The sequence below is a fragment of the Mobula hypostoma genome, chromosome 8 (assembly GCF_963921235.1).
Source record: "Mobula hypostoma chromosome 8, sMobHyp1.1, whole genome shotgun sequence".
Classification (NCBI taxonomy): Eukaryota; Metazoa; Chordata; class Chondrichthyes; order Myliobatiformes; family Myliobatidae; genus Mobula; species Mobula hypostoma.
The window spans coordinates 2,257,730-2,524,868 of record NC_086104.1 but is presented as its reverse complement, the minus strand read 5'-3'; the positions used below and the strand labels follow the sequence as shown (position 1 = coordinate 2,524,868).

At 46.6% G+C, this 267,139-nt stretch overlaps 1 protein-coding gene across 4 annotated transcripts; it reads left to right on the top strand.

Annotated features, from left to right (window-relative positions):
• Positions 1-44,832: 44,832 nt before the first annotated feature.
• ptk2ba (protein tyrosine kinase 2 beta, a) lies at positions 44,833-257,288 on the top strand. Of its 4 annotated transcripts, none has more exons than XM_063055391.1 (31): positions 44,833-44,938; positions 113,535-113,764; positions 120,871-121,049; positions 122,251-122,338; positions 123,551-123,630; positions 129,657-129,719; positions 141,284-141,338; positions 144,156-144,296; positions 150,121-150,192; positions 155,798-155,902; positions 158,891-159,008; positions 165,363-165,402; positions 171,747-171,808; positions 185,102-185,146; positions 187,096-187,193; positions 198,069-198,153; positions 199,743-199,843; positions 215,131-215,246; positions 218,134-218,234; positions 218,661-218,750; positions 221,535-221,739; positions 223,354-223,468; positions 225,415-225,486; positions 228,684-228,806; positions 233,855-234,004; positions 237,596-237,622; positions 239,138-239,162; positions 240,365-240,408; positions 242,267-242,410; positions 245,325-245,405; positions 251,847-255,177. In XM_063055391.1, the coding sequence occupies exons 2-31, from the start codon at positions 113,576-113,578 to the stop codon at positions 252,060-252,062; spliced, it is 3,030 nt and encodes a 1,009-aa protein (XP_062911461.1). In that variant the 5' UTR covers positions 44,833-44,938; positions 113,535-113,575; the 3' UTR covers positions 252,063-255,177. The 4 variants fall into 4 exon arrangements, with proteins under 4 accessions (XP_062911461.1, XP_062911459.1, XP_062911462.1 ...); XM_063055389.1 differs by having other exon boundaries at positions 240,362-240,408; positions 251,847-255,176; XM_063055390.1 differs by having other exon boundaries at positions 44,862-44,938; positions 113,532-113,764; positions 240,362-240,408; positions 251,847-255,176.
• Positions 257,289-267,139: the final 9,851 nt, after the last annotated feature.

The window sequence follows — 267,139 nt, the reverse complement described above, 5'->3', positions numbered from 1 at the left end:
GGATCAGAGGAGGTTCACAAGATTGATTCCAGGAATGAAAAGCCTATTTGTTTGATGCTTCTGGGCCTGCACTCACTGGTTTGGAAGAATGATGGGGGATCTCATTGAAACCTGTCGAATGTTTAAATGGCTAGTTAGATTGGAGGTGGACTGGGTATTTCCTATGCGGCTGGGAGAATATAGGACCAGAGGGCACTGCCTCAGAATTGAAAGATTTCCATTTTGAATGCAGATAAGGAACAATTTCTTTTGGCAGGGGGTGGTGAATCTGTGGAGGCCTAAGTTATTGGGTGTATTTAAGGCAGAGGTTGAAAGGTACTTGATTGGTCAGGGCATGAAACCTTAAGGAGAGAAGGCAGGAGAATGGTATTGAGAGGTAAATGGAACAACCATGATGAAATGGCAGAGCAGACTCAATGTGCTGAAAGGCCTAATTCTTCTCCAATGTCTTACGGACTTATGGTTTAAGTGTGTGACATTGTGGCGACCCACTTTCTGACACCCACGAACCGGCTCACGAAACAGCGCGCGCAGGCAGAGGGCCGGCAGCAAAAAGGGCGCCAGGCCATCTTCACCAGCAGGGGGAAAATCCTGCGCGCAGAAAGGGTCTGGGAATATGCATTCCCCACAGTAGTCCCACCCCAGGGAGGGCGGGAACAGGAAGGCTTTAAAGCAGGCCGAGAAGTTTGAATAAATCTCTTTCATCGCAACTCTAACTCACCGACTCCGTGTGGTTATTCTAGCGCTGTGTGTAGCACACCGCTACAATTGGTGACCCCGACGGCCCAAACGATATTTGGACCAGAGATGACCGACGCTGCATCTGTTCACGCAGTTTCGTTAAAACTGCCAAGCTTCTGGACGCTGCGACTCCAATTATGGTTCGGACAAGCAGAAGCACAATTCCACATTCGGCAGATAGCCTCGGAGTCCACTCGCTACTACTACGTGCTGAGCTCCCTCGACCAGGAGACTGCTGCACAAGTTGAGGAGTTTATACAGTCGCCCCCGGAGGACAGCAAATACACGGCATTCAAAGCCCTGCTCATAAGGACTTTCGGACTCTCACGGCGCGAACGAGCACGCCGCTTAATGCACCTGGATGGTTTGGGAGACAGGCCGCCGTCAGCATTAATGAACGAGATGCTGGCCCTGGCTGAAGGACACAAACCCTGCCTCATGTTTGAGCAGGCGTTCCTAGAGCAACTGCCCGAGGACATGTGCCTGCTGCTGTCCGACGCAGATTTCAGCAACCCCCGGGAGGTGGCGGCCCGGGCAGATGTGCTGTGGAATGCCAGGAAAGAGAGAGGGGCATCCGTCGCACAGATCACCAAGCCGCATGCCCAACGACAGACCAGACCGGGCCCGGCAGCAGAGCCTACAAAACCCGGCGACGGGAGTGAGGAGCCCAACGAACAATGGTGTTTCTACCACCAGCGGTGGGGCACAGAGGCCCGCCGCAGTAGACCACCCTGCAAATTCCCAGGAAACGCCAGGGCCAGCCGCCGCTGATGGCTACGGCGGCTGGCCATCAGGACAGCCTCCTGTACGCCTGGGACAAGCAGTCGGGACGCCGCTTTTTGGTCGACACCGGAGCGGAGATCAGCGTCTTACCTCCAACGAGTTATGACACCCGAAACAGAGAACCAGGGCCCACCCCGAGGGCCGCAAATGGCAGCACAATACGAACCTACGGCACCCGCACGGTGCGGCTACAGTTCAGCTCCAGCCGGTTCACGTGGGACTTCACACTGGCCGCCGTGGCCCAACCACTCCTGGGGGCAGATTTTCTACGAGCCCACAGCCTGCTGGTCGACTTGCAAGGGAAGGGATTAGTCCACGCCAAGACTTTTCAAACGTTCTCCCTGGGTGAAGCACAGTTGCCAGCCCCACACCTGGACTCCATCACGCTGTCCGACGATGAATTCACCAGGGTCCTGGCGGATTTCCCATCAGTACTGACACCGCAGTTCACGGCAGCCATGCCCAGACACGGAGTACAGCACCACATCCCGACCCAGGGACCACCCCTCCACGCCCGTGCTTGAAGGCTTCCCCCGGACAAGCTCCGACTGGCGAAGGAGGAGTTCAAGAAGATGGAGGAATTGGGGATCATACGACGGTCCGACAGCCCATGGGCCTCCCCCCTTCACACGGTGCCCAAGGCAACGGGGGCTGGAGACCATGCGGTGACTACCGCAGACTTAACGAGGCTACAACGCCAGACCGCTACCCTGTGCCGCACATTCAAGACTTCGCAGCAAACCTACACGGCGCAAGGATCTTTTCCAAGGTAGACCTCGTCCGGGGATACCATCAAATCCCTGTACATCCGGACGACATCCCCAAAACAGCACTTATCACCCCGTTCGGACTTTTCGAATTCCTCCGAATGCCGTTTGGTCTAAAGAATGCCGCACAGACTTTCCAGCGGCTAATGGACGCGGTGGGACGCGACCTGGACTTTGCATTCATCTATTTGGACGACATCCTCATAGCCAGCAGTAGTCGGCAGGAGCATCTGTCCCACCTCCGCCAGCTCTACTCCCGCCTGAGTGAATTCGGCCTTACAATCAATCCAGCCAAATGCCAGTTCGGACTCGACACCATCGACTTCCTGGGCCACAGGATTACTAAAGACGGGGCAACCCCGCTGCCCGCCAAGGTAGACGCGGTCCGCCACTTCCCCCGACCCAACACAATCAAAGGCTTACAGGAATTCGTGGGTATGGTGAATTTCTACCACCGTTTCCTCCACTCAGCAGCCCGAACCATGCGCCCCTTGTTCACTCTAATGTCGGGTAAGGGCAAGGACATTACCTGGAACGAAGAGGCCGCAACCGCTTTCGTTAAAACCAAAGAAGGCTTGGCAAACGCCGCGATGCTAGTGCACCCCAGAACGGACGTTCCTACTGCCCTCACGGTGGACGCATCCAACACAGCAGTCGGTGGAGTGCTGGAACAACTCATCGAGGGTAGCTGGCAACCCCTGGCGTTCTTCAGCAAACACCTACGACCATCCGAACTCAAATACAGTGCTTTCGACTGGGAGCTATTAGCACTATACCTGGCAATCCGACATTTCAGGTACTTCTTAGAAGGTAGGCCCTTCACCGCGTTCACAGACCACAAACCGCTTACCTTTGCGTTCACTAAGGTGTCCGACCCCTGGTCGTCCCGCCAGCAGCGACATCTGTCCTACATCTCCGAGTACACGACGGACATCCGGCATGTCTCTGGAAAGAACAATGTCGTGGCAGACGCACTTTCCAGACCTACCATACAGGCCCTGTCCCAGGGGGTGGACTATGCAGCGCTGGCAGAGGCACAGCAGGCAGACGCTGAGATCCCCAGTTACAGGACTGCAGTCTCCGGTTTGCAGCTCCAAGACCTCCCCGTAGGCCCAGGTGAGAGGACCCTACTATGTGATGTAGCTACCGGCCAACCCCGCCCCGTCGTCCCAGCAGCCTGGCGCTGGCGGGTTTTCGAATCCGTTCACAACTTAGCGCACCCCTCCATCAGGACAACCGTCCAGCTGGTCTCCAACAGGTTCGTGTGGCATGGACTTCGTAAACAGGTCAGTGAATGGGCCAAAACGTGCATGCAGTGCCAAACGGCCAAGGTGCAGCGGCACACCAAGGCTCCGCCGCAGCGGTTCGAACCCACCCGCCGGAGGTTCGACCACATCCATGTGGATATCGTGGGGCCCCTGCCAGTGTCACGAGGAGCGCGGTACCTCCTAACTATGATAGACCGGTTCACCAGATGGCCAGAGGCAGTCCCGCTCACCGACACCACCTCCGAAGCCTGCGCCCGAGCACTGATCGCAACCTGGGTAGCACGCTTTGGGGTACCGGCCCACATTACCTCCGACAGGGGCGCCCAGTTCACCTCCAGCCTGTGGTCAGCTATGGCCAGCCTTTTAGGAACACAGCTACACCACACAACTGCCTACCACCCACAGTCGAACGGATTAGTGGAGCGCTTCCACCGTCACCTGAAATCGGCTCTCATGGCCCGCCTGGAGGGGCCTAACTGGGTGGACGAACTTCCCTGGGTCCTGCTCGGAATCCGCACGGTGCCCAAAGAGGATCTGCACACCTCGTCGGCCGAGTTGGTGTACGGCGCGCCCCTGGTCGTCCCAGGAGAGTTCATACCAGCCCCAAGGGGGCAAGAGGAAGAACCCACAGCAGTCCTGGACAGACTACGGGAGAGGCTCGGTAACCTGGCCCCCATACCCACTTCACAGCACGGACAGAGCCCGACCTGCGTACCCAAAGACCTGCAGAACTGTAAGTTTCTTTTTGTACGACGGGGCGGACACCGGGCACCGCTGCAGCGGCCCTACGAGGGGCCGTTTAAGGTGATCAGGAACAACGGGTCCACGTTCGTGCTGGACATTGGGGCGGGGGGAAGGGGAGGTTTTCACGGTGGACCGACTCAAACCGGCCCATATGGACTTGGCGCAACCGGTCCAGGCTCAGGCACCGCGGCGCAGGGGCAGACCTCCCAAACAGAGGCCGATCCAGACTGTGGACATTGGGGGAGGTATCGCCGGTTCTGGGGGGGGGGTTATGTGGCGACCCACTTTCTGGCACACACGAACCGGCTCACAACAGCGCATGCAGACAGAGGGCCAGCCCCAAAAAGGGCGCCAGGCCATCTTCACCAGCAGGAGGACAATCCCGCTCACAGAAAGGGTCTGGGAATATGCATTCCCCACAGCAGTCCCGCCCCAGGGAGGGCGGAACGGGAAGGCTTTAAAGCGGGCCGCGAAGTTTGAATAAATCTCTTTCATCGCAACTCTAACTCACCGACTCCGTGTGGTTATTCTAGCGCTGTGTGTAGCACATCGCTACAACATGTTGAAATATAAATACCAACAAGCCAAACTGATTACAAAGATAAAATAAAAGAGGAAGTTGAATTTAAACAGTGAGAATTTTGTAGCTGCTGACTGGAATGGGAAGTCCGAAGATGTAGTGTGTGGTCAGGATTAAAACAGCTGTACGTTGAGGTGGAATGGGAACCTAACACATGGACCGCTTGTCCCATTCCCATCAGGAAGAGGCTATCTACCATCCACGACAGGACTAACAGACGCAAAAACATTTACTTTCCCCAAGCCGTCAGGCTGATCAACACATCCACCCATCAACCCAGCCCTCAACATCCCCAACCACCACTACATACATATCACCTAGCGTAGCTTTATGTATATACAATCAGTCTACATGCACTAAAGTTCAGAAAGGCTCTTCAGCCCATCTAATCCATGCTGAACTGTTTTCTGCCTAGTCCCATTGACTGCACCCGGACCATAGCCCTCCATACCCCGCCATTCCACATTCTCACCACCCTCAGAGTGAAGAAATTCCCCCTCATGTTCTCCTTAAATACATCACCTTTCACCCTTAACCCATGACCTTCAGTTCTAGTCTTAACCAACCTCAGTGGAAAAAGCCTGTGTGCATTAACCTCATCTATATCCCTCAATTTTGTATACCTCTATCAATCTCCCCATATTCTGGAATTGTAGGGAGAAGGGATCCAACGCACTAGAACAGATAGAGGAGTGGTTGTGGAGAAAAATGCTGTTAAGCCTACATACAAAGACAGGAATTGAAAGGTTGAGCATTGTGGGACTAATGTTCTCAGTTGTGTATATTTCAATGGAAGGAATATTGTAGGGAAGAGGGATGAGCTCAGGGCATGGATCGACACCTGGAATTATGATATTGTTGCCATTAGTGAGACTTGGCTGTAAGAGGGACAGGTCTGGTAACTTCAGCTTCATTGCAATGCCACCCCAAATTTTTCTTGACCTATTGAGTCATAGAGCATGGAAACAGGCCCTTCAGCCCAACTTATTCATGCTGACCAGGTTTCCTGACCGAGTCCATTCCGTTTGCCCATGTTTGATCTAAAGAAAGAGAGGTTATTAAACTTGAAAGACTGTAGCCCATAAGACTATATGATGTAGGAGGAGTATGAGGCCATTCGGCCCACTGAGTCTACTCCACCATTCCATCATGGCTGATTTATTATTCCTCTCAACCCCATTCTCCTGCCTTCCCCCCGTAACCTTTGGTGCCCTGACTAATTGAGAACCTATGAAACATATGATCCTAAACTCCAGAATTGAAACAGAGATTAAATCTCGCAGCACCGTTGCTGGGATTTGAATCCATGTGACTGGATCCCTGATGCGGTCAGTTAACCGCTGCCCTTCAATGCTGGTTGCCTATAGAGCACAGTGGCTCTGCTTATGAGACATTGCCCCTAGACCTGATGTATGCTGGGATGTTACTAAAAACTGAAAATTGTAGGGCACTGATGCGTGAATTAGTTAATGTCAACAACCCGATAGAACATCAAACAGTACAGTACGGGCCTTTTGGCCCACTTTCTTGTGCTGACCCTTTAACCTAATGTAAAATCAATTTAACCCTTCCCTCCCACATAGCCTTCCATCTTTCTACAATACATATGCCTGTCTTAAGAGTTTCTTAAAAGCCCCTAGTGTCTTCAAAGCCTCTACCACCATCCCTGGCAGCATGTTCTAAGCACTCACCACTCTATAAGACCATAAGATATAGGGGCAGAAGTAGACCACTCGGCCCTTTGAATTTGTTCCGCCATTCAATTATGGGCTGATCCAATTCTCCCAGTCATCCCCACTCCGCTGTCTTCTCCCCATACCCTTTGATGCCCTGGCTAATCAAGAACCTATCTATCTCTGCCCTAAATGCACCCAATGACTTGGCCTCCACAGCCACTCATGGCAACAAATTCCACAGATTTACAACACTCTGACTAAAGTAATTTCTCTGCATCTCTATTCTAAATGGACGTCCTTCGATCCCGAAGTTGTGCCCCCTTGTCCTGGAATCCCCTACATGGGAAATAACTTTGCCATATCTAATCTGTTCAGACCTTTTAACATTCGGAATGTTTCTATGAGATTCCCCCTCATTCTCCTGAACTCCAGGCAATACAGCCCAAGAGCTGCCAGACGTTCCTCATATAGTAACCCTTTCATTCCTAGAATCATTCTTGTGAATCTCCTCTGAACCCTCTCCAATGTCAGTATATCCTTTCTAAAATAAGGTGCCCAAAACTGCACACAATACTCTAAATGTGGTCTCACGAGTGCCTTATAGAGACTCAACATCACATCTCTGCTTTTATATTCTATACCTCCAGAAATGAATGCCAACATTGCATTTGCCTTCAACTGACTCAACCTGGAGGTTAACCTTTAGGGTATCCTGCACAAGGACTCCCAAGTCCCTTTGCATCTCTGCATTTTGAATTCTCTTCCATCTAAATAATAGTCTGCCCGTTTATTTCTTCCACCAAAGTGCATGACCATACACTTTCCAACATTGTATTTCATTTGCCACATCTTTGCCCATTCCCCTAAACTAAGTCTCTCTGCAGGCTCTCTGTTTCCTCAACATTACCCGTGCTTCCACCTATCTTTGTATCAAATGCAAATTTAGCCACAAATCCATTAATCCCATGGACCAAATCATTGACATACATGGTAAAAAGCAGCGGTCCCAACACTGACCCATGTGGAACTCCACTGGTAACCGGCAGCCAGCCAGAATAGGATCCCTTTATTCCCACTCTGTTTTCTGCCGACCAGCCAATGCTCCACCCATGCTAGTAACTTCCCTGTAATTCCATGGGCTTTTATCTTGCTAAACAGCCTCATGTGCAGCACCTTGTCAAAGACTTTATGAAAATCTGAGTACACCACGTCTACTGCATCTCCTTTGTCTACTCTACTTGTAATTTCCTCAAAGAATTGCAGAAGGTTTGTCAGGCAGGTTTTTCCTTTCAAGAAACCATGCTGGTTTTGGCCTATCTTGTCATGTGCCTCCAGGTGCTCCATAATCTCATCCCTAACAATCAATTCCAGCAACTTCCCAACCACTGATGTCAGGCTAACAGGTCTATAGTTTCCTTTCTGCTGCCTTGCACCCTTCTTAAACAGCGGAGTAATATTTGCAATTTTCTAGTCATCTGGTACAATGCCAGAATCTATCAATTCTTGAAAGATCATTGTTAATACTTCTGCGATCTCTCCAGCTACTTCCTTCAGAACCCGGGGGTGCATTCCATCAGGACCAGGATTTTTACCCATCCTCAGACCATTAAGCTTCCTGAGCACCTTCTCAGTTGTAATTTTCACTGCACATACTTCACTTCCCTGACACTCTTGAATGTCCGATATACTGCAGATGTCTTTCACTGTGAAGACTGATGCAAAATACACATTCAGTTCCTCTGCCATCTGTGTCTCTCATTACAATATCTCCAGCGTCATTTTCTATTGGTCCTATATCTACCCTTGACTTTCTTTTACCCTTTATATACTTAAAAAAGCTTTTAGTATCTTATTTGATATTAGTCGCCAGCTTCCTTTCATATTTCATCTTTTCCTTCCTAATGACCTTCTTAGTTTCTTTCTGCAAGTTTTTAAAAGCTCCCCAATCCTCTATATCCCTCCAGCTTTGGCTTCCTTGAATGCCCTTTATTTTGCTTTTACTTTGGCTCTGACTTCACTTGTCAGCCACGGTACTGTCCTCCTTCCATTCAAAAATTTCTTCTTATTTGGAATATATTTGTCTTGCACTTCCCTCATTTTTCGCAGAAACTCCAGCCATTGCTGCTCTGCTGTCCTTCCTGCTAGTGTCCCTTTCCAGCCAACCAGTCACTGAAGTACAACACAGAAACAGGCCCCTTGACCCTTCTAGTCCATGTAAAAAGCATTTAAGCTACCTACTCCCAACGACATTCACCAGGACAATAGCCCTCCATACCCCTACCATCCATGTACCTATTCAAACTTCTCATAAATGTTGAAATTGTGCTTGCGTGCACCACTTCTGCTGGCAGCTCATTCCATACTCTCACGACCCCCTGAGTGAAGACGGTTCCCCTCATGTTCCCCTTAAACTTCTCACCTTTCACCCTTAATCCATGACCTTGCATTGTAGTCCTACCCAATCTCAGTGGAAAAAGCCTACTTGCATTTACCCTATCCATATCCCTCATAATTTTGTATATCTCCATAAAATCTCATCTCAATCTTCTATGTTCTTAAGGTGTCCTTCCTTATAACTCAGTTCTCCCAGTCCTGGCAACATCCTCGTAAATTTTCTCTGTACTCTTTTAACCTTGTTTCCATCTTTCCTGTAGGTAGGTGACCAAAACTTCACAGAATACCCCAAATTAGTCCTCACCAATGTCTTATACAACTTCAACATAACATCACATCTTCTGTACCAATACATTCATTAGGAAGGCCAATGTGCCAAAAGCTTTCTTTATAACCCTATCAACCTGTCACACCACTTTCAATGAATTATGTACCTGTATTCCCAGATCCCTTTGTTTTACCACGCTGCTCAGTGCCCTATCATTTCTATGTAAGACCTACCCTGGCTGGTCCAACCAAAGTCCAACATCTCGCACTTGTCTGCATTAAATTCCATCCACCATTTTTCAACCAATCTTTCCAGATGATGCAAATATCCCTGCGAGCCAGGATCACCTTCCTCACTATCCACTACGCTCCCAACTTTCATGTCATCCGCAAATTTGCTGATCCAGTTAACCACATTATCATCCAGATCATTGATATAGATGACAAAGAACCACAGGCCCAACACCAGTATCTGCAGCTCACCACTAGTCACAGGGCTTCAGTCAGAGAGGCAATCCTCTACTACCACTCTCTGGCTTCTCCCACAAAGCCAATGCCTAATCCAATTTACTACCTCATTCTGAATGCCGAGCGACTGACCCTTCTTGGCCAACCTCCCACACGGCAGCTTGTCAAATAGAAACATGGAAAACCTACAGCACAATACAGGCCCTTCGGCCCACAATGCTATGCCAAACATGTCCTTGCCTTAGAAATTACCTAGGGTTACCCATAGCCCTCTGTTTTCCTAAGGTTCATGTACCTATCCAGGAGTCTCTTAAAAGACCCTATCGTATCCGCCTCCACCACCATCGTTGGCAGCCCATTCCACACACTCACCACTCTCTGTGTAAAAAACTTACCCCTGACATCTCCTCAGTACCTACTTCCAAGCACCTTAAAACTGTGCCCTCTCGTGCTAGCCATCTCACCCCTGGGGAAAAGCCTCTGACTATTGTTACGTACCCCGTAACTGGGTTGCCAAACCAGCAGAAATGGATCACTCAGTTGGAGTCTGGATTACTAGAATTAAGAAAGTTTTATTAAAGAAACAAGCAACACAGTACTCTAAACAAAAGGATAATAAATGCAACAGTTCAGCAATGATAAACATACATGTACACAGAATTAAGATAACAGGATCAATCAAGCTCTATCGTTGTCTAGGGGTAAATGACCAGTTTCAAAGTGACGCAAAGTTCAGTTCAATTTAGTTCAGTTCAGTTCGCAGTAATCGCTGCCGTGGGAGATGGACAGTGTGGGGGAGGAGAGAGAGAACAAAACGAATGAATATTCAAGGCTTCCACACAGACCTTTGCAGTCAGCTTTCGGGCGAGTCCTTTGTGATGTCATCTGAGGTCACCGACCGTGACCCCTCCGTTTCCAGATACGATCGTTTCCCTGCGGTGAACCTGGCACCCAGGCAAGGGTGGACGCACACCAGGTTCCCGCCGATCGTGCCTTTCCACCCTGTGCGTTTATGGCCCGGTACTTCCCACCGACTTGTGAGAGACGCACTGCTTCCAGGGTCTTGTTACCTCGGGTGTCATGTGTCTTGCCTTAGCGAACCTGTCCCTTTTTATCCCCCTGCTGGGGTATTGCCTGTCCATCACTTCAAACAGTTCAGGGTTCAAAGGGGGAGCCGATCTTGACAGCTCTCCTTCCCCTTCATTAACATCTCCAAATGCTGCTCCATTGTTTTCCTTATCTCTCTCTCTCCTGAAGACAGGTGGCAGACCAACTGCTGATCCCACTGGTGCCAGCACAGGGCAGCTAACATCTTAATCTATGTGTATTCTTGTCACACTATTCGCACGATCAATGCCTCTCATCATCTTGTACACCTCTATCAGGTCACCTCTCACCCTCCATCGCTCTAAGGAGAAAAGGCCGAGTTTACTCAACCCATTCTCATAAGGCATGCTCACCAATCCAAGCAAAACCCTCGTAAATCCCCTCTGCACCATTTCTATGGGTTCCATATCCTTCCTGTAGTGAGGCAATGTCTTGGTAATGTCTTGCTAACGACCACGTAACCAACATCCAGTGCCTTGCCTTTATCCACTTTCCTAGTAACTTCCTCAAAAAACTCTATAAGATTGGATAGACGTGACCGATCATGCAGAATGTCACCTAAGACACCAGTAAATTTCTTCAAATGTATCAGCAAGAGTATTCAGACTGGTTGCATTATTGTCTAGTATGGAGACACCAAAAAAAGATTCACAGGGTCGGAAATAACTGCAGAGTATTGTAAATTCAACCAGCTCCATCATGGGCACTAGCCTCTCCACCTTTGAGGACATCTTCAAAAGGTGTTGCCTCAAAAAGTTGTTATCTATCATTAAGGACTCTCACTGCCCAGGATATGCTCTCTTCTCATTGCTACCATCAGGGAGGAGGTACAGGAGCCTGAAAACCCACAGTCAATATTTCAGGAACAGCTTCTTCCCCGTCCCCATCAGATTTCTGAACTCATACTACCTCACTCGTATAAGAAATTCTGCAGACATTGGAAATCCAGGGCAACACACACAAACTGTTGGAGGAACTCAGGTCAGGCAACATCTACAGAAATGAATAAGCAGTCAATGTTTCAGGCCCAGACCGTTCTTCAGGACTGGAGAGTAAGGAGGAAGATACCAGAAGGAGGCTGAGCTGGAAGGTGATAGGTGAAGCCAGGTGGTTAGGAAAGGTAAAGGGCTGGAGAAGAAAGAATCTGATATGAGAGGAGAGCTGTCCATAGGAGAAATGGAAAGAGGTGGGGACGAGACAGCCAGGTTAAGAGAAGACTTAAAAAGGCCAGTGTGGGAATAGTTGAAGAGGGAAAGGGGACGGAGAAGCAAAAATGAGAAAAATAAATTACCGTAAGGAGAAATCAATATTCATTGGAGGTTGGAGGATACCCAGATGAAATATGAGGTGTTGTTCCTCCACCCTGAGGGTGGCCTCATCATGGCAGTAGAGGAGGCCATGGACTGACATGTCAGAACAGAACTGAGGATAGGAATTAAAATGGTTACCCACCAGCAAATTTGGCTTGGCAGATGAAGTAGAGGTGCTTGACAAAGCAGTCCACCAATTTACGTCTGGCCCCACCAATGTGAAGGAGCCCAAATTGGGAGCTCCGGACATAATAGGCAAACCAAACAGATTCACAGGTGAAGTGTTGCCTCACCTGGAAGAACTGTTTGGGGCCCTGAATGGAGGTGTGGGAGGAGGTGAATGGCCAGACGTAGCATGATGGTCACTTGCAGAGGCAAATGGCAGGAGGGAGGAAAGAATGGACAAGGGAATCATGGAAGGAGAAATCCTTGTGGAAGGTGGAGAGTGGGACTAAGTAAAGATGTGTTTGGTGGTAGGATGGACCTCACTATTTTGCTGTCTGTTTGCACTGCCTATTTTCATATTTGTTGTGGTAACATAATAATTTTCTCTGTATAGCATTGCAGTGCTGCTACAAAACAGATTTCATGGCATACTGTATGTTAATGCTAATAAATCTGATTGTGATTCCGAACTGCATCAGACCTGCGCTGCTGCGACCCACTGATAGATCAGCTGAGCCTCAGGGAGAGCTCCCACATTCTGCCCAGATCTCTGGGAGGCTGATCTCACTGCTGGAGAGCCCTACGTCCCTGACAAGCTGCCCTGCCTCCTTCCCGTAAAAGTCAGGCACTGCAATCATAAACACAGGAGATGCTGGAAATCCAGAGCAACACACACAAAATGCTGGAGGAACTCAGCATTAAAGCAGAGGGTCTGCTGCATTTACCCTCCCTCATAACCCTCCATTTTTCTCTCATCCATGTGACTATCCTGGAGTCTTTTAGATGTCCCTGATGTATCTGCATCTTGATATAACCATATGCAGGCAGATAGAATTAGTTGTGATTTGCTGAATTAGCTCAACACAAGAGGTGCCACAGTAGTGTGGAGGTTAGCGTGACATGAAGGCAGCGAGAGTCTTTGGAGTTCGGAGTTCATTTCCAGCATCCTCTGTAAACAATTTGCATGTTCCTTTCAGTTTGCAAGGGTTTCCATTGGATGAACTGGTTTCCTCCCACAGTCCAAAGACATAGTTAATTGGTCTTTGTGAATTATCATGGAGTTATAGAGAAGTACATCACCGAAACAAATGTCTTTTGGCCCATCTAGTCGATCTTGTTGGAGAAGATCTTGAGAGACAGGATTTATGAGCATTTGGAGAGACATAATCTGATTAGGGATAGTCAGCATGGCTTTGTCAAGGGCAGGTCATGCCTTACGAACCTGATTGAATTCTTTGAGGATGTATCAAAACACATTGATGAAGGTAGAGCAGTGGATGTAGTGTATATGGATTTCAGTAAGGCATTTGATAAGGTTCCCCATACAAGCCTCATTCAGAATGTAAGGAGGCATGGATCCAAGGAGACCTTGCTTTGTGGATCCAGAATTGGCTTGCGCACAGAAGGCAAAGGGTGGTTGTAGCTGGTTCATATTCTGCATAGAGGTCAGTGCCCACTGGTGTTCTGCAGGGATCTGTTAACAGACCTCTCCTCTTTGTAAACACAAAATAATCTGCAGATGCTGGGGTAAAAGCAACACTCACAACACGCTGGAGGAACTCAGCAGGTCAGGCAGCATCCGTGGAAAAAATCAGTCGATGTTTCGGGCCCGAACCCTTCGTCAGGATTTTAGAGGGAAGGGGCAGAGGCCCTATAAAGAAGGTGGGGGGAGGGTGGGAAGGAGAAGGCTGGTAGGTTCCAGTTGAAAAACCAGTAAGGGGAAAAATAAAGGGGTGGGGGAGGGGAAGCAGGGAGGTGAGAGGCAGGAAAGGTGAAGAAAGAATAGGGGAAAACACAATGGGTAGTAGAAGGATGTGGAACCATGAGGGAGGTGATACGCAGCTGGGGGAGGGGGCAGTGTGAGATAGGGATAGGGGAAGGGAGGGGGAGGGAATTACCAGAAATTGGAGAATTCAATGTTCATAGTCATAGTCATAGTCATAATTTATTGATCCCGGGGGAAATTGGTTTTCATTACAGTTGCACCATAAGTATATAAGTAGTAATAAAACCATAAATAGTTAAATAGTAATATGTAAATTATGCCAGGAAATAAATGCAGGACCAGCCTATTGGCTCAGGGTGTCTGACCCTTCAAGGAAGGAGTTGTAAAGTTTGATGGCCACAGGCAGGAATGACTTCCTATGAGCTCTGTGTTGCATCTCAGTGGAATGAGTCTCTGGCTGAATGTACTCCTGTGCCCACCCAGTACATTATGTAGTGGATGGGAGACATTGTCCAAGATGGCATGCAACTTGGACAGCATCCTCTTTTCAGACACCACCGTGAGAGAGTCCAGTTCCATCCCCACAACATCACTGGCCTTACGAATGAGTTTGTTGATTCTGCTGGTGTCTGCTACCCTCAGCCTGCTGCCCCAGCACACAACAGCAAACATGATCGCACTGGCCACCACAGACTCGTAGAACATCCTCAGCATCGTCCGGCAGATGTTAAAGGACCTCAGTCTCCTCAGGAAATAGAGACGGCTCTGACCCTTCTTGTAGACAGCCTCAGTGTTCTTTGACCAGTCCAGTTTATTGTCAATTCGTATCCCCAGGTATTTGTAATCCTCCACCATATCCACACTGACCCCCTGGATGGAAAAAGGGGTCACCGGTACCTTAGCTCTCCTCAGGTCTACCACCAGCTCCTTAGTCTTTTTCACATTAAGCTGCAGATAATTCTGCTCACACCATGTGACAGCAGATAATTGGGGGACTGCTTCGTCGAGCACCTCCGCTCATCCGCCAAAACAGACAGGATCTCCCAGTAGCCACCCACTTCAACTCTGCTTCCCACTCCCATTCAGATATGTCCATACATGGCCTCCTCTACTGCCATGATGAGGCTAAACTCAGGTTGGAGGAGCAACACCTCATATACCGTCTAGGTAGTCTCCAGTCCCTTGCTATGAACATAGAATTCTCCAGCTTCCGGTAATTCCCTCTCCCTCCCTTCCCCTATCCCTATGTCACTCTGCCCCCTCCCCCAGCTGCCTATCACCTCCCTGCTTCCCCTCCCCCACCCCTTTATCTTTCCCCTTACTGGTTTTTCACCTGGAACCTACCAGCCTTCTCCTTTCCACCCTCCCCCCACCTTCTTTATAGGGCCTCTGCCCCTTCCCTCTACAGTCCTGACGAAGGGTTCCGGCTCGAAACGTCGACCGATCTTTCCCACGGATGCTGCCCGACCTGCTGAGTTCCTCCAGCGTGTTGTGAGTGTTACTCTCCTCTTTGTGATTTTTATAATGTCCTGGATGAGTAAGTTGAAGGGTGGGTTAGTAAGTTTACTGAGGACACAAAGGTTGAGGTGTTGTGGATAGTCTGGAAGGGTGTCAGATGTTACAGCAGGACATTGATAGGATGCAGAACTGGGCTGAGGAGTGGCAGATGAAGTTCAACCCAGATAAGTCTGAAGTGGTTCATTCTGGTACATCAAATTTGAAGGCAGAATATAGTATTAATGGTAAGACTCTTTACACTGTGGAGGATCAGAGAGATCTTGGGGTCCGTGTCGATAGAATACTCAAAGCTGCTGCGCAGGTTGACAGTATTGTTAAGAAGGCATGGTGTGTTGGCATTTATCAACTGTGGGATTGAGTTCAAGAGCCATGAGGCAATATTACAGCTAAGACCTTGGTCAGACCCCACTTGGAGTACTGTGTTCAGTTCTGGTCACCTCACTACAGGTAGAATGTGCATACTATAGTGAGAGTGCAGAGGAGATTTACGAGGATGTTGCTTGGATTGGAGAGCATGCCTTATGAGAATAGGTTGAGTGAACTTGGACTTGGAGTGACGGAGGATGAGAGGTGACCTGATAGAGGTGTATAAACTGTTGAGAGGCATTGATCGTGTGGATAGTCAGAGGCTTTTTCCCAGGGCTGAAATGGCTAACATGAGGGGGCATAGTTTTAAGGTGCTTGGAAAAAGGTACTGAGGGGATGTCAGAGATAAATTTTTTCACACAGAGAATGGTGGATGTGTGGAATGCACTGCCAGCGAAGGTGGTAGAGGCGGATACAATAGCGTTTTTTTACGAGACTCTTAGATAGGTACATGGAGCTTAGAAAAATAGAGGGCTATGCAGTAGGGTAATTCTTGGCAGTTTCTAGAGTAGGTTACATGGTCATCACGACATTGTGGACCAAAGGGCCTGTAATGTGCCGTAGATTTCTATGTTGTCCTATGCTCTAGTCCAGGGGTCCCCAACCTTTTTTGCACCACGGACCGGTTTAATATTCACAATATTCTTGTGGACCGGCCGACCAGGGGGTCGGGGGGAGGGAGGTGTTCAAGTGGGGTTGCCAATTTTCTCACTCCCAAATAAGGGACAAAAGTAGTAGTCAAATACGGGATGCTTGTGTTTACCCCGAGAAAGACTACCATGACCATGAAGCCTTACGCAGGCACCTGTGTGCGCATGTGTGTATGTGCCGATTTTCTTTTCTACAAATCGGTTTTGGCTTAATCTTCCCAATTCTGTTAAGTGAAACTGTACTGTACATACATTATTTCTACTTTATATAGGCTGTGTATTTATCATATCATTCCTGCTTTTACTATATGTTAGTGTTATTTTAGGTGTTATGTGTTATTTGGTGTGATTTGGTAGGTTATTTCAAGTTCAGCAGTGTGTGACAGGGAATGAGGAAAGGTGCAGCTGACTCAAATCGTCAAATCATATCGTTTCCTCGCGGCTCGGTGGCACATGCTTTGTGGCCTGGTGGTTGGGGACCACTGCTCTAGTCCATGCCAAAACCATTTAAACTGCCTTCACCAGCACAGGGACCATAGCTCTCCATTCCCCTACCATCCAGGTACCTATCGGAATTTCTCATAAACGTTGAAATCGAGCTCTCATGTGCCACTTGTGCTGGCAGCACCCTCTGCAAGTCATAGCCTTCCTCATTGTCCACTACATCCACAATCTTGGTTACAGCCACAAATTTGCTGCTCCTTTTTCTTTTTTGTCGTGATTAGACTTGGTGGATTGCTGTGCAGTGTGACTTGAAGGCTCAGAATAGCCTGTTCTGTGCTGTATCTCTAAGTAAAAATCAATACTAACATTGTCAGCCCAAGGTCGTGCTCCTGTGCTGTGCTGTTGTATGTTCTAAAGGTTGTCTCAGTCCTGACCTGTTATCTCAATCAAAGTTCAAAGGTTAAAATACATTTATTATCAAGGTATGTATACATTATACAACCTTGAGATCCATCTCCTTACTGGCAGCCATAAAATAAAGAAACACGAAATAACCCGTAAAAATAAGACAGTTAAACACCCCAAAGTACAGAGAAAAGAAGAAAAAATCATGCAACCAATAAACACAAGCAAATGCGTTCTGATCTGAAGTCCACAAAGAGAGTTTGTTCATGAACCCCTAGTTCAGTGCAGAGCCCTCGGACTCTAACACCCTGACTTTTTCAAACTGGCCCGATGCTTAAATTGTCCAAACATCGGGTTCAGTAACTTCAATCCACTCTGGGGCCTGGACCCCGTTGCCTCAATTCGGCCTGTACCCAACCTTTCTGATTCGGACTGGTGCTTAGATCGATCCTGACCTGTGTCATCAGAGTCCTGAGCTGTGCTGTTCTGTGTTAAGACCATAAGACAAAGGAGCAGAAGTCAGCCATTCGGCCCATCGAGTCTGCTCCGCCATTTTATCATGAGCTGATCCATTCTCCCATTTAGTCCCACTCCCCGCCTTCTCACCATATCCTTTGATGCCCTGGCTACTCAGATACCTATCAATCTCTGCCTTAAATACACCCAATAACTTGGCCTCCACTGCCACCCGTGGCAACAAATTCCACAGATTCACCACCCTCTGGCTAAAAAAATTTCTTCACATTTCTGTTCTGAATGGGCGCCCTTCAATCCTTAAGTCATGCCCTCTCGTACTAGACTCCCCCATCATGGGAAACAACTTTGCCACATCCTCTCTGTCCATGCCTTTCAACATTTGAAAAGTTTCTATGAGGTCTCCCCTCATTCTTCTAAACTCCAAGGAATGCAGTCCAGTTCTCTCAGTCCTGCCCTTCACTGGCCATGATGGTGGAGGGGAACAGCTATTACCAGCTACCGCTGAACCTGTGTGGATAAATTCACTCACCTCAGCTCTGAACTGATTCTATGACCTGCAGACTCAATTTCAAGGACTCTGCAACCTACAGTCTCTGTATTCTGTATTTATTTATTTATATTTATACTGGTTGTCATCTTTTGAACACTAGTTGTTTGTTACTCTTTGTGTTGTATTCTACTGTATTTCTTTATTTTTCTCTAAATACCTGCAAGAAAGTAAGTCTCAGTTTTGTATGTGGTGACATACACGTACTTTGAAAATAAATTTACTTTGAGTTTGAAATGTAATGTCTGTGAAAGGTTCCAGTGGAGTTTCCCAATCTAATTTGCGGCTCCTCCTGTACCACCATAATTGAGTTTACTCCATTACCTCCATTTGAGTTTGGAAGGGGCAGCACAGTAGTCCAGCAGATGGCGTCACTGTTTCATGGCACTCAAGACCCAGGTTTGATCCCAAGGCCCGGAGCTGCCTGTGTGAAATTTGCTTGTTCTCACTCTCACTGCAGGTTTTCCCTTTGGGGTACTCTGGCTTTCTCTCATATTCCAAAGTTGTATTTGGAGAGACGGTGGGGTATTCAGTATGTTAATTGGCGAGGCCAGTGTAAATTGCCTCCCCAATGTGTATGTAAGTGGTGGAGTTGAACTACAAAACCATAAGACATAGGAGCAGAAGTAGGCCATTTTGCACGTTGAATTTGCTCCGCCATTCCATTATGGCAGATTTATTTTCCCTCTCAAACCCAATCTCCTGCCTTCCTCCCAAAACTTATGACGCCCTAACTAATCGGGAACCTATCAACCTATCAACCTATTGCTTTAAATATACTCATGTTCTGTAGCAATGAACTCCACAGATTCACCACTCTCTGGCTAAAGAAACACTTTGCCATCTCAGTTCTAAAGGGATGTCCTTGTATTCTGAGGCTGTGCCCTCTGGTCTTAGACTCACCTACTATAGAAAATATCCTCTCCATGTCTACTCTATCTAGGCCTTTCAATATTCTATCACCTCTGCCTTGTATCCCTCTGTCTTCCCTTGCTCCCATGCTCCACTCTCCTCTCTCATCCTATCGGATTCCTTCTTCTTCATCCCTTTGCCTTTTTCTTCTACCACCTCCCAGCTTCTTATTTCATCCCCCTTCTCCATTAATCTGGCTTCACCTATCACCTTTTAGCTTGTCCTCCTTCCTTTTGTATTCTGGCATCTTCCTCCTTCCTTTCATAGTCATAATCATAGTCATACTTTATTGATCCCAGGGGAAATTGGTTTTCGTTACAGTTGCACCATCAATAATAAATAGTAATAGAACCATAAATAGTTAAATAGTAATATGTAAATTATGCCAGTAAATTATGAAATAAGTCCAGGACCAGCCTATTGGCTCAGGATGTCTGACCCTCCAAGGGAGGAGTTGTAAAGTATGATGGCCACAGGCAGGAATGACTTCCTATGATGCTCTGTGTTGCATCTCAGTGGAATGAGTCTCTGGCTCAATGTACTCCTGTGCCCACCCAGTACATTATGTAGTGGATGGGAGACATTGTCCAAGATGGCATGCAACTTAGACAGCATCCTCTTTTCAGACACCACCGTGAGAGAGTCCAGTTCCATCCCCACAACATCACTGGCCTTATGAATGAGTTTGTTGATTCTGTTGGTGTCTGCTACCCTCAGCCTGCTGCCCCAGCACACAATAGCAAACATGATCGTACTGGCCACCACAGACTCGTAGAACATCCTCAGCATCGTCCGGCAGATGTTAAAGGACCTCAGTCTCCTCAGGAAATAGAGACAGCTCTGATCCTTCTTGTAGACAGCCTCAGTATTCTTTGACCAGTCCAGTTTATTGTCAATTCGTATCCCCAGGTATTTGTAATCCTCCACCGTGTCCACACTGACCCCCTGGATGGAAAAAGGGGTCACCAGTACCTTAGCTCTCCTCAGGTCTACCACCAGCTCCTTAGTCTTTTTCACATTAAGCTGCAGATAATTCTGCTCACACCATGTGACAGCGGATAATTGGGGGACTGCTTTGTCGAGCACCTCCGCTCCGTCCGCCAAAACAGACAGGATCTCCCAGTAGCCACCCACTTCAACTCTGCTTCCCACTCCCATTCAGATATGTCCATACATGGCCTCCTCTACTGCCATGATGAGGCTAAACTCAGGTTGGAGGAGCAACACCTCATATACCGTCTAGGTAGTCTCCAGTCCCTTGCTATGAACATAGAATTCTCCAGCTTCCGGTAATTCCCTCTCCCTCCCTTCCCCTATCCCTATGTCACTCTGCCCCCTCCCCCAGCTGCCTATCACCTCCCTGCTTCCCCTCCCCCACCCCTTTATCTTTCCCCTTACTGGTTTTTCACCTGGAACCTACCAGCCTTCTCCTTCCCACCCTCCCCCCACCTTCTTTATAGGGCCTCTGCCCCTTCCCTCTACAGTCCTGATGAAGGGTCCCAGCCCGAAACGTTGACTGATCGCTTCCACGGGTGCCGCCCGACCTGCTGAGTTCCTCCAGCGTGTTGTGAGTGTTACTCTCCTCTTTGTGATTTTTATAATGTCCTGGATGAGTAAGTTGAAGGGTGGGTTAGTAAGTTTACTGAGGACACAAAGGTTGAGGTGTTGTGGATAGTCTGGAAGGGTGTCAGATGTTACAGCAGGACATTGATAGGATGCAGAACTGGGCTGAGGAGTGGCAGATGAAGTTCAACCCAGATAAGTCTGAAGTGGTTCATTCTGGTACATCAAATTTGAAGGCAGAATATAGTATTAATGGTAAGACTCTTTACACTGTGGAGGATCAGAGAGATCTTGGGGTCCGTGTCGATAGAATACTCAAAGCTGCTGCGCAGGTTGACAGTATTGTTAAGAAGGCATGGTGTGTTGGCATTTATCAACTGTGGGATTGAGTTCAAGAGCCATGAGGCAATATTACAGCTAAGACCTTGGTCAGACCCCACTTGGAGTACTGTGTTCAGTTCTGGTCACCTCACTACAGGTAGAATGTGCATACTATAGTGAGAGTGCAGAGGAGATTTACGAGGATGTTGCTTGGATTGGAGAGCATGCCTTATGAGAATAGGTTGAGTGAACTTGGACTTGGAGTGACGGAGGATGAGAGGTGACCTGATAGAGGTGTATAAACTGTTGAGAGGCATTGATCGTGTGGATAGTCAGAGGCTTTTTCCCAGGGCTGAAATGGCTAACATGAGGGGGCATAGTTTTAAGGTGCTTGGAAAAAGGTACTGAGGGGATGTCAGAGATAAATTTTTTCACACAGAGAATGGTGGATGTGTGGAATGCACTGCCAGCGAAGGTGGTAGAGGCGGATACAATAGCGTTTTTTTACGAGACTCTTAGATAGGTACATGGAGCTTAGAAAAATAGAGGGCTATGCAGTAGGGTAATTCTTGGCAGTTTCTAGAGTAGGTTACATGGTCATCACGACATTGTGGACCAAAGGGCCTGTAATGTGCCGTAGATTTCTATGTTGTCCTATGCTCTAGTCCAGGGGTCCCCAACCTTTTTATTGCACACAGCCACCACTCTGTGTATGAAAAAACAACAAATAAATAAACAAATACCTCTGACAAACCCCTCCCTTACAACCCCCACCCCGTATGCATTTCTCCAAACACCTTAAAATAGTCATAGTCATAGTCATAGTCATACTTTATTGATCCTGGGGGAAATTGGTTTTCGTTACAGTTGCACCACAAATAATAACAATAGAAATAGTAATAATAATACTACTATTAGTAAATAGTAATAGTCAGAAATAATAAATAGTAATAGAATAGTAATAGAAAAATATTAATACATAGTTAAATAGTAATATGTAAATTATGCCAGTAAATTATGAAATGTCCAGGACCAGCCTATCGGCACAGGGTATCTAACCCTCCAAGGGAGGAGTTGTAAAGTTTGATGGCCACAGGCAGGAATGACTTCCTATGACGCTCTGTGCTGCATCTCGGTGGAATGAGTCTCTGGCTGAATGTACTCCTGTGCCCACCCAGTACATTATGTAGTGGATGGGAGACATTGACCAAGATGGCATGCAACTTAGACAGCATCCTCTTTTCAGACACCACCGTGAGAGAGTCCAGTTCCATCCCCACAACATCACTGGCCTTACAAATGAGTTTGTTGATTCTGTTGGTGTCTGCTACCCTCAGCCTGCTGCCCCAGCACACAACAGCAAACATGATCGTACTGGCCACCACAGACTCGTAGAGCATCCTCAGCATCATCCGGCAGATGTTAAAGGACCTCAGTCTCCTCAGGAAATAGAGACGGCTCTGACCCTTTTTGTAGACAGCCTCAGTGTTCTTTGACCAGTCCAATTTATTGTCAATTCGTATCCCCAGGTATTTGTAATCCTCCACCATGTCCACACTGACCCCCTGAATGGAAACAGGGGTCACTGGTACCTTAGCTCTCCTCAGGTCTACCACCAGCTCCTTAGTCTTTTTCACATTAAGCTGCAGATAATTCTGCTCACACCATGTGATAAAGTTTCCTACCGTAGCCCTGTACTCAGGCTCATCTCCCTTGCTGATGCATCCAACTATGGCAGAGTCATCCAAAAACTTCTGAAGATGACAAGACTCTGTGCAGTAGTTGAAGTCCGACGTGTAAATGGTGAAGAGAAAGGGAGACAAGACAGTCCCCTGTGGAGCCCCAGTGCTGCTGATCACACTGTCGGACACACAGTGTTGCAAGCACACGTACTGTGGTCTGCCAGTCAGGTAATCAAGAATCCGTGATACCAGGGAAGCATCCACCTGCATCGCTGTCAGCTTCTCCCCCAGCAGAGCAGGGTGGATGGTGTTGAACGCACTGGAGAAGTCAAAACCCTTCCAGTCCTGAAGAAGGGTTTCAGCCAGAAACACTGCCTGTTTATTCCCCTACATCAATGCTGCTTGACCTGCTGAGTTGCTCCAGCATCTTGAGCATGGCCTTTCAATATTTGTAGGTTTCAATGAGATCCCCCTCATTTTTCTATACTTCAGTGAGTACAGGCCCAGAGCCATCAGACGTCCTCATGCATTAAAAGTTTCATTCTCAGCATCATTCTCATGAACCTCTTCTGGAATTCATGGGAATGGAAGATGTGGGGACTTGCTCTCATAGACACAGTGGGATGAATAGTTTCCTTCTAATAAAAGTTCACTAACTGCTGACTGCATTGTGCTAATTCGAAGTGGAAACCAGATCTTTATTGTTTGAGTGATGTTATGTCCAGATTGCGGTTAACCTGAAAGAATCATTTCCTTTGGCGAAATGACTTCTGCCTTCCCTGTTGTGTTTTGTGGTAGCATTGCTGTTCATAGAGCCACAGAGTTAAACAATCCCTTCAGCCCATCTCGACACTGCTGACCCGAGCAGATGCCATATCTCTGTGTTTGACCCACACCCCTCTCAAACTACACCTTTCTGATCCTTTATTTCAGCTCAAGGTCTGGTCCTCATGAGGTCAGTGACATAGAACAACAAAGGGCACAGGAGATGTGAGGGGAAAGCTTTTTACAGAGGGATGGGTATCTGGAATGCTCGCCTGGGGTGGTGGTAGAGGCAGATACATCAGGGACTTTTAAGAGAAGTTTAGATAGGCGCATGAATGTGAGGAAAATGGAAGGGTATGGACATTGTGTAGGCAGAAGGGATAAGTTTATTTGGCAATTTGAGTATGAATGTGGTGGGAGCAGCCCCCATATGTCACCAACATAGCATGTCCACAGTGTTTGTTAGAACAGTACATAAGGACCACAATAGCATAGTGGTTGGCATAATGCTATTATAGCTTGTAGCATCAGAGATCAGGGTTCAATCCCAGTGTCCTCTGTAAGGAGTACATCCTCCCTGTGGAATGTGTGGGTTTCCTCTGGGTGCTCCAGTTTCCTGCCACAGTACCAGATAGTAGGTTAATTGGTCATTGTAAATTATCCTGTGATTATTCTAGGGTTAAATAGGGAGGTTGCCAGGTGATGTGGCTAGTGGGGCCAAAGGGCCTGTTCTGAGCTGATCTCTAAATAAGTAAATAAATAAACACAGAACACAACAAGCAACAAAGCTCCTCCCCTCCACTCTCCCACACGCACAGTCCTCCAACCCTGGACAGACCTCCAGTGGCCTCTGACTTCTCCAGTGGGCTTCAGACTTGTGGACCCAGGGCTTTGGCTATTGGGCTCTGAATTCTATCAGGCCTGCACGAACAGGCACCTCCCAGTCTCCACCCAGTCTCCACCCAGCTAACAGAAGTAATCTGCCAATAGTTTTCAACTCATCACCTGCAGCCTATTTCAACCCAGCTCATATCCACAATCCTTGTTCACTCATCAAACCAACCAGCCACAACTAGTTGCTCCTGGCCTTCAGTTACCCTGTTGCCTGTGGTGTTCGGTGTCTGTTCTCTCGTGTTTTATGTCCCCTCGTGGCTTGTTATTTTGCAGTTGATTAGTAAAGTTGTCGCTCACCAGCAGACTTTAGAGACTTAGCATTCGTTACCATCTACAAAAGGAAAGGTGATCAATTTGAGTGTGGAAACTATCGTGGAACTTCTCTGTTAGTAACAGCAGGAAAGATCCTCATCCGCATCATGAACAACTGGCTCAAGCCTTTAGCTGAGAAGATCCTTTCGGAGACACAAGCTGGTTTTAGACCATCATGTAGAGCAATCAACATGATCTTCACAATGCAACAACTACAAGAAAAATGTCATGAACAACTCCAACCTTTGTACATCGCATTCATTGACCTCACCAAAGCCTTTGACTCAGTATCAAGGGAACTCCTATGGGATGTCCTATCCACCTATGGATGCCTTGAAAAGTACATTAGAATCCTGAGACTCCTCCGTGATGGCATGCTTGCCACAGTCATGGTCAGCAACAGTAACTGTGAGCCTTTTCAAGTTAGATCAGGAGTAAAACAGGGATGCGTGATCGCCCCAACTTTGTTCACCATCTTCATTGCGACAACCATCCACATTATCAAGGACGACCTATCCCCAGGAATCGAAATTGTCTACAGAACAGATGGCAGACTTTTCAATCTCGCCCGTCTCAAATCCAAAACGAAGACATCCACGAGTTCCCTCATCGAGTTTCAGTACGCAGATGACAACAGTGTTGCAGCTCTTTCAGAAAACCACCTACAACAGATTCTGACTGCCTTCAACCGTGCATACACGAAACTTGGACTTACCATCAATTCCAAGAAGACTCAGATCATCTATCAACCGTCACCAACTGAGACAAATCGGATAGAACCATCAATTCAACTTGGAAAAACAACCCTGGAAAACGGAGACCACTTTCCATATCTTGGAAGTCATCTCTCCTCCAATGTCGATCTTAATGACGAGATCCAATATCATCTTAAATACGCTGGAACAGCTTTTGGACGTCTCCGAACAAGAGTCTTTCATGATCGTGACATCCGAACAGACACCAAAATGTTAGTGTACAAAGCAGTGGTAATCCCAACGCTCCTGTATGCATCAGAAACCTGGACAACATACCGACGACATCTGAAGGCACTTGAAAAGTTCCATCAACGCTATCTTTGAAACGTCTTAAATATCAGCTGGGAAGATAGAAGAACCAATGTCAGTGTGCTAAATGAAGCAAAAACAACAAGCATTGAAGCCTAAGTCATCAAGAACCAACTAAAGTGGAACGGTCATGTTGTTCGGATGCAAGACGAACATCTGCAGAAACAAATCTTCTACTCCCAGCTTAAAGAAGGCAAACGTAAAAGAGGCAGACAACAGAAGAGATTCAAAGACGTCTCAAAAGCCAACATGAAGAAATGTAACATCGACATCAACAATTGGGAAACCAATGCCAAGGACAGGAAACTCTGGCAAGCCATCAGCTGAGAAGGAACAGCAACTTTCGAAGCCAACAGATGTGCAGATTTAGAAGAAAATGGAAAGAGAGGCAGCAACAACCAAAGCCCGATCTGCCATCTGGAACTACCTGTCCTGAACGCGGAAGAACTTTCAAAGTCAAGATTGGACTCATCAGCCACTTGAGAGCCCATAAGTAGATCAACAGGATGAAGACCATCATCCTCGACCTCGAGGGATAGCCACGACAACGACAAGTAAAGTTGTTGCTCACCATTAAATCATTTCTGCTACTTTGCTTTTGGGCCAAGCCTCCTCAACAGTTCCTGACAACTTCCAGACTTCTGCTTGACTTTTGGGCTTCAATCTTTGGCATCGGCCCCAGGACCCATTGGTGATGGGACCTCAAACTCCAAGCCTCGGACTCCAGACTTGCCAATGATTTTGGATTTGCAGACTCAAGTATCTAGTCAAAACCCAGGTGGGATTTGAGCTTCCATGATCTATATGTGAAATAAAATATTTTACAGTAAACTTATGGTAAATATTTACAGTAAGTCCATCAAGGGTAAAGTCCTTCCCACCATGGAGCACATCTACATGGAGCATCCATCATCAAGGACCCCCACTATCCAGTCCATGCTCTCTTCTCACTGCTGCTATCAGGACGAAGGTACAGGAACCTGAGGACTCACACCTCCAGGATCAGGAACAGTTATTACCCTCAACCATCAGCTCTTGAACCAAATGGGATAACTTCAGTTGCCCAGTCACTGAACAGTTTCCACAACCGATGGAAAGGACTCTTCATCTCCTGTTCTCGAAATTTATTGTTTATGTATTTATTATTATTGTTATTCTCTTTTTCTTTTTGTATTTGCACAGCTTGTTGCCTTTTGCATACTGGTTGTCTTGATATGTGTGGTGTTTCATTGATTCTATTGTATTTCTTGTACTGACTGTGAATGCTTGCAAGAAAATGAATGTCGGATTGTATCTGGTGATACATATGTAATAAATAAATTTACTTTGAACTATGCTTCAGAGATGTAAAACTGCCAGCCATGGTTCTCTGCATTATAAATAAAGGAACTATTATTGCCTGCTTGATGTCTGGCAGAAATAGAAAATGAAACTGTACTTTCGTATAATCTTCCGCATTTTCATGCACATATCTAAAAATATCAGGTCTAATTTTGTACTGCAGACTTTTAACGTTTTATTAAGTAGAGTCACACAGCACAGGAACATGTGCTTTAGCCCAACACATTAATGCTTACCAAAGTGTCATAGAGTCACATGGCATGGAACAGGCCCTTCGGCCCATCTCTTCTATTCTGACTAAGGTGTCATAGAGTCACATGACTTGGAAACAGGCCATTCGGCACAGCTGCTTCCTGCTCATCCCATTTGTCTGCATTTGACCCATAACCCTCCAAGCCCCTCCCCTGCAGGTACCTGTCCGAATACCCCCATCAACCACTTCCTCTGGCAGCTCATTCTAGGTTGTCACTACCCTCTGGGTAAGGAAGTTGCCTCTCAGGTCTCTTTGAAATCTCTCCCCTCTCTTGTATCTGTCCTCTCTCATTGGCTCTCAAGGTGTAATCCTGAGCCACATTTGGCCCTTATCACTCTTCACCTTTCAAATCGATGTATCTGTCCAAGTGTCGTTTAAACATTGTAATTGTTCACTTCTGCAAAGGCAAAGAACGTAAGTTAGGATGCATTTGTAAACAGGGTAGAGAAACCAAGAACTGTGGGGTTATTAGTGTCAGCTTGTGAAAGTGGTTAAAACGGCTGCTGAATGAATAGAGGCTGAGAGAAGAAGCACAAAAGAAATGAGAATAAACTTCTGTAAAACATGGTGACAGTGTTGGAACATGACTTTCACTGTTTTATTTATAGAGTCAAAGAGTTCCGGCTGGATTAGAGGCATGTCTTATGAGGATAGGTTGTGTGAGCTAGGACTAGAGAGAAGGAGGATGAGAGGTGATTTGATAGAGTTGTAGAAGGTGACAAGAGGTTTAGATAGAGTGGACAGCTACAGACTTTTATACATGGTGAAAATTCCTTATAGAAGGGGCATAATAAGGAGGAAAGGTTCTTTAAGGTTGTTAAACTGGGGGTGGTAATGGGCATAAGCTCCTGCTACCTACTAAATGCTCCCAATGGCGTGCGTCTCAAATACTCTCTGACAATCAAGTCCAGCTCTAGGGCTTCATGTGCGGCTTAGCTACTAAGTCCAGCGGAACCGCTTCTACTGACAGGAGATGGGGCAAAGGCAGGTTACTGGTGCTTTAAAACCAGTTGCTTTGGGCAGATGGGACTCATTAGCTGTGGTTGGCAGCTCACCTTGAAAGAAAACTCTGATCTCAAACCTCCACTAACTTGTGGCTATACCCACTCATGGGGAAGGCTTTGGGAGTAAACCCCGAAGGAAAAATCTGGAGCTGGAGTCCCTAAGAGAGTCCCACGTTGAGCTCAATGCTGACTGGCAACTCCTGCAATGCAGCTGGTGCCAAACTGTATCGGTCTCTTCTGTTCCTTTGGGTTCATCAGATGCGTAGAGAGAGGGAGCTTGCTCTCCATATCGTACTGCCCTGACTTGCATATCTGGACAGCTAGGATGCAATATCCATGATCGAACCTGACTGATGGAGCCCTCAGAAGAAGAATAAAAAGGAAAGTATAGGGAGGAATGTCAGATGTAGGCCATTTACACAGAGGTGGTGGGTGTCTGGTAGGCCCTGCCTGGGGTGGTACATTAGGGACATAGATTAGATTAGATTAGATTATGAGGACACTCAGTCCTCATTTATTGTCATTTAGAAATGCATGCATTAAAAAATGATACAATGTTCCTCCGGTATGATATCACAGAAACACAAGACAGACCAAGACTAAAACTGACAAAAACCACATAATTATAATATATAGTTACAACAGTACAAAGCAAAACCATAATTTGATAAGAGCAGACCATGGGCACAGTAAAAAAAAAGTCTCCAAGTCCCAATAGCCCAACATCTCACGCAGATGGTAGAAGGGAGAAACTCTCCCTGCCATGAGCTTCCAGCGCCGCAAACTTGCTGATGCAGCATCCTGGAAGCACCTGACCACAGTCCAACTCTGAGTCTGTCCGAAAACTTGGAGCCTCCGACCAGCCCTCCGACACTGAGCACCATCACTGCTAAGCACTTTGACCCCGGCCCCGGCCGCCAAACAACAGGCAAAGCCAAGGATTTGGGGCCTTCCCCTCTGGAGATTTCGGATCACACAGTAATAGCGGCAGTGAAGCAGGCATTTCAGAAGTTTCACCACATGTTCCTCCGCGCTGTCACGTCTGCCTCCGTCAAATCAGAATTGTACACGGCCTCCTACTTGACAGATTATAGATATTCATCACCGGAGAGGCCGCGCGCACTGTGTCGCGCCGCCATCTAGTCCTCCTCCAGAAGAGACTGCTGGATATGCACATGGATAATAGAAAAATGTAGGTTATGTAGGAGGAAAGGGTTTGATTGATCTTAAAGTAGGTTAAAAGGTTGGCACAACATTGTGGGCCAAAAGGGCTGTACTGTGCTATACTGTTCTTGGTTCTATGTTCACCTTAAACCTATGCCTCCCAGTTCTTGTCTCCCCAAATCTGGGAAAAATGGTGAGTGCATTCACCCTACCTATGCCCCTCGAGGTTTTATAAACCTGTGTAAAATTACTGTTCGTTCTCCCACACTGCAATAAATAAAACCCTTAGCCTGCTCAATGTCTCTGTTGATTCCTGGCAACGTCCTCTCAAATCTCCACTGCACTCTTTACAACTCAATGAGGCCCTCCTTGAAGGAGGGGGGTGTTGACGATGTAGGGAGGAGGGGACATCCTGGAGAGGGGAACACTGGAATCCATCATCAAAGACTTAGTAGAGGGTATTTGGGAAATCGTGATGTGATTATGACAATAAATCATGGAGAAAGAAGAGACTGATTGGCAGGACGCAAAGCGTGAGAATAAAGGGAGCCTTTTCTGGTTGGCGGCCATTGACTCGTGGTGTTCCACAGGGGTCTTTGTTGGGACAGTTTCTTTTTATGCTATATCTCAGTGATTTGGATGATGTAATTGATGGCTTTGTTGTGAAGTTTGTTGCATGCATTACTAAGTGACAATAAAAGAGGACTGCATGTCCTTATAATCTAAAAAAAAAGTTTGCAGACAATATCAAGATAGGTGGAGGGACAGGAGGTTTTGAGGAAGGATTCAGACAGATTAGGAGAATGGCCAAAGAAATGCCAGTGTTGGAAGTGTATGCTGGTGCACTTTGGTAGAAGAAAGAAAAGGGTTGACTATTTTCTAAATGGAGAGAAAATACAGAAAACTGAGGTGCAGAGGGACTTGGGAGACCTTCTGCAGGATTCTCTAAAGGTTAATTTGCAGCTTGAATCAGTAGCAAGGAAGGTAAATGCAAAGTTAGCATTCATTTCAAGAGGACTAGAATATAAAAGCAAGGATGTGATGTTCAGCCTTTATAAAGCACTGGTGAGGCCTCACTTGAAGTATTGTGAGTAGTTTTGGGCCCCTTTCTTTAGAAAGAGTGTGCTTAAACTGGAGATGCTTCAAAGGAGATTTGTGAAAATGATTCCAGGATTGAATGACTTGTCATATGAAGATCATTTGATGGCTCTGGGCCTGTATTCCCCAGAATTCAGAAGAATAAGGGGTGACCTAGTTGAAACCTATTGAATGGTGAAAGACATTGATAGAGTGGATGTAGAAAGGGTGTTTTCTGTGATGGGGGAGTCTAAGACCAGAGGACACAGCCTCAGAATAGAGGGGCGTCTTTTTAGAATGGAGATGAGAAGGTATTTCTTTAGCCAAAGAGTGGTGAATCTGTGTAATTCTTTGCCACGGGCTGCTGTGGAAGCCAAGTCTTTATGTATATTTAAGGCAGAGATTGACAGATTCTTGATCAGACAGGAAACAGAAGGATATGGGGAGAAGGCAGGAGATTGGGGCTGAGAGGAAAAATGGATCAGCTGATGGAGCAGACTCGATGGGCCAAATGGCCTAATTCTGCCCCTATATCTTACGGTCACTTCCTCCCAAGGGTTCCTTTATCTGAAGCTCCCGAATCAAATCCAGGCATAAGAGATAGAAGCAGAATTAGGCCATGCCAGTCTCTATTGAGACTGCTCTGCTATTCCATCATGGCTGATTTATTATCCCTCTCAACTCCATTCTCCTGCCTTCTCCCCATGTCCTTTGATGCCCCGACTAATCAAAAACCTAAACACGAGGAAATCTGCAGATGCTGAAAGTTCAAGCGACACACACAAAATGCTGGTGGAACGCAGCAGGCCAGACAGCATCTATAGGAAGAGGTACAGTCGACGTTTCAGGACGAGACCCTTCGTCAGGACTAACTGAGATCAAAACCTATCAATCTCCATTTTAAATACACCCAATGCCCCCACAGCCATCCTTGGCAATAAATTCTACAGATTCACCACCATCTGGCTAAAGAAATTCCTCCCCCTTTCTGTTCTGAGCTTGATTGGACTGAGTCATTGTGGCTTTAGCAAAGGGAATAAGTCAAAAAAGAGTGTTTTCGGGATGTAACAGAGCTGCTGATAGAGGGGAACCACAGGCAGTAGCTGGGACTTTGATAAGAACCGCACTTAAAATAGAAGCTTGTGAGTTCAAGAGCCAGATGTTAGAAGAGATAGGGGCTGGGAAGAGGACTTAGGTCATCCTCCTGCTACTGCTGTCTACACTAGATTGCTAAATTCATTGGTTATTGTCACCCGTACTGAGGTGCAGAGAAAAATACCCGGTTGTACATGCCATCGATGCAGATGATTTGATCACATCAGTGTACTGAGGTAGTATCTGAATCCGGTTTAATATCACCAACATATGTCATGAAAATTGTTGTTTTGTGACAGCAGTACATTGCAGTACATAATAATAAAATATAGATTACAATAACTATACATAAATTAAATTAGTGGTGCAAAAAGTGAGGGAAAAATACTGAGGTATTATTCGTTGTCCATTCAGAAATCTGATGGCGGAGGGGAAGAAGCTGTTTCTGAAACATTGAGTGTGTATCTTCAGGATCTTGTACCTCGTCTCTGACGGTAGCAATGAGAAAGGAGTATGTCCGGGATGATGGGGAGTCCTTAACGATGGACGCCGCCTTTTCAAAGGTTTCTTAGGTACATTTAATGTCAGAGAAATGTGTACCATGTACATCCTGAAATGCTTTTTCTTCACAACCATCCACAAAAACAGAGCAGTGCCCCAAAGAATGAATGACAGTTGCATGTTAGAACCCCACAGTCCTCCCCCAGCTCCCCTCCCTCCCACGTGTAAGTGGCAGCAAGCAACAATCCCACCCCCCCCACCCCACTTTTGAGGCAGCACTCTCCTGGATGCTGGAGAGGTTAGTGTCCCTGATGGAGCTGGCTGAGTTTACAACTTCCTGCAGCTTTTTCTGATCCTGTGCCATCGCATCGCCCCACTATAGCAGATGGTAGAGGGTTAAACAGTAACAGAATGCAGAATAAAGTGTAACAGCTACAGAGAAAGGGCATTGCAGGCAGACAGAAAGGTGCAAGGCCATGGCAAGGTGGAATGTGGGGTCAGCAGTCCATCGGACGTACAAGGGGACTGTTCAATTGTTTTATAACTGCGGAGTAAAAGCTGTTCTTGAGCCTGGTGGAATGTGCTTTCAGGCTTTTGTATCTTCTGCCTGATGGGAGAGGGGAGAAGAGAGAATATCAGGGGTGGATAGGGTCTTTGATGACGCTGGCTGTTTTACTGAGCCAGTGAGAAGTATAGACACAGAGGAGAGACTGGTTCCTGTGATGTGCTGAGCTGTGTCCAGAGTTACATGCGGTCACGAGCAGAGCAGTTGCTGTAGCAAGCTAAGATGTACCCGGACAGGCTGCTTTCTATAGTACTTTGATAAAAATAATCGAGGGTCATCAGGGAGATGCTGAATTTCCTCGGCTTTCTGAAGTCGTGGAGGTGCTGGTGTCCCACACCAACAAGGATGTAATGCTGAGACTGTGGTCAGTCTGCACTTGGAGTATTGTAAGCGGTTTAGGGCCCCTTATCTAAGAACAGAAGGTCCAGAAAGTTCATGAGAATGATTCTGGGAATTAAAGGATGAACATATGAGGAGCATTTAAGGTACTTACTGGAATTTAGAAGAATGAGTGGCGATCTCTTTGAAAGCTGATGAATGTTAAAAGGCTTAGACAGAGTGGATGTGGAGAGGATGCACAGATGGTCACCGTTTGCACACCGGTTATTTGTCAGTCTTTCTCTGCTTATGTGTAGTTTCATAAAATTTTATTGTACTTCTTACTTTCTGGTGAATGCATGCAAGAAAATAAATCTCAAGGTAGCATATGGTAACATCTATGCACTTCTATAATCAATTTACTTTGAACTTTGAAGCTTGATGTACTGATATATGGAATGACTTGTCCGAATGGCATTGCAAATGAAGCTTCTCACTGTATCCCAGTACCTGTGACAATAATAAATCAAATCAGTTACGATAACAGTGAAAGGGTAACTGAAGAGAGACTAGGTCCCCATCAGGCCCACCAGTGTGTGGAGAAACAAAAGATTCTGCAGATGCTGGCAATCCAAAGCAACACACACAAAGCGCTGGTTGGACTCAGCTGGTTGGGCAGCATCCATAGAACATAGAACGTAGAAAATCTACAGCACATTACAGACCCTTTGGCCCACAATGTTGTGCTGTCTATGTAACCTACTGTAGAAGCTGCCTAGAATTTCCCTACCACACAGCCCTCTATTTTTCTAAGCTCCATGTACCTATCTAAGAGTCTCTTAAAAGACCCTATCATATCCTATTGTATGGAGGGGAATGAACAGTCAATGTTTTTGGGCCAAGTCCCTTCATCATGACTCTTCATCTATGTGTGGAGCCACAGGAGATGGCTTAGATCATTTTAGATGTAAATATTTAAAAAAGAATAATGTCTATTTTTAATTTTCAATTTTTAATGTTGCCTCAAAGTTCAAAAATAAATTTATGGTCAAAATACGTAAGTATATGTTGCCATATGCTAGCTTGAGATTCATTTTCTTGCAGGCTCTGAGGCCCACCATTGATGGGCATTGACCATGGATGTTGCATCCTAGCTGTATGACATGGAGGGCGATCTGTTGTCCATGTTGCGTGCTCCCCCTCCCCATGCAGCTGATGAGTCCAAAGGAATGGCAGAGTTTGGCAGTACGACATGGAGAGCGAGCTGTTGTCCATGTTGCACGCTCCCACTCCCCATGCAGCTGATGCCTTCAGAGCAGGCGACAAGGCAGCCCTAACAACAGTGAGGGCCAAACTGTCCCGGGCCATCAGAAAGGCAAAGTGTGCACACGCCCAGCGAATCCACAGCTACTTCCAGGACAGCGGCGACACACAGCGCATGTGGAAGGGCATTCAGGACATCACCAACTACAAGACAACACCACCTGCCTGTGCTGGTGGTGCCTCCCTCCCAGATGCATTGAACAATTTCTATCCTCGTTTTGAGGCAGAAAGTGACGTGACGGCAGGGAAGACCACCCCTCCTCCAAATGACCAGGTGCTGTGTCTTACTGTGGCCGATGTGGAAGGCTGCTGGACCAGACAATATTCCTGGCAGAGTGCTTAGAGGATGTGCAGACCAGCTAGCAGATATTCTCACTGACATCTTCGACATCTCCCTGAGCAGCGCCGTCATTCCTACGTGCTTCAGGGCCGCCACCATCGTCCCTGTGCCGAAGAAGTTTTCAGTGTCCTGCCTCAATGACTACCATCCCATTGCACTCACATCCATCATCATGAAGTGTTTCGAGAGGTTCGTCATGAGGCACATCAAGACCCTGCTGCCCCCCTCACTGGATCCCCTGCAGTTCACGTACCGTTCCAACCGTTTGACAGATGACGCCATTGCTATCACCCTCCACCTGGCCTTAATCCACCTGGACAAAAAAGACACGTACATTCAAATGCTATTCATAGACTTTAGTTCAGCATTCAACAAAATCATTCCTCAGAAACTGATTGGAAAGCTAGGCCTACTGGGCCTGAACACCTCCCTCTGCAACTGGATCCTAGACTTCCTGACTGGGAGAGCTCAGTCAGTCCGGATTGGAAGCAGCATCTCCAACACCATCACACTGAGCACGGGGGCCCCCCAGGGCTGTGTGCTCAGTCCACTGCTGTTCACTCTGCTGACCCACGACTGTGCTGCAACACACAGCTCGAACCACATCATCAAATTCACCGATGACACGACCGTGGTGGGTCTCATCAGCAAGAACGATGAGTCAGCGTACAGAGAGGAGGTGTAGCGGCTGACGGACTGGTGCGGAGCCAACAACCTGTCTCTGAATGTGAATAAAACAAAAGAGATGGTTGTTGACTTCAGGAGGACACGGAGCGACCACTCTCTACATAGATAACTCCTCCGTAGAGATTGTCAAGACCACCAAATTTCTTGGTGTTCACCTGGCGGAGAATCTCACCTGGTCCCTCAACACCAGCTCCACAGCTAAGAGAGCCCAGCAGCATCTCTACTTTCTGCGAAGGCTGAGAAAAGTCCATCTCCCACCCCCCATCCTCACCACATTCTACAGAGGTTGTGTTGAGAGCATCCTGAGCAGCTGCATCACTGCCTGGTTCGGGAATTGCACCATCTTGGATCGCAAGACCCCGCAGCGGATAGTGAGGTCAGCTGAGAAGATCATCGGGGTCTCTCTTCCCGCCATTACAGACATTTACATCACGCACTGCATCCGTAAAGCAAACAGCATTATGAGGGACCCCACGCACCCCTCATACAAACTCTTCTCCCTCCTGCCATCTGGCAAAAGGCACCAAAGTATTCTGGCTCTCACGACCAGACTATGTAACAGTTTCTTCCCGCAAGTCATCAGACTCCTCAATACTCAGAGCCTGGACTGACACCAACCTACTACCCTCTACTGTGCCTATTGTCTTGTTTATTATTTATTGTAATGCCTGCACTGTTTTTGTGCACTTTATGCAGTCCTGGGTAGGTTTGTAGTCTAGTTTAGTTTTGTGTTGTTTTTTACATAGTTCAGTGTAGTTTTTGTATCATTCATGTAGCACCATGGTCCTGAAAAACATTGTCTCATTTTTGCTGTGTACTATACCAGCAGTTATGGTCGAAATGACAATAAAACGTGACTTGACTTGACCTGACTTGATGAATCTAAAGGAACAGCGGAGTTTGACAGTACGATATGGAGAGTGAGCTGTTGCCCGTGTTGCAGGCTCCCCCTCCCCAAGGGTGCTGCATTGGCAAGTTTGCGGCGCTTGGAGGTTCATGGCAGGGAGAGTTTCTCCCTTCTACCGTCTGCATGAGATAATGGGGCTATTGGGACTTGAGACTTTTTTTTACAGTGCCCATTGTCTGCTCTTTATCAAATTACGGTATTGCTTTGCACTGTTATAACTATATGTTATAATTATGTGGTTTTGTCAGTTTTAGTCTTGGTTTGTCCTGTGTTTCTCTGATTTCTCTCTGGAGGAACATTGTATCATTTTTTAATGCATGCATTTCTAAATGACAATAAACGAGGACTGAGCGTCATAATCTAATCTAAACTAATCTAGTAAAATTATTGAATGCTTGCCATGTGCAGTGGTTCCAAGTAGCCTATTCTTTCCCTGCTCTGCACTTTCTCTGTGCCTTCCAGGGTGAATCACTTCACAGTTTGCAGTGAATGACAGGACCCAATGACAGGAAGCTTAGGTGATGGTTGATGATCGATTCCGCACCGGGTGACTTGTGTCTGGGTTTAACCGAAAGGTTCCAGCATACAGTATTTCTAAGATGCAGTTTGAAGTCTCATCCTTTGGCAGGGAGCTCTCAGGATTGGCAGAATCCATGTTAACCACATAGAGGTTTCCAGGTTTCCAACCTTGGGAACGTCGTTGTCACAGAGTCACCCACTTGGAAACAGGGCTGAAGGGTCCAAGTTTGACCCACTTGCTCACACTTGGCCCAAACCCACCCAGCCTTTTCCTATCCATATATCTGTCCAAATGCATTTTAAATATTATTAATGTACCTGCCTCAACCACTTGCTCTGGCAGTTCATTTCATATACTGACCACTCTCTGGATAGAAACATTGCCACTCAGGTTCCTATTAAATCTCTCCTCTCTCACCTTAAACCTGTACTCTCTAATTGTGGATTGCCCAATCCTTGGAAAAGAATTGTGTGCAATATCCTATATCCGACCCTCACCATTTTGTGCACCTCTATTAGATCAAACCTATTTGCCTGAAACTCCACCGACATTTACTCTGCTGCGTGATCCACTGAGGCTGAGGCTGAGGCTGTGGGTCTGCTCTGGGAGCTCCGAATCCATGTCTGTGGACTCACATTTGTTCTAAACGCTGTTTGCTTACTATTATTATTTGCTCATTTGTTTTTCTCTCTGCACACTGCAGACATCCCACCTCTCCCGGAAGTTCCGGGAGTCTCCCACATATCGATAGTGGCTCCCTGACGCCTGGAAATTATATACAATATCCCGGAAATAAATTTTTTTGAGAGGGAGAGCGAGCATCCTGATTGGTCTCTCTTCGTGCTAAGAGTGGTCCCCAACCACCGGGCCGCGAGGAAATGATATGATTTGGCGATGTGAGTCAGCTGCACCTTTCCTCATTCCCTGTCACGCCCTGTTGAATTTTAACGCACGCGAGGTCATCAGTGACCCAAGACGTGCAAAGGAATGGGTCCGTGACCCATTTGTGAATGTCCCCGGTGAATCATCCATGTCAGCGCGGGAAAAAGATCAACTTCTCGAGCTTGCAAATGACGGTGGGCTGAAAAGTATGTTTGACATAACATCTCTGCCGGCATTCTGGATCAAAGTCAAGGCTGAATATCCTGAGATAGCCATGGAAGCACTGAAAACGTTGCTTCCATTTCCAACATATTTCTATGAAGCGAAGTTTTCTGCAATGAATGCAACGAAAACTAAATTGTGTAATAGACTGGACATAAGGAACCCCCTTCGAGTATCGCTGTCTCCCATCATCCCTCGATGGCACCGTCTTGTTGCAGGAAAACAAGCCCAGGGCTCCCACTGATTCAGCGATATTGGTGTGTTGCAATGATTTTATGTGTTCATACAGGGAAAATATGCGCTGTGTGTTTAATATCCAAACGTTGCTTAAAACGTTATAATGCTATTGACTTATAAGTGACTTATAATTCAGTGGTCCCCAGCCTCCGGGCCGCAAAGAATACAGCGATGGCTGGAACGCTCCCAGCACATCTTTAAGAAAAAAGCCGAAATAAACCAGCTAATTAATTAGGTGCCGCCCAGCACGTAAATGTCGGCCCAGATCAGAGGCGATTGCCGATTGCATTGTCTCTGATTTGGACCGACATTTACGTGCCGGGCGGCACCTAATCAATTAGCTTGTTTATTTCGTTTTTTTCCGTAATGATGTGCTGGGTGCGTTCTGGCTACCGCCGTACCACTGCATTCTTCACGGCCCGGAGGTTTGGGACCACTGTTATAATTGACTTATCACTACATTCATGCGAGGAAAATATGCGCTGTGTGTTTAATATTAAATTCGTTAGATAAATCTCTTTAGAAATGAAATTGAGTGTATTAGCCACTTACAAGTGACTTACAGTTGACTTATCACCTATATTCCGATGGCGTTTAACAACCCCCGCCCCCGCCCCGCCACTGGGTCAGCCGGTCCACAAGAATATTGTCAATATTAAACCGGTCCGCGGTGGAAAGAAGGTTGGGGACCCCTGCTTTAAACTAGCTGGCTAGCTGCCAAGGAGCTACACTATTGATGTACGTGATGAGGCCAAACTCCCTGTAGACTTGTTTAAAGTTGTAATAGAATAAACATGATAATATAAGTACATATTTTGTCACATTTGCTGCATTTACCCAACTTGGTTTGCAGATTAGACAAAACCACTAAACAAAGTATTACATACACTCTTGGAGATCGACGGGGGTGGGGGGGTGGGGGAGGGATATGGGGTTGCGGGGGGGGGGGCGGGGGTGCTACCTTCCTGAAATGAGTTTTTTCAGGGTGGGATGTCTGACACTGGGTGTTTGTCAGAGTTTTTCCATATGTGTTCTTCGGGGTTTCCTGGTTCGTGGCTACCTGTAAGGAGACAAATATGAAATTTGTACAATGTATACATAATTTGAACTTTGAAAATAATTCCAACCCATGCAGCCGCTGTGGACTCTGAAGTCTGGGATAGGGGGTGGTGGACTAGTGCCACTTATTGCTTCATGGGGATGAAGTGTCTTGAAAGGGAGTTTCTTTTTTCCTCAAGAAACCACAGAGTTTTAATTTTATTTACTTAATTCTGAGCTACAGCTCGGAAAAGGCCTTTCCGGCCTAATGAGCCACAACTCCCCAGAACCCATCGATTTTAACGCTAGCCTAATCACAATGACCAATTAACCCATTAATCGGTACAACTTTGGACTGTGAAAGGAAACCAGAGCACTGAGAGGAAACCCATGTGTACATGGGAAGGATGTACATACTTTCTTACAGAGGGCACTGGAATTGAACTCTGAACTTCGATGCTCCGAGATGTAATAGCATTGTGCTGCCCTCGACACTACTGGGATGCCCCAGTCACAGGTTCCCTAGTTGTGGACACAGTTCAGAATATCACAGGAACCAGCCTCTTATCCATGGACTCTGCCTGCACTTCTCACTGCCTCAGTAATGCGGCCAGTTTAATCAAAGACGTAACCCACCCATCGGACACAAGATACAAAAGCTTTAAAGCACGCCAGGTTGAAGGACAGCTTCCAGCCCACTGTTATAAGATTATTGAATGCTTGCCATGTACAGTGGTTCCAAGCAGCCTATTCTTTAGCTGCTCTGCACTTTCTCTGTGCCTTCCGAGGTGAATCACTTCACAGTTTGCAGTGAAGTTCTGAAGACTGGTTTCAACCCAAAGTTTTGTAAGCAGTTTTGGGCCCCTAAGAAAGGATATGCTGGCATTGGAGAGGGTGGGTTCACAAAAATGATTCCAGGGTTCAAAGGCTTGTCATATAAAAAAGCATTTGATGACTCTGGGCCTGTATTCACTGGAATTCAGACAAATGAGAGGAGATCTCATTCAAACCTAGCGAATGTTGAAAGGCCTTGATAGAGTGAATGTGGAGTGGATGTTTTCTGTGGTGGAAGAGTCTAAGACTAAAGGACACAGCCTCAGACTAGAGGGGTATCCTTTTATAACAGAGCTGAGGAGGAATTTCTTTAGTCAGAGAGTGGTGAACCTGTGGAATTCTTTGCCACAGGCGGCTGTGGAGGCCAAGTCTTTATAGAAACCATAGAAACTACAGCACAGAAACAGGCCTTTTGGCCCTTCTTGGCTGTGCCGAACCATTTTCTGCCTAGTCCCACTGACCTGCACACAGACCATATCCCTCCATACACCTCCCATCCATGTATCTGTCCAGCAACACACATCAAAGTTGCTGGTGAACGCAGCAGGCCAAGCAGCATCTATAGGAAGAGGCGCAGTCGACGTTTCAGGTCGAGACCCTTCGTCAGGACTAACTGAAGGAAGAGTGAGTAAGGGATTTGAAAGCTGGAGGGGGAGGGGGAGATGCAAAATGATAGGAGAAGACAGGAGGGGGAGCGATAGAGCCGAGAGCTGGACAGGTGATAGGCAAAAGGGGATACGAGAGGATCATGGGACAGGAGGTCCGGGAAGAAAGACGGGGGGGGGTGACCCAGAGGATGGGCAAGAGGTATATTCAGAGGGACAGAGGGAGAAAAAGGAGAGTGAGAGAAAGAATGTGTGCATAAAAAAGAGTAACAGATGGGGTACGAGGGGGAGGTGGGGCCTAGCGGAAGTTAGAGAAGTCAATGTTCATGCCATCAGGTTGGAGGCTACCCAGACGGAATATAAGGTGTTGTTCCTCCAACCTGAGTGTGGCTTCATCTTTACAGTAGAGGAGGCCGTGGATAGACATGTCAGAATGGGAATGGGATGTGGAATTAAAATGTGTGGCCACTGGGAGATCCTGCTTTCTCTGGCGGACAGAGCGTAGATGTCTCACCAATATATAAAAGGCCACATCGGGAGCACCGGACGCAGTTGGGGTGATATACTGCGTCCGGTGCTCCCGATGTGGCCTTTTATATATTGGTGAGACCCGACGCAGACTGGGAGACCGCTTTGCTGAACATCTACGCTCTGTCCGCCAGAGAAAGCAGGATCTCCCAGTGGCCACACATTTTAATTCCACATCCCATTCCCATTCTGACATGTCTATCCACGGCCTCCTCTACTGTAAAGATGAAGCCACACTCAGGTTGGAGGAACAACACCTTATATTCCGTCTGGGTAGCCTCCAATCTGATGGCATGAACATTGACTTCTCTAACTTCGCTAGGCCCCACCTCCCCCTCGTACCCCATCTGTTACTCATTTTTATGCACACATTCTTTCTCTCACTCTCCTTTTTCTCCCTCTGTCCCTCTGAATATACCATCCTCTGGGTCACCCCCCCCCCCGTCTTTCTTCCCGGACCTCCCGTCCCATGATCCTCTCGTATCCCCTTTTGCCTATCACCTGTCCAGCTCTCGGCTCTATCCCTCCCCCTCCTGTCTTCTCCTATCATTTTGCATCTCCCCCTCCCCCTCCAGCTTTCAAATCCCTTACTCACTCTTCCTTCAGTTAGTCCTGACGAAGGGTCTCGGCCTGAAACGTCGACTGCGCCTCTTCCTATAGATGCTGCTTGGCCTGCTGCGTTCACCAGCAACTTTGGTGTGTGTTGCTTGAATTTCCAGCATCTGCAGAATTCCTGTTGTTTGCATGTATCTGTCCAATTTATTCTTAAATGTTAAAAAAGAACCCGCATTTACCACCTCGTCTGGCAGCTCATTCCATACTCCCACCACTCTCTGTGTGAAGAAGCCCCCCCCCCTAATGTTCCCCTTAAACTTTTCCCCCCCTCACCCTTAACCCATGTCCTTCGGTTTTTTTTCTCCCCTTGCCTCAGTGGAAAAAGCCTGCTTGCATTCACTCTATCTATACCCATCATAATTTTATATACCTCTATCAAATCTCCCCTCATTCTTCTACACTCCAGGGAATAAAGTCCTAACCTATTCAACCTTTCTCTGTAACTGAGTTTCTCAAGTCCCGGCAACATCCTTGTAAACCTTGCCTGCACCCTTTCAACCTTATTTATATCCTTCCTGTAATTTGGTGACCAAAACTGAACACAATACTCCAGATTCGGCCTCAGCAATGCCTTATACAACCTCATCATAACATTTCAGCTCTTATACTCAATACTTTGATTAATAAAGGCCAATGTACCAAAGGCTCTCTTTACGACCCTATCTACCTGTGACGCTACTTTTAGGGAATTTTGTATCTGTATTCCCAGATCCCTCTGTTCCACTGCACTCCTCAGTGCCTTACCATTAACCCTGTATGTTCTACCTTGGTTTGTCCTTCCAACGTGCAATACCTCACACTTGTCTGTATTAAACTCCATCTGCCATTTTTCAGCCCATTTTTCCAGCTGGTCCAAGTCCCTCTGCAGGCTCTGAAAACCTTCCTCACTGTATACTACACCTCCAATCTTTGTATCATCAGCAAACTTGCTGATCCAATTTACTACATTATCATCCAGATCATTGATATAGATGACAAATAACAATGGACCCAGCACTGATCCCTGTGGCACACCACTAGTCACAGGCCTCCACTCGGAGAAGCAATTCTCTACTACCACTCTTTGGCTTCTTCCATTGAGCCAATGTCTAATCCAATTTACCACCTCTCCACGTATACCTAGTGACTGAATTTTCCTAACTAACCTCCCATGCGGGACCTTGTCAAAGGCCTTACTGAAGTCCATGTAGACAATATCCACTGCCTTCCCTTCATTCACTTTCCTGGTAACGTCCTTGAAAAACTCCAACAGATTGGTCAAACATGACCTACCACGCACAAAGCCATGTTGACTCTCCCTAATAAGTCCCTGTCTATCCAAATGCTTGTAGATTCTGTCTCTTAGTACTCCCTCCAATAACTTACCTACTACCGACGTTAAACTTACTGGCCTATAATTTCCTGGATTACTTTTCGATCCTTTTTTAAACAACGGAACAACATGAGCCACTCTCCAATCCTCCGGCACCTCACCTGTAGACAGCGACATCTTAAATATTTCTGCCAGGGCCCCTGCAATTTCAACACTAGTCTCCTTCAAGGTCCAAGGGAACACCCTGTCAGGTCCCGGGGATTTATCCACTTTAATTTTCCTCAAGACAGCAAGGACCTCCTCCTTTTCGATCTGTACAGTTTCCATGATCTCACTACTTGTTTCCCTTAATTCCATAGACTTCATGCCAGTTTCCTTACTAAATACAGACGCAAAAAACCTATTTAAGATCTCCCCCATTTCCTTTGGTTCCGCACATAGCCGACCACTCTGATCTTCAAGAGGACCAATTTCATCCCTTACAATCCTTTTGCTCTTAATATACCTGTACAAGCTCTTTGGATTATCCTTCACTTTGACTGCCAAGGCAACCTCATGTCTTCTTTTAGCCCTCCTGATTTCTTAAGTATTTTCTTGCACTTCTTATACTCCTCAAGCACCTTATTTACTCCGTGCTTCCTATACATGTCATACAACTCCCTCTTCTTCTTTATCAGAGTTGCAATATCCCTTGAGAACCAAGGTTCCTTATTCCTATTCACTTTGCCTTTAATCCTGACAGGAACATACAAAGGCAAAGTGAATAGGAATAAGGAACCTTGGTATACATAAGGAACCTATGTGTATTTCAGGCAGAGATTCATAGGTTCTTGATTGGTCAGAGCATGAAGGGTTACTGGGAGAAGGCAGGAGATTGGGACTGAGAGGAAAAATGTCTCAGCCATGGTGAAATGGTTGAGCAGACTCGATGGGCCAAATGGCCTAATTCTGCTCCTTTATCTTATGGTCACTTCCTGCTAAGGGTTCCTTTATCTAAAGCTCTCAAATCAAATCCGGTTCATTACACAACATCCAGTCCAGAATAGACTTCCCCCATTAGGCTCCATCGGAAGCTGCTCTAAAAAGCCATCTACAAATTTGCATTCATCAAATTCTCTGTCTTGGGATCCAGCACCTACCTGGTTTCCCACCTGCGTGTTGAAATCCCCAAGTCACGAGGAAGGGTCTCGGCCCGAAACGTCGACTGTTTATTCATTCCCATAGATGCTGCCTGAGCTGCTGTGTTCCTGCAGCATTTTGCGTGTGTGTTACTCCTGTTTTTCCTGCATCTGCAGAATCTCATGTTTACACTTTACATGTTTGGGTTTGAATTTCATCTGTCACTGTTCAGCCCAGCTCTGCATCCTATCAATGTCCTGTCGTAACATATGGCAAACTTTTACACACCAATCTTCGTGTCACCTGCAAAACTTGCTAACCGCCCCCGCCCCCGCCTCGTGACAATAGTAAACCAGTTTACCAAATTTTTGTGGTGTGCCTCTTTTCTGAGCTTTAAGGTAGGCAGTCTTAAGTATCAGGAAGTATCTGGTTGTTCTTGAGGGGCGTGGCCTTGTGTCACCAGAAACTTCGCTCAATTCGAACAGTGCACTACAGTGACAGTGTCCACCTGTGTCAGCGGCTGGTCCAAACCTCCGTGAGTACAACTGTGACCCTGGGGGTTACTGTGGGGTGGGGGTGGGTGCGGACAGGGTCTGACCTTGTGGAAGCGCGCTGCTTGGACCGGCAGAGACAGGTAGGTGCCTGCTCTCAAAGACCTCTGCCTGAGCGCCCTCGGCTCTGAATCAGGAAGTGCAGAGCGGTGTGGGGTTACTGGCACAGGCTGGAGGGCGCCTGTCCCCCGGCGTCATGGAGCAGCCCAGAGCATTGAGCACCTCGGGGGCAATAGGGTGGGAGGAGGTGAGGGCATTGTCAGGGCATCAGGGACTGAGCTTAAGAGACCACTTTATCTGGGCAGGCCTGTGCATGTCTGTGTGTGCGCATGTGTCTATGTGTCAGTCTTTATGTTTGTGTGAGTGTGTGTGTCTGTCAGTTTGTGTGTGAGTGTGTGGATATGTGTGTATGTCTATCTTTGTGTCTGTGTGAGTGTGTATGTGTGAGAATGTGTGAGTCAGTTGAGGGATTTGAGTGTTGAATAATCACCACATACACTTCAGTGGGAATTTGCAACTTGTTTTGATGAAAGGTCTCTTAGCTCTGAGCAGATCCCTGGATCCGATCCAGTCCTCTGGGGCAGGGAATGTCAGAGCCTCTGAGTCTCACCACCTCCATCTCAACTAGTTGTTATTTATGTCAGGGAGAGAGCTCCTTTGGCCCATCGAGTCCCTTCTAGTCCTTTCATGCATTGACATGAATCCCATTTGCCTTGAGACGACATCCTTTGCCTTGGTCGTTCAGGTGTTAGTCTAATGTCTCATAACTGTTGGAATTGTATCAGATTCCACCACCTCCTCTCTCAGCAAATTCTGGATTACAAGCATGCTCTGTGTAGAATTGAAAGCTATGCCTCAGATCGTCAAATTCTCTCTCAATCTACACCTTCGCCCTCCTGCGCCTCTTCCTATAGATGCTGCTTGGCCTGCTGCGTTCACCAGCAACTTTGATGTGTGTTGCTTGAATTTCCAGCATCTGCAGAATTCCTGTTGTTCTTCGCCCTCCTGGTTTTTTTCTACCCCTACTTTGGTGATGAAAGTTACTTAATTACTTTCTGCCCGTTACCGCTGGCACCGAGGACAGCCGTGAAGGTCCTCCTTCTGTCTGTCCATACAGTCGCACTCAGATGTAGAAGGATTCGTCATTGCTGTTTCCATAACAATTCTGTTTTGTCAGTCAGGGTTGTTAGCCCTAAGCTGAACCCCCTGAACCTAAAGGACCAGTGGACCCCTCTTAGCCTGGCCACTACCCTTTCACTTGTTTGCATGGGTGACCCTACCAAGAGCCAAACCATAAAGCCCTGACTCCAGTCAACAGCTCTCTGTGTCATTGAGGCACACAAGCCTCCAAACCATGACAAGGTTGTGGTCCTCCTGGAGGTTTCGCTATCTACATTATCATAAATTAGACACCTCCATCAAAGTTCAAAGTCAATTTATTCATCAAAGTATATAATGTATATGTCACCACATATACCCTGAGTTTCATTTTCTTGCAGGTATTCATAGGAAAGTAAAGAAATACAATAGAATTAATGAAGAACAATGCATAAACAGAGACTGACAAACAACCAATGTACAAAAGAATCAGAATCGGGCTTATTATCACCGGCATGTGACGTGAAATTTGTTAATTTAGCAGCAGCAGTTCAATGCAATACATAATCTAGAAGAGAGGAGAAAATAATAATAATAAGTAAATTACATATGTTGAATAGATTTTTTAAAAATCTGTAAAAACAGAAATACTGTATATTAACAAAAAGTGAGGTGGTGTCCAAAGATTCAGTGTCTATTTAGGAATCAGATAGCAGAGGGGAAGAAGCTGTTCCTGAATTACTGAGTGTGTCTCTTCAGGCTTCTGTATCTCCTACCTGATGGTAACAGTGAGAAAAGGGCATGTCCTGGGTGCTGGAGGTCCTTAATAATGGACGCTGCTTTTCTGAGACACCGCTCCCTGAAGATGTCCTAGGTACTTTGTGGGCTAGTACCCAGGATGGAGCTGACTAGATTTACAACCTTCTGCAGCTTCTTTCGGTCCTGTGCAGTAGCCCCTCCATACCAGACAGTGATGCAGCCTGTCAGAATGCTCTCCATGGCAAATGGAGAAGGTAAATTGTGCAAATAGTAACAAAAAAAATACTGAAAACATAAGTTGCAGAGTCCTTGAAAGTGAGTCTGTAGGTTGTGGTGAGTGAAGTTATCCAGGCTGGTTAAGGAGCCTGATGGTTGAGGGGTAATAAATGTTCCTGAACTTGGTGGTGTGGGACCCAGGTCTCCTCTATCTCCTTCTTGACGGTAGTAGCGAGGAGAGATTCATCTCCTTACAGGCAGCCACAAAAGAACACATTAAAACGAAAGAAGACTGTTGAATACCCAATGTGCAGAGAGGGAAAAAAAACAGAATGTGAAAACAATGAAAGGTCGCAAATAGTATTCAGAACTGAAGTTGATCAAGTGGCCACGGCCTCAGTTCAGTGCAGAGCCTCCTGGAGCAGTGAGCTGAACACCGGCCTGACGCTCACCTCCAGCCCCAACGCCTTGAGGGACTTTTAAGAGAAGTTTAGATAGGCATTTGAATGTAAGGAAAATGGAGGGTTATGGACAGTATGTAGGCAGAAGAGATTAGTTTGGTTAGCCATTTGAGTCCTAATCCTGGTCAATGTAACAGGATTCCCACTCTCAGATCCATGCCAAGATCCAGTCACTGACAAGATTTTCACTCTCAGATCCATGCCGAGATCTGGTCAGTGTGATAGGATTCTCACTCTCAGATCCATGCCGAGATCTGGTCAGTGTGAAAGGATTCCCACTATCAGATCCACACCAATATCCCAGTCAGTCTGGCGGGATTCCCACTCTCAGATCCACACTGATATCCCAGTCAGTGTGGTAGGATTCCCACTCTCAGATCCATGCCGAGACCCTGGTCAGTGTGACAGGATTCTCACTCTCAAATCTATCCCGAGATCCTGGTCAGTGTGACAGGATTCCCACTCTCAGATCTCAGCAGTGATCCCGGTCAGTGTGACAGGATTCCCACTCTCACATCTATCCCGAGATCCCAGTCAGTGTGGTAGGATTCTCACCTCTCAAATCATGTTGAGATCCTGGTCAGTTGCTGCCTTTTCAGTTTGACAAAAATCCTATCTCGGAATTTTCTCTGGTGGTTTCCTCTCCATCGAGGTAGGCCTCACCGGCCTATATTTACCTGGATTCTGTTTTGTTTGACAATGGTTTCCACGATACATTGCCATCTTTTACTGTGTTGTAGCCCTGGTAGTTGGCCACGTGTCACCATGCCACTGGCAGCAGTATAAAACAGAAGACCCAGGTGATCATGGAGAGAATGTACAAAGTCCTTACAGACAGTGCTGCGATTTGAGCCCAAATTGTCGACGCAGTGAGGCATTGTGCTAGTTGCTAAGTCACCTTGCCACACTGGAGCAGAGGAGGTTAAGAGGAGTCGAGGCTGAGGTGTAACTATAGGTGGGGTAGACTGCAGAAAACATTTCTCCATTTTTGACATCAGCAGTTTAGAGAACATAGATTTAGGGTGAGATGGAGAGATTCAGAGGGGTTCTGAGGGGGACCTTCCTCAGCCAGAGACTGGTGGAACACGTTGCTAGAAAGGGTGGTGGACGAGAATTCACTGAGAACATAGAAGGTGGTCCTGGGTGGGCACTTGAATCTCTTAGAACAGAACAGAGAATGTAGAAGAAAGACAAGTACAGCACAGTACAGGCCCTTCGACCCACAATGTTGTACTGACCTTTTAACCTAACCCTTTAGTCACACACAGCCCTCCAGTTTTTCATTGTCTGTGTGTCTATCTGGGAGTTTCTTAAATGTCCCTAATGTATCTGCTTCTACTACCAGGGTGTTCGACACCCCCACCACGGTGTTTAAAAAACTACCTCTGATATCCTCCTGTAATCACCTTAAAATGATATCCCCTCGTATTGGTCATTTCCACTCCGGCAGAAGGTCTCTGGCTGTCAACTCCATCTATGCCTCTCATCATCTTGTACATCTCTCTCGTGTCACCTCTCATCCTCCTTCAGTCCAGAGCGAAATGCCCTATCCTCATAAGACGTGCTGTCTCATCCAGGCAGCATCCTGGTAAATCTCCTCTGCAATCTCTTGGTCAAGGTGGGCGATGGACTCAGAATGAGGTGATAAACGTAGAACATAGTTCAGTACAGTACAGAAACAGGCCATTTGGCCCACAATGTTGCACCATACCAATTAAATTACTCATCAAATGGCCAACTCGGCTAATTCCTTCTGCCTACACAATGTCCCTATCCTTCCATGTCCTCACATTCATGTGCCTGTCTGAATGCCTACTAAAAGTCTCTAATGTATTTGCCTCTACCGCCACCAACCAGGCAGTGCATTCCAGGCATCCACCTCTGTCTGCGTTTAGAAAGATATCTGCCTCTAACACTCCTTTGAAATTACTCTCTCTCACCCTAAGTGCATGCCCTCTAGTATTAGACATTTCAACCCTGAGAAAAGCATATCATCTATCCACTCTATCTATGTCTCTCATAACTTCCATCAGATCTCCCCTCAGCCGTTGCTGCTCCACAGATAAAAGACAGTTTGTCCAACCATAAATGGTTATTATGGAAGTGTATCCACAAGCTGAGGTGGACTGAATGGCTCATTCCATGCTGTATGATTCAGTGATTCAACACACACAAGGCTGGACTGGTAGGTGACAAGTGACGTTCACACCTTCAGAGTATTAGGCTGTGACCACCTCCACATAAGTAGAACAACTTCTGATCTTCATGTCTGTGAGCACAGGTTCTGTATAGAAGCTGTGAGAGGCAGCGTGAACCAGCGGGGAACAGGAGACACTGTTCTGGTGATGGCTGAGAGGGTGAGGTGAAGCTATTTGTCTGGGGAGATATAAATGGAAATGGGGGAGGGGGGTGAGGTCTGAGGTCTGAGGTCCCAGACGAGAGGTGACTATCAGGAGATGCCACAGCAGAGGGGCTGATTATTTGAACTCGCTGAACTCTGGCCCTTGTAACCTGCCTGACTGGACATTCTTTAAACTTCTACCAGGAGGTCAGAATCACAATCAGGTTTATGATCACTGGCATACCGTATGTAATGAAATTTGTTGTTTTGTGGTAGCAGGACAGTGCAAGACATGAAATTAATATAAATGACAACATATAAAGAATCGGTAGTGTAAAAAGAGAGAAATGTGGCAAATGTTCAGGGGATATTTGTGTGATGTTCTGCATAGGTACGTTCCAATGAGACAGGGAAAGGATGGTAGGGTACAGGAACCATGGTGTACAAAGGCTGTTGAAAATCTAGTCAAGAAGAAAAGAAAAGCTTACAAAAGGTTCAAAAAACTAGGTAATGATGGAGATCTAGAAGATTATAAGCTTAGCAGGAAGGAGTTTAAGAGTGAAATTAGGAGAGCCAGAAGGGGCCATGAGAATGCCTTGGTGAGCAAGATTAAGGAACATCCCATGGTATTCTACAAGTATGTGAAAAGAGCAAGAGGATAAGACGTGAGAGAATAGGACCAATCAAGTGTGACAGTGGAAACGTGTGTATGGAACCGGAGGAGATAGCAGAGGTACTTCATGAATACTTTGCTTCAGTATTCACTACAGAAAAATTTCTTGATTAGTCAGGATGTTTTGTAATTTCTAAAGTGAGTACATGTTCAGCACAGCAGGGCTATAAAGGGCCTATATTGTGCTGTATGTTTTCTATGTTTCTACAAGAACAAAATAGTGAGGGAACTTTCAGAAATCTGATGGCGGATGCAAGAACTTGCTCCCAAAACATTGAATGTGTGTCTTCAGGCTCCTGTACCTCCTCCCTGATGGTAGTGATGAGAAAAAAGGCATGTCCTGAATGCTGAGGGACCTTAATGATGCATTTTGAGGCATTATCTTTTCAAAATGCTTTGAACTTTGAAATTGAACTTTACATTTTGAAATCAGGAGCAGGAATTTGCCATCCAACCTGTCAAGCCTGCTTCACCATTCATTAAGAACATGAGGTTCAGGAGCAGCCGTCGGCCATCCAGCCTACCGAGCTTGTTCCAGTTCTCATTGAGAATGTACGGATTTGGAGCAGCCGTCGGCCATCCAGCCTGCCGAGCCTGTTCCACTTCTAATGAAGAATGTAAGGATTTGGAGCAGGAGTCGGCCGTCTCCCATTCCCCCATTCCCCCATTCCCTTTGCTGCAACCTTGTATAATCCCAAGGCATTGTTTAGCATAGGGGCAGGAGCGCTCTCCTGGTATTGTGGTCTTGACACCCTGACTAGTCAAGAACCTATCAACCTCCACTTTAAATATACCCAGTCACTTGACCTCCACAGCCATCTTTGGGAATGAAGTCCACAGGTTCACTACCTCTGGATAAAGTCCCTCCTCCTCACAAACGTTCTCATTCCTCTGCTCTGAGACTCTGTCCTCTGGTCCTAGTCCCTCCCACTATTGGAAACATCCTCTCCACATTCACTCTATCTAGGCCTTTCCATATTTGACAGCTTTCAATGAGATCCCCTTCATTTTTTAAACTTCAGCAATTTCAGCAAACACTCCTCATACATTAACCCTTTCATTCCCAGAATAATTCTTGGGTTCCTCCTCTGAAACCCTCTCCAATATCGGCATATTTTTTCTTTGGTAAGGGGTCAAAAACTGCTCACAGTACTCCAAATGCAGTCTGGCCAGTGCCTTATAAAGCCTCAGCATTACATCCTTGCTTTTATATTCTAGTTCTCTTGAAATGAAATCTAACATTGCATTTACCTTCTTTACCACCAACTCAATCAGCAAGTTAACCTTTAAGGAATCCTGTAAGAGGACTCCCAAGTCCTTTGCGCCTCTGATTTTTAACTTTTCTCCCTTTGAAAAAGTAGTTTGCGCCTTTATTCCTTCCTTCTGCCAAACTGCATGAATCTTCACTTTCTAATACTATATTCTAGTGCCACTACTCTGCCCATTCTCCCACAACATTTTGTCAAAGTCACCAAAATCTTTGACAAATTTCTATAAATGCAAGTAGAGAGTATAGTAACTGGTTTCATTACATGCTCATATGGAAGAACCAATGCCCAGGAATGGGGAAGCCTACAAAAAGTGATGGATTCTGCCCAATTCCTCATAGGCAATGCTCTTCTCACCACTGAGCAAACCAACAAGGAGTGCAGCCACAAGAAAGCAGCATCCATCAGCAAGGATCCGTACAATCCAGGCCATTACTACTCCCATTAGGCAGGAGGTACAGGAGTCTTAGGTTCATGACCAGTTAGTACTCCACTGTCGTTAGGCTCCTGAACCACCGTGGGTAACTCACTAGCTTCAGCTCTGAACTGATTATCGCTAGTGGAGTTTGTGACTGTTAGATACAGACCATTTTATTTACCACGGGAACTCACCACTGTCATTATAGTTGGTGTCTACATTCCTCCTAGCGCCAATGCTAAGGAGGCGCTCTGTGAACTGTATGGGGCTATTAGCGAACTGCAGAACGCACACCCTGATGGACTGTTTATTGTCGCCAGAGATTTTAATCATGCTAACCTTAAGTCAGTGCTCCCCAGATTCCATCAGAAGGTGGACTTTGCAATGAGGGGGGAGAATGCATTGGATCTTGTTTACACAAACATCCCGACGCATATCGGGCGGATCCCCGCCCCCACCCCGGTTACTCAGGCCACATCTCTGTTATGCTAATCCCAGCATACAGACCGCTCGTCAGGCACTCCAGACCAGTTCAGAAGCAGGTGAAAACCTGGCCAGCAGGAGCCATCTCTGCTCTCCAAGACTGCTTTGAGCACACTGACTGGCACATGTTCAGGGAGGCTGCAACCGATGGCGACTCTACCAACTTAGAGGAGTACACGGCATCAGTGACTAGCTACATCAGCAAGTGCATCGATGACATCACTGTGTCCAAGACCATCACTACACGCGCTAACCAGAAGCCATGGATGACCGTGGAGGTGCATGCGCTGCTGAGGACCCGTGACTCCGCCTTCAGAGCAGGCGACAAGGCAGCCCTTACACCCACTTCCAGGACAGCGGCGACACGTGGCGCATGTGGAAGGGCATTCAGGACGTCACCAACTACAGGACAACATCATCTGACTGTGCACTGAACAACTTCTGTGCTCGGTTTGAGGCGGATAGTGACGTGGCGGCGAGGAAGACCACCCCTCCTCCAAATGACCAGGTGCTGTGTCTTACCATGGCCAATGTGAGGAGAACCCCGTGCAGGGTCAACCCACGGAAAGCTACTGGACCAGACAATATTCCTGGCAGAGTGCTTAGAGGATGTGCAGACCAGCTAGCAGATATTCTCACTGACATCTTCAACGTCTCCCTGAGCAGTGCCGTCGTTTCTACGTGCTTCAAGGCCGCCACCATCGTCCCCGTGCCGAAGAAGTTTTCAGTGTCCTGCCTCAATGACTACCGTCCCGTCGCACTCACATTCATCGTCATGAAGTGTTTCGAGAGGCTCGTCATGAGGCACATCAAGACCCTGCTGCCCCCCTCACTGGACCCCCTGCAGTTCGTGTATCGTCCCAACCGTTCAACAGACGATGCCATTGCCATCACCCTCCACCTGGCCCTAACCCACCTGGACAAAAAAGACACGTACATTCGAATGCTGTTCATAGACTTCAGTTCAGCATTCAACACAATCATTCCTCAGAAACTGATTGGAAAGCTGAGCCTGCTGGGCCTGAACACCTCCCTCTGCAACCGGATCCTAGACTTCCTGACTGGGAGAGCTCAGTCAGTCCGGATTGGAAGCAGCATCTCCAACACCTCCACACTGAGCACGGGGGCCCCCCAGGGCTGTGTGCTCAGTCCACTGCTGTTCACTCTGCTGACCCACGTCTGTGCTGCAACACACAGCTCGAACCACATCATCAAGTTCACCGATGACACGACCGTGGTGGGTCTCATCAGCAAGAACGATGAGTCAGCATACAGAGAGGAGGTGCAGCGGCTAACGGACTGGTGCAGAGCCAACAACCTGTCTCTGAATGTGAACAAAACAAAAGAGATGGTTGTTGACTTCAGGAGGACATGGAGCGACCACTCTCCGCTGAACATCAACGACTCCTCCGTAGAGATTGTTAAGAGCACCAAATTTCTTGGTGTTCACCTGGCGGAGAATCTCACCTGGTCCCTCAACACCAGCTCCATAGTAAAGAAAGCCCAGCAGCGTCTCTACTTTCTGCGAAGGCTGAGAAAAGTCCATCTCCCACCCCCCATCCTCACCACATTCTACAGAGGTTGTGTTGAGAGCATCCTGAGCAGCCGTATCACTGCCTGGTTCGGAAATTGCACCATCTCGGATCGCAAGACCCTGCAGCGGATAGTGAGGTCAGCTGAGAAGATCATCGGGGTCTCTCTTCCCGCCATCACAGACATTTACATCACACTCTGCATCCGCAAAGCAAACAACATTATGAAGGACCCTACGCACCCCTCATACAAACTCTCCTCCCTCCTGCCATCTGGAAAAAGGCACCGAAGCATTCGGGCTCTCACGACCAGACTATGTAACAGTTTCTTCCCGCAAGTCATCAAACTCCTCAATATCCAGAGCCTGGACTGACACCAACCTACTACCCTCTACTGTGCCTATTGTCTTGTTTATTATTTATTATTTATTGTAGTGCCTGCACTGTTTCGTACACTTCATGCAGTCCTGGATAGGTCTGTAGTCTAGTGTAGTTCTTGTGTTTTTTCTTACATAGTTCAGTGTAGTTCTTGTATTGTTTCATGTAGCACCATGGTCCTGGAAAACATTCTCTCATTTTCACTATGTTCTGTACCAGCAGTTATGGTTGAAATGACAATAAAGGTGACTTGACTTGACTTATGTGACCTACAGAATAATTTTCAAGGACTCTGCAACTCATGTTCTCAATATTATTTATTTTATTTACACAATTTGTCTTCATTTTCACATTGGTTATTTGGTAGTCTTTGTTTAAATAAGTTTTTTTCATAATTTCTATTGTTTTGACATTTACGTACTTTGATAATAAATTTACTTTGAACTTTGAACACTGTGGGAACACCTTCACCAGCAGATAGCATTGCTGGTAAAGCCATTGTCTTAAAATTCCAGAGATGTGGGTTTATGTGAATTTTGCACGCTTTCCCCATGAGCACGTGTTTTTACCCCGGGAGCTCTCGGTTCCTCCCACTTCCCAACGACGTGGGGGTTGACGAATTAATTGTCAACTACTATGCTCTGGAGGATTGGAGAGGAAATTAATTGACATGTGGAAGGGGAATATTGTGTTCATTTCTGGTCACCTCATGATAGGAAGGATGTGGAAGCTTCAGAAAGGGTGCAGAGGAGATTTACCAGGATGCTGCCTGGATTAGAGTACATGTCTAATGAGGATAAGTTGAGTGATCTAGGGCAGGGGTCCCCAACCTTTTTTGCACTGTGGACCGGTTTCATGTTGACAATATTCTTGCGGACCGGCCGACGGGGAGGGGGACAGGGGGTTGGAATGGTTGCCAACGGACAAGAGTAGCAGTCAAAACATTGCGTTTACCCAGAGAAAGACTACAATGACCATGAAGCCTTGTGCGGGCACCAGTGCGCATGTGTGACTTGCGCATGCGTGCACGTGCCAATTATTTTTCTACAAATCGTTTTTGGCGATCCTGTTCAGGGCGGGGGGGGCTGATAATCACGACTGGAATATCGGTGATAAGTGGCTAATACACTCAATTTCCTTTCTAAAAGGGTTTATGTAACAAATCTAATATTAAACACGGAGCGCATATTTTCCTCGCATGAATATAGTGATAAGTCAATTATCAGCGGAGGACAGGGGAGCTTGAAGTAATTGTTGAACGAACTTCCAGTAGAAGTGGTAGAGGCAGGTTCGATATTATCATTTAAAGAAAAATTGGATCGGTAGATGGACAGGAAAGGAATGGAGGGTTATGGACTGAGTGCAGGTCGGTGGGACGAGGTGAGAGTAGCGTTCGGCACGGACTAGAAGGGCAGAGATGGCCTGTTTCCGTGCTGTAATTGTTATATGGTTATATAAGTCAATAGCATCATAACATTTTAAGTAATGTTTGGATATTAAACACAGCGCATATTTTCCCCGTATGAACATATAAAATCATTGCAACGCACTAATATCTCTGAATCAGTGGGAGCCCTGGGCTTGTTTTCCTGCAACAAGATGGTCCCGTCGAGGGGTGATGGGAGACAGCGATACTCGAATAGGGTTCCTTATGTCCAGTCTATTCCGCAGTTTAGTTTTCATTGCATTCATTGCAGAGGTATGTTGGAAATGGAAGCAACGTTTTCAGTGCTTCCGTGGCTATCTCAGGATATTGAGCCTTGACTTTGATCCAGAATGCCAGCAGAGATGTTATGTCAAACAAACTTTTCAGCCAGCCGTCATTTGCAAGCACGAGCAGTTGATCTCCTTCCCGCGCTGACATGGACGACGCGTGCGTAATGACCTCGCGTGCGTAATGGCTCAACAGTGGGCGTGACAGGGAATGAGGAAAGGTGCAGCTGACTCATATCGCCAAATCATATTGTTTCCTTGCGGCCCGGCAGGAAATGAGGAAAGGTGCAGCTGACTCCTATCGCCAAATCATATCGTTTCCTCGCGGCTCGGTAGCGCATGCTCTGCGGCCCAGTATCGGTCCGCGGCCCGGTGGTTGGGGACCGCTGATCCAGGGCTTTTCTCTTTGGAGTGAAGAAGGATGAGAGGTGACTTGACAGAGGTGTACAAGATGATGAGAGGAATTGATAAACAGCTAGAGTCTTTTTGTTTCCTGGGGTGGAGGTGGCTGATATGAGGGGACATAATTTTAAGATGAATGGAGGAAAGTATAGGAGGGGTGTTGGAGGTAGATTTTTAACACAAATAGTGGTGGGTCCAGGTAGATGCAGATACATTAGGGATATTTCATCATCATCATCAGGTGCCATGCCCAGTTTAAGCTTTGTCTGCCATGGCCCACACACTCCTGTTTCGGGTCAAGTCGATCAATTCATTGGTATTCATTTCCAGTTCTCTGTCTGCTGTCTCCATCATTATTTGTCTTTGCCTTCCTCTTGCTTTCTTCCCTTCAATCTTTCCCGTGAGTACCATGACTCCTCTTTCCTAATCACATGTTCAATGAAGTCATGTTGCCTTTTCGTGATCTCATACATTATTTCTCTTTTTGTGCTTGCTCTGTTCATGACATCCTCATTAGATATTCGTTTCGTCCTTGATATTCTTTGCATCCTTCTCAAAAACCACATCTCTGCTACTTCAAATCGTTTCCACATGTTACTAGATATTGGCCAACATTCTGAGCCATATAACATAACTGGATAAAAGTAACATTTCAGAGCTCTGAGGCAGGTTGTCATGCCTAGTTTAGTATTCGTCGGTAAACTCTTCATTCCCGTAAAGGCATCTTTTGCCATCCCTATTCTTCTTTTGATATCCATGTCACACCTGCCATCTGATGTCACCCAGTTTCCTAGGTAGCAAAAGTTCTGTACTTGTTTTATGTCTTCCCCGTTTATTTTCAGCCTGCAGATAGGATTCTCCTTCTTTTTGGATATCACCATACATTCTGTCTTTTCGCAATTGATAGATAGACCTATTTTTGCACTTACTTCAACAACTATATCAGGGATCCCCAAACTTTTTTGCACTGTGGACCAGTTTAATATTGACCATATTCTTACGGACCGGCTGACCGGGGGTGGGGGTGATGTTCAAGTAGGGTTAAACTCACCTCAACATGTCTTTTGCAGTTAGGGTTGCCAACTTTCTCACTCCGAAATGAGGGACAAAATTAGCAGTCAAATCCCGGGACACTTGTGTTTACCCCAGGAAAGACTACCATGACCGTGAAGCTTTGAACGGGTACATATTTGACGTGCGCATGTGCGTATGTGCCGATTTTTTTTTCCACAAAACGGTTTTGGCTTAATCTTCCTGACTATACTGTACATACATTATTTCTACTTTATATAGGCTGTGTATTTATCATATCATTCCTGCTTTTTCTATATGTTAGTGTTATTTTCGTTCGCCTTACGCCATTTCGGCATGAAAGGGTTCATAGGAATGCTCTACCTTAGCGGGGGAAATATGGGACAAGGGCGGTCCCGTATGGGACAAACCAATTTTGCCCAATATACGGGATGTCCTGGCAAATACGGGACAGTTGGCAACCCTATGTTCAAGTTCAACAGTACGTGACAGGGAATGAGGAAAGGTGCAGCTGACTTGTATCGTTTCATATTGCCAAATCATATTGTTTCCTCGTGGCCCGGTAGCACATACTTTGCGGCCCAGTACCGTTCTGCAGCCCGGTGGTTGGCGACTGCTGAATTATATCAATTAAGTTTTGTAGTTCTTCCTCTGTACTTGCAATTAACACAGTGTCATCTGCATATCTAAAATTATTGATGTTTTTACCGCCAACTTTGATTCCCAAGATGTCTCTTATTTTTTGTAATATTGTTTCACTGTACATATTAAACAAATCAGGGGAGAAAACACACCCTTATCTAATGCCTCTCTTGATTTTCGTAAACTGACTCACTTTTCCATCTATTCTTACAATAGCAGTTTGTTCCCAGTACAGATTTCTGATTAGGCGGAGGTCTTTTGAATCTAGATCTAGAGTTTCCTGTAATATTTCAAATAACTCATTGTGCTTCACTTTATTAAATGCTTTTGTGTAGTCAATAAAACAAACAAATGTTCCAGCACCTGTTCAACGAACTTTGCTAATTCCCATAATGTTAATCTTTAGTCTTTCCATTTCATTTATCACATTGTCCAATCTTCCTGCTTGATATAGGGTTCTTACATTCCAAGTGGCAATAATTTTCTTTAGTGTTACTTGAATTTTATGAGCAGTAGCTTGATGATAGTCGGGGATCCCCTGCTGCCCAGAATCAACCCTACCAAGCGAAGCATCTTCAGAATTGTCTTCAAAATCCTCTTGATGCTGTTGTTGTACAATACATTTTGTGAGTTTGACCATGGTTTTCTTAGCAAATAGATTCTAGGAAACCTGGTATCTAGCAACTGTGGTTTGCTATTGCCTTCTGTTGGATGAACTAAATAAATCACCATTTCTCTTCCCAAATGTTCATCCGCCTGTACTATAGCTGTTGACATTTGAGGTCCTAGCTCATCCGCCTTCTCTGCCATAAGTTCAGTTACTGAACCTGCTGGATACGCCGTTGGCTTTTCGCTTGTACCCTGAGCAGGAACCCTTGCAGGTGCTACTGTTCTGGGTCAGAGTGGCCCTGGGAGCAATGAATGACTAAACTCCACTTTCCCCAAAGCTCTTAAAGTCCCCAATCAGAGCCTCATCACCGGTTGCAGTTTAGAGTCATACCCAGGACAAAGGGATATTTAAGAAACTCTTAGATAGGGACATGGATGATGGAAAAATAGAGGATTATGTGGGAGGGTAGCGTTAGATTGATTTCAGAGTAGGTTAAAATGTTGGCACAACATTGTGTCCAAAAGGCCTGTACTGTTCTAAATTCTATGTTCTAAGTTCTATATTCTAACATCTATGTTCAAAGTTTAAATTCAATGTTCTATGTTCTATTTTCTAAGTTATAATGACCAAATCAGCTGTTTAATATGATGCTGGTTGAGGGAAAGACCACGATACCAAGAGAACTTTCCTGCTCTTTTGCTAAGCAATGCCCAGGGAGTATGCAGTTTACAGGGACAGGAGTGGGGAAAAATGGGATTTGGTGGGATTTCCCTGAGAGCCAGCATAGACTTGATGGCAGAGTGGCCTTCTACTATACCATAAGAAAATGACAAGTGCAGCAGTGGGGAAGAAGGCTGTTCACCACCAGCTTCACAGTTAGGGCAGGTGCTGAAGGATACGATCTGCAGTCTCTCTTGGTATGCTGAATGATACGATCAAGCTGTCTTGGTATAGTAGATTTCAAAGTGATTAATAAAATTTGCTACCTAAGTTAGCAGTGTGAAGGAACAGAGGGATCTTAGGGTCCATGTCCATAGATCCCGTCAAGGTTGCCGCACAAGTTGGTAGGTTTGTTACAAAGGCATGAGGTGTGTTGACCTTCATTAGTTGGGTGATATGGTGGGTACTGACATCTTCGATCTGCAGAGACTTTAGATTCTAAAGCAATTAATAAAGAGATTAGACAAAATTGAGTTGCTTTCTTTGGAGTGGTGGAAGCTGGGTGTAGATCTGTTAGAGGTTCACAAGATTATGCGATGCATAAATAGAGCAGACAGGCAGTATTTTTTTCCCAAGATTGAAATGTCTAATACCAGATGCACACATTGAAGTTGAGAAGGGGTAATTTCAAAGGAGATGTGAGGGGCAACTTTTTTACTCAGAGAGTAGTGGGTACCTGTTTGGGCTGGCAGATACATCAGGGACTTTTAAGAGACGTTTAGATAGACACATGAATGTGAGGAAAATGAAAGATTAAGGACACATGTAGGCAGAAGAGATTAGTCTAGTTGTGTACTTGATTATTCATTTAATTGACTTGGCACAACATTGTGAGCCAAATGGCCTATTTTTGTTCTGTACTGTTCTATATCCTATGATTAATATAAAATTGCCAGCTAAGTATCATCAGAGGAAAATGGTGCCAGCATAAGTATCTGTGTGAGAGAGGCAGGAAGCCCTTGGTTTCACATTTCTTAAGAAAGATGAAATGGTTTGTGAGAATCATTATGGGTTAGTGGGCGGTGAGATACAGGTGCAGGATGTGGGCTTGTGGAGTTGCACGTATTAGATTAAAATATGAGGACACTCAGTCCTCATTTATTGTCATTTAGAAATGCATGCATTAAGAAATGATACACAAAAAAAGAGTGATATCACAAAAAAAGGACAAACCAAAGACTAACACTGACAAGACCACATAATTATAACATATAGTTACAGCAGTGCAAAGCAATACCATAATTTGATAAAGAGCAGACCATGGGCACGGTAAAAAAAAAGTCAAAGTTCCAATCAACTCCCGATAGTCCCCGATAGCAGGCGGCAAAAAGGGAGAAAATCTCCCCGCCATAAACCTCCAGGCGCTGACAACTGCCGATGGATTGGAAGCACCCGACCACACCTGACTCTGAGTTCGTACGAAAACTTTGAGCCTCCGACCAGCCCTCCGACACTGAGCACCATCTCTGCCGAGCGCTTCGACCCCACCCCAGCCACCGAGTAACAAACAAAGCCGAGGACTCGGGGCCTTCTCCTCCGGAGATTCTGGATCGCACAGTAGCAGTGGCAGCTAAGAAGGCATTTCAGAAGTTTCTCCAGATGTTCCTCCATACTCTCATGTCTGTCTCCATCAAATCAGGATTGTGCACGGCACCCTACTTGACAGATTACAGATATCATTCACCGGAGTTGCCGCTGCGCGCTGTGTCGAGCTGCCATATTTTACTTTCTAATAGAGCAGACATCTCAGAGCTTTCGACTTGCGCAACCTCTTGACAAGGAACAGTACAATGTCAGGCATGAGGAAGATCCATGAATGCCTTGCAGATTAATGTAGATCTTGCTGTTGTGATATGTTCCTGCTCTCCTGTGCACCGTGGTGGAAGAAGTCATGCCAATGTTGGAAACTAGTAATAAAAAGGGGAAAATTTCTCGACAGGTCAGTCAGCATCTGTGGAAGGAGGAAGTTCACCTTTTCAAAGTAGGGTCCATTCTCTACTAGGAAGAAGGGAGTGCCAATAACATGAAGGTTGGTGATGTTGTGAATAGCGTAGAAGTTTGTCAAGGGTTGCAACAACCAGTGACAGGTGTAGAGCTGGGCTTTAAACTTGAACTTGAGAGCTTTTAGAGCTGGGCTAAGAAGTGGCAGATGGAGTTCAATCCGGAATCTTGCAGGAGACACCCGTACTAATCAAGAACCTATCAACCTCCACTTTAAATATACCCATTGACTTGGCCTAGTGAGTTTTCAGATGTCACAAAGGTTGGTGGTATTGTGGATACTGTAAAAGATTATTGTAGGTTAAAATGCGTGGCCTCAGCCACTGCGGGCATTCGGGCTGGGCTGGCCCTGGCGCTCTAGTATTCACTCAGTGGAGGACCAGCTGGATTGCATTTGTCTGCTGATGCACTAGTGGCTGTCGAGGTCTTGTTCTTGAAGACAACATCTCATATACCATCAGTCCACAGGATATGACACTCAGGACCTGATGCCAAATTAAGTCTGAGGGTTATAAAACACACATTACAGGCTATCTGGCCCAACGTGTCCATACTGCCCCAGATGCTGGCCTACACAAGAACATAACAAATAGGAGCAGGAGTCGGCCATCTGCCCCGCCGAGCCTGCTCCACCATTCAATAAGATCATGGCTGATCTAGCCATGGACTCATCTCCACCCACCTGCCTTTTCACCATAAGCCTTAATTCCCCTACAATGCAAAAATCTATCCAGCCTTGTCTTAAATATATTTACTGAGGTAGCCTCCACTGCTTCATTGGGCATAGAATTCCACAGATTCACCTCTCTTTGGAAAAAGCAGTTCCTCCTCATCTCCATCCTAAATTTACTCCCCCGAATCCTGAGTCTATCTCCCCTAGTTCTAGTCTCACCTACCAGTGGAAACAACTTTCCTGCCTCTATCTTATCTATCCCTTTCATAATTTTATATGTTTCCATAAGATCTCCTCCCATTCTTCCGTTCCAGCGAGTGCAGTCCCAGGCAATTCAATCTCTCCTCATTGTCTAATCCCCTCTTCTCTGGACTCAACCTGGTGAACCTCCTCTGCACTACCTCCAAAGCCAGTATATCCTTCCTCAAGTATGGTGACCAGACTGCACGCTGTACTCAACCTGCAGCTTCACCAGAACCCTGTACATCGGCAGCATTACCTCCTTCCTGTTAAATTCAATCCCTCTAGCAGTGCAGGCCAACATTCTTGATAGCATGCTGTTCCTGCAAACCAGCCTTTTGTGATTCATGCACAAGCACTCCTAAATCCTTCTGCACAGCAGCGTGCTGCAAGATTTTACCATTTAAATAATAAACAGCCCTTTCATTTCCCCTCCAAAGTGGATGACCTTGCATTTACCAACATTGTGCTCCATCTGCCAGGCGCTTGCCCATTTACTTAACCTATCCATATCTCTCGCAGACTCTCTATCTCTCTGACTCCCTTTCTCTCTTTCTGTCTGTCTCTGTCTCTTTCTTTCTCTCCCTCTCTTTCTTACTATCTGTCAATGTCTCTTTTTCTTTCTGTTTCTGTCTGTCTCTCTCTCTCAATCTCTCCCTTTCTCACAATCTCTCAATCTCTCCCTCTCCCCCATCTCTCCCCCACCCCTGTCTCTGTCTCGCTCTCTCTTTCTCCCCCTCTGTCATAGACACATATGCGCATTCCCCACCCTGAGGCTGTCAGCAACCTTGTTGTGATTGTATGTTTCAGGATTGTTTATTCTACCCAATAGAGACCAGACCCACAGAGAAAGGAAACAGTCTTTGCTGACCGTATTAATCCTATTTAATTTTCCTCACATTTCATTGACTCTCCCGGGATTCTACCCTTCGCCTACACATGTTGGGAATGATTAACAGTGGCCAATTCACCCACCAAGGTCACCACATGAAACGTGTCTTCCTGCAACTGGTAGTAATGTTGCCAGAGCCACACGTGTAAATGGCAGAAAGTGTAAAATGGTGGGCTCTGGGAATTGGAGAGAGACACTAACAAATTCTTGCTCCCCAAGGGGTGTCCACACCTCTGGCCGGTGATCAGAAGCTAGATTTCTCTTTACCCTGGCAGTGCTGCCGTGATTTTTTTTCTGCGCTTTACGTGCAATGTTGGAGTTTGGACTTGTTGCTGCAGGAACTGAATTCCAAGTGAGCAGAGTGAAGAGCAGCTGTGATATTACAGCTCGAGGAGAGAGGATGGAGGCCTTCAAATCGGGCAGTGAGAGTGGGAGTTGATTCCACAGAACATAGAGCAGTACAGCCCACAACAGGCTCATCAGGCCAGTGTCCTGCTGGTCTAAAGAACTAAATCCATGAGTAGGGAGTTCAGCAGAAAGAGTGGGGGACTATGAGTCAGCCTCGACCCCGAGGAAGTGAGCCCGTGCCTCGGATTTACTGTGAGTTTCCCAGTCCTGAGTGTTATGGCTCCAGCCTCACCTCCAAGGCAGCTGGTTATGGACAACTTCAGAGCCTGGACAGAGAACTACCATCAGACATGGGAGCAGAATTAGGCCATTCAGCCCATCAAGTCTGCTCCACCATTCCATCTTGGCTGAGTTATTATCGCTCTCAACCCCATTCTCCTGTTTCCTCACCATAACCTTTGATGCCCTGGTTAATCAAAAATCTGTCAACCTCCACTTTAAATATACCCGATGGTTTGACCTTCACAGCCATTTCTTCAGCTAAATTCCTTCTCTCTAATCACAAACAAGAGTCCTGCCGAAGTGTTTCGGCCTGAAACATTGACTGTACTCTTTTCCTACATGATGCTTGGCCTGCTGAGTTCATAGAAACATAGAAAATAGGTGCAGGAGTAGGCCATTCAGCCCTTCGAGCCTGCACCGCCATTTATTATGATCATGGCTGATCATCCAACTCAGAACCCCGCCCCAGCCTTCCCTCCATACCTCCTGTTCCTACAGCATTTTTTGTGTGTTGCTTCTTCTCATCTCTGTCCTAAATGGATGACCCTCTATTCTGAAGGTGTGTCCTCTGGTTCTAGAACACCCCCCCCCCCACCTATAGGAAACATGCACTGCCCTGTATTATGAGGGGAAGGCTGTGGTTCTCCCATTGACCCTGGGCCTTACCTACCCCTCAGCTGGTGTGGTCCCAGGGTACTGGTAACTGATGGGACAGGCTCAGTCCCCGGTGTCTTAGATGGTGCTAACCCCTAGGTCAAGGCAATCTCTAAACCAATGAGCTGAATGGCTACCTGACTGCTTCCTTATTGCCCATCTTGCAACTTTGTTCAACTCTGGTTAGGCTGCATCTGGATTATTGCATACAGTTCTGGTCTTCCCACTATAGGAAGGATGTTGAGGCTTTGGAGAGGCTGCAGAATATGTTTCACCAGGATGCTGCCTGGTTTAGAGGGCATAACGAGAGGTTGGACAAAATCCGTTTCCTCTGGAATGACAGAGCCTGGGGGGAGATCTGATAGAGCATTACCAGATTATGAGAGCCATAGATTGAGCAGACAGACAGTAATTTTTTTCCCAGGGTTGAAATATCCAATACCAGAGGACATTCATTTAAGGTGAGAGGAGATTGGTATGTGCCTCGAATGCGCTGTCCAGGGTGGTGTTAGAGCCAGATACATTATGGACTTTCATTAGATGCTCAGACAGGCACATGGTTGTGGGGAAAATGGAAGGATGTAGGCATTGTGTAGGCAGAAGGGATTAGTCTAGTTGGCCACTTGATTACTAATTTAATTGGTTCAGCACAGTATTGTGGGCCAAGGGACCTGTTCCTGTGCTGTACTGTTCTATGTTTGTTCTGCGTTCCGTTTTTCTACGTTCTGTGTTCTGTTGGGATACCTGTAGGTTTATTCTTGACTCTGCGTAACCACGAGAAATGCAGAAACGCCTGTGAAGAGAGACACGTTGTCAGGAAAACATAGAAACATAGAAACATAGAAAATAGGTGCAGGAGTAGGCCATTCAGCCCTTCGAGCCTGCACCGCCATTTATTATGATCATGGCTGATCATCCAACTCAGAACCCAGCCTTCCCTCCATACCCCGTGACCCCTGTAGCCACAAGGGCCATATCTAACTTCCTTTTAAACATAGCTAATGAACTGGCCTCAACAGTTTGCTGTGGCAGAGAATTCCACAGATTCACCACTCTCTGTGTGAAGAAGTTTTTCCTAACCTCGGTCCTAAAAGGCTTCCCCTCTATCCTCAAACTGTGACCCCTCGTTCTAGACCTCCCCAACATCGGGAACAATCTTCCCGCATCTAGCCTGTCCAATCCCTTTAGGATCTTATACGTTTCAATCAGATCCCCCCTCAATCTTCTAAATTCCAACGAGTACAAGCCCAGTTCATCCAGTCTTTCTTCATATGAAAGACCTGCCATCCCAGGAATCAATCTGGTGAACCTTCTTTGTACTCCCTCTATGGCAAGGATGTCTTTCCTCAGATTAGGGGACCAAAACTGCACACAATACTCCAGGTGTGGTCTCACCAAGGCCTTGTACAACTGCAGTAGTACCTCCCTGCTCCTGTACTCGAATCCTCTCGCTATAAATGCCAGCATACCGTTCGTCTTTTTCACCGCCTGCTGTACCTGCATGCCCACTTTCAATGACTGTTGTATAATGACACCCAGGTCTCGTTGCACCTCCCCTTTTCCTAATCGGCCACCATTCAGATAATAATCTGTTTTCCTATTTTTGCCACCAAAGTGGATAACTTCACATTTATCCACATTAAATTGCATCTGCCATGAGTTTGCCCACTCACCCAACCTATCCAAGTCACCCTGCATCCTCTTAGCATCCTCCTCACTGCTAACACTGCCACCCAGCTTCGTGTCATCCGCAAACTTGGAGATGCTGCATTTAATTCCCTCATCCAAGTCATTAATATATATTGTAAACAACTGGGGTCCCAGCACTGAGCCTTGCGGTACCCCACTAGTCACCGCCTGCCATTCTGAAAAGGTCCCGTTTATTCCCACTCTTTGCTTCCTGTCTGCTAACCAATTCTCCACCCACACCAATACCTTACCCCCAATACCATGTGCTTTAAGTTTGCACACTAATCTCCTGTGTGGGACCTTGTCAAAAGCCTTTTGAAAATCCAAATATACCACATCCACTGGTTCTCCCCTATCCACTCTACTAGTTACATCCTCAAAAAATTCTATGAGATTCGTCAGACATGATTTTCCTTTCACAAATCCATGCTGACTTTGTCCGATCATTTCACCGCTTTCCAAATGTGCTGTTATCACATCCTTGATAACTGACTAAGTCTGATTGTGAGGTTGTAGCGAAAAGATGCTTGACAGCTAGAGCTCTCCACTTCAGAAGGGCAGCGTTGAAAAGAGTGAGGGGCGCGGGAGGCAGCTCTGCCAGTCGTGGCAAAGATCACAGCCTTGTGACAGTGAGGTGTGACTTGTTGTCCAAGCCACATTGGCTGCAAAGACGACTGCCATGACTGCTCTATGCAGAGCTGCTGGGGAGACTAGCCAGCAACCACAGACCCCTCCCCATCAAGCAATCTGCTGAGCCTATCTGCAAGTTAAGATTGTTTAATGTCATTTCCTGTGCACGAGTGTAAAGGAGAAAAAAAATTGTTACTCTGGATCCGAAATAATAAAAACAAAATAAATATAAATACATAAGAGAGCTTCTATACATAGTTTGATCGCTTATGTCCATAAAGTGACACTAGGCTTTACATAAGGTGAAAGATGGAAAATAATAAAGTAGCAGTGGAGTTAGTCGCGGGAGCTGTTAATCAGCCTTACTGCTTGAGGAAAGTAACTGTTTTTGAGTGCTGGTGGGCCTGGTGTGGATGCAGACTCAAAAACAGTTACTTTCCCCAAGCCGCCTCTCTGTTGGGAGTGGGGCAAACAGTCCACGAGCAGGGTGAGTGGGATCCCTCATGATGTCACTGCTGTTTTCTCAACACCTTTCTGTATATACTATATGTCCTTAATGGCAGTTAGATTGGTTCCAGTGATGGGTTGGGCAGCTTTAGAGTAGAGTACCTGTTGTAGATTGTTCCTGTCCGCAGCAGAGCAGTTTCTGTACCGTGCAGTGATGCAGTTTGGTAGGGCGCCCCCTACTGTACATCTGTAGAATGACGTGATATGGATGTGCAAAGTCCAGCCCTCTTCAGCCCCCTCAGAAAGTAGAGGAGTGGATGAACTTTTCTGACTGTGTAGGATGTACTCCGGGGCCATGAGAGGTTGTGTGTGCTGTGTTTTAAACTGCTTGCAGTTTTCACTGTCGTGCCTCTGGTGTGAAGGGGTGTGAGTGGTGCGAGTTCTCCAGAAGTTGATAACTATCTCCTTTGTCCAGTTGCCAGGGAGGAAGAGGTTATTTGCCTAGAACCAGGCCTAGAGCTGTTCCATCTCCTCTCTATAGGCCATCTCATTGTTTTTTGTGATGAACCCCACCACTGCCAGATCATCGGCGATCTTGACTCGGGTATTTGGCCGTGCAGTCATGCGTGGGCAGAGTATACAGGAACGGGCTCAGCACACAGCCCTGGGGGCCACTCCTGTTGAAAGTGATGAGGAGAGAGGAGCGGTTGTGCATCCTGACTATCTGAGGCCTGTTTGTTAGGAATTCCAACAGCCAGTGGCACCAGTGGTTCATTTAGACTGAGGAGTGGCAGTTTGTTCACTAAGGTTTGTGGGACAGTAGTGTTGCATTGTGTTCAGCCCTGTTCCCTACATTATAGGATGGATGTGGAAGCTTTAGAGAGGGTGCAGAGCAGATTTACCAGGAAGTTGCCTGGATTAGAGAACAAGTCTTATGAAAATAGGTTGAGCGAGCTAGTGCTTTTCTTCTTTGGAGTGAAGGAGGATGAGAGGTGACTTGATAGAGGTGTACAAGATGATAAGAAGCAGAGATTGAGTGGGCAGCCAGAGACTTTTTCCAGCGTGGAAATGGCTACTACAAAGGGCATAATTTTAAAGTGACTGGAGGAAAGTGTAGGTTCAGAGCCCTGTGAGAAACACACTCCATGTCCCATGCCCTGCTCTCCATGTTCTGTGGCTGGCTCACACGCTGGAGGCTGGAGCCCCGGTGTGTTCAAGTTTGTGAGTCCAGGACCAAGGACTTGACAATGCGATTGCTTGGGTGTTTGGCCGTGTAGTCATGTGTGAACTAAGTGTCACACATCACTCTGAAGTGTGACTCAGAGTATCCAGGCTCGTTGTACCAAGACAGGAGGTGCTGAGAACCATCGAGCAGAGTTCACACCAGCAGTGCAATTGTCAGCAGAGGTGATGATGAGATGGCCCTGCTTATCACAAAATGCAGAGCAGTGCCAATGCAAAGAGCCCCTACACAGTTCAAGGCAAGATCCTTAACAGCGTCGATGAACAGACGGTTCTTGGAGTCCAACTTCATTACTTCCTGAAAGTAGCTACACAGGTCAATAAGGTGGTTAAGAAGGCTTATGGAATGCTTAATTTATTAGTTGAGGCATTGAGTTCAAAAGTCAGGAGGTTATGTTACAGCTTTATAAAACTCTAGGCTGCATCTGGAGTATTGCAAACAGTTCTGATTATCCCACTATAGGAAGGAAATTGAGGCTTTGGAGAGGGTGCAGGAGAGGTTTACCAGGATATTGCCCGAATTAGATGGCATGTGAGGTTGGACAAACTTGAGATGTTTTCTCTGGAGTGTCAGAGGCTGAGGGGAGATTGATAGAGGTTTACAAGATAATGAGAGACATAGATAGGGTAGACAGATAGTATCTTTTTCCCAGGGTTGAAATGTCTAATACCAGAGGGCATGCATTGAAGGTGAGAGGGGGTGATTTCAATGGAGATGTGAGGGTCAAGTTTTCTACACAAGAGCGTGGTGGGTGCCTGGAATTCCCTGCCTGGTGTGGTGATAGAGGCAGGTACGGTAGAGGCTGTTAAGAGACATTTGGACTGGCACAAGATTGTGAGAAAAATGGAAGGATATGGACATTGTGTAGGCAGAGGGATTTTGTTTAGTTGGCGATTTGAGTATGAAAGTAATTGGTTCATCACAGCATTATGGGCTGTAGGGCCTGTTCCTGTGCTGTATTGATCTATACTCTGTGCTCTGGTACAGCACATGAATAGGGCCTTTGGCCCACAGTGTCTGCACCAACAGGCAAGTTCCCTGCATATCCATGTGTCAGTCGAACTGTTGTTATCGTATCTGCCACAATTTGAAGAGGAAACTTACCAGGAAGATACCTGAATCAGAGAGCATGTCTTACAGGGAAAGGTTGAGTGAGCCAGACCTTTTCCATTTGGAGTGAAGGAGGATGAGAGGTGACTTGACACAGGTGTAAATATAATAAGAGGCATAGATCAAGTGGGCAGCCAGAGACCTTTTCCCAGGTTGAAGTGGCTAACACAAGGAGGCATCATTTTAAGGTGATTCGAGGGAAGTGTGGAGAGGAAGTCAAAAGTAGTTTTTTTTCACACGGAGTGGTGGGTGCATGGGTGGCACTGCCTGGGTGATGGGAGAGGCAGGTGCATTAGAGGTATTGAAGAGACTCTTAGGTAGGTAAATGGAGAATCTATGTTCGGCTTCGAAGAAAGAGTAAAGAGATCATCGATCGGGGTTACAGGCAAATAATCACCCTTAAGTTGTAGGAGGTGAGCAGTTGGGTGAATGTCAAGAGAAAGAATGGGAAGGTGAATAAGCAGTTAATGCAGAACACCCCTGTGGAGATTCCCCTCAATATTAAGTATACCATTCTAGATACTGTGGTGGAGGATGACCTCCCAGGTGAATTCCTGGCAGACTGGGTTAATGGCACAGAGCATGTGTCTGTGGTGCAGAAGGGAAAGAGGGAGAACCCAAGAAATAGTGGATGCATTAGTGATAATTTTTCAAAACTCGTTAGATTCTGGACTAGTTCCTGAGGATTGGAGGGTGGCTAATGTAACCCCACTTTTTAAAAAAGGATGGAGAGAGAAACCGGGGAATTATAGACCGGTTAGCCTAATGTCGGTGGTGGGGAAACTGCTGGAGTCAGTTATCAAAGATGTGATAACAGCACATTTGGAAAGCGGTGAAATCATCGGACAAAGTCAGCATGGATTTGTGAAAGGAAAATCATGTCTGAAGAATCTCATAGAATTTTTTGAGGATGTAACTAGTAGAGTGGATAGGGGAGAACCAGTGGATGTGGTATATTTGGATTTTCAAAAGGCTTTTGACAAGGTCCCACACAGGAGATTAGTGTGCAAACTTAAAGCACACGGTATTGGGGGTAAGGTATTGATGTGGATGGAGAATTGGTTAGCAGACAGGAAGCAAAGAGTGGGAATAAACGGGACCTTTTCAGAATGGCAGGCGGTGACTAGTGGGGTACCGCAAGGCTCAGTGCTGGGACCCCAGTTGTTTACAATATATATTAATGACTTGATTGAGGGAATTAAATGCAGCATCTCCAAGTTTGCGGATGACACGAAGCTGGGTGGTAGTGTTAGCTGTGAGGAGGATGCTAAGAGGATGCAGGGTGACTTGGATAGGTTGGGTGAGTGGGCAAATTCATGGCAGATGCAATTTAATGTGGATAAATGTGAAGTTAGCCACTTTGGTGGCAAAAATAGGAAAACAGATTATTATCTGAATGGTGGCCGATTAGGAAAAGGGGAGGTGCAACGAGACCTGGGTGTCATTATACACCAGTCATTGAAAGTGGGCATGCAGGTACAGCAGGCGGTGAAAAAGGCGAATGGTATGCTGGCATTTATAGCGAGAGGATTTGAGTACAGGAGCAGGGAGGTACTACTGCAGTTGTACAAGGCCTTGGTGAGACCACACCTGGAGTATTGTGTGCAGTTTTGGTCCCCTAATCTGAGGAAAGACATCCTTGCCTTAGAGGGAGTACAAAGAAGGTTCACCAGATTGATTCCTGGGATGGCAGGACTTTCATATGAAGAAAGACTGGATGAACTGGGCTTGTACTCGTTGGAATTTAGAAGATTGAGGGGGGATCTGATTGAAACGTATAAGATCCTAAAGGGATTGGACAGGCTACATGCAGGAAGATTGTTCCCGATGTTGGGGGAAGTCCAGAACGAGGGGCCACAGTTTGAAGATAGAGGGGAAGCCTTTTAGGACCGAGATTAGGAAAAACTTCTTCACACAGAGAGTGGGGAATCTGTGGAATTCTCTGCCACAGGAAACAGTTGAGGCCGGTTCATTGGCTTTATTTAAGAGGGAGTTAGATATGGCCCTTGTGGCTACGGGGGTCAGGGGGTATGGAGGGAAGGCTGGGGCGGGGTTCTGAGTTGGATGATCAGCCATGATCATAATAAATGGCGGTGCAGGCTCGAAGGGCCGAATGGCCTACTCCTGCACCTATTTTCTATGTTTCTATGTTTCCACACATAGACTGGGAAGCCCATACTGTAAAAGGGCTGGATGGTTTGGAGTTTGTAAAATGTGTGCAGGATAGTTTTTTGCAGCAATACACAGAGGTACCAACTAGAGAAGGGGCAGTGTTGGATCTCCTGTTAGGGAATGAGATAGGTCAGGTGACGGAGGTTTGTGTTGGGGAGCACTTCAGGTCCAGTGATCACAATGCCATTAGTTTCAATATAATTATGGAGAAGGATAGATCTGGACCCAGGGTTGAGATTTTTGAGTGGAGAAAGGCTAACTTTGAGGAGATGCAAAAAGATTTAGAAGGAGTGGATTGGGACAATTTGTTTTATGGGAAGGATGAAATAGAGAAATGGAGGTCATTTAAAGGTGAAATTCTGAGGGTACAGAATCTTTATGATCCTGTTAGGTTGAAAGGAAAGGTTAAAAGTTTGAGAGAGCCATGGTTTTCAAGGGATATTGGAAACTTGGTTTTGAAAAAGAGAGATATCTACAATAAATATAGGCAGCATGCGAGTAAATGAGGTGCTCGAGGAATATGAAGAATGTAAAAAGAATCTTAAGAAAGAAATTAGAAAAGCTAAAAGAAGATATGAGGTTGCTTTGGCAAGTAAGGTGAAAATAAATCCAAAGGGTTTCTACAGTTATATCAATAGCAAAAGGATAGTGAAGGATAAAATTGGTCTCTTAGAGAATCAGAGAGGACAGCTATGTGTGGAGCCAAAAGAGGTGGGGGAGATTTTAAACAATTTCTTTTCTTCAGTATTCACTAAGGAGAAGGATATTGAATTGTGTAAGGTAAGGGAAACAGATAGGGAAGTTATGGAAACTATGTTGATTAAAGAAGAGGAAGTACTGGAGCTTTTAAGGAATATAAAAGTGGATAAGTCTCCGGGTCCTGATGGGATATTCCTTAGGACCTTGAGGGACGTTAGTGTGGAAATAGCAGGGGCTCTGACAGAAATATTTTAAATGTCATTAGAAACGGGGATGGTGCCGGAGGATTGGCGTATTGCTTATGTTGTTCCATTGTTTAAAAAGGGTTCTAAGAGTAAATCTAGCAATTATCGGCCTGTGAGTTTGACGTCAGTGGTGGGTAAATTGATGGAAAGTATTCTTAGAGATGGTATATATAAGTATTTGGATAGACAGGGTCTGATTAGAAACAGTCAACATGGATTTGTGTGTGGGAAATCATGTTTGACAAATCTTATTGAATTTTTTGAAGAGGTTACTTGGAAAGTCGATGAGGGTAAAGCGGTGGATGTTGTCTATATGGACCTCAGTAAGGCCTTTGACAACGTTCCACATGGAAGATTAGTTAGGAAGGTTCAATCGTTAGGTATTAATATTGAAGTAGTAAAATGGATTCAGCAGTGGCTGGATGGGAGACGCCAGAGAGTAGTGGTGGATAACTGTTTGTCAGATTGGAGGCCAGTGACTAGTGGTTTGCCTCAGGGATCTGTACTGGGTCCAATGTTATTTGTCATATACATTAATGATCTGGATGATGGGGTGGTAAATTGGATTAGTAAGTATGCAGATGATAGTAAGATAGGTGGAGTTGTGGATAATGAAGTAGGTTTTCAAAGCTTGCAGAGAGATTTAGGCCAGTTAGAAGACTGGGCTGAAAGATGGCAGATGGAGTTTAATGCTGATAAATATGAGGTGCTACATTTTGGTAGGACTAATCAAAATAGGACATACATGGTAAATAGTAGGGCATTGAAGCATGCAGTAGAACAAAGGGATCTAGGAATAATGGTGCATAGTTCCCTGAAGGTGGAATCTCATGTGGATAGGGTGGTGAAGAAGGCTTTTGGTATGCTGGCCTTTATAAATCAGAGCATTGAGTATAGGAGTTGGGATGTAATGTTAAAATTGTACAAGGCATTGGTGTGGCCAAATTTGGAGTATTGTGTACAGTTCTGGTCACCGAATTATAGGAAAGATGTCAACAAAATAGAGAGAGTACAGAGAAGATTTACTAGAATGTTACCTGGGTTTCAGCACCCAAGTTACAGAGTAAGGTTGAACAAGTTGGGTCTTTTATCTTTGGAGCGTAGAAGGTTGAGGGGGGACTTGATAGAGGTATTTAAAATTATGAGGGGATAGATAGAGTTGACATGGATAGGTTTTTTCCATTGAGAGTAGGGGAGATTCAAACAAGAGGACATGAGTTGAGAGTTAAAGGACAAAAGTTTAAGGGTAACATGAGGGGGAACTTCTTTACTCAGAGAGTGGTAGCTGTGTGGAACGAGCTTCCAGCAGAAGTGGTTGAGGCAGGTTCAATGTTGTCATTTAAAGTTAAATTGGATAGATATATGGATAGGAAAGGAATGAAGGGTTATGGGCTAAGTACAGATCGGTGGGTCTAGGTGAGAGTAAGTGTTCGGCACGGACTAGAAGGGCCGAAATGGCCTGTTTCTGTGCTGTAATCGTTATATGGTTATATCATTAGGAGGGAAAAGATGAAATATGAAAGCAAGCTAGCAATCAATATTAAGGTGGGAAAAAGCTTTTTCAAGCATATAACAGAGAGATGAGAGTGGATATAGGACCATTAGAAAATGAGGCCAGGGAAATAATAACAAGGGACAAGGAGATGGCAGATGAACTAAATAAATATTTTGCATCAATTTTCACTGTAGAAAACACTAGCCGTGTGCCAGATGTTGAAGGGTGTGAGGGAAGAGAAGTGACTGTAATTACTATTACAAGGGAGAAGGTGCTCAAAAAGCTGAAAGATCTAAAGGTACATAAGTCACCTGGACCAGATGAAGTGCATCCTAGGGTTCTGAAAGAGGTAGTGGTAGAGATTGTAGAGGCATTAATAATAATCTTTCAAAAATCATTGGACCGTGGCATGGTGCCAGAGGACTGGAAAATTGCAAATATTACTCCACTCTTTAAGAAAGGAGGAAAGCAGCAGAAAGGAAATTATAGACCAGTTAGCCTGACCTCAGTGGTTGGGAAGATGTTGGAGTCAATTGTTAAGGGTGAAGTTATGGAGTACTTGGTGACACAGGACAAGATAGGACAAAGTCAGCATGGTTTTCTTAAGGGAAAATCTTGCCGGCCAAACCTACTGGAATTCTTTGAGGAGAATACACATAGGATAGATAAAGGGGATGCAGTGGATGTTGTATATTTGGATTTTCAGAAGGCTTTTGACAAGGTGCCACACATGAAGCTGCTTACCAAGTTAAAAGCCATGGTATTACAGGAAAGTTACTAACATGGTTAGAGCATTTGCTGATTGGTGGGAGGCAGCAAGTGGGAATAAAATGATCCCTGTCGGGTTGGCTGCCAGTGACTAGTGGTGTTCTGCAGGGGTTGGTGTTGGGACGACTTCTTTTTATGCTGTATATAAATGATTTAGATGATAGATGGCTTTGTTTCCAAGTTTTCAGATGATGCAAAGATTAGTGGGGGGCAGGTAGTGTTGAGGAAACAGGTAGGATGCAGAAGGACTTAGACAGATTAGGCCAGAGAGTGACAAATGAAATATAATGTTGGAAAATGCATGGTCATGAACTTTGGTAGTAGAAATAAATGTGCAGACTATTTTCTAAATGGGGAGAAAATCCAAAAATCTGCAATGCAGTGGGTCTTGGGAGACCTTATGCGAGCACCCTAAAGGTTAACAGGTTGTTTTCTGCTAAAGGTATATTTGATAACTGAGAGGACTTCAAAAGTGAAATTTTGATATTCCAGATTTTGTATGTTCCTGTCAGAATAAAGGGCAGGGATAACAGGTTAATGGATCCTTGGATTTCGAGAGATATTAAGAGCCTGGTTAAGAAAAAGAAGGAAGTACATAGCAGGTATAGGCAGGCAAGAACAAATGAGGTACTTGCGGAGTATCAGAAATGTAAGAGAACACTGACATCAGGAGGGTTAAAGGGAAGCATGAGGTTGCTCTAGCAGACAAGGTGAAGACAGATCCTCAGGGCTTCTCAAGATTTGTTAAGTAGAAAAGGATTGCAAGGGCCAAAACTGGTCCTCTGGAAGATTGGAAATTTAATCTGTGTGCGGAGCCAAAGAGATTGGGGAGGTCTTAAATGGACTTTTTGCATCTGTATTTACTCGGGAGATGGATACAAAATTTGTAGATGTGAGGCAAAGCAGCAGTGAGGTCATGGAATTTATACAGATTACAGACAAGGAGGTGTTTGATGTCTTGAGGCAAATTAAGGTGGGCAAATCCCTAGGGCCTGACAAGGTGTTCCCTCAGATCCTGTGGGAGGCTTTTGCAGAAACTGCAGGGGCCCTAGCAGAGAGACAGTAATTAAAATATCTGTAGCCAGTGGATTGGAGGATAGCTGGTGTTTGTATGGTGTTTAAGAAAGGCTGTAAGAAATAGCTAGGAAATTATAGGCCGGTAAGCCTGACATCAATAATGGGAATATTATTGGAAGGTATTCTATGGGACCGGATATACAAGTATTTAGATAGACCAGACTAATTAGGGATAGTCAACATGGCCTTGTGTGTGGTAGGTCATGTCTAACCAATCTTAGAGTTTTTTGAGGATTTTAACACGAAAGTAGATGAAGAGAAGGCAGTGAATGTTGTCTACATGGACTTTAGCAAGGCAATTGACAAGGTCCCACATGGGGTGTTGGTCAAGAAAGTTCACTTACTTGGAATTCAGGATGAGGTAGTAAACTGGATTAGGCCTCATGAAAGAAGGCAGAGAGTGGTTGTAGATGGTTGCCTCCCTAACTGGACGCCTGTGGCTAGCGATGTGCCACAGAGATCGATGCTGAGTCCTTTGTTGTTTGTCATCTATATCAATGATCTGGATAATAATGTGGTAAACTGGATCAGCAAATTTGCAGTTGACACCAAGATTGGGGGTGTAGTGGACAGTGCAGAAGATTATCAAATCTTGCATCTGGATCAACTGATGAAATGGACTGAAAAATGGCAGATGGAATTTAATGCAGACAACTGTGAGATGCTGCACTTTGGGAGGACTAGTCAGGGTAGGTCTTACATAGTAACAGTAGGACACTGAGGAGTGCAGTAGAACAGAGGGATCTGGGAATACAGATCCATAATTCCTTGAATGTGATATCACAGGTAGATAGGGTCATAAAAATGCTTTTGGCATATTGGCCTTGAGTACTGGAGATGGGATATTATGTTGAAATTGTATAAAACATTGGCGAGGCCTAATTTGGAGTAGTGTATCCATTCTTGGTCACCTAACCTACAGGAAAGACGTAAATAAGATTGAAAGAGTACAGAGAACATTTACAAGGATATTGCCAGGACTGGAGGATCTGAGGTATAGGGAAAGGTTGAAAAGGTTAAGACTTTATTCCCCAGATTGAGAAGATTGAGATATACAAAATTATGAGGGGTAGAGGTGGGGTAAATGCAAGCAGGCTTTTTCTGCTGAGGTTGGGTGAGACCAGAACTAGGGGTCATAGGTTAAGGGTGAAAGGTAAAATATTTAAGGGGAACATGAGGGTGGTGAGAGTGTGGAACAAGCTGCCAGTGCAAGTGGTCATTTTTGACATGTAAGAGAAGTTTGGATGGGTATATGGATAGGAGAGTTATGGAGGGCTCTGGTCTGGGTGCAGGTCAATAGGGCTTGGCAGATTAATAGTTCAGTATAGATTGATGGGCCAAAGGTTCTGCTTCTGTGATGTAGTGTTCAATGGCTCTATATATTTAAAATGGAGGTTGCTAGGTTCTTGATTAGTAAAACTGTCAAAGGCTTCAGAGAGAAGACAGGAGAATGGGATTGAAAGTGATAATATATCAGCCATGATGGAATGGTGAAGCAGGCTCAACAGGCTGAACTGCTTATATTTGCTCCCATATCTTATGGTCTTGTGGTCTCTTTAATCTTGTCTTTAAACAACTTCCACAGGTCAGATGTAGCTCTGCCTAATTATCTCCCTCAAGCTCCTGCCTAATAATGTTGTGATTGGGTTTCACCCTATTTAACACTTTTCCCCAATGCCCATCCTGTACGTGGTCTGAACCACTTCATGTCCATCCATGGATGCTGGCTGTTATGTTCCTCCAAATACTGGTGTGTTCTATGGGAAGAGAAACAGTTCACCTCTCAGGTCAACAGAAATTCAGTGATGAGAAGCAAAAACACATACAAAATGCTGGAGGAACTCAACAAGTCCCAACATCTTGGGTTGAGACCCTTCCTCAGAATCTGAGGAGTCCTGATGAAGGTTCTCAGCCTGAAATGTCAACTGATTTAATAGTGCAGGCCATTCAGTTCATGATGCTGTGCCAATCTTTTAACCTAATCCAAGATCAATCTAACCCTTCCCTCCCATTTAGCCCTCTATCTTCTATCATTCATGTACCTATCTAAGAGTCTCTTAAATGCTTCTAATGTATCTGTCTCTACCACCACCCCTGACCGTGTGTTCCACGCACTCACCACTCTCTGTGTGAAAATCTTACCTCTGATATCCTTCCCCCCCACCCCACTTTCCTCTAATCACCTTAAAATGATGCTCTCTTGTGTTAGCTATTTCTGCACTGGGAAAAAAATCTCTGGCTGTCCACTCAATCAATGCCTCTCATCATCTTACACACCGCTATTAAGTCACCACTCATCCTCCTCCTAAAGAGAAAAGCCCTAGCTCTCTCAACCTTTACTCATAAAACATGTTCTCTAATCCTGGTAAATCTCCTTTGCACCCACTCTCTTCCCCCAGTCTGTGAGACTTCTGAACACCCTACTAAAACCCAATACAGTTATTTATGGCAGTGCCAGTACCATGATACTGTTGTATATGCACTTTATGTCAACTTGTGCATCTAGAGAATATTTTATTGGTCCCAGAGGAACATTGTTTGGTTTGGTGGTTAAGAACACAACATAAGAAATGGAAGCAGAAGTAGGCCAGCTGGCCCACGGAGATCCTTCTGCCAATCAACAAGATTATGGCTGATCTGACCATGGACTCATCTCCACCTATCTGCCTTTCCCTCATAACCCTTAATTCCCCTACTATGTAAAAATATATCAAACCTTACCTTAAGTATATTTACTGAGCTGGCTTCCACTGCTTCATTGGGCAGACAATTCCAGAGATTCACCACTCTTTGGGAAAAGCAGTTCCTCCTCATCTCCATCCTAAATTTACTCCCCTGAATCTTGAGGCTATGACCCCTCGTTCTAGTCTCACCTACCAGTGGAAACAACTTTCTAGCCTCTATCTTATCTATCCCTTTCATAATTTTATATGTTTCTATAAGATCTCCTCTCATTCTTCTGAATTCTCACAAGTACAGTCCCAGGTAACTACAGTCAATCTCTCGTCATAGTCTAACCCCCTCATCTCTGGAATCAACCTGGTGAACCTCCTCTGCACCGTCTCCAAAGCCAGTATCTCCTTCCTGAAGTAAGGAGACCAGAATTGCACGCAGTCTTTATGCGGCACCTTATCGAACACCTGGAAATCCAAGTAAATAACATCCATCTATCCACTGCACTCATTATATCCTCAAAGACCTCCAGTAAATTTGTCAAACAGGACCTGCCTTTGCTGAATCCATGCTGCATCTGCCTGATGGATCCATTTCTTTCCAGATGTCTCGCTATTTCTTCTTTAATGATAGCTTCAATCATTTTCCCAACTACAGATGTTAATCTAACTGGCCTATAGTTACCTGCCTTTTGCCTTTTTTGAACAGTACAAATGTACAGATGAATGACATTAAACTGAACTTGAACTTGACCTGCTGAGTGTATCCACTTGTGCATGTTACCTGAGATTTCCAGCATCTGCAGGATCTCCAGTGTGTAAGAGAAGCCGTAGACATGTTTTACACAGCAACTAAACTGGCTACGCTTTGAAACAGCGGAATAGTCAGAGGCTGCAGAAGGCGGAAGCCCAATCAGTGGCGGGAACAGAGGACAGTGATGAGGTTACTCACAGGTCAGCGATGCTTACTTAAAAGGAAAGCTTCGTGGGTGTTTGGGCATTCTGGTGGCCCAATCAGCGGTGGGAGCAGAGCACAGCGAAATAAAAGTACAGAAGGGACAAGTGGGATGGCCAATGTTGAGAGTAGGCTATTGGTGAGAGTAGGAGTGTCGGGCTTTGGCTTGGAAGAGGCGTTGACTCTGGGTAAGTCTCTAATAAGGTTCCTTTTTTTTCCCTCTCTTGCTGTACTTAGTGTAGTAAATGGCTGTTGTGTATTCTTCATGCCAGATGTTGGAGTCCTGAGAGACCCAGAGTCTCCCACGGAACTACATCTGTGTGAACTGCATCTGACTGCAGCTCCTTGAAGACCATGTTAGGGATCTGGAGCAGCAGCTGGATGATCTTTGGCTTGTACGGGAGAGTGAGATGATAATCAGAGTTACAGGGAAGTAGTCACCTCAAAATTGCAGGAGGCGAGTGGCTGGGTGACTGTCAGGAGAAATGGAAATGTGAATGGGCAGCTAGCGCAGAGCACCCCTGTGGCCATTCCCCTCAAAAATAAGGGTACAGTTTTGGATGCTGTTGTGCGGGATAACCACCCAGGGGAATGCCACGGAGACCAGGTTACTGGCAGGCACTGAGCAAAGGGTCTGTGGTGCAGAAGAGAAAGAGGGAGAACAGGGAAGCAGTAGTGATAGTGTCAAAGGGACAGACAGGAGATTCTGTGAACATGAACAGGGCATCTGGATGGTGTTGTTTATCCCAAATGACACAGTCAGGGACATCTCAGATCGCGTCCACAAAATTTTAGAGAGGGAGGGGGAGCAGCCAGATGTCTTGGTACATATTAGTAGGAAGGAATAGCAATGGGGTCCTGAAGAGAGAATTTAGTGAGCTAGGTAGAAAGCTGAGAAGCAGCACCTCCCGGGTAGTAATTTCTGGATTGTTGCCTGTGCCACGCACCAGTGAGGGTAGAAACAGGATGATTTGGCAGATAAATGTGTGGCTGAGAAGCTGGTGCAGGGGCAGGGCTTCCGGTACTTGGATCGTTGGGATCTCTTCTGGGGGAGGTATGACCTGTTCAAAAGTGATCGGTTGCACCTGAACCTGAGGGGGACCAATATTCTTGTGGGTAGGTTTGTTAGAGCTGTTGGGGAGTGTTTAAACTAATTTGGCAGGGTGTTGGGAACCAGAGTGAAGGGACTCAGGATAGGATGGATGGTAAAGAAAAAAAGATAGCATGCAGTCAGACTGTCGGGAAGGGCAGGCAGATGACAGGACAAAACTGCAACCAGCAGGGTGAGTATCACTGCAGTGGGGATGCAGAATCAAAAGGGTAGCAAATACAGCACTCAAAGTGTTATATCTCAATGCACAGAGTATAAGAAATAAGGTGGATGATCTTGTTGCACCATTACAGATTGTCAGGTATGATGTGGCCATCACTGAATCATGGCTGAAGGAAGGTTGGAGTTGGGAGCTGAATGTCCAGGGTTGTACATTATATTGGAGGGATAGGAAGGTAGACAGAAGGGGTGGTGTGGCTCTGCTAGTAAAGTATGGCATCAATTCAGTAGAAAGGTGTGACATAGGATTGGAAGATGTTGAATCCTTGTGGATTGAGCTAAGAAACTGAAAGGGTAATAGGACGTTGATGGCAGTTACAGTACATACAGGCCTTCCAACAGTAGCTAGTATGTGGACTGCGGATTACAAAGGGAAATAGAGAAGGTGTGTCAAAAGGATAGTGTAATGATAGTTGTGGGAGATTTCAACAGGCAAGGTCGATTGGGAAAATCAGATTGGCAATGGATCGCAAAAGAGTGAGTGTGTTGAATGCCAATGAGTCGGTTTTTCAAAGCAGTTTTTCTGGATCCCGCTAGGGGATCAGCCATACTGGACTGGGTGTAATGTAATGAACTAGAGGCAATTTGGGAGCTTAAAATAAAAGAACCCTGAGGAACCAGTGATCACAATATGATTGAGTTCAACTTAAAATTTGATAGGGAGAAAGTATAGTCTGATGTAGCAGTATTCCAATGTTTTGAAAGTATTTCAGTTTTTAAAAACCAACAGACAGCAACTAACATAATCATTAGAAGGGAAAAGATGAAATATGAAAGCAAGCTAGCAAACAATATCAAAATGGATAAAAAGATTTTTTAAGTATGGAATAAAATAAAAGAGAGATGAGAGTGGATATAGGACTGCAAGAAAATGAGGCCGGAGAAATAATAACGGGGTAGAAGGAGATGGCGGATGAGTATTTAGCATCAGTCTTCACTGGAAGACACCAGCAATGTGCCAGATGTTGAAGGGTGTGAGGGAAGAGAATTGAGTGCAGTTACTGTTAAAAGGGAGAAGGTGCTCAAAAAGCTGAAAAACCTAATGGTACATAAATCATCCAAACCAGATGAACTGCATGATTTTTATCAATGGTCAGTGGGACTAGGCATAAAATGGTTCGGCACAGCCAAGAAGTGCAAAAGGCCTGTTTCTGTGCTGTAGTTTTTCTATGGTTTCTATGACCCAGATGAAGAAGTGGAAGGATGGGTTAGTAAATTTGCTGGTGACACAAAGGTTGGAGGTGTTGTGGATAGTGTGGAGGGCTGTCAGAGGTTACAGCAGGACATTGGTAGGATGCAAAAATGGGCTGAGAAGTGGCAGATGGAGTTCAACCTAGATAAGTGTGAGGTAGTTCATTTTGGTAGGTCAAATATGATGACAGAATATAGTATTAATGGTAAGACTCTTGGCAGTGTGGAGGATCAGAAGGATCTTGGGGTCCGAGTCCATAGGACGCTCAAAGCTGCTGTGCAGGTTGACTCTGTGGTTAAGAAGGCGTATGGTGTATTGGCCTTCATCAATCGTGGGATTGAGTTTAAGAGCCGAGAGGTAATGTTGCAACTATATAGGACCCTGGTCAGACCCCACTTGGAGTACTGTGCTCAGTTCTGGTCACCTCACTACAGGAAGGATGTGGAAACCATAGAAAGGGTGCAGAGGAGATTTACAAGGATGTTGCCTGGATTGGGGAGCATGCCTTATGAGAATAGGTTGAGTGAACTCAGCCTTTTCTCCTTTGAGCGACGGAGGATGAGAGATGACCTGATAGAGGTGGATAAGATGATGAGAGGCATTGATCATGTGGGTAGTCAGAGGCTTTTCTCCTGGGCTGAAATGGCTAGCACGAGAAGGCATAGTTTTAAGGTGCTTGGAAGTAGGTACAGAGGAGATGTTAGGGGTAGGTTTCTTATACAGAGAGTAGTGAGTGCATGGAATGGGCTGCCGGCGGCGGTGGTGGAGGCGGAAACGATAGGGTCTTTTAAGAGACGCCTGGATGGCTACATGGAGTTCAGAAAAATAGAGGGCAATGGGTAAAGTCCAAGTCGTTCTAAGGTAGGGACATGTTCAGCACAGCTTTGTGGGCTGAAGGGCGTGTATTGTTCTGTTTGTTTTCTGTGTTTCTATATAGGACCCTGGTCCGACCCCACTTGGAGTACTGTGCTCAGTTCTGGTCACCTCACTATTGGAAGGATGTGGAAACCATAGAGAAGGTGCAGAGGAGATTTACAAGGATGTTTCCTGGATTGGGGAGCATGCCTTATGCGTCGAGTGAAGTTGGCTTTTTCTCCTTGGAGTGATGGAGGATGAGAAGTGACCTGACAGAGGTGTATAAGATGATGAGAGGCATTGATCATGTGGATAGTCAGAGGCTTTTTCCCAGGGCTGAAATGGCTAGCACAAGAGGGTATAGTTTTAAGGTGCTTGGAAGTATCAGGGGTAAGTTTTTTATGCAGAGAGTGGTGAGTGCATGGAATGGGCTGTTGGCGACGGTGGTGGAGGTGGAAATGATAGGGTCTTTTAAGAGATTCCTGGGCAGGTATATGGAGCTCAGAAAAATAGAGGGCTATAGGTAACCCTAGGTAATTTCTCAGGTAGGGACATGTTCGGCACAGCTTTGTGGGCCAAAGGGCCTGTATTGTGCTGTAGGTTTTCTATGTTCTATGTTTCTAAATAATTAGTCCAACAAGAGGGCAAAAACAAAGGAAAAAATTGGTGATGAGGTGTTTATGGGTTCATTGTTCATTCAGAAATCTGATGGCAGAAGGAAAGAAGCTGTTCCTGAATCACTGGGTGTGCCTTCAAGCTCCTGTACCTCCTCCTTGATGATAGCAATGGGAAGAGGGCATGTCCTGGGGATGATGGATGCCTGCTTTTTGAGGCATCATCTTTTGAAGATGTCCTGGATGCTGGAGAGTCTAGTTTCCATGCTGGAGCTGGCTGAGCTTTGTGATCTTGTGCAGTGGCCCCTCCACACCAGACAGCGATGCAAAGTGTTAGACTGCTCTCATGGTACATATGTAGACATTTGCGATACCCTTTGGTGACATACCAATTCTCCTCAAACTCCTAATGAAATGCAGTCACTGTTGTGCCTTCTTTGTAATTGCATCAATATGTTGGACCGAGGATAGACCTTCAGAGGAACTTGAAACTGCTGATCCCTCGATGAGGCCTGGTGCGTGTTCCCTCAACTTGCCCATTCTGAAGTTCATAATTAATTGCTTAGTCGTACTGACATCGAGTACAAGGTTGTTGTTGGGACACCAATCAACCAGCTGATCTATCTCACTCCTGTACACCTACTTGTCATCATCTGAGATTCTGGCAACAATAGTTGTGTTGCAGCAAATTTATAGATGGCATTCGAATTGTGCCTAGCTACACTGTTGTGGAAATAAATAAACAGTCACCGTTTACTGGCTGAGACCCTTTGTCAGGTCTGGAAAGGAAGGGGGAAGATGCCAGAATAAAAAGGGTGGGGGGTGGGGAAAAGGGGCTAGCTCGAAGGTAATAGGTGCAGCCAGGTGGTTAGGAAAGATAAAGGGCTGGGGAAGAAGGATTCTGATTGGAGAGGGGAGTGGACCATAGGAGAAAGGGAAGGAGAAAACGACCCAGGGGGAAGTGATAGACAGGTGAGAAGAGGTTAGAGTGGGAAATAGAAGATAAGGGGAAGGGGAGAAATCGATATTCATGTCATTAGGTTGGAGGCTACCCAGGTGGAATATCAGGTATTGCTGCTCCACCCTGAGGGTGGCTCATCTTGGCACAAGAGGAGGTCATAGATCAACATGTCAGAATGGGAACTCATCACACAAAGACAGGTGGAAATTAACATTAGCAAAGGGACACAACAAACCCACAGAGAGATACAGTTAGGTGTTCTGGGTGGGCAGGGTTCAGGAAAATAAAAAAAGAAATGTAGAACAAATGTGAAATTGTCCAATTCAGATTTTAGAAGTACATTGAGACTCTTAGATATATGGAGCTTTGAAAAATAGAGGACTATGCGGTAGGGACATTTTGTGTAGCTTCTAGGGTAGGTTACATGGATGACAGAAGGGTCTGTAATGTGCTGTAAATTTCTATGTTTCCATGGCCCATCGTTCTGAGAAGGCTCACGTGCACGTGGATGAACAGTGGCTGGATGGTCAACTGTAAAGAAACAGTTCAGAGCAAGACTGTTAACCGTGTTGATGAGCAGAGTGATCTTGGAGTCCAGGTTCATAGTTACCTAAGAGTGGCTACAAAGGCTGACAGGGTGGTTAGGAAGGCATACGGCATGCTTGCCTTTACTTAGTCAAGACACTGAGTTCAAAAGTCAGGAAGTGATGTTGAAGTTTTATAAAACTCTAGTTAGGCTGCATCTGGAGTATTACATACAGTTCTGGTCACCCCATTATAGGAAAGATGTCGAGGTTTCACAGAGGGTGCAGGAGAGGTTCACCAGGATGTTGCTTGGTTTACAGGGCATGTGGTATAACAAGAGGATGGACAAACTTGGGTTGTTTTCTCTGGAGCAGCGGAGGCTGAGGGGAGATCTGATTATGATTACCAGGGTTATGAGAGGCGTAGAGAGAGTAGACCGTCAGTAACTTTATCCCAGGATTGAAATGTCGAATTGTAGAGGGCATACATATAAAAAAAAATAGAAACATAGAAAATAGGTGCAGGAGTAGGCCATTTGGCCCTTTGAGCCTGCACCGCCATTTATTATGATCATGGCTGATCATCCAACTCAGAACCCTGCACCAGCCTTCCCTCCATACCCCCTGACCCCCGTAGCCACAAGGGCCATATCTAACTCCCTCTTAAATATAGCCAATGAACCGGCCTCAACTGTTTCCTGTGGCAGACAATTCCACAGATTCACCACTCTCTGTGTGAAGAAGTTTTTCCTCATCTCGGTCCTAAAAGGCTTCCCCTTTATCCTCAAACTGTGACCCCTCGTTCTGGACTTCCCCAACATCGGGAACAATCTTCCTGCATCAGGCCTGTCCAATCCCTTTAGGATTTTATACGTTTCAATCAGATCCCCCCTCAATCTTCTAAATTCCAACGAGTACAAGCCCAGTTCATCCAGTCTTTGTTCATATGAAAGTCCTGCCATCCCAGGAATCAATCTGGTGAACCTTCTTTGTACTCCCTCTAAGGCAAGGATGTCTTTCCTCAGATTAGGGGACCAAAACTGCACACAATACTCCAGGTGTGGTCTCACCAAGGCCTTGTACAACTGCAGTAGTACCTCCCTGCTCCTGTACTCGAATCCTCTCGCTATAAATGCCAGCATACCATTCGCCTTTTTCACCGCCTGCTGTACCTGCATGCCCACTTTCAATGACTGGTGTATAATGACACCCAGGTCTTGTTGCACCTCCCCTTTTCCTAATTGGCCACCGTTCAGGTAATAATCTGTTTTCCTATTTTTGCCACCAAAGTGGATAACTTCACATTTATCCACATTAAATTGCATCTGCCATGAATTTGCCCACTCACCCAACCTATCCAAGTCACCCTGAATCCTCTTAGCATCCTCCTCACAGCTAACACTGCCGCCCAGCTTCGTGTCATCCACAAACTCGGAGATGCTGCATTTAATTCCCTCATCCAAGTCATTAATATATATTGTAAACAACTGGGGTCCCAGCACCGAGCCTTGCGGTACCCCACTAGTCACTGCCTGCCATTCTGAAAAGGTCCCGTTTATTCCCACTCTTTGCTTCCTGACTGCTAACCAATTCTCTATCCACATCAATACCTTACCCCCAATACCGTGTGCTTTAAGTTTGCACACTAATCTCCTGTGTGGGACCTTGTCAAAAGCCTTTTGAAAATCTAAATATACCACATCCACTGGTTCTCCCCTATCCACTCTACTAGTTACATCCTCAAAAAATTCTATGAGATTCGTCAGACATGATTTTCCTTTCACAAATCCATGCTGACTTTGTCCGATGATTTCACCGCTTTCCAAATGTGCTGTTATCACATCTTTGATAGCTGACTCCAGCAGTTTCCCCACCACCGACGTTAGGCTAACCGGTCTATAATTCCCCGGTTTCTCTCTCCCTTCTTTTTTAAAAAGTGGGGTTACATTAGCCACCCTCCAATCCTCAGGAACTAGTCCAGAATCTAACGAGTTTTGAAAAATTATCACTAATGCATCTACTATTTCTTGGGCTACTTCCTTAAGCACTCTGGGATGCAGACCATCTGGCCCTGGGGATTTATCTGCCTTTAATCCCTTCAATTTACCTAACACCACTTCCCTACTAACATGTATTTCGCTCAGTTCCTCCATCTCACTGGACCCTCTGTCCCCTACTACTTCTGGAAGATTATTTATGTCCTCCTTAGTGAAGACAGAACCAAAGTAATTATTCAATTGGTCTGCCATGTCCTTGCTCCCCATAATCAGTTCACCTGTTTCTGTCTGCAGGGGACCTACATTTGTCTTTACCAGTCTTTTCCTTTTTACATATCTATAAAAGCTTTTACAGTCAGTTTTTATGTTCCCTGCCAGTTTTCTCTCATAATCATTTTTCCCCTTCCTAATTAAGCCCTTTGTCCTCCTCTGCTGAACTCTGAATTTCTCCCAGTCCTCAGGTGAGCCACTTTTTCTGGCTAATTTGTATGCTTCTTTTTTGGAATTGATACTATCCCTAATTTCTCTTGTCAGCCATGGGTGCACTACCTTCCTTGATTTATTCTTTTGCCAAACTGGGATGAACAATCGTTGTAGTTCATCCATGCAACCTTTAAATGCCTGCCATTGCATATCCACCGTCAATCCTTTAAGTGTCATTTGCCAGTCTATCTTAGCAAATTCACGTCTCATACCTTCAAAGTTACCCCTCTTTAAGTTCAGAACCTTTGTTTCTGAATTAACTATGTCACTCTCCATCTTAATGAAGAATTCCACCATATTATGGTCACTCTTACCCAAGGGGCCTCTCAGGACAAGATTGCTAATTAACCCTTCCTCATTGCTCAAAACCCAGTCTAGAATAGCCTGCTCTCTAGTTGGTTCCTCGACATGTTGGTTCAAAAAGCCATCCCGCATACATTCCAAGAAATCCTCTTCCTCAGCACCTTTACCAATTTGGTTCACCCAATCTACATGTAGATTGAAGTCACCCATTATAACTGCTGTTCCTTTATTGCACACATTTCTAATTTCCTGTTTAATACATCTCCGACCTCACTACTACTGTTAGGTGGCCTGTACACAACTCCCACCAGCGTTTTCTGCCCCTTCGTGTTATGCAGCTCTACCCATATCGATTCCACATCTTCCCGGCTTATGTCCTTCCTTTCTATTGCGTTAATTTCATCTTTAACCAGCAACGCCACCCCACCTCCTTTTCTTTCCTATCTATCCCTCCTGAATATTGAATATCCCTGAACATTGAGCTCCCATCCTTGGTCACCCTGGAGCCATGTCTCTGTGATCTCAACTATATCATAATCATTAATAACAATCTGCACTTTCAATTCATCCACCTTGTTGCGAATGCTCCTTGCATTGACACACAAAGCCTTCAGGCGCTCTTTTACAACTCTCTTAGCCCTTATACAATTATGTTGAAAAGTGGTCCTTTTTGATGCTAGCCCTGAATTTGTCGGCCTGCCACTTTTACTTTTCTCCTCATTACTTTTTGCTTCTACCCTCACTTTACACCCCTCTGTCTCTCTGCACTGGTTCCCATCCCCCTGTTGTGAACTAACCTCCTCATGCCTAGCCTCTTTAATTTGATTCCCACCCCCCAACCATTCTAGTTTAAAGTCACCTGAGTAGCCCTCGCTAATCTCCCTGCCAGGATATTGGTACATTGAAGGTGAGAGGCAGTAATCTCAAAGGAGATGTTTGGGCAAGATTTTTACCACGAGAGTGGTAGGTGCCTGGGATGCACTGCCAGGGTGGTTGTAGAGGCAGATACAGTGGAGACTTTTAAGGAACATTTAGATACGCAGATTGAGGAAAATAGAAGGATATGTGCTGATTGGAGAGATTCAAGAGAAGGTTCATGAGACTAATCCCAGGAATTAAAGGGTTAATATATGAGGACTCTCTACCTGTACTCACTGGAGTTAAGAAGAATGGGGGGTGGGTCTCATTGAAAGGCCTAGATAGAGTGGATGTGAAGACAAGAGGTCACAGCCTCAGAATAGAGGGATGTCCAATTAAACAGAGGTGAGGAGGAATTTCTTCAGTGAGAAGGTGGTGAATCTGTGAAATCCGTTGCCACAAATGGTTGTGGAGGAAAAGTCACTGGGTGTATTTAAAGTGGAGATTGATAAATTCTTGATTAATCAGGACTTCAAAGGTTCCAGGGAGAAGGCAGAAAAATGGTGTTGAGAGGAAAAAGAAACTTGCCATGGTGGAATGGTGCAGCAAACATTATGAGCTGACTGGCCTAACTCGGCTCCTATGTTGATACCCAGGACCTGGAAACTGCTCACCTTTTGTGAACATCTGTAGAAGTGTAACACGAGAACTGAATGTGTGAGCTCTGGTTTACTGCAACAGGAACCGCACACAGAAGCAAGGCGGTTTCTTTTCACTTGTGCAGTCCTGTGGTGAGATCACATCTGGAGCGCTGAGTCTGCAGTTGTTTTATTTAAGGAAGGACATAAATTCATCAGAAGAAGACCATAAGACATAGGACAGAATTAGGCCATTTGGCCCATCAAGTCTGCTTCGCTATTCAATCATGGCTGATCCTTTTCTCCCCTCCTCAGGCCCACTGCCCAACCTTCTCCCCTTAACCTTTGATGCTGTGTCCAAATGAGAACCTGTCAATCTCTGCCTTGAATACACCAAATGACCTGGCTTCCACTGCTGCCTGTGGTAATTCATTACACAAATTCACCATCTTTTAGCAAAAGAAATGTTTTAAATGGATGCTGCTCTATCCTGAGGCCATGCCCTCTTATCCTGGACTCTCTCACTATGAGAAATATCCTTTCCTCATCTACTCTGTCTAGGCCTTTCAACATACGAAAGATTTTAATGAGATCCCACCTCATCCTTATAAATTCCGGTGAGAACAGGCCCAGAGCCATCAAATGTCCCTCATATGATAACCCTTTTACTCCTGGAATCATCCTTCTGAACCTCCTCTGAACCCTTTCCAATGCCAGCCCATCTTTTCTCAGATGAGGAGCCCAACACTGTTCACAATACTCAAGGTGAGGCCTCACCAGTGCCTTATAAAGCCTCAGCATCACATCCTTACTTTTGTATTCTAGACCTCTTGAAATGAATGCTAACATTGCATTTGCCATCCTCACCACTGACTTAATTTGCAAGCTAACCTTTAGGTTGTTCTGCATAAGGACTCCCAAGTTCCTTTTCATCTCAGATTTTTGGATTTTTGTCCATTTAGAAAATAGTTCGCACATTTATTTCAACTACCAAAGTGCATGAACATGTATTTCATTTGCCACTCTCTTGCCCATTCTCCTAATCTGTCTAAATCTTCTCCAGCCTACCTGTTTCCTCAACACTACCTGCCCCTCCACCAATCTTTGTATCATCTCTAAACTTGGGAACAAAGACCATCATCTAAATTATTTACATACAGCATAAAAAGATGTGGTCCCAACACCGATCCCTGCGGAACACCGCCAGTCACTGGCAGCCAACCAGAAAAGGATCATTTTATTCCCACTCACTGCCTCCTACTAATCAGCCAGTGCTCTAACCATGGCAGTAACTTTCCTTTGATGCCATGGGCTGATACCTTGGTAAGCGGCACCTTGTCAAAGGCCTTCTGAAAGTCCAAATATACAACATCCACTACATCTCCTTTACTGTCCTACTTGTAATCTCCTCAAAGAATTCCAACTGGTTCGTCAGGCAAGATTTTCCCTTAAGGAAACCATGCTGACTTCATCTTTTCTCTCCTAATGATTCTTTTAGTTGCTCTCTGTAGGTTTTTAAAAAGCTTCCCAATGCTCTATCTTCCTGCTAATTTTTGCTTTGCTGTATGCCCTCTCTATTGTTTTTACATTAGCTTTGATTTCCCTTGTCAGCCACAGTTGTACTGTTTTGCCATTTGAGTATTTCCTCGTATTTGGAATAAACTCGCATCATTGCTGCTCTACTGTCATCCCTGCCAGCATCCCCTTCCAACTCACTTTGACCAATTCCTCTCTCATTCCACTCTAATTTCTTTTACTCCACTGAAGTACTGCTATGTCAGTCTTTACTTTCTCCCTATCAAATTTCAAGTTGAACTCAATCGTATTGTGATCACTGGTTCCTAAGTGTTCATTTACTTTAAGCTCCCTAATCACCTCCGGTTCATTACATAACACCCAATCCATATAGCTGATTCCCTAATCGGCTTAAGGACAAACTACTCTAAAAAGCCATCTTGTATAGTGTTGGGCCCCCTCGGGTTCAGGTATAGCCCATCACTTTTGTACAGATCCCCCAGAAGATATCCCAATGATCCAAGAACCTGAAACCCTGCCCTCTGCACTCTCAGCCACACTTTTATCTGCCTAATCATCCTGTTTCTATCCTCACTGGCATGTGGCACAGTTTGTAATACAGAAGTTACTACCCTGGGGTCCTGTTTCTCAGCTTTCTGACTAGCTCTCTAAATTCTCTCTTCAGGACCTCTTTGCTTTTCTTTCCAATGTCATTGGTACCAATATGTACCAAGACATCTGGCTGCTCTTCCTTCCCCTCCTAAATCAACGGCGGGAGCAGGCCACAGCAACGAAGTTTTGCGCAAGTAGGCGACACTTGTTTAAAAGGAGAGCTTTGCGGGCTCATTCCGGTGGCCTAATCGCGGCGATCAGAAACGTCCGTGTCCCTGGCACCTGGAAGGCAACATGCCATCTGGGTGTCCCATTTATGTCCACAGGATCTCCTGTCTCTTCCTCTGACTATTGAGTCCCCTATCACTACCGCTCCCCTCTTTCCTTTTTGCTCCATGGACCCATGCTCAGTGCCGGAAACCTGGTCTCCATGGCATTTCCTTGGGAGGTCATCCACCACAACAGTATCCAAAGTGGTATACTTATTTTTGAGGGGAATGGCCACAGAGGTGCTCTGCGCTAAATGCCTATTCACATTTCAATTTCTCCTGACAGTCAGCCAGCTACTAGCTTCCTGCAACTTCAGGGTGACTACTTCCCTATAATGCTGATCGATTATCTCCTCACTCTCCCGTACAAGCCGAAGATCATCCAGCTGCTGCTCCAGATCCCTAACACGGTCTTCAAAGAGCTGCAGCCTGATGCACTTCACACAGATATAGTTCCCTGGGAGACTCTGTGTCTCCCAGGCCTCCAACATCCGGCATGAAGAGCTCACAACAGCCATTTACTACACTAGGTACAGTGAGAGAGGAAAAAAGGGAACCTTAATAGAAACTTGCCCTGAGCCAATACCTTTGTCGAGCCAAAGCCTGACGCTCCTACTCTCACCACTGGCCTACTCCCAACAACGTATTTTAATTTCATTTGCTGTGCTCTGCTCCTGCCTGATTGGGCCACTGGAGCGAGCCCGCAAAGCTCTCCTTTCAAACAAATATCGTCAACCTGTGAGAAACCTCATCTCTTGTGGCCTGCTCCCTCTGATGACCGGGCTGTGGGAAGACTAGAACAGGTGGGTTGTCTTCTGAGGAAGATTGGAAAGCTTTGGGTTTGTCACTGCTGGGAGTTCTCAAAGTGGGAGGGGGGAACTTGTCTGAAACACCTGGTCCTGAGGGAGACGGCAGCAGGATGTGGAGAACGTGCTTCGCAGGGGAACCAGGAATCTGCTCAAGTACAACTGCTTACCTGTCTGACACGGAGAAGAGGGTAATCTATTTCCCTCAGACGGGGCAGGATCTTTGGATCAGCCTCTCTCCAAGAGCAGTGGAAGCAGAGGCTGTGAATATCTTTAAGGCAGAGGTAGGCCGATTCGCAGTTGGGTCACCAGGGGAGCCAGGGATGTGGAGTTGAGGTCATGGTCAGATCAGCCAAGACCTTATTAAATGGGGGAGGAGGCTGTCGGGTCCAGTTGACCCCCTCGACCTCCTACTTCAGGTATCCTTCTGTTTTACAACAAAAGAGAGGCCCTGCTCTCTTCTAGTTACTACCATCAGGCAGGAGGTACAGGAGCCTCAGGACTCACACCACCAGGTTCAGGAACAGTTATTACCCGTCAACCATCAGGCTCCTGAACCAGCATGAATAACTTCACTCCCCAAGACACTGAACTGATTCCACAACTTATGGACTCACTTTCAAGGGCTCTGCAGCTCACGTTCTCGGTATTATCCTTCTATCTATCTCTTTATTTATTTTATCTGCACAGTTTTTCTTCTTTTTGCACATTGATTGTTAGTCTTTGCGTGTGGTTTTTCATTGATTCTATTTATTTCTCGACTATAAATACCTGCTACAAAATGAATCTGAGGGTAGTAAAAGTAGACAAGGAGCATAGAACATAGAACAGTACAGGAGCAGGCCCTTCGGCCCACAATGCTGTGCTGAACCAATTAAATTAGTAATCAGATGGTTCGCTCATACCTTCTGTCTTCACAATCTCCATATCCTTCCATTTTCCTCACATTCATGTGTCTGTCTAAATGTCTCTTAATAGTCTCTGATGTATCTGCTTCTACTCCCACCCCAGGCAACACATTCCAAGCAGCCACTGCTCCCTGTGTAAAAACATGCCCCTCATATCTCCTTTGAAATGATTCCCTCTCACCTGAAATCCATGTCCTCTGGTATTGGACATTTCAAGCTGGGGAAAAGATACTGTCTGCCTACTCTATCAATGCCTCATTGTAAACCTCCATCAGATCTCCCCTCAGCGTCTGACGCGCCAGAGAAAATGAACAGATTTTGTCCAACCTCTCGTTATAGCACACGTCCTTGTATCCAGGCAGCATCCTGGTAAATCTCTTGTGCAGCCTCTCCAAAGCCTCAACATTCTTTCTATAGTGGGGCGACAAGAACCATATATATACTTTGATAATAAATTTACTTTGATCTTTGAGTGAAGTTATAGGGCCTGTCTGCAGAGCTGGGGTGTGTACAGTGAAGGATGCTGTTGCAGACAGTCTAGCTCACCAGGATGTTGCAGGAACTTGAGGGACGGAGTGATAGAGAGAAGTGTGAACAAGCTAAGATTTTATTTCTTGGAGCATAGGAGACTGAGAGGCGATGTGATGGTGTCAGACGATGACAGAGGATGATCTTCTGGAGATGTTTTAAAATCATGAGAGGCACAGGTAGGGTGAATACAGACAGACTTTGGGGAATCTAGAACTGGAGGGCCCAAGTTTCAGGCAAGAGGGAAAAGATTTTATTGGAACTTGGGGAGCAAACTTTTTTTTTACATAAAGGGCAGTAGGTATATGGGATGAGCTGCCAGAGGAAATAGTTGGGGCAGCTACAATAAAAACTCTTAAAACTCAGATGGACAGGTACATGAAATAGAAAGGTTTAGAATCATAGAGAACCCTTGCACAGAAACAGGGCATTTGGCCTGTCGAGTTCATGCCAAACTGTTACTTCCCTGTTCCCACCCGCCATACCCTGGTTGGTCCTCCCAAGTGCAACACTTCACACTTATCTGCGTTAAATCCCATCTGCCATTTTTCAGCTTGTTTTTCTCAACTGATCCAAATCCAGCTGCAGCTTTGATAATCTTTCTCGTTTTCTACTGGCCCACCCCCAATTCTGTTGTCATCTTCAAATTTACTGATTCAATTTACCATATTATCACTCGGAGATTAATACAGAGATATTTGGGCCAAACATCTGGTAAATGGTCAAAGTCAAAGTAAATTGATTATCGAAGTATGTATGTGGTTGCCATGGTAACAAAGCAGTTAGTGTGACACCATTACAGCTTGTGGCGTTCCGGAGTTCGGAGGTCACTTCTGGTGCCATTCTGTAAGGTGTTTCTGTATGTCCTCCTTGTGGAATGTGTGGGTTTCCTCCGGGTGCTCTGGTTTCCTCCCACAGTCCTAAGACATAGGGGGTAGGTTAATTGGTCATTGTAAATTGTTCTGTGATTAGTTTGGGGTTAATTGGGTTTGCTGGGAGTTGCTGGGGCAGTTTGGCTCGAAGGCCAGAAGGGTCTACTCTGCACAGTACTGGGAAATTAATTAATTAAACGACCTCATACTTGATCTTGAGATTCATTTTCTTGCAGACGGTTGGACGAAAGTAAAGAAAAACAATAGAATTTATGAAAAAAAACGAATGCCTTTTCTATCTCCTATTGTAATGTGTGCCTAAAGAATATGGACCTAATGTGGCTACATAAGATTTGGGGTGGAAAGGTTCAAATGGGAGCATGAAGATGATGGGCCGAAGGGCCTGTTTCTGTGCTGTAGTTTTCTACTTGTTGATTCCTCTCCATAGATGTTGCCTGACTGGCTGAATTACTTTTTATATTTGCACTCTTTGTTGTCTTTAGCACATTGGCTGTTTGTCTATCTAGTTGTGTGTGTTATTTCATTGATTCTATTGTGTTTCTTTGTAGTTACTGTGAATGCCCACAAAAAAGGAACTTCAGGGTTATATATGGTAGCATATATGTAGTTTGATGACAAATTTACTTTGAACGTTACTCCAGCCCTTTGTGTGTGTTACATAAACGAAGACTAGCTTGGCTGATCAGCATGAGCGAGTTGTGCCGAAGGACTGTGTCCCTGATGCTCTTGAGCAGACTTTCGCCCTGGAAGTGAGAGTGTGGCTGGTCAAGGGCAGTGGAGGACGTGAGGAACTGGAGGAATACGGTTGGATGTTGGTTCTTGGGGACTTACCTTAATAGGGAACTGCCCTCGTGACCCAAGTCTGCAGTCCAGAATCTGATTTCAGTACCAATAGATTTTTTTTTAAACATCTTAACCCGATGTTGCTTACTGAAGAGCTCATGGCTGTGACTATGGTTTTCAGCTGTCATAGTATTGAACAGGAATATTTGAGGATTCCCATCGGAGCTGCACGCAGTTCCCACTTATCAGCACCATTTTGTAGAGGAACTACTGTCTGGGTCAGTGGTTCTGTTAATGTTCAGGGAGGACATGCCCTGCTTTAACTCACTGTGCTTACCTGTAAACCTATGCAATGCACCATGAATTCTGTGGGGACACCGGTCATTCTGGCTGGCGGTGGGTTGTGGAGTCCACCCCGGAACAGACCAGGAGGCCATTTGGATCATAGTTGTGCTGCTATTCCTTCCTGCCCAGACCCTGAACAGTTAACCAGGATCCCTCCTGTTCCCACCACAAGGCTGCAGGTCTTCCCATCCCCGTCCTAACAAGAGCACCATGGACAGTGTGCTGTCTGACTGCATCATTGTGTGGTACGGAAGCTGCAAGGCATTGGACCACAAGACCCTACAGAGGATAATAAAAACTATCAAGAGGATCACCGGAGTCTCCCTCCTCCCCTATTTGTGACATTTACCGGGCGTGTCACAGACGAAGAGCCTGAAGCATTGTTGAGGATCCCCGCAACCCATCCCACAGTCTCTTTGACCCACTACAGTCAGGAAGGAGGGACAGGAGCATCAGGACTGGGACTGTCAGACTGGGTAACAGCTTCTTCCCTCAGGCTGTGAGACTAATGGATACCCTGTCACCACTGAGGTCTCATCACCAGGACAGTGAGGGGTTTAGAGTCATAAAGCCATAGAACAGCACAGAAACAGGCTCTTTGGCCCACTTAGTCTGTTCCAAACCATTCAAACTACCTTAATGTTGACTGATGACCTGTACTGCACACTACATGCATTCTGAATTATATTCTATTCACGTATTGATGGTAATATTTGTTTTTATGTGCTGTGTGATATTCGTATTGTGGGTGCACCATGATCCAGAGGAACATTGTTTCGTTTAGTTGTATACGAAACAACAACCTCAGGTGACAGTAAACTTGAACTTGAATGGGTGTCACAGCTGGTCCAGTGAGGCGTGTGTCTGCTTCTGGCACCTGGGGAGCAGGTTCATCAGTCCAACCCGTCCATGCCTACTGCACTGCGCAGCACAGCCTGATGGCCTCATAGCCCGAAACCTCTAAACCTCTTCTGTCAGAAATTGGCGCTGAGCGGGAAATGGAATAGCCATGATGAATTGACTCGATGGACCGAATGGCCTAATTCTGCTCCTCTATCTTATGATCATATCCATGTCCTGGCCTTAGCCCGAAATGCAAACTGTTTAGAACATAGAACAGCACAGAAACAGGCCTTTTGGCCCACAATGCTGTGCCAAGCAATTTAAATCAGTAATCAAATGGCTAACTAAACTTATCCCTTCTGCCTACACAATGTCCATACCCTTCCATTTCCCTCACATTCATGTGCCTATCTGAACTTCTCTTAAATGTCTTTGATGTATCTGCCTCTACCCCCACCCCAGGCAGGGCGTTCCCAGTACCCACCACTCTCTGTGTAAAAAAAATCTTGCCCCTCAGATCTCCTTTGAAATTTCCCCCGACACCTGAAATGCATAAGTTAATTCCCCTCTGACCGGCATTTTGTCTGTGTTGTTCAACATCTCTAGAATCTTTTGCATCCTCGTCCTTATCTCAATGTTGCTAATGTGCCTGTCTCAACCATTCATTCCAGTGGCTCTTTCTAAGTACACACCACCCTCAGTGTGAAAAAGCTGCCCAAGTGTCCTTGCTTAGATTATCTCCTCTGATCTCCTCTGGTCTTGTTTTTAGCACCCCCTCCCTGGGAGACAAAAGCTACGTGCAGTTGCCCTGTGTATGCCCATCACGATACAATATACCCTAATTAGGTCACCCCTCACCCCTCAGTTTCCTGTCTTCCAACATTCCTGCTGCCATTAATCACCTCCATCTACATGCATGGTTTTTGCAATGCCCGCCCTGTTTCCGTTCAGGGTTTCGGAGAGGGGTGGGTGGGGGTTGCTGCTTTCAATAGAAACACCATCGAGATATGCGGAGGGGAATGCTACCTCTGGTGGCTGGGGTTAACCCTTAGAGTGCTGGGAGTGCTGAAGAGGGCCAGGAGAATAAGGCACCTAGTTCTTTAACCCTCTGTGTATCAGAGAGTCATAGAGCATTACAGAATGAAAAAACAGGCCCTTCGGCCCATCTAGTCTGTGCTGAGCTATTATTCTGCCTAGTCTTATCAACCTGCAGCCGAGTTGTAGCCTTCCATACCCCTCCCATCGACGTACTTATCCAAACTGCCTTTGAATGATGAAACTGAACAAGTACCCACCACTTCCGCTGGCAGCTCATTCCATACTCTCGCCACCCTCTGGGTGAAGAAGTTCGGCCTCATGTTCCTCTTAAACATTTCATCTTTCGCTTTCAACCCATGACCTCTCATTGTAGTCCCACCCTAACTCAGTGGACAAAGCCTGCTTGCTTTTACCAGATTTATACCCCTCATAATTATGTATACCTCTATCAAATCTCCCCTCACTCTCCTGTGCTCCAGGGAATAAACTCCTCACTTAATCAGCCTTTTCCTGTAACTAAAGGTCCTCAAATGCTGTCAAGATCCTTGTAAGTTTTCAAAGGTGTCTGTGAAAGGAAGGCTGGGTCCGAGCCACAACCTCGTCAGGAATGTGGGGCTCGGCTGCCTGCCCCACAGAGAGGAATGTGCAGTGGGCTTGCCGGGACACAGCCTGGTGTGCCTGCGGCAAAAGGAGAAGCATACACTGACACCAGCCCAGGCCTGCTCCCAGCAGGGTGCTGAGTGAGAAACGACACAGACACAGACGCACAGACACACACAGACACACACACACACACACACACACACACACACACACACTGTCATGGGGCAGTCCCCCTCTCCTCCAGAGGTGAGGAAGGGCCGGGGGGAGAGGGTGTCTCTGTTTATGTATCTGCAGTGGCTGCTGTTCAGAGTCTCTATTCAGTAGGGAGGCATGGGAGTGTCGTGGTCAGAGCAATTCTTTATAGGAGCAGTGTGAAGTGCAGTAGAAGAGGAATCATGGAATAGAGATCCATAATTCCTTGAACGTGGCATCACAAGTAGATAGGGTTGTAAAGGCACATTGGCCTTCCTGAATCAATGTATTGAGTACATGAATTGGGATGTTAAACAGAAGTTGTATAAGGCATTAGCGAGGCCAAATTTGGAGTATTGTAGGAAGAGGTACAGTCAATGTTTCTGGCCGAGACCCTGAAACGTCGACTGTACCTCTTCCTAGAGATGCTGCCTGGCCTGCTGCGTTCACCAGCAACTTTGATGTCTGTTGCTTGAATTTCCAGCATCTGCAGAATTCCTGTTGTTTTGCGTATTGTGTCCAGTTTTGGTCATCTGCCCACAGGAAAGGGTTGAGGATAAAAGGTGAAATGTTTAAGGGGAACACGAGGGGAGCTTCTTCACTGAGAGGATGGTGCCAGTCGAAGTGGTGGATGCAGGTTTGATTTCAGCATTTAAGGAAAGTTTGGATAGGTATGTGGATGAGAGGGGTATGGAAGCTCCAGGTGCAGGGTGATGAGACTACGGTTCAGCATAGACTAAATGGGCCGAAGGGCTTTGACGTAGATTGAGTGGACAGCCAGTGACTTGTTCTGAGGGTACAAATCGCTAATGAGAGGGGTATAACTTTAAGGTTGGCTGGCCGGTGGTATAGTGGCATCCAAACTGGACTTCGAGGCGAGTGGTCCCGGATTCGAACCCGGCTGGCTCCCTGCGCGTTTTCCGTCCATGCTGGGTTGAGCAACTTGGCCTCAAGTTAAAACAGACAAATGCTAAAAAAACATCGAGCTTGCTGCCTGATGCACAGAAGGCGCAGAGAGTAACACAAACTTTAAGGTCCAGGTGCAGGCTGACGGGGCTAGGCAGGCTAAAAGTTCGGCACAGACGAGATGGGCCGAAAGGTCTGTAGTGCTCTGTGACTCAATGACTCTCCTGTGTAATGAACTTTCGCCCACTTTTCAAAGGGAAGACAAGGATTTAGAGTAAGAAGAATGAGATGTAGAGGGTATGAGAAGGGGACTTTCTTCACCCAGCAGAGAGTGGTTGAGTTCCTGGAGCACACTGCCAGATTGAGAGGCGTGGAAAGGCTTCTGAGGAGATTCTCCTGAGCGTTGTTTGATATTGGGAGGTTTGAATACGAGGAGGCACAGGAGAGGCTGGGTCTGCTCTCCCAGGGATGGAGGAGGTTGAGAAGGGACATTGGGCAGGAGGGTAACATAGTGGTTGGCGTGACACTATTTCAGACCAGGGCAATGATTCCAAGTTCAATCCCAATGTCCTCTGTAAGGAGTTTGTACATTCTGCCTGTGAAATGTGTGGGTTTTCTCTAGGTACTCTGGTTTCCTCCCACAGTCCAAAGTAGGCTAAATGGTGATTATAAATTGTCCCTTGATTAGGCTAGGGTTTAAAGAGGTGGGTTACTGGGCAGTGTGGCTCGAAGGGCCTGTTTCGCACAATATCTCTAAATAAATAAATAAATAAATTATTATTAGTGTCTAAGATTATGAGAGGTAAAGATTGCAGGAAATCTCCCCCGTTTCAGAAAAGGATAGAATTGGAGGACGTGGATTTAAGGTGAGGGGAAAGAAATTCGAAGGGCATCTGAGGTGTATTTTTCTCACCCAGAGAGAGGTAGGTTTGTGGAAAACTCCGGTGGAGGCAGAATACTAACGGTGTTGAAGAACAATCTATGAGCACTTGAATCTTCCAGGCAGAGAGGACATTGGGCGAAATGTTGGACTTATGATAAAATACCCAAGTCAGTCTGGATGTGGCACCATGGCCTGGCATGGAAACACTGATGCCCAGGAACAAAGAAGTCTACCGAAAGTAATGGATACCACCCAGTCCATCACAGGTAAATCCCTCCCCACCATTGAGCACATCTACACAAAGCACTGCTGCAAGAAAACAGCATCCATCATCAGGGACCCCCACCACCCTGGCCATGATCTCTCCTCACTGCTGCCATCGGGAAGGAGGTACAGGAGCCTCAGGATCCACACCACCAGGATCAGGAAGTTATTACCCCTCAACCATCAGGCTCCTGAACCAACGTGGGTAACTTTCACTCAACTCCACCGTGAACTGAATATATGACCCACAGACTCACTTTCAAGGACGCAGCAACTTATGGCCTCAGTATTATTTATTTATTTATGCATAAATTGCCTTCTTCTGCACACTGCTTGTTTGTTGGTCTTTCATTTCCTGTAAATTCCCACAGGAAAATGAATCTCAGGGTTCTACATGGTGACATACACATACTTTGACCTTTGATGTTGTGAGCCGAACTGCCTGTTTCTGTGACTGTTAAAAATAAAAAAGAAATATAGAGCAAGGATAGCTTTTGAGGTGAGGTGGGTTTTCAACTCGCAGGCCTGCTCCTGAGCTGATCTGTACCAGCGAGACCACAATGGCGTGCTGGTCGACACCCTCTGCTTGGCCAGCAGCTGTAAATAGCAACCCTGCTCTTACCTTCTGCTTCGTTTCATCTCCTCTGCTTGGCCAGCAGCTGTAAATAACCCCCCGATCTCATCTTCTGCTTCGTTTCAACTCCTCTGCTTGGCCAGCAGCTGTAAATAACCCCCCGATCACATCTTCTGCTTCATTTCATCTCCTCTGCTTGGCCAGCAGCTGTAAATAACCCCCCTGATCTCATCTTCTGCTTTGTTTCATCTCCTCTGCTTGGCCAGCAGCTGTAAATAACCCCCCTGATCACATCTTCTGCTTCGTTTCATCTCCTCTGCTTGGCCAGCAGCTGTAAATAGCCCCCCGATCTCGCTCTCTGCTTTGCTCCATCTCCACTGCTTGGCTAGGACTGTTTCTGTTCTCTGGATGTTGTTGGGAAATGCTCGACCTTGGTGACCCACGGATTCTGGAAATACCCTGCAGGTGCGGCGGTGTCTGTGGAGAAAGGAATAGCGGGAATATCTCATCACGTCACAGAGTTGTACCACGGGCTCTTCGGCATTACTCATTCATAGCGGCCGAGTTGCCAAACTGAACAAGTCCCATGTGCCTTCCTTTAGACCGCATTCCTCTCAACCTTCGTGTGGTAGCATTAGGCGGCCAGTGTAATGTAATGCTTAGCACAGCACTTCACAGCGCTGACGACCTATCTGTAAGGATTTTGTATGACACGTGGGTTTCCTCCGGGTGCTCCAGCTTTTACTCACGTACGGATTAGTGGTAGTGAGTTGTGAGCATGCTCTGCTGGCGTCAGAAGCACGGCAATGCTTGCGGGCTGCCCCCAGCACAGCATCAGACTCTGTTAGTCGCTGACAGAAATGAGGCATTTCACTGTACATACAACAAACAAATCGAATCTTTATCTGTAATCTTCATCCGTGTAGCTGTCCAGTTGTCTTATTAAATGTTGCAATTATACCTGCGCCTCTCTCACTTCCTCAGGCAGCTCATTTCATGTACACAGCACCCTCTGTGGGAAAAGCCTGGATTTCAGAACCCCTTTAAATCTTTCCTCTCTCCTGCATCTCAGGCCGAGGGAACTTTTCCCCCTTTTTAAATCTACAAAAACATCTACTGTCAACATCAGCAGGTGTATCTGTCTTCTATCTATTGTTTTTGTAATTGTCGAACTATAACCCCAAACCCTGCCCAGATTCTCAATCAACACCATCCTTCTCAGTCAGTATAATGAGGTTTCAGTGTGTGCTTTGCCTCCATCTCTGGCTCAATACACAGGTTTCAAAAATTTTGGGAAATTGGAAAATTGGTTTATTATTCTCACCTGTGCCAAGTTCCAGTGAAAAGCTCGTCTAGTAAACTGTTCGCACGAATGAAATCGTTACACAGTGCAATGAGGTAGAACGGAAGAAACAATACCCAAATGCAGAATAAAGTGTAAGAACTACAGAGAGAGAACAGTGCAGACAGACAATAAATTAAAAGACCAGATTCTCTAACAAAACGATTCTTCTCAGATTGTGTTTGTTGCTCTGGATTTCCAGCAGCTGCAAAATTTCTTGTGTCTATCTTGTACCGTCAGTTGTTCTAAATACGAAACCCAATTGCAGTGCCTGGACACTTTCAGAATATCTTCTGCATGCTTACCCAGAGAGTTTCAGTCACAGTCAAGTGACCCCAAGCTGTTGTAAAAGTGCAGAGGCCCAGGGTTCTGACCGAGTGTTGTGTGGAGAGGGAGAGGGTTCTGACCGAGTGTTGTGTGGAGAGGGAGAGGGTCTTTGACCGAGCGTTGTGTCGAGTGGGAGAGGGTACTGACCGAGTGTTGTGTGGAGAGGGAGAGGGTTCTGACCGAGTGTTGTATGTGGAGGGAGAGGGTTCTGACCGAGTGTTGTGTGGAGAGGGTGAGGGTTCTGACCTAGTGTTGTGTGGAGAGGGTGAGGGTTCTGACCTAGTGTTCTGTGGAGAGGGAGAAGGTACTGACCGAGTGTTGTGTGTGGAGGGAGAGGGTTCTGACCGAGTGTTGTGTGGAGAGGGAGAGGGTTCTGGTCGAGTGTTGTGTGGAGAGGGAGAGGGTTCTGGTCGAGTGTTGTGTGGAGAGGAAGATGGTTCTGATCGAGTGTTGTGTGGAGAGGGAAGGATGCTCGCTGCTTGTGGTCATTCTTGTAGTTGACTGCCTGTACCCAACCCCACCACTTGCATGACTACCCTCTCACCGTCACTGTCACCCAGTCACGTTTTTGCTTGGGGTTTGTGTTGGGGGTGTTTAGTCAAGTAGGTGGAGGGAGGTGGTGTGGCTCTATGAATCAGAATTTGGTTTATTATTACTTACATGTCGTGAAAACTGAAACACTGAAAATTCCCGTCTCAGATTCAACGTTCAAAGTAAACTAATTATCAAAGTTCTTTAATATTACTGTATGCGTATACCTAGAGACTCATTTTCTTGCAGGCATTTACAGGGCATTAAAGAAATACAATCATTTTGATGCACTCAAGACGCTGGAGGAGCTCAGCAGGCCAGGCAGCATCTGTGGAAAAGAGTAAACAGTCGATGTTTCAGGCCAAGACCATTCATCAGGACAGTCGTTTGTTTGTTCATTTTGTGCCATGTCATAAAACGTACAATAGAACCTACGTCAAGGAAGCAATCATAAGCAGAAACTGACAATATCCAACGTGCAAGAGAAGCAAACTGTGGATACTTAGAAAATGAATTGTAAGAGAGCTGAGGTGGAATTGGCAGCCTACTGTCAACCCGCCTACTCTCCAGTTAGGCAGCTGATCACTTGTCAACCTGCATTGAACATTGTCCATATGTTGAGCACTTGCTCCTCTCCAGGTGTCTATGCATAGACAACCCTTACACAAGGCTTTCTCAGCAGATCATGGAATGTGATGGGCTCCCTCTGATCTGATCCTGAGTCACTCAGCTGGTGAAATATCTGCTCTGTGTTTCATGATGAAACAATGATTACAAGTGAAGGCAAAGGGCCTGGAGGTGGTTGTGAATGAAATGAATGTCAGTCAACTCATGACAAAATCTGCTTCCATCATCCATTAAGGAAGAAAGTTGCAAAGATTTTCAACCCTGTTAGAGGAAAATTTGCCCCTCATCTCTGTATGAAACTGGTGACAACTTCCGCTAGGCCCCACCTCCCCCTCGTACCCCATCTGTTACTCTTTTTTATGCACACATTCTTTCTCTCACTCTCCTTTTTCTCCCTCTGTCCCTCTGAATATACCTCTTGCCCATCCTCTGGGTCACCCCCCCCCCGTCTTTCTTCCCGGACCTCCTGTCCCATGATCCTCTCGTATCCCCTTTTGCCTATCACCTGTCCAGCTCTCGGCTCTATCCCTCCCCCTCCTGTCTTCTCCTATCATTTTGCATCTCCCCCTCCCCCTCCAGCTTTCAAATCCCTTACTCACTCTTCCTTCAGTTAGTCCTGACGAAGGGTCTCGACCTGAAACATCGACTGCGCCTCTTCCCATAGATGCTGCCTGGCCTGCTGCATTCACCAGCAACTTTGATGTGTGTTCCTTGGATTTGGGTTCCCTCAGAGAGGAAGCATCTCCGTATCCACCCTGGCTTGGCCCCTCAGAAATGTAACTGCCATCGCAAAGAAGGCTCTGCAGTGCCTCCACTTTCTTAGAAGTCTCTGTAGATTCAGAATGTCACCTCAAACTTTGACAAACTTCTGTGGATACATGGTGGAGAGTATCCTGACTGGTTGCATCATGGCCTGGTCTGACAAAACCAATGCCCAGGAATGGAAAAGGTTACAGAAGGAGAAGGATACAGCCAAGTCCATCACTGGGAAAGCCTCCCCACCATTGAGCACATTTACATGGAGTGCTACCACAAGAATGCAGCATCCATCATCAAGGAACTCCACCATCCGGGTCATGGTCAGGCTCTCTTCCCACTACTACCATTGGGCGGGAGGTCCAGGAGTCTTAGGTTCCACACCACTGGGCCCAGAACGATTTATTGCCCCTCAACCAGTGTGGACAACTTCACTCATCTCAACTCTGAACTGAATTCACAAGCCATGGGCTCGCTTCCAAGGACTCTACAACTCACACTTCCAGTATTATTGGATCTTTATTTGAATAATTTGCCTTCTGGTTATTTGTCAGTTTTCGTTTATGTATAGCTTTTCATAAATTCCATTGCTTTTCTTTATTGTCCTGTGAATACCTGCAAGACAATGAATCTCAGGGTTGTATATGGTGCACGCAGTTTGATAATAATTATTTCTTTGACTTTGACTCTTTGAGTGAGGAACAGCTTCCCTGTCTCATTCACAGTGCCATGAAGTCATTGTAAGGGCGGAGAGCCTTTCGGTATCTGAGATCCTCAGAGACCACCATGAACTTGGAAAAGTTGTCACACTCTATCACTGGGACCAATGTGTGCAGTCTCATTTTGCAAAGCTCCTGGGTCCGGACCATATTTCACTTTTCAATATATTGGTAATATAGAATACTGTGAGTCCAATTCACTGTTCATTGGTGAGACAGATGGTGGGGGAGCTGCGTGGCCTTGGTTATTGCGTGGGCCTTCCCTCATGCCGCGGGAGTGCCTGTTGCAACTCCAGGCAAAGAGTAGATAGAGATGGCTGTGTGCCATTGGGTTCTGTACTGAAATGGGGGCTACCTCTCCTGTCGGTGCTGCTCTCCAGTGATCGCTCAGTGGAAGTCAAGCTGGATTGTGTTTGGCTGTGGCCACATTTGTGTGAGATGAGGAACTGCTGTGGGCTTGTTCTTGTGGAAACCTGGCTTCAGAAAAACATTCCATGCCCTATCAATCTGCAGGCCAGGGCACTCAGGGACTTGGGTTATATTATTAGTTTTATTTTTAAAATACTTTTGTATGATTTTCTGCTATTGTAATTATATGTGCTATAAGTGCTATGTGGTTCAGTGTGTTTGGCACCTCGGCCCTGTTTTGTTTGGCTGTATGGTTGAATGTGTGGTTGAATGACAATTAATCTCAAACTTGTTCACCCATGGCCTCATCCTACCACTCCCAGTCCGGACAGGTGACGTTTGAGGAATCCCTCAGTCCACCACTCCCAAAGCATCCTTCCCGAGTTGTATTGCTCATTTTTCCCCCGATACCCTAAAGTCCACTGATTGTGCGGGAGAACACACTGGGTGAAGGAAGGGTCCTGAGGACCCCATGGTGAGACCGCTCTTCGGGCATTTTGTATAGTTTTGGTCACCCTGTTATAGAAAGGCTTTGTCAAGCTGGAGACAGTGCAGAGGAGATTGACGAGGATGCTGCCTGAACTAGGGGGAGAGGCTGGCCATGCTGGATCTTTATCCTTTGGAATGCAGGGGAATGAGGGCTGACATCAGAGAAGTTTCAGTTAGTAATGGGGGATAAAGAAATGGCAGATGAACTTTGCATTTGTCTTTGTTGTGGAAGACACTAGCAGGTCTGTGGGTGTCAGGGAGCAGAAGTGAGTGCCATTGCTATTACAAAGGAAAATGTGCGAGGCAACCTCAAAGGTTTTAAGATGTGTAATTCACCTGGGCCAGATGAACTACATCCCAGAGTCCTGAGAGAGGTTGCTGAAGAGTTAACGGATGCATTGGTCCTGATCTTTCAAGAATCACTTGATTCTGGCATGATCCTGGAGGACTAGAAGGTTGCAAATGTCACTCCACTCTTTAAGAAGGGAGGAAGGAAAGAGAAAGGAAATTATAGGCCAGTTAGCCTAATCTCGGTGGTTGGGGAAAATGTTGGAGTCAATTATTAAGGATGAGGTTTCGAGGTACTTGGAGACAAATGATAAAGTAAGTCAAAGTCGGCATGTTTTCTGTCAAGGGAAATCTTGCCTGACAAAGAAGTAACAGGCAGGGTGGACAAAGGAGAGGCAGTGGATGTCATTTTACTTGGATTTTCAGAAGGCGTTTGATAAGGTGCCATATGTGAGTCTACTTAACAAGATAAAATCCTGTGGCATTACAGGAAAGATACTGGCGTGGATAGAGAAACAGATGACAGGCTGGAGACAGCAAATGGGAATAAAGGGGCCTTTTCTGGTTGGCTGCTAGTGACTAGCAGTGTTCCTCAAGGGTCAGCATTGAGACTACTGATTTTTACATTGCTTGTCAATGGTTTAGATAATGGAATTGATGGCTTTGTGGCAAAGTTTGTGGATGATACGAAGATAGGTGGAGGGGTAGGTAGTGCTGAGGAAGAAATGTAATTGCAGTAGGATTTGGACAAACTGGAAGAATGGGCAAAAAAGTGGCAGATGGAGTATAGTGTTGGGAAATGTATCATGATGCATTTTGGTAAAAGGAACAATCGTGCAGACTATTATCTAAATGGGGAGAAGGTTCAGACACCAGAGGTGCAGAGGGACTTAGGACTGCTCGTGCAAGACTCTCAGAAGGTTAATTTACAGGTTGAATCTGGGGTAAAGAAGACAAATGCAATGTTGGCATTTATTTCAAGGGGAATAGAATATAAAAACAAGGAGATAATGCTGAGCCTTTATAAGACACTAGTCAGGCTGCACTTGGAGTATTGTCAACAGTTTTGGGCCCCATATCTCAGAAAGGATGTGTTGTCATTGGAGAGAGTCCAGAGGAGCTTTATGGGGGTGATTCTGGGAATGAAGAGGTTAACATATGAGGAGTGTTTGGCAGTTTGGGCCTATACTTACTGGAATTTAGAAGAATGCGGGGTATCTGATTGAAACCTACCGAAGGTTGAAGGAACTAGATAGGGTTGATGTGGAGAGGATGTTTCTGATGGTGAGGGTATCCAGAACTAGAGGGCGAAGCCTCAAAATTGAAGGGTGACCCTTTAGAACAGAGGTAAAGAGGAATTTTTTTAGCCAGATAGTAGTGAATCTGTGGAATGCTCTGCCACAGACTGTGGTGGAGGCCAAGTCAGTGCGTATATTTGAGAAGGTCCTTGATCATTTCCTGATCGGTCAGGGCATGGGGTTGAAAGGGATCTGGGATCAACAATGAAAAAACTACAGCAAAATACAGGCCCTTTGGCCCACAAAGCTGTGCCGAACATGTCCTTATCTTAGAAATTACCTAGGATTACCTGTAGCCCTCTATTTTTCTAAGCTCCATGTACCTATCCAGGAGTTTCTTAAAAGACCCTATCATATCCTCCTCCACCACTGTCGCCGGCAGCCCATTCCACACACTCACCACTCTCTGCGTAAAAAAACTTACCCCTGACGTCTCCTCTGTACCTATTCCCAAGCACCTTAAATCTGTGCCCTCTTGTGCCTAGCTATTTCAGCCCTGGGAAAAAGCCTCAGACTATCCACACGATCAATGCCTCTCATTATCTTGTACACCTCTATCAGGTCACCTCTCATCCTCCATCGCTCCAAGGAGAAAAGGCCGAGTTCACTCAACCTATTCTCATAAGGCATGCTCCCCAATCCAGGCAACATCCTTGTAAATCTCCTCTGCACCATTTCTATGGTTTCCACATCCTTCCTGTAGTGAGGTGACCAGAACTGAGCACAGTACTCCAAGTGGGGTCTGACCAGGGTCCTGTATACCTGTAACATTACCTCTCGGCTTTTAAACTCAATACCACGGATGATGAAGGCCAATACGCCGTATGACTTCTTAAACACAGAGTCAATGTGCGCAGCAGCTTTTGAGTGTCCTATGTACTTGGACCCCAAGATCCCTCTGATCCTCCACACTGCCAAGAGTCTGACCATTAATACTATATTCTGCCATTATATTTGACCTACCAAAATGAACCACTTCACACTTACCTGGGTTGAACGCCATCTGCCACTTCTCAGCCCAGTTTTGCATCCTATGAATGTCCCGCCATAACCTCTGACAGCCCTCCACACTATCCACAACACCCTCAACCTTTGCGTCATCAGCAAATTTACTAGCCCACTCCTCCGCTTCTTCATCCAGGTCATTTATAAAAATCATGAAGAGCAGGGATCCCAGAACAGATTCCTGAGGCACACCACTGGTGACCGATCTCCATGCAGAATATGACCTATCTGCAACCACTCTTTGCCTTCTGTGGGCAAGCCAGTTCTGCATCCACAAAGCAATGCCCCCTTGGATCTCATGCCTCCTTACTTTTTCAATAAGCCTTGCATGGGGTACCTTGTCAAATGCCTTGCTGAGATCCAGATTCACTACATCTGCAGCTCTAACTTCATTAATGTCTTTAGTCACATCCTCAAAAAATTGAATCAGGCTTGTAAGGCACAACCTGATTGGTCTTTTCCCCAGGGTTGAGGAGTCCAAATCTGGAGGTCACAGATACAATATAAAAAGGGAGAGATTTAAAAGAGACCTGAGGGGTAACTTCTTTGCACAGAGGGTAACGAGAACCTGGAGCAAGCTGTCAGAGGAAGTGGTCAAGGGGATGCTGGGTACAATTACACTTTTCAGAGGCGTTTAGAGAGCTAAATGGAGGAGGGACTTGGAGGGTTGTGGGCCAAATGTGGGTAACTGGAACTAGCAGGGAGGTTGCTGGGCTAGCAGAGTTGGGCCAAAGGGCTGAGAAGACTCAATGGGCTGATTGGCCTAATTCTGATCCTGTGTCTTATGGTCTAAGTTTATAAAATCTCAGAATCAAAATCAGGTTTGATATCACTATATGTCATGAAATTTGTTGTTTTGCGACAGCAGTATATTGCAATACATAATAATAAAAATTGAATTACAATCAGAAAACCATATAAATCATAAGATATAGGAGCAGAATTAGGCCATTCAGCCCATCAAGTCTGCTCTGCCATTCCATCATGGCTGATTAATCATCTATCTCAACCCCACTCTCCTACCTACTCCCTGTAACCTTTGACGTCCTGACTAATTAAGAACCTATCAACCTTCACTTTAAATATTCCTTGTTAAACAGCCTCATGTGTGACACCTTGAAATATATTTTAAAAAATTAAATTAAATAAGTAGAGCAAAAGAAGAGGAAAAAAAGATGGTGAGATATTGTATATGGATTCATTGTCCATTCAGAAATCGGATGGCAAAGGGGAAAAAGCTGTTCCTGAAATGTTGAGTGTGTGTCTCAGACTCTTGTACCTTCTCCCTGATGGTAGCAACAAGGAGAGGACGTGTCCTGGGTGATGAGACCTTAATGACGGAGAGTGCCTTTATCAGGCCTCACCTGTTGATAATGTCCTGGATGCTGGGGTGGCTAGTGCCCATGATGGAACTGGCTGAGTTTGCAGGTTTCTACAGCTTTTTCCAATCCTGTGCAGTCAGTTAGAATGTCCTCTGAGGTCCAGCTGTAGAAATTTGTGAGTGTCTTTGGTGACATACCAAATCTCCTCTAACTCCTAATGAATATAACCACTGTCGACTGGGGTGATATACTGCGTCCGGTGCTCCCGATGTGGCCTTTTATATATTGGCGAGACCCGACGCAGACTGGGAGACCGCTTTGCTGAACATCTACGCTCTGTCCGCCAGAGAAAGCAGGATCTCCCAGTGGCCACACATTTTAATTCCACATCCCATTCCCATTCTGACATGTCTATCCACGGCCTCCTCTACTGTAAAGATGAAGCCACACTCAGGTTGGAGGAATAACACCTTATATTCCGTCTGGGTAGCCTCCAACCTGATGGCATGAACATCGACTTCTCTAACTTCCGCTAAGGCCCCACCTCCCCCTCGTACCCCATCTGTTACTTATTTTTATGCACACATTCTTTCTCTCACTCTCCTTTTTCTCCCTCTGTCCCTCTGAATATACCTCTTGCCCATCCTTTGGGTCCCCCCCCTTGTCTTTCTTTCCAGACCTCCTGTCCCATGATCCTCTCGTATCCCCTTTTGCCTATCACCTGTCCAGCTCTCGGCTCTATCCCTTCCCCTCCTGTCTTCTCCTATCATTTTGGATCTCCCCCTCCCCCTCCAACTTTCAAATCCCTTACTCACTCTTCCTTCAGTTAGTCCTGACGAAGGGTCTCGGCCTGAAACGTCGACTGCACCTCTTCCTACAGATGCTGCCTGGCCTGCTGCGTTCACCAGCAACTTTGATGTGTGTTGCTAACCACTGTTGTGCCTTCTTTGTAACTGCATCAATATGTTGGGCCCAGGAAAGATCTGCAGAGATGTTCACACTCAGGAATGTGAAACTGGTCACCCTTTCCACTCCTGGTCCCTCGATGAGGACTAGTGTGAGTTGACGGTCATTGTCTTTTCCCCAGGGTTGAGGAGTCCAAATCTGGAGGTCACGGATACAACATAAAAAGGGAGAGATTTAAATGAGACCTGAGGGGTAACTTCTTTACACAGAGGGTAATGAGGACCTGGAGCAAGCTGCCAGAGGAAGTGGTCAAGGGGGAGAGGGTATAGTTACACATTTGAGAGGCATTTAGAGTGCTAAGTGGAGGAGGGGCTTGGAGGGTTGTGGGCCAAATATGGGTAACTGGACCTAGCAGGCAGGTTGTTGGGCTAGCAGAGTAGGACCGAAGGGTATGAGTCTCCGCTGTGTTACTGGATGATTCTATCGCTGTGTTGCGGACACAGGAGGGATGTAGACTGCTGTCACAGATCTGAGGGAAATGTGGAGGGAAGGGGTTGTCTGTCCACTGAGGTAATAAACTCCCTTCCCATGTGGCACGGTAGCGTAATGCTTCACAGTGCCAGTGGACTGTAAGATCAGGGTTCAATGCCCACTGCTGTCTGTAAGGAGCTTGTACCTTCTCCTCGTGACCATGTGGGTTTTCTCTGTGTGCTCTGGTTTCCTCCCACGTTGCATTGGTTAGGGTTAGTAACTTGTGGACATGAAGCAAACTGACACTGGTTGGTGGCAACCCCCCCAGCCCCAGCACACCCTTGGACTGTTCTGGCTGCTGGCACAAACACAGATTTCACTGTATGGTTGAATAACCAATTTCCCCCGGGATCAATAAAGTATGACTATGACTATGTTTCAAAGTACATGTGACGAATAAAGCTAATCTTTAACACCTGAGATTCTGAAGATGCTGGGAATCCAGAGCAACACACAGAAAATGCTGGAGCAACACAGCAGGCCAGGCAGCAGCTATGGAGATGAATAAACAGCTGATGTTTTAAGCTGAGATTCTTCATCAGGACTTTAATCTTTAATCTTTCTAAATGGCACAGTTTTAAGGTGAGGGGGGGTTAGTTTTGCAGATTCTTTACAAAGAGAGTGGTGGGTGGTTAGAATGGGCTGCCAGGGGTGGAGCCAGAGACAGATACAAAAAGGTATTTAAGAGACTGTTAGCAGGTAATGGACAGGATGTTTCAATTGGCGTCACGTTGCTACAGCTACAGATGCTTATAGGTCAACTACACTATGGTGGACAGGAAGGCTTACAACGGGTAGACAAAACTGCCTAATGCATCACTGGCACCAGCCTACCCAGACATGTACACAGAAAGGTGCCTGAAACTGGCCAGTACTTCATGAAGGATCCCACCCACCCTGCTCATGGACAGTTTGTCCCACTCCCATCAGGGAAGAGGCTACGTAACATCCATGCCAGGACCACCAGACTCAAAAACAGTTGCTTTCCCCGAGGAGAAAGGCTGATTACCACCTCCAGCCACTAACCCACCCATCATCACTGCATCCACATCAGATGCTTCTCTCCACAACTCCTCAGCACTTAGTCCCATCGTGCACTGCCACTTTGCACTTACTTCTAGATGAAAGGTTTGCTCTTATATTTATTCAGTTCTTTCTGCTTGTGGTGTTTTTTAATGCTGCATCAGATCCAGAATAGCAATCATTTGTTCTCCTTCACACTGTGTACTGAACAATGATAATAAACAATCCTGAATCTGAATGTTGTCTTCAGCAGAACAGTGATGGTTCATCCCCAACTCAGTGACAGCTGCTAAAATGAGTGGCATCGCCAACCCACTGGAGACATGGGTGGACGCAACCTGCCATGTCCTGGGCGTCAAGTCAGACAAGTCCTCAGAAGGAGCTCCGATGAAGATCATCAAGGTCTGTTTCTGTAGCAACAGCAGCAGTAACCTGGGCAAGAATTTCAAACTGGTGAAATGTGACCACACAACGGAGATCAGGGTAAGGTTGTTGCGCAACTCAGTGCCATCGTCACAGGGTGTTTATGCCATGGGAAGGGGCGGTTACAAGTTCACAACTCAGTGTATGGAGGTCTGCCGAACGCTGGAGAAGGGTAACGTAACATCTATCAGGATCTCTCCATACCTCCCACAGCCCAGGGACACACTCCACAACCTCTGAATCTCTCCCCGCCCCACACTGTCATCAACTCTCCCCTTCCACAGCCCAGGGACACACTCCACAACCACCGAATCCACCCCCCCCCAACTTTCATCAACTCTTCCCCTCCCACAGTCCAGAGACACTCTCCACAGCCGTTGAATCCACCCCCTCCTTCACCATCATCCACTCTTCCCCTCCCACAGTCCAGAGACACTCTCCACAGCCGTTGAATCCACCCCCTCCTCCACCATCATCCACTCTTCCCCTCCCACAGTCCAGAGACACTCTCCACAACCACTGAATCCCCCTCACAACCCACAGACACTCTCCCCATCACCGTCTCTCCCACCCACTGAATCCCCTCCTACAGCCCATAGATACTCTCCCCCATTGCAGACTCAACTCACCCTCCAAATCCCCTCTCACAGCCCATGGACACTCTCCCTCATCACTGACTCTCCCCACCACCCATTGAAGCCCCTCCCGCAGTCACTCACCTGTCCCTGACTCTCCGCACCCACTGTATCCCCTCCCATTCGATAGGTTTCAATGAGGTCATCCCTCATTCTTTTGAATTCTAGTGAATACAGACCCAGAGCCATCAAACGCTTTTCATATAACAAGCCATTCAATCCTGGAATCATTTTTGTGGGCCTCCTTTGAACCCTCTCTGGTTTCAGTACTTTCTTTCTAAGAAAAGGGGCCCAAACCTGCTCACAATACTCCAAGTGAGGCCTCATCAATGCTTTATAAAGTTTCAACATGACATCCTTGAATTTATATTCTAGTCCTGTTGAAATGAAGGCTAACATCACATTTGCCTCCCTCACCACAGGCTCAACCTACAAATTTACCTTCAGGGAATCCTGCACAAGGACTCCCAATTCCCTTTGCACATCAGTTTTTTGTATTTCCTTTCTATTTAGGAAATAGTCAACCCTTTCATTTCATCTACCAAAGTGCATGACCATCCAATTCCCGACACTGTCTTCCATCACTATTTCTTTGCTTATTCTCCTAATCAGTCTACGTCCTTTTATAACCTGTCTACTTCCTCAAAGCCACCTGCCCCACCAGCTATCTTCATATCCTCTGCACACTGTGACAAAGCCATCAATTCCATCATCCAAATCATTGACATATAATGTAAAAACAATCAGTCCCAATACAGACCCCTGTGGAACACCACTAGTCACCAGCAGTCAATCAGAAAAAGCTCCCTTTATTCTCACTCCTTGCTTCCTGCCAATCAGCCACTGCTTTATCCATGCTAGAATCTTTACTGTAATACCATGGGCTTCATATATGGCATCTTGTCAAAGGCTTTCTGAAAATCCACGTGCTCAACATCTTCTTTGACTATACTGTTCGTTATTTCTTCAAGTAATTCTAACTGATCGGTCAGGCAAGATTTTCCCTTGAGGAAGCCATACTGATTACGGTGTATTTTGTTATGTGCTTCTAAGTACCCTGAGACCACATCCTTTATAATCAACTTCAACATCTTCCCAACCACTGAGGTCAGAAAAACTGAACTATACTTTCTCTTCTTCTATGTCTCTCCCTACTTGGAGGATGGAATAACATTTGTAATTTTCCAGTCTTCCGGAACCATTCAAAAATCTCATGATTCTTGAAATGTCATTAATAATGCCTGCACAATCTCTTCAGCCACCTCTTTCAGAACCCTAGGGTGTACACTATCTGGTCTAGGTGACTTATCAACCTTCAGGCCTTTTCAGTTTCCCAAGAACCTTGTAATGGCAACTTCACACACTTCTGACCCTTGACACTCTTGAACTCCCAGCATACTGCTAGTGCCTTCCACGGTGAAGACTCATGCAAAATACTTACTCATTTCAATCGCCATTTCCTTGTCTCCCACCCCCCCCCCCCGCCCATTACTACATCTCCAGCATCATTTTCCAGTGGTCTGATATCCACTCGTCCCTCTCTTTTACACTTCATGTATCTGAAAATGCTATTGGTATCCTCTTTAATATTATTGGCTGTCTTACTTTCATGTTCCATCTTCACCTTAATGACTTTTTTTGTTGCCGTCTGTTGATTTTTAAAAGCTTCCAAATCCTCTAACTTCCCACTAATTTTTCCTCTATTATATGGCTTTTATGTTGATCTTGACTTCTCTTGTTAGCAATGGTTGTGCCATCTTTCCTTTAGAATACTACTACTTCTTTTGGATGTATATATTCTGTGCCTTCCAAATTGCTTCTAGAAATTCCAGCCATTGCTACTCTTCTGACACCCCTGCCAGTGTTTTTTTCCAATAAATTCTGGCCAACTCCTCTATCATGACTCTGTAATTCCCTTTACTCCACTATAATAATGCTACATTTGACTTTAGCTTCTCCTTCTCAAATTTCCGGGTGAACTTGATCATATTATGATTAATCCCCTTGAAGGTTCTTTTACGTTAAGCTCTCTAATCAATTTTGCTTCTTTGTACAACACAGTCCAGAACTGCTGAGGGTCAGTGTCAGCCCCTGGGGCACACTGATGAAATACAATACACATACATTCAATGACCACTTTATTAGTGACCACCTTATTTGCTGTTGTGTGCTGGGGCAGCAGGCTGAGGGTAGCAGACACCAACAGAATCAACAAACTCATTCGTAAGGCCAGTGATGTTGTGGGGATGGAACTGGACTCTCTGACGGTGGTGTCTGAAAAGAGGATGCTGTCCAAGTTGCATACCATCTTGGACAATGTCTCCCATCCACTACATAATGTACTGGGTGGGCACAGGAGTACATTCAGCCAGAGACTCATTCCACCAAGATGCAGCACAGAGCGTCATAGGAAGTCATTCCTGCCTGTGGCCATCAAACTTTACAACTCCTCCCCTGGAGGGTCAGACACCCTGAGCCAATAGGCTGGTCCTGGACTTATTTCCTGGCACAATTTACATATTTACATATTACTATTTAACTATTTATGGTTTTATTACTATTTATTATTTATGGTGCAACTGTAACAAAAGCCAATTTCCCCCGGGATCAATAAAGTATGACTATGACTATTAGGTGCTTCGTATACTTCCTGTACCTAATAAAGTGGCCTCTGAGTGTATATCCATTGTCTTCTGCTGCTGTAGCCCATCCACTTCAAGGCTCGACGTGTTGTGCTTTTCCACACACCACTGTTGTACTACGTGGTTATCTGAATTACTGTTGCCTTCCTCTCAGCCTGAAGCAGTCTGGCCATTCTCCTCTGACCCTAGTTTCATTGATTCTATAATGGTTATTATTCTATTATGGATTTGTTCAGCATGTCCACTAGAAAATGCATCTCCGGGTTGTATATGGTGACATTTCTGTACTTTGATAATAAATTTACTTTGAACTTCATTTGCAAGGTATTTTTACCCACAGAACTGCTGCTTATCAGATGTTTTTTTTTTGTTTTTGTTTGTCATTCTCTGTAAACTCTGGAGACTGTTGTGTGTGAAAATCCCAGGAGATCAGCATTTTCTGAGATACTCAACCTCCCCACCTGGCACCACCAATCATTCCACAGTCAAGGTTATTTAGCAACAAATGAACCTCTTGACCATGTCTGAGTGCTTTTATGCATCGAGTTGCTGCCACTAATTGGCTGATTAGATATTTGCAACAACGAGCCGGTGTACCTGACAATGTGGTCACTGAGTGTGCGAGCAGAACTAGACCATTTGGCCCATTGAGTCTGTTCCACCAGTCCATCATGGCTGATTTCTATTCCCTCTCAACCTTGTTCTTGGTCTTTACGCCCATCCGTGGCAATGAATTCCACAGATTCACCACCCTCTGGTGAAAGAAATTCCTCCTCATTCCTATTCTGAAGGGGCACCCTTCTCTTTTGAGGCTGTACCCTCCCATCAACCTGTGCAGCCACTTCCGGTGAGCCACGTGCCTGGACCCCAAGATCCTTCTGTTCTTAAACTCTATTAAGGATCCTGCCATTAACTCTGTACTCTGCCCTTATGTCAATCTTATGGTCTTACAGAAAGCATATAGCACACTTACATTCTCCCAGAAACTTGAAACTGCTGTGCTTTCCACTGCTGATCCCTGGATGAGGACTGGTGTGTGTTCCCTCGACTTCCCCTTTCTTCCAAAGTCCACGATCATTTCCTTGACCTTACTGATGTTGAGTGTAAGGCTGTTGTTGCAGCACTACTCAGCTGGCTGATCTATCTCACTCCTGTCCTCAGCCAGCTGATCGATCTCACTCCTCTATTCCTGTCCTCAGCCAGCTGATCTATCTCACTCCTGTACGCCTGTACTCCTGTCCTCAGCCAGCTGATCGATCTCACTCCTGTACGCCTGTACTCCTGTACTCAGCCAGCTGATCGATCTCACTCCTCTATTCCTGTACTCAGCCAGATGATCTATCTCACTCCTCTACTCCTATACTCAGCCAGCTGATCTATCTCACTCCTGTACTCCTGTACTCCTGTACTCCTGTCCTCAGCCAGCTGATCTATCTCACTCCTGTACTCCTGTACTCCTGTCCTCAGCCAGCTGATCGATCTCACTCCTCTATTCCTGTACTCAGCCAGCTGATCTATCTCACTCCTGTACGCCTGTATTCCTGTACTCCTGTACACCTGTACTCAGGAGTACTCCTGTACTCAGCTAGCTGATCTATCTCACTCCTGTATTCCTCCTCGTCACCATCTGAGCTTCTGCTAACAATCTGATATATCACTGGCTGATAACAATAGTTGTGTCATCAGCCACTGATGCAAAACCTGATTATGATTCTGGTTTGGGTTCATTAATTAGGACATTGAGTTCAAAAATCAGGAAGTTATGTTGCAGCTTTATAGAACTCTGGAGCGTTGTATTCAGTTCTCGCTGCTCCCTTGTAGGAAGAATGTGGAGGCTTTGGAGAGGATGCAGAAGAAGTTTACCAGCTGTCATGATTTCTTCTCTTGTCAGACTGCATCTTCTTCAGCACTTTGTCACTTCCAGCTATCTCTTCCCCCTCCTTGCCCCCCCCCTCCCCTTGACTGCAATCACTTTACAGTAACAATGATCACTGGTCAGTGATCGATTTCTGCTGCTGTCTGTAAGCAGTTTGTATGTTCTCAAGGTGATGATGTGGGTTTCCTCCAGCTGCTCCGACTTCCTCCCATATTGCAAAGATGTATAGTCAGAGAACCTTGGGCATGCTCTGTTGGTAGCAGAAGCATGCAAACACTTGCAGGCGACCCCCAGCACATCCTTGGACTGTGCTGGTCATTGACACAAACAACGCATTTCACTGTGTGTTTCAATGTACACATACGTGTGTTTGTCTGCGGCTGCTCTGGTGTGAGATGAGGAACTGCTGTGGGCTTGTTTTTGCAGAAACCTGGTTCTAGAACACTATCAATCTACAGACCAGGACATTCAGGGACCTGTGCTATATTGTTTTAGTGACTGCACGTTTCTGCTATTGTAGTTATACGCACTACATGTGATGTATGATTGTTGCTACTGCATTTTGCTGTTGTAGTGATATGCACTATATGTGATGTGTGTGGTGTGTGACTGTCTATATGTGGTGCGTAACTACCTATATGCGGTGTGTAACTGCCTGTGTGTGATGCGTGACTGCCGGTATGCAGTGCGTGACTGTCTATATGCGGTGAGTGACTGCCTATATGCGGCGCGTGGCTGTCTATATGTGATGCGTGACTGCCCACGTGCAGTGCGTGACTGTCCATATGTGGTGCGTGACTGTCTATATGCGGTGCGTGACTGCCTATATGCGGTGCATGACTGCCTATATGCGATGTGTGCGGTGAGTGACTGTCTATATGAGGTGAGTGACTGTCTATATGAGGTGCGTGACTGCCTATATGCGATGTGTGCGGTGAATGACTGTCTATATGTGGTGTGTGACTGTCTATATGATGTGTGACTGCCTATATGCGGTGCGTGGCTGTCTATATGTGGCGCGTGGCTGCCCACGTGCGGCGCGTGACTGTTTATAAGTGCTGTGTGACTGCCTTTTGCACCGTGGACGCAGGAAGACTCTTTTTCGTTTGGCTGTTTTAGAATAAAGTGCACAGACCATTACAGCACAGGAACAGGCCATTCGGCCCACAATATTGTGCCAAAGCAGCTAAAAAGCAAATCAAGAAGACCCAAACACTAACCCCTCCTACTTCCACCATGTCCATATCCCTCCATCCTCTTTACATCTATGTGCCTATCCAAATGTCTGTTAAGAGCCTCTAATGTATCTGCCTCTACCATCATACCAAGCAGTGCATTCCAGACATCCATCACTGTCTGAGTAAAAAACTTACCCCTTGCATCCCCCTCGAACCTACCCCCCCACCCCCCCCACCTGCAATGCATGTTCTCTGGTATTCGACATATCTACACTGGGAAACAGATGCTCTGTCTACTCCAGCTTATGCCTCTCACAATCTTGTAAACCTCTACCAGATCTCCCCTCAGCCTCTGATACACCAAAGAAAATAACTCATTTGTCCAGCCTCTTGTGAAAGTGCATGCCCTCTAAACCAGGCAGCATCCTGCTGAATTTCCAGCATCTGCAGAATTCCTCGTGTTAGCATCCTGCCGAACCTCTCCTGCACCCTCTGTAAAGCTTTGACGTCCTCTCTATAGCAGGGCAACCAGTAATAAATGCAATCCTCCAGATGTGGCCTGACCAGAGTTTTATAAAGTCGCAACATAACCTCCTGACTTTTGAACTGTATTCATTTCGTTATGAAGTAAATATTAAACTTAAATGTGAACTTGAACTTATTAATTATCTTCCTTTATTTCTCTCTACGCACAGTGAGATGAAGCATTTGCATTAACCACCAGTGCGACCTGAGGATGTGCCAGTGTTGCCACACGTTCCGACACAAGCCACAACAGCAGCGACAACTCACCAGCTAATTTACTAACGAATCTCTCTGTCCTCTTGTCTCACAGGAGGTCATTAACACTGTATTGGACAGTGGCAGAGTGGGACCCTGCATTGTCTTTCAGAGCTGCTATGGACTCCGGCTGAAGCACTTGAAATCTGATGAGGTCTACTGGCTGCACCCTGACCTCACCGTCGAGGAGGTGCAGACCAAGTATGAGAGCCTGCATCCCGAAGCTGAATGGAGGTATTCCAATCCACTCCACTCTAATCCACCTTCCAATCCGAGACCAGCTCAGATTTGTATTTTAAGCAGAATTTCCTATTCCCATTCCTGTTCCATCATGTCCGGCCATGTCCTCCTCAACTACCATGATGAGGCTGCTCTCAGGGTATAGGAGCAACACCTCGCATTTCGTCTAGGTGGCCTTCAACCTGAAAGCATGAATGTCGATTTCTCTTTCTGGTAATTTGCCCCTCCTCCTTCCCTTTATTTCTATTCTCTACTCTGGCCTCTTACCTCTTCTCCTCACCTCCCCTATCACCTTCCCCTTGTTCCCTCCTCCCTCCCTTTTTCCCATGGACCAGTTTCCTCTCCTATCAGATTTCTTCTTCTCCAACCCTTTACATTTCCCACCCACCTGGCTTCACCTATCATCTTCTAGGTATCATCCTTCCCCTCCACCTGACCTTTTAATTCTGGCGTCTTCCATCTTCCTTTCCAGTCTCATGAAGGGTCTCCATCCAAAACACCCACTGTTTATTCATTTATATAGATGCGGCCTGACCCTGACCTGCTGAGTTCCACCAGCATTTTGTGTGTGTTGCTCTGGATTTCCAGCATCTGCAGAATGTCTTGTGTTCAGATTTGACTTCCTTTTACTGAGGCATCTTCTGATTAGCTGACTATACACTTCCCAAAGTTAAATGAATTCACTTGATCTCCATCCCTGGTTCAGCTGGTTGGGTGAAAAGACCAGCCATTCTTCTGCCGTCAGATTCACCACCCTCCGGCTAAAGAAATTCCTCCTCATCTCTATTCTAAATGGACGTCCCTCTGAGTCTGTGTTCTCTGGTCTTAGACTCCCCCACTATAGAAAGCATCCTTTCCACATTCACTCTATCGAGGCCTTTCAACATTCAGTACTTTTAATAAGATCCCCCCTTCTTTCCTCTAGACTCCAGCAAGTACAGGCCCAGGGACATCAAGTGCTCCTCATATATTAACCCTTTCATTTCTGTGATCATTCTTGTGAAGCTCCTCTGGACCCTATCTAATGCCAGCACATCTTTACTTGCGTATGGGGCCTAAAACTGCTTACAATTTTATGGGTAAAGTAAATTTTATTGGTACTGGTAAGGGTAGTGGCAGGTAAGCAAATGGCATGACACTGAAATGCTTAAACAACTTATTCTTTGTTGAGTCACCCTTTTGAAACTTCTAACAGGTATGACCTGCGGATTCGATTCCTACCCAAAGACTTCATGGAGAGTTTTAAGCAAGACAGAACGACACTGCTGTGTTACTATCAGCAGGTATGTGACTGCTAGATTTTATGTGATCGTCACTTTTACACTATATAAACCACAAGCCTTTGCTTCACCAGTCCCACATGTTTGCCAAATGCCTATAGATAGATGCATGGTGGAGAGTATACTGACTGGTTGCATCATGGCCAGGTATGGTATTGACTCCAGAATTTCACAGGCTGGGACTGCTCTCCCTGGAGTGCAGGAGACTGGTGGATGGCCTTATCAAGGTCTTTGATATGAGGGGGCATAATTTTAATGTGATTGGAGGGAGGTATAGGGGCGATGTTAGGTGGAAGATCTTCACACAGAGTGTGGTGGAGTCTGGGGTGGTGGTAGAGGAAGATGTTAGGGACATTTAAGACTCTAAAATAGACACATGGATGATAGAAATATGGAGATCTATGTAGGAGGGAAGCATTAGATTGATTGTGGAGTAAGTTAAAAGGTTAGCATAACATTATGGGCTGAACCGGCCTGTAATGTGCACTACTGTTAAGAGATCTTAATCTGGGGGAGAGGGCTAGAAATATAACCCACAACTTCTGGGATTCAGAAATAAAGCCCACAGAAAGACCATAAGACAGAGGAGCATTTTAAACCATTTGGCCCATTGAGTTTGCTCTACTATTCTCCATCATGCTGGTTTATTTTCCCTCTCATCCCCACCCTTCTGCCTGCTCCCATAATCTTTGACCCCCGACCAATCAAGGACCTATCTACGTCCGTTTTAAATATGCCCATTTACCTGTCCTTCACAGCCATCTGTGACAATGAATTCCACAGATTCACCACCCCCTGGTTAAAGAAATTCCTTCTCATTTCTGTTTTTAATGGACATTTCTATGCTGAGGCTGTGCTCTCTGTTCCTAGACTGCGCCACTACAGGAAATCACTAACCAGTATTCAATAGCTTTCAATGAGATCCTCTCTCTTTCTTTTTAAGTCCAGTGAAAACAGGCCCAGAGCCAACAAATGCTCCTCAACCTCCTCTCCCAGCAGAAATTACCCCACCCCGCAGCAGAGAAAGCTGTTCCCAAGAAGGGGTTGACATTGGAGGGGCCAGGGCAGTGACCCTCCGGATGAAACTGGCAAAGTCAACTCTGGTTTCCTCCTGGAACCTGATTTCACGATGTGTTAAATCTGCTGTTCTCCAGTGAAGGCTGGGAAAGCCCGGTGGTAAGATGCACGGACTAACGGTTTTCCATTTTCTCCCAGGTCCGCAGCGACTACATGCAGGAAGTCTCAGGGCGGGTGGACCAGGACACCGCCTTGAAGCTCGGCTGCCTGGAGATAAGGTAACCCATCATACCAGGATATTGGACGATGTGTACAAAGCACATCACTTAACAAAAGCGGGACCTTCTGTTTCAGTTCTATCAGTTGTTGGAGAGGCCACGTTGGAGGACAGTGTACAGCTTTGGAAAGATATGGTTAAACCGTGGAGAAGATTAGAATGTTGCCGGGACTAGAAGACCTGTGTTTTAGGGAGAGGTTGGCCGTGCTGTGTCTTTATTCAGAATCAGAATCGGGTTTATTATCACTGATGTACTGCAGATCATGAAATTTGTTGTTTTGCGGCAGCACTACAGTTTATTCCTTGGAACCATAGGAGATTGAGAGGTCACCTCATACAAATGTTTGAAATTATGAGAGGCAGAGATGAAGTGGATGGTAACAGTCTTTTATCCAGAGTAGGGCAGTTCAGGTGGTGGAGTGGAGATACACCTCTGCCAAAGGAGGTGTAAGACACTCCTTCCTTCCGCTAGCCTGCAGGTCACTTGCTTAGCCCCTACCTCCCAATCAGGGCACGAGAAGCCACGGGAGCAGGTGGTGGATGGTGGTACGAGCAACTGGTGCACATCACAGGTCCTGGTTATACGACCACTGACGCCAGGCAGACAATCTCTGAGAAGTATTGAGCGTGGCTGGGGTTATCCATCTTGTAAAGACACTGCCTAGAAGAAGGTAATACAAACTTACCTCTGAGATCTGCTGAAAGTTTCCACCAATCACCTTAAAGTGATGCCCGCCCGTATCAGCAATTCTTACCCTGGGGAAATTGGCACTGAAACCCATGTACCTATGTAAGTGATCTTAAATGATATTATTGTACCACTTCAACCACTTCCTCTGGCAGCTTGTTCCAGGTGGTCACCATCTTTGCACCAAATACTTTGCCCTCCCGTCACTTTTAAATCTCTCCCTCTCACCTCAACTTTTGATCCCTAGTTTTGAACTCCCCTCATTCATTCATTTCGTACGACGGAGGTGATAATTGTCTTTCCTTGACCATGATTGTCCTTGGCAAATTTTCTATGGAAGTAATTTGCCATTGCACAGAGTGTTGTGTCCGTGGAAAGCCCTACCAGGGGTGGTGCAGAGGGAGATGCATTTAGGACATTTAAGAGACTATTAGTCAAGACTGTCTAATTCAAGACTGAAGATTGTTTAATGTAATTTCCAGTACACAAGACAAAAGGAGAATGAAATCATTGTTAAGACCATGAGACCGTAAGACATAGGAGCAGAATTAGGCCATCTGGCCCATCAAGTCTCCTACGCCATTCAATCATGGCTAATCCTTTATTTTTTCTCCTCCTCAACCCCAGTTCTCAGCCTTCTCCCCGTGACCTTTGATACCATGTCCAATCAAGAACCTATCAGTCTCTGCCTTAAATACACCCAATGACCTGGCCTCCATAGCTGGATGTGGCAACAAATTCCACAAATTCACCACCCTTTGGCTAAAGAAATTTCTCCACATCTCTGTTTTGAAAGGGCGCCCCTCTATCCTGAGGCTATACCCTTTAGTCCTAGACTACACCACCATGGGAAACATCCTTTCCACATCTAATCTGTCTAGGCCTTTCAACATTCGAAAGGTTTCAATGAGATTTCCCCCCCCGCCATCCTTCTGAATTCCAGCGAGTACAGACCCAGAGCCGTCAAACGTTCCTTGTATGATAACACTTTCATTTCTGGAAACATCCTTGTGAACCTCCTCTGGACCCTCTCCAATGCCAACACATCTTTTCTTAGATGGGGGGCCCAAAACTGTTCACAATACTCAGGGTGAGGAGTCACCAGTGCCTTATAAAGCCTCAGCATCACATCTTTGCTTTTGTATTCTAGACCTCTTGAAATGAATACTAACATGGCATTTGCCTTCCTCACCACCAATTCGATCTGCAAATCCCTCTGTATCTCAGATTTCTGGATTTTCTTCCCATTTAGAAAATAGTCTGCACATTTATTTCTACTACCGAATTGCATTTTCCAAGTTTGTATTTCATTTGCCACTTTCTTGCCCATTCTCCTAATCTGTCTAAGTTCTTCTGCACCCTACCTATTTCCTCAACATTACCTGCCTCTCCACTAATCTTCATATCATCTGTAAACTTGGCAACAACACCATCTATTCCATCATCTAAATAATTTACATACAGCATAAAAAGAAGTGGTCCCAACACCGACCCCTGTGGAACACCACTAGTCACTGGCAGCCAATCAGAAAAGGATCCTTTTATTCCCACTCACTGTTTCTTACCAATCAGACAATGCTCTAACCATGTTAGGTTAGTAACTTTCCTGGAATGGGCTCTTAACTTGGTAAGCAGCTTCATGTGTGGAACCTTGTCAAAGGCCTTCTGAAAGTCCAAATATACAACATCTTCTACATCCTCTTTATCTATCCTACTTGTCATCTCCTTAAAGAATTCCAACAGGTTCATCAGGCAGGATTTTCCCTGAAGGAAATCCATGCTGACTTTGTACTATCTTGTTCTGTGTTACCAAGTACTCCATCATCTCATCCTTAACAATTGACTCTAACATCTTCTCAACCACTGAGGTCAGACTAACTAGTCTATAATTTCCTTTCTGCTACCTCCCTCCTTTCTTGAAGAGTGGAGTGACATTTGCAATTTTCCAGTCCTCTGGCACCATGCCAGAGTCCAATGATTTCTGAAAAATCATTTTTAATGCCATCACTTTCAGCTCTAACGCTACCTCTTTCAGAACCCTAGGGTGCAGTTCCTCTGGTCCAGGTGACATATGTACCTTTAGGTCTTTTAGCTTTTTGAACACCTTCCCTCTTGAAATAGTAACTGCACCCACTTCTCTTCCTTCACACACTACAACATCAGGCATACTGCTAGTGTCTTTCACAGTGAAGACTGATGCAAAATACTCATTTAGTTCATCAGCCATCTCCTTGTTCCCCGGTATTATTTCTCCTGCCTCATTTTCTAGTAGTCCTATATCCACTCTCATTTCTCTTTTATTTTTAACATACTTGAAAAAACTTTTACTGTCCACTTTGATATTATTTGCTAGCTTGCTTTTGTATTTCATCTTTTCCCTTCTAATGATTTTTTTAGTTGTTCTCTGTAGGTTTTTAAAAACTTCCCAGTCCTCTATCTTCCCACTAATTTTTGCTTTGTTGTATGCCCTTTCTTTTGCTTTTACAATAGCTTTGATTTCCCTTGTCAACCACAGCTGCACTATTTTACCATTTGAGTATTCCTTCATTTTTGGAATTCACATGTCCTGCACCTTCCTCATTTTTCCCAGAAACGCCCACCATTGCTGCTCTGCTCCCTGCCAGTATTTACTTTGGCCAACTCCTCTCTCATACCACTGTAATTTCCCTTACTCCACTGAAATACTGTGACATCAGACTTGACTTTCTCCCTATCAAATTTCAAGTTGAACTCAGTCATATTGTGATCACTGGTTCCTGAGGGTTCTTTTACCTTAAGCTCCTTCGTCACCTCTGGTTCATTACATAACACACAATCCAGTACAGCTGAATCCCTAGTAGGCTCAACAACAAACTGCTCTAAAAAGCTATCTCTTACGCGTTCAACAAACTCGCTCTCTTGATATCCATTACCAGCCTGATTTTCCCAATTGACCTGCATGTTAAAATCTCCCATGACTACTATAACATTGCCCTTTTGACTCGCCTTTTCTATTTTCTGTTGTAACCTGTGGTCCACCTCCCAGCCACTGTTGGGAGGCCTGTATATAACTGCCATCAGGGTCCTTTTACCCTTGCAGTTTCTTAACTCAACCTACAAGGATTCAACGTCTTCTGATCCTATGTCACATCTTGCTACTGATTTGACGCCATTCTTTACCAGTAGAGCTTCACCACTCCCTCTGCCTACCTTCCTATCCCTCCGATACAACGTGTAACGTTGGACATTCAGCTCCCAACTACAACTAGCCTTCAGCCACGGTTCAGTGATGGCCACTACATCATACCTGGCAATCTGTAATTGTGCAACAAGATCATCCACCTTATTTCTTATACTTCGTGCATTTAGATATAACACCTTGAGTACCGTATTTTCTGTCCTTTCTGACTCTGCATCCCTGATGATTTGATACTCAGTCTGTTGGCTGCAACTAAGTCCTATCACTTGCCTGCCCTTCCTGATAATCTGACTGCACGCTATCTTTACTTTTTTCCGGCCGTCCTTTTCTGAGTCCCTTCACTCCAGTTCCCACCCCGCTGCCAAGTTAGTTTAAACCCTCACCAACAGCTCTAACTAACCTGCTTGCGAGAATATTGGTTCCCCTCGGGTTCAGGTGCAACCCGTCACTTTTGAACAGGTCACACCACCCCCAGAAAAGATCCCAATTATCCAAGAATCTGAAGCCCTGCCCCTGCACCAACTTCTCAGCCACACATTTTTCTGCCAAATCATCCTGTTCCTACCCTCACTGGCGTGTGGGTAGCAATCCAGAAATTACTACCATGGAGGTCTTGCTTCTCAGCTTTGAACCTAGCTCTTGCTACTCTGGATCTGATGCAGCACAAAAAACACAGTAAGATAAAGAACATAATAAAGTTCAAAGTTTTTTTATTGTTGATGTTTACTATATACAACCTTGAGATTTGTCTCCTTACAGAAAGCCACAAAACAAAGAAACCAAATAGAACCCATTAAAAAATTTGTCAAATACCCAAAGTGCAAAAAAAAACTCGTGCAAACAATTAAAGTAAGCAAATAACAATCAGAACTGAAGATCATGAAAATGTATCCATAGCCATGAATCAGAATCAGGTTGCTTATCACTGGCATGTGTCATGAAATTAGCCATGAAACCAGTCACAGCCAGTCCAGGAGCCTGTTAGTTGCGGGCCACAGTTTAGGTTCAGCGCATAGGCAATAAATATAAATACAGTTTATCGGATAGCTTATGTAGAGAGATTGATTGTTTGTCCATAAAGTGACACTAGGTACAGGAGTGTCTCTATATCAGGTGACCGACAGGAATGGTAAAGTAGTGGTGGGTTAGTGGGTGGAGGTGTTAATCAGCCGTACTACTTGGAGAAAGTAACTGTTTTTGAGCCTGGTGGTCCTGGAGCGGATGCTACGTAGCTTCCTCTCTGATGTGAGTGGGACAAGCAGCCCATGAGCAGGGTGGGTGTGATCCTTCATGATGTTACCGGCCCTTCTCCTGGCACCTTTCTGTACCTGTGTTCTTGATGGCGGGTAGGCCGGTGCTGGTGATGTGCCGTGCAGATTTAACTGCCTGTTGTAGGCCTTCCTGTCCATTGCAGTGCAGTTTTCATACCGTGCTGTGATGCAGCTCGTTACACTGCTCTGCTATTGAAATACGGTCAATTAAATAACTGACTGAAATGAACCTTTTGAGAAGGAACACACACAAAATGTTGGAGGAACTCAGCAGGTCAGGCAGCATCTCTGGAAATGGAAATAAAGTCGGCATTTTGGGTTGAGGTCCTCCTTCAGGACCGGAAAGGAAGGGGGAAGATGTCAGATGAAGAAGGCGGGGGAGGAGGAGGAGGACAAGCTGGAAGGTGATAGGTGACGCCAGGAGGATGGGGAGGGGGAAGAAGCAAGAAGCTAGGAGGTGGTGGGTGTAAAGGGTAAAGGACTAGAGAAGAAAGAATCTGACAGGAGAGGTGATTGGATCACGGGAGAAAGGGAAGGAGCAGGGGCAGCAGGGAGAGGTGATAGTCAGGTGAGAGGAAAAGGTAAGTGTGGAATCAAAAATGAGGGAAAGGGGAGGGGCAGAATATTACAAGAAGGAGAAATTGATGTTCATGACATCAGGTGAGGTGGGCTACCTGGACAGAATGTGAGGTGTGGTTCCTCCACCCTGAGAGTGGCCTCATCATTGCAGAAGAGGAGGCCATGAGGCGACCTGACGGAACAGGAATGGGAATTGCAATTAAAATGGTTGGCCACTGGGAAATTCTGCTTTTTGCAGATCAAGCGGAGACTTTTGAGATGTGTTTTTGTGAGTGAGTGACCCCCTCCATGTTTCCTCTTCTTCCCGCCAGACGGTTTTATAAGGACCTGCCCCCCAAGGCTCTGGAGAAAAAGTCCAACTTTGAGCTGCTGGAGTAAGTATTCTGAGCTTTGGATTTCCGTGTGAATGTTGTCAGAGAAAGTTGTGGACGATCTGATGGCATGGAGCATCTCCACTTCCCATCAGCTCTGTGCTGATGAACTCCAAAATCACCTGACCTGGGTGCCCGGTGCATCCTGACCTTCGGCTGAAATCCTTTGTCCGCTTGAGTTCAAGTTTAAGTTCAATTTATTGCTGTTCAATTATTCACATGTACAGCACCAAGTGAAACAATGTTCCTCTGGACCAAGGTGCACACACAGTACATATAACTCACACACAACACATAAAGTAACATTACCTGAAACCCCCGGTTTCCTTGGCTGCATTAGTTGAGGGAGGACGCTTTCTGGTCCCACCAAACTCGTGAGATTGAGACGGCTCTCCCACACCAAACCCCGGTTTGTGAGGATGCTGTGTGATTTCCTACTCTGTTACAAATTAGTGCCATGAAATAACAGGCAGCACACTGGATATTATTAAAGGAATTATATTTATGAAACTTAACTAAAGGGTTAGTAAAGAAATACAAAATGAACAGGACCGATTTTAATTAAACAGTCAAATGTGCACAAGTTGGAGCTCAGCGTTTCATCATATTCACCGATCCTTAACCGATCTCGGCCCCTAGCTTCATCGAATCACGGTCCCGCTGTCTATGACCTATGAGCTGTTCTCTTTAGCGCCATCTCTCTTCATCTCCCACCGACCAAAAACCCCAAGCCCAACCTTAGTGTCCAGAAAAACCTCCCCTCAGTTCTATCATCCTAGTCGGATGGCACACATTCCTCATCATCCCTTATCTTCAACAATAACCCAAACAGGCTGAAAACAAGCTGCTGCTCCTACTGAACTGATAAATGAAATATCTACAGCATAACAGTAAAGATGTGAACCAGGGCATTACACTCTTTCCCCCCCCCCCATCACAAATTGTCATGTTCTCATGACTTGTAAGTAATTTGTTATCCCTTCATTAATAATACCGTTGTCAAAGGAACTTCATTATGTCAGAGCCTCCAATTCATTTGTAAGTGGTAATGACATATCTCACTAGGTAGATAGTATTAACACTCTGTTCCCCTGATGCTACATAGGTCAGCTTATCTGGGGGGGGGGGTCTCCTGACTCTTTGAGAACTCCTTATTCCATCATCTGCTTCCTCAGTTTCAGACACTCCTTGGGATACTTCTGGTCTACATGGCGAGGCCTCCCCCGGTCTATCAATCGTGCCTTCCTGCAACTCATGTCCCTCTGCCACTTGTCTGAGCTGAGCTTCATCCCCAGTCACTTTAGAGCCCAGCCCCCACTTCATGGTCCAGCTGCAAGCCTGCCTGTCCACAGATAGTCCCCCCCAATTTCACCTGCTTCACTGTGAGAAAGGTTGGGAATCTCTTCCTCACTTAGTGGGGAGTTAGTAAAAGGCAACGTATACCACACACCTGTTTCCTCATCCTCTGAGTCTGTATCCCATTCAGGGTGGGGGAACAGTTTAATCCTTCCCACTGCTAGTCCTTCAGTCTCCCCACCTCTCTGCAGAGTTGTCTTACTAGGTGTAGGATTGGAGGATCCAGGTCGGGCTCTGGGTCAACCTGCTCCTCTTGTCCCAGGGGCAGCAGGTAGTTCTGATCGAAAATCTTGACAGGCCCATTCCCATCCTCTACTTTCACCCAGAAAACTGGTACATTTGGCATCTGACTCTCCACCATATAGGGTGTAGCCGCCCAGCGGTCCGCCAACATATGCTTCCCAGGTATCCCCAAGTTCTTTATGAGGACTCGGTCTCCAGGGATGAGTTGGGAGAACCTCACCTTTTGATCATACCTCCTGTTACTTCCTTGATTTTGTTAGGTAGCCACAACCTAGGCTACTTCATAGGCCTTTTTCAGCTCCCTTCTCATATCAGACATAAGGTAAGTCCTCGATGGTAGATCTTCCTCGCCAGTCCCAAAACGAAGGTCGATGGGCACCCTTGCCTCGCGTCCAAATATCAGATACTATGGCAAGTACCCGGTAGCTTCATTCTGTGTACAGTTGTAGCAGTGGACCAGATGCACAGTATGTTGACTCCACTTGGTCTTCTTGCTGATCTCCATGGTTCTGAGCACATCTAGCAAGGTCCGATTAAACCTCTCGCGCTGGGGATCGCCCTGCGGGGTGATAAGGCATAGTCCTCAACTTCTCGACTCCAAGCATGCTCAGTAACTCGTGTATGAGCCTACTCTCCACATCCCATCCCGATCACTATGAATCCACCTGAGGAGGCCATAATAAATGAAATTCGTCTCCCATAACACTTTGGCCACTGTGGATGTCCTCTGATCCTTGGTAGGGAAGGCTTGCACATATCTGGTGCAGTGATCTGTAATGAACAGGACATTTGCCATGTTGCTGGCATCTGGCTCTATTGACAGGAAATCCATTCACACCATGGCAAGTGGCCCCGCACTCTGCAAATGGTACAATGGAGCGGCCCGCGTAGGCAGCGTCTTCCGCCATATGCATCGAATGCACGACTTGCGGTACTCTTCGACCTCCAGCTTCATTCAGGGCCAGTGGAGCAGATCTCTGAACATCCATAGGTCTTATCAACCCCCAGATGTCCAGAATCATCATGAAGTGACTTCAACACAATCCTCCGATTATTCTCAGGTGGAACTAACAGGGAACACTGAGACTCATTTGGAGGTGACGTGACTGTATAAGATCTGGTTCCTCAACTCCAGTCTGGGCCATTCTCTCAGTAGTAGAGACACCACAGAGTCTTTCATCTTGTCTGCCTGGGCCATATCCCCTTTCGCAACTGCTGACTAAACCATTGTCATCTCACTGAGCGGCGGCCACTTCCCCCGGGCTCAATTCTGCCAACTGCTTTGTCATCAGAGCAGTCAGATTGCAGTAAGCTTGTGGAATGGCACGATTCGAAACTCCCAAATGATCTGCTGCTCGATCCTGCCCTTGCCTTTCCCCTGCCTTACCCGTGATGGAAAACTGGCAACATGGCTTTCACTACAGGAGCAAGAACACTCTCCCACTCTCCATCTCTGTCCAGACCTTCACGTGCACGTCGGGACAAAGCATCAGCATCAAAATTCCAACTCCCCGGCCAGTACTTCAGGCTGAAATCATAGGCAGACAACGCTACCAACCACCGATGGCCTGTGGCATCCAGTTTCACCGAGGTTAGGATATAAGTTGGGGGATTGTCATCTAACCTCACCTCAAACTTGACACCATAGAGGTATTCACTCAACTTATCCACCACAGCCCATTTCAATGCCAGAAACTCCAAATTGTGCATGGAATAGTTTTTCTCAGAGGACGATGGACTCCGGCTGACAAACACATCTCAACGCGTTGCCCTGATCCTGATACAGGACACCCCCCTAAGCCCTCTCGGCTGGCATCTGCATGCAGTACATACGGCAACCGGGGGTCCACAACAGCCAGCACCGGTGCCTGGGTCAGCATCTCCTTCAGCGACTGAAAGGCCTCTTCACATTTCGCATCCCACCTCGGTCCAAGAGGCTAAGGTAATCTAGCAGCCCCCTGCGAAGCCTGTTCCCTCAGGGGGTCTGACTCCCTATCAGCTTTGTTGTACGGGGTGGCTGCACCCACTGACAACAACCGAGACATCTCAATTCTCAACTCCACCACCAGCTCCTTTACCACTCCCCTGGTTGGGCTACCCGTGGTCACTTCAGCAACATGGCGCTACTACCGAGCACTGTACCCTGCTGACAGAGGCCTACCGCACCTCCGATGCATTCTTCCCCTCTCTTACTCCTCTCATCAGCTCAACAAACGAGGACGAGGGGCGTGTCTTACGAGACAGTCAGAGACCCCAAGCAATCAGGACCTGGGACGGGGCACCTTTCACTATCTGGTCCACTCTTAACTGAGTCACCTCCGCCATTTGAATGGCCCCTCTGCACTGCAAGCAATCCAGCCCCCTCTCTAGCCGAAGAATATAGGCGAAAAGTTTCTCCTCCTCCTCCTGAAACCCTGTCATAAGCTCCTTTGGGCTTCCCCTTGCAGCAAACACATTTTCTTGCACTTGCATGTCGGCCGCAGAGGCAGCAAAGGGGTTCTGTGTCTTTACGGCTCTCACTATGTTAGCAGCTGGCCTCAAATTTTCAATCAATCGCAGTCTTTTCACGTCATCAGAGCACTGCCGCTCACCCAACATCTGAGGGATCTTCTCTGCCCGAGTCTCATACTCCTCTTCCCCCTTGGAGGTGGGCTTCACTCTTGAGAACACTCTCAGCTTCCGATAGCTAGGACGCTCTGCCTCGGCACTGTGCCATTTAATCGCCAGGGAGCTAAGGGCTGATACTGACTCAGAATTCTCACTCTTCACTGGGTGATGGGATTCCAAATCAGACCACTCCTTCCCCTCGCTACGCAGAAACGAGAGCACCCTGTCTTTGAAGTCTCCGCCCCCAGCTAAGAGAGACACGACTTGTGATTAGATAGATAGATAGATATACTTTATTGATCCTGAGGGAAATTCGGTTTCGTTACAGCCGCACCAACCAAGAATAGACCATAAATATAGCAATACAAAAATCACAAACAATCAAACAACAAAATGCAAACTATGCCAGATGGAAATAAGTCCAGGACCACCCTATTGGCTCAGGGTGTCTGACCCCCCACCGGAGGAGATGCAAAGTTCGATGGCCACAGGCAGGAATGGCCTCCCGTGCCGCCCAGTGTTGTATCTCGGTGGAATATGGCCGGAGTCCAACAGCAAAAAGTTCAATATCTGGGCTACAAACACGTTCCTCGATCGTAATATGACCCGGATTGCACCATCTGTTGTTAACCAGAACAATAAGCCCCTAACTCGTTTACGCTTACTGCTCTCAGTGCACTTCCGGTCAGCCCGAACGGTCTGGAAGCCGTCCATGGAAAAGTTTTGATCGGGTATGTCCTCGTGCAGCCCCGTTCCAGTGAAACACATAACACTGCATTCCCGAAATGTTCTCTGATGCCTGGCTAGCGCCGTGAACTCGCCAATTTTATTACCCACCGAACTCCTCTTCTCCATAAGTCTCTGTTGTCTGTTGAGGGGTGTAAAGTGAGCATAGAAGCAAAAAGTACAAAGGAGAAAAGTAAAAGTGGCAGGCCGACAAATCCAGGGCAAGCATTAAAGAGCATTAAAAAGGGCTAAGAGAGTTGTAAAAGAGCGCCTGAAGGCTTTATGTGTCAATGCAAGGAGCATTCGTAATAAGGTGGATGAATTGAAAGTGCAGATTGTTATTAATGATTATGATATAGTTGGGATCACAGAGACATGGCTCCAGGGTGACCAAGGATGGGATGGGAGCTCAACATTCAGGGATATTCAATATTCAGGAGGGATAGACATGAAAGAAAAGGAGGTGGGGTCGCATTGCTGGTTAGAGAGGAGATTAACGCAATAGAAAGGAAGGACATAAGCTGGGAAGATGTGGAATCGATATGGGTAGAGCTGCGTAACACTAAGGGGCAGAAAACGCTGGTGGGAGTTGTGTACAGGCCACCTAACAGTAGTAGTGAGGTTGGGGATGGTATTAAACAGGAAATTAGAAATGTGTGCAGTAAAGGAACAGCAGTTATAATGGGTGACTTCAATCTACATGTAGATTGGGTGAACCAAATTGGTAAGGGTGCTGAGGAAGAGGATTTCTTGGAATGTATGCGGGATGGTTTTTTGAACCAACATGTCGAGGAACCAACTAGAGAGCAGGCTATTCTGGACTGGGTTTTGAGCAATGAGGAAGGGTTAATTAGCGATCTTGTCGTGAGAGGCCCCTTGGGTAAGAGTGACCATAATATGGTGGAATTCTTCATTAAGATGGAGAGTGACATAGTTAATTCAGAAACAAAGGTTCTGAACTTAAAGTGGGGTAACTCTGAAGGTATGAGACGTGAATTAGCTAAGATAGACTGGCAAATGACACTTAAAGGATTGACGGTGGATATGCAATGGCAAGCATTTAAAGGTTGCATGGATGAACTACAACAATTGTTCATCCCAGTTTGGCAAAAGAATAAATCAAGGAAGGTCGTGCACCCATGGCTGACAAGAGAAATTAGGGATAGTATCAATTCCAAAGAAGTAGCATACAAATTAGCCAGAGAAAGTGGCTCACCTGAGGACTGGGAGAAATTCAGAGTTCAGCAGAGGAGGACAAAGGGCTTAATTAGGAAGGGGAAAAAAGATTATGAGAGAAAACTGGCAGAGAACATAAAAACGGACTGTAAAAGCTTTTATAGATATGTAAAAAGGAAAAGACTGATAAAGACAAATGTAGGTCCCCTGCAGACAGAAACAGGTGAATTGATTATGGGGAGCAAGGACATGGCAGACCAATTGAATAATTACTTGGGTTCTGTCTTCACTAAGGAGGACATAAATAATCTTCCAGAAATAGTAAGGGACAGAGGGTCCAGTGAGATGGAGGAACTGAGTGAAATACATGTTAGTAGGGAAGTGGTGTTAGGTAAATTGAAGGGATTGAAGGCAGATAAATCCCCAGGGCCAGATGGTCTGCATCCCAGAGTGCTTAAGGAAGTAGCCCAAGAAATAGTGGATGCATTAGTGATAATTTTTCAAAACTCGTTAGATTCTGGACTAGTTCCTGAGGATTGGAGGGTGGCTAATGTAACCCCACTTTTTAAAAAAGGAGGGAGAGAGAAACCGGGGAATTATAGGCCGGTTAGCCTAACGTCGGTGGTGGGGAAACTGCTGGAGTCAGTTATCAAGGATGTGATAACAGCACATTTGGAAAGCGGTGAAATGATCGGACAGAGTCAGCATGGATTTGTGAAAGGAAAATCATGTCTGACGAATCTCATAGAATTTTTTGAGGATGTAACTAGTAGAGTGGATAGGGGAGAACCAGTGGATGTGGTATATTTGGATTTTCAAAAGGCTTTTGACAAGGTCCCACACAGGAGATTAGTGTGCAAACTTAAAGCACACAGTATTGGGGGTAAGGTATTGGTGTGGGTGGAGAATTGGTTAGCAGACAGGAAGCAAAGAGTGGGAATAAACGGGACCTTTTCAGAATGGCAGGTGGTGACTAGTGGGGTACCGCAAGGCTCAGTGCTGAGACCCCAGTTGTTTACAATATATATTAATGACTTGGATGAGGGAATTAAATGCAGCATCTCCAAGTTTGCGGATGACACGAAGCTGGGTGGCAGTGTTAGCAGTGAGGAGGATGCTAAGAGGATGCAGGGTGACTTGGATAGGTTGGGTGAGTGGGCAAACTCATGGCAGATGCAATTTAATGTGGATAAATGTGAAGTTATCCACTTTGGTGGCAAAAATAGGAAAACAGATTATTATCTGAATGGTGGCCGATTAGGAAAAGGGGAGGTGCAACGAGACCTGGGTGTCATTATACACCAGTCATTGAAAGTGGGCATGCAGGTACAGCAGGCGGTGAAAAAGGCGAATGGTATGCTGGCATTTATAGCGAGAGGATTCGAGTACAGGAGCAGGGAGGTACTACTGCAGTTGTACAAGGCCTTGGTGAGACCACACCTGGAGTATTGTGTGCAGTTTTGGTCCCCTAATCTGAGGAAAGACATCTTTGCCATAGAGGGAGTACAAAGAAGGTTCACCAGATTGATTCCTGGGATGGCAGGACTTTCATATGAAGAAAGACTGGATGAACTGGGCTTGTACTCGTTGGAATTTAGAAGATTGAGGGGGGATCTGATTGAAACATATAAGATCCTAAAGGGATTGGACAAGCTAGATGCGGGAAGATTGTTCCCGATGTTGGGGTGGTCCAGAACGAGGGGTCACAGTTTGAGGATAGAGGGGAAGCCTTTTAGGACCGAGATTAGGAAAAACTTCTTCACATAGAGAGTGGTGAATCTGTGGAATTCTCTGCCACAGCAAACTGTTGAGGCCAGTTCATTGGCTATGTTTAAGAGGGAGTTAGATATGGCCCTTGTGGCTACAGGGGTCGGGGGTATGGAGGGAAGGCTGGGGCGGGGTTCTGAGTTGGATGATCAGCCATGATCATAATAAATGGCGGTGCAGGCTCGAAGGGCCGAATGGCCTACTCCTGCACCTATTTTCTATGTTTCTATGTTTTCTATGTCTCGACCCGGTGCTCTTTCCTCAACTTTGTGATCCCCCTCTGCATCCTCTGTGTGTTCTCCTCCAGATTTCAGCCCACTCTCCTACACTCTCCTCCTCCCTGAAAGTATGGGCTCTCCTGGGGCCCCAATAGTACCAGGCAGTTCCACTGCCATTACGTCAGTGCTGGTCTGAACTAAAACCAAGTCTATGCCCGCCATTTATCAAACTTCCGCTCCAAATCGTTACTGCTTCTACTGCTTTAACGGTACTTAAAGTTCGAATTAACAATTCATCAGGGATATGAATGTCTACCCCACTCAACATACATGCATTCGTTACCAGTAGCCCCATGGATTTACACCACCGTTCAACCTGTATCGAAATCTCTTTACCAAACAATAACTTATTACAGACTTAAACACACAACCGACTGGAGCAATGCTCAGGGCAATCACACGGCATCCAAATAAATCAATCCAGGGATGATACCCCAGCAATAAAACCTCTGGTTTCCTTGGCTGCGTAAGTCATGGGAAGGCCCCCTCTGGTCCCGTCAAACCCGTGAGTTTGAGGTCGTTCATCCCACGCCAAACCCTGGTTTGTGAGGATGCTGTGTGATTTCCTACCCTGTTACAAATTAGTGCCAGGAAATAACAGACAGCACACTGGATATTATTAAAGGAATTATATTTATGAATCTTAACTAAAGGGTTGGTGAACAGAAAGAAAGGGACCCATTTTAATTAGATGTCCACAACTGGAGCTCATCGTTTCACCATATTCACCAAACCTCAATCGATCTCAGCACCTGGCTTCATTGAATCACGGTCCCGTTCTGGGTTGAATCCTATGACCTGTTCTCTCTAGCATCTTCTCTCTTCATCTCCCCACCGAACAAAAGCCCCAAGCCCAACCATATTGTCTCTCACTAGAAAAACCTCCCCTCAGTTCCTTGGATGGCACTCATTCCTCATCATCCCTTGTCTTCAACAATAACCCAAACAGGCTGACAGCAGAACAGACAGCTCTTACAGAACTGCTAAATGAAATACCTGCAGCATAACAGTAAACATGTGAACCAGGGCATTACATACCTCAAATAAATTAACAAATAAGCAGGTGCATTTATGATACAAGTTAAATAGTAAACAGTATAATGGTACATGCACTTCATACGTGATGAGATCTGAGTGGTAGCAGGGAGTTCTGACATCGCACAGCTGGAGGGGGAAGAAGATTCCCCATCCTAACAGTTCTTATCCTAATGCTACGATACCCCTTCCTGATGGTAGAGGTGGGGTCTCCTTAAGTCAATATGTCAGTTGGACATATTGGAGGGATTATTGACAGTGCCAAGGGTCCTGCATATGCAGTGCTCCTGATAAATATCTCTGCTAAATGGAAGAGAGACCCCAATGATTCTCTCAGTGGTCCTCACAATCCTTTATAGGGTCTTACAGTCAGATACCTTGCAATTCCCAAACCACTCGCTCATGCAGCTGGCCAGGATACTCTCCATGGTGCTCCTGTAAAAACTGGTTAGAATGGGGTCTTTGACTCAGTTGAGCACTGAGGAGCTCATTGTGGGTATTCCCTTGGACTCTAACTTCCTTGCTTGTTGCAGTGTAGTCCCCCCGGCCACCCTCAGGGTCGCTTGGCTCGCTGTCGTCTAGGGAAACAGCCCTCGGCCCCGCCAAACTGATTAATTACTTTGTGTGGATGCTGTGTGATGTACCCCACCCGCCCAAATAAGAGACAATACACCAGGTACGATTAAATGATTTACAGTTTATAGATATTACTGGAACTATATAATTAATAGAGAATAAAATATAAAAGGAAAATAAAAGGCGCCACACTTATCAAAGTTCAATCTCTTCGTGCACAAACAGTTGGAGCTCGGGACCCTTCTTCTTCACTCTGCGACCCCTCGGACCACCTTGACCGGCCGCCTGAGACCAACAACAGTGGTCGACCAGGCGCTCCACACGAGTCCGTCTCCGTCTCCTCGCCGAACGCCCTCCTCGGGGTCCAACCCCATTAGCGGACATCACAGCACCTGGTCCATTCTCTGTCTCTCTCTTTCTCTCTCCCGCCTTCTCCCTCAAAATCCCGCGCATACAATATCTTCAAATACACCAAAAACATAACAACTATCCCAATTGGTTCATAACATCTTATCAGTAACATGATTCAACAAACTGCTAGCAGAAATGACTTTCTCAGCGTTTAACATAACAAAGAAGCATTCCCAAGTATAACATAACAAAGAAGCCATTTGAAATTTAACATACAAAAAAAACCTCGTACACAGGGAACACCTCTGTCCATTCCACAATGGCCCAACCTGTGTCAGTCACAGGTGGTTTGATAGCGTCAGTAGATGGACTGGACACTTCTCTACGTCCCCAGGTGGAAGCAGTTAACAAAGAGAGTCTGAAGCCTGAAAGGAAGTTATGGACTGGTGAAAATGAGCCGCTCCAGAAAGCCCTGAGAACGTGATTCGTTGAAGCTGGAGATAATGTTTGTTGGTACCTCTTCACCGTATCTTGGGGCTCATCCTCTCAAGGCTTTACCCACCCAAGGGAAAGGCTTTGGGAGTAAACCCTGAGGAAAAATCCAGAGCTGCAGTCCCTAAGGCAGTCAGAGTCGATTTCAGCTCTGACTGGCAACGTCTGCGACACTGCTGGTGCCAAACTGTATTGGTCTCTGTTCCTCCTTTAGCTGCATTGAGAGGGGGAGCCCGCTGCATGGGCAACAACTTGCTCTCCATATCCTACTGCCCTGGCTTGCGTTTACAACGTAGACAGCTAGGGCACAACGTCCGTGGTCGACCCTGACCAATGGAGGGTTCTGCAATCTCAGTATCAGCCAGATCAGTCCAGTATACCAACTACCCCTGCGTCTTCCTGCCTGTCACTCTCCACCCACCTGCACACTTATACATCTTCAATACATCCCAGCAGTTTGTGGTTCTGAGCCTGTCTCATTAACCCCAAACACAAGAGATTCTGTAGATGCTGGAAATCTAGAGCACTACACACAAAATGATGGAGGAACTCAGCAGGTCAGGCCTCCTGTAGGTACTAGCAGTTGTGGAGTATTGGTATTGATCCTGCTATTGGTATTAAAATAGAGCACAGAAATTTACAGCACGTACTATGTTCCTGTGATGTTTTGGACTGAGTGCACTACTCTCAGCAGCACTTTTACCATTTATTACCACCGCGGCCTGTGTGTGGGCCAGGTACTCTCAGCATTCAACAGTAGTGCAGGCTGTTCACTGCCACCGTTTCTTTCCTCGCTGTCTGCTGGAGAGGTCAGGTGCGGGTCAAAGCAGTAGTCTTAACACCAGTTTGGTGACTTCTCACTCATGGGTAGTTGTTGATTCTCTATCACTTGCCTGAGGCAGTGACTATTTAATGACTTCAAACATGCTCTCTGACGTGCTCTTGCCTTTTGTTTAACAGGAAGGATGTCGGTCTCGATCTGTTCTTTCCCAAGCAGTTACAAGACAGCATGAAGGTGAGAGATCACCTTGTGATCAAAACCACAACCAGGCAGATTTCTCATTCTAGCATCTTTCCTTTTGTTACATTAACAGTTTCAGTATGATCAAGCAGAATTAAGATCCAAGATTCAAGATCGGTTACTGTCATTTCCAGTACACAGCTGTAAAGGAAAATGAAATATTGTTACTCCGGATCTGATGCAACACAAAAAACACAAAAAGATAAAGAACACAATGATAATAAAAACACAATGAATATAAATACATGAGATTGCTTCTGTACACAGACTGATTTTATGTCCATAAAGTGATACTAGGCACAGGAGTGTCTGTACATAAGGTGATTCTGACAAGAAATGAGGGTTGGGGATCTGGAGGCGTGGGTTAGTAGGTGGAGCTGTTGATCAGCCTGACTGCTTGGGGAAAGTACCTGTTACTGAGTCTGCCTTATTATCACTGACATACCATGAGATCATAAAACTCTCCCACAATAGGAACTGAATTGAATTGACTTTATTTCTTACATCCTTCACATACATGAGGAGTAAAAATCTTTACATTACATCTCTATCTAAATGTGCAATGTGCAATCATAGTAATTTATAATAAATAGAACAGTCAATATAACACAGAAATACACTCAAATCAGCGTGAGTTAATCAGTTTGATGGCCTGGTGGAAGAAGCTGTCCCGGAGCCTGTTGGTCCTGGCTTTTATGCTGCGGTACCGTTTCCCAGATGGTAGCAGCTGGAATAGATTGTTGTTGGGATGACTTGGGTCTCTAACGATCCTCTCCACATCTGCTCTATCCAAGCCCTTTCAATATTCAATAGGTTTCAATGATATCCCTCCTCATTCTTCTAAATTCCAGTGAGTACAGGCCCAGAGCCATCATATCTTTTCTATCCTGCAATTATTTTTGGGAAGCTCCTTCGAATCCTCTCCAATGCCAGCACTTCTGTTCAAAACTGCAAAACTGCTCACAATACTCCAAATGAGGCCTCACCAGTGCTTTATAAAGTCTTAACATGACATCCTTGCTTTTATATTCTAGTCCTCTTGAAATGAATGCTGGCATCACATTTACCTTCCTCACCATAGACTCAACCTGCAAACGAACCTTTAGGGGATCCTCAACAAGGACTCCCAAGTCCCTTTGTGCCTCCGATTTTTGTACTTTCTCTCCATTTAGAAAATAGTCCACAGCTTTATGTCTTCTACCAAAGCGCATGCACCAACATAGCATGCCCACAACTCACTAACCCTAAGCGGTACATCTTTGGACTGTGGAGAGACACTGGAACACCTGAGGGAAGCCCATGTGGTCACGGGGAGAATGTACAAACTCTTTACAGATAGCACAGGAATTGAACCTGCCTGAAGTCTTCTGCTAATTGCTACACCACTGTACTGCCTGTAATTTGGAATGGACAGGTGGACTGAAGGCCCTACTCTGTGCTGTATGGCTGTGACTGATGTGAGGGGACAAGTTTATCTGGTCCCCCTGCCCTGTCAATCGGTTAGTAAGGCCATGTCAGTGGCAGAGTGTGGAGTTATACCGTGCTGATGAGGAGAGCCACAGGGTTACACATTATGAAACAGGTCCTTCGGCCTATCTGCTCCCTGCTGAGCAGTGTGGCCCCTCCAAGCCAGTCCCATTTGTCAGCGTTTTGTCCATAACCTTCCAAACCTTTCCTAGCCATGAGCCTGTCCATCTGTTTTATAAATGTTAGAAACATAGAAAACCCACAGCACAATACAGGCCCTTCGGCCCACAATGCTCTGTCAACATGTACTTACTTTAGAAATTACCTAGGGTTGCCCATAGCCCTCTATTTTTCTGAGCTCCATGTACCTCTCCAGGAGTCTCTTAAAAGACCCTATCATACCTGCCTCCACCACTGCCACCGGCAGCCCATTCCACACACTCACCACTCTCTGCGTAAAAAAAAAGAAAACTCACCCCGGACATCTCCTCTGTACCTACTTCCAAGCACTTTAAATGCCCTCTCATGCTAGCCAGGTTCCTATTAAACCTCTCCCCTCTCACCTTAAACCTGTGCCCTCAGCTTCTTGATTCGCCAACCTTGGGGAAATGACTGTACACATTCACACAGTCTTATAATTTTATCCACAAAAATTCCTATTCGTATTCTCTTATTTATCACGTGGTCATCGAAACATACAGTAAAATGTATCATTGGCTTAACAACCAACACAATCTCGGGCCCGAAGGATGTCAACAGCCTAAGGATGTGGTGGGGGCAGCCCCCAAGTGTTGCCACACTCCTGAGCCAACATAGCATACCCACAATGCTCAGCGAAACGACACAAAACAGAGAAAAACAGGGACAACAACAATCAAACAAAACCCTTTCCTCCCTCATACACAGACACACATATGTGCACACACACACACACACACACACATCTTCAACACATTCTACCAGTTTGTGGTTCTCTGAGCCTGTTACTAGTGCACTCTCCATGTGACAGAGAGCAAGACACACAAAACTGCTTGTTAGGCAGCATCTGTCAAGAGGAATAAACTGTCCAATGTTTTGAGCTGAGACCCTTCTTCAGGACTGGAAAGGGAGGGGGAAGAGGAGAGAATGAGAAGGTGGGGAAATGTGAATGAATACAAGCTGACAGGTGATAGGTGAGACCAGGTGAGGGGGAAGGTGGGGTTCAGAGAATACTGTATGATTACTGAACAAGTTCTTCTCCCTTCCCCTCATCTCCCCTCTGTTCTTTCCTGTCCCCTCTTCTCCACTCCCCTCCTCTCCTCCTCTTCCCCTACCATCACCCTCCTCCTCGCCGCTTCTCTCCAGGTAAAGCACCTTCGTAAGCTCATCCAGCAAACCTTCCAGCAATTCGCACACCTGAAGGAAGATGAATGCATTCAACAGTTCTTCCAGATTCTCCACACCGTCACCGACTTTGAACAGGAGCATTTCACGTGTGAGCTGGGTGTAAGTGCTGCTGGCTTTAACCGTGTCCCTCCGGTCGTCTGACAGCGGCCTAGCGGTAATGAGCTCCGGAGCCCTGTGCTGACCAGCCCACGGTTACTGCCGGAACTTCCAGCCCATTCCCTGCTCTTGGCAGGGACCCTGGTGCATGCTGTACCTCAGCTCAGGAAGAGCATCATTACCGGACATCCCGGGCTGGGCCAAGTGCCGATACCGGGCCTTGACCCGAAACATTGAAAACTCCACGCCCTACCCTCACAGATCCTGCTCGACCCACAGAGTTCCTCCAGCAGACTGTCTATTTAATATGTGCATTAAATTAAATAAGTAGTATAGCAAAGAGTGCAAAACGTTGAGATAGTGATCGTGGGTTCACCGTCCATTCAGAAATCTAATGGCGGGTGGGGGGGAAGAGCTGTTCCTGAAATGTTCAGTGTGTGTCTTCAGAGTCGTGTATCTCCACCCTGATGGTAGCAATGAGGAGAGGGCATGTCCAGGGTGAAGGGGTCCTTAATTACGGATTGCCGTCTTTTTGAGGTGTCACCTCTTGAGGATGTCCTGGATGCTGGAGTTGGCTGAGTTTCTGACTTTCTGCAGCTCTTTCCGACCCTGTGCGGTGGCCCTTCCTGTCAGATGGTGTTTCTGTGTCTCCATCCTGTTTCACTGCTTGTTGGCCAGAGACTCACCAGTGACAGGGTACTGCGTCCATTCTCTGCCACCGCTAATTGCATTCCTCAGTCCCATTCTGACATGGCCTCCTCTACTGCCATGCTGAGGTCCAACTCAGGTTAAAGGAGCAACACCTCATATTCTGAGCAGCACACATAAAATGCTGGAGGAACTCAGCAGGCCAGGCAGCATCTTATGGAAAAAGTACAGTCAACGTTTTGGGCCGACACTTTTCGGCAGGACCTCATATTCTGTCTCGATAGCCTCCAACTTGATGGCATGAACGTCGATTTCTTCAACTTCCAGTAATTTCCCCCTGCTCTCCTGTCTTTTTTGTCCATTTCCCATTCTGGTTCCCCTCTCACCCCTTCTCTTCATCTCACTTGCCCTTTACCTCCCTCTGGTTCCCTTCCTCCTTCCCTTTCTCCCATGGTCCACTCCTGTCAGATTCCTTCTTCTCTAGCTATTTGTCTCTTCCACGTACCACCTCCCAGCTTCTTGCTTCACCTGCCCTCTCCCCTACCCAGCCCTCCTTCTCCCTCATCTGGTCACACATATCACCTGCCAGTTTGTACTCCTGCCCCTCACCACGCTTCTGCCTCCTTCCTTTCCAGTCCTGATAAAGACTCTCGGCCTCAAACACCAACTGTTTACTCTTTTCTATAGATGCAACCTGACCTGCTGAGCTCCTCCAGCATTTGGTGTGTGTTGCTCCGGATTTCTAGCAACTACAGAATCTCTTGTATTTCTAATTCAAGACATTAATATGGGAGTTGAGAGATTATGTTGGAGTTGTGCAAGTTGTTGATGAGGCAGCCCTTGGAGCACTGGGTAGAGTTTTGGCCACACTGTTATTGGAGAGAGGCAGTTAAACTGGAGAGAGTGAAGAAAAGATCAAGCAGGACAATACCAGGGGCAGAAAGCATAAATTATAGGGAGCGGCGGGCCAGATTAGGTCTTTATTCCTTGGAATGTAGGAGATTCTGCGGCCCTGTTATACTGGCTTATAAAATTATAAGAGGTACAGATATAAGGGACGGTAATGGTATTTTTCCCAGAGTAGGGGAGAGTAAAACTCAAGGTTAAGGGAAGAGCTGAAATACTGAATAGGTACCTGAGGGGCAGAGGATAGTATGGAGATGGAACGAGATGTCAGATGGTGGGAGCGGATGGAACGAGATGTCGGAGGGTGGGAGCGGATGGAACGAGATGTCGGAGGGTGGGAGCGGATGGAACGAGATGTCGGAGGGTGGGAGCGGATGGAACAAAATGTCGGAGGGTGGGAGCGGATGGAACGAGATGTCGGAGGGTGGGAGCGGATGGAACGAGATGTCGGAGGGTGGGAGCGGATGGAACGAGATGTCAGAGGGTGGTGGGAGCGGATGAAACGAGATGTCAGAGGGTGGTGGGAGCGGATGGAACGAGATGTCAGAGGGTGGTGGGAGCGGATGGAACGAGATGTCAGGAGGTGGTGGGAGCGGATGGAACGAGATGTCAGATGGTGGGAGCGGATGGAACGAGATGTCAGAGAGTGGTGGGAGTGGATGGAACGAGATGTCAGAGAGTGGTGGGAGTGGATGGAACGAGATGTCAGAGGGTGGTGGGAGTGGATGGAACGAGATGTCAGAGGGTGGTGGGAGTGGATGGAACGAGGTGTCAGAAGGTGGGAGTGGATGGAACGAGATGTCGGAGGGTGGAAGTGGATGGAACGAGATGTCAGAGGGCGGGAGTGGATGAAACGAGATGTCGGAGGGTGGGGGTGGATGGAACGAGACGTCGGATGGTGGGAGTGGATGGAACAAGACGTCGGAGGGTGGGGGTGGATGGAACGAGATGTCGGATGGTGGGAGTGGATGGAACGAGATGTCGGATGGTGGGAGTGGATGGAACGAGATGTCAGAGGGCGGGAGTGGGTGGAACGAGATGTCGGAGGGTAGGAGTGGATGGAACGAGACGTCGGAGGGTGGGAGTGGGTGGAACGAGATGTCAGAGGATGGGGGTGGATGGAACGAGATGTCAGATGGTGGGAGTGGATGGAACGAGATGTCAGAAGGTGGTGGGAGTGGATGGAACGAGATGTCAGAACGTGGTGGGAGTGGATGGAACGAGATGTCAGAGGGTGGTGGGAGTGGATGGAACGAGATGTCAGAGGGTGGGAGTGGATGGAACGAGATGTCAGAGGGTGGGAGTGGATGGAACGAGATGTCAGAGGGTGGTGGGAGTGGATGGAACGAGGTGTCAGAGGGTGGGAGTAGATGGAAAGAGATGTCAGAGGGTGGGAGTGGATGGAACGAGATGTCAGAGGGTGGGAGTGGATGGAACGAGATGTCAGAGGGTGGGAGTGGATGGAACGAGATGTCAGACAGTGGGAGTGGATGGAACGAGATGTCAGAGTGGTAGTGGATGGAACAAGATGCTGGAGGTAGTGTTTGAGTCAGGTACAGTAGTATCATTTGAGAAACACTTGGATAGCTACCTGAGTGGGCAAGGGTCTGGCAGATGGAGTACAATGTTAGTAGATGTGAAGTCATCCACTTTGGAAGATAAAATGGAAGAAGAGATTCTTATTTAAATGGTGATAAATTACAGCATGCTGTTGTGCAGAGGGACTTGGGAGTGCTTGTGCATGAATCAGAAAAGGTTGGTTTGCAGGTGCAGCAGGCGATCAAGAAGGCAAATGGAATGTTGGCCTTCATTGCTAGAGGGATTGAATTTCAGAGCAGCGAGATTATGCTGCAACTGTACAACATTCTGGCGAGGCCGCACCTTGAGTACTCTGTACAGTTCTGGTCTCCTTACCTGAAGAAGGATATACTGGCTTTGGAGACGGTGCAGAGGAGGTTCACCAGGTTGATTCCAGAGATGAGGGAGTTAGACTATGAGGAAAGATTGAGTCGCCTGAGACTGTACTCACTGGAATCAGAAGAATGAGAGGATATCTTATAGAAACATATAAAATTATGGAAAGGATAGATGAGATAGAAGCAGAAAAGTTGTTTCCACTGGTAGCTGTGACTAGAACTAGGGGACATAGCCTCACCATTTGGGGGAGTAGATTTAGGATGGAGATGAGGAGGAACTGCTTTTCCCAAAGGGTGGTGAATCTGTAGAACTTTCTGCCAAATAAAGCACTGGAGGCTGCCTCAGTAAATATATTTAAGAGAAGTTTGGATAGATTTTTACATAGTAGGGGAATTAAGGGTTATGGAGAAAAGGCGGGTAGGTGGAGATGAGTCCATGGTCAGATCAGCCATGATCTTACTGAATGGTGGAGCAGGCTCGACGGGCCAGATGGCCGACTCCTGCTCCTGTTCGTTATGTTTTTATGTTATGGCGGTGTGGGAGGTGCTGGTGTGCAGGATTAGAGAGATTTGTGTTAAATATAGGAAATTGAGTCTAGTTAGGTGGATGGACTAGCAGTCGGCCTGGGCTGGTTGTGCCAAAGGGCCTGTAACCATGGATTGCATTGTGACTCTCTGACTGAGTGACAGGAATTTATTGATCACAATAAGCCAGCTGTGGCAAGGGTAAAGCTCAGTGAGATGCTGGCTGATTTGCTTAGCGAGGGGATGTATTTTTAGTGCCTTCCTGGAATTTTAAGCCAATGATCCTGTAAATTAATCAGCCTGTTCCTCTCCTTCGCTCTCCCCTCTCGCCGTCGCTCTCCCCTCTCGCCGTCGCTCTCCCCTCTCGCCGTCACGCTCTCCGCTCTCTCTCATTGTTCTCCCCTCACTCATCGCTCTCCCCTCTCTCTCATCACTCTCCCCTCTCTCATCACTCTCCCCCTCTCTCATCACTCTCCCCTCTCTCATCACTCTCCCCCTCTCTCATCACTCTCCCCTCTCTCACATCACTCTCCTCCCTCTCTCATCACTCTCCCCTCTCTCTCATCACTCCCCCCTCTCTCATCACTCTCCACTCTCTCATCGCTCTCCCCTCACTCATCGCTCTCCCCTCTCTCTCATCACTCTCTCCCCTCTCTCTCATCACTCTCTCCCCTCACATCACTCTCCCCTCTCTCATCACTCTCCCCTCTCTCTCATCACTCTCCCCTCTCTCTCATCACTCTCCCCTTTCTCATCACTCTCCCCTCTCTCTCATCGCTCTCTCCTCTCTCATCGCCCTCCCCTCTCTCTCATCACTGTCCCCTCTTGCCATCACTCTCCCCTCTTCACTTGATGGATTTGTGACCTGGTTTTCTGACGTTACAAAGATAGGTGGAGGGTCAGGTGGTGTTGAAGGATCAGGGAATCTGCAAAAGGACAGACGGATTGGGAGAATAGACAAACAAGTGGCAGATGGACTATACTGTGGGGAAGTGTATCGTCATGCTCCTTGGTAGAAGGAATAAAGGTGTGGACTTGTGGACTATTTTCTAAATGGGAAGAAAACACAGAAATCCAAGGTGTAAAAATGCAGGAGGATTCCCTGAAGGTTAACTTGCAGCTTTGTGATTCAGGAAGGCAAATGCAATGTTGGCATTCATTTTGAGAGGACTAGAATATAAAAGCAAGGATGTAATGCTGTGGCTTTACGAGCCATTAGTCAGATCACACTTGAATATCGTGAGCAATTTTGGGCCCCTTATTTAAGAAAAGATATGCTAGCGTTGGAGAGGGCCCAGAGGAGGTTCATAGAATGATTCCAGGAATGCAAGGGTTAACATATGAGGAGCGTTTAATGGCTCTGGGCCTGTACTCCCGGAGAATGGTCGGGGGGGGTGGGGGTGGAAATCTCATTGAAACCTATAGAATATTGAAAGGACTAGATAGAGTGCACATGGAGAGAATGTTTCCTGTGGTGGGCAAGTCTAGGACCAGAGAGAATAATCTGCCACTACCACCGCCCCTGGCAGCGTGTTCCATGAACAACCTTCCTATAATGAGGCAACCAGGACTGAACACAATACTCCATGTGTGGTCTACTCAATGTTTCAGAGAGCTGCAGCATTACCTCACTCAAACCCCCGACTAATGCAGGCCGACATACCGCATGCAAAATGATGCACGTCACTGTACTTGTGCTCGGTAAAAGAATCTGTATCTGAATCTATGCTGTATGTCCCGCTCTCTGATTTCCACACTCCGCATCCCGTGTTTTGTGTTGTGTGCTCTGTCCTGTTCCATGTTCCACAGTGACCCGGCTCTCTGTTTTACAGCAAGGCTGGACGATAGCGGTGGACCTGGTGATTGGACGGCAGGGCATCGGGCAGGTGGTTAACAAGGACGGGGTGAGTACAGGGGGTGCTGGGAAGCCTGCGGCCAGGCAGGAGCTAGCGGAGGCTCTGAGAGCGATGGAGTGTGAAAGTAGAGAGGGAAGGAGGGAGGCATGGAACAGGACTGGTTTCATAGTCAGCACAGGAGCAGGCCCTTTGGCCAACCATGGCTGTACCAAGCATGATGCCAGATATAGAACAGTACAGGCCCTTCAGCCCATGATCTTGTGCTGACCTTACTACCAACACTAAGATCAAATCAACCCTTCCCTCCCAAAAGGCCCTCCATATTCTCCCATCCAAATGTCTTTCTAAGAGTCTCTCAAATGTCCTTAATGTATCTGTGTCTGTCACCACCCCTATTTGGTCCCACCATTCTCTGTGTGAAGAATTTACCTCGGACACCTCCCCCCCATGCATTTCTCCAATGAGTCGTCTGAAAATGATTGCTATTAGCCATTTACACCCTGGAAAAAGTTTCTGGCTGTCTACTTGATCTACGCCTGTTTTCATCGTGTACACCTCTATCAAGTCATCTCTCATCCTCCATTGCTCCAAAAAGAAAAGCCCTAGCTTGTTCCACCTGTCCTCATAAGACACGCTTTCTAATTCAGGCAGCATCCTGATAAATCTCCTCTGCACCCTCTCTGACGTTTCTACATCCCCTCTACAATGAGATGATCAAAACCAAACACAATACTACAAGTGCCATCTCACCAGAGCTTTACAGAGTGGCAACATTACCTTGAATTCAATCCCCCGACACACCTTACGCCTTCTTAACAAACCATAATCCATATTCCCATCCACCCCATTCTTTGTCTGTTCGTGTGTCTGCCTCTGTATAGTATCTGCCAAGAGTGAATCAAAGTGGCAGGGTGTGGGCCCGAGGACGAGGAATGACCCAATGATCGGCCAATTTAAGAGCCGGGCCAGATTGAAAAGCTCACTGTTTTGGAGCCAGAGGCAATTGATGGGCCAGCGTTCAGCTCATAGCTCTGTGAGGTTTACTCGTCTCTCGCTGAACTGAGGCTGTGGCCTGCAGCTAACAGGCTCCTGAATCGGCTGCAGTGATGACTGGCTTCGTGAAGTTTAGTTTTAAATGTTATTTGCTGACTTTTTATTGTTTGCACAATTTCTTCTTTTTTTTGGGCACATTGGGTGTTTGGGTGCTTAATGTGTTCTGTGGGTTTCCTTTGTTATGTAGCAGCCTGTAAGGATATGAATCTCAAAGTTGTGTGGCATACGTACTTTAATAAAAAATGTAGCTTGAACTTTAAATTTTTACCAGGTCTCCCCTATCCCTATGTCTCTGCCGCTCCAGAGCAAACAACACAAGTTCATCCAGCCTCTGCTAACTGCAGATAGCCTCTAATCCAGGCAGCATCCTGGTGAACCTCTTCTGCATTCTTTCCCAAGCCTCTACATCCTTCCTGAAATGGGCCAGCCAGAACTACGCACAAAACTCAAAATGTGATGAATGAAGATTATAAGGCTACAAATGTTATATTCTTTGCACCGCCCAATGAAGACGTGAATACTATACTCTAGTCGTGTTGTCACCATCAGCGATCTATGGACTTGCACCCTAGTCCTCTCTATGTCCTGCCATTTTCTGTAACTTTCCTATTACTCTTGACCTCACACATGTCCCGATTAAACTCTAGCTGCCATCCCTCTGCCCACATTCCCAACTAATCCACATTCCACGAATCCTTTATCTGCCAATTACCATGAACTTTATTTGTCACCTGTACATTGAAACTACAGTGAAATGCATCATTTGGATCAAATCAAATCAGCAAGGTTTCATCTGGGCAGCCTGTGAGCATCGCCCTGCTTCCGGGGCCAATATAGCATACCCACAACTCAGTAACCCCAACCCATGGAACTTCGGACTGTCGGAGGAAACCCATGCGGTCACAGGGTGTATGTACAAATTCCTTACAGATGGCAGTGGGTATTGAACCATGAAGGGGTGCCATGGTAGCATGTTACAGCTCAGGGCATCAGTGTTCAGAATTCAGCTCCGGCGCCCTCTAAAAGAAGTTTGTATGCTCTTCCCAAGAGTGCATAGGTTTCCTCTGGATGCTCTGGTTTCCTCCTACAGTCCAAAGACATTCCAGTTAGTAGGGTAATTGGTCATTGTAAATTGTCCTGTGATTAGACTCTGCTGGTTGTTGGGTGGTACAGCTCACTGGGCGAGAAGGGCCTGTTCTGAACCCTATTTTGAAATAAATAAATAATCTGAAAGTTGGTGCTGGAAAGTGATGTGCTAACCACTACGATACCATGACGCTACTTTTGTGTCTTCCGCAAAATTAGTAACTTGCTAATCCAGCCTCCTCCAATTTTATCTGGATCATTGGTATCCGGTTTCTCACAAGTAACAGCAGTCGCAGTACTGTTTGCTGATCACTGACCTCCAGTCAGAATAACACCCCGACACCACTGCACTCTATCTTCTATTCTTCTTCTGAAGCCCATTGCCCCTACTGGGGTATAAGTTCACCAGAGTCCTCTGTTTGAGGGCAAGTCTTTCAAATTGTCCCCAGGTGTAACCCTTTGAATACCTTCTACACAAAAATCCTTCCTCTCCCAGGGATGAGGACTTTGGAGCTTCTGCTACCATTTCTTTGGCTCTGGATTTTTACAGGATAGGTTTGCTAGCCCTATTCCCAACCCTCCTCCTTTTGCCATGCATAGTAGAGTTTCTGTCTTCTCTGGATCCAACCCACCAATCTTATGGTGTTCTTCGTCATCTGGATCAGCCCACCAGGACGGACCTTGTCAAATGCTTTACAAAGGTTCACTAATTATCTTCATCATCTCCTTGAAAAACCCAGTCAAGTCTCAATTAAAAAACAAGGATGTAATGCTGATGCTTTATAAGGCATTGGTCAGTCGGCTCTTGATGTAATGTGAGCAGCCTGTTATCTAAGAAAAGATGTACTGGCATTGGAGAGCTTCCAGAGGAGGTTCATGGTTGTTTAATGACAGTTCCAGTACACACGTGTAAAGGAGAACAAAATAATGGTTACTCTGGATCCAAACATAATAAGGTAAAGAACACAATAATTAAAACACATTAAATATTAATTGCATAAGATATTTTATATATTGTACATAGATCGATTATCTCTCCATAAAGTGACGTTAGGCACAGAAGTGTCTGTACATAGACTGACTGACAGGAAATGATAAAGTAGTGGTGGTTGGGGGTGTGGAGCGGTGGGTTACTGGGTGGAGGTGTTAATCAGCCTTACTGCTTGGGAAAGAAACTGTTTTTAAGTCCGGTGATCCTGGAGTGGATGCTACATAGACTCCTCTCTGACGAGTGTGGGACAAATAGTCCATGAGCAGGGTGGGTGGGATCCCTCATCATGTTACTGGCCCTGTTCCAGTACTGTTCTGTCAGTATGTCCTTGATGGTGGGTAACTGGTGCTGGGGATGTGTCGGACAGTTTTCTCTATCCGTTGTAAGAATTACTGTCCATTGCAGTGCAGCTTCCATACCGAGCAGTGATACAGCTTGTCAGGACGCACCGTACTGTGCATCTGTAGAAGGGTGCATAATCCAGACCTCTTCAGCCTCCCAAACGAAGGGTGTTTCCTGTAGTGGACAAGTCTAGGATCAGAGAACACAGAATAGAGGGACATCCATTTAGAACAGAGCTAAGGAGGAATTTCTTTAGCCAGAGGTAGGTGAATCTGTACAATTCATTGCCACAGACGGCTGTGGAGACCAAGTATTTAAAGGTGAGGTTGAGAGGTGCTTGATTAGTCAGGGTGTCAAAGGTTATGGGGGAAGGCAGGAGAATGGGGTTGAGAGGGATAATAAATCAGCCATGATAGAATGGCAAAGCAGACTCAACTTGATAGGCTGAATAGCCTGATTCTGCTCCTATATCTGATGAGTTTGTGTATGTGTGTGAGAGAGAGAGAATGAATGAGGAGTCAAGGGAAGAGAGGCAATTGTTCTTTTGAAAGAAAGAGTGAGTGGGTGAATCACAGGAAGAGAAAGAGGGGGATTGAGTCATGTAGAGAAAGAGAAGGGCAGTGAGTCAAAGAGAGAAAGACAGAGGCAGATGCTATTCAGTGATGCAGTGATTCAAAGAGAGAGAGAGAGGAGTGAATCATGGAGAATGAGTTGAGTGAATCCCACAGGAAGGGGGACTGAGAAATTGAACACAGCGAAGAATAGCCCAGGACTATGAACGGCACCACCACCAAATGTCTGTAGACGGTCTCCCCACAGGATTGTCCGTCCTGACCACATCTCTTGTTTTTTGCTTGCGCAGCACACTGGGTGTGTGGTCTGCTGGAGGGGGCTGGTGATCACAGGCGGCAACTCCGGTGGTCTACAGAGAGCCGTGGGAGGGGTGGAGAAGGGAAATCCTCAGATAATCCTGACCAAAAGCAACTGATCATCATGATCCCAGTGAGATCCCTTCATCTCCATCTCATTGTTAAACCCTACTCTCTTTCTAACTGGGTTTTCTTTGAATCAGATCACACACAAAAGTTCCAATCAGAATCAGGTTTCTTACAAAGTCTTTTTTGTTGTAAAGTTTGTTGTTTTGAGGCAGCAGAACAGTGCAAAGGTGTAAAATAACTCTAAATTACGGAATAATTAAATAGTACAAAATACAACGAATATTGAGGTAGTGTTCATGGGTTCATTGTCTGTTCAGTAGAGGTAAAGAGGCTGTTCCTGAATTATTATGGATCTTCAATCTCCTGCACCTCCTCCCTGATGGTTGTAAAGAGGGGAGGGCATGTCCAGCGAGGTGGGGCACTTGATGATGAATGCCATTTTCTTGAGGCGACATCTCCTGAAGGTGCCCTTGTTGATTGGGAGGGTTGTACCCATGATGGAGTTGGCTAAGTCCACAGCTCTCTACAGTCTCTTTACATCCTGTATGTTGACCCCTCAATACTCGATGGTGATGCAGTCAGAATGCTCTCCTCAGACTCAGTTGAAGTTAATAGATGTTGTGTGGCCTCTGACAAGGAAGGATACGTATATGATGGGTAGCAGGACACCACCAGTATCACTTCAGTTTATCCCGAACGGATGTGATCTGATAACTTCCCCATGGGAATAATCCCTACTGTGTACTTGCCCAGGTAGAACCACATTGTGGGCTTCAGGGTCCCTTTCTATGATTAGATTAAATTACTTTTATTCGTCACATGGATATTGAGACTTGAAACACACAATGAAATATGTTGTTTGCATCAAAGAGTGACACCGTTTGAGCATGTGCCAGAGGAAACCCACAAGTTCCGCCACACATTTTGGCACCAACATGGTATGCCCACAACTTCCTAACCCTTACCCATACATCTTTGAAGAATTTCTTTGAACATCAAAGAAATTCGGAGCACCCGGAGGAAAATGACCCCATCACGAGGGAGAATGTACAAACTCCTTACAGGCAGCAGAGGGAATTGAACCCAGATGGATGACATTGTAGCGTGTTATGCTAACCACTACGCTACCATATTGCCCTCTATCCTGTGCAGCAGTACCCTGCCAGATGGTGACGATTAAAGTTTAAACTGTGTATTCCCCAAAGAGGAATGAAATGTTATCTTCTTCTTCGTTTGTGTACAGCCCATCAGTTTGGCCGAGTTCTTGCAGATTCTCTCCATCAAATCAGTTCATTCAGAGAACAGCCCAAAAGCTTTGCTTCAACTGGCGATCAGCGGGGCTTCCCAGGTAAGTTTTCTCCGTTACTATAGAGCCTCTCTCCACCAGAAATCAGAATCATGTCTATTATCACTGAAGTGACGTGAAATACTCTGTTGTTTTGCGGCAGCAGTACAGTGCAATACGTAAAATTCTATAAATAGTGCACAAAGAAAGGATACCAATGTCGTGTTCATGGGCTCATGAACTGCTTGGTAATCTGATGGGAAGGAGCTATTTCTAAATGTTAAGTGTGAGTAATGCAAAGAGGATATGTCCAAAATGATGAGGGTCCTGAATGATGGATGTTGCCTTCTTGAGGCATTGCATTTTGAAGATGTCCTCAACGGTGGGGAGGCTAGTGGCCATGATGGAGCTGGCTGTGTCTACAGCCCTCTGCAGCCTCTTGTGGTTCTGTGCATTGGAGCCTCCATATCAAGCGAGTACGTAACCAGTTAGAATGCTTTCCATGTGGGGATGTGAAGGGCTTGCTCCATTTGGATTGTATTTAGTGGGAATGTGAAGGGAGTTGGTCTGCTGGGATTGGGTTTAGTGGGAATGTGAAGTGGTTGGTTCATTGGGATGTGGTTTTGGGAGATTTATTTGGTTTAGGGGTTGGTCCTTTAGGAATGGGTGTAGTGGGAATTTGAGGGAAATTGGTCTTTTGGAATTCTGCATTGTGAACTCTGCCTTTCTAGTGAGGAATCTATGACCAGAGAGCACAGCCTCCGAGGAATAGAATATAAAAGCAAGGATGTAGTCTGAGGCTTTACAAGACATTGGCGACACCGTACAGGGTGTATTCTGAACAATCTTAGGCCCCTTATCTAAGAAGAGATGTGCTGGCATTGGAGGCCGTCCAGAGGAGGTTCACAAGAGTAATGCCTGGAATGAAAGAATGAATGTATGAGAAACATTTGATGGCTCTGGGTTTGTATTTACTGGAGTTTAGATGAATGAGGGGGGATCTCATTGAAACATAATGAATATTGATAGGCATCGATAGAATAGACATGGAGCAGATGTTTCCTAGAGGGGAGGAGTCTAGGACCAGAGGGCACAGCCTCAGAATAGAGGGACTTCTATTTTGTGCAGAGATGAGGAGAAATATTTTTAGCCAGAGGGTGGTGAATCTGTGGAATTCATTGTGATGTCTGCGGAAGCCTAATCGTTGAGTATACTTAGAGTATACTTAGTTGGTTAGTCAGAGCATCTAAGATTATGGGTAGTAGGCAGGAGAATAGGGTTGACAGGGATGATAAATCAGCTGTGATGGAATGGTGGAGCGGACTCGATGGGCTGAATGGCCTAATTCTGCTCCTCTAAATTACAGAATCATTACTCTGTTTGGTTGTGCTCTGTCTCATTAACTGTCTCATGGTCCACTGTAAAAATCAGGTTTATTATCACTGACATAGTCATGAAATTTGTTGTTTTCTGGCAGCAGTACATTGCAATGCATAATAATAAAAAACTATCAATTACAATAAATAGTGTTGTAGCGATCACTTGGTCCATGATGACAGATGAGAAAGGCTCGTTTAACTCAACTGACGTCTTTATTGCAACAAACACAAATACAGACCAGGCACGATCACCTGAGGAAAGAACCCACTCAGTCAAATGCAGACAGAGGAGGGGTTTATAACGCACCCAGTTACAGTCAGGGTGACGCACAAACTCACAAGTGAATACCGTAACTGTCTAACACAAGCTAAAATGTAACAATAAATGAACTTGAACATCCTACAAAAGCATTTTAACACAAAAACAATAAGTAGCGCTAGCCATTAGGAATGCTGGGATGGGATATCATCCACGTCCCCTCTCTCTTTGGAGCCCCACTGTATAAATAAAAATAAATTAAGTACCAAAATTTGAAGAAAATAGTGTTCATGGATTCAGAAATCCGATGGAGGAGGCAAAGGAGCTGTTCCTAAAACATTGGGTGTGGCTTCAGGCTCCTGTACCTCCTCCTTGATGTTAGCAATGAGAAGAGGGCATGCCCTTGGTGACAGAATAATGGATGCCACCTTTTTGAAGATGTCCTCGATGGTTTGAAGGCTAGTGCCCATGATGGAGCTGGCTGAGTTTACAACTTTCTGCAGCTTTTTCTGATTCTGTGCTATGGCCCCTTCATACCAGACTATGATACAACCAGTCAGAATGCTCTCCATCATATATTTCTTGAAATTTGTGAGTGTCTTTGGAGACAGAATCAGAATCAGGTTTATTACCACCGGCAAGTGACGTGACATTTGTTTACTTAGCAGCAGCAGTTCAATGCAATACATAATCTAGCAGAGAGAGAGAAAAAAAATTATAATAAATAAAATAAAACATAATAAATAAACAAGTAAATCAATTATGTATATTGAATAGATTTTTAAAATAAATGCGCAAAAACAGAAATATTGTATATTAAAAAAAGTGAGGTAGTGTCCAAAGCTTCAAAGTCCATTTAGGAATTGGGACAAAGGAGAAGAAGCTGTTCCTGAATCACTGAGTGTGTGCCTTCAGGCTTCTGTATCTCCTACCCAATAGTAACAGTGAGAAAAGGGCATGCCCTGGGTGCTGGAGATCTTTAATAATGGACACTGCCTTTCTGAGTGAAGTCTTCTCAAACTCTGAATTAAATATAGTCACGGTCGTGCCTTCTTTGCAATTGCATCAATGTGTTAGGACCAGGACTGATCTAGAGAGATGTTTTCACCTTTGAACTTGAAATTACTCACTGTTTGCACAGTTGACCACTGGATGAGGACTAGTGCGTGTTCCCCCAATTTCCTGAAGTCCACAATCAATTCTTTGGTCTTGCTGACACTGAGTGCAAGGTTGTAGTTGCAGCACCACTCACCCAGCTGATCTATCTCACTCCAGATGCCAGTCACGGGGGCAAGCCACCCTGCCCGTCAGGGGTACTGGTATGACTGTTGCCCTTTTGAACAGGTGGAAACCTCTGAGAGACTGAAGTTCTCATGTTGCCAGTTGTCTCATACTCTCTTATGTTCAATGCAGCCCCTGACCATAACAACCGCTTCACTGGCGATGGCAGAGAACATGGCCAATCTAATTGATGGGTACTGTCAGCTGGAGAAAGGAACCACCAACTCCCTCATCACCAGGCCCAAGAGAGGTGAGTGATGGGGAATACAGTACAACATGGATACAGAACTTTTGGCCCACCCAGTTCATACTGATCACAGTGCCCACTAGGGGACTGGCTGTGCTAGACTGGGTGTTGTGCAATGATCTGGAGGTGATAAGAGAATTTAAGGTTAAGGAACCCTTCGGGAACAGTGATCCCAATATGATCAAGTTCACTTTGAAATTTGAGAAGTAGAAACTAAATATCAATGTGTCAGTATTTCAGTGGAATAAAGGAAATTACAGTGGCATGAGAGGGGAACTGGCCAAGGTTGACTGAAAAGGGACACTAGCAGGAAGGACAGCAGAACAGAAATGGCTGGAGCTTCTGCAAAAAATGAGGGAAGTGAAAGACAGATAAATAACAAATAAGAAGAAATTTTCAAAGGGAAGAAGGACACTACTGTGGCTGACAAGTGAAGTCAGAGCCAAAGTAAAAGCAAAAGAGAAGACGTACAATGAAGCCAAAGCAAGTGGGAAGATAGAGGATTGGGAAGCTTTTAAAAACTTGCAGAAGGAATCTAAGAAGGTCATTAGGAAGGAAAATATGAATTATGAAAGGAAGCTGGTGACTAATATCAAAGAAAATACCAGAAGCTTTTTTAAGTATATAAAAGGTAAAAGAGAGTTGAGGGTAGATATAGGACCAACAGAAAATGATGCTGGAGATATTGTAGTGAGAGGCACAGAGATAGCAGAGGAACTGAATGTGTACTTTACATCAGTCTTCACAGTGGAAGATGTCTGCAGTATACCGGACATTCAAGAGTGTCAGGGAAGTGAAGTATGTGCAGTGAAAATTACGACTGAGAAGGTGCTCAGGAAGCTTAATGGTCTGAGAGTGGATAAAGCTGCTGTTGAAGAAGTGTGGGAGGCAGCAGAAAGGAAACTATAGACCTGTTAGCCTGACATCAGTGGTTGGAAAGTTGTTGGAATCAATTGTTCGGGATGAGATTATGGAATACCTGGAGGCACATGACAAGATAGGCAAAAACCAGCTTGGTTCCTGAAAGGAAAATCCTGCCTGATTAACCTACTGTAATTTTTTGAGGAAATTGCAAGCAGAGTAGCCAAAGGAGATGATGTAGACGTGGTGTACTTGGATTTTCAGACGCCTTTGACAAGGTACCGCACATGAGGCAATTTAGCAAGATAAGAGCCCATGGAATTACAGGGAAGTTAGTAGCATGGATGGAGCATTGGCTGATTGGCAGAAAACAGAGAGTGGGAATAAAGGGATCGCATTCTGGCTGGCTGCCAGTTACCAGTGGAGTTCTACAGGGGTCAGTGTTGGGACCACTGCTTTTAACCATGTATGTCAATGAATTGGACTATGGGATTAATGGATTTATGGTTAAATTTGCCGCTGATACAAAGATAGGTGGAGGAGCAGGCAGTGCTGAGGAAACAGAGAGCCTGCAGAGAGATTTAGATAGTTTAGGGGAATGGGCAAAGAAGTGGCAAATGAAATACAATGTTGGAAAGTATATGGTCATGCACTTTGGTTGAAGAAAGAAACGGGCAGACTATTATTTAGATGGAGAGAGAATTCAAAACACAGAGATGCAAAGGGGCTTGGGAGTCCTTGTGCAGGGTAACCTAAAGTTTAATCTCCAGGTTGAGTTGGTGGTGAAGAAGGTGAATGCAATGTTGGCATTCATTTCCAGAGGTATAGAATATAAGAGCAGGGATGTGATGTTGAGACTCTATAAGGCACACGTGAGACCACACTTGGAGTATTGTGCTCCTTAATTTCGAAATGATATACTGACATTGCAGGGAGTTCAGAGAAGATTCATGAGAATTAATCCAGGAATGAAGGGTTACCATATGAGGAATATCTGGCAGCTCATGGGCTGTATTCCCTGGAGTTCAGGAGAATGAAGAGGGATCTCATAGAAACATTCTGAATGTTAAAAGGCCTGAACAGATTAGATATGGTGAAGTTATTTCCCATGGGAGGGAGTCTAGGACTAGAGGGCATGACTTCAGGATTGTAGGACGTCCATTTAGAACAGAGATGTGGAGAAATTACTTTAGTCAGAGTGTGGTAAATCTGTGGAATTTGTTGCCACAAGTAGCTGTGGAGGCCAAGTCATTTACAGCAGAGATAGATAGGTTCTTGATTAGCCAGTGCATCAAAGGGTATGGGGCGAAGGCAGAGGAGTGGAGATGACTGGAAGAATTGGATCTGCCATGATTGAATGGCAGAGCAGACTCAATGGGCTGAATGGCCTATTTCTTATGGTCCTCTGGTCTTATGGTAAGAGGGTGGGGGGTGTATTTGGTATTGGTTAATATGATGGAAAACATACAAGATGTCTTTGACAGATAGGCAAGTTAGTTCGAAGGTACATAGAACATAGAATAGTACAGCACAGTACAGGCCCTTCGTCCCACAATGTTGTGCCGACCCTCAAACCCTGCCTCCCATATAACCCCCCACCTTAAATTCCTCCATATCCCTGTCTAGTATCCTCTTAAATTTCACTACTGTATCTGCCTCCACCACTGACTCAGGCAGTGCATTCCACGCACCAACCACTCTCTGAGTAAAAAACCTTCCTCTAATATCCCCCTTGAACTTCCCACCCCTTACCTTAGAGCCACGTCCTCTTGTATTGAGCAGTGGTGCCCTGGGGAAGAGGCGCTGGCTATCCACTCTATCTATTCCTCTTATTATCTTGTACACCTCTATCATGTCTCCTCTCATCCTCCTTCTCTCCAAAGAGTAAAGCCCTAGCTCCCTTAATCTCTGATCATAATGCATACTTTCTAAACCAGGCAGCATCCTGGTAAATCTCCTCTGTACCCTTTCTAATGTTTCCACATCCTTCCTATAGTGAGGCGATCAGAACTGGACACAGTACTCCAATTGTCGCCTAACCAGAATTTTATAGAGCTGCATCATTATCTCGTGACTCTTAAACTCTATCCCTTGACTTATGAAAGCTAACACCCCATAAGCTTTCTTAACTACCCTATCTACTTGTGAGGCAACTTTTAGGGATCTGTGGACATGTACCCCCAGATCCCTCTGCTCCTCCACACTACCAAGTATCCTGCCATTTACTTTGTACTCTGCCTTGGAGTTTGTCCTTCCAAAGTGTACCACCTCACACTTCTCCGGGTTGAACTCCATCTGCCACTTCTCAGCCCACTTCTGCATCCTATCAGTGTCTCTCTGCAATCTTCGACAATCCTCTACACTATCTACAACACCACCAACCTTTGTGTCATTTGCAAACTTGTCAACCCACCCTTCTACCCCCACATCCAGGTCATTAATAAAAATCACGAAAAGTAAATGTCCCAGAACCAATCCTTGTGGGACACCACTAGTCACAACTCTCCAGTCTGAATGTACTCCCTCCACCACAACCCTCTGCCTTCTGCAGGCAAGCCAATTCTGAATCCACTGGCCAAACTTCCCTGGATCCCATGCCTTCTAACTTTCTGAATAAGCCTACCGTGTGGAACCTTGTCAAATGCCTTACTAAAATCTATATAGATCACATCCACTGCACTACCCTCATCTATATGCCTGGTCACCTCCTTAAAGAACTCTATCAGACTTGTTAGACACGATCTGCCCTTCAGAAAGCCATGCTGACTGTCCCTGATCAGACTACGATTCTCTAAATGCCTGTAAATCCTATCTCTAAGAATCTTTTCCAACAGCCTTCCCACCACAGACGTAAGGCCCACTGGTCTATAATTACCCGGAATATCCCTACTACCTTTTTTGAACAAGGGGACAACATTCGCCTCCCTCCAATCCTCCGGTACCATTCCCGTGGACAACGAGGACATAAAGGTCCTACCCAGAGGCTCAGCAATCTCTTCTCTCGCCTCATGGAGCAGCCGGGGAATATTCCGTCAGGTCCTGGGGACTTATCCATCCTAATGTATTTTAACAACTCCCTTAATATCAACATGGTCCAGAACATCAACTCACTCATATTGTCCTTACCATCATCAGGTTCCCTCTCATTGGTGAATACCGAAAAGAAGTATTCATTGAGGATCTCGTTCACTTCCACAGCCTCCAGGCAAATTTCCCACCTTTATCTCTAATCGGTCCTACCTTCACTCCTGTCATCCTTTTTTTCTTAACATAATTGAAGACTGCCTTGGGGTTTTCCTTTACCCTACTCGCCAAGGCCTTCTCATGCCCCCTTCTTGCTCTTCTCAGCCCCTTCTTAAGCTCCTTTCTTACTACCCTATATTCCTCAATAGACCCATCTGATCCTTGCTTCCTAAACCTCATGTATGCTGCCTTCTTCCACCTGACTAGATTTTCCACCTCACTTGTCACCCATGGTTCCTTCACCCTACCATTCTTTATCTTCCTCACCGGGACAAATTTATCCCTAACATCCCGCAAGAGATCTCAAAACATCGACCACATGTCCATAGTACATTTCCCTGCAAAAACATCATCCCAATTCACACCCGCAAGTTCTAGCCTTATAGCCTCATAATTTGCCCTTCTCCAATTAAAAATTTTCCTCTCCTCTCGGATTCTATCCTTTTCCATGATAATGCTAAAGGCCAGGAAGCGGTGGTCACTGTCCCCCAGATGCTCACCCACTGAGAGATCTGTGACCTGACCCGGTTCATTACCTAGTACTAGATCTAGTATGGCATTCCCCCTAGTCCGCCTGTCCACATACTGTGACAGGAATCTGTCCTGGACACACTTAACAAACTCTGCCCTGTCAAACCATTGGAACTGATCAGGTGCCAATCAATATTAGGAAAGTTAAAGTCACCCATGATAACAACTCTGTTATTTTTGCACCTTTCCAAAATCTGCCTCCCAATTTGCTCCTCAGTATCTCTGCTGCTACCAGGGGGCCTATAGAATACCCCCAGTAGAGTAACTGCTCCCTTCCTGTTCCTGACTTCCACCCATACTGACTCAAAAGAGGATCCTGCTACATTACCCACCCTTTCTGTAGCTGTAATAGTATCCCTGACCAGTAATGCCACCCTTCCTCCCCTTTTTCCGCCCTCTCTATCCCTTTTAAAGCACTGAAATCCAGGAATATTGAGAATCCATTCCTGCCCTGGTGCCAGCCAAGTCTCCGTAATGGCCACTACATCATAATTCCATGTATGTATCCAAGCTCTCAGTTTATCACCTTTGTTCGTGATGCTTCTTGCCTTGAAGTACATGCACTTTAGCCCTTCTACCTTCCTACCTTTACACCCTTTATTCTGCTTCTCTTTTCTCAAAGCCTCCCTATATGTTAGTTCTGGCTTTGATTTGTTACAGGTACCACCTTCCCCAGAGGAGATCCCAATGATCTAAAAATCGAAAACCCTGCTCCCTGCACCAACTCCTCAGCCACGCATTCAACTGCCATCTCCTCCAATTCTTACCATCACTGTCATGTAGCATTGGTAGCAATCCTGAGAACGCCTTCTGCCTAATTCCTGAAACTCACACTTCAGGACCTCAAGTAACACACGTCAAAGTTGCTGGTGAACGCAGCAGTCTAGGCAGCATCTCTAGGAGGAGGTACAGTTGACATTTCGGGCCGAGACCCTTTGTCAGCCCACACTTCAGGTCCTCATCCCTCTTCCTGCCCATGTCCGTTGGTACCAACATGTATCACGACTTCTGTTTGCTTTCTCTCTCATACCAGGATGTCGTGCACCTGGTCAGAGATATCCCAGACCCTGGCACCCGGGAGATAGGTAGATAGGTTGGCGGACACAAATATAGCGGAGTTGTTGATGAGACTTCTGGATATGCACAGGAATGTTCAGAAATTGGACATTGTGTAGGCAGATGGGATTGGTTTAGTTGGTCATTTCATTAGCTTGGTCCAGTATGGTGGGCTGAAGGTCTCTTCCTGTATTGTACCGTTCTGTTCTCTGTGTTGTAGGTCAAAGGTTGATGCCGACAGCCACTGTGTCAGAATCAGGTTCATTATCACTGACGTACACTGTGTCGTGAAATCTGTTGTTTTGCAGCAGCAGTACAGAGAAAGATTGCTATAAGAAATATGTAAACAATAATTAAGCAGCGCAAAAGGCAAGCAAATCGTGGGGTAGTGTTCATGGGTTCGGTGTCCGTAAAGAAATCAGATAGCACAGGAGAGGCTGTTCAAACATTGACTGTACACACTCAGACAAGCATCTTCTGGATCTGAGAGAGAGAGAGAGGTCATCTTTCATTCCCAAACTTTCCAAATCCACTTTGCGGTTACCGCAGACACCTAGTGCAGTCCTGGGCTGGCTGGTGTGTTGGGGAGCTCAGGTAGCCTGGCAGTGAGGTGACTCTGGCGAGGTTTCCTGCATTAATGATGTCACCATTACTCTGTTCCTGCAGATCTGGTTACGAAAGAGAAGCTTCCCGATCTTCCCGACAGGTACGTGAGCACACTCCTTCCGTCCGGGGCTCACGCGAGAGCTATCACCGTTCAGCTCGGGGCCCAGCAGCGGTTATGTACGGCTATTATCTGAGGGCACTCCACAGGAATTCATAGAGCACCACAACACAGAAACAGGCCTTCCAGCCCATCTATTCCAGCTATCCCATCATCCCACACCAGGACCACAGCCCTTCATACCCCTCCCGTCCTTGTTTCTGGGGGAAGTTTGGGAGGCACGTCTCAAAGATGATGAAGTGTTCTAGAGGAAGGCTGAGGCAACCATGACTGATGAGGGAAGTCAAAGGAGAGGAAATAAAATAGAGCCAAAATTAGTGGGACGTTGGAGGATTGGAAAGCCAACAGAAGACAACTAAAAGCCCATAAGGAGAGAAAGATAAAATATAAAGCCAGCCAATAAAAAGTGTAAAACAGAAGCAAGAGTAGATGTCAGACCACTGGAAAATGATGCTGGAGAGATCGTAATAGGGGAACAGGGAAATGGCGGACAAACTGAATAGGTATATTAAAACCATAAGACCATAGGTTATAGAAGCAGAAATAGGCCATTTGGCCCATCAAGTCTACTCTGCCATTTTATCATGGCTGATCCAATTTTCCTCTCAGCCACAATCTCCTGCCTTATCTCCATTTCCCTTCATTCCCTGACTAATCAAGAATCGATCAGCCTCTGCCTTAAATATACCCAATATCTTGACCTCCACAGCTACCTGTGGCAACATTTTCCACAGATTCACCGCTCTCTGGCTAAAGAAATTCTTCCCCGTCTCCGTTCTAAGAAGATGTCCCTCTATTCTGAGGCTGTGTCCTCTGGTCTTAGAGTTTCCACCATAGGAAGCATCCTCTCCACATCCACTGTACTGAGGCATTTCAATATTCAATAGCTTTCGATGAGGTCACCCGCCATTCATCAGCTTTCACTGTAGAATTCACAAGCAGTATGCTGGAAGTCCGAGAGTATCGGGGGCAAAAGTGAGTGTAGTTGGTATTACTAAGGAGAAGGTGCCTGGGAAACTGAAAAGTCTGAAGGTAGATAAGTCACCTAGACCAGATGGTGTACACCCCAGGGTTCTGCAAGAGGTGACTGAAGAGATTGTGGAGACATTAGTAATGATCTTTCAAGAATCATAAGTTTCTGGAATGGTTCCAGAGGATTGGAAAATTGCAGATGTCACTTCACTATTCAAGAAGAGAGGGAGGCAGAAAAAGGGAAATTATAGGCCAGTTAGCCTATGGTTGGAAAGATAACAGGCAAGATAGACAAAGGAAAGTCAGTGGATGTTGTGTACTTGGATTTTCAGAAAGCCTTGAACAAGATGTCACACATGAGGCTGCCTAACAAGTTAAGAGCCCATGGTATTACAGGAAGGATACTATCTCCTATGTCTTATCCAAACTTCTGTTAAATGTTGAAGTCGACCCTGCACCCACCAATTGTGCAGGCAGCTCATTCCCCACTCTTACCACTCTTTGAGTGGAGAATTTCCCCTCAGGGTTCGCCCTTAAATATTTCACCTTTCACCTTCAACCTCTGACCTCTGGTTCCAGTCTCACCCAGCCTGCTTGCATTTACCTTACCTACACTCTCATGTAAACGATTTGAATGCGAATGTACCGTGCGTGGCTGGGTTGCTGATGACACTAAACTAGGGAGTATTGTTGGCAGTGAACCTGATTGTACAGAGATCTTGATCAGTTAGGGAGAAGGGTTGAGGAATGGTAAATGGATTTCAGCTTAGATAACTGTGTGGTGATGCATTTTGGACAGTCACACCTGGTTAGGACTTATCCAGTGAATGGCGGGCGAGTGTCACGAAACGTGTGAACCTGGGAGTACAAGTGCACAGCTCAGTGACAACTAGACACGATGATGCAGCTGTTCAGCACGCTGGCCTTCATCGGTCAGGGCGTCAAGTTTAGGAGTAAGGGCATTATGTTGCAGTTAGAAAAGCCATTGGTGAGGCCACATTTAGAGAACTATGTGTAGTTTTGTCCATGTTTTACAAGCTAGACAAGAAATGCTGCACTCACAACATGCTGGAGGAACTCAGCAGGTCGGGCAGCATCCGTGGAAACGATCAGTCAACATTTCGGGCTGGAACTCTTCGTCAAGACAAGGAATGCTGCCTGGATTAGAGTGTCTGATTGGCAGGAGAGAGGTAGCTACCACCCCCGATGAAGGTTTTCCACCTGAAACGTCAACTGTTTACTCTTTTCCATAGATGCTGCCTGGTCTGCTGAGTTCCTCCAGCACTTTGTGTGTGTCCATTTATTTCCACTCTTTCCTCCTGACAATCAGCCAATGCTCTATGTGTGCTAGTATTTTTCCTGTAATACCATGGTTCTTAACTGTTAAGTAGCCGCATGTGTGTTACCTTGTCAAAGGCTGTCTGAAAATCCAAGTACACAACATCAACACAACAATTCTTTGTCTATCCTGCTTGTTATTTCTTGAAAGAATTTCACCAGATTTGTCAGGCCAGATTTTCCCTAGAGGAATCTGTGCTGTCTATACTTATTTTATCATGTGCCTCTATGTAGCCTGAAACCACATTCTCAACATCTTCCCAACCACTTAAGTCTAACTAACTGGCCTTTAATTTCCTTTCTTCTGCCTCTCTCCCTTCTTGAAGAGTGGAGTGACATCTGCGATCTTCCACTCTTCTGGAACCATTCGAGAATCTAGTGGATCATTACTAATGTCTCCACAATCTCCTCAGTCACCTCTTTCAGAATCCTGGGGTGTACACTATCTGGTCCAGGTGACTGATCTATCTTCAGACCTTTCAGTTTCCCAAGAACCTTCTCCCTAGTAATGGCAACTTCACACGCATCTGCCCCCGACGATCTTGAACTTCCGACATATTGCTAGTGTCTTCCACAGTGAAGATAGATGCAAAATACTTATTCAGTTTGTCTGCCATTTACTTGTCCCCTTCTCCAACATCATTTTCTAGCGGTCTGATATCTGCTCTTGCCTCTCTTATGCTTTAGGTATCTAAAGAAACTTTTGGTATCCTCTTTAATATTATTTGCTAGTGCAGCCCCCCCTGGCCACCCTCAGGGTCGCTCGGCTCGCTGTCGTCTAGGAAAACAGCCTCGGCCCCGCCAAACTGGGTAATTCGTTTGTGTGGATGCTGTGTGAGGTACCCCACCCCGCCCAAATAACAGACATTACACCAGATGCAATTAAATGATTGACAGTTTATAGGTATTACTGGAACTATATAATTAAAAGAGAATAAAATATAAAAGGAAAACAAAAGGCGCCACACTTATCAAAGTTCAATCTCTTCGTGCACAAAAACCGTTGGAGCTCAAGGACCTTCTTCTTCACCCTGCGACCCCCTCGAACCACCTCGACCGGCCGCCTGGGACCAACAACGGTGGTCGACCAGACGCTCCACACGAGTCCGTCTCCGTCTCCTCACCGAACGCCCTCCTCGGGGTCCAACCCCGTTAGCGGACTCACAGCACCTCGTCCATCCTCTGTCTCGCTCTCCCGCCTTCTGCCCCAAAACCCTGCGCATACAGTATCTTCAAATACACCAAAACCATAACAACTATCCCAATTGGTTAATAGCACCTTCTTATCACCTTCTAAACCACAATAAGCTGCTAGCGCAAACTTTCTCAGCGTTAAAGCACAACAAAGCCGCATTCCCGAGATTAACATAACAAAAACGCTATTTTAATTAGCCTCCGCAGTAACATAAAAATTGAAGCCCCCTTACACTAGCTTACTTTTGTATTCCATCTTTTCCTTCTTAAAGACTTTTAGTTGCTTTCTGTTGCTTTTTGAAAGGTTCCCAAAACTCTAATTTTTCCCAATTATTTTTGCTCTATTATATGCCCTTTCTTTGGTTTTTATGTGGCTTTGACTTCTCTTGTTAGCCACAGTTGTGTCATCTTGCCTTTAGAATATTTCTTCCTCTTTGGGTTATATATATCTTGTGACTTCCGAATTGCTCCCAGAAATTTCAGCCATTGCTGCTTGAACTTGGTACTGGCCATTTCTGCCTTGGGAAAAAGACGCTGGCTGTCCACTTCATCTAACCTCATCTATGCCACTCATAATCTTATACACTTCTACCAAGTCACCTCTGATCCTCCTTCACTCCAAAGGGCAAAGCCGTAGCTTAGTCAGCCTATTCTCATAATCCAGGCAGTTTCCTAGTAAATCTCCTCTGCACCTTCCATAAAGCTTCCACATCCTTCCTATAATGAGTTGTCCAGAACTGAATGCAAAATTCCAAGTGCGGTCCAATCAGGATTTTACAGAGCTGCAACATTATCTCACAGTTCTTGAACTAACAAAGGCCAACACACCATGCACCTTCCGGACCACCCAGTCAAGTTGTATGTAACTTTGTGATAATTATGTATGTGGACCCCAAGATCTCTCTGCTCCTCCACACTGTTAAGAATCCTGCCATTAACCCCATACTCTGCCATCTTCCAAAGTGAATCACTTCACACTTTTCTGGATTTAACTCCATCCATCACTTCTCAGCCCGGCTCTGCATCCTTTCAATGTCCCATTGAAACCGACCTACACTGTCCACAACATCTCCAACTTTCGCATCATCTGCAAACTTACTAAACCACCCTTCCACTTCCTCATCATCAAAGTCTTTTATACAAATCACTAAGAGCAGTGGATTCAGAACAGATTCCTGTAGAACACGAAGCTGGGTGGCAGTGTTAGCAGTGAGGAGGATGCTGAGAGGATGCAGGGTGACTTGGATAGGTTGGGTGAGTGGGAAAATTCATGGCAGATGCAATTTAATGTGGATAAATGTGAAGTTATCCACTTTGGTGGCAAAAATAGGAAAACAGATTATTATCTGAATGGTGGCCGATTAGGAAAAGGGGAGGTGCAACGAGACCTGGGTGTCATTATACACCAGTCATTGAAAGTGGGCATGCAGGTACAGCAGGCGGTGAAAAAGGCGAATGGTATGCTGGCATTTATAGCGAGAGGATTCGAGTACAGGAGCAGGGAGGTACTACTGCAGTTGTACAAGGCCTTGGTGAGACCACACCTGGAGTATTGTGTGCAGTTTTGGTCCCCTAATCTGAGGAAAGACATCTTTGCCATAGAGGGAGTACAAAGAAGGTTCACCAGATTGATTCCTGGGATGGCAGGACTTTCATATGAAGAAAGACTGGATGAACTGGGCTTGTACTCGTTGGAATTTAGAAGATTGAGGGGGGATCTGATTGAAACGTATAAGATCCTAAAGGGATTGGACAGGCTAGATGCAGGAAGATTGTTCCCGATGTTGGGGAAGTCCAGAACGAGGGGTCACAGTTTGAGGATAGAGGGGAAGCCTTTTAGGACCGAGATTAGGAAAAACTTCTTCACACAGAGAGTGGTGAATCTGTGGAATTCTCTGCCACAGCAAACTGTTGAGGCCAGTTCATTGGCTATGTTTAAGAGGGAATTAGATATGGCCCTTGTGGCTACAGGGGTCAGGGGGTATGGAGGGAAGGCTGGGGCGGGGTTCTGAGTTGGATGATCAGCCATGATCATAATAAATGGCGGTGCAGGCTCGAAGGGCCGAATGGCCTACTCCTGCACCTATTTTCTATGTTTCTATGTTTCTAACACCACTGGTCACTGACTACCAGGCAGAATATGCTCCATCTAGCGCCTTTGATGGGCAAGCTAATTCCATATCTACAGAGTCGAATATCTGTGGATTCCATGCTTCCTGACTTCTGGAATGAGCCTTCAAGGGGGAACATGATTAAACACTGTAGTAAAATCCATCTACAACTGCTCCACCTTCATCAATGTGCTTTGTCACATCCCCAAGGAGTTCAATCAGACTCATGAGGAATCACCTCACAAAGCCTTGCTGGCTATCCTTAATTAGACTATGCTTCTCCAAATGTTCATAATCCCTGCCTCCAAGAATCTCTAATAATTTACCTTCCACTGAAGTAAGACTCACGTGTTTATAAATCACTGGCTTATCTCTACTCCCTTTGTGAACAAAGCAATAATATTTGCCACCATACAATCATCTGGCACTACTCCTATGGCCAGTAGGATCCAAAGATCATCGCCAAAGGCACAGCAATCTCTTCTTTCACTTCCTGTAATAACTTGGGGTATATCCCATCTGTCCTAATTTTTTTCAAAGATTCTAGCAATTAGGCTTGTGAGGCCCAACCTGCCTCACACAAAGCCATGCCAACTGACACTTCTCAAAATGCTCGTAAATCCTGTCTCTTCGAATCCTCTCCCATAGTTGTACAGTCCTGTGTTACACAGGCCTTCGTTGCTAAGCAACTCTGTTACTCCTTTGTTTTAGGCCCAGGCCGGAAGTGAAAGTAGCTGAGGAACGGAAATCTATATTGTCACGGAACAGCATGGGTGAGTCATACCGGTGGATCTGGGGCATGTAGGCACAGACAGAGCTTTGGTATTGGGGTCAGAACATTGGCAGGGATGGTGGTTGATGGGGAAGGAGAACAACAAGGATGTTGTTTTGTCAGGAAATGAAGCAGCCTTCGCAATTCCCGCTGATTTGGGCTTCCTGCAAGGGGCTCACTCGTTGGCAGTTGGGGTCAGAGGTGGGCGTGGTGATATCGGGTGTGGAAATGTTCTTTGAACTGGACATGAGTGGGAACTGAGTCTCACCCTCCCCATCTCAGCACAGTTCAATGACTCCCATCTCACCTCAGCACTTGATGACCACACACCTCACCCTGAGGGTTTTCTCATTTCATTTTTAAATCTTTTTATTAATATAATCTTCTACAGCTATAAAATACAGAGATTCAGCAAGTTAATAAAGCTGAAAAAAACCATATATATGCTAATGAAAAAAAAATTTTATAAAAGAAAAAGAAGGAAAAAAGAGAACCCCAGCTAACTAAAAAAAACCCCACTAACTATAAAACAAAAAAAAAGAGGGAAAAAACCCATTAGGAACCAATTCCCGGAGTGATACAGCTTACAATCATTTATATATATAAGAAAAGAAAAAGAAAACAACAACCACCAAATCACATTTATATAATATAAAACTGGAAGGAAACCATGTAAAGTGATTCAAATTAAATGTTAATATTTGGCAAAAGAGTCCCATCTTCTCTCAAAATCAAATCGGGGGTCAAAAGTTTACTTCTAATTTTTTCCAAACTAAGACATAACATTACTTGGGAAAACCATTGAATTAGTGTAGGAACAAAGGTATCTTTCCACTTCAATAAAATAGCCCTTTTTGCCAACAATGTAACAAATGCAATTACATGTTGGTTTGAAAATGAAATACCCTGAATGTGATGTGGAACTATTCCAAATAGAACAGTCAATGTATTAGGTTGTAAATTAATTTTCAAAGCTTTAGAAATTGTAGAAAATAAAGATTTCCAAAAAGATTTCAACAAGGGACATGACCAGAACATATGGGACAAAGTAGCTACTTCATTTTTGCACCTATCACAGTAATTATCTATATTAGGAAATATTTTGGATAGCCTCTCCTTTGTTAAATAATAGCGATGAACAATTTTAAACTGAATTAAACAATGATTGGCACATATCGAAGAAGAATTAACCATTTTCAAAACTCGTGACCCGTCTTCATTAACAAAAGTAATATTAAGTTCACCCTGCCAATCTTGTTTAATCTTTAGTGAGAGGTTATCTTTTTGTAGTAAAAATAAATTATAAATTCTACCAATGGAACCTCTCACTAAGGGATTCATATTCAAAATAGTGTCCAACAAATCAGATTCTTGCATATATGGAAACGTAGAAACATATTTTTGTAAAAAAATGTCTGACCTGTAAATATTGCAAGAAATGTGTGTGTGAGAGAGAGAATATTAACTCTTCAAAAGACATCAATCGACCATCGGTAAATAAATCTGCAAAAGAACAAATCCCCTTATTTCTCCATAAAAGAAAAATGGGATCAGTAATTGAAGGTTTAAATAGCAAATTTCAAAATACAGGACTAGACAATTTAAATTGTTTGAAATTAAAAAAGTTGCGAAACTGAAACCAAATCCGTAAGGACTGTTTAATAACAGGGTAGAAATTTAAGTTAGAGATTTTAGCAAGTTGTAAAGGTAATGGAGCTCCTAATAATGAAGTTAAATAAAATTGATTAATAGCTTTAAATTCCAAATCAATCCAGGCTGGTTTTTGGTTCTTATTGAACCAATATAACCAAAAACATAATTGTCAAATATTAACTGCCCAATAATACAATCTTAAATTAGGTAGCACGAGTCCACCCCCTTTTTTAGATTTTTGTAAATGAAACTTATTAACTCTTGGTTTTTTATTATTCCAAATAAAGGACGAAATAGTAGAATCAATTTGATCAAAAAATTGTTTGGTTAGAAAGATGGGTATATTTTGAAAAATATATAAAAATCTAGGTAAAATCATCATTTTCACGGCATGAATACGACCTATTAAAGAAAGTGTAAGAGGATTCCATCTAGAAAGTAATTGTTTCATAGAGTCCAATAAAGCAACTACATTAGCTTTATAAAGATCTTTATTTTTTTTTGTAATGATAATACCCAAATATTTAAAAGAGTTCACAATTCTAAATGGAATATCCTTATATATAAAAACAGGAACATTTAAAGGGAACAGTTCACTTTTATTTAAGTTAAGTTTATATCCTGAAAATTTTCCAGAATCATTCAATAATTCTAAAAGATTAGGAATAGATTCTTCAGGATTCGAGATATAAACCAAAAGATCATCTGCATAAAGAGAGATCTTATGTATGGTCCCATTTGTAGAGATACCATGAATATTTTTAGCTTCACGGATTGTTATAGCCAAAGGCTCCAGTGCGAGATTAAATAATAAAAGACTTAATGGACACCCTTGTCGAGTAACATAGAAACATAGAAAATAGGTGCAGGAGTAGGCCATTTGGCCCTTCGAGCCTGCACCGCCATTCAGTATGATCATGGCTGATCATCCAACTCAGAACCCTGCACCAGCCTTCCCTCCATACCCCCTGATCCCTTTAGCCACAAGGGCCATATCTAACTCCCTCTTAAATATAGCCAATGAACTGGCCTCAACTGTTTCCTGTGGCAGAGAATTCCACAGATTCACCACTCTCTGTGTGAAGCAGTTTTTCCTCATCTCGGTCCTAAAAGGCTTCCCCTTTATCCTCAAACTGTGACCCCTCGTTCTGGACTTCCCCAACATCGGGAATAATCTTCCTGCATCTAGCCTGTCCAATCCCTTTAGGATTTTATACGTTTCAATCAGATCCCCCCTCAATCTTCTAAATTCCAACGAGTATAAGCCTAGTTCATCCAGTCTTTCATCATATGAAAGTCCTGCCATCCCAGGAATCAATCTGGTGAACCTTCTTTGTATTCCCTCTATGGCAAGGATGTCTTTCCTCAGATTAGGGGACCAAAACTGCACACAATACTCCAGGTGTGGTCTCACCAAGGCCTTGTACAACTGCAGTAGTACCTCCCTGCTCCTGTACTCGAATCCTCTCGCTATAAGTGCCAGAGTACCTCGTGAAAGTAAAAAAAAAAGGGAGACCTAAGATTATTAGTAATGACGGTAGTGATAGGGTTCTTATAGATCATTTGAATCCACTTATTAAAATTATTACCAAAGCCAAATTTCTCTAATACATGAAACAAATAAGTCCATTCAACTCTATCAAATGCCTTTTCTGCATCCAGAGAAATAACACATTGGGGTGTTTTGGATAATGGTGAATATATAATGTTCATCAATCTCCGAACATTAGAAAAAGAATAACAGCCTCTAATAAAGCCTGTTTGATCGATAGAGATCATTTTAGATAAAATGTTTTCCAAACGGTTAGCCATTATCTTGGAAAGAATTTTAGCATCCACATTTAATAACAAAATAGGTCTATAAGATGAGCATTCAGTAGGATCTTTATCTTTCTTAACGATTAAAGAAACAGAAGCTTCATAAAAAGAAGAAGGTAACTTGCCTTTCTCAAAAGATTCATGAAATATTTCCAAAAGGTATGGAGAAAGTAATTTTTCAATTTTTTTGTAAAATCCTACCGAATAACCACCGAGTCCAGGAGCATTACCTGATTGCATTGACCATATAGCTTTCTGAATTCATGCTCAACAATTGGAGCATCAAGGGTCTGTTGATCTTCAGCAGTAATTTGAGGAAATTTAATCTTATATAAAAAAACTTCATTTTAGAGGGCTGTGCTGGAAACTGAGATTTATAGAGATCGGAATAAAAATCCTGAAAGATATTATTAATATCATCATAATTATTTACTATATCTCCATTATCTTTACGAATCTTTAAAATTTGTCTTTTAGCTTTAGCAGCCCTTAATTGGGAAGCTAAGAGCCTATTATTTTTATCCCCAAAAATATAAAACTGACTTTTTAATTTAAGCAAATATCCTTCAATAGGATAAGTTAATGATAAATTATATTGTGATTGTAGTTCCACTCTTCTTTTAAACAATTCAACGTTTGGAAAGATTGCGATGAGGTTATCTAATTCTTTAATTTGTTTAGCAATTTTATCTAATTCTACTTTTGTCTGTTTCTTCTACTTAGCTGAATAAGAAATAATCTGACCACGTAAATAAGCTTTTAATGTATCCCAAATTATTAACTTTGAGATGTTTCCCGTATTATTAAAGAGAAAAAACTCTTTACCTGAGTTTCAATAAACTCAACAAAATCTGAACTTTGTAACAAATGTTCTGAAAAACGCCAAGGTGGTCTTGTAAAAACAACATCTTTCAAATCAAATATTAAGTTTAAAGGAGCATGATCAGAAATAACAATTGCATCATATTCACATTTCTGAACATTAAGTAAAAGTCGAGGGTCGGCTATAAAATAGTCGATTCTTGAATATTTATTATGAACATGTGAAAAAAAGGAATATTCTCTGTCAGCAGGATGCATGTGCCTCCAGACTTCAATTAAACCATAATCAATTAAAAAGGAATTAATAAGTGATGCAGAGCGATTAGGGAGTTGATGTCTAGATGATGATCTATCTAATAGGGGATTCAAGCAAATATTAAAATCTCCACCCATTACTAATGTATATTCATTGAAATCAGGTAATAGAGCAAAAATATTTTTAAAAAATGAAGGATCATCTGTATTTGGTCCATATAGTCATAGTCATACTTTATTGATCCCGGGGGAAATTTGTTTTCGTTACAGTTGCACCATAAATAATAAATAGTAATAGAACCATAAATAGTTAAATAGTAATATGTAAATTATGCCAGTAAATTATGAAATAAGTCCAGGACCAGCTCATTGGCTCAGGGTGTCTGACCCTCCAAGGGAGGAGTTGTAAAGTTTGATGGCCACAGGCAGGAATGACTTCCTATGACGCTCTGTGTTGCATCTCGGTGGGATGAATCTCTGGCTGAATGTACTCCTGTGCCCACCCAGTACATTATGTAGTGGATGGGAGACATTGTCCAAGATGGCATGCAATTTAGACAGCATCCTCTTTTCAGACACCACCATGAGAGAATCCAGTTCCATCCCCACAACATCACTGGTCTTACGGATGAGTTTGTTGATTCTGTTGGTGTCTGCTACTCTCAGCCTGCTGCCCCAGCACACAACAGCAAACATGATAGCACTGGCCACCACAGACTCGTAGAACATCCTCAGCATCGTCCGGCAGATATGTATCCCCAGGTATTTGTAATCCTTCACCATGTCCATACTGACCCCCTGGATGGAAATAGGGGTCATCGGTACCTTAGCTCTCCTCAGGTCTACCACCAGCTCCTTAGTCTTTTTCACATTAAGCTGCAGATAATTCTGCTCACACCATGTGACAAAGTTTCCTACCATAGCCCTGTACTCAGCCTCATCTCCCTTGCTGATGCATCCAACTATGGCAGAGTCATCCGGAAACTTCTGAAGATGACAAGACTCTGTGCAGTAGTTGAAGTCCAAGGTGTAAATGGTGAAGAGAAAGGGAGACAAGACAGTCCCCTGTGGAGCCCCCATATTAACCAAAACCATTTTCTTATTGTAAATGGTTCCTTTAACAATCAAAACTTTACCATTAATATCAGATATAATATCCTCCTGATTAAAGGGAATATTGGAATCAATAAAAATGAAAACATCCCTAATCTTACTTTGAGAGTTTGCATGAATCTGAGGGTCCTTCCGAAATTTAAAAAATCGACTGTTGTCACATAACCTGACATGTGTCTCTTATACAAAAATTATATCAGGTTGGAATCAATTAATAATTTTAAATTTTTTCTTACGCTTAATAGGATGATTCCAACCACGGACATTCCAACTTAAAACATTTAACTGTTTAACAAACATCATGAAACTTTATATCCGAAGAAAACAATTAAAGACATGTCAGGATAAACAAATTTTAAATGGTGGTAATAAACACACAGATAATAATTTGTATATGCTCCAGAATTCCATAATGGGAATAAAAAATAGAAATGAGAAAAAAAACCCACCCAACCTACAAAGCCCAGAAATAAGTCGATAATAATCGACGCAAGCTCCAAGAAAGGCATAGAAGAAATTCTGAACTCCACCTGCCTAAATAAAAGGTATAAATAAAAAAAGTAATCTGTCTCCCTCTCCCGGATATATGACTCATTACAGTCAACATACAACCCATTACAATTAAGTTAGAAAAAAGTTAACAGAAACGACCTTCAATTTGGAAAGTAACCTTCATAACATTAGATAAGAAAAAAAAGCACTTCCAAAACAAATTCTTGAAATATTTTCACAAAAAAGAAAACATCGCCATCTTTAAATTTTTACATTTAACTATAAAACGTTAAAAAAACCCAAATAGTAGTTAAAAGTTCTTAACAAAACCATACAAAGCAAAAAGAAAGAGTTAAATCATATATATAGCAAACAGAGAGAAATTCTAAATGGTTTTAAATTTCTACAATCTTCCAATAGATCCCATAAAATATCTTCTAAAGTTAAAACCGTCCAAACCAGTCTATCTCAAAGATAAAGGTACTTTTTAATACCAAGACTTTCTGTACTTCTCGTCTTCCGATCTCATCATTTCTTATATCGCAAAACCATTGAATAACTGAAGTCTTTTAAACTTCAGGCTTCGGACTCATCTGAGAGAGAATTAATAAAACGCAGTGCATCGGCTGGATCTTCAAAGATATGAACCCCAGGGTCTTTAGCGAAAGCCTTAATTTAGCTGGATAGAGAAGGAAGGGATGCATCTGTTTTTGAAAGGCCCTTGGCATTACGATCGCAAATCCAGAGCGTTGTTGAACAACTTCGCGTGGAAAATCTTGAAAGAAACGAATCTCAGAGCCTTGAAATTTAAACAGTCTTTGTTTTCTTGCCAGTTTAATAATACGGTCTTTGTCTCGAATACGGAGGAAACGCACAATAACATGCCTGTCTTTACCTTTTTTTTGGAGTTCCAACCCGATGAGCTACCTCGATGTCGGGCAATTGTGAAAATGTCTCAGGAAATAGAGATTGAAACATTTTAGCGAAATAGTCCAGTATGTCGGCAGGTTCTGATTTCTCTTTCAGTCCAATAATTCGAATGTTATAACGACGAGAACGAGATTCCAAATCAACAATCCAACGTTGTGTTTTTTCCAAACGAGAAGAAATGTCAGCCGCATTATGGGTTACTTCTTTAAGATCCGAGCTCAAAGAATCAATTTTTCCCTCCAAAGGAAGAAGACTTTCTTTTAGTTGAGTTAATTCAGTGATAATAGAGCTCATTAGACTCTCTAATCTATTAACCCAGGCTGGCTCTTCAGGAGCTTCGTTAGTTTTTTTAGATTTACCATTACCAGCATCGGGAATTTTTTAGTGCTTCTCATGGTAGCCATTGTTATAATTAACACTTTGAAAGATCCGACTGAATAAAGTTAAAATTTCAAAGTTTAAGTCGGGAAAGGAAGAAATTAAAGGCAGACAGAAAGACACTGTGTCTTACATGTCCACAGGCAGAAGGCAGAGTCGAAGGTTTTCTACCCTCAGCATGATGACCACACGCCTCACCCTCAGGGTCATCTGCCCTCAGCACGATGACCACACACCTCACCCTCACGGTTATCTACCCCATGATTGCTCTGTATCTGCTGTGATTTCCTGTCTGTCACCTTAAATCCGGCCTAGTGTCAGTTTATGGACATCCAATCAGTCTATGTACATTATCTGTCTTATGTATTGTGTTATTTATTACCGTGTGCTTTATCCTTTGGTCTTTTTTTGTGCTGCATCAGATCAGGAGTAACAATTATTTCATTCTTCTTTACATCTGAGTTCAGGAAATGACATTAAACCATCTTGAATTAACCCTGATCTCACCCTGAGGGGTATCTACGCAGTGACTGCTTTGTGTAAACCCTGACCCCACCCTGAGGAGTATCTACTCTGTGACAGCTTTGTGAAAACCCTGATATCAGCCTGAGGGGTATCTACTCTGTGACTGCTTTGTGTAACCCTGATCTCACCCTGAGGGGTATCTACTCTGTGACTGCTTTGTGAAAACCCTGACCTCACCCTGAGGGGTATCTACTCTGTGACAGCTTTGTGAAAACCCTGATCTCACCCTGAGGGGTATCTACTCTGTGACTGCTTTGTGAAAACCCTGATCTCACCCTGAGGGGTATCTACTCTGTGACTGCTTTGTGTAAACCCTGATCTCACCCTGAGGGGTATCTACTCTGTGACTGCTTTGTGTAAACCCTGATCTCACCCTGAGGGGTACCTACTCTGTGACTGCTTTGTGTAACCCCTGATCTCACCCTGAGGGGTATCTACTCTGTGACAGCTTTGTGTAAACCCTGATCTCACCCTGAGGGGTATCTACTCTGTGACTGCTTTGTGAAAACCCTGACCCCACCCTGAGGGGTATCTACTCTGTGACTGCTTTGTGTAAACCCTGACCCCACCCTGAGGGGTATCTACTCTGTGACTGCTTTGTGTAAACCCCTGACCTCACCCTGAGGGGTATCTACACTGTGACAGCTTTGTGTAAACCCTGATCTCACCCTGAGGGGTATCTACTCTGTGACTGCTTTGTGAAAACCCTGACCCCACCCTGAGGGGTATCTACTCTGTGACTGCTTTGTGTAAACCCTGACCCCACCCTGAGGGGTATCTACTCTGTGACTGCTTTGTGTAAACCCCTGACCTCACCCTGAGGGGTATCTACACAGTGACTGCTTTGTGTAAACCCTGATCTCACCCTGAGGAGTATCTACTCTGTGACAGCTTTGTGAAAACCCTGATATCAGCCTGAGGGGTATCTACTCTGTGACTGCTTTGTGTAACCCTGATCTCACCCTGAGGGGTATCTACTCTGTGACTGCTTTGTGAAAACCCTGATCTCACCCTGAGGGGTATCTACTCTGTGACTGCTTTGTGAAAACCCTGATATCAGCCTGGGGGGTATCTACTCTGTGACAGCTTTGTGAAAACCTTGATCTCACCCTGAGGGGTATCTACACAGTGACTGCTTTGTGAAAACCCTGATCACACCCTGAGGGGTATCTACTCTGTGACTGCTTTGTGTAAACCCTGATCTCACCCTGAGGGTATCTACTCTGTGACTGCTTTGTGTAAACCCTGATCTCACCCTGAGGGGTATCTATTCTGTGACAGCTTTGTGAAAACCCTGATCTCACCCTGAGGGGTACCTACTCTGTGACTGCTTTGTGTAACCCCTGATCTCACCCTGAGGGGTATCTACACAGTGACTGCTTTGTGAAAACCCTGATCTCACCCTGAGGGGTATCTACTCTCTGACAGCTTTGTGAAAACCTTGATCTCACCCTGAGGGGTATCTACTCTGTGACTGCTTTGTGAAAACCCTGATCTCACCCTGAGGGGTATCTACTCTGTGACTGCTTTGTGTAAACCCTGATCTCACCCTGAGGGGTATCTACTCTGTGACTGCTTTGTGTAAACCCTGACCCCACCCTGAGGGGTATCTACTCTGTGACTGCTTTGTGTAAACCCTGACCCCACCCTGAGGGGTATCTACTCTGTGACTGCTTTGTGTAAACCCCTGACCTCACCCTGAGGGGTATCTACACAGTGACTGCTTTGTGTAAACCCTGATCTCACCCTGAGGGGTATCTACTCTGTGACTGCTTTGTGTGAACCCCTGATCTCACCCTGAGGGGTATCTACACAGAGACTGTTTTATGTAACCCCTGACCCCACCCTGAGGGATATCTACACTGTGACTGTTTTGTGTAACCCCTGACCTCACCCTGAGAAGTCTCTACCCCATGATAACTGTGTGTGAAACCCCCTCACTTCTCCCCAAGGGGTATCTGTGTAATAAATACTGGATGGCCCCTACTTCACCTGACACTCAGGGGTTTCTACCAGAGGAATATAAAACCATTAGACCATAAGACATAGGAGCAGAATTAGGCCATTTGGCCCATCGATTCTGCTCTGCCATTCAATCATGACTGATCCTTTTTACCCCTCCTCAGCTCCACTCCCCAGCTCCAGTCAAGAACCTATCAATCTCTGCCATAAATACACTGAACAAGCTGGCTTCCACAGCTGCACATTGGAACAAATTCCACAAATTCACCACCCTCTGGCTAAAGAAATTTCTCCGCATCTCTGTTTTGAATGGGCATCCTCTAGCCTGCAGTTGTGCCACTTATCCTTTACTTCCATACCATGGGAAACATCCTATACACATCAACGCTGTCTAGCCCTTTCATCATTCAAAAGTTTTCAATGAGATCCCCCCTTATCCTTCTGAATTCCAGTGAGTACAGACCCAGAGCCATCAAATGTTCCTTGGATGATAACCCTTTCATTCAATCATCTTTGTGAACCTCCTCTGGACCCTCTCCAATGCTAGCACATCTTTGCTTAGATGAGGAGCTCAAAACTGTTCACAATACTCAAGGTGAGGCCTCACCAGTGCCTTATAAAGCCTCAGCATCACATCCTTTCTCCTGTATTCTGGAGCTCTTGAAATGAATGCTAACATTGCATTTGCCTTCCTCACCACTGACTCAACCTGCAAGTTAACCTTTAGGGTGTTCTGCACAAGAACTCCCAAATTCCTTTGCATCTGAGATTCCTGGGTTTTCTCCTTGTTTAAAAAATAGTCCGCACATTTATTTCTACTACCAAAGTGCACGGCCATGCATTTAACAACATTGTATTTCATTTGCCACTTTCTTGCTTATTCTCGTAATCCGTCTAAGTTCTTCTGCAGCCTACCTATTTTCACAACACTACCTGCCCCTCCACCAGTCTTCGTATCATCTGCAAACTTGGCAACAAAGCATTCTATTCCATCATCTAAATCATTGCTATACAGCATAAAAAGAAGTGGTCCCAACACCGACCCCTGCAGAACACCGCTAGTCACTGGCAGCCAACTAGAAAAGGGTCTATTTATTCTCATTTGCTGCCTCCTACCAATCAGCCAATGATCTAACCATGTTAGTAACTTTCCTGTAATAACATGGCATCTTAACTTGGTAAGCAGCCTCATGTGTGTCACCTTGTCAAAGGCCTTCTGAAAGTCCAAATATACAACATCCACTGTATCCCCTTTATCTATCCTACGTGTAATCTCCTCAAAGAATTCCACCAGGTTTGTCAGGCAACATTTTCCCTTAAGGAAACTATGCTAACTTTGTCCTATCTTGTCTTGTGTCTCCAAGTACTCCATAACCTCATCCTTAACAATTGACTCCCAGCAAAGTCAAGCTAATTGGCCTATAATTTTCTTTCTGCTGCTTTCCTCCTTTCTTAAAGAGTAGAGTGACATTTGCAGATTTCCAGCATCCAATGATTTGTGAAAGATCATTACTAATGCCTCCACAATCTCTACCACTACCTCTTCCAGAACTCTAAGGTCTGGATAACTTATCTACCCTTGGGCCTTTCAGATTTTTGTGCACCTTCTCCCTTGTAATAGTAACTGCACTGATTTCTCTTCCCTCACACCCTTCAACCATCTGGCACACTGCTAGTGTCTTTCACAGCGAAAGTTGATGCAAGATATTCATTTAATTCATGTGCCATGTTCTTGACCCTCGTATTATTTATCCGGCCTCATTTTCTTATGGTCTTTTCTCCACTCTCATTTCTCTTTTATTTTTCACATACTTGAAAAAGCTTTTACTCTCCACTTTGATATTGTTTGCTAGCTGGCTTTCATATTTCATCTTTTCACTCCTAATGATTTTTTTGGTTGATCTCTGTAGGTTTTTAAAAGCTTTCCATTCCTTTTAATTACCACTAATTTTTGCTTTGTTGTATGCCCTTTCTTTTGTTTTTACATTAGCTTTCACTTCCCTTATCAGCCACAGTTGTACTATTTTGCCAATTGAGTATTTCTTTGCTTTTGGAATACGTCTAATCAGCACCTTCCTCATTTTTCCCAGAAACTCATGCCATTGCTGCTTTGCTGTCATTCCTGGCAGCATCTCCTTCCAATTTACTTTGGCAAACTCCTCTCTCATACCACTGTAATTTCCCTCACTCCACTGAAATACTGCTACATCAGACTTTACTTTCTTCCTACCAAATTTCAAGTTGAACTCAATCTTGTTGTGATCACTGCCTCCTAAGGGTTCCTTTACCTTAAGCTCCCTAATCACTTCCGGTTTATTATCTGTGTCCAGTGGAGACCTGTCTCTGCTTTCCCTATGCCAAGGCATCTACTCTCTCTGTGTTTTTCTCTGGAGTGGTGGAAGCTGACGAGGGATCTGATAGAGGATTATAAGATTATGAGAGGTGTAGAGAGAGTAGACGGAGAGTATCTTTCTCCCAGGGTTGAAAAGTCTAATACCAGAGGGTATCCCTTTAAGAAAAGACAGGGTAATTTCAAAGGTTAAGGTTCTTTACACAGAGTGTGTGGAATGCGCTGTCTGGGGTGATGGTGGTGGTGGCAGATACATTAGGAGTCTTCAAGAGGGTCTTAGACATGCTCAGGAACAGGCAGGAGATTTATTTAGAGATATTGTGTGGAGTAGGCCCTTCTGTCCTTTCGAGCTGCATCACCCCAGCAACCCCCAATAACCCCGATTCAACAATTTACAATGACTGATTAACGTACCAACTGCTGTGGCTTTGGACAGTGGATGGAAACCAGGGCACCCGGAGGAAACCCACACGTTGAACAGGGAGGATGTACAGATTCCTTAGGGGTGACGTTGCAACTGATCTCTAAAGTCCGATGCCCTGGGCTGTAATAGAGTTGTACGTTACTGTGGCACCCCGTTACCGTGGAATGAAGGGATATGCACATTGTGTTGGCAGAAGGGATTAGATTAGATTTCATTGTAATCTGATTGCTAATGTAACTGGTTTGGCATAATGTTAACACAGTGGTTAGCGTAATGCCATTAGTGAGCCAGCTACTGGGTATCATTTCCTGCCACTATCCGTAAGGAGTTTGTACGTCCTCCCCGTGACTGTGTGGGTTTCCTTCACATGCTCCGGTTTCCTCCCACAGTCCAAAGGTGTACAGGTCCGGAGGTTAGTTGGTCACACAGGTGTGAGTGAGTGACGTGGGGTCATTGGGTGGATCGGTCTGTTACTGTGAATAAAATAAATAAATAGTACAGTGGGCTGAGAGGCCTGTTCTGTACTCTTCTGTGTTTTACTCTTGACTTATGAGTGTTCTATCCTTTCACAGGGTCTGACATCTACGCTGAAATCCCTGACTCACCGCGGTCAACGGGTAAGTGTGTGACGGATCCTCCTTAGTCACATGTGCAAGATGTAGTGAAAAACTTTTGTGTGCCCGCGATTGGGACAGATAATTTCATACATGGGCATTGTACAAAGGGAAAGCCGAATGCAGAATACTATGTAAGCATTATAAAGAGAGTACATAACTGCTGCTCCGTAAGGAGCAGGAGACACAACAAGGTAGGTTAGGAGATTAGGTCATCTTCAAACGAATGAGGGGTCCTTTCACTGGTGGTATAGAGGCTCTCCATGAAACGGGTGGTACATGCTATCTTCTGCCCGATGGGAGAGGGGAGAAGGGAGGATGCCTGGGGTGGGTGGCGTCTCTGTTGATGCCGGCTGCATTATTGAGGCAGTGTAGACAGAGTCATGGAGGGGAAGCATACTGTTCACGTTGATCAATTCGTTACGCAGTGCATTAAGGTAGAACAGGTAAAACAATAAAAGCGTATAAAATAATGTTTAACAGCTAAAGAGAAAGTGCAGTCCAGGTGAAGGACAGAGTGCAAGATCGTGGCAAGGCCGACGGTGAGGTTAACTAAGTCACTTACTGCCCATTATGCCACCGGCACATAGGGCAGCAATGAACATCCTCCATCTCTGGCAGAGTTCAGGGCTTCCTTCACTGTGTCAGTAGCCTCCTCTTGCTTTTCACTGTTGTCAGTTATACAAGTCTCGGGTGGAGATTGAGGAGTACCGTTACACTCAGATGTAGAAGGATTCTTCATTGCTGTTTCTGTAACAGTTTTGTTTGACCAGTCAGGGTTGTTAGCCCAGACCTGGAGGACAGGTGGACCACCCAGTCTGGCCTCTACCCTTTCACTGTTCGGCATGGGTGACCCTACCAAAGCATAGAGCCCTGACTCCAGCCAACATACGTAGCCTTTGAGTCATTGAGGCACGCAAGCCTCCAAACCTATCACAAGGTGCTGTTGGAGGATTGTGAGGTTAAGAATCTATCGCATTGTACCAGAGGTATATTCAGGAACCTGACAGCAGTGTAATAGAAGCTGTCCTTAAGCCTGCTGGGATGTACATTCAGGACTTTGTATTTTCTGCCCGATGGGAGAGAGGAGAGAAAGTAGCTTTGCTGAAACCACGTCATCCACCAGAGTTTACAGCTGAGGAAATGTGGCCACAGCAGAGGTGTACAGAGCAAGCTTCCACAAATAGCAAAGAGATAGATGACCAAACTGCATTCTAACTGGCTGCTTCACCATCTGGTATGGAGAGGCCACTGGACAGGATCAGAAAAACTGCAAATTCAGCCAGCTCCATCATGGGCAGTAGCTTCCACAGCATCAAGAACATCTTCAAAAGATGATGCTTCAAAAAGGCAGCATCCATTATCCAGGACCCCCATCACCCAAGACATGTCCTCTTCTCATGGCTAACAACAAGGAGAAGGCACAGGAGCCTGAAGACACACACTCAACATTTCAGGAGCAGTCTCTGCCCCTCTGCCGTCAGATCTCTGAATGGACACTCGACCCATGAACATCTCAGTCTCTCCCCCTCTGCCGTCAGATCTCTGAATGGACACTCGACCCATGAACATCTCAGTCTCTCCCCCTCTGCCGTCAGATCTCTGAATGGACACTCGACCCATGAACATCTCAGTCTCTCCCCCTCTGTCGTCAGATCTCTGAATGGGCAGTTGACCCATGAACATCTCAGTCTCTCCCCCTCTGCCGTCAGATCTCTGAATGGACAGTCAACCCATATCTCAGTTTCTTTTGCTCTCTTTCTTGCAGGGTTTATTTAATTTTATTTTTTATACATTTTCTTACTGTAATCTATAGTTTTTAAAACACATTATCTATTGCAATATACTGCTTCCACAAAACAGAAGATTTTGCAATGTATGCGGTGGCCCGATTCTGATGGAATCATTCCATTGAGTCCCAGTGTGTTCATTTCTCTCCACTTTCCTTGCAGCTCCTCAGAACAGTATCTCTCGAGACTCGGTGGTTCTGGGCAGGATTCTGGGAGAAGGATACTTTGGTCAAGTTTACGAAGGAGTTTACAAAACAGTCGTGAGTCTATTCTCTTCAGATAATGTTTGGAAATCAGGGGTTTGCATCCCATGCCGAGGTGTTGAGTGTTCACGGGTCAATGCCTGAACTGGATGTCTCTTGTCTGGGAATTCTTAAGACGGAGTCCATAAGATCATAAGACAAAGGAACAGAATTAGGCCATTCAGCCCATCGAGTCTGCTCCGCCATACTTCATGGCTGATCCCGTTTATACTTCATGGCTGATCCCGGATCCCACTCCATCGCCATCTCACCATATCTCTTGATGCCCTGACTGATCAGGGAACTATCAACTTCTGCCTTAAATATACACACGGACTTGGCCTCCACGGCAGAGCATTCCACAGATTTACCACCCTCTGGCTAAAAAAAAATTCCTCCTTACCTCTGTTCTGAAGTCTGTGCCCTCTAGATCTGGACACTCCCACCATTGGAAACATCCTCTACACATCCACCCTATCTAGTCCTTTCAACTTTCGGTGGGTTTCAATGCGATCCCCCGCATTCTTCTAAATTCCAGTGAGTACACACACAAAGATGCCAGACGCTCTTCATATGTTAACCCTTTCATTCCCAGAATAATCCTCGTGAACCTCCTCTGGACTCTCTCCAACGACAACACATCCTTTCTGAGATGTGGGGCCCAAAACTGTTGACAATACTCCAAGTGCAGCCTGACTAGTGTCTGACTACTATCATCAGCATTATCTCCCTGTTTTTATATTATATTCCCCTTGCATTTGTCTTATTTACCCCAGACTCAACGTTTGAATTAACCTTCAGGGAGTCTAGCACGAGGACTCCTAAGCCCTTTTACATCTCTGATATTTGAAACATCTCCCCATTTAGATAATGGTCCACACTATTCTTCCTTTTACTAAAATGCATTATCATACATTTCCCAGCACTGTATTCCATCTGCCACTTTTTGCCTATTCATCCAATTTGTCTAAGTCCTGCTGCAATCACATTGCTTCCTCAGCACTACCTACCCCTCCACCTATCTTCATATCATCTGCAAACTTTGCCACAAAGCCATCAATTCCACAATCTAAATCATTGATAAATAAAGAGAAAAGTAATGTTCCCAATACCGACCCCTGAGGAACACCACTAGTCACTGGCAGCCAACCAGAAAAGGCCCCATTTATTCCCACTCGCTGCCTCCTGCCTGTCAGCCAATCTGCTATCCATTCCAGTATCTTTCCGGTAACACCATAGGATTTTATCTTGTTAAACAACCTCATGTGAGGTACCTTATCAAATGCCTTCGAAAAATCCAAGTAAATGACATCCACTGCCTCTCCTTTGTCCACCCTGCTTGTTACTTTCTCAAAGAAATCTAACAGATTTGTCAGGCAAGATTTTTCTTTACAGAAACCATGCTGATTTTGACTTATTTTATCATGAGTCTCCAAGTACCCTGAAACCTCATCCTTAATAATGAACTCCAAAACTTTCCCCAACACTGAGATTAGGCTAAGTGGCCTATAATTTCCTCACTTTTATCTTCCTCCCTTCTTAAAGAGTGGAGTGACATTTGCAATTTTCCAGTTCTCTGGAACCATGCCAGAATCAAATGATTCTTGAAAGACCATAACTATAATGTATCTGCTATCTCTTCAGCAACCTCTTTCAGAACTCTGAGATGTAGTCCATCTGGTCTAGGTGACTTATCCACCTTTAAAACCTTTGAGTTTTCCCCACACTTTTTCCCTTGTAATAGCTATGTCACTCACTCCTGCTCCCAGACACTCATGGACCTTTGGCACACTGCTAGTGTCTTCCACAGTGAAGACAGATGTAAAGTACCCATTACGTTCACCTGCCATTTCTTTGTCTCCCATTACTACCTCACCAGCATCATTTTCCAGTGGTCTAATATCATCTCGCACCTCCCTTTTACTCTTTATATCAATGAAAAATCTTTCAGTATCCTGCTTTATGTTATTGGCTGGTTTCCCCTCATGTTTCATCTTTCCCCTTCTTTTGTCTTTTTTAGTTGTGTTTTGTTGGGTTTTATAAATTTCCCAATCAACCAACTTTTGCTACTTTATGTGCCCTTTCCTTGACTTTTACGCAGGTGTTAACTTCCCTTGTCAGCCACGGTTGCCTATCCCTGCCATATGAGATCTTCATCTTCTGTGGGCATATCTATCCTGCGCCTTGTGAACTATTCCCAGAACTTTCAGCCACCTCTGCTCTGCTGTCATCCCCACCAGTATCCTCCTCCAATCCACCTGGGGAAGCTCCTCTCTCACGATTCTGTAATTCTCTTTATTCCATTGCAGGACTCATACATTTGACTTGTGCTTCTCTCTCTCAAAATGCAGTATGAATAACATCATCACTGTCTCCTAAGGGTTGCTTTACCTTACGCTCCCTAATAAAATCTGGATTATTATGCCACTCCCAATCTAAAACAGCCTTTCCCCGAGTAGGCTCAAGCACAAGCTGTTCTAAAAATCCATCTCGTAGGCATTCAACAAATTCCCTCTCTTGTGATCCAACACCAACCTGATTTTCCCAATCCCCTTGCATATTGAAGTCCCCCGTTACAATTGTGTCATGATCCTTAACACATGCCCTTCCCAGCTCCCTTTGTAATCTTAATCCCACATTTTGGCTACTATTTGGAGGCCTGTATATGATTCCCATCATGGTTTTTTTCACCCTTGCAGTTTCTTAACTCCACCCACAAAGATCGGATATTCTCTGACCCTATGTCACCTCTTTGTAAAGATGTAATTCCATCTCTTACCAACAGAACCACACGACCACTTATGCCTTTCTGCCTGGCCTTTCAACACAAAGTATATCCTTGATGCTAAACTCTCAACACTACCTTCTTTCAGCCAAGACTCAGTGATGCCAACAACATCATACTGACCAATCTCTGATGGTGCCACAAGTTTGTCAACCTTATTCCGAATGCTATGTGTATTTAAATACTGACCTTCAGTCCTGTATTCTTCGCCCTTTTGAATTTTGCCTCTGTGATACAATTAACCTCTTTGCTCTGTCTGCATGTGTGCCTAATCATTGGCTTGTCCTTCCTTACATTCATGTTAAACCCATCATCTAATGGTAAACCTGTTGGCTCTTCTTCTGCTGATTCCTATCCCCCTGCCAGATTAGTTTAAACCACTCCCAACAGCTCTAGTAAACCTGCCCGCAAGAGTATTGGTCCCCCTCTGATTCAAGTGCAGTCTGTTGTTTTTGTACAGGTAACTTCTGCCCCAGAAGAGATCAGGTGATGATCCAGAAATCTGAATCCCTGCCCCCTGCTCCAATCCTTCAGCCACGCATTTATCCTCCACCTCATTCTATTCCTATCCTCACTGTCACGTAGCACAGGCAGTAATCCCGAGATTACTACCTTTGAGGTCCTGCTTGTCAGCTTCCTTCCTAACTCCCTGTATTCTGGTTTCAGGACCTCCTCCCTTTTCCTACCAATGTCATTGGTACTAATATGTACCACGACCTCTGGCTACCCACCCTCCCATTTCAGGATATTGTAGACGTGCTCAGAAACATTGCGGACCCTGGCACCTGGGAGGCACACTATCATCTGGGTTTCCTTTTAGCATCCACAGAATCACCTGTCTGTTCCCGTAACTATCGAGTCCCCTATCACGACTGCCATCCTCTTCAGTGCCCTATTCTTCAGTGCCAGACTCCGTGTCAGGTGCATGGCTGCTGTTACTTCCCCCAGGTAGATCATCCCCCCCAATAGTACTCAAAATGGAGTACTTATTTTTGAGGGGAACGCCCACAGGGGTGCTCTCCACTATCAGATGTTTTCTCTTCTCTCTCTGGACAGAGAAGAGAATTCGTTAAGGTCAGTTGTTTTTCCATTAGAATAGATATTTTAACCTACTATACTCCAAGAGGGAACAACATCCAGCTCACCTGTCCCCGTTTCATGTACTTTGTCGAGATTCAAAATTAGAAGATAGAACATAGAACAGAACAGCACACGAATGGACCCTTCAGCCCAAAAAGATGTGACGAGCCAACCAAATTAGTAATCAGATGGCTGACTAAACCAATCTCTTCTGCCTACACAATGTCCATACCCTTCCATTTTCCTCACATTCATGTGCCTGTCTAAACTTCTCTTAAAAGTGCTTAACATTTCTGCCTCTCCCATTTCTCCAGGCAGCACATTGCAGTCACCCACCACACTCTATGTAAAAAATGCCGTTCACATCTTTGAAATTAACCCTCTACCCTTAAATGCATGCCTTCTGGCATCAGACATTTTAACCCTGGGAAAAAGGAATTCATAATTCATCTCCTAATCTTCTCAACCTCTATCAGATCTCCCCTTAGCTCCCACTGTTCCAGAGAAGCACTCCATTTCACCAACTTTAATCCAGGAGGTAAACATAACAGCCAGCTCATCAGTGTCCATTTCACCAATCTCAGACTGACTCAGAATTCAAAGTTTTAGTTGAGGATATATCCCGCAATAAAGCAGTGTCATTTGGTGGTTGTTAAATACAGACAGAAACTGAAAATATTGCCTTTATTACTGGTGTTGGATTCTGGTGTTTCAGGAGTCAGGGAAGAGGCATAAAACCTATTGCTTTGTGATTGTTTTGTTAAGCATTGATAGAACAGAGTAAAACTGAAACAACAGTGATAGAGGTCTATTAAGTAAAACCCAGAGGGTTGTCATATTTTTGTGTTTTCGTTAAGTTGCATTATGCAAACCCAGCAATTATTCAACCATGCAAACACAAGGAATTCTGCAGATGCTGCAAATTCAAGCAACACACATTAAAGTTGCTGGTGAACGCAGCAGGCCAGGCAGCATCTCTAGGAAGAAGTACAGTCAACGTTTCGGGCTGAGACCCTTCGTCAGGACCCTGCAGGTTCCCTCGGTTGGATTAGACTGTTTAATTAGAAGTTGTATTTTATATAACAATTTATATAAATCTGACTAATTAGTATGCTTATTAGTGGTCAAAGTATGAATATGCAGTTAACAATAGGAATTCTGCAGATGCTGGAAATTCAAGCAACACACATAAAAGTTGCTGGTGAACGCAGCAGGCCAGGCAGCATCTCTAGGAAGAGGTGCAGTCGACGTTTCAGGCCGAGACCCTTCGTCAGGACCCTTCTGCCTGAAACGTCGACTGCACCTCTTCCTGGAGATGCTGCCTGGCCTGCTGCGTTCACCAGCAACTTTTATGTGTGTTGCATGAATATGCAGTTGTTCAGTGTGTCCCCTAGTGGTCACAGTGTGTATATGCAGTTGTTCATTGGGTCCTGGAGTGGATACATTTATATGATTTAGAGGTGCAAAGGGACTTGGAAAGCTTCGTGCAGGATTTCCTAAGGGTTGAGTTGGTAGTAAGGAAGGTAAATACAATGTTAGCATTAATTTCGAGAGTACTAGAATGTAAAGACAAAGATGCAATGCTGAGGCTTCATAAGGCATTGGTCAGACTGCACTTGGAGTATTGTGAGCAGTTTAGGGCCCCTTATCTAGGAAAGGATGTGCTGGTATTGGAGAAGGTCCAGAGAAGGTTTATGAAAACTATTCCAGGAATGAAAGGGTTAATGTATGAGGAGAGTTTGATGGCTTGGGTCTGTACGTGCCTGAGTTTAGAAGAGTGAGGAGGGATTTCACTGAAACATATTGAATATGGAAAGATCCAGACAGAGTGGGGAATCTAGGACCACAGGGCACAGCTTCAGAATGATACAAATGCAACTAATTGGAGACACAATGGACAACTGCATATTCATACTGTGACCACTAAGAAGCATAATAATCAGTCACGTTTACTGAAGTTGTTATATAAAATACAAGCAGATAATTAATTTTTAAACTTCTAATTAAGCAGTCTAATCCAGCAGAGGGAACCTGCAGGTTTGAATCATTGCTGGGTTTGCATTATGCAAATTAATGAAAACACATAAATATTGACAAACCCCTGGATTTTTCTTACAATGATGTTTGTTGTCTGTTAAAACCTCTCCTTGGTCACTCTGCTTGCTCTGAGTGGGCTTCTGTTTACTGTAGTTAGTAATAGTGGAGAAGTTTACAAATAAATCCTACATGACCAGTCAGAACAGTGGACAAGGAATGTCAGGAAGCAAATGCCAATCGACATAACCCTCGTTCTTCATAGAAACCACAGTGTGACTGCCCTATACCTTCCTCTCCCAGTGGAGTGCGTCCTGACTGGTTGCATCAGGGTCTGCCCAGGAATGGGAAAGAACGTGATGGATACAGCCTAGTCCATCACAGGAAAAGCCCTCCCCACCATTTAGTCCACTTGCAAGCAGCACTGCCACAAGGAAGCTGCATCCATCATCAAGGTCCTGCACCATCCAGGCCTTGGGAAGGAAGTACAGGAGCCTTAGGTCCCACACCACCAAATTCAGGAACAGTTAATATCATTTAACCATCAGGAAGGAGGTAGAGAAACCTCAGGTCCCACGCCATGAGGTTCAGGATCAGTTATTACCCCTCAACCATCAGGTCCCACACCACCAGGTTCAGGAAGAGTTATTACCATTTAACCATCAGGCTACTGAACCACCATGGTTAACATGGGTGCCAAGGAACCATAGCAGTTACTGCAGTGCTGTTTGAGCATTCCAGAGTTTGGAGATCATTACCGTTGCCATCTGTAAGGAGCCTGGATGCTCTCCCCATGAATTGTTCCTGAACCTGGTGGTGTTGGACCTGGCGGTGTGGGTTTCCTCTAGAGACCTCAGTTTCTTACCACCATTCAACAATGCACTGGTTTGTAGGTTAATTGGTCATTGTAAATAAGACCATAAGATATAGGAAAGGAAGTAGGCCATTCAGCCCATCGAGTCTGCTCTGCCATTCAATCATGGGCTGATCCAATTCTTCCAGTCATCCCCACTCACCTGCTTTCTCCCCATACCCTTTGGTACCCTAGATAATCAAGAACCTATCTACCTCTGCCTTAAATACACCCAATGACTTAGCCTCCACAACCACTCGTGGCAACAAATTCCACAGATTTGCCACCCTCTGACTACAGTAATTCCTCTGCATCTCAGTTCTAAATGAACGTCCTTCAATCTTGAAGTGGTGCCCTCTTGTCCTAGAATCCCCTACCATGGGAAATAACTTCGCCATATCTAATCTGTTCAGGCCTTTTAACATTCGGAGTGTTTCTATGAAATTCCCCCCTCATTCTCCTGAACTCCAGGGGATACAGGCTAAGAGCTGCCAGATGTTCCTCATACAGTAACCCTTTCATTCCTGGAATTATTCTTGTAAATCTTCTCTGAACCCTCTCCAATGTCAGTATATCCTTTCTAAAATAAGGAACCCAACAATGCACACAATACTCCCGGTGTGGTCTCACAAGTGCCTTATAGAGCCTCAACATCACATCCCTGCTCTTATATTCTATACCTCTAGAAATGAATGCCAACATTGCATTCGCCTTCTTTACCACCGACTCAACCTGGAGGTTAACCTTTAGGGCATCTTGCACAAGGAGTCCCAAGTCCCTTTGCATCTCTGCATTATGAATTCTCTCCCCATCTGAATAATAGTCTGCCCATTTATTTTTCCCCAAAGTGAATGACCATACACTTTCCAACATTGTATTTCATTTGCCACTTCTTTGCCCATTCCCCTGAACTATCTAAGTCTCTCTGCAGGCTCTCTGTTTCCTCAACACTACCTGCTTCTCCACCTATCTTTTTATCATCAGTAAATTTAGCCACAAATCCATTAATACAGTAGTCCAAATTATTGATATACATCGTAAAAAGCAGCGGTCCCAACACCGACCCCTGTGGAACTCCACTGGTAACCAGCAGCCAGCCAGAATAGGATCCCTTTATTCCCACTCTCTGTTTTCTGCTGATCAGCCAATGCTCCACCCATGCTAGTAACTTCCCTGAACTTCCATGGGATCTTATCTTGCTAAGCAGTCTCATGTGCTGCACCTTGTCAAAGGCCTTCTGAAAATCCAAGTACACCATGTCTACTGCATCTCCTTTGTCTACCCTGCTTGTAATTTCCTCAAAAAATTGCAGAAGGTTTGTCAGGCAGGATTTTCCTTTCGGGAAACCATGCTAACTTTGGCTTATCTTGTCATGGGCCTCCAGGTACTCCATAATCTCATCCCTAACAATCGATTCCAGCAACTCCCCAACCACTGATGTCAGGCTAACAGGTCTAAAGTTTCCTTTCTGCTGCCTCCCACCCTTCTTAAATAGCGGAGTAATATTTGCAATTTTCCAGTCATCCAGTACAATGCCAGAATCTATCGATTCTTGAAAGATCATCGTTAATACCTCTGCAATCCCTCAGCTACTTCCTTCAGAACCCGAGGGTGCATTCCATCAGGTCCAGGAGATTTATCCACCCTCAGACCATTAAGCTTCCTGAGCACCCTCTCAGCTGTAATTTTCACTGCACATACTTCACTTCCCTGACACTCTTGAATGTCTGGTATACTGCAGACGTCTTCCACTCTGAAGACTGATGTAAAATATACATTCAGTTCCTCTGCCACCTCCGGTCTCTCATTACAATATCTCCAGTGTCATTTTCTATTGGTCCTATGTCTACCCTCAACTCTCTTTTACCCTTTATATACTTAAAAAAACTTTTAGTATCTTCTTTGATATTAGTCACCAGCTTCCTCTCGTAATTCACCTTCTCCTTCCGAATGACCTTCTTAGTTTCCTTTCTTTCTTTTTAAATCTTTTTATTGAATAAGTATACAAAAAGGTAAGCCATATAGGTACTAATACACTGTTAGAATGTAATAAAATAACAGGAGGTATTAATACAAAAAAAATGGTACAAACAATGTAATTTAAACATAACATACTAAGGTAACATAATAGTATACTAATTTATATATATATATATATATATATATATATATATCAATAGAGAAAAGGAAAAAAAAACCCAAAAAAAACCCACCGTGCAACTAACTAAAAGCAAAGCAAAGCAATGGGCTAACTTGGAACCAAGCAGAGTTAAAAAACTTAAAATCACGTCCTCAATCCCGACCTCCATTAAAAGCAGTAAAAAAAAACAAGAAGGGTATATAAATATGGAGCAAAAAAAGAGGAGAAAAAAAAATTATATTAAATGAAAATATTGAATAAAAGATCTCCAGGTCCGTTCAAATTTAAGTGAGGAATCATAAAGATTGCTTCTAATTTTCTCCAAATTCAAGCATAATATCGTCTGAGAAAACCAAAAAAAGGTAGTTGGAGCATTAAGCTCTTTCCAATGTTGTAAGATACATCTTTTCGCCATTAAAGTAAGAAATGCAATCATTCTACGGGCTGAAGGAGAAAGATTACTGGAAATTTTAGGTAGTCCAAAGATAGCAGTAATAGGGTGAGGAGAGATATCTATATTCAATACCTTGGAGATAATATTAAAAATGTCTCTCCAAAAAGTTTCCAGAGTAGGACAAGACCAAAACATATGAGTTAAAGAGGCTATCTGCCCTGGACATCTAACACAAAAAGGATTAATATGAGAATAAAAGCGAGCTAATTTATCTTTGGACATATGTGCTCTATGAACAACTTTAAATTGAATTAGGGAATGTTTAGCACAGATAGAGGAAGTATTAACTAATTGTAAAATCTGCCCCCAGTCATCCACGGAAATGATAGACCCCAATTCCTGTTCCCAATCTACCCTAATCTTATCAAATGGAGCTTTCCTAAGTTTCATAATAATATTATAAATCATAGCCGATGCACCTTTCTGACATGGATTAAGGTTAATTATAGTATCTAAAATGTATGTAGGAGGAAGCATTGGAAAAGAAGAAAGTATAGTACTTAGGAAATTTCTAACTTGTAGATATCTATAAAAATGTATTCTTGATAAATTATATTTATTAGATAATTGTTCAAAAGACATAAGGGAACCATCTAAAAATAAATCCAAAAACCGTGAAATACCCTTAGTCTTCCAAATTTGAAAAGCACGATCCGTAAAAGAGGGAGGAAAAAATATGTTACCTAAGATAGGAATCGCTAGCCCAAATTGGTTAAGATCAAAAAATTGTCTGAATTGAAACCAAATACGTAAGGTATATTTAACTATTGGGTTAGATACCTGTTTGAGGCGTTTCAAATCAAAAGGAACCTAAAATAGAGCCAAGTGTATAGCCCTGGACCTTCTTAGTTTCTTTCTGCAAGTTTTTAAAAGCTCCCCAATCCTCTATCTTCCCACCAGCTCTGGCTTCCTTGTATGCCCTCTATTTTGCTTTTACTCTGGCTCTGACTTCACTTGTCAGCCATGGTAGTGTCCTTCTTCCATTTGAAAATTTCTTCTTATCTTGCACTCTCTCATTTTTTGCAGAAACTCCAGCCATTGCTGCTCTGCTGTCCTTCCTGCTAGTGTCCCTTTTCAGTCAACCTTGGCCAGTTCCCCTCTCATGCCATTGTAATTTACTTTATTCCAGTGAAATACTGACACATTGGAATTTAGTTTCACTGTGAACTCGATCATGCTGTGATTGCCCAGTGGTGAGGTTAGGTGTGTTGCTGGGCGGTGTGGCGCACTGTGTCGAAGGGCCTGAGCTGCACCCTATTTCTAAACAAGTAAATACGTAATGCCCGCTCACCACAACACTGAAATGATTCCACAACCTACACTCATTTTCTTCAACCCTACACCTCATGCTCTCAGAATCATTGTTTACTTGCAGTTTGTCTTCTTTCACACATTGGTTATCAGTCTTTGTTAATATATAGTTTTTCATAAATTCTATTGTATTTCTTTTCTTTCCTGTGAATGCCTGCAAGGAAAGGAATTTCGGGGTATATATGGTGACATATACGAACTTCGATAATAAATGTATTTATTGTTTCCCTCCACAGAGAGGCGAGCAGCTGGCAGTAGCAGTGAAGACCTGTAAAAGTGACTGCACGTACGAGATCAAGGAGAAGTTCCTTGTGGAAGGCCGTAAGGATCACTTGCACACTACGCACTGGCCAAAATACTGAATGCTGGAGGAACTCTGGGTCCTGTGGGCAGACGAATAGAGTTACTGGTTCACGTAGACAGATCTTCATCAGTGCGTCAGCGGTCTCCCTCTCTGCAAGGACACCGAAGACACAATCTGTTGAAGGACTCACTGGGTCAAGGGACATCTGTGGAGGAAAATACACAGTCAACATTTCTGGTTGAGGCAGACTGAGGGTCCACATGGAGGGAGTTGACCAGCCTGCTGCCTGGATTCGGCAGCATGTCTTATGAGGATAGGTTGAGCGAGCTGGGGTGTTATTGTTAGGAGCGAAGGCGGAGGAGAAGTGGCCTGATAGAGGTTATAAGATAAGACATAGATGGAGTTCCTGGCCAGAGACTTTTTCCCAGGACGGAAATGGCTAAAATGAGGGGGGGGTGGTAATTTTGAGGTGTGTGGAGGAAATTATAGAGGGGATGTCAGCAGTAGGTTTTTTACACAGGAATGGTGGCAAAGACGAATACATTAGGGATATTTAAGAGACTTGTGGATAGACAAATGGATGTTAGAAAAACAGAGGGGATGGTTAGATTTAAAGGTCTGCACAATATGGTGGGCCTGTATGGTGCTGGACTGTTCTATGTTCTATGCTTAACCCAAAAAGTCTGCTGTCTACCATCTGTTGCTGCAACTGGGTTGTAAGGAAGGGATGAATACATTCGAACATAAAACAACACACACAAAACACTGGAGGAACTCAGCAGGTCAGGCAGCATCTATGAAAAGAGTAAACAGTCAACATTTTGGACCGGGACCTTTGTTCTGGACTGAGAGGGAAGGGGCAAGGTGCCCGAATTAAAAAGTGGGGGCAGGGGAAAGAGGAAAGCTGGAAGGTGATAGGTGTAGCCAGGTGGGTGTGAAAGGTCAAAAGCTGGATGTGAAAGAACCCATCACATTTTAGCTAGCATTTGCCCCCCTCCTCCCCCCATCTTGCTTGTTCCCTCTCAGTTCTGATGAAGGGTCTCGGCCCAAAATGTTGGCTGTTCATTCATACTGTCTGACCTGCTGAGTTCCTCCAACATTCTGTGTGTGTTGCTATGAATTTCCGGCATTTGCAGAATTTATTGTGTTTGTAGGTTAGGACTTTTATTTCTTAGAACGTAGAAGATTGAGAGGAGATTTGATAGAGGTATACAAACGTGAGGAGTATAGATGGGGTAAATGCAAGCAGGCTTTTGCAACTGAGGTTGGGTGGGACTATAACAAGGGTTAAGGGTTCAGGTGAAATGTTTAGGTTGAACATGAGGGGAAACCTATTCACTCAAAGAGCAATGAGAGTGTGGAATGATTGCCGGCACAGTTGGTGCATGCAAGCTCAACTTCAACATTTAAGAGAAGTTTGGAAGGGGTCTGGAGGCTTACAGTCTGGGTGCAGGTCAATGCGAGTAGGCATGTCTGGATGGGCCGAAGGGCCTGCTTCTGTGCTGTACTTTTCTATGACTCTGTCTGCAAAATATGGAAGCTGCCTTGTTGCAACTGTCCAGTAGTTGGGCGCTTTGTGTCTGACCTCCTACACTTCCCTTCCTAGTGATCATGCAGCCTCTGGACCATCCTAATCTTGTCAAACTCATCGGGATGATCGAAGAGGAGCCAGCCTGGCTAATCATGGAATTGTGTCCTTATGGAGAGGTGAGAGGGGAAGTGTGGGCAGCTGAGAAGTTCCTGCCCCACCCCAGGGTCTGTGGGAGAGACATACTGAGTGTTATGATGTAAGAGGGGCAGTGCTGAGGGAGGCTCACAATGTGGAAGTAATGAGAAAAAAGATGAATAATGAAAGTAAGCTGGCCAAATATATGTAAAAGGGTACCACAACTTGTCTCAGGTGTATAAGGAGTAAAAGAGAGATGAGGTAGATATCTAACCACTGGAAAGAGACACTGGAGAGATAGGAATGGAAGACAAAGAAATTGTGGACAAACTTAATGAACCTTGTGTCAGTCTTCACTGTGAAAGACACCAGCAGTATGAAGGAAATTTGGGAGTGTCAGGGTCAGAAGTGTGTGAAGTTGCCATTACTAGGGAGAAAGTTCTCGGTGAACTGAAAGGTCTGAAGATAGATCAGTCACCTAGACCAGATGGTGTACACCCCAGGTAGTGAAAGTTGTGCTTAAAGAGATTGTGGAGGCATTAGTAATGATCTTTCAAGAATCACTAGATTCTGGCATGGTTCTGGAAGACTGGAAAATTGCAAATGTCGCTCCGCTCTTCAAGAAGGGAGAGGGCCAGAAGCAAGGAGATTATAGGCCAGTTAATTTGACCTCAGTGGTTGGGAAGATGTTGGAGACAATTATTAAGAATGTGGTTTCAGGGTACGTAGAGTCACATGATAAAGTAAGCCATAGTCGGCATGGTTTCCTCAAGGGAAAATCTTGCCTGACAAATCTGGTGAAATTCTCTGAGGAAATAAAATGCAGGATAGACAAGGGAGAATCAGACAAGAGATGGGTACTTGGAATTTCAGAAGGCCTTTGACAAAGTGCCACACATGAGGCTGCTTACAAGATATGAGCCCATGGTATTACAGGAAAGATACGGGCATGGTTTGAGTATTGGCTGATTGGTAGGAGGCAGTGAGTGGGAATAAAGTGGTCCTTTTCTGATCGGTTGCTAGTGACTATTGTGTGCCGCAAAGGTTGCTGTTGGGATTGATTCTTTTCACATGATATGTCAATGATTTGGATGATGGAATTGATGGCTTTGTGGCCAAGTTTGTGGATAATACAAAGATACAAAGGTGGAGGGGCAGGTTCTGTGGGGAAGCAGGGGTTTGCAGAAGAACTCAGACAAAGTTGTCAGCAAATCTATAGAACTGTAAACAGGATCTTCAAACAGCAGGAACTGTAAACCGTAAGCAATGTGCAAATGCAGATAACAAATAATTAGCAATAAATGACAGGCATGGAATAGCATATGATAAAGGAGCCCTTAAATGAGTGTAGCTATCCTCTTTTGTTCAAGAGCCTGTTGGCTGAGGGTAGTAACTGTTCTTGAACCTGGTGGTGCGAGTTCTGAGGCTCCTGTGCCTTCTACCTGATGGCAGCATCGAGAAAAGTGCATGGTCTGGGTGGCAGACATCCCACCTCTCCTGGAAGTTCCGGGAGTCTCCTGCATATTGATAGTGGTTCCCTGATGCCCGCAAATTATACACAATATCCCGGAAATCCATTTTTTAGAGCGCGAGAGAGAGAGAGAGAGAGAGAGTGTGCGTGCCATGGCAGAGTGTTTCAAAAAAAGAAAATATAAAATGTACATCACCCCAGACTACACTAAAGTGTACCCCTGCCCAATAGGAGTCAAAAATAATGACAGTGTTGCTCAGTAGTGACTTTTCTGTAGCCCATGCTGGGAGGGGTGGTACTGAGGGAGGGTCACACTGAGGGAGGGATGGTACTGAGGGAGGGTCACTGTGGGAGGGGTAGTAGTGAGGGAGGGATGGTACTGAGGGAGGGTCACACTGTGGGAGGGATGGTACTGAGAGAGGGTCACACTGTGGGAGGGGTGGTACTGAGGGAGGGTCACACTGTGGGAGGGATGGTACTGAGGGAGGGTCACACTGAGGGAGGGATGGTACTGAGGGAGTGTCACACTGTGGGAGGGGTGGTACTGAGGGAGGGTCACACTGTGGGAGAGATGGTACTGAGGGAGAGTCACTGTGGGAGGGGTAGTAGTGAGGGAGGGATGGTACTGAGGGAGGGTCACACTGTGGGAGGGGTGGTACTGAGGGAGGGTCACACTGTGGGAGGGATGGTACTGAGGGAGGGTCACACTGTGGGAGGGGTGGTACTGAGGGAGGGTCACACTGTGGGAGAGATGGTACTGAGGGAGGGTCACTGTGGGAGGGGTAGTAGTGAGGGAGGGATGGTACTGAGGGAGGGTCACACTGTGGGAGGGGTGGTACTGAGGGAGGGTCACACTGTGGGAGGGGTGGTACTGAGGGAGGGTCACACTGAGGGAGGGATGGTACTGAGGGAGGGTCACTGTGGGAGGGGTAGTAGTGAGGGAGGGATGGTACTGAGGGAGGGTCACACTGTGGGAGGGATGGTACTGAGGGAGGGTCACACTGTGGGAGGGATGGTACTGAGGGAGAGTCACACTGAGTGCGGGATGGTACTGTGGGAGGGTCACACTGTGGGAGGGATGGTACTGAGGGAGGGTCACACTGTGGGAGGGATGGTGCTGAGGGAGGGTCACACTGTGGGAGGGGCGGTACTGAGGGAGGGTCACACTGTGGGAGGGATGGTACCGAGGGAGGGTCACACTGTGGGAGGGGTGGTACCGAGGGAGGGTCACACTGTGGGAGGGATGGTACCGAGGGAGGGTCACACTGTGGGAGGGGCGGTACCGAGGGAGGGTCACACTGAGGGAGGGATGGTACCGAGGGAGGGTCACACTGTGGGAGGGGCGGTACCGAGGGAGGGTCACACTGTGGGAGGGGTGGTACCGAGGGAGGGTCACACTGTGGGAGGGATGATACTGAGGGAGGGTCACACTGTGGGAGAGGTGATACTGAGGGAGGGTCACACTGTGGGAGGGGTGGTACTGAGGGAGGGTCACACTGTGGGAGGGATGGTACTGAGGGAGGGGTGGTACTGAGGGAGGGTCACACTGTGGGAGGGATGGTACTGAGGGAGGGTCACTGTGGGAGGGTCACACTGTGGGAGGGGTGGTACTGAGGGAGGGTCACACTGTGGGAGGGATGGTACGGAGGGAGGGTCACACTGAGTGAGGGATGGTACCGAGGGAGGGTCACACTGTGGGAGGGATGGTACCGAGGGAGGGTCACACTGTGGGAGGGGTGGTACCGAGGGAGGGTCACACTGTGGGAGGGATGGTACCGAGGGAGGGTCACACTGTGGGAGGGGTGGTACCGAGGGAGGGTCACACTGTGGGAGGGATGGTACCGATGGAGGGTCACACTGTGGGAGGGATGGTACCGAGGGAGGGTCACACTGTGGGAGGGGCGGTACCGAGGGAGGGTCACACTGTGGGAGGGATGGTACCGAGGGAGGGTCACACTGTGGGAGGGGCGGTACCGAGGGAGGGTCACACTGAGGGAGGGATGGTACCGAGGGAGGGTCACACTGTGGGAGGGATGGTACCGAGGGAGGGTCACACTGTGGGAGGGGCGGTACCGAGGGAGGGTCACACTGTGGGAGGGATGGTACCGAGGGAGGGTAACACTGAGGGAGGGGTGGTACCGAGGGAGGGTCACACTGTGGGAGGGATGGTACTGAGGGAGGGTCACACTGTGGGAGAGGTGATACTGAGGGAGGGTCACACTGTGGGAGGGGTGGTACTGAGGGAGGGTCACACTGTGGGAGGGATGGTACTGAGGGATGGTACTGAGGGAGGGGTGGTACTGAGGGAGGGTCACACTGTGGGAGGGATGGTACTGAGGGAGGGTCACTGTGGGAGGGTCACACTGTGGGAGGGGTGGTACTGAGGGAGGGTCACACTGTGGGAGGGGTGGTACTGAGGGAGGGTCACACTGAGGGAGGGGTGGTACTGAGGGAGGGTCACACTGTGGGAGGGATGGTACTGAGGGAGGGTCACTGTGGGAGGGGTAGTAGTGAGGGAGGGATGGTACTGAGGGAGGGTCACACTGTGGGAGGGGTGGTACTGAGGGAGGGTCACTGTGGGAGGGGTGGTACTGAGGGAGGGTCACACTGTGGGAGGGATGGTACTGAGGGAGGGTCACACTGTGGGAGGGATGGTACTGAGAGAGGGTCACACTGTGGGAGGGGTGGTACTGAGGGAGGGTCACACTGTGGGAGGGATGGTACTGAGGGAGGGTCACACTGAGGGAGGGATGGTACTGAGGGAGGGTCACACTGTGGGAGGGGTGGTACTGAGGGAGGGTCACACTGTGGGAGAGATGGTACTGAGGGAGAGTCACTGTGGGAGGGGTAGTAGTGAGGGAGGGATGGTACTGAGGGAGGGTCACACTGTGGGAGGGGTGGTACTGAGGGAGGGTCACACTGTGGGAGGGATGGTACTGAGGGAGGGTCACACTGTGGGAGGGGTGGTACTGAGGGAGGGTCACACTGTGGGAGAGATGGTACTGAGGGAGGGTCACTGTGGGAGGGGTAGTAGTGAGGGAGGGATGGTACTGAGGGAGGGTCACACTGTGGGAGGGGTGGTACTGAGGGAGGCTCACACTGTGGGAGGGGTGGTACTGAGGGAGGGTCACACTGAGGGAGGGATGGTACTGAGGGAGGGTCACTGTGGGAGGGGTAGTAGTGAGGGAGGGGTGGTACTGAGGGTCACACTGAGGGAGGGATGGTACTGAGGGAGGGTCACACTGTGGGAGGGATGGTACTGAGGGAGAGTCACACTGAGTGAGGGATGGTACTGAGGGAGGGTCACACTGTGGGAGGGGTGGTACCGAGGGAGGGTCACACTGTGGGAGGGATGGTACCGAGGGAGGGTCACACTGTGGGAGGGGCGGTACTGAGGGAGGGTCACACTGTGGGAGGGATGGTACCGAGGGAGGGTCACACTGTGGGAGGGGCGGTACCGAGGGAGGGTCACACTGTGGGAGGGATGGTACCGAGGGAGGGTCACACTGTGGGAGGGGCGGTACCGAGGGAGGGTCACACTGAGGGAGGGATGGTACCGAGGGAGGGTCACACTGTGGGAGGGATGGTACCGAGGGAGGGTCACACTGTGGGAGGGGCGGTACCGAGGGAGGGTCACACTGTGGGAGGGATGGTACCGAGGGAGGGGTGGTACCGAGGGAGGGTCACACTGTGGGAGGGATGATACTGAGGGAGGGTCACACTGTGGGAGAGGTGATACTGAGGGAGGGTCACACTGTGGGAGGGATGGTACTGAGAGATGGTACTGAGGGAGGGGTGGTACTGAGGGAGGGTCACACTGTGGGAGGGATGGTACTGAGAGATGGTACTGAGGGAGGGGTGGTACTGAGGGAGGGTCACACTGTGGGAGGGGTGGTACCAAGGGAGGGTCACACTGTGGGAGGGGTGGTACCGAGGGAGGGTCACACTATGGGAGGGGTGGTACCGAGGGAGGGTCACACTGTGGGAGGGATGGTACCGAGGGAGGGTCACACTGTGGGAGGGGTGGTACCGAGGGAGGGTCACACTGTGGGAGGGATGGTACCGAGGGAGGGTCACACTGTGGGAGGGATGGTACCGAGGGAGGGTCACACTGTGGGAGGGGAGGTACCGAGGGAGGGTCACACTGTGGGAGGGATGGTACCGAGGGAGGGTCACACTGTGGGAGGGGCGGTACCGAGGGAGGGTCACACTGAGGGAGGGATGGTACCGAGGGAGGGTCACACTGTGGGAGGGATTTTACCGAGGGAGGGTCACACTGTGGGAGGGGCGGTACCGAGGGAGGGTCACACTGTGGGAGGGATGGTACCGAGGGAGGGTAACACTGTGGGAGGGGTGGTACCGAGGGAGGGTCACACTGTGGGAGGGATGGTACTGAGGGAGGGTCACACTGAGGGAGGGATGGTACTGAGGGAGGGTCACTGTGGGAGGGGTAGTAGTGAGGGAGGGATGGTACTGAGGGAGGGTCACACTGTGGGAGGGATGGTACTGAGGGAGGGTCACACTGTGGGAGGGATGGTGCTGAGGGAGGGTCACACTGTGGGAGGGGCGGTACTGAGGGAGGGTCACACTGTGGGAGGGATGGTACCGAGGGAGGGTCACACTGTGGGAGGGGCGGTACCGAGGGAGGGTCACACTGTGGGAGGGATGGTACCGAGGGAGGGTCACACTGTGGGAGGGGCGGTACCGAGGGAGGGTCACACTGAGGGAGGGATGGTACCGAGGGAGGGTCACACTGTGGGAGGGGCGGTACCGAGGGAGGGTCACACTGTGGGAGGGATGGTACCGAGGGAGGGTAACACTGAGGGAGGGGTGGTACCGAGGGAGGGTCACACTGTGGGAGGGATGATACTGAGGGAGGGTCACACTGTGGGAGAGGTGATACTGAGGGAGGGTCACACTGTGGGAGGGGTGGTACTGAGGGAGGGTCACACTGTGGGAGGGATGGTACTGAGAGATGGTACTGAGGGAGGGGTGGTACTGAGGGAGGGTCACACTGTGGGAGGGATGGTACTGAGGGAGGGTCACTGTGGGAGGGTCACACTGTGGGAGGGGTGGTACTGAGGGAGGGTCACACTGTGGGAGGGATGGTACTGAGGGAGGGTCACACTGAGTGAGGGATGGTACCGAGGGAGGGTCACACTGTGGGAGGGATGGTACCGAGGGAGGGTCACACTGTGGGAGGGGTGGTACCGAGGGAGGGTCACACTGTGGGAGGGGTGGTACCGAGGGAGGGTCACACTGTGGGAGGGATGGTACCGAGGGAGGGTCACACTGTGGGAGGGGTGGTACCGAGGGAGGGTCACACTGTGGGAGGGGTGGTACCGAGGGAGGGTCACACTGTGGGAGGGATGGTACCGAGGGAGGGTCACACTGTGGGAGGGGCGGTACCGAGGGAGGGTCACACTGTGGGAGGGATGGTACCGAGGGAGGGTCACACTGTGGGAGGGGCGGTACCGAGGGAGGGTCACACTGTGGGAGGGATGGTACCGAGGGAGGGTCACACTGTGGGAGGGGCGGTACCGAGGGAGGGTCACACTGAGGGAGGGATGGTACCGAGGGAGGGTCACACTGTGGGAGGGATGGTACCGAGGGAGGGTCACACTGTGGGAGGGATGGTACCGAGGGAGGGTAACACTGAGGGAGGGGTGGTACCGAGGGAGGGTCACACTGTGGGAGGGATGATACTGAGGGAGGGTCACACTGTGGGAGAGGTGATACTGAGGGAGGGTCACACTGTGGGAGGGGTGGTACTGAGGGAGGGTCACACTGTGGGAGGGATGGTACTGAGAGATGGTACTGAGGGAGGGGTGGTACTGAGGGAGGGTCACACTGTGGGAGGGATGGTACTGAGAGATGGTACTGAGGGAGGGTCACACTGTGGGAGGGGTGGTACCGAGGGAGGGTCACACTGTGGGAGGGGTGGTACCGAGGGAGGGTCACACTGTGGGAGGGATGGTACCGAGGGAGGGTCACACTGTGGGAGGGGTGGTACCGAGGGAGGGTCACACTGTGGGAGGGATGGTACCGAGGGAGGGTCACACTGTGGGAGGGGCGGTACCGAGGGAGGGTCACACTGTGGGAGGAATGGTACCGAGGGAGGGTCACACTGTGGGAGGGATGGTACTGAGGGAGGGTCACTGTGGGAGGGTCACACTGTGGGAGGGGTGGTACTGAGGGAGGGTCACACTGTGGGAGGGGTGGTACTGAGGGAGGGTCACACTGAGGGAGCGGTGGTACTGAGGGAGGGTCACTGTGGGAGGGATGGTACTGAGGGAGGGTCACTGTGGGAGGGGTAGTAGTGAGGGAGGGATGGTACTGAGGGAGGGTCACACTGTGGGAGGGGTGGTACTGAGGGAGGGTCACACTGTGGGAGGGGTGGTACTGAGGGAGGGTCACACTGTGGGAGGGATGGTACTGAGAGATGGTACTGAGGGAGGGGTGGTACCGAGGGAGGGTCACACTATGGGAGGGGTGGTACCGAGGGAGGGTCACACTGTGGGAGGGATGGTACCGAGGGAGGGTCACACTGTGGGAGGGGTGGTACCGAGGGAGGGTCACACTGTGGGAGGGATGGTACCGAGGGAGGGTCACACTGTGGGAGGGATGGTACCGAGGGAGGGTCACACTGTGGGAGGGGCGGTACCGAGGGAGGGTCACACTGTGGGAGGGATGGTACCGAGGGAGGGTCACACTGTGGGAGGGGCGGTACCGAGGGAGGGTCACACTGAGGGAGGGATGGTACCGAGGGAGGGTCACACTGTGGGAGGGATTTTACCGAGGGAGGGTCACACTGTGGGAGGGGCGGTACCGAGGGAGGGTCACACTGTGGGAGGGATGGTACCGAGGGAGGGTCACACTGTGGGAGGGATGGTACTGAGGGAGGGTCACACTGTGGGAGGGGTGGTACTGAGGGAGGGTCACACTGTGGGAGAGATGGTACTGAGGGAGGGTCACTGTGGGAGGGGTAGTAGTGAGGGAGGGATGGTACTGAGGGAGGGTCACACTGTGGGAGGGGTGGTACTGAGGGAGGCTCACACTGTGGGAGGGGTGGTACTGAGGGAGGGTCACACTGAGGGAGGGATGGTACTGAGGGAGGGTCACTGTGGGAGGGGTAGTAGTGAGGGAGGGGTGGTACTGAGGGTCACACTGTGGGAGGGATGGTACTGAGGGAGGGTCACACTGTGGGAGGGATGGTACTGAGGGAGAGTCACACTGAGTGAGGGATGGTACTGAGGGAGGGTCACACTGTGGGAGGGGTGGTACCGAGGGAGGGTCACACTGTGGGAGGGATGGTACCGAGGGAGGGTCACACTGTGGGAGGGGCGGTACTGAGGGAGGGTCACACTGTGGGAGGGATGGTACCGAGGGAGGGTCACACTGTGGGAGGGGCGGTACCGAGGGAGGGTCACACTGTGGGAGGGATGGTACCGAGGGAGGGTCACACTGTGGGAGGGGCGGTACCGAGGGAGGGTCACACTGAGGGAGGGATGGTACCGAGGGAGGGTCACACTGTGGGAGGGATGGTACCGAGGGAGGGTCACACTGTGGGAGGGGCGGTACCGAGGGAGGGTCACACTGTGGGAGGGATGGTACCGAGGGAGGGGTGGTACCGAGGGAGGGTCACACTGTGGGAGGGATGATACTGAGGGAGGGTCACACTGTGGGAGAGGTGATACTGAGGGAGGGTCACACTGTGGGAGGGGTGGTACTGAGCGAGGGTCACACTGTGGGAGGGCTGGTACCGAGAGATGGTACTGAGGGAGGGGTGGTACTGAGGGAGGGTCACACTGTGGGAGGGATGGTACTGAGAGATGGTACTGAGGGAGGGGTGGTACTGAGGGAGGGTCACACTGTGGGAGGGGTGGTACCAAGGGAGGGTCACACTGTGGGAGGGGTGGTACCGAGGGAGGGTCACACTATGGGAGGGGTGGTACCGAGGGAGGGTCACACTGTGGGAGGGATGGTACCGAGGGAGGGTCACACTGTGGGAGGGGTGGTACCGAGGGAGGGTCACACTGTGGGAGGGGTGGTACCGAGGGAGGGTCACACTGTGGGAGGGATGGTACCGAGGGAGGGTCACACTGTGGGAGGGGCGGTACCGAGGGAGGGTCACACTGTGGGAGGGATGGTACCGAGGGAGGGTCACACTGTGGGAGGGGCGGTACCGAGGGAGGGTCACACTGTGGGAGGGATGGTACCGAGGGAGGGTCACACTGTGGGAGGGATTTTACCGAGGGAGGGTCACACTGTGGGAGGGGCGGTACCGAGGGAGGGTCACACTGTGGGAGGGATGGTACCGAGGGAGGGTAACACTGAGGGAGGGGTGGTACCGAGGGAGGGTCACACTGTGGGAGGGATGGTACTGAGGGAGGGTCACACTGAGGGAGGGATGGTACTGAGGGAGGGTCACTGTGGGAGGGGTAGTAGTGAGGGAGGGATGGTACTGAGGGAGGGTCACACTGTGGGAGGGATGGTACTGAGGGAGGGTCACACTGTGGGAGGGATGGTGCTGAGGGAGGGTCACACTGTGGGAGGGGCGGTACTGAGGGAGGGTCACACTGTGGGAGGGATGGTACCGAGGGAGGGTCACACTGTGGGAGGGGCGGTACCGAGGGAGGGTCACACTGTGGGAGGGATGGTACCGAGGGAGGGTCACACTGTGGGAGGGGCGGTACCGAGGGAGGGTCACACTGAGGGAGGGATGGTACCGAGGGAGGGTCACACTGTGGGAGGGGCGGTACCGAGGGAGGGTCACACTGTGGGAGGGATGGTACCGAGGGAGGGTAACACTGAGGGAGGGGTGGTACCGAGGGAGGGTCACACTGTGGGAGGGATGATACTGAGGGAGGGTCACACTGTGGGAGAGGTGATACTGAGGGAGGGTCACACTGTGGGAGGGGTGGTACTGAGGGAGGGTCACACTGTGGGAGGGATGGTACTGAGAGATGGTACTGAGGGAGGGGTGGTACTGAGGGAGGGTCACACTGTGGGAGGGATGGTACTGAGGGAGGGTCACTGTGGGAGGGTCACACTGTGGGAGGGGTGGTACTGAGGGAGGGTCACACTGTGGGAGGGATGGTACTGAGGGAGGGTCACACTGAATGAGGGATGGTACCGAGGGAGGGTCACACTGTGGGAGGGATGGTACCGAGGGAGGGTCACACTGTGGGAGGGGTGGTACCGAGGGAGGGTCACACTGTGGGAGGGGTGGTACCGAGGGAGGGTCACACTGTGGGAGGGATGGTACCGAGGGAGGGTCACACTGTGGGAGGGGTGGTACCGAGGGAGGGTCACACTGTGGGAGGGATGGTACCGAGGGAGGGTCACACTGTGGGAGGGATGGTACCGAGGGAGGGTCACACTGTGGGAGGGGCGGTACCGAGGGAGGGTCACACTGTGGGAGGGATGGTACCGAGGGAGGGTCACACTGTGGGAGGGGCGGTACCGAGGGAGGGTCACACTGTGGGAGGGATGGTACCGAGGGAGGGTCACACTGTGGGAGGGGCGGTACCGAGGGAGGGTCACACTGAGGGAGGGATGGTACCGAGGGAGGGTCACACTGTGGGAGGGATGGTACCGAGGGAGGGTCACACTGTGGGAGGGATGGTACCGAGGGAGGGTAACACTGAGGGAGGGGTGGTACCGAGGGAGGGTCACACTGTGGGAGGGATGATACTGAGGGAGGGTCACACTGTGGGAGAGGTGATACTGAGGGAGGGTCACACTGTGGGAGGGGTGGTACTGAGGGAGGGTCACACTGTGGGAGGGATGGTACTGAGAGATGGTACTGAGGGAGGGGTGGTACTGAGGGAGGGTCACACTGTGGGAGGGATGGTACTGAGAGATGGTACTGAGGGAGGGGTGGTACTGAGGGAGGGTCACACTGTGGGAGGGGTGGTACCGAGGGAGGGTCACACTGTGGGAGGGGTGGTACCGAGGGAGGGTCACACTGTGGGAGGGATGGTACCGAGGGAGGGTCACACTGTGGGAGGGGTGGTACCGAGGGAGGGTCACACTGTGGGAGGGATGGTACCGAGGGAGGGTCACACTGTGGGAGGGGCGGTACCGAGGGAGGGTCACACTGTGGGAGGAATGGTACCGAGGGAGGGTCACACTGTGGGAGGGGCGGTACCGAGGGAGGGTCACACTGAGGGAGGGATGGTACCGAGGGAGGGTCACACTGTGGGAGGGATTTTACCGAGGGAGGGTCACACTGTGGGAGGGGCGGTACCGAGGGAGGGTCACACTGTGGGAGGGATGGTACCGAGGGAGGGTAAAACTGAGGGAGGGGTGGTACCGAGGGAGGGTCACACTGTGGGAGGGATGGTACTGAGGGAGGGTCACACTGTGGGAGAGGTGATACTGAGGGAGGGTCACACTGTGGGAGGGGTGGTACTGAGGGAGGGTCACACTGTGGGAGGGGTGGTACTGAGGGAGGGTCACACTGTGGGAGGGATGGTACTGAGGGATGGTACTGAGGGAGGGGTGGTACTGAGGGAGGGTCACACTGTGGGAGGGATGGTACTGAGGGAGGGTCACTGTGGGAGGGTCACACTGTGGGAGGGGTGGTACTGAGGGAGGGTCACACTGTGGGAGGGGTGGTACTGAGGGAGGGTCACACTGAGGGAGCGGTGGTACTGAGGGAGGGTCACTGTGGGAGGGATGGTACTGAGGGAGGGTCACTGTGGGAGGGGTAGTAGTGAGGGAGGGATGGTACTGAGGGAGGGTCACACTGTGGGAGGGGTGGTACTGAGGGAGGGTCACACTGTGGGAGGGGTGGTACTGAGGGAGGGTCACACTGTGGGAGGGATGGTACTGAGAGATGGTACTGAGGGAGGGGTGGTACCGAGGGAGGGTCACACTATGGGAGGGGTGGTACCGAGGGAGGGTCACACTGTGGGAGGGATGGTACCGAGGGAGGGTCACACTGTGGGAGGGGTGGTACCGAGGGAGGGTCACACTGTGGGAGGGATGGTACCGAGGGAGGGTCACACTGTGGGAGGGGCGGTACCGAGGGAGGGTCACACTGTGGGAGGGATGGTACCAAGGGAGGGTCACACTGTGGGAGGGGCGGTACCGAGGGAGGGTCACACTGAGGGAGGGATGGTACCGAGGGAGGGTCACACTGTGGGAGGGATTTTACCGAGGGAGGGTCACACTGTGGGAGGGGCGGTACCGAGGGAGGGTCACACTGTGGGAGGGATGGTACCGAGGGAGGGTAACACTGAGGGAGGGGTGGTACCGAGGGAGGGTCACACTGTGGGAGGGATGGTACTGAGGGAGGGTCACACTGAGGGAGGGATGGTACTGAGGGAGGGTCACTGTGGGAGGGGTAGTAGTGAGGGAGGGATGGTACTGAGGGAGGGTCACACTGTGGGAGGGATGGTACTGAGGGAGGGTCACACTGTGGGAGGGATGGTCCTGAGGGAGGGTCACACTGTGGGAGGGGCGGTACTGAGGGAGGGTCACACTGTGGGAGGGATGGTACCGAGGGAGGGTCACACTGTGGGAGGGGCGGTACCGAGGGAGGGTCACACTGTGGGAGGGATGGTACCGAGGGAGGGTCACACTGTGGGAGGGGCGGTACCGAGGGAGGGTCACACTGAGGGAGGGATGGTACCGAGGGAGGGTCACACTGTTGGAGGGGCGGTACCGAGGGAGGGTCACACTGTGGGAGGGATGGTACCGAGGGAGGGTAACACTGAGGGAGGGGTGGTACCGAGGGAGGGTCACACTGTGGGAGGGATGATACTGAGGGAGGGTCACACTGTGGGAGAGGTGATACTGAGGGAGGGTCACACTGTGGGAGGGGTGGTACTGAGGGAGGGTCACACTGTGGGAGGGATGGTACTGAGAGATGGTACTGAGGGAGGGTCACACTGTGGGAGGGATGGTACTGAGGGAGGGTCACACTGTGGGAGGGGTGGTACCGAGGGAGGGTCACACTGTGGGAGGGGTGGTACCGAGGGAGGGTCACACTGTGGGAGGGATGGTACCGAGGGAGGGTCACACTGTGGGAGGGGTGGTACCGAGGGAGGGTCACACTGTGGGAGGGATGGTACCGAGGGAGGGTCACACTGTGGGAGGGATGGTACCGAGGGAGGGTCACACTGTGGGAGGGGCGGTACCGAGGGAGGGTCACACTGTGGGAGGGGCGGTACCGAGGGAGGGTCACACTGTGGGAGGGATGGTACCGAGGGAGGGTCACACTGTGGGAGGGGCGGTACCGAGGGAGGGTCACACTGAGGGAGGGATGGTACCGAGGGAGGGTCACACTGTGGGAGGGATGGTACCGAGGGAGGGTCACACTGTGGGAGGGATGGTACCGAGGGAGGGTCACACTGTGGGAGGGGTGGTACTGAGGGAGGGTCACACTGTGGGAGGGGTGGTACTGAGGGAGGGTCACACTGAGGGAGGGGTAGTAGTGTGGGAGGGATGGTACTGAGGGTCACACTGTGGGAGGGATGGTACTGAGGGAGGGTCACACTGTGGGAGGGGTAGTAGTGTGGGAGGGATGGTACTGAGGGAGTGTCACACTGTGGGAGGGGTGGTACTGAGGGAGGGTCACACTGTGGGAGTGGTGGTACTGAGGGAGGGTCACACTGAGGGAGGGGTGGTACTGAGGGAGGGTCACACTGTGGGAGGGATGGTACTGAGGGAGGGTCACACTGAGGGAGGGTCACACTGTGGGAGGGGTAGTAGTGAGGGAGGGATGGTACTGAGGGAGGGTCACACTGTGGGAGGGATGGTACTCAGGGAGGGTCACACTGTGGGAGGGGTAGTAGTGAGGGAGGGATGGTACTGAGGGAGGGTCACACTGAGGGAGGGATGGTACTGAGGGAGGGTCACACTGTGGGAGGGATGGTACTGAGGGAGGGTCACACTGTGGGAGGGATGGTACTGAGGGAGGGTCACACTGTGGGAGGGATGGTACTGAGGGAGGGTCACACTGTGGGAGGGATGGTACTGAGGGAGGGTCACACTGAGGGAGGGTCACACTGTGGGAGGGGTAGTAGTGAGGGAGGGATGGTACTGAGGGAGGGTCACACTGTGGGAGGGATGGTACTCAGGGAGGGTCACACTGTGGGAGGGGTAGTAGTGAGGGAGGGATGGTACTGAGGGAGGGTCACACTGAGGGAGGGATGGTACTGAGGGAGGGTCACACTGTGGGAGGGATGGTACTGAGGGAGGATCACACTGTGGGAGGGATGGTACTGAGGGAGGGTCACACTGTGGGAGGGATGGTACTGAGGGAGGGTCACACTGAGGGAGGGGTGGTACTGAGGGAGGGTCACACTGTGGGAGGGATGGTACTGAGGGAGGGTCACACTGTGGGAGGGGTGGTACTGAGGGAGGGTCACACTGTGGGAGGGGTGGTACTGAGGGAGGGTCACACTGAGGGAGGGATGGTACTGAGGGAGGGTCACACTGTGGGAGTGATGGTACTGAGGGAGGGTCACACTGTGGGAGGGGTGGTACTGAGGGAGGGTCACACTGTGGGAGGGGTGGTACTGAGGGAGGGTCACACTGTGGGAGGGATGGTACTGAGGGAGGGTCGCCTGATGAAAATATTGAGCTCATCATTTGTTTTGTGGGACTTGGTTGCCTTTATTTATCTCGAACTGTCCCATGAAAAGGGTTGGCGGGGTGATCATTTACCCTTCCAGTGACGTCCTGATGTCCAGCTGTGAATGGCCCGCGCTGGAGAGGACAGGAAAGGCGGGCCCTCCAGCATGAATAAAGCTGCAGTTAGCCGTACAGGGTCTCTCCCCAGCTTCTGGGCTCGCTGATGTCCTGCAGCTGATCACTGTACGATGTGTTTTGTTTTAAACCCAGCTTGAGGGATACCTGACCACAAACAAAGCCTCACTGGATGTGGTCACCCTGGTGGATTACTCCTGGCAGATATCCAAGGCCCTTGCCTACCTGGAGGGAGTGAAAGTTGTCCATCGGTAAGTCCATGGGTCACCTTCAATAAAAGGGACGCGGAGAACTAATTGATGACGATTGAAAGTGGTGTCACAGGTAGAGAGGGTTATAAAGAAAGCTTTTGGCACCTTGGCTTTCATAAATCAATGTATTGAGTGCAGGAGTTGGGATATTATATTGAAGTTGTATGGGATGTTTTTGAGGCTTAATTTGAAGTATTGTGTGCAGTTTTGATCACCTAACTGCAGGAAAGATGTAAATAAGATTGAAAGAGTGCAGAGAAGATTAACAAGAAGTGTTGCCAGGACTTGATGTCCTGAGTAACAGGGAAAGTTTGAATAGGTTAGGACTTTACTCCCTGGAGCGTAGGAGAATGAGCGGACATTGGCAGAGGTTTACAAATTATGAGAGGCATAGAGAGGGTGAATGAAAGCAGGCTTTTTCCACTGAGGTTGGGTGAGACTGGAACTAGAGGTCATGGGTTAAGGGTGAAAGGTGCTTCGGGGTAACATAAGAGGGATCTTCTTCACTCAGAGTGTGGTGAGATTGTGGAATGAACTGCAACTGGAAGTGGTGGTTCAACTTCAACATTTAAGAGAAATTTGGATCGGGACTTGGATGGGAGGGGTATGCTGGACCCTGCTCCGGGTACAGGTCGATTGGACCAGGCGGATTAAGAAATCAGCACAGAGTAAATAGGGCCTGCTTATGTGCTGTTCTGTGACTTTATGACTTTATTCCAGTATTTAAACTATTTCAATTACCTGCTGAAAGTTAAGAGAGATTAAGAGAGATTACTTTAATATGTCACACATACAGTGAAATGCATCCTTTGTGTCAAAGGCCAACACGGACCAATGCGCTGGGGGCAGCCAGCAAGTTTTGCCACGCTTCCAGTGCCAACATAGTGTGGCCACAGCTTACTAACACTAACCTATACATCTTTGGCACTTGGGAGGAAACAGGAGCACCCAGAGGAAACCTACGCAGTCACAGGGAGAACATACAACCTCCTTATGGAGAGCAGTGGGAACTGAAGACAGGTTGCTCATGCTGTGAAGTGTTACTAACTGTTATATTACTGTGCCCCCTCCTGGAACAGATCCCCATCTGGGTCCCACCTCCTGCCCTATCTGTCTTGGAAACTGATTCCCCTGTGATGTCTGATCTCTCCTGGGTGGGCTCTGCCGCATTTAGTGCTTCCTGCCTGGTCACTGGAATATCCTCAGAAAATACAAGCCAGCCATTCCAGACAGAGCTGAGGGGAGGGTAGAGTTCTCCTAATCTATCTAAGTCCTTCTGTAGCCTCTCTACTTCCTCAGAACTACCTGCCCCTTCACCTATCTTTGTATTGTCCACAAACTTTGCCACAGTGCTATCAATTCCACCATCCAAGTCATTGACACAAAACATGAAAAGAATCAGTCCCAACACAGACCCCTGTGGAACACCACTAGTCACTGGCAGCCAACCAGAAAAGGCTCCCTTTATTCCCACTCTTTGCCTCCTGCCAATCAGCCACTGCTTTACCCATGCTTGAATCTTTCTTGTAATACCATGGGCTCGTTGCTTGTTAAGTAGCCTCATGTGTGGTACCTTGTCAAAGGCCTTCTGAAGATCCAAGTACACAATGTCAACCAATTCTCCTTTGTCTGTCCTGCTTATTATTGCTTTAAAGCATTCTAACAAATTTGTCAGGCAAGACTTTCCCTTAAGGAAACCATTCTGACTTTAGCCTCCAAGTACCCCAAAACCTCAACCTTAATAACTTCAACATCTACCCATTTGCTGAAGTCAGACTAACTGGCCTATTATTTCTTCTGCCTCGCTCATTTCTTAAAGAGTGGAGTGACATTTGCAATCTTCCAGTCCTCCAGAACTATTCCAGAAAGATCATTACTAATGCCCCCACAATTTCTTCAGCCACCTCTTTTAGAGTCCTGGGATGTAGTCCATCTGGTCCAGGTGACTTATCCACATTCCATCCTTTCAGCTACCCAGGCACCATCTCCCTGATAATAGCAAATGCCCCTTGATACTCTCGAACTTCTGCTGTACCAGTGTCTTCCATGGTGAAGACTGATGCAAAATACTTATTCAGTTCATCTGCCACTTCTTTGTCCCCCATTACTACCTCTCCAGTGTCATTTTCCAGTGGTCTGACAATCAAGAACTAGAGGGCAGAGGTTTAACATGAGAGGAGAGAGATTTAATAGGGATCTGAGGGGCAACTTTTTCACCTTGACAGTGGTCAGTATCTGGAACTAGACTCAAGGAAGTGTTTGAGGCAGATACATCAAAATTAGTTCAGAGATGGCTTTAGAGCAGGGGTTTCCAACCTGGGGTCCATAGCATAAAAAAGTTTGGGAACCCCTGGTTTAGAAGAATGTGGCCTAATACAGGCAAAGGAGTCTAACTCAGATGGACAACTTGATTGGGTTGGACCAGTTGTGCCAAGGGACCTTTGCCTGTGCTGTAGGATTCTGGAACATGACAGATTTCAGTCTTGATGTTGTGTTTGGTTTTGTCTGACTCCCTCCTCCACCATCCTGTGGTGGGAGAGCTAAAGACCAGAGGACACCGCCTCAGCATAGAGGGGCATCAATTAGAGTGGAGATGAGGAGGAATTTCTTTAGCCAGAGAGTGGTGAATCATTGCCGCAGGCGCCTGTGGAGGGCAAGTGGTGGGGTATATTTGAGCCAGGTTGGTAGGCCAGGACATGAAGGGTTATAGGGAGAAGGCAGGAGATTGTGGCTGACAGGAAATTGGAACAGCCGTGATGAAATGATGGAGAAGATTAGATGGGCCAAGTGGCCTAATTCTGCTCCTACATCTTATGGTCTTAGGTGCCACTGTGGCTCCTGCTCCCCGTTTCCCACTGCCGGAGTTAACCCTCCTCCTCTCCCACAGTGATATTGCCGTGCGAAATGTTATGGTGACCTCGCCGACCTTGCTGAAGCTGGGGGATTTTGGTCTCTCGCGTTACATTGAAGAGGACAATTACTACAAAGGTAGGGGAACAGCCCGTGGCCTTCCCTGTCTGCAGCAACTGCCCCCTGTCACTGAAATATGACCCCCATTACCTACAACAATTATTACCTGTCACTGACTCTTGAATCCCTGGGTACCTAGAGAAACTGCACCCATCCCTGACCCTTGAATTTCAGTGTCCGCAGAACTGACCTTTGGCCCACAGTGTCTCTGGCAACTGCCCTGTCACTGACCTTTGACCCTCGGAGTCCATGATAACAATTCCTTGGTTACTAATCCTTGACCTTTGGTGCCCACAGTAACTGTGTCCCATCACTAACCTTTGACCTTGGGTGCCATGGATACAGCTCCCTCATGTGTCACTGAACCTTGACCCTGGGTGCAAACGGTAACTGCCCTCTTTGTGTGTCACTGTATTACTCATGAACTCTCCATATCTCCCACAGCGTCGGTGACCAGGATGCCAATTAAATGGATGGCTCCGGAGTCCATTAACTTCAGGCGATTTACCTCTGCCAGTGACGTCTGGATGTTTGGTGAGTATGTGCTGCAAGGTCATCTCTCGGGAGTAACCCTTTAGTCTCTGCCCAGAATGAAACCGCACAAAAATGCTCTTCGGCCAATCACTCCCTGCCGGTCTCATCCCCCATCTACAACTGACCCAATTCCCGCATTAGGACCCTGTCCTTCTGAATAACTACTTTGGTTCTGTCTTCACTAAGGAGGACATAAGTAATCTTCCGGAAATAGTAGGGGACCGAGGGTCTAGTGAGATGGAGGAACTGAGGGAAATACATGTTAGTAGGGAAGTGGTGTTAGGTAAATTGAAGGGATTGAAGGCAGATAAATCCCCAGGGCCAGATGGTCTGCATCCCAGAGTGCTTAAGGAAGTAGCCCAAGAAATAGTGGATGCATTAGTGATAATTTTTCAAAACTCTCTAGATTCTGGACTAGTTCCTGAGGATTGGAGGGTGGCTAATGTAACCCCACTTTTTAAAAAAGGAGGGAGAGAGAAACCGGGGAATTATAGACCAGTTAGCCTAACATCGGTGGTGGGGAAAATGCTAGAGTCAGTTATCAAAGATGTGATAACAGCACATTTGGAAAGCGGTGAAATCATCGGACAAAGTCAGCATGGATTTGTGAAAGGAAAATCATGTCTGAGGAATCTCATAGAATTTTTTGAGGATGTAACTAGTAGCGTGGATAGGGGAGAACCAGTGGATGTGGTATATTTGGATTTTCAGAAGGCTTTTGACAAGGTTCCACACAGGAGATTAGTGTGCAAACTTAAAGCACACGGTATTGGGAGTAAGGTATTGATGTGGATAGAGAATTGGTTAGCAGACAGGAAGCAAAGAGTGGGAATAAACGCTACCTTTTTAAATTGGCAGGCAGTGACTAGTGGGGTACCACAAGGCTCAGTGCTGGGACCCCAGTTGTTTACAATATATATTAATGACTTAGACGAGGGAATTAAATGCAGCATCTCCGAGTTTGCGGATGACACGAAGCTGGGCGGCAGTGTTAGCTGTGAGGAGGATGCTAAGAGGATGCAGGGTGACTTGGATAGGTTAGGTGAGTTGGCAAATTCATGGCAGATGAAATTTAATGTGGATAAATGTGAAGTTATCCACTTTGGTGGCAAAAACAGGAAAACAGATTATTATCTGAATGGTGGCCGATTAGGAAAAGGGGAGGTGCAACGAGACCTGGGTGTCATTATACATCAGTCATTGAAAGTGGGCATGCAGGTACAGCAGGCGGTGAAAAAGGCGAATGGTATGCTGGCATTTATAGCAAGAGGATTCAAGTACAGGAGCAGGGAGGTACTACTGCAGTTGTAAAGGCCTTGGTGAGACCACACCTGGAGTATTGTGTACAGTTTTGGTCCCCTAATCTGAGGAAAGACATTCTTGCCATAGAGGGAGTACAAAGGAGGTTCACCAGATTGATTCCTGGGATGGCAGGACTTTCATATGATGAAAGACTGGATCGACTAGGCTTATACTTGCTGGAATTTAGAAGATTGAGGGGGGCTCTTATTGAAACATATAAAATCCTAAAGGGATTGGACAGGCTAGATGCAGGAAGATTGTTCCCGATGTTGGGGAAGTCCAGAACGAGGGGTCATAGTTTAAGGATAAAGGGGAAGCCTTTTGGGACCAAATGAGGAAAAACTTCTTCACACTGAGAGTGGTGAATATGTGGAATTCTTTACCACAGGAAACAGTTGAGTCCAGTTCATTCGCTATATTTAAGAGGGAGTTAGATATGGCCCTTGTGGCTAAAGGGATCAGGGGGTTTGGAGAGAAGGCAGGTACAGGGTTCTGAGTTGGATGATCAGCCATGATCATACTGAATGGCGGTGCAGGCTCGAAGGGCTGAATGGCCTACTCCTGCACCTATTTTCTATGTTTCTATGAATGTGTTTCTGTCTAACTATCTCTGATAGTGAGCAGTTTTGGGCCCCTTATGTAAGATAGAAATGCTGATATTGGCGAGGGTCCAGAGGAGGTTCTGGAACTGAGAGGGTTAATGTATGCGGAGCATGAGAAATTCTGCGAGACGCTGGAAATCTGAGCAACACACTCAAAATGCTGGAGGAACTCAGCCGGCCAGGCAGCATCTATGGAAAAGGTACAGTCGACGTTTCAGGTGTTTGATGGCTCTGGGCCTAAAAGAATGAGAGGGATCTCATTGAAACCTATCGAATAATGAAAGGCCTGGATAGAGTGGATGTGGAGGAGGTGTTTCCTATAGTGGGGGATTCGAAGACCAGAGAGCACAGATTCAGAATAGAGGGGAAATTTCTTTAGCCAGAGGGTGATGAATCTGTGGAATTTGTTGCCACAGACAGCTGTGGAGGCCAAGTCATTGGGTAGATTAAAAGCGGAGGCTCATAGGTTCTTGATTAGTCAGGGCGTCACAGGTTACAGGGAGAAGACAGGAGAATGGGGTTGAGAGGGATAGTAAATCAGCCATGATGAAATGGTGGAGCAGACTTGATGGGCTGAATAGTCTAGTATTATGGTTGTGACTGTGCCTGATTCCACCACCTCCTCCGTTCTAGATATCATCCACTCTCTGTGTGAAGACACTTTACCCTCGGACCGGTGATGTTCTCTTTCACCTGCTGCCCCGTCTCTGGTGGTGGAGGAGGTGGGTGAGGGAAGGGATGTGCAAAGAAAGCTTTGCCCCCGCCCCCAGTGGGGCTGCGACAATGAGCTGTGTTGAGCACACTGGGTAGCTGGTCTGACTACTGCGGGGTGTCTCCTGTCCCCATGGTTACGCTCCACTCCCTCCCTGTTTGTCTGCAGGGGTGTGTATGTGGGAGATCCTCAGCTTCGGGAAGCAACCCTTCTTCTGGTTGGAAAACCGGGATGTCATCGGCGTATTGGAGAGAGGTGACCGTCTGCCGAAGCCAGAGTTGTGCCCCCCAACCCTGTACACCCTGATGGCCCGCTGCTGGGCCTACGAACCACGGGAAAGACCCAAGTTCACCGAGATCGTCTGCTCCTTGAGGTAAGGGTATCTAAGAGTGGGTGCAAAGGAACGGCTGGGTCAGGGAAGGGTTAAACTGAAGGTCCTCGGGGTTGTTCCCGGTGGAATCAGCACAGGACCAGCCGAGAGATAAGCTGGTCCCACCTCTTGTGTATCCGATGCCCAAATAACGATTGCACTCTGAGGAAAATCCAGTCTGACAAAACGTCCCAGACTGGGCAAATTGACCATCTCTCTCTCTCTCTATACCTCCTGTTGGATGCTCTCCACAGGGACAGATCCTTGTGGGACACCACTAGTCACAACCCTCCAATATGAATGCACTCCCTCCACCACGACCCTCTGCCTTCTGCAGGCAAGCCAATTCTGAGTCCACTTGGCCATACTTCCCTGGATCCCATGCCTTCTGACTTTCTGAATAAGCCTACTGTGTGGAACCTCGTCAAATGCCTTACTAAAATCCATATAGACCACATCCACTGCACTGTCCTCATCTATATACCTGGTCACCTCCTTAAAGAACTCTATCAGGCTTGTTAGACACAATCTGCCCTTCACAACACCATGCTGACTGTTCCTGATCAGACCATGATTCTCTAAATGCCCATAGATCCTATCTCTAAGAATCTTTTCCAACAGCTTTCCCACCACAGATGTAAGGCTCACTGGTCTATAATTACCCAGACTATCCCTACTACCTTTTTTGATGCTGTCTTCTTAGCGTTTAGCTGAAGTCCAACTTTATTGCAGTCAATTTCCACTTTTGTCAGTAGCTGCTGTGCTTCCTCCATCTGGTCAGAGAGCAGGACTATGTCATCTGCAAAATCGAGATCTGTGAGTGTAACTGGTCTGACCCTTTTGGTTCGTCCTTGTTTTATGGTAAAACCAAGCCTGTCATGATCTTTGGTAGCTTGACGCAGAGTGTAATCAAGGACGATTATAAAGATGTAGGGTGCCAGAGTGTCTCCTTGCAGCACACCAGCTAGGAGCTCGAACACTGCTGTTTCTCCCTCTGGTGATACAACTTTCGTCATGGTTTTGGTATAGCTGGACTCTATTGCTCTCAGTAGACGGTCTGGCACTCCGTAAGCTTTCAGGATCTTCAGCATTTTCCCTCGGTGAATGGAGTCAAAATCGATGTAAGCAAGCACGGCTGGTAGGTTGTTCTTCTTGACTTCCTCGACGATCCTACGGAGAGCAAGTATTTGCATTCCTCAGTGCACTGAGCTAGAACAAGAGAAAAGAATAGCAGAATAAAGTGTACCAGCTACAGAGAGAGTGCAGTGCAGGTAGACAATAAGTTGCCAAAACACAACAAGGTCAATTGTGAGGTCAAGAGTCCATTTTATCATTCTATGGATCCATTCAAGTCTGATCATAGCGGGGTAGAAGCTGTCCTTGAGCCTGGTGGGACGAGCTTTCAATCTTTTATGTATTTTGCCCTATGGGGTGGGGAGAAGGGTGAATTCCCAGGGGGGGTGGTGCTAGCTGTGTTACTGAGGCAGTGAGAAGTGTAGACAGAGTCCGTGGTTTCTGTGACATTCCGTGACTATGAGCAGAGCGAGCCGTGATGCATACGCTTGAGTGACAGGGTCACGTCACCTCACCTCACCGTGTCTCCTTGCCATTCTGTAGTGATGTCCGCCAGATGGAGTTGGTGCAGCGGGAGGAACGCAAGTACTGGACTGAGCGGCGGATGACCACGCGGATCACCGACAGCACGCTGGCCGTCAACGAGCCCCCGCCCAAGGTACAGTCATGGAGACAGGCCCTCATGGCTGCACCAACAACCCACGTACAGTGACATAGCGGCCAACGTCATGCTTTACAGCGCCAGCGGCTCTCGCTGCGGCCTGTAAGGTGTCTGTATGTTCTCTCAGTGACCATGTGGTTTCCTCTGGGTGCTCCAGTTTCCGCCCACATCCCAAAGACAGATGAGTTAGGGTAGTAAGCTGTGGGCATGATGTGGAATCCCTGCCCCTGAGGCACAGCGTATAGAATGCTACAGCACAGTACAGGCTCTTTGGCCCTTTTAACCTATTCCAGGACCTATCTAAGAGTCTCTTAGAAGCCCCTAATGTATCTACCTCTACTACGACCGCTGGCAAAGCACTACACGCGCTCACCACTCTCTAATGGATAAAAACCTCTATACTTTCTTCCAATTGCCTTAAAATTATGCCCCCTTGTACTAGCCATTTCTGCCCTGGGAAAAATTCTTTAGTTGTCTACTCAATCTATGCCTCTTGTCATCTTGTACAGCCCTATCAAATCACCTCTCATCGTCCTTCACTGCGAAGAGAAAAGTCCTCATTCTCTCACCCTCTCCTCATGAGACATGTTCCCTAATCCAGGCAGTATCCTGGTAGATCTCCTCAGCACCGTCTCTAATCCAGGCAGCATCCTGGTAAATCTTCTCTGCGCCCTCTCTAATCCAGACAACATCCTGGTAAATCTCCTGTGCACGCTCTCTAATTCAGGCAGCATCCTGGTAAATCTCCTCTGCGCCCTCTCTAATCCAGACAACATCCTGGTAAATCTCCTGTGCACGCTCTCTAATTCAGGCAGCATCCTGGTAAATCTCCTCTGCGCCCTCTCTAATCCAGACAACATCCTGGTAAATCTCCTGTGCACGCTCTCTAATTCAGGCAGCATCCTGGTAAATCTCCTCTGCGCCCTCTCTAATCCAGACAACATCCTGGTAAATCTCCTGTGCACGCTCTCTAATCCAGGCAGCATCCTGGTAAATCTCCTCAGCACCGTCTCTAATCCAGACAACATCCTGGTAAATCTCCTGTGCACGCTCTCTGATCCAGGCAGCATCCTAGTAAATCTCCTCTCTACCCTCTCTGAAGCCTCCACATCCTTCTTATCATGAGGCGACCAACGCTGAACACGATACTCCAAGTGCAGTCTAACCAGGGTTTTATAGAGCTGCAACATTACTTTGCGGCTGAATTCGGTTCCTCGGTGATTGAAGGCCAACACACCACATGCCTTAACCACCCTATGAATGTGTGGGGCAACTTTGAGGGATCTATAGGCGTGGTCCCCAAGATTCCCCTGTTCCTCCACACTGTTAAGAATCCTTCCATTAACCCTGTATTCTGCCTTCAAATTTGGGCTTTCAAAGTGAACCATTCCACGTTTTCTGGGTTGAACTCCATCTGCCACTTCCCAGCACAGTTCTGCACCTTGTGATTGTCCTGTTGTAATATATGGCAATCTTCTACACTATTGACAACTGCACCAAGTTCCATGTCCTTTGCCACTTCCTCATCCAAATCATTTATAAGCGTCGCAAAGAGCAGGAAAGCTAGAATAGATCCCTGTGGAACACCCCTGGTCACCAACCTCCAGGCAGAAAATTCTCTATCTACAAATACACACTGCTTTCTGTGGGCAAACTGATTCTCTATCCACACTTCCAAATGTCCTTGGATCCCGTGCCTCTTGACTTTCTGAATGAGTCTACCATGGGGAACCTTGTCAAATGCCTTACTGAAATCCATACCATTAGATATATGTAAAAGAGGGGTGGGTATTTTTGCAAAAAAAAGCAGGCAGAGGGGAATGAGGACAAAGAGGAGGTGAGACCTGGGGGACAGATCAGAGATGATCGTATTACATATTTCACGGATGGAATGGTATCCTACTCATCTATTTTTAAATTGGTTTCAATATTTTCTGTTCCAGCCATCAAGAACAAGAGTATTTGCAAAGAATCCACCTGGAATGGCATTTCTGAATCCGGGGCTTCAGTTCCAAGTAGGTGCCAATGCTGGGGAAACCTGTTTCGGTGGGTTTACGGGACAGCCCTTCATTGTAAGTGGAAGGCTCGGATCAAGAGGGTTATGGGGCCAGGGATATGGTCAGGTGGCATTCCATGAGACCATAATACATAGGAGCAGGATTAGGCCATTCGGCCCATTGAGTCTGCTCCACCATTTCGTCAATTACCTCTCTCAACACACTCTCCTGCCTTCTCTCTGTAACCTTTGACAGCCTGACTAATCAAGAATCTATCCACCTCCATTTTAAATATATTTAATCATTTGGCCTCCACAGCCTTCAATGGCAATTAATTCCACAGATCTACCACCCTCTGGCTGATTAAATTCTGCTGCAACTTTGTTCCAGGGACACACTTCTATTCTGAGGCGTGTCCTTTGGTCCCAAACTCCCCCACTATAGGAAATATCCTCTCCACATTTACCCTTTCTAGGCCTTTCACTGTTCAATAGTTTTCACTGCAATCCCCACTTCTGAACCACAGCGAGTACAGGCCCAGAGACATCAAACGCTCCCCATTCATTAACCCTTTCATTCTTGAAATGATTCTTCTGGACCCTGTCCAATGCCCAGACCAGTACGATTATGGTGGGCTAGAGATCTGGACTGGTGATGCTCTCTCTGAGATCAGAGGGAGGGGAGTTAAGGCACTGAGAATGTCTTCTCAATTATTTCTCTTGCCCGCAGTTAATATTACCATCAAGCTCCACCCCACATTATCTCAGCTCTTGGAGGTTTGAGGACTTGCTGGAGTGACCCATTTCAGGAGGACGATACTTGAGCAGGGAAGTACTCCAGGGACACAGTGGTGGATCCTATAGGAACTGTTCACTCTTTGTCTACAAGGGGCTGTCAATGAGGCCTCAACAATAAGTACGGCATAAATTCACCGGAGAGGTTGCTGGACCCGGGGATTATCCTGTGAAGGAAGAGACAGCACACTGTTCAGGGCAAGGCCCTTAACAGTGTTGATGAGCAGAGTGATCTTGGAGTCTAGGTTCATAGTTACCTGAAAGTGGCTACAAAGGCTGCTAGGGTGGTTAGGAAGGCATACGGCATGCTTGCCTTTACTTAGTCAAGACACTGAGTTCAAAAGTCAGGAAGTTAAGTTGCAGTTTTATAAAACTCTAGTTAAGCTGCATCTGCAGTGTTGCATACAGGTCTTGTTTCCCCCTTTATAGGAAGGATGCTGAGGCTGCAGAAGAGGTTCACTGGGATATTATCAGTTTTAGAGGGTGTGTGCTGTAATGAGAGGTTGGACAAACGTAGATTGTTTTCTGTGGATCTGCAGAGGTTGACGGAAGATAGATACACAGAAACATAGAAAACCTGCAGCACAATACAGGCCCTTCGGCCCACAATGCTGTACCGAATATGTCCTTACAGTATATGTTCAAGTATAGTACCTCTGATAGAGGTTTACAAGATTATGAGAGGCATAGAGAGAGTATCTATTTCTCAGGGTTGAAATGTCTTATACCAGAGGGCATGCATTTAAGGCGAGATGAGGTACTTTTAAAGGAAATGTGAGGGGCAAGATTTTTCACACAAGAGAGCGGTGAGTGCCTGGAAAGTGATGGTGATAGAGCCAGCTAGATGTGGGGAAAATCGAAGGATGTGGACATTGTGTAGGCAGAAGGGATTGGCCATTTGATTACTCATGTAGTTGGTTCTGTCCAGCTGTAAGCCAAAGGGCCTGTTCCTCTGCTGGACTGGTCTATGTCCCATGAAGAGGTTGAGCAGATCCTGTGTCTACTCTGAAGTTTCGGAATGACCGGCTGACTTCTGTTGCTAATTTCCCATGAGGTCTTGATCTTATCTGTATGAGGGGAGGGTTGGAAAGGAAGGAGACAGGCCTGTTGGGCAGTGTGAAGGAAGGAGAAATGGAATAGAGGAAATGAAAGAAGAGGTGGTGCTGAGGAGATTCACCAAGATAGTTCCGGAGGTGAGGGGTTAGACTATGAGGAAAGATTGAGTCACCTAGGACTGTACTCACTGGAATTCGAAAGAATGAGAGGGAATCTGATAGAAACATATAAAATTATGATATGGATAGATTAGATCGAGGCAGGAAAATTGTTTCCTTTGGTGAGTGAGACGAGAACTGGGGGACAGAGCCTCAAGGTTCGGGGGAATAGATTCAGGATTGAGCTGAGAACATAGAAATTTACAGCACATTACAGGCCCTTTGGCCCACAATGTTATGCTGACCATGTTATTCACTCTAGAAACTGCCTAGAATTTCCCTACCGCATAGCCCTCTATTTTTCTAAGCTCCATGTACCTATCTAAGAGTCTCTTAAAAGACCGCATTGCATCCTTCTCTACCACTGTCGCCGGCAGTGCATTCCGCACACCCATCACTCTCCATGTGAAAAACTTAATCCCGACATCCCCTAAATACCTGCTTCCAAGCACCTTAAAACGATTTCCCTGAGAAGGAACTGTTTTTCCTCGAGAGTAGTGAATCTACAGAATTCACTGCCCAGGGAAGCAGTTGAGGCTTTCTCAATGAAGATACAGAGATTTCTGCACTGCAGGGGAATTGAGGGTTCTGGGGAAAGGGCGGGTAGCTGGAGTGAGTCCACGGCCAGATTAGCCATGTTCTTATTGAATGGTGGAGCAAGCTCGATGGGCTAAATGGCCACCTCCTGCTCCTAGTCCTGATGTTCTACTGTTATGTGCATCTCAGACGAGGGAGGGAGAGACAGGCCAGCATCTGTCTGATGAGCTGAATGGCCAGCAGTAGCTGAGATTTTCATGGGATCTGTCTGCCAGGTTTGTAAGATTATGGATCTCTTCACAAGCATTCCTCAGACCTTGGAGAAACCTCCCAGACAACAGCGGTGTTGGCCTCTTGTCTTGTCAGTGCTGAGGGGCTAGGCTGCTCCAAGGCCACTGCGAAGTGCCGGAGGAGCAGGGTGGGAGGTTCCACAGGAGAAGGCAGTTCACTGTGTTTTGTCGAACTGCATCCATCTGTTAGGTCTGTGCTTTACCAGTCCTTGCTTACAGATTCAATGTCAGCCGGACTTCAATGTGGAGGAGAGAGATGACGCTGTGGTCACCTGTTGTCGAGCCACAATGTGCTGGCTCCCTATGCTCCTGTGTGCTTTCTCTGTGTGTCCTGCCTCGTCACTGACTGCTTTGATCTGTGTGTCGTCTGCCTCGCTCAGGTTCCTGAGTCGCTGTGTGCCAGCTCACCTCACATCCCCTGCTCACCCAGTAACGAGGCCCCAGGGGACTCCACAGAGACCAGTCCCGGCCCCACAAAGCCGTTCAGAAGGCTCAGTATGCGGGTAAGCAGCCTGCTTGTGTCTGGACTTGTGTTGCAGTGGTGTGTGTGTGTGTGTGTGTGTGTGTGTGTGTGTACGTGTTGCAGCGGTGTGTGTATCTGTCCGTGTTTGTACGTGTGTGTAGAATGATTAGTTTCATTTGTTACAGGAACATTGAAACATACAGTGAAATGTGTTGTTTGTATCAATGATGGATACGGTCTCAGATACGTGCTGGGACAGCCCGCAGGTGTCACCGCAACTTTGGTGCCAACATAGCATGTCCACAAGTGACCAACTCTAACCCGTATGAGAGGAAACGGGAGCACCCGGAGGAAACCACACAGTCGCGGGGAGAATGTATAAACTCCTTACGGACTGCGTTTGGAATTGAACTCCGATCACCGGAGCTGCTATGTGCTGCACTTATCGTATCACCCGTGTGAGTGTGAGTGTGAGTGCACATCAAAGATCAAGGGTCAATTTCATTTGCCATGTACATTTACCTGCATGAGGAGTTTGCTAGGGTGTGTCAGTCAGGGTACAACATACAACAAAAATCAACTACATTCAATCATTATAACGATTTGTATAAAAAATAAAGTAATTGACAATAATGGTAACGGCAATTGTCAAACCAGCCTTCTGCCACGTCCCCTGAAATTAGAGATGGTGAAGCAGGTGTTTGGCACATGTGCCTTCACTGGATAGGGTACTGAGTTCACACACACACACACGGTTCTGATACAGCTGTACAAGGCATTGGCAAGGCCACATTTGGACTGGCATGTACAGTCTGGTTACTCAACGACAGAAAGGCTGTCATCAGGTTGGAGAGGATGTAGAAGAGATTCCCAAGGATGTAATAGGACTGAAGGCTGAAGCTGTAAGGAGGGGCTTGACAGGTTGGGACATGATTCCCTGGGCAGATGAAGCTGAGAGGTGATCTTATTAAAATTATTAGGGGATACATTGGACAGTCAGAGTTTCTTCCACAGGGTCAGGAAGTCACAGGACATAGATTAAAGATGAGAGAGGACACACCTAATCTCCAAGTGGGGCATTTTTCACACGGAAGGGAGTGGGAATATGCAATTGTAATTGGTTTATTCAAAGATTAGAAAGTCCATTTACATTAATAGACAAAAAAAAACAAAGTGCAAAAGAAGACAAACGGTGCAAATAAAATAATACTGAGAAGAGGGGTTGTAATTGAAAACAAGAGAAGATGCTGGAAATCCAAGCAAGACACACAAAGTGCCGGAGGAACTCAGCAGGCCAGGCAGCATCTATGGAGAAAAGTAAAGCTGAGACCATTCAGCAGGATAGGAGCAGGGCTCTTCCACAGACACTGCCTGGCCTGCAGAGTTCATCCAGCATTTTGTGTGTGCTACAGGGGTTGTAATGGATCCTTGAAAGTGACTCTGAATCAGACTTAGAATCAACTTTAACGTCATCGGAATATATTGTAAAATTTGTAGTGGTGCAGCAGCTGGACATGGCAAGACATAACAATAAAATCTATAAATTACAATAAGTACAAATAAAAATTATATTTAAATAAGCAATACAAAAGAAAGGGAAAAACCAGCGAGGTAAATCTGATGATACATGGCAAGAAGTTGTTACTGAAATACTGAGTGTGGAGCCTCAGTCTCCGGTACAATGGTAGCAGTGAAAATAGGGCTTGTCCTGGGAGATGGGGGCCCATAATGTTGGATGAGCATTACGCAGTAAGTTCAGAGTAGGGACTAGATATCCAAACAAGGTAGTGGTGAGTGGTGAACAACAGAGTAGAAGTAAGAGTTGTCCACAGAGAAATGGTGACAGGTTACCCACAGAGTCGTGGTCAGTGTTTACCCACAGAGACGTGGGGAGTGTTTACCCACAGAGCCGTGGTCAGTGTTTACCCACAGAGACGAGGGGAGTGTTTACCCACAAAGACGTGGGGAGTGTTTACCCACAGAGCCGTGGGGGAGTGTTTACCCACAGAGACGTGGGGAGTGCTTACCCACAGAGCCGTGGGGAGTGTTTACCCACAGAGACGAGGGGAGTGTTTACCCACAGAGTCGTGGGGAGTGTTTACCCACAGAGTCGTGGGGAGTGTTTGCCCACAGAGACGTGGGGGAGTGTTTACCCACAGAGTCGTGGTCAGTGTTTACCCACAGAGCCGTGGGGGAGTGTTTACCCACAGAGACGTGGGGAGTGTTTACCCACAGAGACGAGGGGAGTGTTTACCCACAGTCGTGGGGAGTGTTTACCCACAGAGACGTGGGGGAGTGTTTACCCACAGAGTCATGGTCAGTGTTTACCCGCAGAGACGAGGGGAGTGTTTACCCGCAGAGACGTGGGGAGTGTTTACCCGCAGAGACGTGGCGAGGGTTTACCCGCAGAGCCGTGGGGAGTGTTTACCCGCAGAGACGTGGGGAGTGTTTACCCGCAGAGCCGTGGGGAGTGTTTACCCGCAGAGACGTGGTCAGTGTTTACCCACAGAGACGTGTGGAGTGTTTACCCACAGAGCCGTGGGGAGTGTTTACCCACAGAGACGTGGCGAGTGTTTACCCACAGAGCCGTGGTCAGTGTTTACCCGCAGAGACGTGGGGAGTGTTTACCCGCAGAGACGTGGGGGAGTGTTTACCCACAGAGACGTGGCGAGTGTTTACCCGCAGAGACGTGGTCAGTGTTTACCCGCAGAGACGTGGCGAGGGTTTACCCGCAGAGCCGTGGGGAGTGTTTACCCGCAGAGACGTGGGGAGTGTTTACCCGCAGAGCCGTGGTCAGTGTTTACCCACAGAGACGTGGGGAGCGTTTACCCACAGAGACGTGGGGAGCGTTTACCCGCAGAGCCGTGGGGAGTGTTTACCCACAGAGCCGTGGGGAGTGTTTACCCACAGAGACGTGGCGAGTGTTTACCCACAGAGCCGTGGTCAGTGTTTACCCGCAGAGACGTGGGGAGTGTTTACCCGCAGAGACGTGGGGGAGTGTTTACCCACAGAGACGTGGCGAGTGTTTACCCGCAGAGACGTGGTCAGTGTTTACCCGCAGAGACGTGGCGAGGGTTTACCAACAGAGCCGTGGGGAGTGTTTACCCACAGAGACGTGGGGAGTGTTTACCCGCAGAGCCGTGGTCAGTGTTTACCCACAGAGCCGTGGGGAGTGTTTACCCACAGAGCCGTGGGGAGTGTTTACCCACAGAGCCGTGGGGAGTGTTTACCCACAGAGACGTGGTCAGTGTTTACCCACAGAGACGTGGGGAGCGTTTACCCACAGAGACGTGGGGAGCGTTTACCCACAGAGACGTGGTCAGTGTTTACCCACAGAGCCGTGGGGAGTGTTTACCCACAGAGACGTGGTCAGTGTTTACCCACAGAGCCGTGGGGGAGTGTTTACCCACAGAGCCGTGGGGAGTGTTTACCCGCAGAGACGTGGCGAGTGTTTACCCGCAGAGACGTGGCGAGTGTTTTCCCGCAGAGCCGTGGGGAGTGTTTACCCGCAGAGCCGTGGGGAGTGTTTACCCGCAGAGACGTGGCGAGTGTTTACCCACAGAGCCGTGGTCAGTGTTTACCCGCAGAGACGTGGGGAGTGTTTACCCGCAGAGACGTGGGGGAGTGTTTACCCACAGAGACGTGGCGAGTGTTTACCCGCAGAGACGTGGTCAGTGTTTACCCGCAGAGACGTGGCGAGGGTTTACCCGCAGAGCCGTGGGGAGTGTTTACCCGCAGAGACGTGGGGAGTGTTTACCCGCAGAGCCGTGGTCAGTGTTTACCCACAGAGACGTGGGGAGCGTTTACCCGCAGAGCCGTGGGGAGCGTTTACCCGCAGAGCCGTGGGGAGCGTTTACCCTCAGAGCCGTGGGGAGCGTTTACCCGCAGAGACGTGGTCAGTGTTTACCCGCAGAGACGTGGGGAGTGTTTACCCACAGAGCCGTGGGGAGTGTTTACCCACAGAGACGTGGCGAGTGTTTACCCACAGAGCCGTGGTCAGTGTTTACCCGCAGAGACGTGGGGAGTGTTTACCCGCAGAGACGTGGGGGAGTGTTTACCCACAGAGACGTGGCGAGTGTTTACCCGCAGAGACGTGGTCAGTGTTTACCTGCAGAGACGTGGCGAGGGTTTACCAACAGAGCCGTGGGGAGTGTTTACCCACAGAGCCGTGGGGAGTGTTTACCCACAGAGACGTGGTCAGTGTTTACCCACAGAGCCGTGGGGAGTGTTTACCCACAGAGCCGTGGGGAGTGTTTACCCACAGAGACGTGGTCAGTGTTTACCCACAGAGCCGTGGGGAGTGTTTACCCACAGAGACGTGGTCAGTGTTTACCCACAGAGACGTGGGGAGCGTTTACCCACAGAGACGTGGGGAGCGTTTACCCACAGAGACGTGGTCAGTGTTTACCCACAGAGCCGTGGGGAGTGTTTACCCACAGAGACGTGGTCAGTGTTTACCCACAGAGCCGTGGGGGAGTGTTTACCCACAGAGCCGTGGGGAGTGTTTACCCGCAGAGACGTGGCGAGTGTTTACCCGCAGAGACGTGGCGAGTGTTTTCCCGCAGAGCCGTGGGGAGTGTTTACCCGCAGAGCCGTGGGGAGTGTTTACCCGCAGAGACGTGGGGGAGTGTTTACCCGCAGAGCCGTGGGGAGTGTTTACCCGCAGAGCCGTGGGGAGTGTTTACCCGCAGAGCCGTGGTCAGTGTTTACCCACAGAGCCATGGGGGAGTATTTACCCACAGAGCCGTGGGGAGTGTTTACTCACAGAGACGTGGTCAGTGTTTACCCACAGAGACGTGGGGAGTGTTTACCCACAGAGACGTGGGGAGTGTTTACCCACAGAGCCGTGGGGAGTGTTTACCTAAAGAGACGTGGTCAGTGTTTACCCACAGAGTAGTAATAAGTTGTTTTCCACACCTATACATCTGGTTTAGACACCTGCATCGTATGAACATTTGCACTTATCCATCTTCTACGTTACACATCATTCAAGGTCCTTCTCCTCATTCTAATTTTTCAAAGGAGCACCGAGATTGTTGGCCCCCAGCATTTCAGACTGAATCTGACCATACCTCTCTGTTTCTTTAGGAAGCGGATTTCATCGGAGAGATTAACAACAAGGAAGATACGCAGAGACTGTGGGAGTTGGAACAAGCCAAACTGCAGGAGAGGATCAAACAGCAGCAACGGGAAATGGCGGAGGACAGGAAGTGGCTGGAGAAGGAGGAGAAACTACTGGTAAGGCACCCACATAATCACACCACTCTCCCATTTGGCTGCTCCCCTCCATAGTGTCGTAGAGAAACAAGCCCTTCAGCTCATGCCAAACATTAATATGCCTCGTCCCATCACCCTACCTATACCATAGTCCTCCATGTCCCTACCATCCACTAACCTATCCACATTTCTCTTGCATTTTGAAATCGATCTCCACATCCACCGCTTCCACTGGCAGCACGTTCCACACTCACACGACCCCCTGAGTGAAGATGTTTTCCCTCAAGTTCCCCTGAAACTGTGTACTTTTCACTCTTAACCTCTGACCTTTCGTTGTTGTCCCACTCAACCTCAGTGGAAAACGCCTGGCTGGATTTACCCCAACTATACCCCTCATGATTTTATATACCTCTATCAAATCTCCCGTCATTCCCTTACATCCCAGGGAATAAAGTCCAAACCTTTTGAACCTTTCCCTGTACCTCAGGCCCTCAAATCCGGGCAACATCCTTGTTAACTTTCTCTGCACTCTTTCCATCTCATTTACATTTTTCCTGTAGGTCAGTGATCAGAAGAGCACACAGCACTCCAAATTCGGACTCACCAACATCTTACGCAACTTCAGCATAACATCCCATCTCCTGTATTCAATACATTGATTCAGAAAGACCAATGTGCTAATAATTCTCTTTACAACCCCTTCTACCTGTGTCACCACTTTTAAGAAATTATTTTAATACAGTATGGAACAGGCCCTTCAGATCAAACACACCCCACTCTCCAGCAACCCAGGGGTTCAGATCGAACACACCCCACTCTCCAGCAACCCAGGGGTTCAGATCGAACACACCCCACTGCCCAGCAACCCGGGGGTTCAGATCGAACACACCCCACTCTCCAGCAACCCAGGGGTTCAGATCAAACACACCCCACTGCCCAGCAACCCAGGGGTTCAGATCGAACACACCCCACTGCCCAGCAACCCAGGGGTTCAGATCGAACACACCCCACTGCCCAGCAACCCAGGGGTTCAGATCGAACACACCCCACTGCCCAGCAACCCAGGGGTTCAGATCGAACACACCCCACTCTCCAGCAACCCAGGGGTTCAGATCGAACACACCCCACTGCCCAGCAACCCAGGGTTCAGATCAAACACACCCCACTGCCCAGCAACCCAGGGGTTCAGATCGAACACATCCCACTGCCCAGCAACCCAGGGGTTCAGATCGAACACACCCCACTCTCCAGCAACCCAGGGGTTCAGATCAAACACACCCCACTGCCCAGCAACCCAGGGTTCAGATCAAACACACCCCACTGCCCAGCAACCCAGGGGTTCAGATCGAACACACCCCACTGCCCAGCAACCCAGGGGTTCAGATCGAACACACCCCACTGTCCAGCAACCCAGGGGTTCAGATCGAACACACCCCACTGCCCAGCAACCTAGAGGTTCAGATCGAACACACCCCACTGCCCAGCAACCCAGGGGTTCAGATCAAACACACCCCACTGCCCAGCAACCCAGGGGTTCAGATCAAACACACCCCACTGCCCAGCAACCCAGGGGTTCAGATCAAACACACCTCACTCTCCAGCAACCCAGGGGTTCAGATCGAACACACCGCACTGCCCATAACCCAGGGGTTCAGATCAAACACACCCCACTCTCCAGCAACGCAGGGGTTCAGATCGAACACACCGCACTGCCCATAACCCAGGGGTTCAGATCAAACACACCCCACTCTCCAGCAACCCAGGGGTTCAGATCAAACACACCCCACTCTCCAGCAACCCAGGGGTTCAGATCAAACACACCTCACTCTCCAGCAACTCAGGGGTTCAGATCGAACACACCGCACTGCCCATAACCCAGGGGTTCAGATCAAACACACCCCACTCTCCAGCAACCCAGGGGTTCAGATCGAACACACCGCACTGCCCATAACCCAGGGGTTCAGATCAAACACACCCCACTCTCCAGCAACCCAGGGGTTCAGATCGAACACAACACAGTGCCCAGCAGCCCGGGGATTTTTCCCCAGGGCTGAAATGGCTAACATGAGAAAGCACAGTTTTAAGGTGCTTGGAAGTAGGTAGAGAGGAGATGTCAGGGGTAACTTTTTTACGCAGAGAGTAGTGGGTACACGGAATGGGCTGCCGGCGACAGTGGTGGAGGTGGATACGATAGGGTCCTTTAAGAAACTACTGGATAGGTGTATGCAGCTTAGAAAAATAGAGGGCTATGTGTAACCCTAGGTAATATCTAAAGTAAGTTCATGTTCAGTACAGCATTGTGGGCCGAAGGGCCTGTGTTGCACTGTAGGTTTTCTATGTTTCTATGTAACCCACCTATTTAACCAAGCCTAATCACAGGACAATTTGCAATGACCAATTAACCTTCTAACTGGTATGTTTCGGACTGTGGGATGAAACCAGAACACTCGGTCACAGGGAGACTGTGCAAACTCCTTGTAGATAGCAGTGGAACTGAACTCCGAAATCCAGTGGCCCTGCTGTAATAGTATTGTGCTAACCACTACACAACCTGTAGAACTGTATTCCTGATCCCGCTGTCCTACTGCCAAGGTCCTCAGTGGCATACTGTTCATTGTGTAAGTCCTACCCTGGTTTGTCTTCTCAAAGTACAACATCTCACACTTGCCATTTCTCAGCCCGTTTCACCAGCTGGTCCAGATCCTGCTGCAAGCTTTGATAGTCTTCTTCACTGTCTACTAAACCCCAACCATAAGACCATAGGAGCAGAATTAGGCCCTCTGGCCCATCTCTGTCATTGCATTATTGCTGAATCTCGTTGCGAGATCTGACTCTGAGGCAGTGGGTGGAACAATCCTGATGGAAGACAATGGACTAAGGTGTTGGGAAGACTCTGGATCTTCTAGAACATAGAACACCTCTGTCATGACATCTCTCACCCTCCTTCACCAATACTCACTCAAACTTTCCTCATGAGACATGCTGGCAACATCTCTCAGTGAACCTCCTCTGCAGCCTCCCTAAGGCAAAGTTTAAAGTTAACTATTCTACATATTATCCCTGGGTGATGGCTCACTTTGACTTCAGAAGTAGCTAAAATGATCTTGTTCTGGATTGTCAAACAGATAAATCCAGGGATAGTCCCGAGCACCTTCTTAAAACCAGATTGTTCTTCTTCAGGCCAAGAAGTTTATAAGGTTATAAGAAGGGTAGAGAGAGCAGACAGACAGTATCTTTCTCCCAGAGTTGAAATGTCTAATACCAGAGGGTTGCATTTTAGGTGAGGGGGGTAATTTGAAAGAAGATTTGAGAGGCAGTTTTTTTTAACACAGATTGGTGGGTGCCTGGAATGCTATGCCTGGGGTGGCGGTGAAGGAGATACATTAGAGACTTCTAAGTGGCGTTTAGCAAGGCACATGGATGTGAGGAAATTGGAAGGATATGGACATTGTGTAGGGAGAAGGAATTAGTTTAGCTGGCCATTGAATTATTAATTTACTTGGCTTGGCACAACATTGTGGGCTGAAGAGCCTTTTCCTGTGCTGTACTGTTCGATGTTCTATTGTCTTGTCCTGCTGTTTGAATTCACTCTCGTTCTTCTCTCTCTCCTAGGCTCCGAATGACAGCCAGTCACAAAATGTAAGGCCTTCTTCAATGGCACCTGCTTTCGAAGTAAATGCATATTTATGTGTGAATGATGGCAGGTTTTACCCTGCACCCACTGAGACTGTCCTCACTGTGCCAACTAAACCTTTCACAGTTCAGGGGTGTGTCGCCGGGAATAAATAGAAACATAGAAACATAGAAAATAGGTGCAGGAGTAGGCCATTCGGCCCTTCGAGCCTGCACAGCCATTTATTATGATCATGGCTGATCATCCAACTCAGAACCCTGTACCAGCCTTCCCTCCATACCCCCTGATCCCCGTAGCCACAAGGGCCATATCTAACTCCCTCTTAAATATAGCCAATGAACTGGCCTCAACTGTTTCCTGTGGCAGAGAATTCCACAGATTCACCAGTCTCTGTGTGAAGAAGTTTTTCCTAATCTCGGTCCTAAAAGGCTTCCCCTTTATCCTCAAACTGTGACCCCTCGTTCTGGACTTCCCCAACATCGGGAACAATCTTCCTGCATCTAGCCTGTCCAATCTCTTTAGGATCTTATACGTTTCAATCAGATCCCCCCTCAATCCTCTAAATTCCAACGAGTACAAGCCCAGTTCATCCAGTCTTTCTTCATATGAAAGTCCTGCCATCCCAGGAATCAATCTGGTGAACCTTCTTTGTACTCCCTCTGTGGCAAGGATGTCTTTCCTCAGATTAGGGGACCAAAACTGCACACAATACTCCAGGTGTGGTCTCACCAAGGCCTTGTACAACTGCAGTAGTACCTCCCTGCTCCTGTACTCAATGTCACACAAAGGTTGCTCGCCCTTAAATCGCCAGTCAGTTCCACAAACCTCTTGTAAGAAACCGTCAAAAGTCAAAGTAAATTTATTATCAAAGTGTGTGTGTGTGTGTGTCACCATATACAACTCTGGGATTCATTTACTGCAAAATGATGAAATATAATCGAATGGAGTTTAAACGATACCCACCAAAGACTGACAGAAGACAAATTGTGCATATTAACCAAACAACTAAACAATTGTGCAACTGATCAGCAAACATTTCCACAACCAAACAATTGTGCGACTAAGCCAAACAACCAAAGTATGAAACAAGGAAACTGAGCAAACAACTTGAAGGCCTATACAGCTCATGGTCTCAATATTATTATCGATTTATTTATCATTTGCATGATTTATCTTCTTTTGCACTTGTCAGTCTTTTTGGTGTATAGTTCTGATAATTGCCTGTGACAATTGCCAAGGAGATAACTCCTGAGGTGATGATCGCCGAGGTGACGATTATCAAGATGACGATTGCCGAGGTGACGATCACTGACGGGACAATTACGATGGTGATGATTGCTGAGGTGACGATTGCCGAGGTGACAATCACTGACGGGACAATTACGATGGTGATGATTGCTGAGGTGACGATTGCCGAGGTGACAATCACTGACGGGACAATTACGATGGTGATGATTGCTGAGGTGACAGCTCATAAAGTAACAGTTGATGAATTAATGTGTCTGTGTTTTTCTCCTCAGGAGAGTGACCAGGAGACATGTTACAGTGAGTACCAGTTTCGCGGGTGATCTGTCCTGTGCGACAGTCCGCAGACATTAACTACACACATGTTGTGCTGAAATGGGTTTGTCATGTTCCTAGTTCCCCATCATACCTTGTTCCCAATCCCAAAACCTCCTTTCTGTTCCTAATCTCAATCCCACCCTTACATCCAATTCCATTCAAATTCCCATCCCCACACCACATTCCCACTCCTGCTCCCAATCCCATTTCCAAACCCTACTTCCTGGTTGCAATCACATTCCCAAACCCCACTTCCTGGTTCCAATCCCATTCTCAAACACACTTCCTGGTCCTACTCCTATTCCCAAACCCCACTTCCTCGGACCAATCCCATTCCCAAAAACGCTTTCTGTTACGAAACCCATACACATGCCCATTCCTCATCCCATACCCAATCCTCCTTCCTGCTCCCAATCCAATTCACACTCCCATTGGTTATCCATTCCCAATCCTCATTCCTGATCCCAAACCCAATGCCAAACTACCTTCCCAATCATAACTCAATAACTCTTCCTTTTCCCAACGCCATCCCAGACCTCTTTTACTTGTTTCCCTGCTCCAACCCTGATCCAACACCTCCGGTCTGTTCTGAAACATTTTCCAGTTGTAATGAAGACACTTGTAAGCCATTCTTAAAAGTTTGGAGTAGGGTCCTGGATCTAAAATGTCCAACTTCAGGAATTCGGAATTGCCTGGGTCCCATCGTGGAGGTGATGTCCGTCAGAAGAATCTCTGTCCCAGGATGTTGGAGTGGTAGAGCCAGGGAATGAATACGCAACATGAAACTGGCACTGAGAAACCCTGGTGTGTAGACTGGGATTAGGGATTGGAATACAGAGTGGAAAACTGGCACATAGAAACCCCCAGCGGGGGGGGGGGGGGGAGGGTGTGGAAGCAGACCTGGAACAGGGATCAGCGTATACAGTGGGAAACTGACACACAGAAACCCCGGGGTTGTGTGTGTGAGTGTGTGTGTCAATGTGTGTTCGTGTGCATTTTCTGTGTGTGTGTCTTTGTGCGAGTGGTTGTGTGTATGTGTGTGTGTGTGTGTGTGTGTGTGTGTGTGTGTGTGTCTTTGTGAGAGTGGTGAGTGTGTGTGTTTTCTTTGTGGGTGTGTTAATATGTGTTTGAGTGTGCTTGTTACTGTCGGTGTAGACTGATTTCATTGACTCTCTTTACAGCAGAGTTCACAGTGGCCCCAGAGAAACCCCCAAGGAAGAACCCTCCGGTGAGTGCCTGGAACGAAGCATGTGTATTCTACACGCAGAACAGGAACAGGCCCTGAGGCTCACAGTGGTGGGCTCAACTAATTAGTGAGATATTTAATTACTGCTTCAAACAAATCTCTTCTGCCTAAACAATGTCCATCTCCCTGTATTCTCTACCTATCCACGTGTGCAGAACTAGAATATAAAAACAAGGATGTAATGCTGAGGCTTTACAAAGCACTGGTGAGGCTTCACTAGGGATATTTTGAGCAGGTTTGGGTACCTTATCTAAGAAGAGCTGTACCGAAACTGGAGAGGGTTCCAAAGAAGTTCACGAAAATGTTTCCGGGATTGAATGGCTTGTCATATGAAGAGCGTTTGATAATTCTGGCCCTGTATTCACTGGAATTCAGAAGAATGAGGGGTGACCTCATTGAAACTATTGAATGGTGAAAGGCCTTGATAGAGTGGATGTGGAGAGGATGTTTCCGAATGGAGATGAGAAGGTGTTTCTTTAGCCAGTGAGTAGTGAATTTGTGGAATTCATTGCCATAGGCAGCTGTAGAGGCTGGGTCTTTACCTTTACTTAAGGTAGAGATTGATAGATTCTTGATTGGTCAGGGCATGAAGGGATATGGGGAGAAGGCAGGAGATTGGGGCTGAGAGGAAAATTGGATCAGCCATGATGAAATGGCGGAGCAGACTTAATGGACCAAATGGCCTAATTCTGGTCCTATATCTTGTGGTCTTACAATGTCTTTCTAAACAGCCTCTTAAATGTCTCTAATGTATCTATGCCATGCAGTGCACTCACCACTCTTTGAATTTAAAAAAAACTTGCCCCTCACATCTCCTTTGAGGTTAACCCCTCTCACCCTAAATGTATGCCCTCTGGTATTAGACATTTCAACCTGAGGAAAAGATACTGTCTGTCTACTCTTTTTCTCTCATAATCTTATCAACCTCCATCAGATCCCCTCTCAGCCTCTGCCACTCCAGAGTAAACAACCCAAGTTTGTCTGACTCCTGTAAATGGGTGACACCTCAGCTTGAGGCCTAGTCCTTGCTGTGACCGAGACCACACAGCTCCCCCACCATCTGCCAATAAATCAGTGAATGGGACATTGACAATGTCCAACAGGGTCTTGTGATCACAACAAGAGCAACTGGAATGATCACTCGCTGTTAGACTGCACACCGCCTTCGTGCATTGACTCTTCTCAGTGGCATGAGACAGACCAGGTCCCACTGCTTCCCTTTCTCCACCAATGATAGGGTAGACGTCCAGTATTTTAAGTTCTTAATGTCCAGTAGGGTCTTGCAATTGTAAACAAATGAGATTAAAGAGACTATAACAACTTTGGTTAACGCCATAGGACCCACAGAGGCCAAGGGCACCAATATCTTACTGGAATACAAAATGAGCAGGGAATGGAGGGAAGTGGACTTTGTGCAGGCAGAGGGGAATTTGATTACTAATTTAATTGCTCCATCACAACATTGTGTAACACGAACTGTTCCCCATCTCTGTGTCCCACTCTACATCTCTGTGTCCCACCCCCCGTCTCTGTGTCCCACTCCTCATGTCACCCTCCCCCATCTGTGTCCCCTCTCCCCCTGTCAGCCCTCCCCATCTCTGTGTCCCTCTCCCCATCTCTGTCCACCTCAACATCTCTATGTCCCCTCGTCCCCTCTCCCTCTCTGTCCCATTCCCCACCTGTGTCCCCTTCCCCCTCTGTGTCCCCTCTCCTACCGCAAAATACTCACAAGGTCTGATCCCTCACATTGAACCCCTCCCACCACTATCATTGTCCACTAGAATGCTGATCAAACCTTGGTCTGGCCGATCAAAAACCCTTCTGTGCTTTGCAACCCCAGCCAATCCAGGCCGCTCCAACAGCCAACCTGGACCGGACTGATGACAAGGTCTACCCGTTGGTGATGGAACTGGTGAAGGCCGTGCTGCATCTGAAGAACCAGGTTTACCAGCTGCCAACTGATGAGTACGTCCACCTGGTGAAGGTGAGGGCTGGTGGCACGTCTCCACACAGACCTGTAGAATATCAATGAGGACGGGAGAGGTTTCGGAGGATTGGAGGGTTGCAGATGTTGTTCCCTTATTCAAGAAAGGGAGTAGGGATAGCCCAGGAAATTATAGACCAGTGAGTCTTACTTCAGTGGTTGGTACATTGATGGAGAAGATCCTGAGAGGCAGGATTTATGAACATTTGGAGAGGCAAAATATGATTAGGAATAGTCAACATGGCTTTGTCAAAGGTAGGTCGTGCCTTATGAGCCTGATTGAAATTTTTTAAGGATGTGACAAAACACATTGATGAAGGTAGAGCCATAGACGTAGTGCTTATGGATTTCATCAAGACATTTGATAAGGTACCCCATGCAAGGCTTATTAAGAAAGTAAGGAGGCATGGGATCCAAGGGGACATTGCTTTGTGGATCCAAAATTGGCTTGCCCACAGAAGGCAAAGAGTGGTTGTAGACGGGTCATATTCTGCATGGAGGTTGGTGACCAGTGGTGTGCCGCAGGGATCTGTTCTGGGACCCCTACTCTTTGTGATTTTTATAAATGAACTGGATAAGGAAGTGGAGGGATGGGTTAGTAAATTTGCTGATGACCCAAAGGTTGGGTGTGTTGTGGATAGTGTGGAGGACTGTCAGAGGTTACAGCGGGATATCAATAGGATGCAAAACAGGGCTGAGAAGTGGCAGGTGGAGTTCAACCCAGATAAGTGTGAGGTGGTTCATTTTGGTAGGTCAGATATGATAGCAGAATATAGCATAAATGGAAAGACTCTTGGCAGTGTGGAGGATCAGAGGGATCTTGGGGTCTGAGTCCATAGGACACTCAAAGCTGCTGCGCAGGTTGACTCTGTGGTTAAGAAGGCATACGGTGCATTGGCCTTCATCAATCATGGAATTGAATTTAAGAGCCGAGAGGTAATGTTACAGCTATATAGGACCCTGGTCAGACCCCACTTGCAGTACTGTGTTCAGTTCTTGTCATCTCACTACAGGAAGGATGTGGAAACTATAGAAAGGGTGCAGAGGAGATTTACAAGGATGTTACCCGGATTGGGGAACATGCCTTATGAGAATAGGTTGAGTGAACTTGGCCTTTTCTCCTTAGAGCGACGGAGGATGAGAGATGACCTGATAGAGGTGTATAAGATGATGAGAGGCATTGATCGTGTAGATAGTCAGAGGCTTTTTCCCAGGACTGAAATGGCTAACACGAGAGGGCACAGTTTTAAGGTGCTTGGAAGTAGGTTCAGAGGAGATGTCAAGGTAAGTTTTTTATGCAGAGAGCAGTGAGTGCGTGGAATGGGCTGCTGGCAACGGTGGTGGAGGCAGATACGATAGGGTCTTTTAAGAGACTCCTGGATAAGTACATGGAGCTTAGAAAAATAGAGGGCTATGGGTAACCCTAGGTAATTTCTAAAGTAACTGTATGCTCGGCACAGCATTGTGGGCCGAAGGGCCTGTATTGTGCTGTACGTTTTCTATGTTTCTATGTCTATGTCTCAGCCTAAAATGTTGAATATCTATTAATTTCCATCGACGCTGCCGGACCTGCTAAGTTCCTCCAGCATTTTGTGTTTGGAGTATCATCAGCTGGGTTATTTTTCATTGGGTGAACTTGTGGATCAAGGTAACTGAGTTGACAAGAAAAGAGATTTGGCAGGACCCCAGGCTATCAAGAAGGCAAATGGAATGCTGGTCTTCATTGCTAGGGGGATTAAGAGCAGGGCGGTTATACTGCAACTGTACAGGGTACTGGTGAGGCCGCATCTGGAAAACTGCATGCAGTTCTGGTCTCCTTACTTGAGGAAGTATAGACTGGCTTTGGAGGTGGTGCATAGGTTCACCAGGTTGATTTCAGAGATGAGGGGATTAGACTATGCGGAGAGATTGAGTCTCCTGGGCCTGTACCTGCCAGAATTCAGAAGAATGAGAGGAGATCTTATAGAAACATATATAGGCATCCGTTAGTCTCCAGGTTTCTAGGGCGTAGGCCTTGGCAAGGTTGTATGGAAGACCAGCAGTTGCCCATGCTGCAAGTCTCCCCTTTCCACGCCACTGATGTTGTCCAAGGGAAGGGCACTAGGGCCGATACAACTTGGCACCGGTGTCATTTCAGAGCAATGTGTGGTTAAGTGCCTTGCTCAAAGACACAACACGCTGCCTCAGCTGAGGCTCAAACTAGCAACCTTCAGATCACTAGACCGACACCTTAACCATTTGGCCACGCGCCAACACATAGAAACATATAAAATTAGGAAAGGGATAGATAAGATAGAGGTAGGAAAGTTGTTTCCACTGGTAGATGAGACTAGAACTAGGGGACATAGCCTCAAGATTCAGGGGAGTAGATTTAGGACAGAGATGAGGAGGAACTGCTTTTCCCAGAGAGTGGTGAATCTGTGGAATTCTCTGCCCAATGAAGCAGTGGAGGCTACCTCAGTAAATATATTTAAGACAAGATTGGATAGATTTTTACATAGTAGGCAGATTAAGGGTTATGGAGAAAGGGAAGGTAGGTGGAGATGAGTCCATGGCCAGACCAGCCATGATCTTATTGAATGGTGGAGCAGGCTCGACGGGCCAGATGGCCGACTCCTGCTCCTGTTCGTTATGTTCTAATGTTTATTCCCTAGAGCTTAGGAGAATGTGGGGAGATTTGATAGAGGCATACAAAATTATGAGGGGTATACATAGGGTAAATGCAAGCAGGCTTTTTTTTTTGCTGAGATTGGCTGAGACTAGAAATAGAGGTCATAGGTTAAGGGTAAAAGGTAGAATATTTGAGGAGAACATGAATGGGACCTTCACTCAGAGAATGGAACAAGTGGTGGATGTGAGTTCTTTCAGTGTTGTACCTTTCCATAAACCCTGATATTCTCCTTCCTGCATCCAGACAGTGGGGATGAAACTTCGCCAACTGACCAGCAGTGTGGACGAGCTCCTGCCAAAACTGCCCGCCTCATCCCGGACAGAGGTGAGTTCCAGCTGCAACTCGTTTTTTTAACAATCTGAGAACTCACTTTGTTCACAATCATTTTAAAAACCTTTGACACTGATGCACCATCGATAACTGCAGAAGACTGGAAGTAGAGTAAATACTGAAAGGCTTTTATTAGCAGTAAAAGGTGACCTCCACCATGCTGAGTGTCTGCCCCTGGACTGAGGAGGGTGAGCAATGGTGCAATCGCCTTTATTCAGAGATCTGTGGGAGGAGCCACAGGAGCAGTCAGCAGAGGGGCGTGTCCAGACAGCTAACCCAGTTACAACATATATATAGTTTACCACAGATACACATCCTCGTAACCAGAGAGGCAGGAAAGAGGAGCAGATGTGTGCTGGTGCTGCATGAAGTAAACCCACACACGATGCAGGGGCATTAGCTGGCGCACCGACCATCCTCCTTGCTGCTGGAGTGTTGGGGTGAGCCCTCAGCTGGAGAAGAACACCCTCTGCCTCACCCAGGCTGATGTAGCCCTGTCTCCCTTCCAACCTTCCCCCAACCACAATCTTCCCGTCCGAAGTGGGAATCTTTACTCAGCAATGCTCCTCATCCCAATTTCTGACCAGCCCAGTTGCAGACCTCATTCCTACTCTGCACAGGGACAGAAGGAGGGGTGAGAAGACGTGACAGGGTGAGAGACTGCTTGGCCCGATCGGTCCCTACTAACCCTCATTCCAGCTTTGCAGCTATGACTAGCCACACAGCACCTCCGAGTACTCCGAGGGTCTCCCTGTTCCTCACACCCCCACTCTAAAGGGAGGGGTAGGGAGGGTGGAGGAGACATCAGTCACAGGTCTGTTTCTACAAAGACAACAATGAGATTCTGCAGATACTGGAAATAGAACATAGAACAGTACCGTCCCTTCGGCCTGCAATGTTGTGCTGACCTTTCTAAGATCAAACTAACCCTTCCCTCCCACATAGCCCTCTATTTTTCTCTCATCCATGTCCCTAGGGATCTCTTAAATGTCCTTAATGTCTCTGCCTCTACCACAACCATGGCAAGCTGTTCCAAGCTCCTGCCACTCTCTGTGTAAAAAAAACCACACATCTCCCTATACACATTAAAATTATACTCCCTTGTATTAGCCAGTTCCACCCTGGGAAGAAGTCTCTGGATATCCACTCTATCAATGCCTCTTATCATGTTTTACACCTCTATCAAGTAACCTCTCATCCTCCGTCACTCCAGAGAAAGGACGTAGCTCTCTCAATATCTATGCACCTTCTCAAAAGCATCCACATCCTTCCCATCAGAAGCGACTGGAAATGAACTGAACTCCAAGTGGGGTTGAACAAGGGTTTTTTAGAGCTGCAACATTACCTTGTGGCTCTGGAACACAATCCCCAACACCATACACCTTCTTAACCACACAATCAAATTGTACGGCAACTTTATTGAGCTATAACCACAAAATGCTGGAGGAACCCAGCAAGATGCTTCCAGTTCCTTCAGCTTTGTCTGTGTGTGTGTGCCTCCCAGTCAGTCTGTCTGTGTGAAGATCAGTGTGCTCTCCTGTTTCCCACTGCCCTGGCCACTCACACTGTTGGATGTGTCTGTTAATCCTCCAGACGGTGCCCTCTGTTCTGAAGAATGTGAGCTGTGTCTGCCAGTCTCTCACTGTGTGGAAATACCCCACCTCACTCCCCTCTGCAACCTCCCCACTACTGCAGGCTGTGCTCTGTTCATGTGTGACCTCTACCCCCTTTTACCTCCTGCCTCACCCCTATAAGAACATAAGATATAGGAGCAGAATTAAGCCATTCAGCCCATTGAGTCTGCTCTGCTATTCCATCATGGCTGATTTATTATCCTGCTCAACCCTGTTTTCCTGCATTTCCCCGGAACCTATCAAGCTCCAATGACTTCTATGACTCCCATAGCAGCAGAGATACCGAGTGAGGAGCAGATTGGGAGGCAGATTTTGGAAAGGTGCAAAAATAACAGGGTTGTTAACATGGGTGACTTTAACTTCCTTAATAATGATTGGCACCTGATTAGTTCCAAGGGTTTAGATGGGGCAGAGTTTGTTAAGTGTATCCAGGACGGATTCCTGTCACAGTATGTGGACAGGCCGACCAGGGGGAACGCCATACTAGATCTAGTACTTGGTAATGAACCGGGTCAGGTCACAGATCTCTCAGTGGGTGAGCATCTGGGGGACAGTGACCACCGCTCCCTGGCCTTTAGCATTACCTTGGATAGAATCAGAGAGGACAGGAAAATTTTTTAATTGGGGAAGGGCAAATTATGAGGCTATAAGGCTAGAACTTGTGGGTGTGAATTGGGATGATGTTTTTGTAGGGAAATGTACTATGGACATGTGGTCGATGTTTAGAGATCTCTTGCAGGATGTTAGGGATAAATTTGTCCCGGTGAGAAAGATAAAGAATGGTAGGGTGAAGGAACCATGCATGACAAGTGAGGTGGAAAATCTAGTCAGGTGGAAGAAGGCAGCATACATGAGGTTTAGGAAGCAAGGATCAGATGGCTCTATCGAGGAATACAGGGAAGCAAGAAAGGAGCTTAAGAAGGGGCTGAGAAGAGCAAGAAGGGGGCATGAGAAGGCCTTGGCGAGTAGGGTAAAGGAAAACCCCAAGGCATTCTTCAATTATGTGAAGAAAAAAAGGATGACAGGAGTGAAGGTAGGACCGATTAGAGGTAAAGGTGGGAAGATGTGCCTGGAGGCTGTGGAAGTGAGCAAGGTCCTCAACGAATACTTCTCTTTGGTATTCACCAATGAGAGGGAACTTGATGATGGTGAGGACAATATGAGTGAGGTTGATGTTCTGGAGCATGTTGATATTAAGGGAGAGGAAGTGCTGGAGTTGTTAAAATACATTAGGACGGATAAGTCCCCGGGGCCTGACGGAATATTCCCCAGGCTGCTCCACGAGGCAAGGGAAGAGATTGCTAAGCCTCTGGCTAGGATCTTTATGTCCTCGTTGTCCACGGGAATGGTACCGGAGGATTGGAGGGAGGCGAATGTTGTCCCCATGTTCAAAAAAGGTAGTAGGGATAGTCCGGGTAATTATAGACCAGTGAGCCTTACGTCTGTGGTGGGAAAGCTGTTGGAAAAGATTCTTAGATATAGGATCTATGGGCATTTAGAAACATAGAAGCATAGAAACATAGAAAATAGGTGCAGGAGTAGGCCATTCGGCCCTTCGAGCCTGCACCACCATTCAGTATGATCATGGCTGATCATCCAACTCAGAACCCTGCACCAGCCTTCCCTCCATACCCCCTGATCCCTTTAGCCACAAGGGCCATATCTAACTCCCTCTTAAATATAGCCAATGAACTGGCCTCAATTGTTTCCTATGGCAGAGAATTCCACAGATTCACCACTGTGTGAAGAAGTTTTTCCTCATCTCGGTCCTAAAAGGCTTCCCCTTTATCCTCAAACTGTGACCCCTCGTTCTGGACTTCCCCAACATCGGGAACAATCTTCCTGCATCTAGCCTGTCCAATCCCTTTAGGATTTTATACGTTTCAATCAGATCCCCCCTCAATCTTCTAAATTCCAACGAGTATAAGCCTAGTTCATCAAGTCTTTCATCATATGAAAGTCCTGACATCCCAGGAATCAATCTGGTGAACCTTCTTTGTACTCCCTCTATAGCAAGGATGTCTTTCCTCAGATTAGGGGACCAAAACTGCACACAATACTCCAGGTGTGGTCTCACCAAGGCCTTGTACAACTGCAGTAGTACCTCCCTGCTCCTGTACTCGACTCCTCTTGCTATAAATGCCAGCATACCATTCGCCTTTTTCACCGCCTGCTGTACCTGCATGCCCACTTTCAATGACTGGTGTATAATGACACCCAGGTCTCGTTGCACCTCCCCTTTTCCTAATCGGCCACCATTCAGATAATAATCTGTTTTCCTGTTACTGCCACCAAAGTGGATATCTTCACATTTATCCACATTAAATTGCATCTGCCATGAATTTGCCCACTCACTTAACCTATCCAAGTCACCCTGCATCCTCTTAGCATCCTCCTCACAGCTAACACTGCCGCCCAGCTTCGTGTCATCCGCAAACTTGGAGATGCTGCATTTAATTCCCTCATTTAAGTCATTAATATATATTGTAAACAACTGGGGTCCCAGCACTGAGCCTTGCAGTACCCCACTAGTCACTGCCTGCCATTCTGAAAAGGTCCCGTTTATTTCCACTCTTTGCTTCCTGTCTGCCAACCAATTCTCTATCCACATCAATACCTTACCCCCAATACCGTGTGCTTTAAGTTTGCACACTAATCTCCTGTGTGGGACCTTGTCAAAAGCCTTTTGAAAATCCAAATATACCACATCCACTGGTTCTCCCCTATCCACTCTACTAGTTACATCCTCAAAAAATTCTGAGAGATTTGTCAGACATGATTTTCCTTTCACAAATCCATGCTGACTTTGTCCGATCATTTCACCGCTTTCCAAATGTGCTGTTATCACACCTTTGATAACTGACTCTAGCAGTTTCCCCCCCACCGATGTTAGGCTAACCGGTCTATAATTCCCCGGTTTCTCTCTCCCTCCTTTTTTAAAAAGTGGGGTTACATTAGCCACCCTCCAATCCTCAGGAACTCGTCCAGAATCTAAAGAGTTTTGAAAAATTATCACTGATGCATCCACTATTTCTTGGGCTACTTCCTTAAGCACTCTGGGATGCAGACCATCTGGCCCTGGGGATTTATCTGCCTTTAATCCCTTCAATTTACCTAACACCACTTCCCTACTAACATGTATTTCACTCAGTTCCTCCATCTCACTGGACCCTCTGTCCCCTACTATTTCCGGAAGATTATTTATGTCCTCCTTAGTGAAGACAGAACCAAAGTAATTATTCAATTGGTCTACCATGTTCTTGCTCCCCATAATCAATTCACCTGTTTCTGTCTGTTGGGGACCTACATTTGTCTTAACCAATCTTTTTCTTTTCACATATCTATAAAAGCTTTTACAGTGAGTTTTTATGTTCCCTGCCAGTTTTCTCTCATAATCTTTTTTCCCCTTCCTAATTAAGCCCTCTGTCCTCCTCTGCTGAACTCTGAATTTCTCCCAGTCCTTAGGTGAGCCAATTTTTTAGAGAATCATGGTCTGATCAGGGACAGTCAGCATGGCTTTGTGAAGGGCAGAATGTGTCTAACAAGTCTGAAAGAGTTCTTTGAGGAGGTGACCAGGCATATAGATGAGGGTAGTGCAGTGGATGTGATCTATGTGGATTTTAGTCAGGCATTTGACAAGGTTCCACACGGTAGGCTTATTCAGAAAGAAGGCATGGGATCCAGGGAAGTTTGGCCAGGTGGATTCAGAATTGGCTTGCTTGCTGAAGGCAGAGGGTCGTGGTGGAGGGAGTACATTCAGATTGGAGGATTGTGACTAGTGGTGTCCCACAAGGATCTGTACTTTTCATGATTTTTATTAACGACCTGGATGTTGGGGTAGAAGGGTGGGTTGGCAAGTTTGCAGACAACACAAAGATTGGTGGTGTTGCAGATAGTGTAGAGGATTGTCGAAGATTGCAGAGAGACATTGATAGGATGCAGAAGTGGCAGATGGAGTTCAACCTGGAGAAGTGTGAGGTGGTATACTTTTGAAGGACAAACTCCAAGGCAGAGTACAAAGTAAATGGCAGGATACTTGGTAATGTGGAGGAGCAGAGGGATCTGGAGATACATGTCCATGGATCCCTGAAAGTTGCCTCACAGGTGGATAGGGTAGTTAAGAAAGCTTATGGGGTGTTAGCTTTCATAAGTCGAGGGATAGAGTTTAAGAGTCGCGATGTAGTAATGCAGCTCTATAAAACTCTGGTTCAGCCACACTTGGAGTACTGTGTCCAGTTCTGGTCACCTCACTATAGGAAGGATGTGGAAGCATTGGAAAGGGTACAGAGGAGATTTACCAGGATGCTGCCTGGTTTAGAGAGTATGGATTATGATTAGAGATCAAGGGAGCTAGGGCTTTACTCTTTGAAGGAAAGGGGGATGAGAGGAGACATGATAGAGGTGTACAAGATAATAAGAGGAATAGATAGAGTGGATAGCCAGCGCCTCTTCCCCAGGGCACCACTGTTCAATACAAGAGGACATGGCTTTAAGGTAGGGGGTGGGAAGTTCAAGGGAGATATTAGAGGAAGGTTTTTTACTCAGAGAGTGGTCGGTGTGTGGAATGCACTGCCTGAGTCAGTGGTGGAGGCAGATACACTAGTGAAGTTTAAGAGACTACTAGACAGGAATATGGAGGAATTTAAGGTGGGGGGGTTATATGGGAGGCAGGGTTTGAGGGTCGGCACAACATTGTGGGCCGAAGGGCCTGTACTATTCTATGTTCTATGACTCGGCCTCCACAGCTATTTGTGGCAGCGAATCCCACAGATTCACTACAGTGTGGAGTGGTCTTTTGCAGATCGAGGGCACGCAGAAGCTGCTGAACAAGGACCTCGCCGAGCTGATCAACAAGATGAAACTGGCTCAGCAGAATGCCGTCACCTCACTGAGGGACGAGTGCAAAAAGCAGATGCTGACAGCAGCCCACACGCTGGCTGTGGACTCCAAGAACCTGTTGGATGCTGTGGACCAGGCCCGTGTGCGGATTGGAGAGGCCAAACCCATCGCTAACTGAGGAGGCAGCAGGAGGGGCCAGTGGGTGTGGGGGAGACCAGCCTGGTCTTGGTCTGGACACAGAACTGGCTGCCTGTGTTTGGAGGGAGAAGGCTTCTTCTCGTCTATCTGATCCCGTTTAGTATTTAACTCATGTGGCGCTGTGCCTGGTGATACCTGCGCTTTCTCAGACCTTTCCTCGCGCAATGTTATCTGGAATCTTAAGCCACATTAGGAAATTGTTAAACAGGACGTGCTTGATGAACTGGAGGTACCAGGCACCGTCCGGCAAAGCTGCAGCTGAACTTTCACAGAATGTGGAGAATCTGGTAAATTGTTCAGTTGGTGGAGGAGGCAACGGTTTTGTTGTTCTGATATCGAATGGCTTACTGTTCATTCCTCTGTCCTGTGCACAAATAGATTGGAGGGAAAATACTCTAGTCATGCTGTGTGATCAGTTCATGAGCCTTCCCTTTTTCCCATGATCCACTATCCTCCCCTTTCAGATTCCTCCTCCACCCACCCACCTTCCCCTCACCTGTCAGCTTGTACTCCCCCTCCTCCCTCCACCCACCTTCCCCTCACCTGGTCTCACCTGTCAGCTTGTATTCATTCACATTTCCCCACCTTCCTATTCTGGCTTCTTCCCCCTCCCCTCCCAATCCCGAAGAAGGGTCTTGGCCCAAAAGGCCAGCTGTTTATTCTTCTCCACAGATGCTGCCTGACCTGCTGAGTTCCTTGTGTAGATTTCCAGCATCTGCAGAATCTTTCCTTTTCCTATTAAGGTAGGCTCAGGCAAGAATGTGAAGACAGCAGAAGAGGTGGGTCTCTCAGTTGCCTGGTCCTGCCAATCAATGACGGTGAATTATTTTAATGGATCAGCCAATCAGAAATGTGGTCATTCAAATGCAGGAAAATGGAACTGTCTCAGGTGGTCAGCCTGGATGACTTGGGCTGAAGGGCCTGTTTCTCTGCTGTGTAACTACATGAGGTAGAATCATTCACTGTAGAATGAGGCCATGGTAGCATAGCAGTCAGTGAGATGCAGCTACAGCTCGGGGTGTTGGAGTTTAGAATTCAGTCCCAGCGTCCTCTGTAGGACATTTGTACGTTCTCCCGTAACCACATGGGTTTTCCCCAGCTGTTCTGCATTCCTCCCACAGTACAAAGATGCACCTGTTCGTAGGTTAATCAGTCATTGTGAGTTGTCCTGTGATTAGGCTGGAGTAAATCAGGCTTGGCGGGAGCTGTTGGGTGACACGGTTCGATCAGCCAGAAGGAGCTATTCCACGTTGCATCCCTAAATAAATAAATTTGGCCACCCACCCATGTTAATCACTCCTCGGGTCCCGATTCAGATACAGTTTGACACTGGGCACCTGCCCATGTTAATCTCTCCTTGGGTCCTGATTCAGATACAGCACTTCCGGCCTCTAGAACCTCACTGCCAGCAACCCCTAATTTAATCCTAGTCTAATGAGGGAACTATTTACAACGACCAATTCACCTACCTGGTCTGTCTGGGAGAAAAGCAGAGTACCCGGTGGGAGCCCACATATTCCATTGAGAGGGCGAACGGAGATTCCTTACAGAGGACACTGGAATTGAAAGCAGAACCACAAACTCTGATGTCCAGATCTGCGATGATGTCACATTAACCACTATGCTACTGTAACCCCCAGGCTCGTCCAGCTCGTGTTCGTTGAGGGAGAGCAGCCTTTGGCCCCGCTAAACTGGGTAATCATGTTTGCGTGGATGCTGTGTAATGTACTCTCCGTTACAAATCCACAGCGCAAAATATCAGACAGTACACTATATGCAATTAAATGATTGAACTTAATGAATCTTAATCCGAATATAGGGTTAATAATGAAAATTTAAAAAGGGCCAAATTCAAGGAAAGTCAAAATTCACGTTGGAGCTCACTCAGTAGTCATTCGTCCACCATCGATCTCCTCCGAGCGTCGTGACCTTCGGACCTCCGTCCGGTGGTCTACCAGCTCTCTCCACACGCATCCTCCCTCTTCCTCTCTCCTCGACAAAAGACTGTGGAAACAACATCTTTCCAGATACACAAAACAAAGCAACAATCTCTGATTGGCTAACATGCATAACTATAGTCCTGTTATCTCCAGCCATAACCCAAACATGGCTGCTGCAGAGAAACCGTTACCTCAGTAGTGAACATTACAGAGAAGCCATTACATTAGCCTTAGCAGTGAAACGTTATAAAGAAGCCATTACACTACCATGGTGCATGCAGATTGAAACATGCAGTGAATTGCATCCTTAGTACCAACAGCCTGGGGATGGGCTGAGGGCTGAGGGCAGCCTGCAGGTGCTGTCACACATTGCAGCACCAACATAACATTCCCAAAGCGTCCAACAGGACTACACCAGTAACAGGAACAGCACAACAAGCCCCTTTCCCACTCACACACACGTATAGACCGGCCCCAAACACCAGGGCAGGCCGCCTCTGGGCCTCCGGGCCCTAGCCTTGGCTTCACAGTCTTGCAAACATTGGGCTTCTGACTCCTGGACAAACAGACCCAGGAGCTTCCACACAACCACCTGGCCTAAGCAGGTGATTCACCTCTGTATTTAGACACACCTGCACTGCCATCAGTGACCCAGTTGCCAGCAACCACCACAAGGCAGTTCATATTGGAGTAATTAGGGAGAATTTCTTTAGCTGGAGGGTGGTGAATCTGTAGAATTCATTGCCACAGGCGGCTGTGGAGCCCAAGTGTATTTAAAGTGGAGATTGATAGGTTTTTGACGAGTCAGGGTGTCAAAGGATACGGGCAGAAGGCAGGAGAATGGAATAATAAATCAGCCACGACTGAATGGGCTAATTCTTCTATGTCGGATGTCCTCACACTCATGCGCATACGTTCCCTGCAGCCTGATTATCCATACCCCTCATAAGACATAAGACCGTAAGGCATAGGAGCAGAATTAGGTGATTCGGCCCATTGAGTCTGCTCCGCCATTCCATCATGGCTGATTTATTGTTCCTTCTTTATGTTTGCCCATTACAAGATGGAATTGAACATAACAGCAGTTGGGGGAGGTTGTGCCATATTGCACAGGGAAGTGGTGAGACCACATCAGCAGCACTGCTCTTCTCATTGAGGCAAGACCCCTTGCCCAGAGGAGGCTTGACCAGACTGAGAGATTGTCTTCCAAGGGAAGGGTGGGCTGTCTGGGCTTGTACCCATGGAGTTCCAAGGGCGAGAGAGGACAGGATTACAGCGTATCATACCCTCATCTCCTCACCTACCTTTGTTCCCCCTCTTACCTTCCCTTTCTCCCATGTCCCACTCTCCTCTCGTATCAGATTCCTTACTCAGACCAGTACCTTTTTGCCTATTTACAAGGGTGTTGCCAGGATTTGAGGACCTGAGCAACAGGGAAAGTTTGAAGAGATTGGGGTTTTATTCCCTGGTGTGTCGGAGAGTGAGGGAGATTTGATTCGGGTATAAGAATTATGAGGGGTATAGATAGGGAAAATGTAAGCAGGGATTTTTCATTCAGGTACAACAAGAGGTTATGGGTTGAGGGTGAAAGGTGAAAGGAGAGGGAATTTCTTCATGCAGAAGGTGGTGCGAGTGTCCAACACAAGTGGTGGAAGTGGGTGAAACAACAAAATGAAGACAGATATGGATGGGAGGGTATCAGAGAGATGTGGTCTGGGAACAGGCAGAGTAATAGGTTGTAACATATTAGATGGGCTAAGGAGACTGCCACTGTGTTCAAAGGGTCTAGGACTCTAGCAGGGGTGTGATGCTGGGGCTATATAAGATGTACTGGTATTGGAGTGGGTCCAGAGGAGGTTCACAAGGATGATTCCGGGAATGAAAGGGTTATCATACGAGGAACATTTGATGGCTCTGGGTCTGTACTCACTGGAATTCAGAAGGATGAGGTGGGGATCACATTGAAAACTTTCCAATGTTGAAAGGCCAAGATAGAGTAGATGTGGAAAGGATGTTTCCCAGAGTGGGAGAGTCAAAATAAAAGGGCACAGCTCAGGATAGAGGGGAATCCATACAAGACAAAGATATGGAGAAGTCTTTTTAGCCAAAGGCTGGTGAATTTCTGGAATTTGTTGCCACGAGTGGCTGTGGAGGCCAGGTTGATAAATGTATTTAAGGCAGAGATTGATATATTCTTGATTGGACATGGCATCAAAGGTTACGGGGAGAAGGCTGTGAAAATGGGGTTAAGGAGGAGAAAACAAAGGATTAGCCATGATTGAATGGCAGAGCAGACTCAATGGGCCAAATGACCTAATTCTGCACCCATGTCTTATGGTTTGATGGACTTTTCAAATGAGAGGCTGTCGAATAATCCGTGATGCATCGAAGAATCAATATACCAGGGGAAAACACAGTATGACCGTGTAATACATCAAATCATATGGAAAAAACACAATGTGACCATGTAATATATTGATATGTCAGGGGAAAAACACAATGTGACTGTGTAATAGGTCGATATACCAGGAGAAAAACATACTGTGACCAGGTAATACATCAATATTATACGGTATACTGGCCTTCATCAATCGTGGAATTGAATTTAGGAGCCGAGAGGTAATGTTGCAGCTATATAGGACCCTGGTCAGACCCCAGTTGGAGTACTGTGCTCAGTTCTGGTCGCCTCACTACAGGAAGGATGTGGAAGCCATAGAAAGGGTGCAGAGGAGATTTACAAGGATGTTGCCTGGATTGGGGAGCATACCTTATGAGAATAGGTTGTGTGAACTTGCCCTTTTCTCCTTGGAGCAACGGAGGGTGAGAGATGACCTGATAGAGGTGTATAAGATGATGAGAGGCATTGATCGTGTGGATAGTCAGAGGCTTTTTCCCAGGGCTGAAATGTTTGCCACAAGAGGACACAGGTTTAAGGTGCTGGGGAGTAGGTACAGAGGAGACGTCAGGGGTAAGTTTTTTTATGCAGAGAGTGGTGAGTGCGTGGAATGGGTTGCCAGCAACGGTGGTGGAGGTGGATACGATAGGGTCTTCTAAGAGACTTTTGGATAGGTAAATGGAGCTTAGAAAAATAGAGGGCTATGGCGAAGCCTAGTTATTTCTGAGGTAAGGACATGTTTGGCACAACTTTGTGGGCCGAAGGGCCTGTATTGTGCTGTAGGTTTTCTATGTTTCTATGTTGAGAAAAACACAATGTGACTGTGAAATCCATCGATACCCCAGGGGAAGAACACAATGTGACCGTGTAATACATCGATAGAAACCATAGAAACTACAGCACAGAAACAGGCCTTTTGGCCCTTCTTGGCTGTGCCGAACCATTTTCTGCCTAGTCCCACTGACCTGCACACGGACCATATCCCTCCATACACCTCCCATCCATGTATTCGTCCAATTTATTCTTAAATGTTAAAAAAGAACCCGCATTTACCACCTCATCTGGCAGCTCATTCCATACTCCCACCAGTCTCTGTGTGAAGAAGCCCCCCCTAATTTTCCTTTTAAACTTTTCCCCCCTCACCCTAAACCCATGTCCTCTGGTTTTTTTTCTCCCCTTGCCTCAGTGGAAAAAGCCTGCTTGCATTCACTCTATCTATACCCATCATAATTTTATATACCTCTATCAAATCTCCCCTCATTCTTCTACGCTCCAGGGAATAAAGTCCTAACCTATTCAACCTTTCTCTATAACTGAGTTTCTCAAGTCCCAGCAACATCCTTGTAAACCTTCCCTGCACTCTTTCAACCTTATTTATATCCTTCCTGTAATTTGGTGACCAAAACTGAACACAATACTCCAGATTCCGCTTTACCAATGCCTTAAACAACCTCATCATAACATCCCAGCTCTTACACTCAATACTTTGATTAATAAACGCCAATGTACCAAAAGCTCTCTTTACAACCCTATCTACCTGTGACGCCACTTTTAGGGAATTTTGTATCTGTATTCCCAGCTCCCTCTGTTCCACTGCACTCCTCAGTGCCTTACCATTAACCCTGTATGTTCTACCTTGGTTTGTCCTTCCAACGTGCAATACCTCACACTTGTCTGTATTAAACTCCATCTGCCATTTTTCAGCCCATTTTTCCAGCTGGTCCAAGTCCCTCTGCAGGCTCTGAAAACCTTCCTCACTGTCTATTACACCTCTAATCTTTGTATCATCAGCAAATTTGCTGATCCAATTTACCACATTATCATCCAGATCATTGATATAGATGACAAATGACAATGGACCCAGCACTGATCCCTGTGGCACACCACTAGTCACAGGCCTCTACTCAGAGAAGCAATTCTCTACTACCGCTCTTTGGCTTCCATTGAGCCAATGTCTAATCCAATTTACCACCTCTCCATGTATACCTAGCGACTGAATTTTCCTAATTAACCTCCCATGCGGGACCTTGTCAAAGGCCTTACTGAAGTCCATGTAGACAATATCCACTGCCTTCCTTTCATCCACTTTCCTGGTAACCTCCTCGAAAAACTCCAATAGATTGGTCAAACATGACCTACCACACACAAAGCCATGTTGACTCTCCCTAATAAGTCCCTGTCTATCCAAATGCTTGTAGATTCTGTCTCTTAGTACTCCCTCCAATAACTTACCTACTACCGACGTTAACTTTACCGGCCTATAATTTCCCGGATTACTTTTCGATCCTTTTTTAAACAACGGAACAACATGAGCCACTCTCCAATCCTCCGGCACCTCACCTGTAGACAGCGACATTTTAAATATTTCTGCCAGGGCCCCTGCAATTTCAACACTAGTCTCCTGGATAGACCAGGGGAAAAACACACTGTGACCATGTAATACATCGATATAACAGGGGAAAAACACAATGTGACCGTGTAATACTGTGATGCCCACAGTGTAAAAACAGAATATGACTGAGGCAAGGATTCAATTGATGGGTCAAATGGCCTACTTCAGCTCCTCTGTCTTATGGTCTGCACCGGGAACTCGCATGGCTGAGGGTTGTGCAAACTGACAGGAAGCTACTGGCATGTTGAAGGAAACCCTGAACACCGCCAGGACCAAAACTGGTTTTGTTCAAGGTCAGACAGAGATGGAGGATCTTCTTTGCTGCCCTGAACACCAGCAGTACGTGAGCAATATGCTTAAAAACACTAGAGATTCTCCAGATGCTGGAAACACAGACGAGATGCTGAGGAGCTCAGCAGGTTGGGCAGCATTTATGGAGGGGAGTGAACATTTGGTGTTTCTGTCCAGGACCCTTCATGTGATAATTTAAGGTGAGAGGGGATGATTTCAAAGTGACCTGAGGGAGAACTTCACGCAGATATACACCGTAATGATCAGATCTGTATGAACAGTGTGCAAGACAAGCTTTCCACTCTATCTTACTACATAGAGATACGGAACCCTACTGCACAGAAACAGGCCCTTCAGCCCATCTCCCCATTGTTGTCCCATTGACCTGCACCTGGTCTATTGCTTTCCATGCATCTCCTATCCAATATGCTGTATGGATTCATATTTTCCTTAAATGTTGAAATTGGCATGTAACAATATTAAAACAACACACACAAATTGCTGGAGGAACTCAGCAAGTCAGGCAGTTACTACAGAAATGAATAAACAAGTCAACATTTTGGGCCAACACATTTCATCAGGACTGGAAAGGCAAGGGGAAGACCCCAGCCGGAAGGTGAAAGATGAAGCCAGATGGGTGGGAAGGTAAAGGCCTGGAGAAGAAGGGATCTGATCGGAGGGGAGAGTAAACCATGGGAGAAAGGGAAGAAGGAGGGGTAACGGGAGGTGACAGGCCGGTGAGAACAGGTAAAAGACCAGAGTGGGGAATAAAAGAAGAGGGAAGGGGAAGGGAAATTTTTTGACTGGAATGAGAAATTGATAATTTTGCCATCAGGTTGGAGGCTTCCCATACAGAATATAAGGTGTTGCTCTTCCACCCTGAAGCTGGCATGAGAGGAGGTCATGGACTGACATGTCAGAATGGGAATGGGAATTGGAATTAAATGGTTGGCTTCTGGGAAGTTCTGCTTTTGGGGTTGGAGCGGGGATGTTTGACAAAGCTGTCCCGCAATGTACAATGGGTCACTGCAATGTAGATCAGGCTGCATCAGGAGCACTGGACAGAACAGACAACCCCAGAAGTGTTACCTGTTTGTGGCACTGGATGCTGGTGAGGGAGGAGGTGAATGGGCAGGTGTAGCACTTTGGCCACTTGCAAGGAGGGACAAATGGACAAAGGAATCACAGAGGGAGCAATCCCTGGGGAAAGCGATGGGGGAGGGATGTAAAGATATGTTTAGTGGTAGAATTCTTCTGGAGATGGCAGAAGTTGCTGAGAATAATGTGTTGGATGCGAAGGCTGATGGCGTGGTAGGTAAGGACACGAGGAAGTCTATCATTGTTAAGATGGGGTGAGTGTGGATGTTTGGGAAATGTGAAGGCAGCATTAGTTGTGTAGAAAGGAAACCCTGTTCTTTGAAGAAGGAGGATATCTCTGATGTTCTGGAAAGGAAAGACTCATCCTGGGAACAGAAGCGGTAGAGGTGAAGGAACTGAGAAAAGGGAATAGTGTTTTTAAAGGAGATAGGGTGGGAAGAGGTACAGTCAAGATTTCTCTGGGAATTGCTAGGTTTACAAAAGATATCAGGTGACAGTTTGTCTTCAGAGATGGAGACAGATTGAGAAAGGGGACGGAGGTGTCAGAGATGGACCAGGTAAATTTAAGGGCAATGAGGAAGATGGAGGCAAAGTTGATGAAATTAACAAGCTCAGCATGGGTGCATGAAACAGCACCAATGCAATCGTCAATGTATCGGAGGAAGAGCTGGGGTGTATTACCATGGAACTTTTGGAACATGGACTGTTCTACATAGCCAATGAAGAGACAGACATAGCTGGCAGCAACGCCATCTATTCCATCATCTAAATCATTGATATACAGTATAAAAAGAAGTGGTCCCAACACCGAACCCTCCAGAACACCATTAGTCACTGGCACCCAACCAGAAAAGGATCCTTCTATTCCCACTCACTGCCTCCCACCAATCATCCAATGCTCTAACCATGTGAGTAACTTTCCTGTCATACCATGGGCTCTGAACTTGCTAAGCAGCCTCATGTGTGGCACCTTGTCAAAGGCTTTCTGAAAGACTGAATATACACTGCAACCCCTTTATCTATCCTACTCGTAATCTCATCAAAAAATTCCAACATAATTTCCTTTCTAAGAGTGGAGTGGAGTGACATTTGCAATTTTCCAGTCCTCTGGCATCATGCCAGAGTCCAATGATTTTTGAAAGATCATTTCTAATGCTACTACAATCTCTAACGCTACCTCTTTCAGAACCCTAAGGTGCACTTCATCTGGTCTAAGTGATTTATGTACCCTTAGGTCTTTCAGCTTTTTAAGTACCTTCTCTCTTGTAACAGTAACTGCACTCACTTCTCTTCCCTCACACCCTTCAACATCTGGCACACTATTAGTGTCTTCCACAGTGAAGAATGCTGCAAAACACTCCATTTAGTTCATCCGCCGTCTCCTTGTCCCCCGTTAAAATTCCTTCGGCCTCATTTTCTAGCGGTCCTACATCCACACTCATCTCTATTTTTTACATACTTGAAACAGCTTTTACTGTGTATTTTGACATTGTTTGCTTTTATATTTCATCTCTTCCCTCCTAATAATTCTTTTAGTTGCTCTCTGTAGGTTTTTAAAAGCTTCCCGATCCTTTAATTTACAACAAATTTTTGCTTTGTTGTTTGCCCTCTATTGTTTTTACATTAGCTTTCACTTCCCTTGACAACCGCTGTTGTATTATTTTGCCATTTGACTATTTCTTCGTTTTTGGAAGACATCTATCCTGCAACTTCCTAATTTTTCTCAGAAACGCACGCCATTGCTGCTCTGCTGACATCCCTGTCACCATCCCCTTCCAATTTACTTTGGCCAATTCCTCTCTCATACCACTGTAATTTCCCTTACTCCACTGAAATACTGCTATATCAGACTTTACTTTCTCCCTATCAAATTTCAAGTTGAACACAATCATATTGTGATCACTGGTTTCCAAGGGTTGTGCTTCCCCTTTTCCTAACTTGACTCCATTTAGATAATAATTTGCCTTCCCATTCTTGCCACCAAAGTGGATAACCTCACATTTATCCACATTAAACTGCATCTGCCCACTCACCCAGCCTGTCCAAGTCACCCTGCATTTTCATAACATCCTCCTCACATTTCACATTGCCACCCAGCTTTGTGTCATCGGCAAATTTGCTGATGTTACTTTTAATTCCCTCATCTAAATCATTAATATATATTGTAAACAGCTGCGGTCCCAGCACCGAACCCTGTGGTACCCCACTGGTCACCGCCTGCCATTCCGAAAGGGAGCCGTTAATCGCTACTCTTTGTTTTCTGTCAGCCAGCCAATTTTCAATCCATGTCAGTACTCTGCCCCCAATACCATGTGCCCTAATTTTGCCCACTAATCTATGTGGGACTTTATCAAAGGCTTTCTGAAAGTCCAGGTACACTACATCCACTGGCTCTCCCTTGTCCATTTTCACAGTTACATCCTCAAAAAATTCCAGAAGATTAGTCAAGCACGATTTCCCCTTCGTAAATCCATGCTGACTCAGACCAATCCTGTCACTACTATCCAGATGTGTCGTAATTTCATCTTTTATAATTGACTCCAGCATCTTTCCCACCACTGACGTCAGGCTGACTGGTCTATAATTCCCTGTTTTCTCTCTTCCTCCCTTCTTGAAGAGAGGGACAACATCAGCCACCCTCCAATCCACAGGAACTGCTCCTGAATCTATAGAACACTGGAAAATGATTACCAATGCGTCCACGATTTCTAAAGCCACCTCCTTAAGTACCCTGGGATGCAGACCATCAGGTCCCGGGGACTTATCAGCCTTCAGACCCAACAGTCCATCCAACACCATTTCCTGCCTAATATAAATTTCCTTCAATTCATCCATTACCCTATGTCTTTTGGCCACTATTACATCTGGAAGATTGTTTGTGTCTTCCCTAGTGAAGACAGATCCAAAATACCTGTTCAACTCATCTGTCATTTCCTTGTTCCCCATAATAAATTCACCCGCTTCTGTCTTCAAGGGGCCAATTTTGGTCCTAACTATTTTTTTCCTTTTCACATACCTAAAGAAGCTTTTATTATCCTCCTTTATATTTTTGGCTAGTTTACCTTCATACCTCATTTTTCTCCATGTATTGCCTTTTTAGTTACCTTCTGTTGCTCTTTAGAAGTTTCCCAATCCTCCGGCTTCCCACTCGTCTTTGCTATGTTATACTTCTCTCTTTTATTTTTATGCTGTCCATTACTTCCCTTGTCAGCCACGGTCGCCCCTTACTCCCCTTAGGATCTCTCTTCCTTTTTGGAACGAACTGATCCTGCACCTTCCGCATTATTCCCAGAAACACTTGCCATTGCTGTTCCACTGTCATCCCTGCTAGGGTATTGTTCCATTGAACTTTGGCCAGCTCCTCCCTCATAGTCCCATAGTTCCCTTTGTTCACCTGTAATACTGACACTTCCGAGTTTCCCTTCTCCCTCTCAAATTGTAGATTAAAACTTATCATATTATGGTCACTACCTCCTAATGGCTCCTTTACCTCGAGGTCCCTGATCAAATCCGGTTCATTGCACAACACTAAATCTAGAATTGCGTTCTCTCTGGTAGGCTCCAGTACAAGCTGTTCTAAGAATCCATCTCGGAGGGATTCCACAAACTCCCTTTCTTGGGGTCCAGTACCAACCTGATTCCTCCAGTCTACCTGCATGTTGAAGTCCCCCATAACAACTGTAGCATTACCTTTGCGACATGCCAATTTTAACTCTTGATTCAACTTACACCCCACACCCAGCCTACTGTTTGGGGGCCTGTAGATAACTCCCATTAGGGTTTTTTGACCCTGAGAATTTCTCAGTTCTATCCATACTGACTCTACGTCTCCTGATTCTATGTCCCCCCTCGCAAGGGACTGAATATCATTCTTCACCAACAGAGCCACCCCACCCCCTCTGCCCATCAGTCTGTCCTTTCGATAGGACGTATACTCTTGAATATTCATTTCCCAGGCCCTGTCCACTTGAAGCCATGTCTCTGTTATTCCCACAACATCATACTTACCAATTTCCAACTGTGCCTCAAGCTCATCTACTTTATTTCTTATACTCCGTGCATTCATATACAATACTTTTAATTCATTACTCCCCTCACCTCCCATATCAATTCCTATTTCACTTGGCCATACTGTACGATCCCTTCTTGAGCTTTCTGCTCTGTTGATTCTGCTGTCTTTCTTAACTTTTCTTATTCTCACTTTCCCTTTATCTCCATCCTTATATTTCCAGTTCGTCCCCTCCCCCCCACTACTTAGTTTAAACACACCCGTGTTGCAGAGGCAAACCTGCCTGCCAGAATGCTGGTGCCCCGCTTATTAAGGTGCAACCCGTCCCTTTTGTACAATTCATCCTTACCCCGAAACATACCCCAGTGGTCCAAGAATGTAAATCCTTGCTTCCTGCACCAGTTCCTCAGCCACACATTCAGATCCATTATCTCCCTGTTCTTGCCCACTCCAGCACGGGGAACTGGAAGCAAACCGGAGATAACCACCCTGGAAGTCCTACTTTTCAGCCTTCTTCCAAGTTCTCTGAAGTCACGCTGTAGAATGTCTTTCCTCTTCTCCCCCACGTCATTTGTGCCAACATGCACCGCCAGTTCCGGATGTTCACCTTCACTCTTGAGGATTCCCTGCAATCGGTCCGTGACATCCTTGATCCCGGCACCAGGGAGGCAACACACCATCCTTAAATCTCGCCTGTTGCCACAGAAACTCCTTTCTGTACCTCTCACTATGGAGTCCCCTACTACCACGGCTCTATCTGACGTCTGTCTCCTCGGGTTTGCCTCAGTGCCAACTGTTGACTCGCAGAGCTGACCGCCTCTCAGACTGGCACTGTCTTCTGTCCCGACAGCTTCCAAGAGGGTGAACCTGTTTACGAGTGGCACATCCCCTGGGGTCTCCTGTACTTCAAGCATCCTTTCCTTGCTCATTGTCGCCCCCCTTCTCTCTTCCAGTATCCTCGGTGTAATGACCTCACTGTAGATCCTGTCCAGAAAACTCTCGTTCTCCCGGATTAACCTGACATCATCCAGTTTCCTCTCCAGTGCTGCAACACGGTCCTTCAGAAGCTGAAACTGGACACATTTTCCACAAGTGTAGGAGCCAGAGGCACCATCAGTGTCCCTGACCTCCCACATCATGCACGCAGCACACTGAATCAGCCTAGCGGTCATCTCTTCACCACTTCTCACCCTCTCCAACTGCGGCGTAGTCTCCTCTCTCAGCCTCCTCGCCGAAGACTCCCGAACAAAAGACTCGCACTTTTCTCACAAGGCACTTCCCTCGACGAGGCCGCTCCCCTAGAGCGAGCCTTGCTTATATCAGCCGATAATTTGAGTCATTAGCTTCACCTGCCGAGCCTCCTCCAACCTGGAAGGTCATCCTTTTAACTCACCCCAGAAGGATTCAACATCTTCCGATCCTATGTCACATCTTTCTACTGATTTGATGCCATTCTTTACCAGTAGAGCCACGCCACCCTCTCTGCCTACCTTCCTGTCCCTCCAATACAACGTGTAACCTTGGACATTCAGCTCCCAACTACAACCATCCTTCAGCCAAGATTCAGTGATGGTCACAATATCATATCTGAAATCTGTAATAGTGCAACAAGATTATCCACCTTATTTCTTATACTCTGCACATTGAGATATAACACTTTGAGTGCTGCATTTGCTACCCTTTTTGATCCTGCATCCCCACTGCACTGATACTCACTGTGCTGGGTGCAATTTTGTCCTATCATTTGCCTGCCCTTCCTGACAGTCTGACTGCACACTGTCTTTACTTTGTTACCATCCGTCCTATCCTGAGTCCCATCACTCCAGTTCCTACCCCACTGCCAAATTATTTTAAACCCTCCCAACAGCTCTAACAAACCTGCCTGCAAGAATACTGGTCCCTCTCATATTCAGGTACAACTGGTCACTTTTGAACAGGTCATATTTCCTCCAGAACAGATCCCAATGATCCATGAACCTGAAGCCCTGCCCCTGCACCAGCTTCTCAGCTACATATTTATCTGCCAAATCATCCTGTTTCTACCCTCACTAGTATATGGCACAGGCAGCAATCCAGAAATTACTACCCTGGAGGTCTGCTTCTCAGCTTTCTACCTAGCTCTCTAAATTCGCTTTTCGGGACCTCATTGCTTTTCCTTCCTACGTCATAGAACACAGAAAACCTACAGCACAATACAGTCCCTTCGGCCCACGATGCTGTAGCGAACATGTACTTACTTTAGAAATTACCAAGGGTTACCCATAGCCCTCTATTTTTCTAAGCTCCATGTACCTATCCAGGAGTCTCTTAAAAGACCCTATCGTTTCCACCTCCACCGCCGTTGCCGGCAGCCCATTCCACGCACTCATCACTCTCTGTGTAAGAAACTTACCCCTGACATTTCCTCTGTACCTACTTCCAAGCATTTTAAAACTGTTCCCTCTCATGCTAGCCATTTCAGCCCTGGGAAGAAAACCTCTGACCATCCACACAATCAATGCCTCTCATTATCTTATACACCTCGATCAGGTCACCTCTCATCCTCCTCCGCTCCAAGGAGAAAAGGCTGAGTTCACTCAACCTGTTCTCATAAGGCATGCTCCCCAATCCAGGCAACATCCTTGTAAATCTTCTCTGCACCCTTTCTATGGTTTCCACATCCTTCCAGTAGTGAGGCGACCAGAATTGAGCACAGTACTCCAAGTGGGGTCTGACCAGGGTCCTATATAGCTGTGACATTACCTCTCGGCTCTTAAACTCAATCCCACGATTGATGAAGGCCAATGCACCGTTTGCCTTCTTAACCACAGAGTCAACCTGCGCAGCAGCTTTGAGTGTCCTATGGACTCAGACCTGAAGATCCCTCTGATCCTCCACACTGCCAAGAGTCTTACCATTAATACTATATTCTGCCATCATATTTGATCTACCA

Coding starts and splice junctions, on each gene's coding strand:
- ptk2ba (XM_063055389.1), top strand. CDS start 113,576: ATGAGTGGCATCGCCAACCCACTGGAGACATGGGTGGACGCAACCTGC. Junction 122,339..123,550: donor TGCTGTGTTACTATCAGCAG/GTATGTGACTGC, acceptor ATTTTCTCCCAG/GTCCGCAGCGACTACATGCA. Junction 129,720..141,283: donor TCCAACTTTGAGCTGCTGGA/GTAAGTATTCTG, acceptor TTTGTTTAACAG/GAAGGATGTCGGTCTCGATC.